General features: G+C 41.7%; 1 protein-coding gene across 3 annotated transcripts; it reads left to right on the top strand.

Moving 5' to 3' along the window:
* Positions 1-55,877: 55,877 nt before the first annotated feature.
* LOC126425142 (zinc finger protein 454-like) lies at positions 55,878-256,562 on the top strand. Of its 3 annotated transcripts, none has more exons than XM_050088089.1 (7): positions 55,878-56,687; positions 58,695-58,763; positions 79,973-80,041; positions 114,492-114,593; positions 149,183-149,284; positions 198,367-198,422; positions 202,624-202,845. In XM_050088089.1, exons 1-7 carry the CDS (start codon positions 56,025-56,027, stop codon positions 202,694-202,696), a joined length of 1,134 nt encoding a protein of 377 aa, XP_049944046.1. In that variant the 5' UTR covers positions 55,878-56,024; the 3' UTR covers positions 202,697-202,845. The 3 variants fall into 3 exon arrangements, with proteins under 3 accessions (XP_049944046.1, XP_049944045.1, XP_049944044.1); XM_050088087.1 differs by lacking the exon at positions 202,624-202,845 and adding an exon at positions 255,475-256,562 and having other exon boundaries at positions 55,881-56,687; XM_050088088.1 differs by lacking the exons at positions 198,367-198,422; positions 202,624-202,845 and adding an exon at positions 156,323-156,531.
* The last annotated feature ends 22,908 nt before the right edge of the window (positions 256,563-279,470 follow it).

Here is a 279,470-nt window from a genome sequence, read left to right as displayed (position 1 = left end):
TTTATGCAGATTATTCTGGTATATACACATTCTGTAAGAAAAAAATTAACTCACTCTATTTTATAATACTTCAGATATGGCAGTCCGGCTGTTAAGGCATTAATATTACAGTGCATCAGTGGACCAAATACGTTGTTGACTATGATTTGGTGGATTCTTTGATACTCACACTTGCTCTTTTAAATCCGTTTTTTCTGTATCCCATCAGAAGTATGCTTTCGCTTATCTTTTTTTTATTTTACACATGTCCAAAGCATTTTATGAAGTTCTTGGAGCCTACTGGTAACCTATTAAGGTGCAAGCCATCTTTTCCCATACACTTATCATTTTAAAACGGTTCAAATGGCTCTGAGCACTATGGGACTTAACTTCTGAGGTCATCAGTCCCCTAGAACTTAGAACTACTTAAACCTAACTAACCTAAGGACATCACACACATCCATGTCCGAGGAAGCATTCGAACCTGCGACCGTAGCGGTCGCGCGGTTCCAGACTATAGCGCCTAGAACCGCTCGGCCAATCCGGCCGGCATGAATGCGACATGTTGACCATATATTTCTGCAAAACTCATCGTATCTATCAACTCATTTTTAAGTCCATCTTTCCTTATACTCTTGTCACTTCTTGAGTTCTTGTTAATTTACAGGTCCTGGCTATAGCCTACATCAGTAATCAAGAGCTGGATTAACTGTTTTCTGTTGTGTTAACGGCAGCAATACCAACTATGGAACTGAAATTATGTGAGCGGAGAGATATGCACTATCACGAAAAATTTTCTTAACAGAATGCTTCTCTGAACTGTCGAAAATCGTAGCATTTCCACAGACGATACCAAAGAGTAAATGTAGCCTGAAGACAAAAAAGATAATCAGAATTGCCGGTAAAAGTCTGTCTCTAAAATGAATAGCGCAAGCAAGTGGCATTTGCCGGAAGACCGCTGCAACTGCAGTTCAGAGAATCCCGTGTAGCAGTAGCAGTGGCAGCACAGTGTGCTGTGGTTTTTGCGTATTCTGTTCATCTGCGTTTCTGAGTTGGTTACATTAGTTACTAACTTCTGTATACGTTCAAAGCAGTTATTGGAAAATAGCCAACCCCGGCCGCCTCTGCGCACATCGCCAGTGATTCAAAAGGCACGCTGCTGAGTATTTACAGACAGAAGACTATAGCATATTTTAAAACATACACAATACACTTTTTTGCAGAGCTACGAAGCTAAAACTTAACCAGCTATTGAACTTATTACCTTTACTTTTCAAGTACATTATTTCACTTAGCAGGCTATGAATAATATTGTACCGAGTATTTTGCATCTTTCTGAGACAGTGAGATGATGATGACATACCTAAATAGCTTTATCTTCTGGTACTGAATTTGTGGGTGTCGCCAAAAGAACATCTGTGAGTGCACAATGAAATGCAGCATTATTCTGTGGCGACGAGCGCACGGACAATCTGCTTTACTCTTTGATTTTTATTAGTATTCTTCGTATTCACTTAGATTTTTCAATTGATTGGTGTTTGAGCTTTAGGAAATAAATAGTTATTGCCTGACTACTACGTTGCATCTCTTTAGCAGACGGCGATAAGCTGTAGTTGGCTAAAAATTTATACCTGTCCTAAAAAATACGTGGACGAAAGAAAGCTCAACAACGAAGATCTGTCGAGGAAAGTTGTGAAATCAGTTGATTGTAAACAGCCAGTTGTATTTTATACTGATAAAAAGCCCTGCTAACTCGTTGCTTGTATCTCAGTCTCCTTAAAAGTTCCGTAGTGAAAATAAAATATGGATTACAAAAATAATTTACGTTCTGCTGTATATACTTCGGAAAACGAAAGACAGATGGAACAGCGTTATCTCCCCGCCTTCTGCAATTTACGTAGCTCGCAAGGAAAGAGCTTTCTTCGAAACGTTCACAGCATAGAAAATAGTTTTCTGTCTGTCGGAAACCTTGCTTGTGACAGCGTTAGGCCATTTTTTTCCCCAAGCGCCATTCGAGAGGGGAATAGTAGAGTAGTAGTATGATAATGGTTCGATGAACACTCTGCCAGGCACTTAAGCGTGAATTGCAGAGTAATCACGTATATGTAGATGTAACAGCTGTGACTCTGAAACAGGAAACCTTCAAATAAATGCGTGATCATTATATTATTACCATGTTATAGATGTTTATCAGCCAAGTGTCTTACCATACAAAAGTCTAAATATATGCATGTACTTGTGAATTCCCTTTCTGGAATTTATTTGTACAATAAAACGCTGCACAGCTCTTCACCATTTTTCCTGGTTAGACTGGAATATGTAGCCAGTACAATTAAAAGTAACAAATATTGTATCTGTGCCCCAACGAATACATAATGTTCGATCTGTATCTCTATCAGACTCAATACAACTCTACTCAAATCACCACAATGGCCGCAACACAATGGAAAACGGCGTCCAGTCGAAGGTTAAAGGATCGCGCGATTGCAGTGCCGTCGCCGAGTCGAGTTATTTTTGTGTTTTGTGTCCGCCTGACAGTAAAACTCGGCGACTTGCTCACGAGCTGCCTTCTCGGGAAAAACTCGCTAGTGTCAGACTGTTTCTCTTATGGCGCAGAGCTGCCAGGGAGTGGAGAAATTGTGAATCCCTACTCGGGGGATAGGGTGCCCCTACACGGCGAGACAGAAGGTTGCCGATAGGACCGGTGTTCGTATTCTGGGAGACACTGTCCCACAGTTCCGCGGTGCAAGATGCCGTATCTTGAATATTGGTGTGACCTGTGTAACTTTCCAGTTTTTGGGTACGGATCTTTCGTCGAGCGAACGGTTTTATATGATTGTCAAGTATGCAGCTAATGCATCAGCATACTCTGAAAGGAACCTAATTGGTATACAGTCGCTGGCCGGTATGACCGAGCGGTTCTAGGCGCTTCAGCCTGGAGCCGCGCGACCGCTATGGTCGCAGGTTCGAATCCTGCCTCGGGCATGGATGTGTGTGATATCCTTAGGTTAGTTAGGTTTAAGTAGTTCTACGTTCTAGGGGACTGATGACCTCAGATGTTAAGGCCCATAGTGCTCAGAGCCATTTGAACCATTTTCGGTATAGAGACTGGACCAGAAGCCTTGCGTCTATTAAGTGATTTATGTTGCTTCGCTACTCCGAGATTATTTACTTCTACGTTACTCATGTTGGCAGCTGTTCTTGTTTCGAATTCTGGAATATTTACTTCGTCTTCTTTTGTGAAGGTATTTCGGAAGGCTGTCTTTGGTAATTCTGCTTTGGCAGCACTGTCTTCGATAGTATCTCCTTTGCTGTCGCGCAGAGAAGACATTGATTAATTCTTGCCGCTAACATACTTCACATACGACCAGATATCTTTGGATTTTCTGCAAGGTTTAGAGACAAAGTTTCGTTGTGGAAACTGTTAGAAGCGTCTCGCATTGAAGTCCGCGCTAAATTTCGAGCTTCTGTAAAAGATCGCCAATCTTGGGGATTATGCGTCTGTTTAAATTAGGCATGTTTGTTTCGTTGGTTCTGCAACAGTGTTCTGACCCGCTTTGTGTACCAAGAAGGATCAGCTCCGTCGTTTGTTAATTTATTTGGTATAAATCTCTCAATTGCAGCCGATGCTATTTCTCTGAATTCAAGCCACATCTGGTCTACACTTATATCATTAATTTGGGAGGAGTGGAGATTGTCTCTCAGGAAGGCGTCAAGTGAATTTTTATCTGCTTTTTTGAATAGGTTTCGTTTCGTTTATTTTTGGAGGATTTGAGGGTTACAATATTCAATCTCGCCACGACAAGTCCTGTATCCGTTTTGATGCTCGTTATTAACTCAGCATTATTTGTTGCTAAGAGGTCAAGTGTGTTTTCACAACCGTTTACTATTGCCGTGCGCTCGTGAACTAACTGCTCGAAATAATTATTAAAGAATGTGTTTAGCACAATTTCGGATGATGTTTTATGCGTACCTCCGGAATTAAACATGTATTTTCGCCAACATATCGAGGGCAAATTAAAGTCACTACCGACTATGAGTATGAGTCGGGTACGTGTTTGAAATCAAACTCAAGTTTTCTTTGAACCTTTCAGCAACTGTATCATCTGAATTGGGATTCAATTATTATTTTATTCCGGTTGCCAACAATGACGTCTGCCCATACTAACTCACAGGAAGTATCTACTTCAATTTCGCGACAAGATGAACTACTTCTAAAAGCAACAAACACGCCATCGCCAACCGTGTTTAGCCTATACTCTCGGAACACCGTTAGGTTCTTCGCAAAAATTTCGGCTGAGTTTATGTCCGGCTTTAGCCAGCTTTCAGTGCCTGTAACGATTTGAGCATCAGTGCTTTCTATTAGTTCTTGGAGCCCTGTTATTTTCCCATCAAAGCTACGACAATTTGCAACTGTTACACCGATGGTTCCTGTATCTACGTTCTTCCTGTGTTCGGCCTGCACCCTTTGCGGCCGAAGACCTTCTTGTGTTTTCCCGAGGCCCTCTAACCTAAAAAACCGCCCAGTCCACGCCACACAAACCCTGCTACCCGTGTAGCCGCCTCCTGCGTATAGTGGACACCTGACTTATTCAGCGGAAACCGAAAACCAACCACTCTTTGGCGCAAACGAGGAATCTGCTGCCTACACGGTCGCAAAACCGTCTGAGCCTCTGATTCATACCCTCCACTCGGCTCTGTACCAGAGGTCCGCAATCGGTCCCGTCGACTATGCTGCATTGGTCAGCTCTGGAAGACTGGCAGCCTTTACCACTTCTGTTAGCCGCTCAAAACCAGATAGAGTCTCTTCTGATCGAAAGTGACACACGTCATTGGTACTAACATGAGCAACCAACTGCAATTGGCTGCACGCTGTGCTCTTCATGCCATCCGGGAGGACCCTTTCCACATCTGGAATGACTCCACCCGGTATGCACACGGAGCGCACATTGGTTTTATTTCCCTTTTTCGCAGCCATGTCCCTAAAGGGCCCCATAACGCGCCTAACGTTGGAGCTCCCAATTATCTGTAATCCCACCCTCTGTGATTGTCCGGATCTTGCACGCTTAGTGGTTTCCTGTGAAACAGGACAGGTGACAGCATGTGGCTCAGCAACAGCGTCAGCCACAGACAGCGCCTGGAACCTGTTTGTCAGACAAACCGGGAAGGCCTCGAGTGCGGCCGCCTGGGAAGTCTTTCGCCGCCTGCTTCGCCCCGGGGCGACCTCCCACTCAAAAGACACCAGTCACATACCGTTTAAGATGCGACACATCAGGCAACTGATTCTCGATAAGAGCTACGCATGTCCACCGTAACAAACCCGCAACTAAGGACGGCGAAAAACATCTACGGCGCACTAAGAGGGCAAACACACAAAATAAGGATCGAGATAAAATCTCCAGACCACGATTGGCGAGTCGTCTGGAAAAACATCTCGGAACAAGCAATACCGGAGCACGCCAGGTCCACGTGGTGCAAAGTAGTGCACGACACCGTACCGACCAACGAGAGGCTGGCCCTAATCCGTATAAAAGAATCGCCCAACTGTGAAACCTGCAACGAAAACGACACCGTAGAACACCAATTCCTATGCACGGCAACCGGCAATATGTGAGACACAAGCAGGAAAATGATAGCCCACATAAACAGAAATGACCCACGTACCATTGAAGTCGCGGCACTCACCGTCCCTGGTGCGAAACCGTTTCCGAGACCAAAACGCACGGCTACGATGTGGATACTCGCCATGGCTGCACACGCAGTCATAGCCAGAAGGCAGTCAGGCAGCGTGCAGTTCCTCACGGACTTGTGGGAAGAGCACAAGAGGGCAAAACAACGCGCCAAATACCGCGAGACCTTCCAGACACAACTTCCTGGAGATCCCGCTGACCGCCGCCTTCAGAGACGCCCTGTCCGCCGCCGCCACAACCCCCCCCCCCCCCCCCCCAACGCCCATGTCGCAGTCGCCGATGCCCTCCGACATCCCAAAAGAACCAATAGTGATACGTGTGTTAAAGTGTTAAAAAAAAGTGACAGTGAAAAGTATTGTAAGACGTAAAAGTTTCCCATATCGTGCCAGTGTAACCATAGCTTCGAGTATTTTTTTTTTCCTACCTTCTTCGTGTGCAGTCGAGAGGTGTGCCCAACAGTGAGTACCTCGATATGATTATAGTTCTATCAATGCAACAAATTAGTGTTTCACGTGCTTATATATGTCTTTCCTTCCAGCATGAATAGTTTCCTTCCCTCCTTTCAGTCTTCTTTACTCTCGCTCACCACCTGTATCAAACCAGCTCTACGATTGCTCCGTCCACTGCTTCCTAGTGTATTGCTCTTCGCTCAATGTGACAAAATGGTTTTAATAATTCGCTATAATGATAATGTTTGTTTTCCTTCTTAGTTTTTATTATGGTTCGTTTTTTTCTATGTTAAGATAGTTATTCATGAGTGTTCTCCTGTGGATACCACTTTGCTCACCAAATAACGGCTGACAGTTGATACATTCGTTAATATTTCTGTCAAGTTCATTTCATGCCTAGTGTATGCTCCACTACGGTCTGGCTTTCAAGGCCCAACGTAAAATGCCTCCCATTTTTGTTTTCCAACAGTAGATTTCATAAGAAAATAGTAAAAATACAACATTATTTTAAAATGGATAGAAACATCCACAACGCTCGCTCTCTCTCTCTCTCTCTACATATATATACATATATATATATATATATATATATATATATATATATATAACTAGTAATAATTCCTTAAAATAATTTTTTATTTATCAATTATTTAGAGTAACTAACTAGATCTTGGAATCAATGCTTTCTTCCAAATTCCCTCTGCCACATGTACAAATGTAGTGTACCAAGACTCAGAAAACGCTAAACAGAAATAATAAACAGCGTAAGAAACTAATAACCAATCAGTCTCACAGACACTTGAAAAATATAGAAGACCAATGAAATAAATTCCAGGGCAATAACAGAAAAATAAAAGCACAGAACGGATTATCTCCTCGGAACAAGTAAACTGTTTTTGCAAAACGAAAATTGTTATTCTGTAAATAAAAGTTTATAAACGTTTAAAAAATGGCAGCACAACAGGTCGTACCACCAGACTGACGTACAAATTCGCGGTGAGGGTGCGTGGAGTAACCACGAGAGTGCCGCTGCTGTCATATGAAATCGCACCCCGGACCACTGGCCAACGTGTCTAGACTGTTGACAGGTTGGCTGCAGGCCCTCGACTGGGCTCCTCCTAACCAATACACCTCCATCACTCGCACGCGTGCAGAACCAGATCTCATCAGAAAACACAACAGACCCCCGTTCTACCTTGCAGTGAGCTCTCGCTTGATACCACAGAAGTTACAAATGGCGTTTGTTTGGGGTCGCGGTACAGGGCATCTAGCTCTGAGTTGTCACTGTGGTGCCAAATGCTGTTGATATTGTTGCTGCAGGTGCTATACGATGAACCAGAGCCGTATGCCGAACACGAAGGTCTTCCGTCTCCATAGTGCCACGTGGCCATCCGGAGACAGGTCTCCTTGTGACCGTACAATCCCTAGACCACGCCACCAGCAACCACGTACAGTGGCTACATTCCTGCAATGTCTGTCTGCACTATCACAGGGGGAACGTCGAACATCCCGCTGCCCTATTACACGACCCCGTTCAAACTCAGTGAGGTGTTGAAAATGGCGTCGTTGTCGCCTTAAGGGGCTCCGGAACGCCCAATACCTGCAATGTTAAAATAACGCTTATAAATTACATCTTTCCTCACAAAGTATTTGAGGTAGGAAGTTGAACTTTTTACAGATTATTTATTGGAATATGGGCTACAACTTAACACAAGGATTTTACAAAATTTTAGTTCAGTTATTAAAGCTGATTTTTTTTCAGTTGTAATGAAAATTCGCAACATTTTTTTGCCATTTTTTATTTATATATTCAAAAATATACAGTTTTTTGGAAAAAGGCTGTGTTAAATTATGCAGAAGGTACTGTGTAACATTTACTGAAAGTTTGAAACAAATATGTTTGGAAGATCCTTAGAAAACATGTAATTAGTATGAGAAAATAAAAGTTTTGGGAATCGAGCGACAAAGATTGGATTAACTTTTTAGTGCATTCCAGATCCATAGGATGGATTATCTTCATCCTCTGCAAACTCCTCCTCCAGCTTCCTCTTGTTCCTCCTCCTGTTTACTCTTGCTCTTTTGGAAAAAGGCTGTGTTAAATTATGCAGAAGGTACTGTGTATCATTTACTGAAAGTTTGAAACAAATATGTTTGGAAGATCCTTAGAAAACATGTAATTAGTATGAGAAAATAAAAGTTTTGGGAATCGAGCTTGTATTTCTAGACTCTTTACAGTCCTGTCTGCGGCCCGAAGGCGTTCCTTGTCTAAAGCAAGCATCACTCGTACCATGTTAGAACCTATCTTCATTCCCATATTTCTAAATACCTTGCACCTTACAATGTTGCCATCATTGAAAGTCGCAACAGCATCATACACACCAAAGTTAAGAGTTTCTATTCCAACAAATACAGTCTTGGGGATTCTCGACCATATAACACTATTTACACTTTTTTTCAACAGTTCAGGTGCTGCTAAGTCTCTGAAAATAGGTTAGCCACAACACATACTTTATCTCCAATCACTAAAATGTACCTGATGAACACGGACGTTAATAATAACACCATTTGACAGCAGTTTAACAGCGCCACAGTGGGTCACGCCCATGTAGAACACATTTCAAAAAAAATTTAAAAATAGTTGTAGTCTTCGGAATTGAATAAATTAAATATCTATTAAAAGGTAATAGTCTACAGATTCAGAAAACGCAAAAAAGTAAAAATTGAACTTTTCGTGATTTTGAGCCTTTCCGGAGCTCCTTAAAGCCTTTCTCGGCTAACATCAACTCACCAGGTCCAGCCTGAAAGGTAAGCAACGCCCACGACTGTCGCAGCATACAGTGGGCCGGGACACAGCTCTCATCTGATATACATCTACAAAAAGACAAGTTAAATGTTTATCTTTTTCTGTATTTTCCTCATAATATACTTATTAAATAACGGGAGTGTTTTTCTGTTTAAGAGGCTTAATCTTGCGTTTTTGTAAGTATAAATCCATTCAGTCTGCAGCGCAGTAGTTTCTCATTTGTTTCGTTTTTAAGGCAATCGTCCGTTCGTTTAGTGAGCCAGCCGGTCACGCAGGCAGCAGCTCTCAGCTGATTCGCGTCTGCAGAGCGGCGAGTAGTGCACTTAATAAATTTCGTGCGTGTTTTTCTGTTTAAGAGGTTCAGTCTCGCATTTCTGTAAGGGTGAATGCACTGAGTCTGTAGCGCAATAGCTGCTCACTGAACAGCCGACTGCAGCTCACTAAAGAAAGCATCAGCGTCAGTTGGCGACACATCAGGAGGGCAGCAAGTTGCATATCAAGGACTCTGTCTGCTTTTATAGTTTACTTCTTCAGTTAGGCTTGCTAGGATGGTTGAGTGACTGCAGGAGGATACAAGATGACTTGGACAGGATTTGTGATTGGTGTAAAGAATGACAACTAACTCTAAATATAGATAAATGTAAATTAATGCAGATGGATAGGAAAAAGAATCCAGTAATGTTTGAATACTCCATTAGTAGTGTAGCGCTTGACACAGTCACGTCGATTAAATTTTTGGCGATATGAAGTGAGACAAGCATGTAACGGCAGTTGTGGGGAAGGCGAATAGTCGTGTTCGGTTCATTAGTAGAATTTTGGGAAGATGTGATTCATCTGTAAAGGAGAACGCTTATAAAACACTAATACGACCTATTCTTGAGTACTGCTCGAGCGTTTGGGATCCCTATCAGGTCGGATTGAGGGAGGACATAGAAGCAATTCAGAGGCGGGCTGCTAGATTTGTTACTGGTAGGTTTGATGATCACGCGAGTGTTACGGAAATGCTTCACGAACTCGGGTGGGAGTCTCTGGAGGAAAGGAGGCGTTCTTTTCGTGAATCGCTGCTGAGGAAATTTAGAGAACCAGCATTTGAGGCTGACTATAGTACAATTTTACTGCCGCCAACTTACATTTCGCGGAAAGACCACAAAGATAAGAGAGATTGAAAGGTCTCTGTTGGATTCCTTTCATGTTTGATTTCTTAAATCTGTTGTCATTTATGGAATAAATTCCTCTTCTAAATTTACTGTGACGTTTCTGACTCTCTGGGAGGAGACTGAGTTGTGGAACGTGTTACTTTTACACGTAAACAAGAACGATCTGTCACACTACTACACTTTAAAACACAAGTTATATGTAATTCATGTCACACAGTCTCATACGGAACCTACATCCGCTTTCTTTTATATACTGTATATGATAAGATACTGTCATCCCCCTTCCCTTCTGTGTGAGAGTATGAATGAGCAAATGTATTTGTAGTTGCATGCTTGAGGGTAGCAGACAAGGCTGTCTGCTAGAGAACAGTAGGACCAACGTCGGAACAGGTAGCTACGCTTTCTTAAAGCAGAGAGGTTTCTATCCTTAGTATGGTTCTGTCCGTCCGTTGTCATGTTGGTATAGGAAGCTGCCCCTCTGGCCCCTTCCGTTTGTCTTTGTGAGCCACCCTCAGGAAACACACTCGGCAGTAGGCAGTTGCTGTGGGACCGTGGCGAGCGTCTGAAGTGGTAAGATCTCCGGCTAAGCGCGTGTCTGCTAAGTCCGTAGGACAATGGATTTCTTAAGTTCAGCCTAACTGAAAACTTAATACCTTGAATTCAGATTTAGCTCTAAAATATCTAATGCTATCTTAAATTGCAGCGTAGTGTAATTCTCGTGTGAAGTTCATATTATTTTCCGGTTGTTGCTTTGTTACTACTTTGTGAGTAAAGTGGAACCACGTGTTGATCAGTAACTCTAACTAAGTTCATCAATCTTAAATGTGAATGCTTGTGTGATTATAACGTCTCGTCTTGACAATATTTTACAATATAGCAACTTTTCTTTATGCTTTTCTTTATGTTCAATCCACGTGGAGTGTACTTTGCGAGACCAGTACCACGTGCTTATATAACTGTTTGACCCATCAGGTTAATAGTAAGACGTTAGTAACCAGTTCAAGGTTTTTCTTTTGTCAATTGCTTTTCGATCGAATTTATTTTAATTATCAAAATTACTGTGGAGTTATACGCTTTCTGTAAACCAAGTTGACCACGTGGAGCATGTGGTGTAATCATCAAAGTAGCCTTCAGCTATTCTTTTTGGGAAGATTTCACAAAGAGTTAATATGAATTTAGTATACCAGTGTGTGGTAATTACATGACGGACAGGATTGTGTTACGAACGTAATTTCTTTGGGTGAAAACTGAATCTGTTGGTTGTGGTTAATTTCTTCTTGCTTATGTTTCAATTTCTTTGGGTGTTGTTTTGTGAATGCAGGGTTGTATGCAGTCTCCCAATCTTGGCTCCATATTTGATGTGTTCCGTAAGATTTTCACCATCCTAAATAAGGCACCAGCTTGTTACGAATAGAATTTAATATGCTGAAATTTCGATGATCAATCTTAAAATAAATTTCCAAATATAAACTGATTTCTTTCTTTTTATTTAAATTCTCCTTTTATATATATATATTACCGGTTGTTGTATGACTATTAAAAGATTATCATTAATGTTAGTCTGCTTGGTAAACCTAGACTAAATATCTGATGAAACAGTTGCCCAGTAATCCACGGTTAACGTCCCCAGACAGATCACAGCTTTTAACCCGCTTTTATTCTACTATTAGCACCCGATTTCACCATAGCAAATTAATGTAGCAATATTACAATATTAGAGCTCGTACAGAGGCATATAGGAAGTCATTTTTCCCTCGTTCTGTTTGGGAGTGGAACAGGGAGAGAAGATGCTAGTTGTGGTACGAGGTACCCTCCCCCACGCACCGTATGGTATAAACAATCTGGCAAGTGAGATAAAAAGTGATATTATGAAAGAATTAGGCCGTACATTTGAACAAATCGATGATCGTCTGCAAGCCTTAGAACAGAGCAAGCGGAGGGGCGATGCCGAATCTAAAGAAAGCGAAGAACGGCTACTTAGGAATTTCCAAGAGCTGAGGGAAGAATGCAAAAGGGAGCACCAGCAGGTACTCTCGAGGGTCCAAGAGGCAGAAACGCATTGTCCCACGTCCGTTAGCAACACAATAGCGGACAACAGTTTAGCGATCCACGCGTTGGAACAGCAAGTAGAACAATTGAAGCAGACTGGGGCGGAGGACAAGAGACAAATTGATGATAAGATTGCGGCATTAGCGGACATTGTAGGCACGATGAAGCTGACGGAAAGCGAGAACAATACTACACCGGTAGCCGCCGCAGAGACCGAAGAAGTGCGTTCGCTTCTGAGATTTCAGAAGGGACAGTTCGAAGTGAACAGGCAAAACAGAGCTGTAACAGGCGAATTACAAGAACGCGTGGCGCATCTGGAAAACCGCATGGCGTGTGATTCCGAACTCGTCAATAGCATTAAAAATAGCCGCACGAACAGTGCAGAGAGGGACTCCGGCCACGAGGGAGATTTTGACGACAGGGAAGAATGTAATTTGAGGGGCAGACATGAGAATAATAGAAACATTCAAGGGCCTCGCCAGGAGGAAATGCGGGGATTTGATTTCAAACATTTCCTTACGGTGAAAAAGTTTGAGATATTCCGAAATTCGCAAAAAGGAATACATCCACGAGCATGGCTCGAGCAATTTGAGTTCTGTCTTCCCCCCGACTGGGCAAGTTCACATAAGATAGAATATATGTGTGGCTATTTGGAAGGCGAACCGGCGATTCGCATGAGGTCGGCAGCGCGTCACTGCAACTCCACTCGGGAGTTTCGACAAGCCTTTCTGTCCGCCTATTGGTCGGAAGCGGCACAAGATAGGGTCAAACATGGCATAATTATGCTGCCAAATTTGAACCAGTCTGGTTTCGGCAGCCCTGCACGCCTATTCGACCACATGCTGCAGGCAAATCAATTCCTATACGACCCATACGGGCCTGCGGAACTAATTAGGATATGCATCACCAAATTGCCGATGCACTTGCGGCACGTCATTCTTGCGGGACGATGCAAAGAGGACGTGGAAACGTTTAAGACGCTTCTCCAAGAGTTGGAATACAATACAGCAGAATGCCCGCCTAATCAGGCACAAAGTTATTACGGGGCACAGCAGCGCGACCGCAGTCGTGGCCGTATTACTAATCAACGGCGTGACTGGTCGTCGCGACGCGAACGAAACAATAATCGGGACCGGCCGTATAGAAACTGGGGTAACAGTCGCGAACACAGGTGGAACAACAGAAATGATCGAGGACGTGGACAAGATCGTGAACGCTACAGGTACGGCAACCAGAATCGATACTACGATGAATACGGTGGGAATAGGACTGTAGGCGGAGCACCTCATGATGTTGAAATTCGGCCGGCTAACCCTAGACATAATCCAGCAAATAGAAATGAGCAAAACCGGCAATGACTAACGATCAGCGCAGAAGGCGCCCAAACGGAACAAATGAGCGACATGGCAAATGTGTAGAAAGAACAGTGAGAAGTAGAGAGGACGGTGAGGAGAAAGAATTGATTAGTTTAAATTTGTGACGTATGCATTTTGAATAATATGTTGGTAAAAATTAATGATAAAGATGTTTTTATGTGATTGATTGAAAAGATGTTTTAATTTTTTTCTTTCCTTGTGCAATTAGGATTTAGTTTGATTCAAACGTAAAGATAAAAGGTTTCCTTGTGAATGAGTGAAATGCTGTTTTTTTTTGTGTGTGTGTAAATTGAAAAGAGCCGCTCCTGAGAGAAGCAAGATCTGTGTTGAATTAATGCAAAACTCAGGGGAATATCCGATCTGTGGGTATTATGGGTCTGGCAAACCCAGGTCCCCAGCTGTTAGTAGCCTTGTTTCCGATTTTCTGCTTTCAGTGCTACTATCTATCTATTACTATTCTATATCTGTCAGTATAAATGAGGATCTCTTACTATAGTATGTGTGCTGTATGAATATTTTAAGATAGGAGAACTCTGAGAAAGGAATGAGTAAGTTTGGAATCTTGAAAACAGGATGTGATAATACGATTGTTTAACCAATGGCTTCCCAATATGCGATGATATGTTAATATTGATGATATATGTCTTTTTTGTTCTTTATAGCTGAGTATGTAAAGTGCTGTCTGTGCATTTCGTCAGTATATTGCTTCCCTTCAAGGTGAAAGAAGAATTGCGGTTTGTGTAATTTACGTGGCCCTGAAATATTATTGTGGTAGTCAAATACGAGCAGTTTTTCAGCAAATGGAGAATGGAACGGAAATATGGATCCTTTCGATAGTCTTGATTGATGTTGAGCCAGAGCCTGAAAACTTATTCTGCGTTAATACTTGTCCCAGAAAAGCGACGTTTATGTGTTTTGCTGATGCTGTGAGCATTACAGCTTACTGTTTTCGCTGGTGCGGGATGCACTGCAGCGTATATGATTTGTACTGAGGAAATTTCCCTCTTGAAGGTAGAGGATGATTAAATAATTTTGATTATGGGAACGAAGGAAAGCTTGGTTTAAGGTAATAAGGATAAAGCAAAACATTTGTCATTTAAACTACAGGAGGATTCGGATCTTTTGTGTCTGTTGTAAGTTCAATATGTTAAGGTGATACTGTTTTACAGAATAGAGGTGACCACAATTTTGCCATTCATGAGAAATGAATCCAGAATAACCACCACAGGCGAAATAACTGATTTGGAAGCGAAAGGTAACGTAAAGAAGGAACGAAATCGCAGCAAAATGGGTAAGAAAATGTAATATAACCTGTATAATGCAAATATTTTTAACCTTCTCAGAGTCATCTGCGTGATTAATTGTTGTGATAACGTAATTTTAGGTAAAATTTTCTTACTGTTTTATGTGTGAATATATGAGTATGATAAATGTATAATTGCGAGTCTCTTTTCAGGTGTGCGAACTGGTATAAATGTTTTGGCGTGTAAATAACCATTGTTCTTTTTAATGTGTATGTTTAAGGAAAGTTCTCCATATTTATCATGTGACAAGACGTATGCCGCGAGCGTCAAGAAGAGGACGAATTAGAACAATGTTGTAGTGGTATATACACGGTGTTGAAATAGCATTGAAGTAGCTTATTGGCTTATTAGTAGTGGATAGAAGTAGAATATTGAGTAATGCATGTTTATGGGTAGTTAGTTTGTAGAATAGACAACAGGTGTGCATGTGTGTGTGTAAATAACATGTGAACCCTATGCTGACCCGACCTATACTTGCACAAGGCATAATCCTATTCATTTTAGTGAATTAATAAGTAGCATTGGATTTATTAAAACGTAAGTGAACCACATTAGTGATGTGGATTTAAATATTATATTGTCAGTTCATTTAATTCTTATTTTTTTTACATTGTAAAGTCATTTCATTTTTACTCTTTTACATTGTCAAGTCATTTAAATTTTATTTTATATTGTCGATTCATCTAATTTAAAAAAAAAAAAATTAAGTCTCACGTTTGTTCTTAAAAATTGTGAGAGACAATACTAAGTGGTATTATGTATGACATTGTGTAATCACATAACTACGATAAAAAAAATTTCTGTGAATGCAGTTGAGAACGTGAAAGCGAACCGGCTAAACTCTTACGAGACAGCGGGAGCAGCCGGACTAGTTGTAAACTGGCGGGTTTCCCAGCGGGGGACGCTGTCAACCGGGCCACTTCGGGAGCGTGGTCGACAACAAAAGAAGGGCATGCGGCAAACACTTTCCCTTGCACCTGGAGCTAATGGGCGGCCGCCCCGTGCGACCCTTCCTCGAGGCGATGACCTGAGATGGGCGAGCGGTCCACCGCGCGGAAATCCATCTGCTGGCAACGCACCACACGCACGCGACCGTGACGAGACGGCCGCGGAGAAACAACACAAAGGGCGTAGAGCCTTTTGACACATACTGTCCAGAGAAACTGGCAGACTTCAACGACGCCTATCAACATCTCTTGACGGATGCCCACTGTCAAGCGACAGTAAATCATGGTTCGATGTTCTCTGGTCGCTAAGGGTGGCACAAAAGAAGAGCCATTAAGTGTCATCCTTGCCCAGGAATATCAACCTGGCGTGTCAATCGAGGATACCGCACGAATTTGACAACACAAACATGGAACCAAATCGAGATGTACGTGACACAGACCACCAAGAGAAACTTCATGAGAGGGCAGAGACGGCGGGATTGCACGCAACAGATGGACAAAAAAATCCCTACCGACAGCGGCGGCGACGCACCCCCTTCCCCTCCCCTCATATTGTGCCTCGGAACAGTGGAACTAGTGAGTGTATCAATGAACAGTGATTATACGGTTCTTAGTTCAATGCATATACGTGTGTTTCTGTCACAGAAACTTTGACTCTTGTATTTTGCAGGTGTTCTATTTATTAATTTTTTTTTAGACTTTGACTCTTGTATTTTGCAGGTGTTCTATTTATTATTTTTTTTAGACTTTGACTCTCGTATTTTGCAGGTGTTCTATTTATTGTTTATTTTAGACTTTGACTCTTGTATTTTGCAGGTGTTTTATTTATTGGTGTTTTTTTATTAGATATTGACTATTGTACTGTTTTATTGATCAATGTTTGTTCTTGTGTGATGTATTAGATTTGTGTTATTTTGTTTCGTAAATTCATTCATGTGGCATTGCTTCGTTTATCAGTCAGATTGCTATTCATTCTCATTGGACTGTGATCGATTAGCCTTTGCATGAGGCATATTTATAGTGAGGAACCCCTTAAGGGTAACAATCACATAATTAATTGTATTTTCAGTATAATGACACAGTGCTCATTGTTTGCTAACTAACTGAAATATAGTAGAGTGATTAAATTAATGCTACATAGTTATGTTAATTCTACAAATTATTAGTTTTATAAGATATAGAATTATTTTTGCGATAACGACTTTGTAAAACATGGTTTTTTTTTCTTATCAATTTTTGCTTTTGCGGATTGTGCATTGTAATGTTCTGCTTTATAATACCGATGTTATTTGATGTTCTTTTTTTTTAATTGCTGTGGCATCTTTGCTATTTTCATAAATTTTACTTGTTAATAAACAGTCATAAATTTGCCTGTGATCAGTTGGCTCTTGCAATGAGCAAATACTGGTGAACTCCATAAGGGTAACAACCAGAAATTGTTTTCATATTAATGACACAGGAACCATTGTTTTTACTTGCTGACCGAATTAGGTCTACACTATCTTTTAAATAGGTGTCACAGATTGTGTTCTTTTTTTTCTGTTTGAAATTAGTAGATTTTAAAGATTTGTTGAAATTATTGTGTGTTAGCAAGTAGCTGGTGACCTTTTGCCTTTTCTTTACACTTTTGGTTTAAGTAGGGTGTGAGAAGCCTGCTTGGGAATGTCCTAGCATGGCCAGAAAATTCCCTGCACAGTCTTTTCCCGGAGCGTTGGGGTTATGAAAGGTCTCTGTTGGGTTCCTTTCATGTTTGATTTCTTAAATCTGTTGTCATTTATGGAATAAATTCCTCTTCTAAATTTACTGTGACGTTTCTGACTATCTGGGAGGAGACTGAGTAGTGGAACGTGTTACTTTTACACGTAAACAAGAACGATCTGTCACACTACTACACTTTAAAACACAAGTTATATGTAATTCATGTCACACAGTCTCATACGGAACCTACATCCGCTTTCTTTTATATACTGTATATGATAAGATACTGTCATCCCCCTTCCCTTCTGTGTGAGAGTATGAATGAGCAAATGTATTTGTAGTTGCATGCTTGAGGGTAGCAGACAAGGCTGTCTGCTAGAGAACAGTAGGACCAACGTCGGAACAGGTAGCTACGCTTTCTTAAAGCAGAGAGGTTTCTATCCTTAGTATGGTTCTGTCCGTCCGTTGTCATGTTGGTATAGGAAGCTGCCCCTCTGGCCCCTTCCGTTTGTCTTTGTGAGCCACCCTCAGGAAACACACTCGGCAGTAGGCAGTTGCTGTGGGACCGTGGCGAGCGTCTGAAGTGGTAAGATCTCCGGCTAAGCGCGTGTCTGCTAAGTCCGTAGGACAATGGATTTCTTAAGTTCAGCCTAACTGAAAACTTAATACCTTGAATTCAGATTTAGCTCTAAAATATCTAATGCTATCTTAAATTGCAGCGTAGTGTAATTCTCGTGTGAAGTTCATATTATTTTCCGGTTGTTGCTTTGTTACTACTTTGTGAGTAAAGTGGAACCACGTGTTGATCAGTAACTCTAACTAAGTTCATCAATCTTAAATGTGAATGCTTGTGTGATTATAACGTCTCGTCTTGACAATATTTTACAATATAGCAACTTTTCTTTATGCTTTTCTTTATGTTCAATCCACGTGGAGTGTACTTTGCGAGACCAGTACCACGTGCTTATATAACTGTTTGACCCATCAGGTTAATAGTAAGACGTTAGTAACCAGTTCAAGGTTTTTCTTTTGTCAATTGCTTTTCGATCGAATTTATTTTAATTATCAAAATTACTGTGGAGTTATACGCTTTCTGTAAACCAAGTTGACCACGTGGAGCATGTGGTGTAATCATCAAAGTAGCCTTCAGCTATTCTTTTTGGGAAGATTTCACAAAGAGTTAATATGAATTTAGTATACCAGTGTGTGGTAATTACATGACGGACAGGATTGTGTTACGAACGTAATTTCTTTGGGTGAAAACTGAATCTGTTGGTTGTGGTTAATTTCTTCTTGCTTATGTTTCAATTTCTTTGGGTGTTGTTTTGTGAATGCAGGGTTGTATGCAGTCTCCCAATCTTGGCTCCATATTTGATGTGTTCCGTAAGATTTTCACCATCCTAAATAAGGCACCAGCTTGTTACGAATAGAATTTAATATGCTGAAATTTCGATGATCAATCTTAAAATAAATTTCCAAATATAAACTGATTTCTTTCTTTTTATTTAAATTCTCCTTTTATATATATATATTACCGGTTGTTGTATGACTATTAAAAGATTATCATTAATGTTAGTCTGCTTGGTAAACCTAGACTAAATATCTGATGAAACAGTTGCCCAGTAATCCACGGTTAACGTCCCCAGACAGATCACAGCTTTTAACCCGCTTTTATTCTACTATTAGCACCCGATTTCACCATAGCAAATTAATGTAGCAATATTACAATATTAGAGCTCGTACAGAGGCATATAGGAAGTCATTTTTCCCTCGTTCTGTTTGGGAGTGGAACAGGGAGAGAAGATGCTAGTTGTGGTACGAGGTACCCTCCCCCACGCACCGTATGGTATTGCGGAGTATATATGTAGATGTAGATGGTTAGGACGCGTGCATGCTACGTGTGGATGCAGGAGGAGCTGCCCACACTTTGCAATGAGCTGAATGCACTTTTCGCTATGGTCAGTTACCTTCAGGCTGCTGCCTCAGGATGTAGTGGTAGCGAAGAATCTGACTCGTCACATGGGATACCTCAGGCGTCTACTTCCGAGGCGCTTCCTAGTGAACACGACGCGGTGGATCTGCCCCACAGCAAGATGAGTGGCGCGTCATAGCTCGAGGCAGAGACTGGCCGCCTGGCCTCACCCATTCACCCTATGAGTGGACAGGTGACCATTCCTTCAGCAGGGTCCGAGCAGGCACGGGGGAAGAGGCGACCAGGCACATCGGGGGAGGGGGGGTAACAGTTATCTGGAGCTCTAACGTTAGGCGCGTTATGAAGCCAGAGACCAGAGACTGTCCACTTGGTATGCCTGCCGGCTGAGCCTCATCCGAGATGCGTAGGCGGCCTGGCCTGATGCTAGTGAGAGGGCAGTGGGCAATCGCCTGCAGATTGTGGCTCACAACTCCTGTCGCATGAATTCTGAGGCCGTCCTCAAGTTGCACTGGTGGCTGGTGGAGGTAGTGAAGAATACTGGACCGAGCGAGGTGGCGCAGTGGTTAGCACACTGGACTCGCATTCGGGAGGACGATGGTTCAATCCCGCGTCCAGCCATCCTGATTTAGGTTTTCCGTGATTTCCCTAAATCGCTATAGGCAAATGCCGGGATGGTTCCTTTGAAAGGGCACGGCCGACTTCCTTCCGCGTCCTTCCCTAATCCGATGAGACCGATGACCTCGCTGTTTGGTCTCTTCCCCCAAACAATCCAATCCAATCCAAATCCAAGAATACTGGCTTGGCGCATAGGGTGGAAGCAGAGATCGCAATTCGCAGCTTTGTCCCCAGAGCTGACTGGGGTCCTTGGATTTGGAGCCGAGTGGAGGGCCTCAGTCAAAGGCTTCGTCGAGTCTGTGATGGTCTTGGCTGCAGATTTCTAGCCTACGTTATCGTGTGGAGATCTGTAGGAATCCCCTTGATAGGTCAGGGGTGCACTACACTTTCATTTATTTATTTATTTTTTTGGCTAGGCAGTAGTTTGAGGTGCTCTGATGAACACTCGCCGGTAAATACACAGCAAGGGAAGCCAGATGGTGTTCAGATTAAAGACACTTTGACTGTCAAAATTTTATCAGCAAACCGTCCAAGTATTCGTAATAAAGTTGCCGAATTTACTGCCTTCCAGGAAAGTTCTTGCGCTTAAATTATTCTTGGCACCGAGAGCTGGCTGAAATCCGAAATGGAAGGCTCTGACATATGTTGCGAGACAGGTTAGAGGCCGTAGGAGGAGGAGTGTTCATCGCAGCTGACGAAAATTTTGTCTCTATTGCGGCCGAAGTTGAGTGTGACAGTAAACTTATCTGGTCGCGTGTGACATGTGTAGGTGAAACCAAGTTAATTGTTGGATATTTTTACCGGCCACGCGATTACGCGGTGACAGTTCTAGTCACTCGAAGAAAGTCTACAGTCAGTAGTGCGTAAATAACCAGATCACACAATAATGGAAGCGACTTTAACCTACCGAGTATAGACTGGGATGTCTATGGAGTCATTCTGGGAGGGAGGAGGGGGGGGGGAGGAGTACAGATAGACAATAATTTGAGATACTTTAGAAATGGAGATTAGCAATGATGCTCTCATTATAGCAACTACGGTTACGAAAGTTAATAAATCACTCAAGAAGGTTACGAAAGTGTTTGCGTTGGATAGAGCGGATAAGCAGTTAGTAACATCTCACTGCCGCCCCCCCCCCCCCCCCCCGCCCTCCAATGAACCATGGACCTTGCCGTTGGTGGGGAGGCTTGCGTGCCTCAGCGATACAGATGGCCGTACCGTAGGTGCAACCACAACGGAGGGGTATCTGTTGAGAGGCCAGACAAACGTGTGGTTCCTGAAGAGGGGCCGCAGTCTTTTCAGTAGTTGCAAGGGCAACAGTCTGGATGATTGACTGATCTGGCCTTGTAACACTAACCAAAACGGCCTTGCTGTGCTGGTACTGCGAACGGCTGAAAGCAAGGGGAAACTACGGCCGTAATTTTTCCCGAGGGCATGCAGCTTTACTGTATGGTTAAATGATGATGGCGTCCTCTTGGGTAAAATATTCCGGAGGTAAAATAGTCCCCAATTCGGATCTCCGGGCGGGGACTACTCAAGAGGATGTCGTTATCAGGAGAAAGAGAACTGGCATTCTACAGATCAGAGCGTGGAATGTCAGATCCCTTAATTGGGCAGGTAGGTTAGAAAATTTAAAAAGGGAAATTGATAGGTTAAAGTTATATATAGTGGGAATTAGTGAAGTTCGGTGGAAGGAGGAACAAGACTTCTGGTCAGATGACTACAGAGTTATAAACACAAAATCAAATAGGGGTAATGCAGGAGTAGGTTTAATAATAAATAGGAAAATAGGAATACGGGTAAGCTACTACAAACAGCATAGTGAACGCATTATTGTGGCCAAGATAGATACGAAGCCCACGCCTACTACAGTAGTACAAGTTTATATGCCAACTAGCTCTGCAGATGACGAAGAAATTGAAGAAATGCATGATGAAATAAAAGAAATTATTCAGATTGTGAAGAGAGACGAAAATTTAATAGTCATGGGTGACTGGAATTCGGAAGTAGGAAAAGGGAGAGAAGGAAACGTAGTAGGTGAATATGGATTGGGGGTAAGAAATGAAAGAGGAAGCCGCCTGGTAGAATTTTGCACAGAGCACAACTTAATCATAGCTAACACTTGGTTCAAGAATCATAAAAGAAGGTTGTATACATGGAAGAAGCCTGGAGATACAGATAGATTTCAGATAGATTATATAATGGTAAGACAGAGATTTAGGAACCAGGTTTTAAATTGTAAGACATTTCCAGGGGCAGCTGTGGATTCTGACCACAATCTATTGGTTATGAACTGTAGATTAAAACTGAAGAAACGGCAAAAACGTGGGAATTTCAGGAGATGGGACCTGGATAAACTGACTAAACTAGAGGTTGTACAGAGTTTCAGGGAGAGAATAAGGGAACAATTGCCAGGAATGGGGGAAAGAAATACAGTAGAAGAAGAATGGGTAGCTTTGAGGAATGAAGTAGTGAAGGCAGCAGAGGATCAAGTAGGTAAAAAGACGAGGACTAGTAGATATCCTTGGGTGACAGAGGAAATACTGAATTTAATTGATGAAAGGAGAAAATATAAAACTGCAGTAAATGAAGCGGGCAAAAAGGAATACAAACGTCTCAAAAACAAGGTCGACAGAAAGTGCAAAATGGCTAAGCAGGGATGGCTAGAGGACAAACGTAAGGATGTAGAGGGTTACCTCACTAGGGGTAAGATAGCTACTGCCTACAGGAAAATTAAAGAGACCTTTGGAGAACAGAGAACCACTTGTATGAATATCAAGGGCTCAGATGGAAACCCAGTTCGAGATCGACAGGAAGTGCAAAATGACTAAGCATGCATGGCTAGAGGACAAATGTAAGAATGTAGGGGCTTATCTCACTAGATAGCAAAGAAGGGAAAGCAGAAAGGTGGAAGGAGTATATAGAGGGTCTATACAAGAGCGATGTACTTGAGGACAATATTATGGAAATGAAAGAGGATGTAGATGAAGATGAAATGGGAGATATAATACTGCGTGAAGAGTTTGACAGAGCACTGAAAGACCTGAGTCGAAACAAGGCCCCGAGAGTAGACAACATTCCATTAGAGCTACTGACAGCCCTGGGAGAGCCAGTCCTGACGAAACTCTACCATCTGGTGAGCAAGATCTATGAAACAGGCGAAATATCCTCAGACTTCAAGAAGAATATAATAATTCCAATCCTAAAGAAAGCAGGTGTTGACAGAGGTGAAAATTACCGAACTATCAGTTTAATAAGTCACAGCTGCAAAATACTAACGCGAATTCTTTACAGACGAATGGAAAAACTAGTAGAAGCCGACCTCGGGGAAGATCAGTTTGGATTCTGTAGAAATGTTGGAACACGTGAGGCAATACTAACGGTACGACTTATCTTAGAAGCTAGATTAAGGAAAGGCAAACAGACGTTTCTAGCATTTGTAGACTTGGAGAAAGCTTTTGACAATGTTGACTGGAATACGCTCTTTCAAATTCTGAAGGTGGCAGGGGTAAAATACAGGGAGCGAAAGGCTATTTACTATTTGTACAGAAACCAGATGGCAGTTATAAGAGTTGAGGGACACGAAAGGGAAGCAGTGGTTGGGAAGGGAGTGAGACAGGGTTGTAGTCTCTCCGCGATGTTACTCAATCTGTATATTGAGCAAGCAGTGAAGGAAACAAAAGAAAAATTCGGAGTAGGTATTAAAATCAATGGAGAAGAAATAAAAATTTTGAGGTTCGCCGATGACATTGTAATTTTGTCAGAGACAGCTAAGGACTTGGAAGAGCAGTTGAATGGAATGGATAGTGTCTTGAAAGGAGGGTATAAGATGAACATCAACAAAAGCAAAACGAGGATAATGGAATGTAGTCGAATTAAATTCGGGTGATGCTGAGGGAATTAGATTAGGAAATGAGACACTTAAAGTAGTAAAGGAGTTTTGCTATTTGGGGAGCAAAATAATTGATGATGGTCGAAGTAGAGAGGATATAAAATGTAGACTGGCAATGGCAAGGAAAGCGTTTCTGAAGAAGAAAAATTTGTTAACATCGAGTATAGATTTAAGTGTCAGGAAGTAATTTCTGAAAGTAGCCATGTATGGATGTGAAAAATGGACGATAAATAGTTTGGACAAGAAGAGAATAGAAGCTTTTGAAATGTGGTGCTACAGAAGAATGCTGAAGATTAGACGGGTAGATCAGTTAACTAATGAGGGAGTATTGAATAGAATTGGGGAGAAGAGGAGTTTGTGGCACAACTTGACTAGAAGAAGGGACCGGTTGGTAGGACAAGTTCTGAGGCATCAAGGGATCACCAATTTAGTATTGGAGGGCAGCGTGGAGGGTAAAAATCGTAGAGGGAGACCAAGAGATGAATACACTAAGCAGATTCAGAAGGATGTAGGCTGCAGTAGGTACTGGGAGATGAAGAAGCTTGCACAGGATAGAGTAGCGAGGAGGGCTGCATCAAACCAGTCTCAGAACTGAAGACCACAAGAACAACAACAACAACATCTCACTTAGACAGTAAATATGGGTGTAGAGGAATTGTGAGCAAAGTTTGAGCAGACTGTAAATCGTCGTCTGGAGAGTTACGTGCCTGCCTAGTAAGTGGATAGAGGATGGGAAAGACCCACCATTGTTTAAAAATTAAATTCGGAAGATGCTGAGGAAGCAGAAGTTGTTGCACTCTCGGTTCAAAAGAGAACGCACAAACGACGGCAAGAAAAGTTTAGAAGAGCTCCGTGCGGCTGTGGAAAGATGTGTGCACGAAGCATACAGGAGGTACCACCGGCACACCGTAGCAAAACATCTGGCAGAGAACCCGAGGAAATTCCGGTCCTGCGAGATATCGCTAAGCGGGCCTGATGCTTCCGTTCAGTCCTTTGTCGCAGCTGAAGACACCAAAACGAAAGCCCCAGTTTCAAATTTCACATTCATGAAGCCGTTCGCGTAGGAGAATCGTACAAACATACCGCCATTTGACCATCAGACAGACTCCCGTATGGACGACCTAGTAATAAGCATCCCCGGTATAGAGAAACAAGTGAAATATTTGAAAGTACATAAATCACCAAGTCTGGATGGAGTTCGGTCTTGCAAGGAGTACTGCACGGTATTAGCGCCTTACCTAGCCTGCATTTATCGTGAATCTCTTGCTCAGCACAAAATCCCAAGTGACTGGAGAAACGCGGAAGTCACTCCAGTGTATAAAAAGGGCAGAAGAACCGCAAAATTGCAGACCAATATCCGTAGCTTCGGATTGCTGCAGAAACCTTGGACATATTCTCGGTTCGAATATAATAAACTACCTTCAGAGTGAGAAGCTTGTGTCCACGAATCAGCATGATCTTAGAAAGCATCTCTCAGCTTGCCCTTTTCTCACATGATATACTGCGAAGGGCAACAGACAGATGCCATATTTCTAGATTTCAGAAAGGATTTCACACGGTGCCCGATTGCAGGGTTTTAACGAAGGTACCATCATATGGAGTAAGTTCACAGATATGTGAGTGTCTTGAAGATTTCCTAAGTAATAGAACCCAGTATGTTGTACTCGACGGCGAGAGTTGATCGGAGGCAAGCGTATCGTGAGCAGTGCCCCAGGTAAGTGTGACGGGACCGCTGCTGTTCTCTGCACACAGAATTGGTGGGCAGCAACCTGCGGTTGTTCGCTGCTGACGCTGTGCTGTCCGGTAAGGTGTCCAAGTTGAGTGACTGTACGAACATACAAGACGACTTGGACAAAATTTCTAGTTAGTGGCAGCTGTCTCTAAATGTGGAAAATGTCGCTTAATGAGGCTGAGTAGGGAGAACAAACCTGTAGTGTTTGTAGTGTCCTGCCTGACACAGTCAAGTCGTTCAAATGTCTGGGTCTCACGTTTCAAAGCGATGTGAAATGGACCGAGCATCTGAGAACTGTGATGGGGAAGGCGAATGGTGTTCTTCGGGTTATTGCGAGAATACGACGAAAGAGTGGTTCACCTGTAAAGGAGACCGCATATAGAAAGCTACTGCGACCTACTCTTGAGTACTGCTCGAGTGTTCGTCATCGTACCTACATCTACATCTACGTGATTGCTCTGCTATTCGCAATGAAGTGACTGACAGAGGGTTCAATGAACCACCTTCAAGCTGTCTCTCTACTGTTCCACTCTCGAACGGTGCACGGGAAAAACGAGCACTTAAATTTTTCTATGCGAGCCCTGATTTCTCTTATTTTATCGTGATGATCATTTCTCCCTATGTAGGTGGGTGCCAACAGAATGTTTTCGCAATCGGAGGAGAAAACTGGTGATTGAAATTTCATGACAAGATCCTGTCGCAACGAAAAATGCCTTTGTTTCAATGATTGCCACTCCAATTCACGTATTATGTCTATTGCACTATCTCCCCTATTTAGCGATAATACAAAACGAGCTGCCCTTCTTTAAACTTTTCCGATGTCATCCGTCAGTCCCACCTGATGCGGATCTCACACCGCACAGCAATACTCCAGAATAGGGCGGACAAGCGTGGTGTGAGCTGTCTCTTAAGTAGACCTGTTGCACTTTCTAAGTGTTCTGACTATGAATCGTGTGGTGTCACCGCCAGACACCACACTTGCTAGGTGGAAGCCTTTAAATCGGCCGCGGTCCGTTAGTATACGTCGGACCCGAGTGTCGCCACTATCTGTGATTGCAGACCGAGCGCCACCACACGGCAGGTCTAGAGAGACGACCTGGCACTCGTCCCAGTTGTACAGCCGACTTTACTAGCGATGGTTCACTGACAAATTACGCTCTCATTTGCCGAGACGATAGTTAGCATAGCCTTCAGCTACGTCATTTGCTACGACCTAGCAAGGCGCCATTATCATTTGCTATTTATCTTGTGGTGCATGTACCGTCAGACCGATGTTCACCATTAATGGATTAAAGTTAAGTATTCCAACAGCTACGTACTTTATTTGCTAAACTCAAATCCTTTAACTGTTCCAGACCTCACGCCAGCCTGCGTGAGCTTAAACGCGTGCCTTTCGGCTACCCGTCATCGTGGATTGGCTGTCTTGCCAGTCCACAGCAAATCGCAGTCTCGGCGGTTTGCTCTGCCCACAATGTTATCTACGCGATCGTTCCAATTTAGGTTATTTGTAATTCTAAGCCCTAAGTATTTAGTTGAATTTACAACCTTCAGATTTGTGTGACTTATCGCGTATCGAAATTTAGCAGATTTCTTTTAGACTCAAGTGAATAACTTCACACTTCCCTTTATTCAGGGTCAATTGCCACTTTTCGCGCCATACAGATATCTAAATCATTTTTCAGTTCGTTTTAGTCATCTGATGGCTTCACAAGACGATAAATGACAGCATTTGCAAACAATCTAAAAGGGCTACTCAGATTGTCTCCTATGTCGCTAATATAGAACACAAACTGTAAGTAGGCTGTTTAGGTTTTTTTTATTGGTAACGCCACCTCTGTATAAAAATTACTGGCTGTGCTGTGTGAAGTCTGTGGCTAGTTTGCATTGTTGTCTGCCATTGTAGTGTTGGGCAGCGGCAGCAGGATGTGAACAGCGCGTAGCGTTGCGCAGTTGGAGGTGAGCCGCCAGCAGTGGTGGATGTGGGGAGAGAGATGGCGGAGTTTTGTAATTTGTCATGAACTGCAATATATATTATGACTATTAAGGTAAATACATTGTTTGTTCTCTATTAAAATCTTTCATTTGCTAACTATGCCTATCAGTAGTTAGTGCCTTCCGTAGTGGCGCTCGCTGTATTGCAGTAGCTTGAGTAACGAAGATTTTTGTGAGGTAAGTGATTTGTGAAAGGTATAGGTTAATGTTAGTCAGGGCCATTCTTTCGTAGGGATTTTTTGAAAGTCAGATTGCGTTGCGCTAAAAATATTGTGTGTCAGTTTAAGGACAGTCATGTATAATTTGTCGAAAGGGGACGTTTCAAAACAATAGAGGGCCTATAACACTTCCTTGGGGAACGCCGGACACTATTTCTGTTTTACTCGATGACTTTCCGTCTATGACTACGAACTGTGACCTTTCTGACAGCAAATCACGAATCCAGTCGCACAGCTGAGGCCATATTCCACAGGCACGCAGCTTGGTTAGGCGATGCATGTGAGGAACGGTGTCGAAAGCCTTCTGGAATCAATTTGACAACCCCGGTCGATAGCACTCATTACTTCATGAGTATAAAGAATTAGTTGTGTTTCACAAGAACGATATTTTCTGAATCGTTTTCTTCGAGGTAATTCATAATGTTCGAACACGGCATATGTTCCAAAAGCCTACTGCAAATCAACGTTAGTTATATGGGCCTGTAATTTAGCGGATTACTCCTATTTTCCTTTTTGGGTATAGGTGTGACTTGAGCAATTCACTAGTCTTTAGGTACGGATCTTTCTATGAGCGAGCGGTTGTATATAATGGCTAAATGTGGAGCTGAAAGGAACCTGACTGGTATACCATCTGGGCCGGAGACCTTCCGTTTATTAAGTGATTTAAGCTGCTTTACTACACCGAGGATATCTGCTTCTATGTTCCTCATCTTGGCAGTTGTTCTTGATTGGAATTCAGGAATATTTACTTTGGCACTGTCATCAGTGACTTCACCGTTGCTATCGCGCAGTGAAGGTATTGATTGCGTCTTGCCTCTAATGTCCTTTATGTCTGGGTTTTCTGCCGGATTCCGAGACAGAGTTTCGTTGTGGAAATTATTAAAAGTATCTTGTATTGAAGCACGCACTATATTTGAGATTTTGCAAAACTTAGCCAATCTTGAGGATTTTCCGTTCTTTTAAATTTGGTATGCTTTTTCGTTGCTTATGCAACAACGATGTGATTCGATTTGTGTACTATGGGGATCAGTACCATCACTTATTAATTTATGTGGTATATATCTCTCAATTGCCGTCGATACTATCTCTCTGAAATCATTCCACATCTTTTCTACGCTTACATGATCAGATCGGAAGGAGTGGGGACTGTCTCATAAAATGGCGTTAAGAGCATTTTATTAGCTTTTTTAAATAGATGTACTTTGCGTTTCCTTTTCATGGTTGTGGGTGATACGCTATTCAGCCTAGAAGTACTAATCCCTGTATCCGTTATCATACTCCCTATTTGTCCAAGATTATTTGTTGCTAAGAGGTCAAGTATGCTTTCGTAACCATTTACGCTTCGAGTGGGCTCATGAACTAATTGTTCAAAATAATTTTCTGAGAAGGTATTCAGTACAATTTCGGATGACGTATTATGCCTGCCGTCGGCTTTAAACATATAGTTTTTTCAGTATATCGAAGGTAGATTGAAGTCACCACCGACTATAATTGTATGAGTGGTGTACCTATTTGAAATGAGACTCAAGTTTTCTTTGAACTGTTCAGCAACTATAATCCTCTGAGTCGGGGGGGGGGGGGGGGGGGGGGAGGCGGTAAAATGATCCAATTCATAGTTTAGTTCGATTGTGAAGTATAATCACTACCCATACTATTTCGCAGGAACTAGCTACTTCAATTTCACTACAAGGTAAACTACTTCTCACAGCAATAAATACTCCACCACCAACTGTATTTAAATCCTTTCTGAACAGTTAGGTCGTTTAAAAAAAAATCGGCTGAACTTCTTTCCGGCTTTAGCCAGCTTTTCGTACCTATAACTATATGAGCTTGAGTGCTTTCTGTTAGGGCTTGGAGCTCTGGTTCTTTCCCAACACAGCTACGACAACTGAAAACTACAATACCGATTGTTGCTACAACTACCTTACTGTGCTTTACCTGCCCCTCTTTTAGACGAACGCCCTTTCTGTGGTTTCCTGAGAACCTGTAACCTAAAAAACCGCCCAGTCCCTTCCACACAGCCCCCGCTACCCGTTTCCTGTGTGTAATGGACTTCTATTAAGCGGAACCCGGAAACCCACCACCCGGTGGCGCAAGTCAGGCAATCCGCAACCTACACGGTCGCAGAACAGCCTGAGCCTCTGATTCAGACCCTCCACTCGGCTCTGCACCAAAGGACCACAGTCGGTTCTGTCGACGAGGCTGCAGATGGTGAGCTCCGCCTCCATCTCACAATCTCACAGTGCACGTCGGACTGAAGGAAAGCATCAAAGTAATTCAGAGGTGGGCTGCTAAATGCATTACGAGTAGGTTCGAACAAGATGTAAGTGTTTCGGAGATGCTTCGGATGCTCAAATGGAAATCTCTGGAGAGGAGACGTTCTTTCTGAGAAACACTATTGATCAAATTTAGAGAGCCGATATTTGAAGTTGGCTGCCGAACGATTCTAGTATCGCCAACATACATTGCGCGTAAGGCTCACGAAGATATGAGAAATTAGGGCTCATACGGAGGCATGTAGATAGTCGTTTCACCCTCGTTCTACACAGGGATGGAAATGACTAGTAGTGGTACAGGACACCCTCCGCCACGCAATGTACGGTGGCTCGCGGAAGATCTACGTAGATGTAGACGCGTCCTCATAGTAGCGCTACTGCACTCCGTCCACCATAAGAACAAACCAGATGTTAACAAACACAAACACAGTGACTGGTCAGAAGCCGTAGCGAACGTACGCTGATGTTGTTGCACTCTTGGAAGTAGGTCCTACTTATGTATTAGATACATTACTACGACGTTACGTAACATGAAATTTTAAGATATTCAAATGTTGTATTCAGTCCAGACTTTGGTTTGAAGCAGCTCTCCATGCTACTCTATCCTGTGCAAACTTCATCTCCCAGTACCTACTGCAACCTACATCCTTCTGAATCTCCTTAGTGTATTCATCTCTTGGTCTCCCTCTACGATTTTTACCCTCCACGCTGCCCTCCAATACTACATTGGTGATCCCTAGATGCCTCAGAACTTGTCCCATCAACCGATCCCTTCTTCTAGCCGAGCTTTGCCACAAATTCCCCTTTTCCCGAATTCTGTCAGTACCTCCTCATTAGTTATGTGATCTACCCAAATAATCTTCAGCATTCTTCTGTAGCACCACATTTCAAAGGCTTCTATTCTCTTCTTGGTTAAACTATTTAGCGTCCATGTTTCACTTCCATACATGGCTACACTCCATACAAATACTTTCAAAAAAGACTTCCTGTCACTTAAATCTCTACTCGATGTTAGTAAATTTCTCTTCTCCAGAAACGCTTTCCTTGCCATTGCCAGTCTACATTTTATATCCTCTCTACTTCGACCGTCATCAGTTATTTTGCTTCCCAAATAGCAAAACTCATCTACTACTTTCAGTGTCTCATTTCCTAATCTACACTCCTGGAAATTGAAATAAGAACACCGTGAATTCATTGTCCCAGGAAGGGGAAACTTTATTGACACATTCCTGGGGTCAGATACATCACATGATCACACTGACAGAACCACAGGCACATAGACACAGGCAACAGAGCATGCACAATCTCGGCACTAGTACAGTGTATATCCACCTTTCGCAGCAATGCAGGCTGCTATTCTCCCATGGAGACGATCGTAGAGATGCTGGATGTAGTCCTGTGGAACGGCTTGCCATGCCATTTCCACCTGGCGCCTCAGTTGGACCAGCGTTCGTGCTGGACGTGCAGACCGCGTGAGACGACGCTTCATCCAGTCCCAAACATGCTCAATGGGGGACAGATCCGAAGATCTTGCTGGCCAGGGTAGTTGACTTACACCTTCTAGAGCACGTTGGGTGGCACGGGATATATGCGGACGTGCATTGTCCTGTTGGAACAGCAAGTTCCCTTGCCGGTCTAGCAATGGTAGAACGATGGGTTCGATGACGGTTTGGATGTACCGTGCACTATTCAGTGTCCCCTCGACGATCACCAGTGGTGTACGGCCAGTATAGGAGATCGCTCCCCACACCATGATGCCGGGTGTTGGCCCTGTGTGCCTCGGTCGTATGCAGTCCTGATTGTGGCGCTCACCTGCACGGCGCCAAACACGCATACGACCATCATTGGCACCAAGGCAGAAGCGACTCTCATCGCTGAAGACGACACGTCTCCATTCGTCCCTCCATTCACGCCTGTCGCGACACCACTGGAGGCGGGCTGCACGATGTTGGGGCGTGAGCGGAAGACGGCCTAACGGTGTGCGGGACCGTAGCCCAGCTTCATGGAGACGGTTGCGAATGGTCCTCGCCGATACCCCAGGAGCAACAGTGTCCCTAATTTGCTGGGAAGTGGCGGTGCGGTCCCCTACGGCACTGCGTAGGTTCCTACGGTCTTGGAGTGCACCCGTGCGTCGCTGCGGTCCGGTCCCAGGTCGACGGGCACGTGCACCTTCCGCCGACCACTGGCGACAACATCGATGTACTGTGGAGACCTCACGCCCCACGTGTTGAGCAATTCGGCGGTACGTCCACCCGGCCTCCCGCATGCCCACTATACGCCCTCGCTCAAAGTCCGTCAACTGCACATACGGTTCACGGCCACGCTGTCGCGGCATGCTACCAGTGCTAAAGACTGCGATGGAGCTCCGTATGCCACGGCAAACTGGCTGACACTGACGGCGGCGGTGCACAAATGCTGCGCAGCTAGCGCCATTCGACGGCCAACACCGCGGTTCCTGGTGTGTCCGCTGTGCCGTGCGTGTGATCATTGCTTGTACAGCCCTCTCGCAGTGTCCGGAGCAAGTATGGTGGGTCTGACACACCGGTGTCAATGTGTTCTTTTTTCCATTTCCAGGAGTGTAATTCCCTCAGCATCACCCGATTTAATCCGACTACATTCCATTATCCGCGTTTTCCTTTTGTTGATGTTCATCTTGTATCCTCCTTTCAAGGCGCTGTCCATGCTGTTCAACTTCTCTTCCAGGTCCTTTGCTGTCTCTGACAGAATTACAATGTCATCGCCAAACCTCAAAGTTTTTATTTCTTCACTATGGATTTTAATTCCTACTCCAAAATTTTCTTTTGTTTCCTTTACTGCATGCTCAATATACAAACTGAATAACATTGGAGATACGCTACAACCATGCCTCACTCCTTTACCAACCACTGCTTCCTGTTCATGCCCCTCAATTCTTACAACTGACATCTTGTTTTCGCACAAATTTTAAATAGCCTTTCGCTCCCTGTATTTCACTCCTGCCACTTGCAGAATTTGAAAGATAGAATTCCAATCAACATTGTCAAAAGCTTTCTCTAAGTCTACAAATGCTAGAAACGTAGGTTTGCCTTTCCTTAATCTTTCTTCTAAGATAAGTCGTAAGGTCAGTATTGCCTCACGTGTTCCAACATTTCTACGGAATCCAAACTCATCTTCGCCGAGGTCGGCTTCTACCAGTTTTTACATTCGTCTGTAAATAATTCGTGTTAGTATTTTGCAGCTGTGACTTATTAAACTGATTGTTCGGTAATTTTCACATCTGTCAACACCTGCTTTCTTTGGGATTGGAATTATTATATTCTTCTTGAAGTCTGAGGGTATTTCGCCTGTCTCGTACACCTTGCTCACCAGATGGTAGAGTTTTGTCAGGACTGGCTCTCCCAAGGCCGTCAGTAGTTCTAATGGAATGTTATCAACTCCTGGGGCTTTGTTTCGACTTAGGTCTTTCAGTGTTCTGTGAAACTCTTCACGCAGTATCATATCTCCCATTTCATCTTCATCTAAGTCCTCTTTCATTTCCACAATATTGTCCTTAAGTACATCGCCCTTGTATAGGCCCTCTTCATACTCCTTGCACCTTCCTGCTTTCCCTTCTTTGCTTACAACTGGTTTGTCCAACTGAGCTCTTGATATTCAGACAAGTGGTTCTCTTTTGTCCAAATGTCTCTTTAATTTTCCTGTAGGCAGTATCTATCTTACCCCCAGTGATATACGCCTCTACATTCTTAAATTTGTCCCATAGCCATCCCTGCCTAGCCATTTTGCACTTCCTGTCGATATCATTTTAGACGTTTGTACTCCTTTTTTGCCTGTATTATTTTCTGCATTTTTATATTTTCTCCTTACATCAACTAAATTCCGTATTTTTTTCTATTACCCAAGGATTTCTACTAACCCTCGTCTTTTTACCTACTTGATCCTGTGCTGCCTTCACTATTTCATCTCTCAAAGCCACCCATTCTTCTTCTACTGTATTTCTTTCCCCCGTTCTTGTCAATCGATCCCTAATGTTCTCTCTGAAACTCTCTACAACCTCTGGTTCTTTCATTTTATCCAGGTCACGTCTCCTTAAAATCCCACTTTTTTACAGTTTCTTCAATTTTAATCTACAGTTCATAACCAATAGATTGTGGCCAGAGCCCACATCTGCCCCGAAACTGTTTTACAATTTAAAACCTGGTTCCTAAATCTCTGTCTTACCATTATACAACCTAAAACCTTCCACTGTCTCAAGCCTTCTTCCATGTATAGAACCTTATTTCATGATTCTTTTACCAAGGGTTAGCTATGATTAAATTACGCTCTGTGGAAAATTCTACCAGGCGGCTTCCTCTTTCATTTCTTACCCCCATTCCATATTCACCTACTGCTTTTCCTTCTCTTCCTTTTCCTACTATCGAATTCCAGTCCTCCATTATAGTTAAATTTTCGTCTCCCATTACTATCTAATAATTTCTTTTATCTCATCATACATTTCTTCAATCTCACCGTCGTCTGCGGAGCTAGTTGGCATATAAACTAGTACTTCTGTGGTAGGTGTGAGCTTCGTGTCTATCTTGGCTACAATAATGCAAAAAAATGGCTCTGAGCACTATGCGACTCAACTGATGTGGTCATCAGTCCCCTAGAACTCAGAACTACTTAAACCTAACTAACCTAAGGACATCACACACATTTATGCCCGAGGCAGGATTCGAACCTGCGTCCGTAGCAGTCGCACGGTTCCGGACTGCGCGCCTAGAACCGCGAGACCACCGCGGCCGGCTACAATAATGCATTCACTATGCTATTCGTAGTAGCTTACCAGCGTTCCTATTCTTTTATTCATTATTAAGCCTACTCCTGCATTACCCCTATTTGATTTTGTATTTATAACCCTGTATTCACCTGACCAGAAGTCTTGTTCCTCCTTCCACCGAATTACCCTATTCCCACTATATCTAACTTTAACCTGTGCATTTCCCTTTTTAAACGACTTCCTCCTGAGTAGTCCCCGCCCGGAGATCCGAATGGGGGACTATTTTACCTCCGGAATATTTTATCCAAGAGGACGCCGTCATCATTTAACCATACAGTAAAACTGCATGCCCGCGGGAAAAATTACGGCCGTAGTTTCCCCTTGCTTTCAGCCGTTCGGAGTACCAGCACAGCAAGGCCGTTTCCGTTAGCGTTACAAGGCCAGATCAGTCAATCATCCAGACTGTTGCCCCTGCAACTACTGAAAAGACTGCTGCCCCTCTTCAGGAACCACACGTTTGTCTGGCCTCTCAACAGATACCCCTCCGTTGTGGTTGCACCTACGGTACGGCCATCTGTATCGCTGAGGCACGCAAACCTCCCACGGCCATCGACTTATTTCTTAATCACGCTTTAGTTGTGTAGTTCTTTGTGAAAATGGTTTAGATTGCTTACTGTTCCGTAGTGAAGCACGAGGTGAGAACGACAGCATTTTATGCTTACCATCTGGTCAGGTAAACTGGAGTTTTGGCGAATATTATTTCATTCTCTTTAAAAATGTGAGGACGTTCGAAGCAATATTGTTTCTCTGCTCGTCTCTTTTTACGTCTGAACTGCAACTGCTCAAACCGTTGCAGGTTAGTTGGACCGCTGGCTGGCCAGTGGTATGAAAGTTTAACGCCTCTGTAAAACTGTTGTCCCGCGTTATCGATCCGTCTACGTGCGTGTAACACAGCATAAAACGTACGCACGCTAATGATTGTACTCGACTGTACTGGCTTCCGCTCCACGTGAAACGAAATCCAGTGACTTCAAGCAAACGCAGAAGAATACATGGCGTAAAGTTTATATCAGGTTTATTCTTACTATGAACACAGCGTCACTCTTACGCGACTGGCGTCGCACGCAACTGCGCTACCGGCAACTGCGCATGCGTGCGTTTGCGAATCCCGTTGGCAAAACTAAATATTCTCGGCTTGTTCCAACTTTGGCGACACTGTCTACATGCGTATTTAAGTTAGGTGTGTAGGCAGAGGGTAAACAAACTGAAATATTAAGTGAGGAACAGAGAAAATTGTCACTTTTTAGGTATCAATGCTTCGCATAGGTATGTAGGATTTTAGTGAGGTTGAGTACAAAAACAAGCAGTGACTTCTTGATGTGCGTGAGACTGTCACACGCGATTTGAACATGAATTCGTGAACAATGTCTGGGCAGCAGAGCAAAATCCATTCAATTTAAATTATAGGAGTACATACACAAATGAATTAAAAAAAAATAGTCAGGCAAAACATCTGGCTGTGGAACTGGCCACGTCTACAAGGCTAAAATCCCGTGGTTAGAGTTGGACGATTCTTTTTTAAGAAAAATAGTGATAGAAGAAAAGTCTACAGAAATCTGGAAAGGTGAACTCTTTATTCAATATTAATTTATTTAAAACGTCACAGCAGTGCTTCCCAGTCATAAACTATAGTACAATGCTTAAAATAACTTGTAGTCTTCCAATACCATGTCTTTCAGCATGGTCGGTGAACAACAGAGCTGACATCTTTTCTTTATACAGTCAAGAGACCAAACTCGTTTTTTTACTATCTTTTGTCTTGTGCAGCGATTTCATGCAAAGAACGTTATCTCCTCCACAACTCGTACTTCCATTTTACACGCGACTACGGCAATCATAAACGACGAAACTGAAGTGCAGGGCGGTGGCTCTACAAACATAGGAGAAACTACATACCAAAAAGTTTTGTATCACCTTGGTTCCGAGAGTTCCGGAACCTGCACAGAAAATTGGAAGAGATCAACATAAACAACATTTCCGCCCTTTTTATTGCTCATGAAACCGACTCATTGCATGTTGCACCACCATACAGCGAGACCTTCAGAGAACAACATTTCCGCCCTTTTTATTGCTCATGAAACCGACTCATTGCATGTTGCACCACCATACAGCGAGACCTTCAGAGGTGGTGGTGCAGATTGCTGTAAACACCGGTTCCTCTAATACACAGTAGCACGTCCTCTTGCACTGATGCATGCCTGTGTTCGTCGTGGCATAATATCCACAAGTTCCTCAAGGCACTGTTGGTCCACATGGTCCCACTCCTCAAAGGCGATTCGACGTACATCCCTCAGAGTGGTTGGTGGGTCACGTCGTCCATAAACAACCCTTTTCATTCTAGTCGAGCGATGTCGTTAACCTGAAGGAAGTCATTCACAAGATGAGCACGATGGAGGCGCGAATTGTCGTCCATGAAGACGAATGCTTCGACAATATTCTGCCGATATGGCTGCACTATCGGTCGGAGACTGGCATTCACGTATCGTAGAGCCGTTATGGCGCCTTCCATGAACAACAGTGGCGTGCGTCGGCTCCACATAATGCCACCTCAAAGCAGCAGGGAACATCCACCTTGCTGCTCTCGGTGGACAGTGTGTCTAAGGCGTTCAGCCTGACCGGGTTGCCTTCAAACTCGTTTCCGACGACTGTCTGGTTGAACGCATATGCGACACTCATCGGTGAAGAGAACGTGATGCCAATCCTGAGTGATCCATTCAGCATGTTGTTGGGCCCATCTGTACCGCGCTGTATGGTGTTGTGGTTGCAAAGATGGACCTCGCCATGGACATCGGGAGTGAAGTTGCGCATCATGCAGCCTATTGCGTACTGTTTGAGTCGTAACACGACGTCCTGTGGCTGCACGAATAGCGTTATTCAACATGGTGGCGTTGCTGTCAGGGTTCCTCCGAGCCATAATCCGTAGGTAGCGGTCATCCACTGCAGTAGTAGCCGTTGGGCGGCCTGAGCGAGGCATGTCATCGACAGTTCCTGTCTCTCTGTATCTCCTCCATGTCCGAACATCACTTTGGTTCACTCCGTGACGCGTGGACTCTTCCCTTGTTGAGAGCCCTTCCCAGAGCAAACTAACAATGCGGAAGCGATCGAACCGCGCTACTGACCAGCTAGGCACGGTTGAACTACAGTCAACACGAGCCGTGTACCTCCTTCTTGGTGGAATGACTGGAACTGATCGGCTGATCTAATAGGCGCTGCTCAGGCATGGTTGTTTACATCTTTAGGCGGGTTTAGTGACATCTCTGAACAGTCAAAGGACTGTGTCTGTGATACGGTATCCACAGTCAACGTTTAACCTCAGGAATTCTGGGAACCGGGGTGATGCAAAACTTTTTTTTATATGTGCATTATAAGATGGATGTAACTTAGCTGAACCTGGCTCGAAACGTGGCGAGTATTGTACACTCCGTCCTTCTTTACTGGAATCACCAGACACGTTGTACGAACACACGAGAGGAGAGGAGAAACACCGTGGCACAAAAGTGGAAGACGCTTTAACTTTGTGATGCCACTTTCCTTCTCTCAACAGCGATCAGCGTCAGAAGGGACCAGACCACCGCCTTAAAAACTAACAGGCCACAATTGACGTTTTGCATATTTATACGCGTGTATTAAGAAAATATGTGGTTTCAGTGATACACTGCACTAATGATCTCTCCAAAGCACGTTGTTCAGATTGTGGTTTAGTATGGTATAGTGGCAGGATGTACGACTTGGGTCTGTAAAGTTTTTGCCAGTGAGGTTATGACCACATAATGGTTAATTTACGTGGTGAAAGTACATGTTTGTATTATGTGATGCATAGATAAAATTTGTATATAAGGAAGCAAGTATTATGTAATTAATGAAAGATAGATTTGTGATTTCGCAGCAGCTCACTTTATTCTAAAAATGGTGAAAATTAATGCAGTACTTGCTGGATATTCAGATAATCTGATTCTAGTACACTTCACTGCTCTCTAGACACTTACCAAGTGGATTTGACAAAGGAAGTAACAGTATTCCTGATGGCAGTATTATTTCAGATTGAGTGTTGCCTTTAATAAAGAAAATCAGTACTACATTGTCTTTTAGTGCGCTTCAAAACTTCAAAATTCGGTTTAAAAAAATTAAAAATATCGTAGAACAGATATTTCACGTGCAAGAGTGAAAATATTAGATTTCAAATTAATATTTAGAACATTCAGAGGCGGGCTGCTACATTTGTTACTGGTAGGTTTGATCATCACGCGAGTGTTACGGAAATGCTTCACGAACTCGGGTGGGAGTCTCTAGAGGAAAGGAGGCGTTCTTTTCGTGAATCGTTACTGAGGAAATTCAGAGAACCAGCATTTGAGGCTGACTGCAGTAAAATTTTACTGCCGCCAACTTACATTTCGCGGAAAGACCACAAAGATAAGATAAGAGAGATTAGGGCTCGTACAGAGAGAGGCATAAAGGCAATCATTTTTCCCTCGTTCTGTTCGGAAGTGGAACAGGGAGAGAAGATGCTAGTTGTGGTACGAGGTACCCTCCACCACACACCGTATGGTGTATTGCGGCGTATGTATGTAGATGTAGATGTAGACATATGTAATTCTGTTTCTATGATGTGATTGTTATTCATTATATTTAGTATATGTGCCGGCATTTACAATAAGTGACAACTTTTTTTTTTTTTTTAATCCTGGGGTAGAAATGTACCTATGGCACATATCAAGTTCGAGGCTGTTGTATCTCACCCTAAATATTTGAGGAACACTGTTTCATACATAATACTGGCTTCTGCAGTTATCTCTAGCAGCTACACGTAAGCTGGAAGGGGGGGAGGGAGGGAGGGAGGGGGGAAGTAGCCGCGTTCTCGCTGCCGCACTCTGAGGGCCGTACCGCCTCTCCGACATACGTCCTGCGCTGCCTACCAGGCTCTGCAACTCTCTAGGCGTGCTCTTACCACCTCTCACTGCAGGGTTTACCTATATACGCTATGTGATCAAAAGTATCCAGACACCCGGCTGAAAACGACTTAAAAGTTCGTGGGGCCCTCCGTAGGTAATGCTGCAATACAATATGGTGTTAGCCCACCCTTAAGCCTTGATGACAGCTTTCACTCTCGCACGCATAAGTTCAATCAGGTGCTGGAAGGTTTCTTGGGGAATGCCAGCCCATTCTTCACGGAATGCTGCACTGAGGAGAGGTATCGATGTCGGTCGATGAGGCCTGGCTCGAAGTCGGCATTCAAAAACACCCCAAACGTGTTCTATACGATTCACGTCAGGACTCTATGCAGGCCAGTCTATTACAGAGACGTTATTGTCGTGTAACCAATCCGCCACAGGCCGTGCAGTATGAACAGGTGCTCGATCGTGTTGAAAGATGCAGTCGCCATCGCCGAATTGCTCTTCAACAGTGGGGAGCAAGAAGGTGCTTAAAACATCAATGTAGGCCTGTGCTGTGATAGTGCCACGCAAAACAACAAGGAGTGCAAGCCCTCTCCGTGAAAAACACCACCGCCTCCGAATTTTACTGTTGGCACTACACATGCTGGCGGGCATTCGCCATACCCACAACCTGCCATCGGATCGCCACATTGTGTACCGTGCTTCCTCACTCCACACGTTTTTACACTGTTCAAGAGTCCAATGTTAACGCTCCTTACACCAAGCGAGGCGTCGTTTGGCATTTACCGGCGTGATTTGTGGCTTATGAACAGCCGGTCGACCGTAAAATCCAAGTTTTCTCACCTCACGTCTGTCATATACTTGCAGTGGATCCTGACGCAGTTTGGAACTCCTGTGTGATGGTCTTGATAGATGTCTGGCTATTACATATTACGACCTTCTCCAACTGTCGGCGGTCTCTGTCAGTCAACAGCTTTTGTGCTGTACGTGTCCCTTCACGTTTCCACTTCACTATCACATCGGAAACAGTGGACCTAGGAATGTTTAGGAGTGTGGAAATCTCGCGTACAGACGTATGACACCCAGTCAACTGACCATCCACTCTGCTCTCTCACGATGTCTAATGATTACTGAGGTCGCTGACATGGAGCACCTGGCAGTAGGTGGCAGCACAATGAACCTAATATGAAAAACGTATGGTTTTGGGTTTGTCCGCATACTTTTGATCACATAGTGTACCGTGAAAATTGTTTAACACGAAACTGATGGGGCTCAAAATATTTTTCCTTGTTAAAAGAAATTCATTTTCACTGTGCATGCAAAATAAATGCTCGACAGTATATTGGAAGCAATTTTCTGAAATACTATTTGCTTCTAAAATGTACACACGCAGTAGCTAGTATCATGCGAATATTATGCTAATATTACAGTGGCAGTCGGCCGCGACAGTAAACAGACGAGAACTTTGAGTGATCGAGGGGAGACGAGTGCTGTGGGTTGCCATCCAACTTCCGCGTTCTCTGATTCCACGAAAGCACAACGGACATAACGGTCATAGAGATCCCTGATTCCTTTTCTTGTGATGAGAGTCTTATTAGAATCCCTTCATGCACCAAGATTAGTCTCTTCACTCATTTCAAAAGTAGAGAAAGAAACAATGAATCAAAATGCAAAGCAAGTTGGGGAACAGAAAGCACTTGGTAGTGGCTACAGCGCAATTGCCGGCCGATGTGGCCGAGCGGTTCTAGGCGCTTCAGTCCGGAACCGTGCTGCTGCTGCGGTCGCAGGTTCGAATCCTGCCTCGGGCCTGGATGTGTATTACGTCCTTAGGTTACTTAGGTTTAAGTAGATCGAAGTCTAGGGGACTGATGACCTCAGATGTTAAGTCCCGTAATAGAGCCATTTGAACAGCGCAATTGTTCGCTGCGGTTGGCAGTGGTAGTTCAGGCCCGCCCCCCGCCGGTATGTTACGCAACCATAGTTCAAGACTCTCCCCACCTAAAACCGTCAAGACGTAGTGTCTGCATAATACATGTCATTAGATACATTTGTTTACGCTTTGAATGTTTCCATTTTAAGCAAAATGATGAGTTGTGTTCGCATAGTTTTCTCGGCCATTAGACACGTAAACTGCGTTTCGACACATGCAGAACCGAATTCGAAAACTGACTGACTAGAATAATGAAATTTGCTGACACTGGCAGCGCCTGAACCTGCCCAAAAGCCGCAGTGTTTCTTCTGCTTCGTCTAACAAATAAACAAAAATAAGAACAAAACTTCTGAGAGTTGATGCAACTGCGTAAAATATGTACTGAATACTTAACTGTACTGAGAAGCGGATTATTGTCATGTCACACCATATTGTTTCGTGCTAAAGAAAAACTGAGTATGTCATTACGCCGGGTCCATAGTATTATTTCGCGTCAACGGATTATTTAGATTAAGCGTTCTCGCGTTACACGATTGTCACTGCATTAACATCAAAACGTGATGACTTGGAGTGCGATAAAACTGCCAACATGGTGCCTACAGTGCAATTATAATTCACAAAAAGGGGTTCGTTTATTTGGCTGCAATAAATCGACACTAATTTGAGAACAGCTACAAGACAAACAGATACCATAATCGATAACCGATTTAGAGAAAACATAAAACAAAACGTGGTGTGGAAAACATTTACAAGATATTCCTTCATTCATTTTCTCTGATACTGGAGTTGCTACGCAGAAGGAGAAGAGCATGAACATTGTCCGGGTCCAAAAGTTCATTTGCCCGTTTTCATTCCTGTCATAACCTACATTTTCGACCAATTTAGAATTCTGGTTTGACTACATATCTAATTCATCTGTGGGAGTCAGATTGCCATCATTATTCGCCCACAAACCAAACTTCTGTACTTTTGTTCTTGATGTAAAACAGACTTTTAAAATACTGTTTGGCAAACCAACAGAGTGTAAAAGTACTACTGAAGGGGGAAAAAATTCCGTTCTCAAAAATATTTGAATTATTTTTCAGGATTTAAGGTTGCTCTCAGATTCGGTCTGGACAGTCTGACAAACAGTTCACGTATATTTGGCTATTATTTATCGAGAATATACGTGAGATGGCTGTCTCTTATGTGGCCGAATTTAGTTTTATTTAGTACACGGCGCTTCACGAGAAAGCGTCCTTTTGTGAATGGTCACTCGAAATTATTTTGGTAGTAGTTACTAAATTGTATTCTTTTCTCTCCCATGACTTCACGCCTCTGAGATTGAGACATCATTTTCAGGTGGCGAAATGGGGCCCACAGGAAGGAAGCTATATCGAGGCGCCTTTTCCTCTACATAATTTTTCTGGCGCATTCGCAATGTTTATTTCAGAGATTTCTCCGTCCTGAGGATCTTTACTTAAGTGTTTTAGGAGCTTCATCTTCCATTGCAACATGAGGTACAGTGTAGGTGATTATTATGAGGTCTCCAAGAAGGGATGTAAAAAAAATCCCTGCTTTACAATTAAAAAAAAAATGGTTCAAATGGCTCTGAGCACTATGCGACTTACCTTCTGAGGTCATCAGTCGCCTAGAACTTAGAACTAATTAAACCTAAGGACATCACACACATCCATGCCCGAGGCAGGATTCGAACCTGCGACCGTAGCGGTCGCTCGGCTCCAGACTGTAGCGCCTAGAACCGCACGGCGACTCCGGCCGGCCTTTTACAATTCCTCAAATAATTTACGTGCTTATGAATAGCAGTTTAACATAAAAATAACAGCATACATAGCGCTAGAACAGAACTCAGTTCGTCCATCAACGTGATGTGAAGCCTTCATTCTCTCTGTTTCTCATTCTCCTCAGAGAGCTTTTTGCACAATACCCAGCATTGCCTTTTGACCGATTAAAGCGTGGTCAATCGTGCGTCCCAGAGAGTTTCGGACGACTGCTCCACTGTTCTCTCTAGGCTATGAACAACGCCACTTTGCTCTGCGAATGTCACAAGTTACTTCACTGCAGTCGGAACAAAACCAAGTTGCGGGATATTGAGTGACATATACCGCACATTAAACGCATTTCGTAGCACTGTGTTCAGCAAGTGACAGGCAAACTTCAGTGTAGAAGAGCAGCGACAGTCGTAAAAGGTACATGTTTCAGATAAATCGCCTCAGCAATTCGTTTGTAACGTTTTCATCTGTTTTAGGCTCGACTGGGAACCAGGTCATAAACATGAAACGAGACCTGACGTCTCAGTTAACAAAATAAGGATCTGTACGTGTCAGGTAATGAATCCACTTTGCGCTACATATTCGCATATCTGTGTCGTCGAACATTGACCTCCGTTCACGTAATAAATTACTTCAGGCATAATTTCCTTTCTAAGGCCTTTCACTTTTTCTGTAATGTGGCGTGAGACAGTTGTGGGGGAGGCATAACAGGTTTTGCGGATACATTTTCTGTAAATCGCTGTATGTATCGACTAATCTCTGAGCCAGATCCAAAATTCCTTCCCCTCCAATAACTTCATAAGATCTCAGATCACATGCACACACAGCCAGGAATATGTCAATAATCTTGCCGTGAGGAGATCTAGGAAGGCGTGTTTGGTCAGCCATGCCACTTGTTTAAGAGACACGCACAAATGGCGCTAAATATGCGAAATGCCAGATGACCCTTCAGCATGCAAGTAAAGTTCATTGCACTCCACACAACAATTATAATTAACACTGTTGCCATCACCATATGATTTGGCTCAGGCTCTTTGGTTCTGTATTCACCAACCATTAGTTTTTGTTTTATTTCCCGTTTTCTTGACATAATTTCCTTTCTTATCGAAGCACTTGCAATTTCCGCATCATTTTCTATGTAATAAGAAAAATATGAAAATCTCTTATACCATCACTTCTGTTTGACACATAATAAGACAACGTATGTTTGCAAAAGATTAAATAAGGACTTTCGTAAACGATATCCTACAATTTATCAACGATTCGTGCCTCATTTATTTGTGTCCATCGCAATACGATTGCTACTAACTGCATTGGAGCAGCTGTGTTACAAATCATCTGTTTTAGAAGTATGAAGACGTCGCACTGTCGTACAACTGCCGCCATCCCGGATATAAAAATTGAAACAGCTTGAACCGTGTGCCTGAAAATGGACTCGACTAATGTCTGAAGAAGCGCTGGAGGGAACAGACACCATGAATCTTGCAGGGCTGTCCATAAATTCTTAAAACTGCGAGGGGGTGGAGATCTCTTATGAACAGGACGTTGCAAGGCATCCCGGATATGCTCGATAATGTTCAAGTCTGGAGAGTTTGGTGACCAGCGGAAGTGTTTAAACTCAGAAGAGTGTTCCTGGAGCCAGTCTGTAGCAATTCTGGACGTGTTGGGTATCGCATTGTCCTGCTGGAATTGGCCAAATCTGTCGGAATGCAAAATGGACATGAATAGATGCAGGTGATCAGACCTACGTGTCAGCTATCAGAGTCGTATCTAGATTTATCAGTGGTCCCATATCGCTCCAACTACACACGCCCCACATCATTACAGAGCCTTCACCATCTTGAACAGTCTCCTGCTGACATGCAGAGTCCATGGATTCATGAGGTTGTCTCCATACCCGTACACATCCATCCGCTCGATACAATTTACGAGACCCGTTCGACCAGGCAACATGTTTCCAGTCATCAACAGTCCAATATCGGTTTTGACGGGCCCAGGTGAGGTGTAAAGCTTTGTGTCGTGCAGTCATCAAGGATGCACGAGTGGGCCTTCGGCTCCGAAAGCCCGTGTCGATGATGTTTCGTTGAATGGTTCGCACGCTAACCTTGTTGATGACCCAGAATTGAAATCAGTAGCAATTTGCTGAAGGGTTGCACTTCTGTCACGTTGAACGATTCTCTTTAGCCATCGTTGGTGCTGTTCTTGCAGGATCTTTTTGCGGTCGCAGCAAAGTCGGAGTTTTGATTTTTTAGCGGATTCCTGATATTTACGGTACACTCGTGAAGTGGTCGTACAGGAAAATCCCCACTTCATCGCGACCTTACAGATGCTGTGTCCCATCGCTCGTGCGCCGGCTATAACATCACATTCAAACTAACTTAAATGTTGATAACCCGCCATTGTAGCAGCAGTAACCGATCTAACAACTGCTCCAGACACATGCCTTATACAGGCGTTATCGACCACAGCGCCGTATTCTGGTTGTTTACATATCTCTCTGCATTTGAATACTGCATGCCTATGCCAGTTTTTTGGGGCTTCTGTGTAGTATAAACAGGCCTTTATATGGGAGGAAAACAGCCTTAGAAGAAAGGTAAAGAAAGTCGTGAAAAGGCAGGGAACGTATTACTGTATGACTGTGTACATCGAAGCAGTAAAAGCAGTTAATTTATAATTGAATGATGGCTGCAGATGCATCTAATGAAATTATGAAGAGTACTTCGCTATAGCCGGCCGCTGTGGTCGAGCGGTTCTAGGTGCTACAGTCCGAAACCCCGCTGCTGCTACGGTCGCAGGTTCGAATCCTGCCTCGGGCATGGAAGTGTGTGATGTCCTTAGGTTAGTTAGGTTTAAGTAGTTCTAAATTTTAAATTACATTTGTATAACTTTTTAAGTTAACCGGTGTAAACCCTCCAGGCTGTTAAAATATTTACATTCAACATCAAGTACTGTACTGCCAACAAAATAGTTTCACAAAATAATATCATATTTCAAGATAATTCTTTCCACATTGTGAATGCGTACTGCCTTGTTTATTCCTTGCTAATGGGGAAAAGAAAATTTAAGACTTTATCTGACTATAGGGCCTGCAAAGGGTAAAGTAACCACAGTTCATGGCACTAAAATATAGAATATACATGGTAATATCTTAAGACATCACGTTATGTAAGACGGCAAGCGTATTTACAGCTCTGTGAGACAGACACAGTGACATAGATTCTACATTAGCACAAATTTTAAATTACATTCCCCAAATTTTTAAGTTAATTGGTGTGAACCCTCTAGGCTGTTAAAATATTTTCACTCAACATCAAGTATTGTGCTGCCAACAAAATATTATTTTGTGAAACTATAATTATAAGCACTGCTGACCTAGTGTAAACATAAGTTTACGGTTCCCCCTACATGAGATTTACATTTTGTGTGCCAGAGGATGATGTCAACAGGTAATGCAATATTTGAATTTTACATTACAATACTGAGAAAATTCATGAACAGAGTAATTAATTTGCTTACCAGTTGTTTCATTTCGCAGTAACTGCAAGCTTGCAGAATTAGTCAGATTCATGTAAAGAACTTGCATTTAGATCCAATGTAGGATGTAATGGGCTTCTTAAAACTCGTATTGGATTTTTGCAAGTTGTGTTATCTGAAATCAAATCATGCAGTTGACAATAACACAAAAAGACATTAGATTAGAGCTACTTTGTATGCAATTCACATTTTGAAGTGTCGATGTTGATTAATCTGCAGTGCTCAACTCCTTACATTTTATGTATTTTATCATCTGATGGACTACAGCTCAATGAGTTGCACACAGTTTAACTAATTTAATTCAACAAGAAAATTGTTTGCATTGAGCTTACGCATGAGACACAACATATCTGTAAATGAATACATCATTTGAAACTACTGTGTTTCATTACGAACAAAAATGGGGCGCTAGAATATTACAACATTCACTTTTGAGATAACTGTACGAAGTGCTACCGTATAATGACTTATTTTAAAGCAGTTTTCATGTTTCTTACCTGTTGGATGTGTCTCCACAAGCAATGACACGCTTACTTCAGACATTTGTGAATAGAGACTTATAATCTGAAAACAGAAGTGACACTTTTAAGTAGAGACTATTGTAGAAAACAATGAAGAACAGAGTGAAGCTCTTACTTCTCCAGTTACTTCCCCCCTCCCCCTGCATTACACATAGATGCTAGAGATAATTGTAAAGCCATAATTAGATATTTAAAAGCAACCGCTATTTACATATTTAGGAGACATTAAATGACAACAGCCTCTGGTTAAGATATGAATATGGAAAAAAAGAAGCAGCAGAAGTGGAGGAACAAACCGCGTTCAGTAATTCAGTAAATGTACTATAGTTACTGTAAAACACCCATTGCTACTGTAGTGAATTAATCATTCTAAAATTTAATTACGATAGAGAGCTAGCCCGTAAATAGCACACCTCAGAATTATCGGCCACATTAAACTCCGTGACGCCTGTGTTGTCGCTAGTTGTTGCAGTCTCTGAAAAGATGACATGACGTTCATTATTTTAAAAAGCTGCTTGCCTTTCAAAATAGTTACTACATTAGCTGCCGACGAAAAATTCATCATCTACCATATTGGACGGAATATTCTTACCTAGAAACGTTGCGTCACAATCAAAATGACTAGTGTGGCCATCTGAAGGAAGTTTAATTAAATTGTGTATTTTTGTATACACAATTACAAATTTATGTTGGACAAAAGGCCCACCGCCAGTCTGGTGCCTATGCTGCCTTAATGCAGCATAATATTTTCTGGTCTCTTTCTGTAGCGTGTCATATTTCTGTCGCAGCTCATCACTGATTGTGCTTGATGTTGTTTGTGAATTTTAGAGGTCGCATACTTTCTCCCATGCTTTGTTCTGAAATTTAGAAAGATATCTTATTGGTCAAACAACGAAAACTTAATCATTTAACCAATTTCAAGAGATACTTCATTATACATACATTACAAGGTTAGTTAAATGTTTAACTGACCTTTTCGCTACATGACGCTGCATCCGTTTACTTGTTCTCTATTATGCTTCTGAAATCGTGAACGATATCGACAAGCTTTAATACATTTTCCAGGGAATAGTTTTGAGCTCTCGATCGCTTTTCACTCATTTCAATCGAGCTCTTTTTGCAGACGACGAGACGTAAATAAACTCCAAAAACGCACGAAAATACCCAGAGTGCTCTCCTGCTGTTGCCAACTTAACTGAACGAGATCGCTATTCCAGGGTTAACTAACCAGAGAATAAAATGGCATCGTACAACGCACTGTCAAAGTTATACCGTGGTTAGCCTATTCCGTGGTTAGCTAACGTTGGATTTAGCCGGACGTTGTACAACCGGCCCAGAGTAAAATTTCATGTGTGAAATAGAATTACATAAAATAACGATAAAATAAAGTATGCGCTCCTAGTTGTGGGAATAAAACTTAAAACACTGCCTTGCCCGCTAACTGACGTTCGGTCTCGCTTCGTCCGCCCTTGGGCTGACGGGCAACGCCGGCCCGTCGCACACCGATCAGACAGGTGGCCCAGCTCGGCCCTTGCAGTGACGTCACGAGCCCGTTTCGTCCGAGGCTGCTGAGTGCGGTCACAGACAGTGAGATGGGCCGCTTTGTAGAACTGGCGAGTGGTCTTCTTTACTCCTAAGTATTATAGGATTTGTCATCTTAATGCAATGAAAGTAGGTAGCTCAACAGTATATCTGTGGTACGGGCAACGCACGGATGCGTTCGTCTCGAACAGATCAGCAGCTGTGGTATAAACTATACACAGAAGTAACGAGGACTCCAGAAATCGCATTATAGAGATTTTAATGTTCAGATGTACTCGTTACATTAGTTATTTCTTAACTACTTGCTCAACAAGTTTCGCTATGCGACGAAGAGGCAGTACTGATGGAACACATAAGTTGGCAGCAATCGAAAACAAAGGACAGTCAACACGAAATGTCCCAGTGTGTCGTATTCTTTCCGTAAGAGTACTCACTGCGTTTAAATGCGACACATCTTCCGAAACATGAAAAACGAATTTCGAAAACCATTTTTGACTGTCGTATTTACTTGTTAAGGTCTGAAGCGGATTTGGTAGCCCAGTTAAATATGGCGCCTGGAAAACGGCTGTTACAGTGTCTGATGTAGTCAGCACCATCGCTGTTTCTCTTCGATCAGACGAGGTGTTAGCAGCTTCGGTGTAATTTAACTATTTATTCTTTACTGTACAAAAAGCCTCTCCGTCCACATTAGCCGAACATTTTTAAAAATAAGACTAAACCTGACAGCCCAAGCACATTTCAAAACCGGTTGCGTTTACATGGGAGCGAAAATCGATTGCGGAATTGGAAAACAGGCAACCAGAAGCGGATTTCCAAAACAGATTTTGAGGTGTTTACATGATAACCTTGAAGCGGTATTAGGAAATCTATTTACGAAATACGGTTTTGGGAGCCCCATGTAAATGGGGTGATGACAACCCAGAAGCGGTACGATATTGGGAAAACTGGTTTAAGAAATCCGGTTTTGGGAGCCCCATGTAAACGCAGTGATCGTTCACCTTCCACCTATGGTTTCATTTGAGTCTGAAGTGAATTAGTTATCTTCAGTGAAAATGAAGTTACCATATGATACCGTATGACATAATAAAATGAAATTAGGCAAAGTATCCCAATTTTATATCAATCATTCCAAGACAATACGATGCAGTTGGGCGGTTGAAAATTATTGCTAATAAATCCCCGTAAACCTCCATTTAAAAAATGACCAGATGTTGGTTATCTCCCTTAAAATCATGTGCAAATGTTGGTCGCCCTAGGTACGCATAGTAAATTTTCTGAGCTCGCACGCATTATTACGCTGTGAATTCCAACAGTTTTCTGCAGAATTGAACTAATAGTATAGAGATTTTATGTATTGCTGCAAAATACGTTGGTTGAGTCTAAGGGCATGCCCGGACCGATTTTTCTATTTAAAAACCGGGTCATTGGAAGCGTCCGATTCCACCCATCTGTTGTGTTGTGTGACGACATTGCAAGGTGAGAAACAATATACTTCTGATAAGATGTTGATGCTTTTAAAAAGAAAATCGATTATGCAAGAAACAAATTCGCACAAAAAACAGCCTCAGTGTTCCTAAGTTCACTAGCGTTAAAGAAAACGCGAGTTCTGAAGAATTCATTGTGACCTCGATGGAATTTCGAGGATAGTTTTCTAATTGTTTTGATGACATTGCCGACTTACATCTGTTTTACAGACCTTTTGCCATTTTAGTTGAAAGTGCCATTGCTCATGACCAGATGCAACAGATAACTGTAATGTAATTCTTCTGAGATAAATTCTTCCACGTCAAAACTGTCCAGAAGGACTAAGTTTCCAGCTTTGCACGCCTCTCCAATGAGCCTGCATACGTGATAAAATATTTAGATTAACATATGTGTGCGGAAGGCGTTTTTGGATCTTGAAACTAAAATAAGTCACGATTAAAGTACGCGGCAGCCTGAGAGCGAAAAATATGTGTAACTATTGCGTCTGTCCGTATGCCACCAATTTGTGGCAGATAAACGTTAGGTCTTCAGATCGCCAGAAATTATTTAAATAATACTGAAATTTGTTTCCTTAGTGATCTATATTGTTGAGAAATATGAAACCAAGTGGTATGCCATGCGATTGTATTGTGATCAGAATGCGGTGCGTTCGCAGTTTCTCCTTCCTCACGCTCAGACGGCGAGGTCTGGCTGCAGGGGAGCTGTGCAGCCAGGCGGGAGAGGTGCCGTTGCCGCTGCCGTTGTCATGACTGGACTTCAGTCCATGTATTCTGAAGGGCCGGTGGACTTTGCCTAATGCCCTCTGTCTGACTTTTGGGTTTGTTAACATTATGGGTTTGTTCGTGCATGTATAGTTGTAAGTGTGTTGTGTGAGGGGATCATGATTTATACCCTAAAGTGTCGGGATATTGTGTTTTTAGGATGTTTGTAGTTGACGTGGAATGGGTCTGAGCCCAGTGATGGTATCAGTTGGTAAGGTGATATTTCGGCAGTTTCGTAAAATGTTTGTGTTCTCAACTGTATTATAGACGATACATGGGCATGTTTGTATCTCTGTGTATAGTGGCGTTTGAGACGAACCATGGCGCGTCTGTGATGATACAAAGTGCTTTGTTCTGAATGACTCGCAATTTGCGTATGTGGGTGTCAGCAGCCATACCCCAGATCTCGCAGCCGTAGAGTAGAGCTGGAAGGACCACCATCTTCCAGATTTTTAGCTTTGTTTGCGTGGTCAGCCCGTTTCCTTTCAGGAGCGGGTAAAGCTGGAAAAGTCGTCCTGAGCCTTTGTTGCTCGCGTTTGTGATGTGCTCGCTCCAGAGGAGTTTGCTGTCAAACTTTAGCCCTAGGTATTTGATTGTGTTACACCAGGGAAGGTCATTGTCTTCGATCGTGATCTGCCGGTTTGGTGGCCGTCTTTTGGTTGTAAACGTGATGGCGTTGTATTTCGTAAGCATTGATTTTAGTTTTCCAAAGATTGTACCATTGCGTAATTTCGTCAAGGTGCCTTTGGAGATTGTATACTATGTAATTTAGGTTAGAGTGACTGGCGTATACGGCCGTGTCGTCCGCAAAGAGAGTTAATTTGGTGTTGTCCCTTTGGGGTATATCAATGGTGTAAATGCTGTAAAGGACTGGGCCGAGTACGGAACCTTGGGGCACTCCTGCCTCTATGGATTTGAGGTTGCTCTTGTGTCTTTCCAGGTTTACGTACAACTTCCTATCGCTTAGGAAGGACGCCAGTATTTTAAGAATGTGGTGTGGGCAGCCATAGTTGTGTATTTTGTATAGCAAGCCGTAGTGCCATACGCGGTCAAAGGCCTTTTCTATATCTAGAAATACGGCCCCCGTACTTTGGCCTTCGGCTCGTGCCTTGCAAATCTGCTCGACCACTCGGGTGGCCTGAGTTATTGTGCCATGTCCGGCGCGAAATCCAAACTCTTGTGGGATGGTTATATGTCTGGAGTGAGGTGAGGATAAGGCATTCGCGTATTTTTCCTAGGATACAAAGGAGGGAAATGGGACTACGGTTTTGTGGGAATACGGGATTTTTTCCGTGTTTGGGTATGGTTATGACCTTCGCTGTTTTCCAGGAGAATAGGGAGTATGTATGTTTAAGACAGGAGTTGAATATGTTTATTAGGATAAGGATGGCTGAGGGGGGTAGGTTTTTGAGCTGGGGTGGCTTGATGCCGTCAGGACCGGGGGATTTGTTGTTGCCGAGCCCTTTGATGGCCGAGCAGATTGTTGTTCTGTCACAGGTTGAAAAATTTTGTCCGAGCGTCTTCGTAAAATTCTCGGAACTGTGCGAATGACCGTTTCATCGTGGTCATCTGCCTCGTCATCATGTTTTCCATGAACTGTAGTTCCAAGGAATTTTGCCGTGGCCTCCGCTTTGTCGTGGGGGTCGTAGACTAGACCGTTTTGGCCGTTGATTTGGCGGACTCCTTACGCGACTTGATTATGCGCCAGAACTTTTGTGGATTATTCCCGGTTTCGTGGAGAGTTTGTTCCCAGAGAGAGCTTCTGAACTCAGCCAAGAGTACCCTGATTTCCTGGGCTAGACTGTTTACGATTCTCCTGTCTTCGGGATCGCGGTAAGCCTGCCACCTTTTACGGAAACGTTTCTTTGTGCGTAGTAGTTCCTGAATTTCTTCAGGTAGGTCCTGCCTTCTATTTAGATGGCGTGTTCTGGTGGATGTTTGTATGTTGCACTCGTTAATTATGTGGGTGAAGTGGTCCACAGCTTGATCTATATCCCTACGGTTTGTGAGTCTAGGTGGTTCGGTGGTATGCTGCCTGACTAGATCCCTGTAGCTGTCCCAGTCGGTGCTATATGTGTAATAGACTTTGTTGTTTCGGTTGTGTCTCGCTCCTGTGATTTCGATACCAACAGGGCCGTGGTCAGAGTCTATTTCTTTTATAACCACTGGGTCGTAAGCCCCGTTGAAGTTTTTTGTTACAAAGATGTCTCGTATATCGGGTCTGTGGTCTGGATTTTTTGGAAAGTGGGTCGGTTCGTCAGGCGCTATTATAGTCACATCATTGTGGTTTTGCACATAGTTGTACAGCGTGCCACCACTGTTGTTGTTTGCGAGGCAACCCCACGTCCTGCTTTTGGAGTTCGGGTCTCCAGCCACAATGACTTTCGGCCCTAGTCCTAACAGGGAATCCAGGTCTCTGACAGTTATGTTTCTTCCTGGAGGGTGGTAGCAGCTACGAGAATGACTAATCCCTGATCGAGCTTGATTTCTATGGCAGACGCCTCCATTCTTTCGAGTGGAGGGACGTCCACCACTCTGTGAGCAATGCTGTTTTTAATTAGTATTAGCGTTCCGCCTTTTGGACGGTCCGCTCTGTCTTTGCGATACATGGAATAGTTCCTAATCGCTAGATTTTGGTCGGGGTCGAGGTGCGTCTCTGTTAAGAGAGCTATGTCAACTCCCATATCATCCAGAAAATGTTCTAGAGTATGCTTTTGTCTCAGAATGCCGTCAGCATTCCAGTTTATTATGTACAGATTGTCTACTGTATTAAGGTCCGTCGAAGAAACTTAAAACTGCAGACGCTCTCAGCTTCGAGACCTTGTCAGGTGTTTGTTGCCTGAAGCTGTGCCACAGTGTTTTTTATTGTCGTGGCCACTTTGGCCAGATCAAACGAATTGAGTAGGCTGGCGATGCCTTGTAGTTGCGTCAGGGTTCATTCCCGCTGTGGGGAAGTGCGTGTAGTGCGGCAGACGTATTGTCCGCCGGGCTGGCTGCTGCGCGAAAGCCGTTACCTGTGTTTGCTGCGGTACGCTCCCTTTGGGTACCCTTTTAAATAACCGTGGGTACACTCCCACGGCTTCTCAACGTCGGGAAATTTGTGGTGTTTATGGCTGGGGCTGGTTTTTGTTTCGGCTTTCCAGCTTCTCGATTCGAGTTGTTTTTCATGGCTTGTGCCATTTCAATGTATTTCGGGCATTTCCGGTAGCTTGCTGGGTGTTTCCCCCGCAGTGTACGCACGTTGGATCTTTGTCTTTGGGTTTCAAGCACAGAGAGGATAGATGGGGCCCTGCGCATTTTACGCAACGTGGTTCAGCTCGGTAGTTGCGGCTGCCGTGGTTGAACCGCTGGCAGCGGTAGCACTGCGTTGGGCCATCTTTCCTTCTGTAGGATTCCGTCGTAAAGGCGTTTTACTTTGTAGATTTCACCAGCATTTTCACCTTTTACAATGGTGGCTATGAAGTTTGGTAATTTCACGAGCTGTGATTTTCCATTTATTTCTCGGTATTCACGCATTTGAATTACGTTTTCGACATCAAAGTTGAGTTCGGTCAACGCATCTTTTATTTCGAGCGGCTCCGCAAAGTCAGGGAGATATTTAATGACTACTTTTTGTAGTCTGTTTGGCTCTAGGTCATACGTGTGATATTGCATACCGCGAAGGGCGAGGTGTTGCCGGACATAGCGGTAGTCTTCTGGCTTGTCGAGTTGGAATTTAACAGTGTCTCCTTTGTATCTTGCTTTTGTGCCCTGGTTTGATTTCCTTGACGAAGTCAATATTGCCTTTTGTCTGGTAACTAATGATGGGTGGTGCGCGGATTTTCTTTGAAGACGCTGTTGCCCCAGGGCGGGGAGCGTCGCCTGCGTCGTGTGTGAGTTCACTGAATCTGTTTGAAGTGGGGACATTTGCCACTTCCATGTCCTCCTCGTCATCGTCAGGTAGAGGGGTGGCCATTGCTGCAGCCACGTCCTCCGTGGCTTGTTTTTTGCTGCTGACAGCAGACATGCCTGGTTCGCCTTCGGGTTTGTGTGTCTTTCTAGTGTGTTTTTTGTGTGTCATGTTTTGTTTTCGGCGGTCCCTAGCGGTACCACGCTCGACTGTAGTGAATGGTTGATCTGTTTGGGTAAGTCAACGTCTGGCATTGGGGAAAGTCACGAGACAGCACGCTGGGATTGCCAGTTGCACCTTGGCTGTCACCGTGGGGTATCCGGACCCTGGCTCGGAATCATCCCTATCTTCGGTGGAAGCAGAGTGGGAGCTCTGCTGCGTGGTGTCGTGATATTGGGAAGACTCGACAAATTTGCTCACGCGCATCATGACGAAGTTACGACAAGCATCATGAATAGCTAAACTCAACGACAATTTTGCCCGTAAACGGGCAATAAACTAAGCGCGTGTATTTCGCGGCGTTCGCACACCGTCTTGTTCAGTGTGCGTCGTCGCAAATACAATAACCAACACCGGCGAGCGCACTCCGTTTCACGACAGTCACGTGCGTCGGCGGAGAATAATGTAGCGGCGATGAGACCAGCGTTAGCGCAGTGCGTCCGAACAGGTCGGCGTCGCAGCCCAGAATGCGGTGGCCGGCTGGCGCGGGAGAGCTATGCATGCGTGCTAGAGCACAGTTCGCGTGCCGAATTCTCGGTCGTCGCTACAGGTAGTACACGATCTTGTAAAAACAATGATGGCGCCGAGTGACGGAAGTAAATCGTGTGTAAAGTGCCAAAAAACAGTTAATAGCAAGGAAATAGCTTTAGTGTGTGGATTATGGTGTAGAAAATCATTCCACAGTGATTGTGTAGGCCTTAGTAACAGAGCGGCCCGTGCAGTGTCGTGTTCTAAAGAGCAAATTAAGTTTCATTGTGAAGCTTGCGAAAATAGGTTAGGTATCGAACTTGTCAGAGGAAAAGAAGCGCATGAACCTAAAAGCTTGGAGAACAGTGTAAACAGTTGCTTACTGGAGCTTGTAGAAAATCTTCTGAAGTTAACATATGAAATATCACATGATAACTCGGCAATAAATAGAAAGCTAGATACAGTTCTAAGTTCAAATGCAAGATTGGAAGAGTATTTATTACAGTCCCTGAAGCGTTACGAAAAACGTAGTGGAGAAACCCCTGCCAACAGTGTAGTGTGTAAGGAAAGTGATCCTATTAGACGAATAACTGAAATTAATGTGGTAAACGACACAACTTCACATAACCAAAGCGGAAATAGTAAACAAATGTGCTGTCCATCAGAGCATCAACAAACTGATAACAGTTCGCTGCGTATTGCAAGCGATCTCCCCAGACATTTAACTGATGGTCAACAACAAAACGTTGCAGAAGCATGCAGTTCAAATGTAAGTAGGGAACAATCCAATGAATTAGAACGAATGTATGAAGTGATTGAAAATGTAAAAGTAACATCACGTAATCAAAAATACTCCATGTAATTAAAATATAACAAGTGTGTGCTACGATAGAAAGTATTATAACATTCATGCGAATACTAGAGACGAAACCCCGACAAAACATTCCATTTATTCTTTTACCGTTGATCCAAAAAAAGAATCGTGTGGCTGTGGGACGAGTTGTGCATTACAAAGTAACAGTTAGAAATTGAGGTACTTTGACAATACATGTGAACGGTAGCCAAGTGCGCTAATAATTACAAACAGTAACATAACATGTGCAATGGAACAAAATATTCCAATAATTACAAACTTGAGCTTTTACCACATTGAAACTGATATATGAAACAAAATTTTAGGTGTCTCAAATTAAAAGTTATAAAATGGCAAACATTACAATATGTCATTAAATGGACCATAATAAGTACAGTGGTAAGGCAGGGCATAATATTCATGTACAAAGTGGTAATAATGATTATTATATGTATAGTGCTTCGTTGCTAAATTACAATGGATAAATATTAATTAGAAAATCAAGACACAAATTTTGGCATTACACTGGTAAGGCGTTTTGTGCAAGATGGTAATTTACCCCCTTTTGTTCAAGGCTCAAGTTTTTACTGTCAATATCCAAGTTGTGTTTTCATCTTTTGATCTTGTTTGTTTACATTGAGTGGCTCTTAATTACAAAGCGCATAACGTATAGGATATACTGTGAGGTCATTGTTTTATCATTTATTATTGTTGTTAATGATTTCATCATTTTATGATTTTATAAAAGGATTTCTGCATAGGCTTCTTTTCCAAGAAGTACCCTACACAGTAAAAGGAGATGATGTACATCTTTGTCAATGAAACAGCTCATTTCATGAGTAACAAAGGGGAAAATATATGTTGAGACTATGGTTGAAGAACATAAAGCGTGCAAAAGTGCACTTGCAAACAGAATGTAAGCTCACTATCGGAGAATTCTAATGCACCTGGAAATCTCAAACATAAAGCTCCATTAAAACAATAGTTGGTACAGGAGATGACTCAGGCATATTCTACGGCAGAAAAAGATCATTGTTAATCCCTTGTTTTATTTTGTATTAACACCTCCTGATCTCGCACTGTAATGTTTGGAAAATGGATCTTTCATTTGACGGTTTATTGTGCAATTTATTCCTTATAGAAAATTCTGTTTTGTTTGTTTTACCTTTGAAAATGTAACTCCAAACTGGCTCCTGTTCCATGAGTGTGTATGGAACTCCTAGTGAAGTAGCATACTTAATAATGTTTTCAGTGATACACACAACAAATTGGAAGAAGTGCTAACTTGGTTCAGTAAGGATATTCAGTTTTTTAAATAGTTCTTGACAATGAATCTCACTACTAATTTTAGTTAAAATTGTTATCGTCCTCAGTTTGAAAATAGTGCCCATGTTTTGTGCTTTTAAACCCAAAAAAGAATCCATATGTGAGAACTAAGTGGAAATAAGAACAGTGTGTCACCACATGACTTTGGCTGTTGTTATGAATTCAAGATGGAGTGTGATGAGTCTAAAATGCTGACGACATTCTATATGCCAGTCTCTTTTTTTGTGTTATTTCCATGTCAACTGACTGTCAGTATTCATCCTTAACTAGTTCGTGTTCATTACACAGTATATACATTTGTCATCTATGTGTAAGGTGACATAGTTGTTTTCCCACTGTATGGAAATGTGCATGCTTTTTGTTTTCTTTGTTTTCAGTAAGGAGTATAACATTAAAACTTCCATTTGGCAGCCCTGCCCCTCCTTAAAAAACTATTAATTGCAAAGGGCACCAAATTATATAGAACTGGCTCTCTGTATGTTATTTGCTACTCATTGCACAAAAAAGAAAAAAGTTTCGTGGTGGTCATGACATTACTTAAACAAGTGTGTGGTATTTGTAGTTCACACAATAGTAACTTGGTGCACTCCCTTTCAGTGTCTGCAAGAGTGGGGGGTGCCTGATGACCACAGTGGTACACAGGACGCACGAAGCATCTTTAAAGAGGTGAGGGCAGCTTTACTTTTGTATTCTTCCTATGCTGCTGTGAATAATTGTATTACGTAACATAGAAAGGCAGTTTATTATTTATTTTCCATAAAAAGCAATACTTTTTTTATTTTCAACAAGTGCTACAAATCATGTCACATCTTGCAGGAAACAATTACAGAAACACAGTGCATTTCAGTTATTTATAGATTGTATGGTGCAAAGAAAGATAGCCTACCTTTCTGAGAGGCATTATGTATTACTATAAAAACACCTATTAGTAATAAACACCTGCAGAGCAACATCCACATGGGTACTAAGGAAGTTCGTTAAGCAGTTTGATACTCGTGTCATAGAGCCTGTTGTCTGTATCTTTTGTCTGATGTCATGCAGGGCGATAAACACAATCAGCGGAAGTGTGGTTACAGTGTAGCTGATATTTCCATTTTGTGGTGCAGTTGGCAATTTTTGTGCCACAAATAATGCATTTCAGTGTCACAAATTTAAACAGTACTTGTAGGTGCCACCCTAACTACAACCTCACAAATGTCGGCATATTTGGGGGGGGGGGGGGGGGGGGGGGGAATGCAACTGTGAATATTTAACATAAGAACCACTAAAACATTCTGTGGAATATGTACGGAGCCAATTCCAAGTGGTCAGCAAGTGTAAGAATTATATGTAGGTGTAGGCTACTAAATTGTAGGAAGTGCATCTACTAACATAAATCATAAATCCCTGTACAGTGCACTGAAAATTATGATGTAAGAAAAATATGTTAAATACATAATGGCAGTAGTAAACTGGTGGCATTGACTGGCTAGACAAGATGACAGATTCATTGGGAAAATAGGACTTGGTGAACATTGACATGACTTCGAGTGTATGAAATTATGTGGCGGCATAATGAAATTCAGTTGTGTAGAAAGCTTTCATGAGAAACAATGTACCGTAAAATTTAAGTTGTACTCCTAGGTTGATGCCTAACCACTTTCTTGCAAACTGGGATGTTATTGAAACAACCCACTGAGTTTTGAAATGATCAGCATAAATGTATTGTAGAGATTGAACAACTACATACACACATTTGCACCTAATCTGCATCTTTGGCTATGCTACAGATCAGTCCATCACCACAGCTAGTTTTCCTACATTTACATTTGTTGGCTTTGCCTTCTCACAACCAAACTGTAACATTCTAATCTTACCTAGCCCTCGAGCTACACTACAAACCAGCCTGTCACAACATACATTTTTTTTTCTAGTTCACACATGTACTAAAATAGGTGCTGCTTCAATTGGTTTGTGACACTACTTTGTACTTAATTTGCTAGAGGTGGCACCTACCAGTAGGACTGTGCAATGTGTGTGTGTGTGTGTGTGTGTGTGTGTGGCGTTGGAAGAGCAGCTGGATGAGTTTGCCACATTCCACTGACCACAAAATTTTCAGGATTTAAACTCAATCGAGAATCTGTGGGACAACGTCAGTCGTGCTGTTCGCGACAAACCTAGCACAGCTGGCTGCGGCACTGCAGTTAGTATGGCTCTGTGTCCCCATTGATACTTACCTGGGCTCCACTGACATTCTTCCTGAACATCTCGTTGCAAAAAGTGGTTATTCCAGCTTCTGACATATGGTCACATTAATGTGATTGGACAGAGTTTTTATCACGCTAGCAAAGATTTTATATCTACAGTAGGGTGTCCATTCGTCCTGTTTTTCCTGGGACAGTCCCGTTTTTTACCAAAATGTCCTGCTGTCCCGAAAATTTTTTTGGTGACACTCAAATGTCCCATTTTTTTATGATTCCGCTTAGCTAGAGTATTTTACGATACTGGTTGTTTGACTTGCTATGAACTGCGCAATTATTTACGCTAGGAAGTGTGTAATAACTTTCAGCATATCCCAAACATGTACCGAACTGTCAAAAATCGCAAGTAATTTTAAACGCACTACAGGTTACGAATAACAACGAAGATTCTTCTCCTCTAACTCGATCCACTGAATCCATCCTTTCGGTCCAGAGACACTCTACACCACTGATACTTGCTCTCTGGCTTTCGTCACCACACTGTTAGTGTTTTGCACTGTGCAATGACTGTTTCATTATGCAAAAACGAAAGTGTAATTTACCACTGATACTTGCTCTCTGGCTTTCGTCACCACACTGTTAGTGTTTTGCACTGTGCTACGACTGTTTCATTATGCAAAAACGAAAGTGTAATTTTATCAGAGATATAAAAAGCGAGTTTCCTTTTATCACTGGTAGTGGAGAAACTGTAGAATGTACGTTGTGCAGATCAAAATTTGCTATTGGTCATGGTGGAAGGTCTGACATTGTGAATCACATTAAGATGAAGGAAACATAGCATGAGTGATCAAACGAGAAGAGCAAATAAATGCATGAGTGACTACTATGTAAACTTAAAATCAGTAACAGAAATGGATAGGCAGTTGGCAGCACAAGAAGCTACGTTTGCATACCACAGTGCAATGCATAACCATAGCTTTAAGTCAGTGGACTGTACTACAGCAGTTGTTAAAAAACTTTTCAATCCTAAATTCACATGAGGACACACAAAATGTAATGCAATCATTTCAAATGTTATTGCACTGTATGCAGCTCAGCAGGTTTTAAATGAACTGAAAAGTGTTCGATTCATTTCTGTAATGATTGATACATCGAATCATCTGGATTTGAAGTTGGCTCCTCTCCTTATCAGGTATTTTCACCCTGAAAATGGCACCGCGGTGAAAGTGCTCAAATTGGTTAATATAGCTGGAGAAACTTCAGATTTACTTCAGAATTATGTGTTGGAGGTCTTAAAGAAATATGATCTTGAGGGAAAGATGATTGCAGTTTCTGCAGACAACAATAACACTAATTTTGGTGGTTAGCAGAGGAAAGGAAAAAACAATTTGTTCTATAAACTGCAACAGAACACAGTGAATAATATAGTAGGTGTTGGCTGTCCAGCACATGTGGTGCACAATTCTTTACAAACTGGCTCAGATTGCCTACCCACTGACTGCCAATTAATTGTAAACAAAATCTACCAGCATTTCCACATATATACAGTAAGGGTTGAATCTCTGAAGTATTTTGTAAGTTTACTGAAACTGAATACAAAACTGTACTTGGGCACAGCAAGACAAGGTGGCTGTCTCTGCTACCAGCATTGGAAAGAACTGTAGAGATATTTCCTGCTTTGAAATCATATTTCATTTCCCTTGATTAGTGTTCTGTTATCTTTAAACAATTCTTTGATAACTCTGTGTCTATTGTTCTTCTACATTTTCTTGTTAGCCAGATAAAACCTTTCTCCACAACAATTAAATGTATTGAGAAACAAGAAATAACAATAGTGGAAGTTTATCAAGAAATAAACAAATTATTGGGCAGATTACAATGTAGAAAGTCTGAAAGATTTCTCACATTCGTTGTACATGAGACTCTAAGAAAGCTGGAAGAAGAGGGTGAAATTACTGCAGAACAATTTCATATTTATGCTGACATCTTCTATGACTCCTTCATTGAGTATATTAAAGAATGGTGTTTACCATTTCTCACATCTTTTAAAGCATTTGACTGGGTTATTACTGAAAATGAGCAGCTACAGTGGAAGGATATTTAGGACTGTTGTGTTTTTGTTAAAAGTATTGTACCAAATTTTCCTGTTTATGAAGACGAACTGTTCGATGAATTTTCATGTGCACAGAACGTCATAAAAAGTGAAGGAGGAGACAAAGCAAGTGTTAGTGCAACGTGGTGTAAAATATTTGCTTATTTCAAAAGGAAAAACATTAACATGAAAAACATGATTCATTTGGTGGAGTTTTGTCTGGCACTTCCTGGGTCAAATGCTGCTGTGGAATGTGTGTTTTCATTAGTGAACTCTTTGTGGTCAGGTGAAAAAAACAGAATGAAAGTTGAAACGGCGAGGGCCTTGCTCATTGTCAAAACACACTTTAATGGTGTATCGTTTACTGACTTTCATGATACAATTTCAAATGAAAATGCACTTCTTGATAAAGTACATAAAAGTGAAAAGTACAGCGATAGTGTGGCAGAATAATTGTAAAAAGTGATTTGGGATCATCTGAGTGCAGGTTGTAACGGTAAACTTGTATGTGTATTAAATTTAGTCAATACAATATTTATATCCCATTTTTTTGTTCAGTGTCCCAGGTTTTTCTCTAACTTATTTTAAATGTCCCCTTTTTCGATGAAAATGAAATGGATACCATAATCTACAGTGAAATTATGGTGTAATGGGATCTTCAGCTGCATGGTCTGACCACAGCACTGCCAGTTTTCCTTCTTTACCAATTCTTTTTAGCCTAAAGAGTTGCAACTATAATGGAAGTAGTAATTGAAAAGCAAAATGTACAACCAAAATTAAAACTTTTCCGTATGATTAATTTTGGAATCACCTACCATAAATTTCATAATAATTCACTTTCTTCTCTCCACTTCATCATCAATGTATAATAAAACAAGAGTTAAACAGATTTTTGAACTTGTTCTTTCCCTGCATAGATCATTGTGTAGCTGACCATGCCCCTTCTGTAGTATTAGTGTGTGCACTTGCATTTCAATCTTTGACAATAATTTTATGGTTCACTGTCAAGCCTTGTTATCACATTGAGAAGAGCGTTTTCTGTTCTTTTGTAAACAACTTCAAAGCAGCACTTCTTGCAGTATTTTACACACCACCCAACATCAATTTGCTTAAAACATGATTATCTCTTCCTGATTCTCTTGCCAAACATGTATTTGTCAGTCCCTGCAACACAATCCAAAACAGACTTTGTAGCAAAAGCTATTCTAGTCAACAACAGTATGCTTTGATAAATGTAGCAGTTAAGCAGTAAAAATGCTACTACATTTTTGAACCTATAAATAAATTATTTTAATGTGTTCCCCATTGTCAGCCTGCATTCCACAAACCAACTTTGTAGAACCGTCGTATGTCATCACTTGTATATTTTATTACTACAAGCTTCATTGGCTGAAAACATATCTGCAGATCCTGTATTTTGCAATGATCCATGAACCATATATCATTTCAGTTCCTCATCTTACAAATGGAAGCAACTTTATTGTACCGTGAAACACCACCTCAAAAACTTGTGCCATATTCTGAAAAACATATAATACAAAAAATAAATACGAAAATCAGTGCCAAACTTTATAATCCATAATAGCCAACTCAATAACTATCAATTTTAAGCTCTCCAATTTGAAAGTGGAAATAATGGAATCATATATATTGCTGAAATAAATCTTATATTTGTCAGTTCTTGTCGGCTGCTGATACTATCACCCAATTTGATACGACCTCTGGCAACAAGTTACCATTGACCATGCAGCTAAATGTCTCATTACACCATAATTGCACTGTAGATGCAAAATCTTACCTAGTGTGATAAAAACACTGTCCAATCACATTAATGTGACCATATGTCAGAAGCTGGAATAACTATTTTTTGCACCGAGCGAAGTGGCGCAGGTGTTAAACACTGGACTCGCATTCGGGAGGACGACGGTTCAATCCTGCGTCTGGCCATCCTGATTTAGGTTTTCTGTGATTTCCCTAAATCGCTCCAGGCAAATGCTGGGATGGTTCCTTTGAAAGGGCACGGCCAACTTCCTTCCCCATCCTTCCCTAATCCGATGAGACCGATGACCTCGCTGTCTGGTCTCCTTCCCCAAACAACCCAACCCAACTATTTTTTGTAACGAGATGTTCAGGAAGAATGTCAATGGAGCCCAGGAAAGTATCAATGGGGACACGGAGCCATACTAACTCCAATGCTGCGGCCAGCTGTACTAGGTTTGTCGCGAACAGCACGATCGACATGGTCCCACAGATTCTCAATTGTGTTTAAATCTTGAAAACTTTGTGGTCAGTGGAATATGGTAAACCCATCCAGCTGCTCTTCCAAACAGACACACACTAAGAGCCGTGTGACACGCTGCATAGTCCTACTGGTAGGTGCCATCAGGCCAAGGAAAAACAAACTGCATGTGGGGGTGGAAAACATCCCCAAGAAAAGATACGTATTTGTTTTGATCCACTGTGCCTTCCAGAGTGATGAGGTCACATAGGAAATGCCACGAAAATATTCCACAGACTGTAACGCATCCTCCCTCAGTCTGGACCCTTCCGACGATTGGCAGGGTATTTGCTTTCAAACGTTTCGTGCACAATGGCGCGTAAAACGTGATTTCGTCTGAAAAAGCCGCCTGTAACCACTCGGTGGACTCCAGTTGCTGTATTGGCATACAAATTCCAGCCTGTGTCGCTGCTGACCAGCAGTCAGAATATGTTCGTGAACCAGACTCCCGCTGTCTTTTTGGACCTCTAATAAATCTTTCCATTTCCAAATTCCAACAGTGATTGCACTCCAGAATGAGATTTTCACTCTGCAGCAGAGTGTGCACTGATATGAAACTTCCTGACAGATTAAAAATGTGTACCGGACCGACACTCAAACTTGGGACCTTTGCCTTTCATGGGCAAGTGCTCTACCAAGTGAGCTACCCAAGAACGACTCACGCCCCATCCTCACAGCTTCACTTCTGCCAATACCTCGTCTCCTACCTTCCAAACTTTACAGAAGCTCTCCTGCGAACCTTGCAGAACCAGCACTCCTGAAAGAAAGGATATTGCGGAGACATGGCATAGCCACAGCCTGGGGGATGTTTCCAGAATGAGATTTTCACTCGGTCCGGCACACAGTTTTACTCTGCCAGGAAGTTTCGTATCAGGGCACACACTGCTGCAGAGTGAAAATCTCATTCTGGAAACATCTCCCAGGCTGTGGCTATGCCATGTCTCCGCAATATCCTTTCTTTCAGGAGTGCTAGTTCTGAAAGGTTCGCAGGAGAGCTTCTGTAAAGTTGGGAAGGTAGGAGACTAGGTACTGGCAGAAGTGAAGCTGTGAGGATGGGGCGTGAGTCGTGCTTGAGTAGCTCAGTTGGTAGAGCACTTGCCCGTGAAAGGCAAAGGTCCCGAGTTCGAGTCTCGATCCGGTACACAGTTTTAATCTGCCAGGAATTTTAATGATTGCACTGTTTTTGCATTCTCCTTGTCACGCTTTGTGTACCCTCCACTGTTGGTGCTGCCACTTACCATCTGTGAGCTGTTATTGCACATTGATGTTGAACATAAGTAATGGTCACATTAATGTGACTGGACCATGTGTTTGTACATCTTAGTGTAAACTGTTGTACTACGTGTACTTGAAATATGTTTTACAATTATAAGCGTGTATGTTGATGGCAGTGTAAGTAATTATTTCTTTCCCTTGAACACCCCTTAACGTGAATGATTAATAATGAGACTGCATAGAATCAAAACTACCATATTTTTAAAAAAGAATGATTACGCTGTTATATACTTGGCTGCTACATAACCGCATTTTTGAAATGTATGTGAGATTAGATACACTAGTAAAATACACTATTCGCCGTTGATCATTGTACAAACTCATTTCATATTATCGCGCAGTAGGGGACAGTGTGCTATGGACATGACACATGAACTGGCGTGGCAGTCATTAAAACAAAGGCATTTTTCGCTCCGGCTGAATCTTCTCGTGAAATCTACGTCATCAAATTTCTCCCTGGGTTACAAAAATGCTCTGTTGCTGAACACTCTGTCAGGCACTTAATTGTGAATTGCACACTAACCATGTAGATGTAGGTGTATGCGCAAGCAACTTTTGGCCCCAGAATTTTACACTGCGCTTTTGAAAAACTAATTAAGAAGATACTGAGCCAACATTAGCCAGTTGAGGAATCTGGCCATACCCACAGAATTAAGAGTGATGATGACACACTGAAGATTCAAGATTGACAAGGTTAACAGTTTACTTGTAGCTAATTTACCTAAAACTGATGGCCAGGTATTGAGCAGCTAGGTTAAGATTATAAAATTAGAACAGTTTATAAAGGATACATAATGAGTTACCTATTGTGTAATGACTTGCTTGAAGAACACTGGGAAGACAGTCATAGTTATTCTCTTACTTTGGTTGAGTCGTGCAGTAAACTTCTTTTATCCCCTGTTCAGTTCAGTAGGCCTTTAGTTTAGATCTACTCATCTAATCCTCAGATCTCTTCCATAGCACACCATGTGGAAAATTTCTATTTTCGTTGTGCCTTTAGTGTTAATCATACGTTTTCATATAACACTACACTCTAGGCCAGTACTTTCAGAAAAGACTTCTTGGCACTTAAATTCCTATGCTACATTAACAATTTTTTTGCATTGAAATAGGAACTATCATATTCATGTTGAAATCTGAGGGTTCTTCATCTGCTTCATGTATCTTGCACAACAGATAGAATAGTTTTGTCGAGGCTGGCCCTCTCGACATCTCAATAAGTCTGTGGGGGTGTTCTCTGCTCCAGGGTTCTTTCATACTGCTTTTGGTTACTACCTTTTGTTTGTTGGTACTGGTATTATATTGAGCTATGTAGATCAACTGATGTTTTCGATATTGCCTTTCATTAGTTTTCATGATTTTATGCTATGTGTTTTAGTATTACCTTTTAGAAATGCTTTGAATTTTTGTCTTATCGGCATTTCAAGTAGAGCTATGCAGCTGTTTTCAATATAGCTTTTTCTTTGTTTTCACGATTATTCTTTGTATGCGTTGGTATCACCTTTTGGGTTTTCATAATGTTTTCTTTTTTTGTTTTTTTTTGTTTTTTATTGTCATTTCAAGTTGAGCTGTATAGCTCAGCTGAAATTTTTCATATTATAGGTTGGACATTTTTACAGATTTGGAATTCTCAGGCAATTATTGTTTACCTGGAAATCTCATAAGATCTCAAGGAATTCAGTGTTTTCAACCAAGCATTGTGACTTATTTTTTTGAGCTTCATAAATCACAAATTTCAAAATAGTTAATATTTGACAGCCTCTTAATTATATGAATACTATTCCTTATAAATAATCCGTCTTTGAAAACTGCGATTAAACTAGTGCTTATTGATTAGTATGTCTCAACTGTGAGGAAAGAAAAGCTGTTGATGTAATGGAAAACCCTGATCTCCCCCCCCCCCCCCCCCCTCCCTCCTCCCTGGCAACCCCCTGCCACACCTCGCCACCACTCCCTCTGTGGGTTCAGGGATTAGAATAAACCCAAGGTATTCCTGCCTGTTGTAAGAGGCGACTAAAAGGAGTCTCACATTTTGGCCGTATGAGTTTAGCTACTTGGGAGCCTTAATAACAAATGATAACAGTATTGGAAAGGCTATAAGGGAAAGAATACAAGCAGGAAACAGAGCTTACTTTGCAAATATGCAGCTTTTCAAAAGTAGCCTTGTTACAAGAAAAACTAAATTGCTAATATATAATTCCCTAGTCCGCCCAGTTATCAGATACGGCTCAGAAGTGTGGACGTTGACAGAACACGATAAAAATGCTCTAAGAAGCATTGAGCGAAAAATACTACGCAAAATCTATGGGCCAATAAGGGAGGAAGAAGGCTGGAGAATACGCTACAATGCCGAATTACAAGACTTAATACAAGGCAGGGACATAGTAAAATTTGTGAAATCACAGCGAATACGATGGTTAGGACACTTGGAGGGAATGGCAGAGGATAGAATTCCAAAGAAAATGATGAAAGATATGATCCATTCAGTTAGGCGAAAAGGGAGACCTAGAAGAAGATGGACCGACGAGGTAATAATGGATATCAGCAATATGGGAGTCCGGGGGTGGAAAAGAGCAGCAAATAACCGAGAAGTGTGGAGGAAGATTGTTGAAGAAGCCAAGGCTCACCAAGGGCTGTAGCGCCACTGAACAAGAGAAGTTTAGGTCCCATTTTATGGTTTGACCTGCCACTTTCAAAATTCTACAGAAATGCGGCCCACGTGGGGAAGGACGCTTTACGTGGTTTACGAGTTATCTATAGTGCCCTTAGATTCGATCTCCTGAATCTCTTGTCATGGCTTTGCATCTCCACCTGCGATTCAACTATTTGGGTGAGGACACTTTTCGGGGTATGCCATCTTCTTCCGTTGTCTCCTGTTCTCTTTCGCCAACATGACAATATTGGATTTCTCTGCACCCAATAACCAGCACGGTAGTCAGTCCGTTGTGGTGGGGCCATCATATACCAATTTGGTGGTAGTCCAATGACAGCACAGGGATTGCACTGCTGATGCGTGAGCTGTAAACTCCCCACGTATGCTAAGGAGTAGATGCCCGTCTTCCTGGGTTATCAGGAGTCCCGGCAATGGCCATCGCGCCAGTTGGCCTTTGGTGTGGCTGTGTGGCACCCGTGGGGAGAGCCCATGATCAGAGTGGGTGGCATCAGGGCGGATGACCCGCAATGAAGTGGACTAAGTTATCTCTTTCTGGTGACCATACGGCACCAGCAGTCTCTAAGAAGGGGAAGAGCGAATACAACGCCGATAGCTACTACCCTAAATCGTTTCCATACCTTGCTACACCACGGGAGGAATGTGGGGCTACAGAACGGAGAGAGCTATATTCGCCTCGGTTTTTAGTCTGTACCAGAACCTGTGGGGACTCCTTTATACCTCAGTTTTTCATTGGACACCTTGAGGATAAGTTTGGAGAAGTGACAGCACTGTCAAAGATGCAAAATGGCGCAGTCTTGATTCAGACAGTATCCCCAGCCCAATCCTGAGTGTTAACACACCTGGGACAAGCTGGGTGACGTTCCTGTTTCCATCACTCCCCATAAAATCATCAACATGGTCCAGGGGATAATTTTCCATCACAATCTCCTCTTGCAGTCTGACCACGCGCCAATTTAGAATGTTGGAGTGTTCATTTCATCTGGTGCATTTACAGGGGACCCAAAGACAACAGGGTTGCTACCGGTGCCTTCATCTTAGCCTTTGAGGGTGATTCATTGCCTGAAAAGGTCAAGGTTACGCTTTACCATTGTGACGTTAAATCATACTGGACGTTCGGGCATGTCTCTCCGCTGCACTTCCAGCACCACATGTCGAGACTGCGGACGTCCACTGCACCCAGATACTCCACGTGCGCCAGCTCCCACTTGCACCAGCTGTGGAGAGCACCACTCACCCTCCTCGCCAGACTGCCCAGTACTCCAAATGGAGTGGAAAATCACGGAGTACAAGACCCTGGACCAGTCGACTTACACAGAGGCTAAATGTAAATTTGAAAGGTTACACCCCATTCAGTTGACGTCGACATATGCTGCAGCTACGTCGTCATCGCCATCCCAAGTGCCAGTGGTTCCTCACTCTGTGCCATGAACAGTGCCTCCCTCCCCCCCCCCCCCCTTGCCCTCAGGTCACCGGAATACGTCCACCCCCTTGGTGGTAGGGGGCAAATTTACTCCATTGCTCCCAAAACACCTACTTCAGGAGCAAGGTCCCCCCCCCCCCCCCAAATCAAATGCATGGGACATCGGTCCCCCTCCCCCCTGCTGGAGAAGCAACAGCCTCCTCTGGCTTCTCTTGTGCAGAAGGGATCCCTTGTGGCCATCTCTCCCAAGGTGCCACGGTGGATACTCGCCAGTAGCTCAAAGAGCCAAAAGCTGTTGGACGAAGAGCTTAATGGACTTCGTCCGTGTCTGAAGCTGCTTTGGAGAAATCTTCACAGCAAGTCCCTAAAGAGAAGTGAGCAAGCAAACAAAAGAGTCTGCCAAGAAAAAGGACCCTGAGGTATAACCTGCCTCTTGGGCACTTCCTGCCTTCCCAGCCTCACAGTAATGTCATCCCCCAGTGGAATTGCGGCGGTTTTTTCCGCCACCTGGCTGAGCTACGGCAACTCTTAAGCTTTACACCTGCTTTCTGCATTGCCCTTCAGGAAACCCTGTTCCCAGAAATGCAGACCTCTGCCCTCCATGGCTATAGGAGCTATTAAAAAAACCATAGTGTCTATAATAGAGTGTTAGGTAGAGTTTGTGTCTATGTCCTGAACTCAGTATGCAGTGAACCCGTGCCCTTCAAACCCCTCTTGAAATTGGCTGTCAGGATTAGGATGACGCAGGAAATAACTGTCCGCAACGTTTGTCTCCCTCCAGGTGGTGCAGTACCCCTGAGCGCATTGGCTGCATTGATTGATTAACTCCCTAAACCTTTCTTTCTTTTGGGAGATTTTAACGCTCATAACCCCTTGTGGGGTGGCACCGTGCTTACTGGCCGAGGCAGAGATGTTGAAAATTTACTGTCACAACTCGACCTGTGCCCCTTAAATACAGGTGCCCCCACACATTTCAGTATGGCACATGGCACATATTGGGCCATTGATCTCTCGGTTTGCAATCCTGGCTTTCTGTGGTCTTCCTGTCACTGCCCCGGCGTCAGACCCACGGATGCCTGCCCAGATGGGCTTTAAACAAGGCAGACTGATGTCACCGTTGAATCTCCCTCACAAGTTAGCATCGATGTGGTGGTTGAGCAGGTAACTACAACAATGGTTTCTGCAGCGGAAAATGTGATCCCTCATTCTTTAGAGTGCCCCGTGTGACAGACAGTCCCTCAGTCATCACCGGAAGTTGCTGATGCAATTTAAGGAGCGTCGGTGAGCTCTATGGTGGCATAAGCGGCACCCTTCCCTGGAGCACCTCATAGCCTTTAAACAGCTCCGTGCGCCAGCTTATCAGTCGATGGAAACAGGAGTGTTGGGAGAGACACATCTTGACCATTGGGTGCCGTACACCTTCCAAAGTCAGGTCGAAGATCAAACGAGTTTTTGGGTACTGGACCCAAACAATTGTTCCTGGTGTTAAAATAAAGGCGTGTTATATACCAACACAAACGTGATTGCCGAGCATTTTGCTGAGCACTATGCTCATGTGTCTGCTTCGAAGAATAACCCCCGCAGCCATTTGCACTCTCAAACGGTGGATGGAAGAGAAAGTCCTCTCGTTCACTACATGCCACAGTGAGCCCTATAACGCCCCGTTTACAGAGTGGGAGTTCCTCAGTCCCCTTGCACGCTGCCCCGACACAGCTCCTGGATACACTGTCAGATGATTAAACGTCTCTCGTCTGACTACAAGCGACATCTCCTGAACCAGATCTGGTGCGATGGCGCCTTTCCATCACACTGGCGGGAGAGCACCATAATATCTAACAGTTTGGGTGACAAGAGAAGTGGTGCAAAACTGGATTGCGAACTTCACACTTCTCTTACCACAGTTGACTTACTTGACACGTTGAGCCGATCCTCTTCTCTGGATACACTACGTCGATCTCCACAACTTCTTCTCCGAAGAAATAATGCTGGTTAGAGGAACCATAAAAGATTCTCTCCCTCCCTCCCCCCCCCCCCCCCTCTCTCTCTCTCTCTCTCTCTCTCTCTCTCTCTCTCTCTCTTGAAATAACTCTTTACCCTCATACTTCCAGTTCAATTCAGGTATATTTTTATTTCCACAAGTTTCACATAAGCATACAAACTCTTGCAATCAACTGTGTCGTTAACCATTAGATACTATTAAATATAATTACAATGTGGTGGGTTTAATAACCACCAGGAATTCAAAGACTGGTCTTGGTTCTAGCAAGTCTAACACCAATATTAAGTAAGAGTCTCTAGACAAAACATGTTTCAATTGTCTATAAAAATTACAATTATTCGACCACCAAGGAATAACACGTAATTACTCCTTGTACTTTCCACACAGGTTCTATGGCACGTGCGGCAAACACTTGTTTGCGCTGCTCGTCTGACGCAGCTCCTGTTCTCCCATGACCAATGTCCATCCTGCACACGCAGACATGTGTTGCGCAGTAAATAGGCTCTCTCTCACACTTATCTTTAAAATATTGCATGTTCGAGGTGGCAGAAAGTCTAGTAGTTCCAGGATTCATGTGTAAATTCTCAGACTGAACATGCTTTATTTTGTACAAAACCATTAATACTGTACCTAGTAACAATCCACATTTCAAAAATAATCATTTACTACATAAGTTTATACAAACAATTTTTTTCATACATCCTTGTACTTCATAGAGCAGGCTTCTGATTTTTGTCTTTCCATTAATTCTTTACTATACTTTGTTTTTAGAACATAAGCTTCTATTTATGATTTCACTTTTCATTGTACCCTTACTTATGAATGATGAGGACTCTTCAGCTACAATCGTAAACTCCAGGTGTCATGGACCCTTCAATATTTCATCCTTCATTCTAATTCTCTGTACTACCTCTTTAGTACGTAATGGCCTCATTACTTATAGTATTCTGTAGGCTGAAGGAACGCTGGGCAAAATAAAAGTGTTCCTATTGACACTCATAAAACATAATTATGCTAGTGACATATAGAATTCAAACTTACCAGAATAATTCCTACAAAATGTGTAACTTCTGTCACGATACTGTCCTTTTCCCCTCAGATCAGCATCTATACCTTACACGTGGTTGACCCTATGAATGTTTTCCTCCTTCCGTTTCAGTAGGTATGCCCCTTTAAATTCCTATTCTCATATGGTACAGGTCATCCGCTTCTTGGTGCCGCTGCCGCACAGTATAGGTCAGCCTTTCTTAGGTCTGCCTATCTGCCCTTTATATCCAATAAATGCTGGGTGCGCCTTCCTTATCCTTTATGATTTGGCCTCTAGGTTCATAACCCGAGTATACATCTTTACGTACACTATAATTAAATATCCTCTTCACACTCGCTTTTTAATACTTCATTTAGTACCCTAGAGTCCTCCTCTACTTTTCAACTTTTATACTCTTGGTATATACTCTACCTCTGTACACTATTCATACAAAATGTGTTTACTTGTTTTATAAGAGTCCCACTATCCTACCAGTCGTCAGAATATTTGTCAGACTGACCTTCCTTAACAATTATCACAAACCCTTCCTCTCTGGCTTATGCTCTCCTTAATTACTCACACTTCCTACTTAGGTATACTCGATGTAAAATTAGCATAGTTCTTCTATACTTGTGCACATAGGCGATATGGAATGATCATTGTTCCTGTGTGTGTGTGTGTGTGTGTGTGTGTGTGTGTGTGTGTGTGTGTGTGTGTGTGTGTGTGTGCGCGCGCACGTGCGTGCGACGTGTGTGTGTGTGTGTGTGTGTGTGTGTGTGTGTGTGTGTGTGTGTGTGTGTGTGTGCGCGCGCACGTGCGTGCGACGTAGAACCGTCACAATAAAAAACAATGTGTGCGTATTTCACGGTGTACACATACCTCTTCCCCCACAATACGTGATGGTTCTTACATCATTTCAATCTGTCCTTTCATTGTTTGTGTCTTTGTGTGTGTGCATAAGTGTGTCTGTGTAACCTGATTCTTCGGACTTCTTATATGAAACAAGTTGAAGGTTATTGGAAACCACGGAAAATAAGGACTTCAGCGATAGAAGTATATGAATATGTAAAGAGGGAAAGATAGACAGGTACTCAAATGAGAAGTAAGAAAAGAAAAAGTAGAAATGGTTGCTAAGATTGAAGAAGAGAAAGAAGATGTCCCCAAAGACAGGAAACTCTTCCCACCCCCTTTCCCCAGTATCCCTACCTCGCCGGTACTTGAGTGAGAAGCCGGAGGTGGTATTGTGTTAAATCATCTCCTATAGAATGGACATTCTCACCTTCACCCTTTAGATCCCCGAAGAAAAATCTTAGCAACACCTATGGAATGGCAAACGGTGAAGAATCAGTCACACTTGTCTGTGAGGGTTGTCTGGAAGGTGTGATGTGTGTTTAGTATTAGTCATGATTTATCTGTTGGTGTAAATCATGCTATTAATTACACTACCCACCCCTTTGAAAACTACTACAAATCCTCCCCTTTACATCACATCTCATAAAAGGTATAAAATATTCTATAAAAATAGACAATTGTACACTACAATCAAATAGGTGTTTAGTTAATCACTTTACACTATATTTTATACATACGTAAAATATTGTTCAGTTTATGTCATCTCGATATCACTCTGTTTGAATAGTACCATGATATTATTTTTCCATTAATACTACATTCTCTTCATTTCATTTCATGTCATGTCTAGGTATTATCTGTTTGTCCGTGATTCTCTTAAGTCTATTATTTTTCTGTCATATCCAGTTTTCTATACTTTAAAATTGTAGGATTGTTTAAGAATTTATTAATAATAATTTAAGATTTGAAGGGAATTCGGTGCAGGAAAAATAGTACAGAAGAAACAATGAAACAATTCTGGATCCGACTGTCGTCACTCCGCCCGTTAACACAGGATGTGAATGTTCCTGGGGAACAGATGCGACTCTGCCTGGATCCGATGGATCTGACATTAACCTCACTTGGTTACTTACGGACCAATACTTCTCGTTAAATTTTGTGTTGAAGCTTCCCCACAACAAAACAATTACCACTTGACTAGGAAACACAACATTAAGTAAAGTTATTCTGTTTTCTACTCTGTCATTCACAAGTTGCTATTAGCATTAAATATGGAAAAAGCAACAGTTGAAACGTTTCTGGAGATTATCCTCGTGGCAACTTTTCAATCGATTATTTCCTCTACCTGTTCCTCCAGATTACTTATATTTTTATTAAGTCTGAAGTGACAAGTTTCTCCTTAAAGTTGCGTTCCACGTTATCTACTCGGGTGCTAATACATGCAATTTGCGATTGGACTAAAGGTATTAATTTATCCTGTTTTTCCACATTTTCTTTTAGGATATGCAACCTCTGCTTTATAGCATCAAATGTAACATTGCATACACTTTGAAATGATCCTAACTTTTACCAGTTCAGCTTCTACATTATTACATTTGTCTTCAGTATCAAATACTAACTTCTGGGTCAACTTCTGAAATTGATCATTCTGCTTTTGGCTAAGGTCATTAAACATTTGATTCATCTGGATAATCAAGAAATTACTTAATTCATTTTTTAAATCTAATTGCAAACACTCCATTGTATCATTTAAGGCCTTGAGTTTAGAATTTAAAACCTCACTCTGTGCTTCCAGCTTTTCACTTAGAGTTGCTGAATCTGCCTTCTGGTCATCTAATTTAGCATTCAACTGAGTATTCACCGAGTCTAACTTGAGACTTAATGTAGTAATTTGGGCGTTTTGAGCTTTGATTAAACTCACTACTTCAGACCAGTGTGGCATTTCCCTACTCACTGTCATGGCCATGGCTGGTTCGAAAACTAAGAAGGATATGGATAATACTCAAAATATTGGGGGAATATCAGATCTAGTGATCATTAAAAAAAATCACCTCTGAGTATAATAACTGTACTAACAGTCTATTATTGAACATTGTCCTTAACTTCACACTCAAATAATTATTGTCTTTCGCTCACCTGGCATAGAGTTTTAGGCTGCGTCGGTGAGCCTGTGTGGAATCAGCGCTGGTGAACAGCACGGGCGCCAGCAGTGTCGAAGGTTGGTTTCAGCGTCGGTGCCGGTGAATGGATTTGTGGTCAGCACTGGTGAGCAGCAGCTGCCACCGTTGGCGTCGGTTGCAAGTCTACGCCTTCGCGATGTGTGTGAGGGCTGCTTACTCTCCACACTGGATCTTCGTTGTCGAATAGATCTTGTTGTAACACTTCTTAGTCTAAATTGTTGAGATTTTCCGTACGTCTTCTCTTGTATGGTATTTATTAATTTTCACCCCTCTTTAGCATATATGCAGAATCCAACTCTGTGAAACAGTTTCTCTGTCTTGTTACAATTGGTTGCTATGGCAACTCACAATATCTTCTTACCTTGAATTCGATTCAAAATTCCTCTTTCTTAGAGTCCTGATCATGTCGGTTGCCACATTCTAACAGTTTCGGCAACAAGACAAGCGGTGCAAAACTGGATTGCGAACTTCACACTTCTCTTACTACAGTGAACTTACTTGAAACGTTTAGCGGATCCCCTTTTCTGGATACACAGCTGTGTCGATCTCCACAACTTGTTCTCTGAAGAAATAATGGTGGTTAGAGGAACTAAAAAAGACTCTCTCTCTCTCTCTCTCTCTCTCTCTCTCTCTCTCTCTCGAAATAACTCGGTACTCTCATACTTTCAGTTCAATTCAGGTACATTTTTATTTCCACAAGTTTCACATAAGCATACAAACTCTTGCAATCAACTGTGTCGTTAACCATTAGATACTATTAAATATAATTACAATGTGGTGGGTTTAATAACCACCAGGAATTCAAAGACAGGTCTTGGTTCTAGCAAGTCTAACACCAATATTAAGTAAGAGTCTCTAGGCAAAACATATTTCAATTGTCTATAACAATTACAGTCATTTGACCACCAAGGAATAACACGTAATTACTCCTTGTACTTTCCACACAGGTTCTATGGCGCGAGCGGCAAACACTTGTTGGCGCCGCTCATCTGACGCAGCTCCTGTCCTCCCATGACCAATGTCCATCCTGCACGCACAGACATGTGTTGCGCGATAAATAGGCTCTCTCTCTCACACTTATCTTTAAAATATTGCGTGTTCGAGGTGGCAGAAAGTCTAGTAGTTCCAGGATTTATGTGTAAATTCTTGAATGACTACAAATACCAGTGCTCAAACCCCGCAAAAATCTGCTTGATGTGGACAGCTATCGCCCCATCAGCCTCACCAATGTTGTTTGTAAGCTGCTGGAACATATGGTGTGTTGGCGGTTGGGTTGGGTCCTTGTCACGTAGCCTACTAGCTCCGTGCCAGGGCAGTTTCCACTTGGGTCACTTTACCACTGATAATCTTGTGACCCTCGAGTCTGCCATCCGAACAGCCATTTCCAGACACCAACACCTTGTTGCTGTCTTTTTTGACATACGAAAAGCGCACGACATCACCTGGCGACATCATATGCTTGCCACATTATACGAGTGGGGTGTCCGAGGCCAGCTCCAATTTTTATCCAGAATTTCCTGTCGCTCCGTACTTTCCGTGTCCAAGTTGGTGCCACCCATAGACTGGGGTCCTGTAGGGCTATGTATTGGGTGTATCTCTATTTTTAGTGGCCATTAATCATCTAGCAGCAGCTGTAGGGTTGTCTGTCTCACTCTCTCTGTGTGCAGACGACGTCTGCGTTTTGTACTGCTCTACCTGTACTGGTGTTGCTGAGGGGCACCGACAGGGGGCCATCCACAAGGTGCAGTCATGGGCTCTAGCCCACGGCTTCCAGTTTTCAGCCGCAAAGTCGTGTGTCGTGCACTTCTGTCAGCAATGTACCGTACATCTGGAACCAGAACTTTACATTACTGACGATTCCTTCACTGTAGTGGGGGCATATCACGTTTTAGGACTGGTTTTTGATGCCCTATTGACTTGGCTTCCTCACCTTCGTCAGCTTAAGTGGAAGTGCTGGCAGCACCTCAATGCCCTCTGCTGCCTGAGAAATACCAACTGGGGTGCAGATTGCTCTATGCTGCTGCAGTTCTACTAAGCCCTTAATCAATCCTGCCTTGACTATGAGAGTCTGGTTTATGGTTCAGTGGTACCCTCAGCATTGCGTTTACTTGACCCAGTGCCGTTTGCCTAGCAACAGGAGCTTGTAGGATGAGTCCGGTGACCAGTGTCCCGGCGGAGATCGGAGTCCCTCCATTGCAGGTCAGATGCACAACTGCTCACTAGTTATGTCGCACATGTTCGTAGTTCTCATGTGCATCTGAATTACTGTCTTCTTTTCCCACCCACGGTGGTTCATCTCTTGCGTTGGCGGCCCAGATCAGGGCTTAAAATTGCAGTTTGCATTCGATCCCTTCTATCTGAACCAGAGTCCTTGGCTTTACCACCTATATTCGAGTTCCATTCGTGTAAACCTCCATGGTGTACACCTAAGCTGCGGCCTCGCCTGGACCTTTCACATGGCCCAGTGGACTCAGTTCACCCTGCGGCTCTCCACTGTCACTTCCTCTTGGTTCTCGAGATGTACCGAGGCGAAGATGTGGTTTACACCGATGGCTCGATGGCTGATGGTCACGTCTGCTTCGCATATGTCTGTGGAGGACATATTGAACAGCATTCCTTGCCCGATGGCTGCAGTGTTTTCGTTGCAGAGCTGGTGGCTATATCTTGTGCTCTTGAGCACATCCTATCATGCCCTGGGGAGTCCTTTCTTCTGTGTACTGACTCCTTTAGCAGCCTACAAGCTATCGACCAGTGCTACCCTCCTCATCCTTTGGTAGCAACCATCCAGGAGTCTGTCTATGCCCTGGAACGGTCCGGTCGTTCAGTGGTGTTTGTGTGGACCCCAGGACACGTCGGAATCCCAGGTGATGAACTTGCTAACAGACTGGCCAAACAGAGTTCACGGAAACCGCTTATGGAGATCGGTATTCCAATAACTGACTTGCGTTTGTTTTTACGCCATCAGGTTTTTCAACTTTGGGAGACGGAATGGCATAGTCTCAGTATGCACAACTAACTGTGTGCCATTAACGAAACTATGAATGTGTGGCAGTCCTCCATGCGGGCCTCTCGCAGGGACTCTGTGGTTCTCTGCCGGCTCCGCATTGGCCGTGCTTGGACGACTCTCTACCTCCTGCGCCTGAGTGTCGATGTGGTGCCCGGTTGACAGTGGCCCATATTCTGGTGCACTGTCCCCCTTTGACTGCCTTGCGACGAAATATTCGGTTACCGAACTCGTTGCCGCTAATTTCATTTGAAAATGCCTCATCGGCTGATTTAGTTTTACGTTTTATTCGTGAGAGTGGGTTTTATCATTTGATCTAAGTTTTAGCGCATGTCCTTTGTCCCTCTGTGTCCTCCACCCTAGTGCTTTTAGGGTGGAGGTTTTAATGTGTTGCAGAATGGCTGGCGTCTCCTTTTTATTCTCATGGTCAGCCAGCTTTGGTAATCTGTTTTGTCATTTTAATCTCTTCTACCCGTTTCTTGTGTTTCTGTGGTTCTCTTCTCCCCTTTTGTCCATTTAAGTGTTTGTTGTCCTCCCGTCGTTCTTGTGGTTTTTCCTTTCTCTCTGCTTAGTGTTGTCAGTCTCGTTTGTTTTATTCTCACCCTTGTGGCATTGTTTTGTTCGAAATAAGGGGCCGATGACGTAACAGTTTGGTCTCTTCCCCTCTCTTTTAAACAAACCAACCAACCAACCAACCAACCAACCAACTTTCCCCCCCTGCCCCCCCATGCCCCCCCCCCCCCCCCCCCCCCCACACACACACACACCGCCTCTCTTTATTTCCTTGCACATTGTACAAGGAAGAAAAAGTTGTATGGTAGTGATGGCATGTGGTGGTCAAGCTCTATATGTACATTGAAGCTCACACAAGAGTAAATCAGTACTCCTTTTCAGTGTCTGCAGGAGTGGGAGGTGCCTGGTGACCACAATGGTACGCAGGATCCACTTTGCATTAATAAAGAGGTGAGTGTGTCTTTCCTTTTGTACTATTCTTATGCCACTGTGAATAGTTGCATTTTGTAACATATGATGATAACGTTTTTATTTATTCTCCATAAAGTGCAAGATTTGTTTTGATTTGGAATATATGTTACAAGTTGTATCGTAACTTGTTGGAAACAATTTTAAAAACACAGTCTATCTCAATTGCGTATGAATAGTATGCTGCAAAGAAAGATGGTCCAGTCTGCTGAGAGTCATAGCTTATTAATACAAAAGCACTTTTTAATAATGAAGCAATGCAAAATCCAGGATGGAACTTAACAATATTATGAAAAGGAAAGTTGCTACTCACCATATAGCGGAGATAGGCACAACCAAAAGACTGTCACAAATAAGCTTTTGGCCAGTAAAGCCTCTATCAGAAATAGACCACACACACACACACACACACACACACACACACACACACACACACGCAAAATGCAACCCACAACACCCATGACTGCAGTCTCTGGTAACTCAAGCCACACAGTGAGCAGCAGCACCGGTGCATGATGGGGTGGGGGTAAGGAGGTGGCTCGGACAGGGAGGGGGTGGTGGACAGTCAAGTGCTGCAGTTTAGGTGGTGGGCAGGGGAGAGGTGGGGAGGGGGTTAGCAGAAAAGGAGAAAAGTAAAAAGGAATGAAGGCTGAGTAGTGCTGGAATGGGAACAGAGAAGGGGCTGGATGGGTGAGGACAATGAGTAACGGAAATTGAGGCCAGGAGGGTTACAGGAATGTAAGATATATTGCAGGGAGAGTTCCCATTTACACAATTTAGAAAAGCTGGTGTTAGTGGGAAGGATCTGTATGGCACAGACTGTGAAGCAGTCTATGAAATGAAGGATGTCATGTTTCACAGCGTGCTCAGCGACAGGGTGGTCCACTTGTTTCTCAGCCACTGTTTGTCGGTGGCCATTCGTGTGGACAGACAGCTTGTTGGTTGTCATCACCACATAGAATACAGCAAAGCAATTGCAGGTTAGCTTGTAAATCACATGACTGGTTTCACAGGTAGCCCTGCTTTGTTTGTGACCGGACTTGAGTAGGTGGTGGCAGAAGGATGTGCAGGAGAGGCTTGCCTCTAGGTCTGTTACAGGGGTATGAGCCATGAGGTAAGGGTTTGGAGGAGGGGTTGTGTAGGGATGGACGAGTGTATTGGGTAGGTTCAGTGGACAGTGGAATACCAATTCTCCTCTTTGGCCGGATGGCGAGACTTTGGGAAGTGATGGGAGTCTTTCCAGTTTCCCACCACCTCCAAAAATCTCACCGTGCAGCCACAGAGGAGCATTCCCTTTGTAACTCAGTACCACCCAGGACTGCATCACCTAAATTAATTCTCTGCGGGAGTTTGGATTACCTCTCGTCGTGCCCTGAAATGAGAAATACGTTGCCTACTATCCTTCCCACCTCTCCTACATTGGTATTCTGCTGTCCAACGAACCTACCCAATATACTCGTCCATCCCTAGACAACTCCACCTCCCAACCCTTACCTCATGGCTCGTACCCTTGTAATAGACTTCTATGCGAGACCTGTCCCATACATCCGCCCACCACCACCTAATCCAGTCCGGTCACAAACATCACCTATCCCGTCAAAGACAGGGCTACCTGTGAAACCAGTCACATGGTCTACAATCTAAGCTGCAACCACTGTGCTGCATTCTTTGCAGGCATGACAACCGACAAGTTGTCTTGTCCGCACGAATGGCCACCGACAAACTGTGGCCGAGAAACGAGTGGACCACCCTATTGCTGAGCACGCTGCCCAACACGACATACTTCATTTCAGTGACTGCTTCACTGCCTGTGCCATATGGATTGTGCCCACTAACACCAGCTTTCCTGGATTGTGCAGGTGAGAACTCTCCCTGCAATATGTCCTACATTCCCGTAATCCCCTTGCCCTCAACTTATGTTAATCATTGTCCTCACCCATCCAGCCCCTTCTCTGTTCCCATTCCTGCAGAATGCAGTCCTCATTCCACCATCACACCCAGTCTTTTTACTTTCCTCCTTTTCCGCTAACTCTCCCCCCCTCTGTGCTGCCCTCCTGCCCTACCCTCTCTCCACTCATCCCTGGGCACTCACCAGCAGCACTTCGCTGTCCGCCACCCTTACCCTACTATCCCTGCCCCTCCCCGCACCAGCCTCCTCCTTACCCCCACCCAGTCGCCACTCCCATCGTGCACTGGTGCCGCTGCTCGCAGTGTAGCTTGAGTTGCTGGAGACTGCAGTTGTGTGTGTGTGTGTGGGGGGGGGGGGGGGTGAGGGCGTTCTATTTTTGATGAAGGCCTTACTTGGCGAAAGCGTATTTGTGACAGTCTTTTCGTTGTGCCTATCTGCGACTCAGCGTCTCTGCTATATGGTGAGTAGCAACTTTCCGTTTTTTGGTATTGTTACACTTTTTAATAAGCTACTGTTGCAGAGCAACTTCCATATAGGTGCTGTGGAAGTTTGTTGAGCTGTTTTCTCCTCATGTCATAGGGATTGTTGTCTGGACGTCTCGTGTGATGCCATACCAGATGATAAACACAATCTTTCCTATGTTATACATACACGTATTTTAGTCTAAACTATTTTACTGGTTCTATTTCAAAGTCAGTTGTACACTTTTAAGAATGTAATTTGATGGCAGTGTAAGTAATTAATACTTACTCTTAAACACCCCTTTATGTGAATCGTTAATTCTCGTTCTGCACAAAATCAAAAAATTCCCCCCCCCCCCCCCCCCCCCCCCCTAAAGAATGAATACTCTGAACATTTGGCTGCTGCAAATTGCCAAACTTGTGTTGCATGTATAGGATATGAATACTCTAGTGCAAGACACACCATAGGTCTTTGATCATAATTTAGAAAATATGTCTCTGTATTCATAGCACAAGATGATTTTCTTAATGATTGATATAAAAAATGAATGTGATCTTCCCAAGACATCTGTGCCTGCCTAATATTAGGTCAAGTAAGGCAGTTGTGTCATCCAATTTTATTTGCATATCATCATTATTCATTCATTGTTGGATAGCTGAATAGTTGAAGGTGAAACTTAATTAATACTTCTACCATGTAAATTCTGTATGTACAAGCAGATTTTGGCCCAAGAGTTTGGCCTTTTACGTGCAGTACCATTCAGAAAAACTGATAATTAGGAAGGTATTGAACAAATCTCAGCAAGTAGTGAAATCTTAAAGTACCCACGGAATGAAGACTGATGATGACATATTGAGATTTAAGAGCAACAAGCCCATTTGTCTGCTGATTTTCTATTTCTTTTTTTTTCTGTAAAGTAAGTGGATCATATGATTTAAATAGAGAATGTTCTTTATTCGCGGAGTTTTGGAGAACATTCTTAGGTTTTCAGGAATAAAACAAGCCTGAGAATATAGTTCACGTGAGTAAAAATGGCAGAGTTTACTTTGCTCTTACGGCAATAAAAGGCATACTTAGCCGGAAGAAATGCTGAAGAGTGAAAATTTAGGAGTTTTTAGAGGTTTAACAATAAAAGCATTATTTTTCTGGCGAACTTCCTTCCCAAACATCACGAAAGAAGATTTTTTTAATCTAGGATGGGTCCCCTCCATGCCCACACCAACGCGTTGACCAAACCAAAAGTTCTACTGTCACCTCTGTATAACATGTTAGTATTCGAATCAGGAGTAACAGGATGCGGGCTGTGATGTTGTCCATGTGTCTGGGTAGGATTACTCATTGGCAGGGTCCATAAGAAGACAGAAAGTAGACGAAAGTGATTGAAGGGTAGCGGTTTGTAAGGGCACCAGGAAAAAAGTGCCAAGGTGAGCGCCAAGGGAAAAAAAACCTCTGCGACAGTAGGACGGGTAGTAAGGGCAGTAGCGGCGTGCTAGCTGCAACAGTGCATGCAAGGTGAGGTTATGTTAGTGCGAGGTATCGTGCATCGTTACCTTTGTCTCTGTGGGTGCTCGTTGTAGATGGGTTAGTCCGGGCACTGCAACTGGGCTCCTGTGAATTCTCCTGGCCCTGCTGCAGCGGCTTCGTCCCTGTAACAGTCAGAGGTCGTCATACATTAGTGGGCGATTGGCCATAGATCAGCTCACAGTGTAGGGGGTGTGTATGGCTTATGGCTGATTTGCACGTAGTGTACAGTTCGGCTTCCGTGCAATATCCTGTTTTTTGGCGAGTCGAGCATCTGGGGTTGCCAGTAGTAGCTGTGTTGCAGGAGCTTGCCAGTACTGTTGTGTTAGTGTGCTATGGACCATAGATGTTTAGTTCCTAATAGAGTATTTGGTCTATTATGTTTCCATCTATGGTTGCGGTCGTAGGTCCCCGGAGAAAGAATAAATGGGTTATGCGAGTGTCTCGTGTTTCTGTGCAGTTGTGTGGAGAGTTTTTGGAATACCTGCAAGAGGGTATCTAGCCGATATTCCCGGTGAAGATCCACGGTGCGTGTGTAACGCGGAGCATCGCTTATGATTCTGAGTACTTTGTTCTGTATGAGCTGGAGACGGTGCAGGCATGTGGGCGCGGCGTATCCCCAGACAGGAGCTGCGTACGTCATCAGAGGTCTAGTAAGAATGGTGTACATGGACCTGGGCACTCTCCTGTTCAATGTGCTACGCCTGTTAAGCACAGGATAGAGTTGTTTGAGCTTCGTATTTGCTTTATTGGTAATATTTGGAATGTGGTCCTCCCCGGTCCAGCTAGACACTGAGGTATGTGACCTCAAGGAAACGTACTGGGTGCGCATGTAGTCTTATTGGATTGCAGTTTTGATGTTTGCGCAGTAGTTTCGGTCTTCTAGTGAACAGAATGGCTTCACACTTGACGTTTACTCTAACACGCTATTTCACCAACTGAGGCTCTGCAGCTCTGAGTGCAGTCTGCAGTCGTGAGTTAATGTTAGACAGTTTCCAATCTCGTGCGAGGATGGCAGTGTCATCCGCATAGATTGCCACCGTAGTGCTGTGTGTTGCTGGAAGGTCATTAATGTAGAGGTTAAACAGTATGCGCCCTAGGATGTTTCCTTGGGGTTCTCCAGTCTGAATACCGTGTTGTGTTGATTGCCCTGCACGTCGGTGTTGAAACTCCTGTCCGTGAGATATGAGTGTACGAGACGTACGAGCTCGTCAGGGAACCACGCACCGCTGAGTTTGTGTGTGACGCTGTTGTGCCACAGACAGTCGAAAGCCTTTTTTATGTACAGCAACACTGCCCTAGTTGCTTTGTTTGTGTTGTATCTATGTTTTATGTATTCAACGACGTGGAGGAGTGCAGACTGATGGGTCGATAATTTTGTGGGAGGGAGTGGTCTTTCCCCGGCTTTTTGAACATTAGGACCGTGGCCGTCTTCCAAAAGGCGGCAAAGTGTGGGTGTTTAAGTATGGAATTCGTGATGTGTATAAGGTATTCTACTGCTTTATCTGTGAACTTCTGGAGGACACCGTTTTGAATGCCATCGTGACCAGGGGCCTTCCTAGTTGTGGTATGCACGATGGCCCATTTGACTTCAGCGGTGCTAGCCTGTCAGAGGTCATTGCGTGATGGTTGGGCGGAGATGCGTGTAACTGCCTGATCGGTCGCAAGTGTGAACGCTGGGTCTGAGGGATCCGGGCTCGGTGTGAATGACGCTGCAAGTATGAGGGCCATCAGTTCCGCTTTTTCTTCTGCAGAATATGCCGGTGCGTCGGGCCCTTGGAGCGTGGGTGTGAATAGTTTCTCCCTGGTGAAATGACAGGCCAACTGCCACACGCCAGGTCGTGTGGTGTCCAGCCCTTCAGAGTTTCTGGTTTCTCTGTTGTGTTTTAAATGTTTGGATTTTGTCCCGTATTATTCCCTGGAGCCTGTTCATGTGCTGTTTCAAGTGCTGGTGCCTGGTACACTGCCAATGTCTCCTGAGGTGGTTCCTCATTGAGATAAGGCCCAGGATTTCCTGGGGAAGGGCAGCACTGTGCTGTTGTGTGCAGATTGGTGTGGTGTCGGCTATTGCATCTTGGATGGCGCTAGTGAGGGTTTTGACAGCCTCATCAATTTGAGCTGTCTCGTTAATCTCGAGGGTGGGTGGGATGCGACTGTCAAGCATTTCCTTGAACAATGTCCAATTCGCACGCCTGTAGTCTAACATCCTGCATTGGTCCACGTGCTGCAGTGTTTCTTCAATGTATAGTATAACAGGTTGGTGATTTGAGGGCAGGTGAAAGAAGAGGGGGTGACCTTTCAAATTAAGTGAAAGTGAAAACATTTTTGTGTTATTTAGCAGACCTTGGTTTTCAGACTGTCATAGGAGAAGACTTATGTATGCACCAGACACCTGTGTCACTGACATTTTCAGGTATTCATCATGTTTCTCACAGCATAAATCTTACATTTTGTTTTTTTAGAAATAAGTAGGCATGTGAAAAAAATTAATAACTGGTATATTACATACATAGCAGTCTGTTTCTTGTGACGAAGCCAGATGGGTTGTCGCTTACATACTTGAATTGTGAGGGAACCATTATCTATCATATTTAACCAAAATTATGTTGTGTTAGAAGCTTTTGACAGATTTCCAGATTGGAGTAAGTGAAAGTGTGATATATTTGCAAGATTTTGTTCGCATAACGTATTCATCTAACTTCAGTAACAAAAGGGTTTCCCAAATGTCAAAAATTAGATATCATCAGAAAATACATTTTGTAAATTGTCCGTATATGATCTTAATAATTTGCTGCTGCACATAAAATTAAAACTGAAATGTAGTGCAACTCTTCAAGGACACATTGAAGCCAATTCTATCTATGTACATTGAATAGTTTGCCTGTTTGGATGAGTTGACTGAAACACCTGTGTTCTCTGCCGGATGCGGCAGATGAAACACTGAGAACCTTCTCGAGAAGGAGGGAAGTAGCGAGAAAGAACTTCCTCATCAGATAATTTGCACCAAATTTTTTATTGATGCAAAATTGGAATCATAATCTTTCTCCTTCTTTTGCCCTGAGGATATTCTCCAGAGAATGTTCTCTTTCTTTACTCACACATCTAAATATTCTGACACATATGTAGATTGCTTTTCATTAACAATTTACTTGTAGCTAATTTACGTGCAACTAATGGCCAAATATTGTGAAGCACACTGAACGGGTGTATGCAGATTACAAAATTAGTTATTTATAACACTAACATAAACAGTGACTCAGTCAGATGCTTCATAATGACTTGCTCGAAGAACACTGGGAAGACGGTCACAGGCAGTATTCGTAGGAAATTATTTTTTTTAAATTTTCTGTTCCCTTAGCAGATTTCGAATCCAGTTAAAATTGATCAGTACCAGTATTTTGGAGGTCCCCATTGTCGGCGCGGTCTCCAGTCCACGGATCGGTCCACAACAGCTTTACTATAAATCTCGCATATCTGCATAACCACTCTAGTCTACATTCACTAATTTGTCGAGCCTCGATCTCCTTCTGCTCGAACACTTCCCTCTGTTACCCAAATAACTATTCCTCGATGCATCAGTATGCCCTATTAACCAGTCTCTTATTTTGGTCAAGATGTGCAGTGAATTTTGTTCCTCCCCTGTTCATCTCAACACCCGTTTAGTTAACTGATATATCTATCTAAACCTCAGCTTTCTTATGTAGTAAACGATTTGGAAAATTTCTATTCTTATCTTGCCTATGGCATTTATAGTTCTTATTTCCCTTCCAAATAAGTCTACACTCTTAGATAAATACTTTCAGAAAAGACTTCCTAAGACATGAATTTATATTTAATGTTAACAAATTTATTGCTTCAAAATAGGAGTTGTAATATTTGTCTCGAAATCTGAGGGTTATTCACCTGTGTCGTTTTTCTCGCATACCGGGTGGAATAGTTTGCCACGGCTGGCCCTTCCGAGGGTCTCGGTAATTCTGTGGGAGTCGCCTACTCTAGGTACTCTGTTTTGAGTTAGATATTTCAGTGCTCTGCCAAATCCTTCTCACAATGTCATGTATTCTGTCTCATCATCACGTATTTCACATTTTCATTCCCTAATATTGTCTCGATGTTTGTTCAGAAGGGCAACAAAAAAGAAACAGTCTACAAGGGGAGCTCAGTAAGTAATGCAACCCTTTTTTTTTTTTTGTCCTGAAAGCAGGCCGGTTTTATTCAGGATTCTGAAGCACCATATTATTCTCCACTCTTTTTACTACAGAACCCTATTTTTCGACACAATCTCTGCATTGGTAACCTCCCTGCAATTCACATACTGCTTCCCATGGAGTGCATCCACCATTGGGCCAAACAGACAGAAGTCCAAAGTTGCGAGATCTGTAGGGAGGCTGAGAAAGGACAGTTCAGTGAAGTGTCGTGAGCTCCTCTCAGTGCGCAGACTTGTACGAGGCCTCGTGTCGTCACGGAGAAGAAGTAGTTCGCTAGCATTTTTCGGGCGACAAATGTGCTGAAACAGAATAACACCTTCAGAATCCCAGAAGGCTGTTGCTGTGACTACCGGGTGAGGGTGTAACTTTGCACTTTTTCTTCGGAGGAGAGGTAGTGTGACACCACTCTGTGGATCGCCATTTTGTTTCTGGCTCGAAGTGCCGAACTCACGTTTCGTCGCCTACGACGATGATCGACAAAAAATTGTTTTCGGCCTCGTAATGTACGAGCAGTTGTGCACAGATAGTCCTCCGTTGTTCTTTACGGTGTTCCTTTAGGCGTTGAGGAACCCGGCGGGCACATACCTTTGAGTATCCCAACTTGTGGATGAGTGCGTCAGCACTAGTAACGAGGACTCCGTTTGAGGAGTGAGGTGTTTGTGATGTGTCAGTCACTCGAGCGTGAGTCTCTGCACGTTCCAGCATTGCGATTGCCACAGCTGTGTGAAGCCAGCTAGCGAGCGAGTCGTCGCACAGGTTTGCGTGACTGCGTTGCGATGGTGGCAGGTGCCTCACCCGACCACTCACTGTGCTTCTGTTCACTGAAGGGTCTTTGTAGACATTCTGAAAGCACCTGTGAATATCTGTGATGCTCTCAGTTTCTGTGTAAAGAACGTGACGGCGGCTTTGGAACGCACCTCCGTTACAGGTGCCATTTTGAAGGCTACGTATAGCACTCAGAATTATCGGAACTTTGTGAAACTGTAGGGGCTGAAGCGGAAATGCTCCGTGATGTGTCGCAGCAAATTCTGAAATTTTTCAACCGAAATTGGCCGAGAAAAAAGTGTCGCATTACTTATCGAACGCACCTTGTAATAAGTTTGTGAGCGGGTAGGGGACGTAAAATTGAATAAATTTTTCAGATTTCTATGGGCTGCAAATGCACCTTTGTTGAGCTACAGCCATAAAACTACAGACAATCTGTGAAGAGTGTGCGGAAGTTGGTTTGGTTAGTGAACGTGTTTAGGTGCATCTAGCAGTGTGGTTTTTTTTTTCTGACCGAGCTGCTGGTGCTGCAGTGTTATGCTGTGGTCGTTGTTCTCCTCTGCATTTTCCACATGCTGTGTTGCAGTGGAGTGACGGTGAACACACAGTCAACATTTGTCTTACGTAGCAGCGGGACACAGTGCTGCAGGTGGTGGGTGTGAGAAGATGCAGTGCTGGACATTTCTCGAGTGAAAGGCTGCCAGCAGTGAACAGCTTCGGGGCTGCGGAGTGACGAGATTATTGGGCATGTTTGCATCCGAAAAGGCTGTTGTAGGTTGGTGAAGGCTCTGGTGTTTGATGGAGAGATTCTCCAATATTTTGGAACCTTCAGTCAGTATCAGAGGAACAGCCCATGAACTCTGCCAATCATCAGCTTGTTTGGAGAGTCACAAAGGAAAACGTTTTACACTTCCTGGCCAATTTATTAAAAACACTATAGTTTTTGAGCAAATTTTGATTTATGTCTAACAAATTTTTTTTAATACATGAATTGTGATAAAATGATATTGTGTAGTCTACTTCATAACTAAGGTGATATAACAAATAAATAAAATGTAGTATTTGTTGAAAATATTTTATTTCAATCATTACAACAAAAATTAAAATATTGTGAAAGTGAAAACATTAGTTTTAATATCTGTTGAGCCACCTTTTGCAGCTGTGAGAGCCTTAATACAATGTAGCACACTGTCGATGCAGGACTGTACTGTGTCCTGCATTTGTAGATTATGATACCACACGTGGGTGATGTTCTTTAAGAGCTGTCTTTTCGTTGTGATGACATCTTTTGCCACCTCCCTCTTCATTAGTTCCTATACATTTTCTATGTCAAGACTATTACCTGGCCAGTCTAACAGAGGGATATTTTGTTCCTTCAGGAAGTATTTAACTGACCTGGCTGTGTAACAGCAAGTTCTGTTGTGCATAAAAATAAATGGTTCCCCATTTGGGAACCGTTGTCTGAGCTGTGGTATTAACAGTTTTTGCAGGACTTCCTTGTATTGGTTTTGCCTCATTGAGCCTTTAACACATAAAGATGTCCTGTACCCTTGCCAAAAATGACAGACCAAATCATCACCTTAGTTGCATGTTTTACGATCTGAATAATGCAATTTTTCTCGTGTTAGACAGCGCACATACTGAGGTTTGTTAGTTAAAATTTCAAACATGCTTACATTTCAGAAGCATACCCTTAAAAATCGAGAAACATAATTAATACACTATGGATATGGGTACATAGGTTACATCATATTGTAAATAATAATTTTAAAGTTAAATTACTGATCTCCAGAAGTCCACATCCTTACCACACCACTGCTTAGCCCACTTCTGATGCTTTGATATTATTGTGGCTGTTAACTTTGATTTTCTAGCAGTTCGACAAGCCTCGTGATCAATGTCCTTCAACTTTCTGTGAACAGTGTATTCAAGTGCATTCACATTAGTCTCTTCCAGTTCAGACTTTATCTGTTTTGTTGTTGCAAATCTGTTTTCAAGACAAATTCTTTTGAGAGAAATCTTTCTGACCTTGGGGTGAAAATTGGTTTTCTTCCACATTTATTCTTCCTTCTGGTGCTCAATTCTTTACCTGAATCAATTTTCTTCTTTATGCACGTCACACTAGCTTCTGGCATTTCCAACCTTTGTGGAATTTCCCGATTGCAATACATTTTCGTATTAACGAGGGCTTTGACCTCAGCTTTTTTTTACGTGATGAAATGTCCCCACTGTTGCCCATTTTTAAAGGTCACAATTAGTAATATCTGGCTGTTAAACAACCAATTGTGATGTCGATATTATAAAATTAATAATCAAAACGAAAAAAAAGTATTACAGAAGTTACATGCGAGAACGCCACTGAACAGGTCCTTTCCTGTATGCTGTACTCTGCACATTGATACCTACAGTAAGTCAACAATGCAATGTCACATAGCAACAATATATACAAAATTCAACAATGTTATAAGTGCCCTGAATAAACGGTAGGTTGGACAGACACATTAAGTATGTACATCTGCACCTACATCTATACTCTGCAAACCACTGTGAAGAGCACAGCAGACAGTGTATCCCATTGTTGCTACGTGACATTGCATTGTTGACTTACTGTAGGTATCAATGTGCAGAGTACAGCATACAGGAAATGACCTATTCAGTGGCATTTTCACGTGTAACTTCTGTAATACTTTTCTGATTAATTGCATTAACTCAACACGTAATTATTACAAATAACATTAAAAATGTGAAGAACCTCTAATAATTTGGCCAGGGACAGCACATCCTTACCGTCCACAAAACAAATCTAGAAGCCCACCTCCGAATGTTTTGTTTTAATCTGACCAGGTGCAGATCCCACACACTCGAGCAGTACTCTAGAATAGGTCGAACTAGCATCCTATATGCGGTCTCCTTTACATGTGAACCACACTTTCCCAAAATTTTCCCAATAAACATAAGTCCACCATTCGCCTACTCTACCACAATCCTCACATTTTCCTTTCATTTCATATCGTTTTGCGATGTTACGCTCAGATATTTAAATGATGTGACTCTGTCAAGGAGGACACTGCTATTGTTGTATTGGAACATTACAGGTTTGTTTTACGTACTAATATTCATAAAGGTAATTTTTTTACATTTAGAGATAGCTACCATTCATCACACCAACTACAAATTTTTGTGTAAGCAATCTCGAATCCCCCTACAGTCACTCAACGACGACACCTTACCGTACACCACAGCGCCGTCAGCAAACAGCTGCAGACTGCTGCCCACCCTGTTTGCCAGATCATTTATGAATATAGAAAATGTGGGTCTCTCAAAGATACCCTCGTCTCTGACGAACACTTGCTGATCGAGGGCAACATACTGGATTCTTTACTTCAGAAGTAACCTATTCCGTGTGCTTGTACCTCCGTTAACAATTTGCAGTGGAACACTGTCAAATACTTTCTTGAAGTGTAGTAATATGGATTCTACCTGTTGCTCTTCATCCATAGTTTGCAGTATTCAATGTGAGAAAAAGGCAAGCTGGGTTTCACACAAGTGATGCTTTCTGAAACCATGCTGATTAAAGGATGGAAACTTCTTAGTCTAAAGAAAATTTATTAAACTCTAAGTGGAGCATGTTCAAGAACTCTGCAGCAAACTGATGTTAAGGGTATTGGTCTTTAATTTTGTGGGTCCACTGTGTTACTCTTCTTATATACAGAAGTCATTTCTCCAGACATTTATGGCTTCGTGCCGGGCAAGAGATTCACTATAAATGCAAGGTGACTAAGGGTCCGATGCCTCTTTGTAAAATTTGATTAGGATACCATCTGGACCTGATGACTTAATTGTTTTCAACTCTTTTGGCTGTTAGTCTACACAAGGGATGCCTTTTACTATGTCATCCGTAGGGGAGTCTGTCCGGTGGTTAAATGACAGTATGTACATTCGATTCTGCAGCGACAATGATTTCTTAAACACAAAATTTAAAACCTTGGCTTTTCTTTCGCCGTCTTCTATTGCCGCACCAGACTGGTCGTCGAGTAAGTTGGTGGAGGCCTTAGAACTGCGTAGCAGTTTTATGTGGGACCGGGTTTTCTCTAGTTCTCAATCAGATCTTTTGCTAAGGTGTGACAGTGGTAGTTGCTGTACGGTTTGCGGGTGATCATTTCCGCTATCTCCTTTGAACTGAGAGTGCAACAGCATTTGCTTCCTCAGTATTTTTCAAATTTCATTCTTAAACCAGTGTGGATCTTTTCGTTTGTTAATCCATGTACTAGGTACACCCTCAGTATTTTCCAAATTTCGTCATTAAACCACGGTGGGTCTTTTCCGTCCTTAATCCACATACTAGGCACATAATTCTCCAGAGCACCATTTACAATCTGTGTAAACTTCGCCCATCGTACTGGAACCAAATGATGTCAATTCCTTGTCTAAGTGAGATGCTAACAACTGCTCTTCTGCCCTTTCTAGCAGAAACACTCTCCTAGCCTGCTTCACTGATTTATTAACTTTAGTAACCATATTGCTATGATATCACAATCACTAATTCCCATCTCTATACTGACGCCATCAATAAGATTTGGCCTTTTTCTAGCTACGAGTTTGAACGTATTTCCACTGTGTGTGGGCTGCCGAACTAGCTGCTCGAGAAAGTATTTGGAAAATGTGCACCCTCCTGCAAGAATCTGCAAATGTCCCAGTTTATACTAGGTAGTTTAAAGTTGCCTCCAACTAGTAGTGCACCATCTGGGTATTTCTGTGCTGCTGTCTGTAGACTTTCTTCCAATGACTCTTAAACAGTCACAGCGGAATTGAGTTGCCAGTAAAAACGTCCAACCATTAACTTGATTTCATCTAGATCTGTTAAATGTGAATGCAAAATGTAAGTGTAGATCAGTGCAGACGAGAAGAGAATAAGTTTCTTTTAAATTTATTGTTACAGAAGAATGGCAAAGATTATATGGATATGTTGTGGGTTAGGGCTGCAGTAACCACTGCCATGTAATGATAGCTGTCTTTGTGTTTGCCCAAGCATCCGACACAATGTGAAGTTACACTCACAAAATCAATAAATTATCTACTTAGCAATGGAAGCAGTAAACTGCAATGATTGTTAAGTTACTATGTATGTAAATAATCATGTCACATTTAATGTTGAATATGTGGGCATGTAAGACTAAAATTATCAACTGTAACTCCCTGAGACTTTTGTTTTAATTTCTTTTTTTGTCAATTATGTACATGGAAATACAGTAAAACTTGATGTAAGCTGAAAGTGAAAAATTCGGAAATCTGACCAAACCGTACAAGTATTTCAGTCCTGATGCATTCAGTACACTTTTATATGCTAATTTTTTGTGTAATTCAGAACCTGTCTAATGTGGAAGCGGATTGGAAACTTTAAGACTTAACTATCAATTCATTGTAGAATATGGAAAGGAGTTTATACAGTACTCCTGTATTACAGTATACATTAGTTATTCACAACTCTACAAGGATGCTGCTTTTAACACAAACTGTACAGCTATGAAAATGCTGTTAAGCAATGCAAAACCATGGAAAGAGATTTGGCACAGCATGGCACTGCAGGTGTGGACATCAAACCGTGCCGGTCTGCACAACTACAAACAAGTTACACGTGGTGTCAGTACACTGAAGAAAACTGTTCATTCGTGAGCACTCTGTGTGTCAGCATTTCTTTCCAATATTATTGATGGGGGCAGGTGCTCACTGGAGCATTGTTGCACATCTATGAAGAGACTGCTACAACTTGTGCAGTGAAAGACGTGTTCTTCCATGAAACAGTGGTTTTTCCTGACAATGTCAAGCATTTGACAAGTAGCAACAGTGACAACACGATGTCAGCCAGTGTCGCTAAACCTCAGTGAAAGTATTGAGGTAATCGAGGGGAGTGAGAAAGGCAAACTCTGTGTGCACGAAATAACGTTGTGTTTCAAATTTGGTAAAACACAAAACAAGGATAAGATACGGGATGAATCGATGAAAGGGAATGAGAAATGAAAAGAAGGGCACAGAAGACAGGGAATGAAGAACTTTGTGAGATAGTTGGTATCGGTTTGTAAGTGCGTTACCATCGACTGCACCCACGTTGCGGAGTGATGCTCTGAAAGTAGCTAAAGAGCTAAGTTTAAGGCATCCACAGGATGGCTGGACAGTTTCAGAGTTAGCCACATCATCATGTGAAATGAAATGTGTGAGGAAGCAAAGTATGTGCAGGAAAGTGTAGCAACAGAATGGATTACAATACTCTACAACCTAATTGCTAAGTATCGCCTGAAAGATTTGTTCAGTGCTGATGAAAGGATTCTTTTATTGCACACTGCCTTCAGAATCTCTATCAATTGGATGTGAAAAGTGCACTGGCAGAAAAATATCCGAGGAAAGACTCCCTGTACTGTTGTGTGGGTACATGTCAGTTGAAATGGAGAAGTCACTGGTGATTGGAAAGACAGTAAAACAGTGTTGTTTCAAAAATATAGATGCTGGGCTCTTTCAATGCCAAAATGAGCAAAGGAAGTCGCCAAGTTCTCCTTTTCATAAACAATGCAACTTGTTGCCCAGAAGTTAAGTTTTCAGGTTCAACCAGCTTCCCACAACCCCTGACCAGGCAGTTATTTATGCATTTAAGACCCATTGTAACTGATTACTGATGCGGTCTCTTGAAGAAATCAAAAGTGCATTTGCTTTTGCATGGTCAGTTTCCGTGTTCAATGTAGTAAATTGGATTGGCTTGCCAGTAGGCGAAAGAAAGCCCGAAAACTGTTACTGACTACTCCAACAAAATGGGGTTTGGAAGTCAAGAACAAAATGCTTCTGTGACCATCAAAGTTCAAAGGAATGCAGCAGCAGTTGCTGAATTAAAATGCGAAACACTTCATGTACTGCAGATGACAAAAGTGCAGTCGAAGTAATGAATTACTCTTAACTCACTTTACTTTTACTGCAGCAACAGGTCTAATAGAAATCTGCAGCACAGATGATGATAAAGAAGAAGCAAAGGAAGGAAAAAAGGAGCAAAATTATGTCCCTAAAAAAATTAATACGCCTGGATAAGCCGCTGCGTGCATAAATGATGATATACAAGTTAAGACACACAAATTCTCCCAGGCTGTTGGAACTATTGTATAGTACAAAATATTGCTTGGAAAAATAAATTTGAACAGGAAACTCAAACTGGGAGAGGAAGTAAAAAAAAAAAAATTGTGACTGGTGACAGAATAGCTGTAAGCCTTAGCCGTGAACAGCCCATAACTTAATGTCTATTAATGTTGTTGTCGTCTTCAGTCCTGAGACTGGTTTGATGCAGCTCTCCATGCTACTCTATCCTGAGCAAGCTTCTTCATCTCCCAGTACCTACTGCAGCCTACATCCTTCTGAATCTGCTTAGTGTATTCATCTCTTGGTCTCCCTCTACGATTTTTACCCTCCACACTGCCCTCCAATGCTAAATTTGTGATCCCTTGATTCCTCAGAACATGTCCTACCAACCGGTCCCTTCTTCTGGTCAAGTTGTGCCACAAATTCCTCTTCTCCCCAATTCTATTCAATACCTCCTCATTAGTTATGTGATCTACCCATCTAATTTTCAGCATTATTCTGTAGCACCACATTTCAAAAGCTTCTATTCTCTTCTTGTCTAAGCTATTTATCGTCCACATTTCACTTCCATACATGGCTACACTCCATACAAATACTTTCAGAAATGACTTCCTGACATTTAAATCTATACTCGATGTTAATTTTTTTTTCTTCAGAAATGCTTTCCTTGCCATTGCCAGTCTACATTTTATATCCTCTCTACTTTGACCATCATCAGTTATTTTGCTCCCCAAATAGCAAAACTCCTTTACTACTTTAAGTGTCTCATTTCCTAATCTAATTCCCTCAGCATCACCCGACTTAATTAGACTACATTCCATTATCCTCGTTTTGCTTTTGTTGATGTTCATCTCATACCCTCCTTTCAAGACACTGTCCATTCCGTTCAACTGCTCTTCCAAGTCCTTTGCTGTCTCTGACAGAATTACAATGTCATCGGCGAACCTCAACGTTTTTATTTCTTCTCCATGGACTTTAATACCTACTCCAAATTTTTCTTTTGTTTCCTTTACTGCTTGCTCAATATACAGATTGAATAACATGGGGGACAGGCTACAGCCCTGTCTCACTCCTTTGCCAACCGCTGCTTCCCTTTCATGCCCCTTGACTCTTATAACTGCCATCTGGTTTCTGTACAAATTGTAAATAGCCTTTCGTTCCCTGTATTTTACTCCTGCCACCTTTAGAATTTGAAAGAGAATATTCCAATCAACATTGTCAAAAGCTTTCTCTAGATCTACAAATGCTAGAAATGTAGGTTTGCCTTTCCTTAATCTATTTTCTAAGATAAGTCGTAGGGTCAGTATTGCTTCACGTGTTCCAACATTTCTGCGGAATCCAAACTGATCTTCGCCGAGGTCGACTTCTACCAGTGTTTCCATTCGTCTGTAAAGAATTCGCGTTAGTATTTTGCAACTGTGACTTATTAAACTGATAGTTAGGTAATTTTGACATCTGTCAACACCTGCTTTCTTTGGGATTGGAATTATTATATTTTTCTTGAAGTCTGAGGGTATTTTGCATGTGTCATACATCTTACTCACCAGATGGTAGAGTTTTGTCAGGACTGGCTCCCCCAAGGCCGTCAGTAGTTCTAATGGAATGTTGTCTACTCCCAGGGTCTTGTTTCGACTCAGGTCTTCCAGTACTGTGTCAAACTCTTCACGCAGTATCGTATCTCCCATTTCATCTTCATCTACATCCTCTTCAATTTCCATAATATCGTCCTCAAGTACATCGTCGTTGTATAGACCGTCTATATACTCCTTCCACCTTTCTGCTTACCCTTCTTTGCTTAGAACTGGGTTTCCATCTGAGCTCTTTATATTCATACAAATGGCTCTCTTTTCACCAAAGGTGTCTTTAATTTTCCTGTAGGCAGTATCTATCTTACCCCTAGTGAAATAAGCCTCTACATACTTACATTTGTCCTCTAGCCATCCCTGCTTGGCCATTTTGCACTTCCTGTCGATCTCATTTTTGAGACGTTTGTATTCCTTTTTGCCTGCTTCATTTACTGTGTTTTTATATTTTCTCCTTTCATCAATTAAATTCAATATTTCTTCTGTTACCCAAGGATTTCTACTAGCCCTCGTCTTTTTACCTACTTGATCCTCTGCTGCCTTCACTACTTCATCCCTCAGAGCTACCCATTCTTCTTCTACTGTATTTCTTTCCCCCATTCCTGTCAATTGTTCCCTTATGCTCTCCCTGAAACTCTGTACAACCTCTGGTTCTTTCAGTTTATCCACGTCCCATCTCCTTAAATTCCCACCTTTTTGAAGTTTCTTCAGTTTTAATCTACAGTTCATAACCAGTAGATTGTGGTCAGAGTCCACATCTGCCCCTGGAAACATCTTACAATTTAAAACCTGGTTCCTAAATCTCTGTCTTACCATTATATAATCTATCTGATACCTTCTAGTATCTCCAGGATTCTTCCATGTATACAACCTTCTTTTATAATTCTTGAACCAAGTGTTAGCTATGATTAAGTTATGCTCTGTGCAAAATTCTGCCAGACGGCTTCCTCTTTCATTTCTTAGCCCCAATCCATATTCACCCACTATGTTTCCTTCTCTCCCTTTTCCTACTCTCGAATTCCAGTCACCCATGCCTATTAAATTTTCGTCTCCCTTCACTACCTGAATAATTTCTTTTATCTCATCATACATTTCATCAATTTCTTCATCATCTGCAGAGCTAGTTGGCATATAAACTTGTACTACTGTAGTAGGCATGGGCTTCGTGTCTATCTTGGCCACAATAATGCACTCACTATGCTGTTTGAAGTAGCTTACCCGCACTCCTATTTTTTATTCATTATTAAACCTACTCCTGCATTACCCATATTTGTTTTTGTATTTATAACCCTGTATTCACCTGACCAAAAGTCTTGTTGCTCCTGCCACTGAACTTCACTAATTCCCACTATATCTAACTTCAACCTATCCATTTCCCTTTGTAAATTTTCTAACCTACCTGCCCGATTAAGGGATCTGACATTCCACGCTCCGATCTGTAGAACGCCAGTTTTCTTTCTCTTGAATACGACGTCCTCTTGAGTAGTCCCCGCCCGGAGATCCGAATGGGGGATTATTTTACCTCCGGAATATTTTACCCAAGTGGACGCCATCACCATTTAACCATGCAGTAAAGCCGCATGCCCTCGGGAAAAATTACGGCTGTAGTTACCCCTTGCTTTCAGCCGTTCGCAGTACCAGCACAGCAAGGGCATTTTGGTTAGTGTTGCAAGGCGAGATCAGTCAATCATCCAGACTGTTGCCCCTGCAACTACTGAAAAGGCTGCTGCCCCTCTTCAGGAACCACACGTTTGTCTGGCCTCTCAACAGGTTGCACCTACGGTACGGCCATCTGTATCGCTGAGGCACGCAAGCCTCCCCACCAACGGCAAGGTCCGTGGTTCATGGGGGTAGGTGTCTTAATAGCATAATGTATTAATCCAAATTCCAAAGTAGGTCATGGTTGAGAATATTACCAAACTGTCAGTTTAATAAATCATGATAGCAAAATATATTATTTACAGAAGAATGGAAGAATTGGTAGAAGCCAGCCTCAGAACAGATTAGTTTAAGTTCCAGATAAATGTAGGAACACATGAGGCAATACTTCATCCTACTTTTTGTCTTTGAAGATTGGGTCAAGAAAAGGCAAACCTATGTTCACAGCATTTGCAGATTTAGTGAAAGCTTTTGACCTAGCAGGGATAAAATACAGTGAGTGAAAGGTTATTTATAACTTGTACAGAAAGGAGCCTGCAATTAGAAGAGTTGATGAAAGGAAAGAAATGATAGAGAAGAGAGTGAGACAGTGTTGTAGACTACAAGAACTTTGATATTTGCTGTTGATGTTGTAATACTGGCAAATATGGGATAGAACATGGAATAGCAGTTGAGAAGAGGTTATTTGATGAACATCAACAAAAGTAAAACAAAGATAATAGAATATAGTCAAACTAAATTAGATGATGATGAGAGGGATTTAGGTTAAGAAATGAGATAAAAGTAGTAAATGGGTTATGCGATGTGGGCAGCAAAATTACGGACAGTGGCAGAAGTAAAGAGGAGAGGGGATAAAACGCTGTCTGGGTGTAGGAAAAAACTATTTCTGAAATAGAGGCATTTGTTAACATTAAATGTAAGTTTAAGTGTTCAGAGTCTTTTCTAATGGTTTTGGTCAGGAATGTTGCCTTGCACAAAAGTTTGTGAGTATAGGTGACAGGCAGTTCAGACAAGAAGAGAGTAGAAGCTTTTGAAATGTGTTGCTGTAGAAGAATTCTGAAGATTAGATCGCTAAATCGAATAAATAATGGAGTGGTGCCTAACTGAATTGGGGAAAAATAAATGTATTTCACAACTTGGCTAAAAGAAGTGATTGGTTGCTAGGACACATTCTGAGGCATCAAGGAATAGTTATTTGGGTAATGGGGGGAAGTGAGTGTGTGTGGTGGTGGTGGTGGAGGTGGAGGAGGAGGAGGTGTTGTAGAGTGAGAATAGTTAGGAGAGCTGCATCAAACCAGTCTTTGGACTGAAAAAAAAAAAAACTACTACTACTACTACTACTACTACTACTACTACTTCTTCATTTGTAGTAGTGAACAGTATTATGTCTGGACAGATGTAAGTGCTGTGGTTTCGTTTGGCAGTGAGTAAGTGCCAGACTTGAAATCCAACGGTCAGTGGGTCAATCTCTAGTTGGTCCTGTATCTCTTCTTTCACTTCTCATAATGATTCTTCAATGTGAAAAATGCCGAGTTGCACTATCTCATGGAATCACATTAAATCTCCAGCTCTAAGGGCTGAAGAAGGCAACGCATAACAGAAGTCAACTGGAGTATGCATAGTAAAGCACTCTAGTCCTGCACACAACTTTCAGGATGAGGACTGCTTGACTTGTTTATGTCAAAATGAAGACCAGATGTGTAGCAGTTGTTTTAAAAAACAGAGGAGCAAAAACAATTATTTATGAGTCACTGCATGTTTAATTGCATTAAAATGTTGTATTTTAATATAATTGGCAAGTACCAACAATTTTGTATTGTCACATAGAAAGTGTGTGAAAGTGTTTTTAATTTATTGTTCTTGCTTATCATGCAGTAATTAACAGTTTGATTGAAGACCGTGTGTGTGTGTGTGTGTGTGTGTGTGTGTGTGTGTGTGTGTGTGTTTAGAATGCCATCCATTTTAATGAATTCTCAAGTATTTTTATTAAGAAAACTAGCTATCATATTCCTATGATACTATCTTATTATTAAAGCCCGAATCTAATTCTTCTGCTTTACATGTTTCCAGCTTCTTTGAATGTATCATTTGTGCCTTAAATTTTTAAGGAATGTTGGAGGTCGCAAGAACTATGAAAGTTTGCTATAGTCAGAAACTGTGTAATAACCATAGTCGCCCTAACAATCTACTATTCTACTTACAATAATTCAAAAGTAATATTGTAAAACTGTAATTATAAATTTTTGCACAATTTTTTTATTTTATGATAAATTTTTTTGATGATACATCTGTGATACAAAAAAGGTTCAGGAATTGTTTGAAGAATGCTAGAGCTTATCCATGAGCGGATATAAATTCAGACCACAACCTACTGATGGGAGAAATACAAGTGCAGTTGAAAAAAGTCTGGAGAGGTAAAGCAAAGGAAAGAGTAAACATAGAAAGACTCAAAGAGGTAGGAAAGGCATCAGATTTGGAGAACAGATTTATGGAAAAATGGCAAAGAGGTAGTGTTGATGAAAGTGTTAATGACAAGTGGATAAAAATGAGGGAAAGACTCATGGACTCTGCCAAGGAAGTACTAGGAATTAGAGTATCCCAAAGTACCAGGAAAGAATGGATAACAGAAAACATGTTGAAAAAGATGGAAGAGCGCAGAAAGTGGAAAAGCGTAGAAACTGAAGAAGGCGAAAAGAGGTACAGGAAACTGAATAATGAATTAAGAAGAGAAACTGAAGAAGCAAGAGAAAAATGGATGAAACAGAAATGTGATGAAATAGAGATAATGGAGAGAGAGGGGAAAGTATGAAATGATGTATAGACTGGCTAGTGAGATAGTTTTTGAACGTAAAAGGAAGAGGATTAACATGGAAATAGAAAGAACGGATGGTACTCTAGCAGAAGAACTACAGGAGGTTTTGAACAGATGGCAGGAATATATTGAATGTCTGTATAAGGGGGATGAAATGCAAAGCGAAATTAAGGTTGAAGAGGAGCAATATGTGCTGAAGATGGAAAGGGATTTACCATCTTGGAAGCAGAAGTAGAAAAGGCACTGAAGGAGATGAAGAATAGGAAGGCATGTGGAAAAGATGATTTGCCAGCAGAACTGTTGAAGAGTCTGGGAAACAAGGCAAGAAAAGAAATAGTCTACCTCTGTAACAAGATATATGACAAAGGGGAATGGCCTGAGGACTTCGCTGCAACAGTTATGATACCAATAGAGAAAAAGATAAATACTAAAAAATGTGAAGAGCACCGGACCATCAGTCTAATTTCTCATGCAGCTAAAGTCTTGCTGAGAGTGTTGAATAGAAGGTTATGTGGCAAGCTGGATAGAGGGATTGCAGAGGAGCAGTTCGGATTTAGAAGAGGAAAAGGAACCAGAGATGCTATTGGCCTGCTAAGAACTATAGGGGAAAGATATATGGAAAAGGGTAGAGAAATCTTTGCCGTTTTTATAGATTTAGAAAAGGCTTTTGACAGAGTTCAGTGGAACAAACTGATGGATATCTTGAAGAGGAAAGGAGTAGACTGGAAAGAGAGACGACTGATACAGAATCTATATTTACACCAGAAAGTAAGGATAAGGATTGGAAATGAAATGTCAGAAGGAAGCAGCATTGGGCGAGGTGTTAGACAAGGTTGTTGCCTTTCCCCACTGTTGTTTAACGTATACCTGGAAGAGATTATTGTGAAAAGTTTAGATGGCGAAAGAGGAATATGTATTGGTGGAAAGAGAATAGAATGTATAAGATTTGCTGATGACATGGTATTAGTGGCAGAAAGTGAGCGGACAGTGAATAACATGCTCAAAGATCTGAATGAAGCTTGTGTGGAATATGGGATGCAAATAAACACAGCAAAAACAAAGAGTATGGTCATCAGTACAAGACGCAGACTGTCCAATATTAAAATAGGACAATCTACCATTAGCCAAGTAAGTGAATTTAAATATCTCGGAAGCACAATAACTGAAGACTTGAGATGTCACCAGGAGGTGAAAACTCGAATTGCCATAGCAAAGGAGGCATTCAACAGAAAGGGGAGACTCTTATGTGGCAATTTAGATAAAGGACTAAGGAAAAGCCTTGCCAAATGTTTTGTCTGGAGTGTGGCACTATATGGGGCAGAAACATGGACTCTGAGACGAGAGGATGAAAAAAGGTTAGAAGCATTTGAGATGTGGATGTGGAGGAGAATGGAGAGAATAAGCTGGATGGAAAGAGTGAGTAATGAAAGAGTATTGGAAAGGGTTGGTGAGAGAAGATGTGTGCTGAAGGTTGTAAGAGAAAGGAAAAAGAACTGGTTGGGACATTCATTGTGAAGGGAGTGCTTGCTAGTAGATGCTTTGGAAGGATTGGTTTGTGGGAGAAGACTGAGAGGAAGAAGGAGATACAAGGTGATAGACGACATAAAGGGAAGAGGAAATTATGCAGACCTGAAGAGGATGGCAGAAGACCGGACAGCCTGGAGAACTACAATGTGAAAACCTGCCTTTAGGCAGATCACTGATGATGATGATGATGATGATGATGATGATGATCTGTGATACGATACTTTGCGTTCGGTAGTTCTGCACTATTACGTTCATTCTTTTCTTCAAACCTTTCCTGGTTGCTTTTTTCGTATGGTTGAACATACTTCGCACATCCTCTGAATTTTTCTTTTGCCTTATCGTGGTGGAATGTTTTCCGGGAAATGCTTTTCTGTAAATAGCCTTCTCACTTGGCACCCATGGAGCTCAGTGTGGGAGTGTCCTTGCTCACTGGTAATTCTGTACACCATACCGTTGTAAATTTAAATACAAGTCTCTTCATATTTTCTTACTTTATTGTGGAGAATGCTTGCATTCAGTAGGTACTAAACCTGGGTACCTTTTAGCAGATATATAGCTTAATAGTGCATTAAAGTTTTCTGCATAGTGGCAAACTATAAACTCAAATTATACGTATCTCGTTCAGTGGTAAGTTTTGGTCCTGGGATCGTGTTGCGCAGATAAAGATGTAAATAACACATTTTTTCTTTCTTTCACTACAAGCTTTTATTAGAACTTGTCAAAGCTCTGTAAATTGAACGTACATAATATGCCAATAAAACAGACAGTGACACTGTCTGATACAATCTGAGTCAAAATTAGTAATGAACCAATCGAACCTGTTGTAAAATAAGTTATGTGATAGCAGCAGTGATCTTATTTATAATCCGTCAATGATCAGTACATTTCAAAGAAGTTAATAAAAGGCAGTATATGTTACTATAAAGATGTCGATCATATGATGCATGCAGATTCTCCAGGAGATGTTCTTTTTTTTCTGAGTCACTGGTTTGATGTGGCCCGCCATGAATTCCTCTCCTGGGTCAACCTCCTCATCTCAGAGTAGCACTTGCAGCCTACTTCCCCAATTATTTGCTGGATGTTTTCCAATCTATGTCTTCCTCTGTAGTTTTTGCCTTCTGCAGCTCTCTCTAGTACAGTGGAAGTCATTACCTTAAGTTTTAACTGATGTCCTATCATCCTGTTCCTCCTTCTCATCAGTGTTTTTCCACATATTCCTTTCCTCTTGGTCTGGGATGCCCTTTTTGTCAGTGCTAGTGTGCTATTGATGCCCTACCTGATCTGTCTGTCACTTGTTATTTTGCTGCCTAGGTAGTAGAATTATTTAACTACTCCTACTTGGTAACCATCAATCTTGATGTTAAGTTTCTCGCTGTTTTCATTTCTGCTACTTCTCATTACTTTCGTCTTTCTTTGATTTACTCTCAATACATATTCTGTACTCATTAGACTGTTCCATTCAGCAGATCGTGTTACTATTCTTCACTTTTGCTCAAGATGTCAATGTGATCAGCAAATCGTATCCTTTCACCTTGAACTTTAACCCCACTCCTGACTCTTTCTTTTATTTCCATCACTGTTTTTTTGATGTACAGACTGAACAGTAGGGGCAAAAGAATACATCCCTGTCTTACATGCTTTTTAATTTGAGCACTTCGTCCTTGGTCGTCCACTCTTATTATTTCCTCTTGGCTCTTGTACAAGTTGTATATTATCCATCTCTCCCAATAGCTTACCCCTATTGTTCTCAGAATTTCAAACATCTTACATCATTTTATTGTTTTGAACGCTTTTTCCAGGTTGACATGTTTTGATCTTTCTTTAATCTTGCTTCCATTATCAACTGTGATGTCAGAATTCTCTCTCTGATGCCTTTACCTTTCCTAAAGCCAAACTGATCGTCATCTAACACATCCTCAATTTTCTTTTCCATTCTTCTGTATATTACTCGTGTGTAAGCAGCTTGGATACATGAGCTGTTAAGCTGATTGTGTGACAATTCTCACACCCATCTTGTCTTACAGTGTTCAGAATTGTGCGGATGATATTTTTCTGAAAGTCAAGTGGTATGCTGCCAGACTCATACATTATACACACCAACATGAATAGTCATTTTGTTACCACTTCCTGCAATGATTTTAGAAATTGTGAGGGAATGTTATCTATCTCTTCTGCCTTATTAGATCTTATGTCCTCCAAAGCTCTCCTAAATTCTAATTGTAATACTGGATACCCTATCTCTCGTAAATCGACTCTTGTTTCTTCTTCTGTCACATCAGACAAATTTTCCCCCTCATAGAGGCCTGAAATGTAATCTTTCCACCTATCCGCTCTCACCTCTGCACTTAACAGTGGAATTCCGGTTGCACTCTTTATGTTACCACCCTTGCTTTTAATTTCACTGAAGGTTGTTTTGACTTTCCTATATGCTGAATCAGTCCTTCTGCCAATCATTTCTTTTTTGATTTATTCACATTTTTCTTGCGGCCATTTCACCTTAGCTTCCCTGCACTTCCTATTTGTCTCATTCCTCAGCAACTTGTATTTCTATATTCCTGAATTTCCCTGAACGTTTTTGTACTTTTTTGTTTCATCGCTCAACTGAAATAATTTCTTCTGTTTTCCATAGCTTCTTCGCAGTTACTTCTTTGTACCTATGTATTTCTTTCCAACTTCTGTGATGGCTCTTTTTAGAGATGTCCATTCCTCTTCAACTGTACTGCCTACTGGGTGACTCTGTATTGTTGTATCTACAGCCTTAGAGGACTTCAAGCATACCTCATCATTATTTAGTACTTCTGTATTCCACTTCTTTGAGTATTGATTCTTCCAGATGAATCTCTTAAACTTCGGTGTACTCTTCATCATTACTACATTGTGATCTGAGTCAATATCTGTTCCTGGATACACCTTACAATACTGTATCTGATTTCAGAATATCTGTTTGAGCATGATGTAATGTAACTGAAATCTTCCCGTATCATTCAGCCTTTTCGAAGTACACCTTCTCCTCTTGTGATTCTTGAACAGAGTATTCGCTATTACGAGCTGAAATTTATTACAAAACTCAGTTAGTCTTTCTCCTCTCTCATTCCTTGTCCCAAGCCCATATTTTCCTGTTAACTTTTCTTGCACTCCTTCCCTTACAACTGCATTCCAGTCTCCCATGATTGTTAAGATTTTCATCTCCCTTCAATATCCTCATACACTTCCTCTATCATCTTCAGCTTGTGACATCTGCATGTATACCTGAACTATCCTTGTCGATGTTGGTTTGCTGTCGATTCTGATAAGAACAACCCTATCACCGAACTGTTCACAATAATACACTCTCTGCCATATCTTCCTATTCATTACAAACCTAACTCCCGTTATACCATTTTCTGCTGCTGTTGATATTGCACTATACTCATTTGACCTATAATCCTTGTTTTCTTTCCATTTCACTTACTGACCCCTACGATAACTAGATTGAGTGTTTGCATTTCTCTTTTCAGGTTTTTCTAGCTTCCCTATGACTTTCAAGCTTCTGACATTCCACGTCCTAACTCGTAGGTGGTTATCCTTTCATCGGAGATGTTAGTCGCGTGATTTAGGTGGGGTAAACTATTTAAGCACTTTCATATGAATGTTTTATGATCTCAGGAAATACATAGTTGTTTATGGAACAGCTAGGTTGAAATTTACTAATTTGGATGAGTATATGTTTCAAAGACTTGGTTTACAAAATATGTAATTAGTTACTAAAATACAAAAGGTTACAGGATTACTTTGTGTGTGTACACTCGGAATTACCAGTGTGTGAGTAGAGTTTTTATACAGAAAATTATTATAGTTTACGCAAATTTTTAATTATTGGCTTAAACTATTAATGATAGGTGTCATTTGACCCAGAAAATTTAGAGCAACTGGGATCTTAACGAGTACAGTGGCTAAGTGTTCAATAGAAAATTTGGACGTGTCCCATCTCCAGTAGTGGTAATCTTCTAAGTTAATTAGTTTTAGGAAAATTAAGAAATGTTAAAGTGAAATCTTGTGTCATAGGTCTCCGGTGAAATGTCAGTATGTTAAATTTGACTGATTAGCTTAGTTGAAACTCCCTATTTCATATTGTAATAAAATTTTCAATTATTAATAACTTGCAATTAATTTAGTTTCTAGGAAACTAAATGCGCCATTGTAATCAGCATATGAATAATTGTATTCTGAATAGTGAAATTGCATGAAGCATTGTGTGATTAATGTTGTAAAAGATTCAAGCCTGTATTATGTATACACTACATACAATAGTAGATTCAAAAAGGAAAATGAATAGAGGAAAAAAAATTAATGAGAGTGCAAAAAAGCTTTCTATAGGCAAGATTGCATAAATACCATTTTTCAACAACTGGTTTCAACAGGCTTTGCTGCCATCTTCTAGTCTTCAGAAATGTTTATTACAAAATGTGTTCATTGTGAGCTGCAACCTCATGCCAGGTTATCATATTAGTAGGTAAAATGTAGCTTATTATGCAAGTCTTCCTCAGAAATAAAACATTTACAATTAAAAAGCACTATGTGCAAAAGACCATGTTTGTATGTGTAGTGCTCACAGATGACTAATTCTCTTGGTTCATCAATGAATGGAACATGTCAAACTGACATAAATATATAAGCAGTTGTACATATTACGATATGTTGTGTTTTTTAAAACTCAACAATCATCTGTGAACAGTACATACACAGATGTGGCCACAAGGTGCTTTTTGACTGTGTGACAAGCCTTTGCATAATGCACTACATTTTATCCACTAATATGACAACTTAGGCTGAGGTTACAGCTCCCAGTGCAACATTTTGTAACAAAAAATTAATAAGTGTTTATATGAAAGTTTTTTACCAAGTAAAACAGATTGCGCCTTCTCATGTGTTAACATGAGAAGTTTCAATAATAGGAGTGCAATAATGGCAAATGCAGTGGTTCCCGCTTGCTACCTTATACCATGAATGAATCTTCCTCATAGACTGTGCACATTCTATTTGTCTAGACTTCATTCCATTACAGTTGTGCCTGTGCTGAAACCTTGAATCTTAAAGCAAATTCAAATTGCTATAGACGAATACATGTTACGACTTCCTTTAAGAACAGTTATATTGTGTGTCCAGATACTATTACTTAATGTAGAGAAACATTGCGTGTACAGTTAGTTTGAGTTCTTATATTTGAATCTATACATTCGATTCTGACATTCATTAGTTCTTGTTGTGTCTTCTGTTCGCTGTGACATCAGCAGCATTGTTATGGGTGCTTAATATTTGATGGCGCACCTCGTTACTTCGAGCCAGGAAGCTGAATCGTGGAACAAATACAAAGCCCCACAGATACTGTCCCTCCTGAAAATGCAGCAAAAGCCGCCCTATCTTTAAGGCTCATGGCATTCATGTGTATCATGTTAAATGAAAAAAAAATTAGTAATAATGGTAATAATCATAATAAAATCTCAAAAGAGTTTTCTGTTCTCAACTGCAGCCATTATTCATCATCTAGACAGGCATGGGGTTACACATGCTCTACTGGTGTGATGTGTTGCACCACAATGAGTGCATCCAGTTCTTTATTGAAAGTGTGGCTCATGTAATATACTAATAAAAAACTAAGGTAGTTACATTTCAAGATACAAAAATAGTTCTTAAGATATTTGTATTGAAATGTATGAGAAAACTACTGCTGAAAATGGAGGACAGTTAGCTCGATTCAAGTATTTGAACTTCCTGCACCGGGAAAAGTCAAAATCTTCCTGCCAAATGGAGGAACACCTCCATTTCTCTAAAATATGCTCTTGACCAGCGATGACTTTGACTGTAAGAGACCTTCTGAAATAGCAGAAAAAAATGTTCTCACTGGTTATTTTAGTGTGCTTCCTCATAGTTAAATACTATATTGCCATCCAGTGCTGCACATTTCAAGCTAAACAATCAGTGCCATGTGTCTACTCTGTAATGCTGTTATACGTTGTCTCTGACAGATGTAATATGGTGCAGATCCAGCAGCTTTACCGTATTTGCTCGAGTCTAAGCCGCACTCGAATCTAAGTCGCACCAGAAAAATGAGACTCGAAATCAAGGAAAAAAAATTTTCCCGAATCTAAGCCGCACCTGAAATTTGAGACTCGAAATTCAAGGGGAGAGAAAAGTTTTAGGCAGCATCTCCAAATCGAAACAAAGTTGGTCCACTGTAATATGAGACAATTTAGGTCGAATGAATGACGATACAGCTACAGTAGTTTGGTTCGAGTCGTAAGCTTAGCAGTTAAGCTTTACCAGGTAGCCATTGCTATGCGTCAGGCGCTCCGTCCGTATTTACACGGGTGCCCTTCCTTTTTCACGTGCTTCGTCTGGTTTGAATTGATTGCTTATTTTTCTTTGATCTGATAAGCGCAGTTTTCTTTGTTACAGGCGTTTACGTCACTCTACGCTGAAAGTGCATTACTGTACTGTGTCATGCATTGTTTGTCGTACTCTGATACTGCGTATTTACGGCCTGTCGCCGATCGCGGCATGGCTTGCTTTTGAGCGCGCGCTACCGCCGCTTACAAATAAAAAAAAGAAAAAGAGAGAGGAATCGTCTCATTAGCGAAACAATGGCAACAGACTGCTACTTGTTGTTACTCACACTGCTGCTTTCTTTGATAATGATTAACAAGAGCCAAATAATAGACTGCGTATGATAGAAGATGTTCTGAACGAGAGTTTAGCGAAAATTTTTCTCCGTTTGAAAATCTTTGCAGGCGCCTCTTTAGTGCATTGCATTCTGCACAGAAATTAGAGTCATCTTAGATTTAAAAATCTAGCCAATTGCCTCGCTTCATTTCCGACTGTATCACTGTTTAGCATAAGAATAATACGAATATAAACATGACATGATATGTACATTCTTCCGCGTTTGCTGTTGTCTCACTCAAGTTTTGTGGTTTATTACGCAGACAGGATTTAAATGAGATAGTAGCAAACACGAAACAATACATGGCAAAATGTTTATATTCGTATTATTCTTATGATGACGAGAATACTGCATGTGATTCACAATTTATAAAAGTTCGCATTAGCAACCATCTCTTCTCACAGATAGGAAAAAATTCAGAACGTAGAGTTGGCCATATTGACAAACATCCTAAACATTCTTGCCAGTCGGGTTTTCGTAGTACATTGAAATGCTGCTACATTCGAAGATGAACAATACGGAATTAGTATTTACTTCGTTGGATAATGTATGAAAATGCAGTGGTCGAAACTCGGCGCGGAGAAAAAAAAAAGCTTGTCTTCAACTTTTTTTTATTTTTTTTATTTTTTTATGACGCAGAGGTTTTGGCGCCAGTATTTATCTTTGTGCCTACAAAGCATGCCTGTGTAGCGCTACATATATTCGACGGCAGAACTAAGTTGTGGCGGCACCCACCGACATTTTTAAGAACTTCCGCTTGCTTTGCACTCGATTCTAAGCCGCAGGCGGTTTTTTTGATTACAAAAACCGGAAAAAAAGTGCGGCTTAGATTCGAGTAAATACGGTATTCATCTGTAGATGTCTTTTTACAAGGCTATAGGACATGTCAAAGTATTTACAAGTTTAGATCAATTGAAAATAAGCTAATTCGTGCACACATATATTTACAAAATTCTAGTTAGAGGCAATCATTAGATTTACTCCCGGTATACAGTACTTTCTTTACAAATAACTTATTAAATAATGTAATGCCACACTGTTCACTCATATCTCACTATCAGTCACTGCACACACACTGTGCACAGATTGTTTCATAACACTTCACTCCCCCCCCCCCCCCCCCCCCCCCACACACACACACACACACACACATGCACACTGGTGATCTCTGGGCCATTTTCTGTACCGCAACTTCCCATTTGCTGTTAGTATTATGCTATGCATAGCTTGGGGGTGAGTATTTCTAGAAAGAAAGAATGAAAAAAACATAAATTGAAGGTGTTATGTGGAATGTTGGATGTTTTATAATCATTGTTATTTATTTGTATAACATTCTTCATCAAACCCCTACTCTGTTTTAATTAAGTAATCCTTCAATGTATAAAATGTGTTGCATAACAGGTACTTTTTAGCTGCATTTTTAAATAAGTGTATTTTGGCAATTTCTTTAATCTCTTTTGGTAATTTATTGTACAGTTTTATTCCTTGGTGGAAAATGCTGTTTTGAGTTTTATGTTTATTTTTTTTCTTGGTAAATGTAAGTTGAGTCTATCTCTTGTTGCATGGTCACGGACAGAGTTGTTTGTGCAGTAATTAGCAATGTTATTTTTGATGTGTACAACTGACTGGTAAATGTATTCACATGGAGCAGTTAAAATCCCCAGTGTTCTGAACACATCTTTACAATGACCTCCACTAGTATTTTTGGTTATTATTCTTATGGCTCTTTTCTGGAGTTTGAAAACTGTGTTCATATTTTGTGCATTTGTTCCCCAAAAAAGAATTCCATAGCTAAGAATTGAGTGTACATATGAATAATATGTGACTAAACAACACTGCATATTACACACTGATGATAGGATTCTAAGTGCATAACATGTGATGACATTCTGTTTGCAAGTACCTTTGTGTGTTCACACCACTTCAACTGAGAATCAATATTCACTCCTAGAAATTTTGCATTTGTTACACAGCCTATAGAGGTGCCATCTACATTTAATTTAACATTGTCATGTTTCCAATTCAAACTGAAATTCATGCCATTAGTTTCCTTTATGTTCAGTGTCACTTTATTGCTTATTGACCAACCATAAACTTCCTTGAGAGTTTCATTTGCTTTCTCGGCAAGGGGTTCTCGTGTTTGCTCAGTGACTATAATATTGCTGTCATCAGTGAAGAGAATTTTTTCACCATGAGTAACACTACTGGGAAAGTCATTGATGTATATCAGGAACAGTATTGGTCGTAATATGCTACTTTGCGAACCCCTATATTAATGTATTTTGATTCTGATAAGTGTTTTACTGAATGTTTAGATCTATTTGAAGTATGTGTTATCTCTACTCTTTATACCCTATTTTATAGGTATGATTGAAACCAGTCATTAGCTACCCCTCTTATTCATAATGCCCTTAATTTGTTTAATAGAATCTTGTGGTCGACTGTGTCAGACGCCTTAGAAAGATCCAAAAATATGCCTTGACACACTCATCTTTATCAAGAGCATCAAGTACAACTTTTGTGAATTCTGCTATGGCTGACTCTGTATTTTTGCCACTTCGGAAACCAAACTGTGATTCGCTTAAAAGATTGTATTTATTCAGGTAATTCATTAATCTGTCTTTTGTAATTGCTTCTATTATTTTTGAGAATTCTGACTGCAGAGAAATGGGCCAGTAATTTTCTATGTCTCCTGAATTATCTTTCTTAAGCAAAGGTACAACTCTTGCCTGTTTTAGCTGCTCTGTAAATGTCCCTGATGTGAAGGATTCATTTGTTATATTTGTTAAGGAGCCTTGTATAACCCCTATGCATTGTTTCAGTTACTTTGTCTAAGACTACTAACTTTTTATTTTTTAGTTTTTGATCACTTTTATTGACTTCATTCTCTGTGGTTGGAAGTAACCTCATTGTATTTAGTGCAACATTATTTACAGATGTTATATTTGTTTTGGGGAATTTTTGCTGTTATTGTGCATAATTTATTACCTTATCCCTCTCCCTTAGCAGTATGTTATTCTGCATTTGTTTGCCTCTCCTGTTTCCTTTTTTATAACATCCAAGATGGTTTTGCTTTTATTCTCTGCATTATAAATTATTTTGTCATTAAATTACTTTTTTGCAGCAGTCAGCAGCTTCCTATAGATCTTTTTGTATCTATGGTAGAAATTTAAGAATTCTGGATCATTGTGAACCTTTTTCATGGAACTGAGGTGTTTAAGTGTTTGGGAGGACTTCTTAATACCTGCTGTTATCCATCTGTTTTTGTGAGTCGTTGATACAGACGTGCATACTTTTGAAAATGCCTTTTCAAAGTTCAATTTAAACAATGTGGAGAATTTAGAGAATTTCATATTCACATTGGTTTCCTTATATATTTCATCCCAGCTTTGTTTTTCTAGCTCTTTTGAAAAATCTTTTATTTAGATTTCTGATAGATGTTGTTTGTAGGCTTATAGTTTAAGGAATGATTCAGTGCCTGATTTTACTGTTGTTATTTGACAAAGAATAGAAGTCATTCTATTTGTCATCAGATCTCTTCATCTGATATGCAAAATCCCATTTCAACTATGCTATTGTGTATTGAAAAGCTAATGTTTGGCATTTTTGGAGTTCATTTCTGCAGAATTTTTGACAATTTTGGCAAAGCTGAATTTATTAGGTTCTCTGTTTGCAGACAAAAGTGCTCAGGATGAACACTTTATGCTTCACTGACTTAAGAGCATTACTATGGAACACATTACTCATCATTTCAATTTGTACTTCTATCGTGCGATGTTCATGAACACATTTTATAACTGTTATGTGTTTACTTACATAAAATGTCACACCACCACCTTTATTTTGTTGCTTAAAGTAAATGTTTGCTACTAAGTAACCTCCTAATCTATATTAGTTCACTAGGTTCAGTTACAGTTGTTTTCTTCTATGAATATTTACAACAAGTAGATTTTGTTTTTGAGATATTATACATTTTAGTGCAATCCCTGTAAAGATGCTATTCCTTCTTGTTGATTTATCACTCTGCCTGAGTCACATTTATTTAAGTTATGTTGCTGTGTTGCACTTGTTAGATATGTGGAAATCAAAGGAAATGGGCTGTTGTGATTTTGCTCAACAGTTTGTCATACCCTATCTCTTGCCTTATAGCACATTTTCTTTCAACTGTTTCAGATATGTCCACCTTCAGCAGACTTTGCTGTGTCTGGCACATTCAATATTGAGAAAATGGAGGACGAGGAAGACGAGAAAGCAGTGATCGAAGATGTTGGGCAGGTGGGTCACATTCCATTGTAACACAGGGACTCAATAGTTGATACACAGGAATGTGCATTTGCATGAGGCCCATATGAAATAACTCCAAATAATTAATATTCCATACATACCATTGCAGATTCTGGGCCGATTCTGAATGACTAACTTGCTTGTGAACTTAATGTCATGTTACATAATTTGTTTTGAGGTTCCCTGAACTTTAAATGCAGATTAAGGACAGATGTAGTCCAAAATGCATTCTTGTACTTAAACATATTTATCTCCAAAAATATTACAGCTAAAATAGTAAAACTTGAGACAGTTATATAGAACATAATGCTTGATATTCTGTGCAGTTTTTGTTTGAAAACGTGCATTGACATACATTTTATAAGCATTTGAATTTTTAATTACCATTGTTTTTATTATGTACCATCTCTCGTAAACCAGTCAGGCAATAAAACTGGAATTTCACAATAATCATCTTGGGGTTGAAGCTCTTTTTTTCCGTATTTGCTTTAACAATATGTATGTTTTTGGATAGGGTCCGCCTTTAGCAAAACACAATTTTGTTTTTTAACCCAAACATCTTTCACTGGAGTTGCATCATCTTCAGTGGGCTTCTATTTTTTATCTTTTTACCACATCAGAAAAACCCACTGAAGATGCTGCAACTGCAGTGAAACATGTTTGGGTTAAAAAACAAAATTATGTTTTGCTAACTGCGGACCCTATCCAAAAACATACATTTGCAATTTCACAGTTTACATCTGCATAAGAGGTTCATAAAATGTGTGGAACAGTTTTTTGTTTAACGTCATAGTTGGTATGAAATTAATTTTTCAGTTTTGTGTTACCCAGGACCACTCTATTTTTCTCAAATTTTAAAGGAGAACTTTTCTCAGAGAAAAGATAGCGGAAAAGTGCCGCACAGGATTATTCAGTTAGGCCTAGTAATTCTTTAGAACCATGCCTACTTGCAGGATGTTAGCTTTTATAATACCTGAGAAAAGGTGCATTGTAGCTCAAAAAAGTCAGTTTATGGCAGTTTGCATTTAAAACTTTTATTGCAATTTTTACAGTATTGCAGTTTTTGACAGTATTGCGGTTTTTGACAATATTGCTATACCTCTACTGAGTAATGCTGCCCATATCTATATTCTTTATTTTCTTCCTTATCTTTCTGGAGTAACCTCTTCCCCTGCCTCCTTTGCCTAGCCAAGTTTTGCATTATTTCTTTTGCTGCCTGAGCTTTCCCCAGTCGCACTTTGTCGATGCTTCTGAATATCTTCAGTGTGAATGCACGTGGGTGGAAGCCTATTCTCTGTAGGCATTTAATTCTACCTACATTTCCACTATTGAACACTAGACAGAAATCTCATGCAGCCATCTTCACAACAATTGAGGACACAAATACTGTTTTTGGACAATGCATCCGTATACAGTGATTTTAGCTCATTTGTATTCTGTGTTTTCCCATCTACACATTTTTTCAGCAGTTCAGGATTGTCTAGGTACCTGAAAGTTTGTTTTATAACATCTAAAATAACAAGTAGAAAATTATGTTTTTGGCTGTATGGCTTTCCACTGGCTTCTGCTTGAAGATATTTGCACCATGATATGTCACAAAGGAAATGTTAAGAATTATCATCAGTGGAAAATTTGTGAAAGAATATTGCCCACATGGCTTGCTACATTGTTTTCACACTGTGTAAGTTATCCCTGATAGCTTTTCCATAGTATATTTGTAAAGTGTGAATTTCCTACTCTGTCACTCTCAACATCTCCCAGTGGCTTTTCATCTTCTAAAAGCCACATTGTAAACAAAGGAACAAGCAAGGAAAATCTTTCTCATAGCCTTCTTGTGTCAACTGCTGTTCATTTTGATTGTGTGGACAAAAAATTAATGCACAAAAAATTTCTAGTGTAAAGAAGGTGTGGATCACAGCATAGTAAGAGAGGGGATGGCAGGTGCAGACACCCAAACATAGTTTTTTAAAACATATTTTGTCCCAGAATTTGATTATGAAACGTTTGCAACATTATTTTTAAAGAATAAATTCAATAAATTACCCAATTAAAAAAAATTTCAAATTGTTTCACAGTTTTGCCCTACATCTGCCCTCCCCATATAAAAATTAAAATGGAAAGAAGACTAAAATAGACAAATTTGTGACCTACCGACAAACTGCATACTGTTATTGAATTTCATATGTGATCTTTTGAGATGATTTAATTGTTTGCTCAAGATGATTGCAACAGTTAATTGTTGTTGACAATTCAAGTCTCTCCTTTCTGATTCCTCGAGGACCTGCAGTGGTACTGTGTTTCAGTGCTCGGAGGCAAGGACGGATGTGAAATCTCTGTGGACAGAAGATGTCTATTTTTCAAGTTGCAGTCGATAGTCCTCGGCCACTGCTTCTCTGAGCTGTCGGTACTGGGCGTATTTTGTGAGGTCAGCAGCTCATTGTAGAGTGGATACTGTGAGGATGTAATACACCAGAACACAGCCGCCCCAGTCTCACTTTTCCCAGCTTCTCTTGGGTCCAACAGTTGCAGCTAGACAACTACAATGAAAACACACTCTGATCTTTGCAGTTGCCACCTTTAGTCTGAATACAGTTTTGCTGTTCATTACCTGGGGCAGAAGATACTAGTAATATCACTTTGTACAGGTGTCACCAATTTCACTCGGTGTGCAAGACTAGGTCGATTGTTGTCGAGTCGTAATACGTTCAGCCGCGTGGGAAGAAGTTGCTATAATCACCTCCCTCTGTCACCTCGATCGTTATCTCGTGGACTCGCCCCTTTTCTAACATTTTAGCATACCCACGTGCTTTCAGCTATCTCCAGCCCATTAGTAATGCAGGTGGTGGTTAGGATACTTTTATAGTTTCATGCATTTATCCTTTCTTCTTTGGTTAATATCTCTGTCTCCCTCACATTTAAATAGTATTCATATGTGAGTGGGGGCTGCTCTCAGCTCTCCTTTTGTTAATACTGATAGAAACAGGGTGACCCAAAATCTGTTAACATTTGAAAATGCAGTAACCTGTGGAATAATGTAGGTATAGAGATGAAACTTGACACACGTGCCTGAAATGACATGGGGTATTATTGAAATCAAAAACAGAGTGCAAAAACTGTCCAACAGATGGTATGGGACAACAAGAAGTCAGTGATGCTGTGTGAGAATCATGTATAAAATGAGTTGTAGTTAAAGAGGGAGTCAGATATGCCAGCAGTCGCAGTGAGTTGACTTTACCAGAAAAGCCATTGTCAGTGAAAAACCTGCTGCAGTAGCTTTGTAATTGTAATAAGAATGTTATTTGAATGGGCAAAGTTGCTGTTACAAGCATTACTGCAAATAAAATGATCACGAAGTTTGAAGCAACAGTCTGTTCATGTGATCAGTCCCGTAGTGGGTGACAGTACACGAGTGCTGCTCCTGCTCAGACAGTTCAGGAAGAACTGGAGACTAGCAGGTTCATCTCTGTGTAGTGAGGTCACACTGGAATTCCATTCACTGCTATTTGAAGGGTATTAAGGCTTGCCTTCCAGTGCTATCCCTACGAACTGTGAACTGTTAGCCATTGATTTCGTGAGAGCATTTGGGGTAGGTGACGATCAGTTGTCTAATGTGTTGCCGACCGACAGAGCCAATTTCACAGTCTCTGTGTCTGTCAGTGTCCACATCGGTAGAATTTGAGAAACTGCTGTGGAAGTCCATTGTGTGGTGAGAAAATCACAGTATGGTGTGGATTTACCACATCAGTTGTAATCTGACCCTTTGAGGAAATGGTGGGTGCCCTTTTTCAAACAGTCAGTGTGACGGGTACGAGGCCGATAAACACTCGGGTGGAAGATAAAACTTTTCTGCGGGACGCGCTTGTGAAAGATCTCTTTGTGGACATCGATTGACGAGGATCGTGCCCTGAACAGCCACTTCCGTCACGCTTGTCCTCCCAGTCCTCAGACCTCACTCCGTTTGATTATCTGTTGTGGAGTTACCGGAAGTAGCTAATGTACTGCAGTTGTCTGACCTCATTAGGGACGCTAAAAGACAAACTCTGACAACAGTACCTCATCTTACTTACTGATATGTTGTACAGTGCTGTTCACAGTGTTATCTCCTGGCTACAGGCATTGTTGATGAATGACAGCTGATATGTTAAGCATTTGTTAAAAGGAGCATGTTCTTTGCTAGAAATCAGTTGTTATGCTAATTATTGCTTTTGTTTTATATGAAGCACCATCTGTTAGTCATTTTGTGCACTTTGTGTGGTTTCAGTAAAATCCCACGTCATTTCGAGCACGTATGTCAATTTTTACTTATCGATCTACATTATTTCGTGAAGTCACTTTCTTCAGTCTCGTAAGTAAGAATGACCTCCTGCAAGTAGGGACGAAGCCATTTGCTATCCACAGTGGAGTCTGCGTAAGATATCGAGCAAGTCCGTTCCCGCTTATAAATCTCCTTTCCGAAAGGTAGTGACAGTCACTGCGTCCTAGGAATTACGGTACGTGATATTCACGACCTGTCTCCTGACGAGTGGACACGGCTGGGACGTCCACCCCGTGGACTGTCCGTCACTGGTGTGTTGCAGACATCTGTGTAAAGTAGAGGAAGATCGAGTAGCTGGCTGTAGAATGTTACATTCATCTTCCGGCAAAAGTAGCTTAGTGGGAAATGATTTTGAGTAGCAAGGAGATGCACCAACCAGTGGTGTATACTCCTTCTGCGAATACACAGAAAGATAGATCCTTTATCATTTAGCTACAAAATAGCAGGTCAGCAACTGGAAGCAGTTAATACCATAAATTATCTGGGAGTACGCATTAGGAGTGATTTAAAATGGAATGATCATATAATGTTGATCGTCGGTAAAGCAGATGCCAGACTGAGATTCATTGGAAGAATCCTAAGGAAATGCAATCCGAAAACAAAGGAAGTAGGTTACAGTACGCTTGTTCGCCCACTGCTTGAATACTGCTCAGCAGTGTGGGATCTGTACCAGATAGGGTTGATACAAGACATAGAGAAGATCCAACGGAGAGCAGCGCGCTTCGTTACAGGATCATTTAGTAATCGCGAAAGCGTTACGGAGATGATAGATAAACTCCAGTGGAAGACTCTGCAGGAGAGACGCTCAGTAGCTCGGTACGGGCTTTTGTCAAAGTTTCGAGAACATACCTTCACCGAAGAGTCAAGCAGTATATTGCTCCCTCCTACGTATATCTCGCAAAGAGACCATGAGGATAAAATCAGAGAGATTAGAGCCCACACAGAAGCACACCGACAATCCTTCTTTCCACGAACAATACGAGGCTGGAATAGAAGGGAGAACCGATAGAGGTACTGAAGGTACCCTCCGCCACACACCGTCAGGTGGCTTGCGGAGTATGGATGTAGATGTAGATGTAGATGTTCTGTAGGTGTACATAGGGAATGCAAAAAGAAGTGTCCCATGTTCTTACTCAGTATTCAAGGCCATTACTTTATAATATGTATATTAGCTACCTTTCATAAGTATTATCACTAGATGCCAAATTTATTTTGTTTACTGATAATAAAAACTTTGTAGTAAATAGTAACTCGAGTATACTATTGGAAAGATTGGTTAATGTAATTGTCATGGGCATGCCAGTAGAATCTAACACTACTGGTTCTAAACCAGTTCTTTGTCACCAAACTTTGAAAAGAGACACAATACTTAGTTCAGAACTTGAAAGAGATTTCTACGTAGTAAATGCCTGAAACTGATTACGAGCAGATAGAAGAGGTTGACAGTGTTACATTTGTGGGATTACACGTTGATAATAAATTCAGTTGATAGAATCATACCACCTAACTGCTGAAAAGTCTGTGGTTGCTGTCTCGCTGATATAAAAACAAAAAAAATCTAGTATTGCTTCACTTAACTTTCATGCCATAATGCCACACGGGATCATTTTTTGGGGTAACTCATCAAGTGAAACTGAAGTTTTGCAAGTCCAAAAGTGTGCAATACAAATTATTTGTGTTGTAAATTCAAGAACATCACGCAGAGGCATGTTTGAGCAACTGGGGTTACTAGCTGTGGCTTCCCAATATATTTATTGCTTAGTTAAATTTGTGATGAATGATATATATCTTTCAAATGAACAGTTCATTTCAGGGAATGAATACTATAAATAATAAAATTGATGTCCATTATTCAGCCACCTCTTTGTATTCGATCGATGAATTTCTGAGTAGAACTGCTTGAACAGTTCGCTTCTTTTCTGATTTTTCCCTTTCCCACAGTATGTGATTTAGTTTCACACATTCATGTGCTACAGATGCAGTTTCTCAGAAATTTCTTTCTCAAATTAAGGCCAGTGTTTGATAATGGTAAATTTTTTGTGGCCAGGAACGCCCTCTTCCCTTGTGCCAGTCTGCTTTTTATGCCCGCCTTACTTTGTTCAGGATGTGATTTTTGCTTCCAAGGTAGCAGAAGTGCTTTACTTCATTTGTTTAATGGTCACTAATTTTAATGTGAAGTTTGTTGCTAATGTCATTTATGCTACTTGTCGTTATTGCTGTCTTTCTTCATTTTGTTCTCAGTCCGTAGTGTTTGCTTATGAGGCTGTTGGTTCCGCTCAGTAGGTCCTGCAGTTCTTCCTAACTTCAGCCAAGGTTAGCAATGTCATCAACGAATCGTACTTCTTCTTCTTCTTCTTCACGGATGGATCACTTAGGACCACGCGTAATCAACATTTGTTGGCCTTCCTTTTTGCCCAGTATTCCTTCATAAACAACGAATGGGCTAGCTTTCGTTGCGTAGACCATGTATGTCAGTTAGTTTTTCTCTCTTCTTCCTCAAAACCCCGTGTGTTTGTGATTTTTCTGATTTCATTTCTATCATGTAGGTTTGGAGACCCTAATTCTCTCAGGTCTTTTTCCGTCAGTTTGTACCAGTTCGGTCTTGTAGTTTTGTTCTTTAAAAATGTATGGATTTTGTGCATTAACCTGTTTGAGTCCATTCTTTCTAAGTGCCCCATGAATTGGATTCTTCTCATGCGCATTGTGTCCGTTATTTTGGAGATATTTTTATATATTTCTGCATTGGGTTTTGGATAATGTACCCCATCTTTAGTTCTTGGTCCTAGGATTTTCCTCATTATCTTACGTTCTTTCACTTCTAATTCCTCTTTTAGTGTTCTGTGTTGAAGGTTTAGTGTCTCAGATGCGTAGAGAGCTTCGAGTCTAATTACTGTTGTATAGTGTCGTATTTTGCAGTTCCACGAGAGACTCTTTTTGTTGTAAATGTTTTTTGTTAACTGAAACGCCGTCTCCATTTTCTGGACTCTTGATCTGACAGATTTCTTTTCATTACAATTTTCTGCAATCCATTCACCTAAATATTTAAATTCTTTTACTCGAGAGATGTAGTTATTACCAGTTTTGAGATCAGAAGGTGCATCTTTGACATGAGTCATAAATTTTGTTTTTTCAAATGAAATTTGTAATCCTATTTTAGCTGCCTGTTCTTGTAATAATTCTAGCTGTTTCTGTGCATCAGTAATGTCTTGTGCGATCAGTGCCATGTCATCAGCAAATGCTAAACAGTGTAATTCTATGCCCTTATGTCTTGGTCCCAGTCTGTGTGCTGGTGCACCTGCTTTTTTCCATTCTCTAACAACTTTTTCAAGAGCACAATTGAAGAGCACTGGGGACAGTACATCCCCTTGTTGTACTCCTGTGTCTATTTCAAATTCTGTGCTCAATTCTCCCATAAATTTTACTTTGGATTTGGTCTCCGTGAGTGTTTCTTTTATGATGTTTGTTGTTTTCTGATCTAGTCCAAATTCTGCTAATACTTCAAAAAGGGATTCTCGGTCTATACTGTCATATGCTTTTTTAAAGTCGACAAACGTGATGACATAACTTTTGTTTGAAGTACTATGTAAATATTTCATTGAGTCTTTCAAGTTAAGGATTTGTTCTACGCAAGATCGACCTTTTCTGAACCCACCTTGGTATTTGCCTAGTTTTGAATCCAGCTGAGGTTCTGCGCGGTTTAGTAGGGCTTTAGACAGAATTTTGTATGTTATTGACAATAAAGAGATTCCACGATAGTTGTCGGGGTCTGTTTTACTTCCTTTTTTGTACAGAGGATGTATGATTACAGTCTTCCAATCTGTGGGGATTTTTTCAGTTTTCCAGATTTCATGTATAATTTCTTTGAATTTTGCAATAAGATTTTCTCTTGCATTTTTCCATAATTCTGCGATGATTTGGTCTTCTCCTGATGCTTTGTTATTTTTCAGTGACTGAATTATCTCTTTAATCTCTTGTAAACTTGGTGGCTTTGAGTCTGGGTTTCGTTGTGTACGATGGAACTCAAATTTTTCTGCAGGCTTTTCACAATTCAGTAATTTAGAAAAGTATTTTGCAAGAATTTCACAGTTTTCGGTGTTGGTATGAGCAATTTTCCCATGGTCATTTTTGAACTGGAGTGATGGAGGAGAGTACTTTGTTAATTTTTGTTTGAATACTCTGTAGAAATTTTGGGAATTTTTTTCTTGAAATCATTTTCTATGTCTTGCAATTTTTTGTCTTCGTGTTGTTTACGGACTGTTCGTATTGCTTTTGTGACTGTTTTCCTGGTATCTTTGAGATCTTCCAGGGTCTTTTGATTTTTGTTGCACAATCAATTTTGCCACACCTGTTGTCTGAGATTTATCAGTTGGTCACACTCATCTGTCCACCATGGGTGTTTACGTGTTCTTGTTTGCGGTGCTACAGTTTCAGCTGCATTTAAAAGTCCTGCTTGCAGTTGTTGCCAATTTTGTGGTTTTAAATTTTGCGTTTCTTTTGTAAATTGTTCATTGCCATTTATCTTTTGTACATCATATTTACGGTGTGGAGATTTCTTAGTGAATTTTCTTTTTTCTGGAATGACATCTAGGGAGAATTTTGTTGGGTAATGGTCGGAATCTAGGTCTAGTCCGTTAAGGACTTTAAGTTTCATGATTTCTACTGTATTTACGCGGGAGATCATTACATGATCCAACTGATATTCACCTAGTAATGGATTAGGTGAGATCCAAGTTTTCGTTTTCGAGGTTCTTTTCTTTAAAAATGTTGATTTGAAAAATAGGTCATGGTTTTTGCAGATTTCAATGAGTCGCATGCCATTCCGGTTGGTCTGTGTATGCCCTGACCATTTACCTACCCAATATCAATATTTCTTTTCTTTACCGATTTGTGCATTGAAATCGCCCATAAGGATTTTGACATGGTTATTTGGGATTTTTTGGAGAATATTATCTAATTGGTTCCAGAATTCTTCTACTTCTTCTATTTTGTTTTTGTTAGTGATGTTAGTTGGTGCATGTCCGTTGATTGGGGTGTATATCTTATTAGCTGATTTTATTGTCATCGTGGAGAGCCGACCCGAGTAAGATTTGAAAGTTGCGACTGAATCAAGTATTGATGTATCTACTATAAATCCAGTTCCAAATTGTGGACAATTTGCCATGGCTCGTTTTCCAGGTTTTCCTTTATATATCCTGTATCCTTCCGAATCAAAAGGATTTTCATCTGTATATCGTGACTCTTGAAATGCAATAATTTTGATTTTACGTTCTCTGGATTTGTCCAGGATGTTTTTTAGCTTTCCCATTTTTAAGAGAGAATTTACATTAAATGTCATTAGCCAAATTCTAGATTTTGGTTTGATTTTGTGATTATGGGGTTTTGAGGTACTCCGATTTACCTCCATGCACACTTCTGTGGTCTCCCCAGAATCCGAATAGACCACTTGCGGTTTTTAAACCGTGGGATTTGACCCACTGGGGTAATTTGTCTTTGAAGGTGCTGTATCCATGTTGATTTAATTGGACTGGGTTTGTGACTGAAATTGAGATTTCAGTCTGGTTAAGTTCAGAGTTCCACTTCTGAGTTTTATAGATCAGCCGCCACTAACATGTGGAACAGACGCTGTAGGGTTACCGCCACTAACCTGTGGAACCGTCGTGCCCTTTGTCCAAATAAGCTTGGACGATAGCTTTTATAGTATCCCAAAAAGCAAGGTTGCCTCTTCCGCCAGTTCTGCCGTACCGATGATCTTCATCTCCGCCTTCACTGCCGTTGAGGTCTCCACCGTGTCCCTGGCAAGGGACCCTCACAAGGTAGTATCACCCGGGCCAGGTGAACCAAGGTTTTTTAACGAGGTGTTACTCCTCCCCCTCCTCCTTTCTCAACCGGGCTTGGGACCGGCTATGGCGGAGCTCGAATCGTACTATTAGTATTCTTTCACCGTTTATTGTAATATCTTTTCTGAGCGTATCCTTTATTTCTGCCATTGCTCGTTTGATGTGTAGGTTGAACAGTATGGCTGAATGACTGCCTCCCTATCTTACACTCCTTACATTCTTTTTAATCCAAGATCTTTTTTGGTTCTTCCATTCTTAAGGTTCTCTCTTGGTTGTGTGCATGCTACATACAGGGTGATTATAATTAAAGTTAAACTTTGAAACCACTGTACAAGTAACACCACTGGTCAGAATGGTGTCAGATTGCAACGGAGTATTATCGGAGAAGGGGGAAATGTTTGGCAGAAGAAAAATAAATAGTTAAAAAATGTAGAAATAGATGAAACGGTAAGCATCATAATTTAATAGCGGTGGACTACAAACGACAAATGAATCGTACCACAAAGCCTATGGTATACGTTTGATGTTGAACCAACTGTACTACTCAGTCTGCATGGGTGTACAGGTGTGATACTGTTAGCTGCGTAACCCTATCCACCACGGTAAGGTCATATCATGTCAGATGGGAAAAATCGGTTTCTAATTATCCTGAGACCAAAAACTGCATAAAAGGCATCAATCACATTGGTTTTTAATTGTCCTGAGGCCAAAAACCATATAAAAAGCATCAATCAAAATCAAATCGGATTATTAATTTCCATGTGACTGGTGCAAAACATGTTCAATATGCAACAAGTTGAAACCAAGAAACAGCATGTTCCACAACTGATCAAAGTATTTACAGGGTCATGTTCAGAATGTGCCGCACAATGTGTGCCTTCAATACAGCTAAGTTTGCAATTGGAACAGTGAACACAACGTCTTTCAGATAGCCCCACAGCCAGAAGCCACACACATTAAGATCAGTTGATCGGAATGGCCAGGCTGTTGGGAAATGGCATCTGATAATTCTAGCATTTCAGAAATGGCGTTTCAACAGCTGCTTAACTGAATTTGCAATGTGCGGAGGTGCATAAAAATGATCCCATCCACACTGTTGGAGAGCTCAAATGACGTTGTTGGGCAAAAGACACTCGTAGCGCTTACCAGTGACGGTACAGATAATGGAACCAGAATCACCTGTCTCTTCGAAAAAATATGGCTCTATGATTAATGATGCCATAAACGCGCACCACATAGTGACCTTTTCAGGATGAAGTGGTACTGGTTGATTTGTGTGTGGATTTCACATTGCCCATATTCCACAGTTCCGTGTATTGGCATATCCTGTCAGATGGAAGTGGGCTTCATCTGTCCACAGAATCTTCCATGGTCAATCATTGTCCACTTCCATTCGAGCAAGAAATTGCAAAGCAAAAGTCTCTCTTGCTGGCAGGTCAACAGGAAACAACTTGTGCACATGGATAATTTTGAATGTGTAGCAAGAAGGATGTTTCGTAGGATTTTGCGTACCTTGCTCTCGGGTATGGCCAATGTTCGAGCAGTTCTCCATGCACTACACATTTGCACACCACCACTCGTCACCTCCTGCATTGCTGTGGCCACTACTTTCACTTATGATGAATCAATTCATTTCCTCCCTCTACCATGTTGCACACCAAAAGTACCCATCTTTTCAAATTTCCAAATCGTTTTCTCCAGACCCAAGGCAGTCATCAGACCAACGCTTTTATTTTCAAACCCTTCAGCGTCCAGAAATTCTGCAGAGCAACATGTGCACAGTCATCATTCTTGTAATACAGCTTTACAAGCAGAGCACGATCCAGCATTGAGAGACAGTCATGGCAAACATCGCAGATGCGAAAGGAGAAAAAGCCATGTTATCTGGCGTGTTTATACCAACTTCAGTGGGTCGTGTGTATGACAGGTGTTTTCATTTATGTATTCTGACACATACAGTGCCATCTGTTGATCAATTTTAATACTATTTTTTTTCTTCTGCCATACATTTTGCCCCTTCTCCAATAATATTCCATTTCAGTTTGACATCATTCGACCAGTGGTGTTATTTCTACAGCATTTTGGAAGTCCAACTTAAATTATAATCCCTGTGTAGTACTAGTGTTGATCAACTCTTTTAAAAGAAAATAAGGGAGATATTTATATTCTTGACAAAAAATAAAGGAGGTGAAGAGCATGGTGAAATTTCACCAAAAATCAAAGCAATATTTGTAAAAGATAACTGTTTAATTACACATTGCTAATACTTACACATATCTTGCAACAAGGAAAATTCATGGCAACTTGCATTTCAGATTTTATTAGGTTTGTACTACTTCTGTTCCTTACATCTGCCCATTTATTATTCATAAGAAAAATACTCTTTGTGTGAGCATTACTTCCTGGTATATTCATAACATAACCTACCAGCTTACCTAAATTTTCAAAATTCACCACTGGACTCGCATTCAGGAGGACAACGGTTCAATTCCACGTCTGGCCATCCTGATTTAGGTTTTCTGTGATTTCACTAAATCGCTCCAGGTAAATGCCAGGATGGTTCCTTTGAAAGGGCACGGCCGACTTCCTTCCCCGTCCTTCCCTAATCCGATGAGACCGATGACCTCGCTGTCTGGTCTCCTTCCCAAAACAACCCAACCCAACCCTCAAAATTCACATTATTTGGTTTCAAAGTTGTTCAAACTTTTATGTATTTCTTGCTAACACTTCTCTCTAAATGGACAGCACATTTAATTGCATCATTAGAACTACAGAATTCTTCATATAATTCATTTTCATTTACACAACCAAGCTTGACACATTCCACAACTTCATGGTGCCATTGAATGTTAATTCCCTTTGTAGACATGGTGGGATTATACACTTTAAACTATCATCAAATTTGTTAACTTAGTAGGAATATAAAGAACATAGAATTCAGTGAACCTTTTCTCACTAGTAGATTTCAAATTTGAATCAAGAACAGTAGCTAACAACTTATGAGTACCACTGCCAGAAAATATATCGTCCTTTCTCTGTCTAACTTTACTAATTAGCAACTGTACAGCTCCTTGAGATTCCATAATGCTAAGATCAGAAATCTCCAAATACTTTGCGTTTTGATTGAAAACATTTCCAAAGTTCACAAAGAAAGCAATAAAAGCCTGAACTTCTGTATTTTCATTGCAAAAATACTTTTTCAAAACTTTAGGACAGTCTATGATTTTAAAAAAGCTTTTTATAGGCTGCAACAATGTAGGAAAAAGATTGATTGCTACTTACTGTAAAGAAGACGTGTCAAATTGCAGACAGGCACGATTAAAAGACACTCCATGCAGCTCTTGGCCACAGCCTTTGTCAGTGAAGATAGAATAGACATGTGTGCACCCCTCCTCCCCCCCCCCCCCCCCCTCACCCCACACACACACAACCATCAACTCCAGCATCTTGGGCCAGAATGGCTTTTAATCATGCATGTCTGCAACTTGATGTGTCCTTTGTACAATAAGTTGCAATCTATCTTATCCTACATTGTTGTTATTCCTACCTGGAGTTTCTATTGTTTGATTTTTATAGGCTCCCAATGTTTTAAAAGCCTTTCTACAGCAGTTGTGAGAGATAACCATCTAGTATTTACATGTTGCAAGATTTCAGCCCATGCGTTATCAACAGATTAAAAAAATATTTTAACGTATCCCTTTGTTTGGCAGAGCAGAAACAAAATTCTTATATATTTTCAATACTAAAACTTCAACTTCTACATATTGTAAACAATTGCATGCATGTTTCATGGCATTATGAAGCACATAGTCAAAACAACTGGCCTGGAGGACTTTTTCATTCTCATTAATTAATAGTTTCGTGACTCATTGATGCTTGCCATAATTTATATTGACATCATCAGCATGGTATGTTACTGACATTCAGCTTATTTGAATGTTATTATTTAGTTATTATATATATAACAGCGTATGGAGATCCACTGCAGTTTCATCTGCTTGTTTTGTGAAATCCAACAATTTGTTTTAAATTCCACTAAAGGGGTCAAAATCTCGTATTACAACTGGTAACGATTTCTTGTTTAAGTGATTGACGGTATTTGTTGCTAAAGAAAAGAATATGCTACACTTTTTGGGGTCATTTAAAACTTCCAAAAAATCATTAACATTTCTTGGGGCCAATATGTTCATTATGATCATTTCAGCATTAGTTTTCCACCAATATGTTTTCTTTGACACATTAGCTTAACTGAACATGTTTTTTGAAAGTTTGATTGCACAGTCCGAGGTCCCGTGGCTTAGATTGTGTTGTACTGTGTGTCAGACTAATGGAAGTTCACCAGCAATGATTTTCACGTCATTGCTTTTCAGGCATTTGCTCAGTTGAGGAGAGCTGAAGAGAGTATTTATCTTGGATGAAGTAGTAACATCATTTGCTTTGCTTTTGTGACCTACAAGGAAATACAAGAAGTTAATTCAGAAAACTGCCAATTACTAATTACTACCTGCTGAAAATTAAGATATATTTTTTTAGAATACAAAGTAATAATTTGCTGCCTGAAGTATTCGTGTACTGTACACTATTGTTCTTACTGCCCTGTGTGATGCTAAACTCACATTTACAGATTGGAACTGTTTGCAGTATAAGCATTTGTCTGTGCTGGTCAAATCCGGGAATATAAAGGTTCCTGCTTCATAAGATACATACACATATACTTTGTTTCCTTTTTTGGTGGCGCTTTAGCTGCGTCCTCACTGCCTGTCACAAAATCTCAAACCACAATTCACAATAAGTACTACCACTCAAATGAAGTTACATCTGATGGACAGGCGTCGGTTGACAATTTCTAAGATAATCGATAGACATAACGTCGATATAGAACCAGTTCTCTCTACTATCCAATGTTTCAACGAATTCTGACAGTGCACATAAAATTTAAATGCTCGAAAAATATTTGTAGGGAGAAAAAAAACGTTAAAAACTGGTTAAAAATGCCCAGTGAGCATGCAAATACAGAAGCTGAGAGATTATAAAAAAAGATGTTCAGATATGGGTGATCCTGGGAAATCTGGGAGAGTTGATCACCCTATACACTACCCATCTTCTCCTATAGTTTACACCTATTTTCCTGAGATTTTGAACTCTTGTACCATTTTACCCTAAGTATAATGAAAGAATTATCTGATTGGGATGGAAATCGGTAGATGCAATGTACAAATGCAAACAACTGATTAAAATTTCAGAAAAAAATGGATTATTTATTCAAGGGAAAGAGCTTCACAAAATGAGCAAGTCAGTAATGCATCAGTCCTTCAAAATCCCAAACTGGTTGGAGGGACCTGACAATAATGCTCCAAATATTCTCAATTGAGGAGAGATCCAGCGAACTTGCTGGTTAAGGTGGAGTTTCTCAAGCACAAAGGCTAGGAGTAGAAACTGTCACTACGTGGTGGGTGAGCATTATCTCGCAGAAATGTAAGTGCAGGATGGCTTCTCATGAAGGGTGACAAATTAGAGCACAGAATATTGTCAGCGTACTCCTGTGCTGTAAGGGTGCCATGAATGACAACCAAAGGGGATCCTTCCATTAAAAGAAATGGCACCATCACTCTAGGTTGCCGTGCCGTATTGTGGGCGACAGTCAGATTGCTATACCATAACTGTCCGGGGCATCCTCAGACACATCTTCAGCCTGGAATCTCTTTGGCTGGAGTAGAATTGTCTTCAGTGATGATTCCTCCTTCGAATTGAGCCCCAATGACCAGCAAAGGTGTATCTGGAGATGCCCTGGACAGCAGTGGGTTAATTTTCACTTCTGAATAGTGTTCTTCAAACCGTGGTGTGGAAAAGGACCTACTGAATTCCATTGATGCACGGATACTCACGAAAGGAGGCAGCACTATTACGGTTTTGCTAAAATGGGCTTCCGGGTAAAGTCGTGCTGACCTTGTCCAATCCCATGTTAACTATCTGCAACTGTAATGCACACTGATGTTCGTGTTTCAACCCTGTGTTGCGATAGCAGTACCGGGGTCTAATGGCAAATCATGACACTACCACTCCTAACGATGGGAATTTTGCATTGCATGGTCTGACAATCATTCCTGCAATGATGGGTACCCACACTGTAGATAGTTTTCCATGTACATTAACCCAAATAGCGAAAGTTTAATTAAAAATGTACTATATTATTCTTGTGATCTGATGGAAGTTGTTGTTGTTGTGGTCTTCAGTCCTGAGACTGGTTTGATGCAGCTCTCCATGCTACTCTATCCTGTGCAAGCTTTTTCATCTCCCAGTACCTACTGCAACCTACATCCTTCTGAATCTGCTTAGTGTATTCATCTCTTGGTCTCCCTCTACGATTTTTACCCTCCACGCTGCCCTCCAATACTAAATTGGTGATCCCTTGATGCCTCAGAACATGTCCTACCAACCGATCCCTTCTTCTGGTCAAGGTGTGCCACAAACCTCTCTTCTCCCCAATCCTATTCAATACTTCCTCATTAGTTATGTGATCTACCCATCTAATCTTCAGCATTCTTCTGTAGCACCACATTTCGAAAGCTTCTATTCTCTTCTTGTCCAAACTATTTATCGTCCATGTTTCACTTCCATACATGGCTACACTCCATACAAATACTTTCAGAAATGACTTCCTGACACTTAAATCTCTACTCGATGTTAACAAATTTCTCTTCTTCAGAAACGCTTTCCTTGCCATTGCCAGCCTACATTTTATATCCTCTCTACTTCGACCATCATCAGTTATTTTGCTCCCCAAATAGCAAAACTCCTTTACTACTTTAAGTGCCTCATTTCCTAATCTAACTCCCTCAGCATCACCCGACTTAATTAGACTACATTCCATTATCCTTGTTTTGCTTTTGTTGATGTTCATCTTATATCCTCCTTTCAAGACACTGTCCATTCCATTCAACTGCTCTTCCAAGTCATTTGCTGTCTCTGACAGAATTACAATGTCATCGGCGAACCTCAAAGTTTTTATTTCTTCTCCATGAATTTTAATACCTACTCCGAATTTTTCTTTTGTTTCCTTTACTGCTTGCTCAATATACAGATTGAACAACATCGGGGAGAGGCTACAACCCTGTCTTACTCCCTTCCTAACCACTGCTTTTCTTTCATGTCCCTCGACTCTTATAACTGCCATCTGGTTTCTGTACAAATTGTAAATAGCCTTTCGCTCCCTGTATTTTACCCCTGCCACCTTTAGAATTTGAAAGAGGGTATTCCAGTCAACATTGTCAAAAGCTTTCTCTAAGTCTACAAATGCTAGAAACGTAGGTTTGCCTTTCCTTAATCTTTCTTCTAAGATAAGTCGTAAGGTCAGTATTGCCTCACGTGATCCAGTGTTTCTACGGAATCCAAACTGATCTTCCCCGAGGTTGGCTTCTACTAGTTTTTCCATTCGTCTGTAAAGAATTCGTGTTAGTATTTTGCAGCTGTGACTTATTAAGCTGATAGTTCGGTAATTTTCACATCTGTCAACACCTGCTTTCTTTGGGATTAGAATTATTATATTCTTCTTGAAGTCTGAGGGTATTTCGCCTGTTTCATACATCTTGCTCACCAGATGGTAGAGTTTTGTCAGGACTGGCTCTCCCACGGCCATCAGTAGTTCCAATGGAATATTGTCTACTCCGGGGGCCTTGTTTCGACTCAGGTCTTTCAGTGCTCTGTCAAACTCTTCACGCAGTATCATATCTCCCATTTCATCTTCATCTACATCCTCTTCCATTTCCATAATATTGTCCTCAAGTACATCGCCCTTGTATAGACCCTCTATATACTCCTTCCACCTTTCTGCTTTCCCTTCTTTGCTTAGAACTGGGTTTCCATCTGAGCTCTTGATATTCATACAAGTCGTTCTCTTATCTCCAAAGGTCTCTTTAATTTTCCTGTAGGCGGTATCTATCTTACCCCTAGTGAGATAGGCCTCTACATCCTTACATTTGTCCTCTAGCCATCCCTGCTTAGCCATTTTGCACTTCCTATCGATCTCATTTTTGAGACGTTTGTATTCCTTTTTGCCTGTTTCATTTACTGCATTTTTATATTTTCTCCTTTCATCAATTAAATTCAATATTTCTTCTGTTACCCAAGGATTTCTACTAGCCCTCGTCTTTTTACCTACTTGATCCTCTGCTGCCTTCACTACTTCATCCCTCATAGCTACCCATTCTTCTTCTACTGTATTTATTTCCCCCATTCCTGTCAATTGCTCCCTTAAGCTCTCCCTGAATCTCTGTACAACCTCTGGTTCTTTTAGTTTATCCAGGTCCCATCTCCTTAACTTCCCACCTTTTTGCAGTTTCTTCAGTTTTAATCTACAGGTCATAACCAATAGATTGTGGTCAGAGTCCACATCTGCCCCTGGAAATGTCTTACAATTTAAAACCTGGTTCCTAAATCTCTGTCTTACCATTATATAATCTATCTGATACCTTTTAGTATCTCCAGGGTTCTTCCATGTATACAACCTTCTTTCATGATTCTTAAACCAAGTGTTAGTTATGATTATGTTGTGCTCTGTGCAAAATTCGACCAGGCGGCTTCCTCTTTCATTTCTGTCCCCCAATCCATATTCACCTACTATGTTTCCTTCTCTCCCTTTTCCTACACTCGAATTCCAGTCACCCATGACTATTAAATTTTCGTCTCCCTTCACAATCTGAATAATTTCTTTTATTTCATCATACATTTCTTCAATTTCTTCGTCATCTGCAGAGCTAGTTGGCATATAAACTTGTACTACTGTAGTAGGCGTGGGCTTCGTATCTATCTTGGCCACAATAATGCGTTCACTATGCTGTTTGTAGTAGCTTACCCGCATTCCTATTTTCCTATTCATTATTAAACCTACTCCTGCATTACCCCTATTTGATTTTGTGTTTATAACCCTGTAGTCACCTGACCAGAAGTCTTGTTCCTCCTGCCACCGAACTTCACTAATTCCCACTATATCTAACTTCAACCTATCCATTTCCCTTTTTAAATTTTCTAACCTACCTGCCCGATTAAGGGATCTGACATTCCACGCTCCGATCCGTAGAACGCCAGTTTTCTTTCTCCTGATAACGACATCCTCTTGAGTAGTCCCCGCCCGGAGATCCGAATGGGGGACTATTTTACCTCCGGAATATTTTACCCAAGAGGACGCCATCATCATGTAATCATACAGTAAAGCTGCATGCCCTCGGGAAAAATTACGGCTGTAGTTTCCCCTTGCTTTCAGCCGTTCGCAGTACCAGCACAGCAAGGCCGTTTTGGTTATTGTTACAAGGCCAGATCAGTCAATCATCCAGACTGTTGCCCTTGCAACTACTGAAAAGGCTGCTGCCCCTCTTCAGGAACCACACGTTTGTCTGGCCTCTCAACAGATACCCCTCCGTTGTGGTTGCACCTACGGTACGGCTATCTGTATCGCTGAGGCACGCAAGCCTCCCCACCAACGGCAAGGTCCATGGTTCATGGGGGGAGGCTGATGGAAGTAGTAAACTGAAAATCTGCTAACTGGAATTGTGTATTTGTCATATTTGGTATTTTTTGTGTTTTACTTGTGTGCGTCACACTTGTAAAGTTTCACTGATGCACCAGATTAAATACCTCTCTAACGCACATCATTGTTTTGGTACAATGGGTTTTGCAAAACGCTCATGACATCATTCAATAAAATTGTTGCTGGAATGTTGAAAGTAGGATATTTTCATGTGATGTCTAGTCTAGGGCATTGGTCCTTATGTAGAAAATGATTGGTCATTTTAAGATGATATGCAAATCTCAACTTTGAGAAAGGAGGTCATGATCCAAATTCAACAATAAATAACTGTCAGTTACCAATATTAGTAATCTGCTGATCTTAGATTTATGACATTTTTACTCAGGGGAAAATGGGAAGTTTCATTACATTTCACAGAAATTGCTGATTTCACATTGTATCATTAAAACTGATTTATTTTGTGTTATAATTAACACAAAATATCCGTATCACTATTTAAATATTGATGAGTGAATAATATTTATTTTGAAAAGTTTGTACAAGGATTTTTCTATTTTACAGTTCCCACAGTGTGCAGAACTTACAGTATGATCTTTGTCAGGAACATAAAATTTCAGTTTGCTCTGGCCATTAACAGATTCTGCCATCTGCACCAGCTCTGTGATCAGAATACTATGTTTGAACTATTTGTTAACATGAACAGCCTTCGCAAATGCTCTCTTTCACTGTCAGTATTGCGCTGAGTGATGTGATGTGGTGTTTATGTTGTCTCTGGTGTGAATTTCCGTGTAAATTCTAGAAGCACTTGCCCTTCTACCATCTCGAACACACGATATTTTAAACATAAGTGAGAAAGTGGAAACGTATCTACTGTGGCACCTGTTTCTGTGTGCAGGTTGGAAGTTCGTTATGAGAAGACTGTAAGTGTGGCGGTCGAATGACGCCAACAAGTGTTTGCCGCTAGCGCCACAGAAGCCGTGATGAAAGAACAAGAAGTAATTATATAGTATTCTTTGCTGTTTTAGCGACTGTGATTGTTGTTAAAGAAAAATGAACAACTGATTATAGATTTTTAAGTACTTCACATATTGGACTCGCTAGAGGCAAGACGGTTTCATAAATTATGTGGTTGTTAAATCAACTTTATTGCAGATGTATTTTATCGAGTCTAATGCGAGACGAATCAGTTGGCTTGTAAACATTCAAATATTGATGTGAGAAATGGTGAATATATTATTTATGGAAGTTGTAATATACCAAGACTGGACTAAAAGTATTCTTCGAGTACTAAATTATTTTAAAAGTCGAGAGCGAGTCTTATAAATTCCTGTTAACCACCAGTATTCTTTGGATTAGTAGTTTTTGGAGATCGACGTAGCCAGAAATCAAGAGAAGTAGTTCAGCTGTACATACCACGTGAGTCAACCAATGAGAGAGGTGTGAATTTTGCAATCAAACTTCACACCGCCTTGGGTCATCTAAAGCGTTAGAACATGGCGACCATGACAGGACTTCAAAAACAGGAATTTTGAGAGGAAATCGAAGCAGAAGATCTGATGTGTTGCCATAGCAACCAGGTATAACAAGACAAGAGAACTGTTTCGCGTAATTGCATGAAGTCCAAAAATTAAATAAAAAATTTTGTAAATGCAACACAGTGAAAGATGTACGAAAGTAATAACGTTAAAGGAACGGAAAGAAGACCTTGACGTACTAGTCTAAGAAGAGATACAACAAGAATAATTCAACTAAGAAGATCCGATGTGGGGAGTGTACAGTTCTCGCACACACCGCCGGGACGCAGATGCAGAGACAACATCCGACAACACCGGCGCCAGTTGCTGCTAACCAGTGGTGATTCTACATCTGCACACCGACGCCGACACAGAAACCAGCAACCGACGCTACTGGTACCAGTTACTGTTCACCGGTGCTAATTCCATACCTGCTTACCGACGCAGCCAAAAACTCTATGCTGGGTGAGCGAAAACAATAGTTGTTCCAGTATAATGTTGAAGGAAATGGTCACTAGACTGTATTAGTGTAGTTATAATGGTTAGAGTTAATTTGTTAAATGATCACTAGATAAAAAACTAAGAGAAATATGGATAATACACAGAGAATTTGGGGGGACTTCAGAAACAGCCAAGGCAATGAAAGTGAGTAAGGAGGTGCCAGACTGGTCTGAAGTAGTAAATTTAATCAAAGCCCAAAGTGCAGATTCAGCGACTTTAAGAAAGGAACTAATTGCGATTTTTAGATGCCAAACTAGAAGCTGAGAGTTTACAGTTAAATGATAAAATAAATGACCAGGGTGTTTCTTTGAGAAATGAAATAAGTGCAACTTTAAGTGAAAAACTTGATGCACAGAGAGCTAAATTAAGTAGAGCAATAGACACAGTGAATACTCCGTTAAATAATAAATTGGATGTTCAAAATTAAACTTTAGAATTGTTTAGTGCTAAGATAGATTCACAAAGTAAAGACTTTAGTAATTTATGTGAACGTATGGGAAATTTGAAGACTGAATTTGACACTTTAACTACTAAAGTAGAAAATCTGAAACTAGATTTGATAGGTGAATTAACTAGTTCTTTAAGCAGTTATGTAAATCAACTGTTCACTGAGTTTAATCAGAGACAGAATGACCAATTCCAGAATTTGACAAAAAAAAAAAGATAGAATTTGTTATTGAAGATAAATGTAATAGTGTAGAAACTGAACTGAGTGAAGAATTAGGATCATTTCAAGCTGTATGTAATGTTACATTTGGTGCTGTAAAGCAGAGTTTGCATACCTTAAAAGAAAATGTTGAAAAGTGGGACAAGACCAATAGGCCATTCACAAATTGCAGGCAGAAACTTCAAAGAGAAACTAGGACATAATAAATATAAGCAGTCTGGAGGAACAGGTAGAAGAGATTATAGACCGAAAAGTTGCCGCGAGAGTAATCTCCGAGAACATATCTCCTGTTTTATCTTCTGAGCTTAGTAATACCAAGAGAGGTATGGATGGACTATGGAAAGAATTCAGGACAAAATAGATAATAGGGTGGCTTGTCATAATGTGGTATTGACTAGTGAGCTAATGACGGATTTACAGTGGGGAGCCAGTTCAGGATTATCTAGGAAATTCCGTAAGTTTAAGCCAGACACGGAAGTACGTCCTACTCATTTTTTGAAAAGGTTCAACTAAGCCTTGCCCAAGAACTGGGAGGATTTAAAAAGATTGAGTTTGCTGTGGGGGTATCTATTAGGGGAGGCCCCAGAGTGGGATACAGTAAACATTGAGAACTTTTCCTCTTGGGGAGATTTTCAGAAGAAGTTTAAAGATAAGTACTGGCTATCAAGTGCCCAGAAAAAATTAATATCAGACTTGTGGGACCTGAAGTATTACAGTAATACGTGGGGTACAACGAGGAAGTATTTCGACTGGCATTTAACACGGGTGAAGTACTTACCTAAGCCAATGGAAGAAGAAGGATTAGTTCGAATTTTAATAAGACGATTACCCATTTACATGATTATGTAGTGGGTGGAAGACAGTAGAAGAGTTGTTGTCCTTTGTGGATGCACTGGATGCCTTAAATAAAGACCGCAACAAGAAAGTACACCAAAGTGAAAATCATAACTACAAAAGGAATAATAGTAATAATTTTAAAAAACTTGAGGCCAACTTAGCTAGAGTGCACCAGTGTAACAGGAATAATGGTAACGATAATTATCAGAAAAAGCATCCACCTTCGAATTTAGGGCCTATAACTTCATAGGAATTTGTGCCAAGTAATAATAGAGTACAAAGTGGTAACGTAATATGTGATTTGGTAACCAGCCAGTAATTACCAATAATGAGGAAAACACAGTGTGATCTGGATCCAGGGCCGGAGTCCAGGTCGTAGAGATACACTAGGAGGCCTGGTTCATAATAAGTATGTTAATTTCACGCACAAAATACCTACAAAACAATGGTTGCTACTGAAAGAATCAAGCTTGACTACCAGTAATCCACAACCAATAATAGCAGGAACCGTGGAAACTTCTGAAGTTAACATATTTTATAGCTTCAGGGAGTGAGGTGTCACTCGTTTCTAGAGCATTCTTTAACACGATACAGACAAAACATTACTTACCTCTATTACCAGTAACTGGAGTTTACATAGTTGGCATAACCGGAACGCAAAGCAAGGTAGTGAAACACAAAACCCTTGTGAACTGCCACATTGGAAATACCAGATTTCGTCAAACACTTTTAATATTAGAAAATATTAAGAGGGATGTATTATTTGGCCTAGATTGGTTATTAGAATTTAATGTCATATTGACTTTCGAGGAAAATCTTTATTTTGGCCAAGATGACAGTAGGTGTTGGATACCATTTGTGACTGACAATTACATTGCAAAACAAACAGCTGATTTTCAATGTTTACAATTATCTGCTACAGCACAATTGTTACCAGAGATCGATAATGTAGAGTGCATACCACATTGAGCTGACATACAAAACAAAGTAAAAGAGTCTCCAATATCAACCAATGCACAAAAACTGGATTTATATAATTGAATATGAACCACGGACCTTGCTGTTGGTGGGGAGGCTTGCGTGCCTCAGCGATACAGACAGCCGTGCTGTAGGTCCAACCACAACGGAGAGGCCAGATAAACATTTGGTTCCTGAAGAGGGGCAGCAGCCTTTTCAGTAGTTGCAGGGGCAACAGTCTGGATGATTGACTGATCTGGCCTTGTAGCAATAACCAAAACGGCCTTGCTGTGCTGGTATTGCGAACGGCTGAAAGCAAGGGGAAACTACAGCCATAATTTTTCCCGAGGGCATGCAGCTTTACTGTATGGTTAAATGATGATGGTATCCTCTTGGGTAAAATAATCCGGAGGTAAAATAGTCCCCCATTTGGATCTCCGGGCGGGGACTACTCAAGAGGACGTCGTTATCAGGAAAAAGAAAACTGGCATTCTACGGATTGGAGCGTGGATTGTCAGATCCCTTAATTGAGCAGATAGGTTAGAAAATTTAAAAAGGGAAATGGATAGGTTAAAGTTAGATATAGTGGGAATTAGTGAAGTTCAGTGGCAGGAGGAACAAGACTTTTGGTCAGTCGAATACAGGGTTATAAATACAAAATGAAGTAGGGGTAATGCAGGAGTAGGTTTAATAATGAATAAAAAAATAGGAGTGCGGGTAGGCTACTACAAACAGCATAGTGAATGCATTATTGTGGCCAAGATAGACACAAAGCCCATGCCTACTACAGTAGTACAAGTTTATATGCCAACTAGCTCTGCAGATGATGAAGAAAGTGATGAAATGTATGATGAGATAAAAGAAATTATTCGGGTAGTGAAGGGAGACGAAAATTTAATAGTCATGGGTGACTGGAATTCGAGAGTAGGAAAAGGGAGAGAAGGAAACATAGTGGGTGAATATGGATTGGGGGAGAGAAATGAAAGAGGAAGCCGCCTGGTAGAATTTTGCACAGAGCACAACTTAATCATAGCTAACACTTGGTTCAAGAATCATAAAAGAAGGTTGTATACATGGAAGAAGCCTGGAGATACTAAAAGGTATCAGATAGATTACATAATGGTAAGACAGAGATTTAGGAACCAGGTTTTAAATTGTAAGACATTTCCAGGGGCAGATGTGGACTCTGACCACAATCTATTGGTTATGAACTGTAGATTAAAACTGAAGAAACTGCAAAAAGGTGGGAATTTAAGACGATGGGACCTGGATAAACTGACTAAACTAGAGGTTGTACAGAGTTTCAGGGAGAACATAAGGGAACAATTGACAGGAATGGAGGAAAGAAATACAGTAGAAGAAGAATGGGTAGCTCTGAGGGATGAAGTAGTGAAGGCAGCAGAGGATCAAGTAGGTAAAAAGATGAGGGCTAATAGAAATCCTTGGGTAACAGAAGAAATATTAAATTTAATTGATGAAAGAAGAAAATATAAAAATGCAGTAAATTAAGCAGGCAAAAAGGAATACAAACGTCTCAAAAATGAGATCGACAGAAAGTGCAAAATGGCTAAGCAGGGATGGCTAGAGGACAAATGTAAGGATGTAGAGGCTTGTCTCACTAGGGGTAAGATAGATACTGCCTACAGGAAAATTAGAGAGACCTTTGGAGAGAAGAGAACCACTTGTATGAATATCAAGAGCTCAGATGGCAACCCAGTTCTAAGCAAAGAAGGGAAAGCAGAAAGGTGGAAGGAGTATATAGAGGGTCTATTATACAAGGGCGATGTACTTGAGGACAATATTATGGAAATGGAAGAGGATGTAGATGAAGATGAAATGGGAGATACGATACTGCGTGAAGAGATTGACACAGTACTGAAAGACCTGAGTCGAAACAAGGCCCCGGGAGTAGACAACATTCCATTAGAACTACTGGCAGCCTTGGGAGAGCCAGTCCTGACAAAACTCTACCATCTGGTGAGCAAGATGTATGAGACAGACGAAATACCCTCAGACTTCAAGAAGAATATAATAATTCTAATCCCAAAGAAATCAGTTGTTGACAGGAGTGAAAATTACCGAACTATCAGCTTAATAAGTCACAGCTGCAAAATACTAACGCGAATTCTTAACAGACGAATGGAAAAACTAGTAGAAGCTGAGCTCGGGGGAGATCAGTTTGGATTCCGTAGAAATGTTGGAACATGTGAGGCAATACTGACCCTACGACTTATCTTAGAAGCTAGATTAAGGAAAGGCAAACCTACGTTTCTAGCATTTGTAGACTTAGAGAAAGCTTTTGACAATTTTGACTGGAATACTCTCTTTCAAATTCTGAAGATGGCAGGGGTAAAATACAGGGAGCGAAAGGCTGTCTACAATTTGTACAGAAACCAGATGGCAGTTATAAGAGTTGAGGGACATGAAAGGGAAGCAGTGGTTGGGAAGGGAGTGAGACAGGGTTGTAGCTTATCTCCGATGTTATTCAATCTGTATATTGAGCAAGCAGTGAAGGAAACAAAAGAAAAATTCGGAGTAGGTATTAAAATTCATGGAGAAGAAATAAAAACTTTGAGGTTCGCCGATGACATTGTTATTTTGTCAGAGACAGCAAAGGACTTGGAAGAGCAGTTGAATGGAATGGATAGTGTCTTGAAAGGAGGATATAAGATGAACATAAAAAAAAGCAAAACGAGGATAATGGAATGTAGTCGAATAAAGTCGGGTGATGCTGAGGGAATTAGATTAGGAAATGAGACACTTAAAGCAGGAAAGGAGTTTTGCTATTTGGGGAGCAAAATAACTGATGATGGTCGAAGTAGGGAGGATATAAAATGTAGACTGGCAATGGCAAGGAAAGCATTTCTGAAGAAGAGAAATTTATTAACATCAAGTATATATTTAAGTGTCAGGAAGTCGTTTCTGAAAGTATTTCTATGGAGCGTAGCTATGTATGGAAGTGAAACATGGACGATAAATAGTTTAGACAAGAAGAGAATAGAAGCTTTTGAAATGTGGTGCTACAGAAGAATGCTGAAGATTAGATGGGTAGACCACCTAACTAATGAGGAGGTATTGAATAGAATTGGGGAAAAGAGGAGTTTGTGGCACAACTTGACTAGAAGATGGGATTGGTTGGTAGGACATGTTCTGAGGCATCAAGGGATCACCAATTTAGTATTGGAGGGCAGCTTGGAGGGTAAAAATCGTAGAGGGAGACCAAGAGATGAATACACTAAGCATATTCAGAAGGATATAGGTTGCAGTAGGTACTGGGAGATGTAGAAGCTTGCACAGGAAAGAGTAGCATGGAGAGCTGCATCAAACCAGTCTCAGGACCGAAGACCACAACAACAACAACATTTACCAATCGTCCCGGTAATATCAGCGATTACATATGGAAGTTTAAAATCAAAGATGACACTCCATTTTTCTGTAAGCCATATCTAATACCGGCGAATGTATCAGTTAAGGAGGAAATTGACAAAATGATTGACAACAAATAATAGAATGTAGTTCTAGCATCATGAATAACCCTTTAGTAGTGGTAAAAAAGGTCACAGGAGGTGTACGGTTAGTGCTAGACACGCGTACATTGAATAAGCATATAGAGACAGAATGAGACAGACCCAAAGCAAGGTTTTTTTAGCATGATGGACCTGACTGCAGGATATTGGAAAATTAGGTTACATCGCGAATCAAAGAAGTGTACCGTGTTTTTGTTTGATGGTAAATCATATCATTTCGATGTGTTACCATTTGGACTTAATATCTCAGCATCAGTATTTATACATGCGTTGGATGAGGCATTAGGGAGAGATTTGTTACAGGATTTAATAATATATGTGTATGATATCCTCAAAATCTCAGCTACATGGGAAGAACATTGTCTAACTTTGAGTAAGACGCTAAAAAAATTTAAAGAAAAAGGTATTACATTGAAATTGTCTAAATCACACTTTGCGTGGCAAGAGCTTATGTTTTTGGACATATTTCAGGGGTGCAGGGGATCAGACTGGATATTGAATGCATAAAAGCTATTAAAGAATGTCCTCCCCCTTGAAACATAGGACAATTGAAGGGATTTATAGTTATGGCCAGATACTATAGACGATATATACGAAGCCAAGAACTGGACGACCAAAGAATTTTACATTCGTTAAGAAAGGGAATACCGTGGGTATGGGATCAAGAGGCAAATGGTACGTTTGAAAACATCAAGAGAACGCTAGTAGAATCACCTCTACTACATCATCCGATTATGAGTGGGCTATTTAATATTTCGATCGATGCATCTGAGTATGGTATCGCTGGAGAACTCTTCGAAGGAGAGTGGGATCTAGATCATGGAGAACATCGAACCATAGCCTTTGCTAGCTGTAGTCTGAATAAACATGAGTTAATTTACATGGCTACTGAAAAGGAACTGTTAGCAATTGTATGGAGTATCCAGAAATTTCAAACACTAGTATGGGGGTCAGAAATCCGTGTCTATACAGGTCATCAGGCTCTATCTTTTCTAATGAGTAGTAGATTGTTACATAGTGGATTAATTAGATGAATGTTGTTCCTACAGGAATATGACATTAGAATACAGTATGTAAAAGGTCTGGGAATATTGTACCAGATGCTTTGTCCAGGTTGCCTGTAAGCATGGAAGAGTTAAAACGTATGGAAGGACCCGGCGTAATTTTTGCAATTAATTTTTTGACAGCAGAATATTAGCACACCAGGGTACAAGAGATGGCTTGAAAAGTAACAGATAACATCCATCATGATCCCTATTTTTCAGAAATGTTTGCTATGTTTATCAGTAATTCCTTACCTCCTAATCAAGCAGAAAAGTGGAAAATTATAGGGTATAATTTGTTTAGGAGAGACAGTATAATATAACAACGTTGGCGCATATGCATTCCGAAGTTGATGGAAGACGAAATTGTATGGTATGTTCATCCAGGATATGGACACTTCGTAATAAAAAAGTGTATAGCCCACATGAATAAGTTCTATTATTTTAAGAAGCTAGGGTGTAAAGTGGCATCTTAAATCAGAACCTGTGAGATCTGTCAGAAGGTGAAAGAGAGTAACACTCATGTTAAATACAGAATGTACCCGATTATTCCTAAATTGTTTCACGATCTTACAGCAGTTGATTGGTTTGGACCGGTTCCGAAAGGAAAGGGAGCCGTGTTGTACATTTTACTCATCATAGAATGCCGGTCAAAGTATGTTAAGTTATATCCTATCAAAAGAGCAAGTACACAGACTGTTTGCAACAGTACTTTCTGGAGGTAGGAAAACCGAAACAATTTCTCACAGATAATGGACCACAATTTGTCAGTAACGAATTTAAAGAATTTCTATTTTGGGAAGATATTCGTCAAGTATTAATATCCAACTATAACCCGTCATTGAATCCGAGTGAAAGAGTTATGAAAGAAATTGGGAAATTATGCCGCACCTACTGCCATGAATGGCATTCTTAATGGACGATGAAAATGAAAGACTTTGAGCGTATTTTAAATGAATTACTGCATTTACCAACTGGATTAACTGGATTAGAAGTAATAGGGAAACCTGTTGTAGGAGAACCTCTGATTAAATGTTTTAATTGAACAACCTACTTTAGATTACGATCTTAATCAGGAAATAGTTTCCAGAAATTTAGTTGAAAAGGCACAACAAACAGTGGGTAAACATAATGAGAAAGCGGTTGAACCTGAGTACAGGGTCATTGACCTAGTTCTGGTAAAATAACATCTTCAGAGTTCTGCCCTGAAGAAATGTAAACGACCTTTCCGAATACAAACGGTAGGACATCCTACAACTGGATCAGAGAAGGGAAAATACTATGTAAAGGATATAAAGTTGTATATCCCACAGGGATGTTAACGTTCTGTGTTAACGGGCGAAGTGACGACCGTCGGATACCGAATTGTTTTTGGCATTTCTTCCAAAATAGTTCCCCTGCACCGAATTCCCTTCAAATCTTAAACTATTCTGTATTCTGTAGTCTGTTACTGAATTCTTAAACTATCCTATAATTTTAGTATTTAGAAAACTGTATATGACCATAACGTAAAGGCTGGCATAAGAGAACCACGGATAAATAGTGATCTCTAGACAAAAAATATGCCGAACAGAACAACTGTTTTATCGTAGTGTATAATTTTCTATTTTGTATAGAATATTCTATAACTTTTATGAGATATGATATAGACGGGAGGGTTTATATCAATTTTGAAAGGGGTGGGTAGTGTAGATAAAAGCACGATTTACACTTACAGATAAGTCATGGCTAACACTAAACACACATCACACCTTTCTGACAATCCTCGCTAACAAGTGTGCCTGATTCTTCACCATTTGCCATTTCCATAGAGGTTGCTAAGATTTCTTTCATGGACCTCAAGGGTGAAGGTGAGACTGCCCATTCTGTAGGAGACGATTTAACAACATACCTCCTGTGGCTTCTCACTCAAGTACTGGAAAGGTAGGAATCCTGGAGAAGGGGGGTGGGAATGGTTTCCTGTCTTTGGGGCTGTCTTCTTTCTCTTCTTCGATCTTAGCAACCGCATCTATTTTTTTCCTTTGTTACTTCTCGTTTGAGGATCTATCTATTTCTCCCTCATTCCATATTCATCTACTTCTATCGCAGAAGTCCTTCCTGGTTTCTGTGGTTTCCAATAACCTACAACTTATCTTCACATAAGAAGGCCGAAGAATCAGGCTGCACAAACACACATCAGCATACACACAAAGATACACTGGTATGCAAACAATGAAACTACTGACTATAAACCTGTCAAAAGGTGAGAACCGTCAAGTGTTGGAGGGGAAAGGGATGTGTACATCGGGAAATATGCACACAAACAAAGAACTATGACAATTCAATATCGCATATAAATATACATATAAAAAACTAGGAGGATTCCACGTTGAGTATTTAAGAAGAAGGCGTGAGTAAGGAAAGAGAGCATAAACCAGAGAGGAATTGATTGTGATAATTATTGAGGAATGTCAAGTCGGAGTATAGGTAGACATAGTATCTGTTAAGAGTAAAGAAGTTGAAAAGTAGAGGAGGACTCCAAGGTATAAGTGAAGTATTAAGAAGGGAGAATGAAGTGTAAAATAGATTTTTATTTTTACCAGGAAATATTTAATAATAGTATACATGAAATGTATGTATACTAGGGCAATGAACCATGAGGCCTACTCACAAGGGATAAGGGAGGCATACCCGGCATTTGTTGAGGATATAAGGCAGACGTATCAACATAGAGATAGGACGACCTGTGGCCTGATGAATAGGGATGTATTATGATGGGGCGTACCTACCAGAAAGGGAGGAGGAAGTGCACTCATAGGGTCAACCCACATGTAAGGTATAGCTACTGATCCTAGGGGAAAAGGACAGTATTGTGACAGAAGTCACACATTTTATAGGAATGATTCTAGTAAGATTGAATTCTATGTACCAGTAGCATTATTATGTGTTGTGACTGACAGAAAGAACACTTTCATTTGCCCAGAGTTCCTGTGAAACTACTGTGAATAATGAAACTAGTACATGCTAAAGAAAAAATAGTACAAAGAATTAGAATGAAGGATGAAATAATCAGTTGTCTATGACATCTGGAGTTTACGGTTCGAAATCAAAAATGTTGTTCACACGATTCCTAGATATAAAAGAACTGACTCCCAACATTAGGTGAAATGCTCAAGTTGTTATTATCGAAGTAGAATGATAAAAGAAGAGCTAAGTATTAAATAAAAGGCTGTTCACGATTATTAAAAGAAATATAATGTATCCTAGTTAAAATGTGAATTAGTATTATGTGGGATATTAATATACATGGTGATTACGTATAAAATATCACATGTTTGAGCTGAGGTGAGGAATATGTAGTGCTTCGAGAATTTCCATATAAATTCTAGAACCACTTGTTCTTCTACCATCTCAAACACACGACGATGTTTTAAATATAAGTGGGAGAGTGGAAACGTATCTACTGTGCCACCTGTTTCTGTGTGCAGGTTGGAAGTTCGTTATGAGAAGACTGTAAGCGTGGCGGTCGAACGACGCCAACAAGTGTTTGCCGCTAGTGCCACAGAAGCTGTGATGAAAGAACAAGAAGTAATTATGTAGTATTCTTTGCTGTTTTAGTGACTGTGATTGTTGTTAAAGAAAAATGAACACTTGATTATAGATTTTTAAGTACTTCAAATATTGGACTAGCTATGGGAAAGACAGGTTCATAAATTATGTGGTTGTTAAACCAACTTTATTTAAGATGTATTTTATCGAGTCTAATGCGAGATGAATCAGTTGGCTTGTAAACATTCGAATACTGATGTGAGAATTGGTGAATATATTATTTATGGAAGTTGAAATATACCAAGACTGAACTAAAAGTATTCTTTGAGTACCAAATTATTTCAAAAGTAGAGAGTGAGTCTTATAAATTCCTATTAACCAGCAGTATTCTTTGGAGAAGTAGTTTTCGTAGCCGGAAATCAAGAGAAGAAGATCGTCTGTACATGCCAAGTAAGTCAACCTATGGGGGAGAGGTGTGAATTTTGCAATCCGACTTCACATCGCTTCAGGTCATCTAAAGCATTAGAATCCATGATATAAATGTTCTGTGTATTACTTCTGCTGTACCATATTCATAGCGAAAATCACCTCCTTAAAGGCACTTGTTCAAATGGATACAACTCAAAGGAAGTGGACAGTCCTCTTTCAGCTACGTCGTACAATAAATTTAATTTTCTCCAATTTGATTTAGTGCCTCATCCTTAGTTATTTGATCTACCCACCTAATCTTCGGCATTCTTCTCCAGCGCCACATTTGAAAAGCATCTATTCTCTTCTTACGTCGACCACTTATCATCCTTGTATCATTACTATACAAGGCTACACTTGTGGTATCTACCATTCGACACTTCATGAAATAACAAATTTCATCATTGTTGCAAACAATAAACTTTGAAAAGCTGAAGTTGATTCTATTGGAACAACTCCAATGTACCACACCTAGAGAGAGAAGTTTGAATGGCAAATGTAACTATGAAAATTTATTCAGTATTGGTAAATTGTCTGGGTATGTGGTAACTGCATGGGTTAACCAAACACTTTTTTTAAAATTGCTCTACATTTATTGTAATACTTAAAGAAACATAATGCAGTACACATTTATGGCAACAAGTAACGACACCTAAAGTACAACAACAACAACCGCACTATACTCTGTATAATGCTATACTTCGTTTGTGGGCACTGGCGCCACAGTATAAGGAACTTACTGTTTTGATATTACAAAGTATTGTTAGATGTGTACGTGGAATTTCATTTAAAACTATAAACCTTTTATAGTTTTAACATAGGATTTGTTATTAGAAAATATAGTTAAAAATCTTGTGTAAGTTTAATTTTGATAGTAAAACATTTTCAGATTGAAATTTAGGGACTTGCATATTATAAAGAATTCGTACAAATAAAAGTTTATTTACATTTTAATTCCTCAATGGATCTTGTTACTAGCATATTCTCTAAGATTTTGAAAAAAAGTGAACAATTTGCTACAGTCAATGATGGAAGCTGAAGAAATGAATTAAAATTTGTACCATGGCTGGGACTCGAACCTTTGTGTTCTTGCTTACCAGGAAGAAATGCTGACCATTACACCACTGCAGCACTATAGTCAACATTTCTGTCCAGCAAGCAAGAAGACCCGGATTCGAGTACTGGCCGTGGCACAAATTTTAATTCATTTCTTCGGCTTCCATCAGTATTGTAGATAAAGATGAGACTTAAGTGTCTTGCGGAAAATTTTATTATAATTGCTACCGTTAGATGTTCGGTAGAAATGGTCTAAATATTTCCGAGTTGTTTACAAAATATGAAGTATCCTAGAATCACCCATAATTCATAAATTTATATACAATAATAATACTATGATATCAAATAGTATGTTTGTAAGTCTAATTGCATTGACCATCTAATAAAGCATCGAAATTATGAAAAACAGAAAGTTCACAGTAACTAAGAATATTGTCATTCCCATGATCTGTGTATGGGTCTCATCGCTAAAGTTACAGGATCAAATTGTATACTAATCTGTAGCATTAAACACTAGAGAGAATTACCTTCGGAAAAGACTTCTTAACACATAGACTTATATTAAATGTCAACATATTCCTCTTTTTCAGAAATGCTTTTCTTGTTATAGCCAGTATACATTGTTTCTGCTCTATTTCAGCCATCGCTGGTTATTCTGCTGCAAAAATAGCAAAACTCATCTTCTTCTGTCTCTAGCTTGTTTTCCTGATCCAGTTCCCTTAGCATCCATGATTTAAATAAAATACTTTGCATCATTTTTGTTATACTTCTCTTGCCTTTATGAAGAAATTTTTAAAACTGTTTCAGGAATGTTCAACTTCAGAAGATATTGTCGGGCCTAGTGCATTTGTTGTTGAGAAAATTGAGAATGAGGAAGACGAGGAGCCAGTGGAGGAAGAGGACTTCAAGGTGAGTCTGTCCCCCCCCCCCCCCCCCCCCCCCCACACACACACACACACACACACCCGGCCTGTCTGCTGCTGGTGTGCTGCTGACAGCCAGGGAAGGTCAAGCTTTATATTAATTGGCTGCCTGTAGAATTTTAGTTTTGCATGGAAACCTTCAGGTTAAGGTAGTCTAGTGGGAAGGGACTGTCTAGTAACAAAAAGATGCAGCACCAAATGCAGTATACTCCTCATAAGAGATAGTCTTGTGATAGATAATACTTTTCAAAAGTAGAAAAAAAGGTCCTATAAACCTCTGTCTGGAAACAAGTGCTTATTGTAGTATAAGCAATTTTTACTTCTTCTGGAGTGCTCCTTCGTGGTGTAGGGTGTCTCTGTTCTGATGTTTATTGCTCCTTTCTTATTGGCTATGTCAGTCTCTGTACTTACTAGAGGGCCTTACAGACTGGTCATCTAAGATTTTCTTCATACTTGGAGGATTTGAAGGGCATTGTCCAGATATCGATTTTGTAAAGCAGTATGTTGTAATATTCAAATAACTCAATAAATCCAACTTTAAGGATTGGAAGATTTCCACTATCAACATAATCAGCAATAGGTCTACCCTACACTGGTAGAAGACTGGCACTGGATCTCGCTAGAAGCAAAACATTTTTACATTTATTTAAATTCTGTACATATTACCAAATAGAAATGTTAATTATCATATATTAAACATGTTTTTAATAAAATAATGTCTAATTATTTTGAATTACTGCTAATAAGAAAATAAATTATAATTTGATAGATATTAGTGAAATACGTTATTGTTAAGTGAAGAAACAAAGAATCATCATATTAATGTCCAGTCTCCATAAATCGAAAATTGTTTTATGTTCCATTTCATGGTTTGCATTTTTGCACCAAATTTGAATTCCTTGTGATTAGTGTCCTTTATGCAATTAGTAATTAAAATATATTTTTATTAAAATATTATACAGTTTTTTGTTAATAAACATTTATATTTGTTAATATAATAGAGGGAAACATTCCACTTGGGAAAAATTATATATAAAAACAAAGATGAGATGACTTACCGAACGAAAGCGCTGGCAGGTCGATAGACACACAAACAAACACAAACATACACACAAAATTCAAGCTTTCGCAACAAACTGTTGCCTCATCAGGAAAGAGGGAAGGAGAGGGGAAGACGAAAGGAAGTGGGTTTTAAGGGAGAGGGTAAGGAGTCATTCCAATCCCGGGAGCGGAAAGACTTACCTTAGGGGGAAAAAAGGACAGGTATACACTCGCACTCACGCACATATCCATCCACACATACAGACACAAGCAGACATATTTAAAAGACCAATATAAAATCTTTTAAATATGTCTGCTTGTGTCTGTATGTGTGGATGGATATGTGCGTGAGTGCGAGTGTATACCTGTCCTTTTTTCCCCCTAAGGTAAGTCTTTCCGCTCCCGGGATTGGAATGACTCCTTACCCTCTCCCTTAAAACCCACTTCCTTTCGTCTTCCCCTCTCCTTCCCTCTTTCCTGATGAGGCAACAGTTTGTTGCGAAAGCTTGAATTTTGTGTGTATGTTTGTGTTTGTTTGTGTGTCTATCGACCTGCCAGCGCTTTCGTTCGGTAAGTCACCTCATCTTTGTTTTTATATATAATTTATACACTCCTGGAAATGGAAAATAGAACACATTGACACCGGTGTGTCAGACCCACCATACTTGCTCCGGACACTGCGAGAGGGCTGTACAAGCAATGATCACACGCACGGCACAGCGGACACACCAGGAACCGCGGTGTTGGCCGTCGAATGGCGCTAGTTGCGCAGCATTTGTACACCGCCGCCGTCAGTGTCAGCCAGTTTGCCGTGGCATACGGAGCTCCATCGCAGTCTTTAACACTGGTAGCATGCCGCGACAGCGTGGACGTGAACCGTATGTGCAGTTGACGGACTTTGAGCGAGGGCGTATAGTGGGCATGCGGGGAGCCGGGTGGACGTACCGCCGAATTGCTCAACACGTGGGGCGTGAGGTCTCCACAGTACATCGATGTTGTCGCCAGTGGTCGGCGGAAGGTGCACGTGCCCGTCGACCTGGGACCGGACCGCAGCGACGCACAGATGCACGCCAAGACCGTAGGATCCTACGCAGTGCCGTAGGGGACTGCACCGCCACTTCCCAGCAAATTAGGGACACTGTTGCTCCTGGGGTATCGGCGAGGACCATTCGCAACCGTCTCCATGAAGCTGGGCTACGGTCCCGCACACCGTTAGGCCGTCTTCCGCTCACGCCCCAACATCGTGCAGCCCGCCTCCAGTGGTGTCGCGACAGGCGTGAATGGAGGGACGAATGGAGACGTGTCGTCTTCAGCGATGAGAGTCGCTTCTGCCTTGGTGCCAATGATGGTCGTATGCGTGTTTGGCGCCGTGCAGGTGAGCGCCACAATCAGGACTGCATACGACCGAGGCACACAGGGCCAACACCCGGCATCATGGTGTGGGGAGCGATCTCCTACACTGGCCGTACACCACTGGTGATCGTCGAGGGGACACTGAATAGTGCACGGTAGATCCAAACCGTCATCGAACCCATCGTTCTACCATTCCTAGACCGGCAAGGGAACTTGCTGTTCCAACAGGACAATGCACGTCCGCATGTATCCCGTGCCACCCAACGTGCTCTAGAAGGTGTAAGTCAACTACCCTGGCCAGCAAGATCTCCGGATCTGTCCCCCATTGAGCATGTTTGGGACTGGATGAAGCGTCGTCTCACGCGGTCTGCACGTCCAGCACGAACGCTGGTCCAACTGAGGCGCCAGGTGGAAATGGCATGGCAAGCCGTTCCACAGGACTACATCCAGCATCTCTACGATCGTCTCCATGGGAGAATAGCAGCCTGCATTGCTGCGAAAGGTGGATATACACTGTACTAGTGCCGACATTGTGCATGCTCTGTTGCCTGTGTCTATGTGCCTGTGGTTCTGTCAGTGTGATCATGTGATGTATCTGACCCCAGGAATGTGTCAATAAAGTTTCCCCTTCCTGGGACAATGAATTCACGGTGTTCTTATTTCAATTTCCAGGAGTGTATTTGTTAATAAATACATATCCTATTATAAGATGAGGTCTTTTCCCAGATTGATAACCCAAAAAATACAAGGTTGTCATACATTCACAAATTAAGCTAATGCTGCTGAGGTGGATGTTTCTACTTTCTGTAAGAGATATGTCCAACCTGGTTATCCTGAACTGCCCCGTACATCTTGTGCAGAATCCCACGTTCAAATATCTTGAGCTGCTGCTTGTCAGTACATATTAATGTCCATGTTTCACCTGTGAAGGTCACAACTGGTCTGGCAGTGCAACATCATTTGCCTATTTAATAACGTCAACATGGATAATTTTAAATTCCTCTAATTTTGGTACTTTCTGTGGTCCATTTTCCTATAAGTAAACTTTTTCTCGTTCAGAAAACTAAAGACAATTTTTCAAGACAAAAATAAACAAATCGATTTTTTTGACAGTTATTCATGTATAAGTCCCCTTAAGCTGTCGGCACTCGAACTGTGCATTCGAATGTGGAGCATGCAGAGTTTCTGACATCATAGCATTGGGGGGGGGGGGGGGGGGGGGTAACATGTTAGGGAGTCTTTCCAAATGTGCATAGCAATATCTAGCATGTCAGATACTCTGAATGTGAAGTTGAACACAGAGCAAAGGAATTAGAGAATACCACCTGCATCACATGCACGGCATCTCTCTTCTGTACAGAGTCGCCATTTTGGCTTTCAGTTGAGGAGCATATGCCGTTTCTAAGCATCAACAAATTGAAGAGCTCTCAAAAACCTATTTTTAATTGTATGGTTTGTTATAATAAAATTACAAATGTCATGTTGGTGGTTAAAGAATTATTGTAAGTAGTATACCATGAAAATATGCATTTTCAAGGCAACAGCACATTGAGAATCTATCAAAAATGCATTTTTATAATTAAATGTCAATTAATAACATATATACAGTTAAAGCTTATAGGAGTATGTTCACAAGTTGTTCACGATCGGTGTAGAGTACAGCTGCAGAATTGTCATGTATCAGTTCATATCTCTCTGGCTTGCATCTCAGTAGATCCAAACATTTTTTGCTAATGTTCACATTTACTAATGGCGTCTGATACTTTATTAGTTTAATAAAACTAGTTCTGAAATATACAATCTTTATCTGAAGATAAGTGTGCTGTTTCTGAGGAGTGAATTTGTTCGATTGGCTTTCTCTACAAGGCAGCTTGCACTACTTGCTGTAAGACATTTTACAATTCCTGTTTTAAGTTTTGTATTTCACATCTTGTAAAGGTTCTGCTACTGAATACGAACAGTGATCAAGTAAGAATGACCTTAGGATCTTACTAAAAAGTGAGAATGATGAAATAATTTGTGTCTAATGTAGAGAGCTATTGCAAATTTGTATCACAGTATTTGAAATGGAACTCTTATAAGCCAATGTCCATATTTACTCAATACGGTACATAGAACCTCGCTTAAAGAGTACCTCCCATAACATGTTATTTGCATAATAAGCAAAACGAACTGTAAACAAAATTACTCTTGTAATGAGTGATGCTTTGCATTATGAGGTGCATTGGAAAGTTGCACAGGTCACACCAATATTCAAAAAAGGCAGTAGGAGTAATCAACTAAATTACATGCCCATATCATTAATGTCAGTGTGGAACAGTATTTTGGAACATATCTTATGTTCGAACATTATGAATTACCTCGATGAGAGCAGTCTGTGTACATACCGTCAACACGGATTTAGAAAACATCGTTCTTTGAAACACAACTAGCTCTTTACTCATGCGAAGTGTTGAGTGCTATTGACAAGGGATTTCAAATTGATTCTGTATTTCTAGATTTCCAGAAGGCCTTTGACACTGTACCACACAAGCGGCTTGTAGTGAAATTGTGTGCTTATGGAATATCGTCTCAGTTATGTGACTGGATTCGTGATTTCCTGTCAGAGGGTTCACAGCTCATAGTAACTACGGAAAGTCATAGAGTAAAACAGAAGTGATTTCTTGCAATTCACTAGGTAGTGTTATAGGGCCTCCACTGTTCCTTATCTATGTAAATGATTTAGGAGACAATCTGAGCAGCTGTCTTAGGTTGTTTGCAGATGATGCTGCTGTTTATCACTTGGTACACTCATCAGCAGATCGAAACAAATTGCAAAAGGATTTAGAAAAGATACCTGAAGGTGAGAAAATTGATCCTAAATAATGCAAAATGTGAGGTCATCCACATGAGTACTAAAAGGAATCCGTTAAACTTCAGTTACACAATTTATCAATCTAATCTAAAGGCTGTACATTCAACGAAAATGCAGGAATTACAATTATGAACAACTTAAACTGGAAAGATCATATAGAAAATGTTGTGGAGAAAGGCAAACCAAACACTGTGTTTTGTTGGCAGAACACTTAGATAATGTAACAGAGCTACTAAAGAGACTGCCAACACTACGCTTGTCCGTCCTCTTTTTGGAGTAGTGCTGCGCGGTGTGGGATCCTTGTCAGATAGGATTAATGGAGTATGTCGATAAAGTTCAAAGAAGAGCAGCATGTTCTGTATTATCCCAAAATAGGGGAGATAGTGTCACGGACTTGATATGGGATTTGGTGTGGATATCATTAAAACAAAGGCATTTTTCACTGTGGAGCAATCTAGTCACCAACTTTCTCCACTGAACGCTACATAGAGAAAAACAATCATCATAATAATAAAATAAGGGAAATCAGAGCTTGTGAAGAAAGATATAGGTGTTCATTTAATTCGCACACTCTTCGAGATTGGAATAATAAAGAATTATTGTGAAGGTGGTTTGATTAACCCTCTGTCTTGCACTTAAGTGGGTTTTACAGAGTATCTTTGTAGATGTAGACAAATCAGTGATGACAATTTAGTGTGATGTCAGCAGGTTTTTGCGTGTCCCGTGGGAAACGTTTAACAGTACGAACACTTTCATTGTCGGCAGTGGCATATAAACAGTGTCTTTAGTATGTAGGGCAGTCTGGGTGTAGCACTCTTTCTGCTACCGCCTCAGTGCAGCTTGTAGTCAGATATGTTTCTAAACTTGGGTTAACACAGTGTTTTTTTGTGTGTGCAAATTTTAATAACCTTTGTAGAAGTGTCACCAAGGATAAAGCCACAAGAAGACAACCATAAGAGAAAGAAAATGGCCTTGGAAATGAAACGTAAAATAATTGAAAAACGCGAATGTGATGTGAGCATTGTTGATTTAGTATGCACATACAGTCCGTCTACATCAATGGTTTGCATTATCCTCAAGAACAAGGACAAGAGTAAGGAGATAGATGCTTCAAATGGAGTGACAAGAGTATATAAACTATGGTTTTGTATTCTGTATGATGTCGAAAGGATGCTCCTTAAATGGATAAGTGAAAATCAATTGCAAGGTGACACTATTAAATAGAACATAATTTGTGAGGAAGTGAGGAGGAGTTTTGCTGACTTCATTAAGAAGACCCCAGGATTGTCAGTGGCCAAGGACGTGTTAAAGGGAAGCCGTGCGTGGTTCACAAGTTTTAAGAGAACAACAGGCATCGACAGTGTAGTGAGGCATGTCAAAGCAGGCAGCTCTGACACAAAGACAGGAGAGGACTCCATCAGCTACTTCAAGGTGCTCGTAGATTCTGAGGGTTATCTGCCATGACATCATTAAAACGGAGGCTTTTTTTGTTGTTGTGACGGAATCTTCTCACGAAATTCCAATCACCAGCTTTGTCCTCCGAATGCAAAAATATTTTTTTGACACTGACCTACATAGGGAGAAATGATCACCATCATAAAATAAGAGACATCAGAGCTCGTACGGAAACATACAGGCGTTCGTTATTTCCGTGTGCCGTACGAGATTGGAATAACAGAGAATAGTGAAGGTGGGTTGATGAACCCTCTGCCAGGCACTTAAATGTAATTTGCAGGGTATCCATGTAGATGTAGAACAGGTTTTTGGTTGTTACAGGATGGGTCTATTCTGGAAAAAGATGCCGAAGCTTACCTTTATAACAGCAGAAGAGAATGCATTGCCCGGTCACAAGCCAACGAAAAACTGTCTCTCAGTGCTGTTCTGTGCCAATGCAGCGACTTGAAAATTAAACCTGTGAGCCTTCAAGAAGTGTAAAGTCCAGAAGAGTGGGTTAAATATGATTTGAAGGCCCAGCAACAAGGCTTGGATGGCACACAATCTTTTTTGTGATTGAATCAATGAAGTATTTGGTCGTATGGTGATAATGTTTGTTTTACATGAATCTGCAACTTGTAATCTCCCCCTCCCAAAATTTTTTTTTTGTCACTCCTATTTTCGATGGTAAAGTCTCTCTTTTTTTTTTTTTTCAAAAATATGAGAGGAGTAAGATTTACAATAAACTCTTTGCTTGTCTTCTTTCATCTTGTAGTTGACTCCAGTTCTTCACGTCTAGGGACTGATTCTTGAAGCTGAAATTTTCATATTTTACGATCTCATGGTTACAGTTGAAGAATGCCTACACTGTATTTTTGCTTTCACGAATATTTTATTCCCTCACATTTTTCTATATCACACTGTCTTTTGAATTTTCACATTAACAAAGCTGAAATTACATTGTTCTTCCCAAATATAAAAAGAAGTCCGAGCACATCAGAGGTGTGCCCACTACTACTTCACTCTGCAGTAATAACAATATTCCAAAGGGTTTACAAATTTTCTTGACAAATTAATTTCTGTTAATATATTATTATTATTTTATAAATGAATCCAGAAATAAACATAATAAATAGTATCAGATTGCATCATTAATAATAGAAATTTTAAGTGTGTCAGATATTTCTTAATTTCGATCATTTGTAAAAAAAATTATTTCAACTCTACGTTCAGAGCTAGTACATATCGATTGTAACAAAGAAAATAAAGTAAATTTCTTTTTACAGATTTTAGCTTGAAGTACAACACATTGTGTACAAAATCATATGAATCTTTCTTTATAAAAATATTTGAGATAATATTAACCTCTTCAAAATTGGAAAATATTTCTGCTGAGGAAAAGTAATGCCAGAGCAGGGTGTCCCTTTACACACGCCATGTCTTGCTTGTTATGGACAATGCTCCTGGCCATTCTTCAGTCCTAAATTACCATCTCCTTGCAGAATTTCAATTCATCAAGATCCAATTTCTGCCTCCCAACGCCACTTCATTACTCCAGCCTGTGGACCAGCAGACTATTTCTAAATTAAAGAAGCTCTACACTAAAGCACTCTTTGAGCATTGCTTTGAGTTGGCTGAAGCTACCAATCTCAATCTGTCACTGAGTTTTGGAAATATCACTTCAACATCCTTGCCTGCATCAACATCATCAAAAAGGGTTGGGAAGGGGTTACCAAGAGAACTCTCACATACGCTTCGATAAGCTTTGGCCAATGTGTGTTGTCAAATGTGACCTGAGGTATTTGAGAGTCAGTACCAGTTTTGTTTTTAGTCAACGAGATTGTCTCTTTGGCCAAGAGCAGGGGATTAGAAGTGGATAACACTGATATGATGAGCTTATGGAAGGTCTCAGCCAAGAAATGATCACTGATGAGTTTATGGACATGCAGTGTGTTTCACACCAGGAAGTTGCGGAGAGGAGTTCGGAGGAGGAGTAGGAGTAGGAGGCGGTAACAAGAAAGAAGTAATCTCCTGGCGCAATAAGAGAAATGCTGAAACCATGGTAATCAGTTGCATGGTACATTGAAAATCATCACCCCAATAAAGCAATGGCTATGCATGCTACAAATTTATTTGACGAAAATGCTGTGTCGCATTTTCGGCAGAAACAAATGTCTATAGATATCTTCGTAGTAAAAAAGAATTAGTTATGTTTCAAGTATGATAAAGTACATAATACTGTATGTATTGAATAAATGGCATGAATAAGATAAGACTTTCAGTATTTTTTCTACATGCAATGCATTATCATATTTTACATTAATTTATGTGGGATAAATTGTTTCACTTAATGAGTGTTTTGCATTGTGAGGAATATTCTGGAACAAATTATGCTTGCTACGTGAGGTTTCACTGTTCTTTCCTTTCTGCCTTATAAAATTTTCATGGATATTAACGTTTACTGGCATATGGACAAGGGAGGCAATGTGAATTAAAGCTAACATGGGAATTTTGTACTCATCCATTTTGTAAATAAACTGTGTGATCGCAAGTTAGACACAGCCAACAATTGCCACTGGAGCGCGCTGTGATGTGTATACCACATTTAGATACGCGTACCGTACGGACAAGTTGCATAGTTTCTGAGCATTCAGTAGGACGGTGAGCTTGGCACTCTTAATGTTGTCATTCAGAAGCACAATCTGTGTGCCGACAGCTTTAGAAGCAGCCAGTGTTGCTGGAGTGACTGAAACATACTTAGAGATATACCAAGCAGTGACATATTGTATAGCATTTCCGCACTATCAAGACCATGAGACACCTCCCTGAAGTCTACATAGAGATTATGAAGCTCAATATACTTGTGTGCCTTTGATGTATGTGCTTCGGCACAAATATCTGATCTGTTGTTGACCTATTAGACTGAAATCCAGACTGATATTTTCTTAGAATCTCTACTGCGTGCGGAGCTAGCCGGTTGTAGATAATATGAGAGACAATTTTTTAGGTTATATGCATAATTCCTTGGCAATTCGAACAGCAAATCTTACGTCTTTTCTTATGTATTGATTGGATTTCACCTAAGGTCTGCTCTTCCATGATTCTTTCTGATTCCGTATTAACTTGACGAGTTTGTTGATTCGCTTATGGAGACGAAGTCCCCCATTTTTCAACAGATCTGCAGTTATTCCATCAGTTCATAGTGTTCTGTAATTTCTGAGACAGTGCACTACCTTCTATCTTTGGATCTACAGTGTAATATGGTAGCTGTTCGCTTCAAACAGGATCGTTCCCCAAAATTCCCTTGAAGTAATCTTCAACTTTTGTGGTCCTGTCCTCCTCAGTTGTGCGTAATACTACGGTATATTGATAATTTTCACTTATGGACCGTCTGACAGCAACTGAATAAGTGCCATACGCGTTTCGCCTTTATTTTCTGCAAGGCATCATCAGTGGCCTGGAATATGTGCATATGTTAGCTATTTTATTTACATTTTTGTCATTGTGCCTATAGGTTATAAACAGTTGTGGTGGTTGGTATTTCCTATTAAGTAGTAATGTTTTGAACTGTACTTACAGGTTGTGTAGACAGTTTCTTACATATTACGCTCCTGTTGCATTTTTGGTGTTGTTCTTCTTCCTATGAGCGCCAATTTGCTGTTTTTTCCGCATTCCACAGCACTATGCACTGAACGCTTGTTTTAATGCAGTGTTTTGGTTTCTGTTGCGACTGTCAAATGTTTTTACCAAAGATCGAATATTACTGCCAAACTTATGAGTGTAACTATTGAAGTATCTGTGGTCTGTTCGTGTATGCATTTGTGTGTGTGTGTGTGTGTGTGTGTGTGTGTGTGTGTGTTTTGGTGATTATAATATATATAAACAAAGATGAGGTGACTTACCGAACGAAAGCGCTGGCAGGTCGATAGACACACAAACATACACACAAAATTCAAGCTTTCGCAACAAACTGTTGCCTCATCAGGAAAGAGGGAAGGAGAGGGGAAGACGAAAGGAAGTGGGTTTTGAGGGAGAGGGTAAGGAGTCATTCCAATCCCGGGAGTGGAAAGACTTACCTTAGGGGGAAAAAAGGACAGGTATACACTCGCGCACACACACACATATCCATCCACACATACAGACACAAGCAGACATATATATATATATATATATATATATATATATATATATATATATATATATATATATATATGGTTATAATAGAGGGAAACATTCCACGTAGGAAATATATATCTAAAAACAAAGATGATGTGACTTACCAAATGAAAGTGCTGGCAGGTCGACAGACACACAAACATACACACAAAATTCAAGCTTTCGCAACAAACTGTTGCCTCATCAGGAAAGAGGGAAGGAGAGGGAAAGACGAAAGGATGTGGGTTTTAAGGGAGAGGGTAAGGAGTCATTCCAATCCCGGGAGCGGAAAGACTTACCTTAGGGGGAAAAAAGGACAGGTATACACTCGCACACACGCACATATCCATCCACACATACAGACACAAGCAGACATATTTAAAGACAAAGAGTTTGGACTAAACTCTTTGTCTTTAAATATGTCTGCTTGTGTCTGTATATGTGTGGATGGATATGTGTGTGTGTGCGAGTGTATACCCGTCCTTTTTTCCCCCTAAGGTAAGTCTTTCCGCTCCCGGGATTGGAATGACTCCTTACCCTCTCCCTTAAAACCCACATCCTTTCGTCTTTCCCTCTCCTTCCCTCTTTCCTGATGAGGCAACAGTTTGTTGCGAAAGCTTGAATTTTGTGTGTATGTTTGTGTTTGTTTGTGTGTCTGTCGACCTGCCAGCACTTTCATTTGGTAAGTCACATTATATATATATATATATATATATATATATATATATATATATATATATATATATATATATAATGTTATCATTTCCTTTATTAAGTGTAGTAGGGAGCCTGTGCTGATGTGTGTTTGTTCATTTATCACATGTTTGTTTTCTGCTATGGCTTTCTGGATGTGGAAGTTTTCTTGCATTTGTATAAGATGTTTGTCATGGTTGCTTATTCTCATTATTTTCATTTTTTGTTCCATGTTTGTAGGATGATGGTTGTAGTGTTTTAAATGCTCTGCAAATGTGGAATGGTTTGTTTCATACTTCCAACATCTGATATGTTCTTTGTATCTTGTTTCAAAATTCCTGCATGTCATGCCTATGTATACTGCATCACAACTTTGACATTCAAGTTTATATATTCCTGATTGTTGGAATTTGTCCCTCTTGGTAGCTGGCTGGCTTAGGTGTGATTGAAGTACTCTCTCCATCTATGCATGACATCTTGGACAATTTGTTTATCTGTCAGCAAATTTTCCTCTTTGTCCTTACATGCTATTCTTTTCAGTTTATATTCTTTAGTTCCTTCTTTAATTTCCTTGCAAAATTTTCTGTTTGCATCCTTTCGGTAGTGCTCTTCTGTCTCCTCTATCTTTCTCTTTACGGCTTTGCTTTTTTTCCTCCTACATGCCCTTGCTGCTTCTGTTCTCATTTGATTATATAATGCCTGGTTTGATCTCGTATTTCATTGTAAGCATTTCAACCTTGCTTCCTTTTTCCATTCCACTATCTGCTTATATTTTTGACCATACCACTCTTCATTTTTAAGTTTCCTTGTTTCATCCAGTATCTGATGTGCTGTTGTCAACATAGCATTTTTAATATAGTTCTGTTCTTTGTCCTTGTGGTCTCCACCATTATTTGCTTGTAACTCTTGTTGCAGTGTGCTCTGACTTTTTTTTAAATTTTATATGTCATATTCCACAGGACCAAATTGAGCAGCAAGTCTCCATGGTTATGGAATGAGTTAGTACTTGAAATTATAAAACAAGAATAATAATAAATAAAATGAAAAATACATGAATCCTCTGCAGATGAGAAGCCATAAATTTAAATAAACATAACCAAGAACGAAGCACAGGAATTAGTTTAATTTTTCCGGGAATTCCTTTTCAGAATAGTAGTGAGCTATGAGGAAACTCTTCAGTTTAGACTTGAAAGTTTGTGTATTAATGCTTAGATTTTCGAATTCTTGTGCCAGTTTATTGAAAATGGATGCAGCAGAACACTGATACCTTTCTGCACAAGAGTCCAGGACGTATGTTCCAAATGCAGATGGGATTTCTGCTTAGTATTGACTGAAGGAAAACTGCTAACTCTTGGGAATAAGCTGATATTGTTAACAACAAACAACCTTAAAGGAAATGTGTATTGAGAAGCCATTGTCAGAATTCCCAGACTACTGAACGGTAGTTGACAAGAGGTTCTCGAACTCGCATCATGTATGAACTCGCATCACGTATTGTTCGAACCGTCCCTTTTTGAGCCGAGAATATCCTTTTAGAATCAAAAGATTTACCCCGAAAAAGTAATACGTTAATGTCGTAGACTACTTTTCACATTAAACTACAAATTATTTCGGATATTGTTTTAAAGGTTCCACAACAGCTTACTATATGTTTGAATCCCTAGGAATTTGAACTCTTTCAATACTTTTGAACAGTTAACATAACTTTCAGTTGTTTTGTATTTCATTTTTTTAGCCTGGTGCTATTTCCTTTCGCAGCCATGGCAAGTTTCTGCTTTGTTTTTGCTCCTGCTAGGTAATGGTCAGAATCAAAATCACATTGGAAAGAGAACACATTTTCCATATCAGATGCCCATCTCTTTGATATCAGTATGTGAACTATTTGATTCGTTCGTGGTATTTTCCACACCCCTCCAAAAATACCCGGACGGGAAAAATATCGCAGCACTGAGGAGTCGTGTGATACGAACAAAAGTTGGTAGGCCTGTTTCTACATACGAAAGATAATGTTCTATTCAAATTTCGTGCCAGTTACATAAGAGCGGCACCAGTGATGTCACTGTGAGGATGCAAGTCGGGCTTGCTTTAAATGTGCTCTGTAGTGATTGTAAGCATTAGTTATCTTTGAGATCGGACACGGTGAGTCGATTTTAGTCAAAAATGCCGTCACGGTAACAAAGATGCCATTATCGGCACCTCATTGAATGGGAACGGGGTCACGTAGTAGGACTACGAGAAGCCGGACGTCCCTTCTGCGATATTGCAGAAGGACTCTGCAGGAATTTAGCTGTAAACGATTGCCGGCAGCGGTGGTCACGAGAAGACCGGCCTCCACTGACCAGAGGGAAGACCCCTGTGCTCTGCGTGCAGCGCGCTGCACCCGCAGCAGTAGACGGCACCACGGCAACGCAGTGAACTGTTTCAGAGTGGCTACTTCGAGGAGAGCCTCGAGCCAGGTGCCGTGTAGTGTGCATTCCAGTGACATCAAACCACTGCCGTCTGTAACATCAGTGGTGTCATTGGAGGGCAGGGTGGAGGTCTTTTGTCTTTTCTGATGAAAGCTGGTTCTGCCTCAGTGCCAGTGAGGGCCGTGTGTCGGCTAGGAGGAGGGCACTCGACGATGTGCAATCCACTTGTCTGTGTGCTAGACGCACTGGTCCTACAGCTGGACTTACGGTCTGGGGTGTGACTTCGTGTGACAACAGGAGCACTCTCGTGGTTAACGGTGATTCTACCTATTATGTCACGCTTCCCGAACAGCGTTCCAGAGGGTGTTTTCCGAGAGGATAATGTGTGGCCACGTACCGCTGTTGTAACCTGACACGCTCTACAGTGTGTCCACGTGTCGCCTCGGCCTGCTCGAGCCTCTGATCTGTCTCGAATTGGGCACGTACGGGACACCTTCGGATGACAACTCTGGCATCCTCTACTAACAGCATTAACTATCTCTGTATTGACGAAAGTGCGACAGGCGTGGAACTCTGTCTCACAAACTGACATCCGGCACCTGTACAACACCGTGCGTGAACATTTGCATGCTTGCATTCAAAATTCTGGTTGGTTATCAATGTACCACTCTAGAACATTTTCAGTGGCTTATCTCATGCTTGTAGTAACTTTTGATGCAATGTTAATCACTTAAACATGTTACATAGGTGAACGTATTCTCATTACTCTATATTAATTATTTTTTTTGTATTTCTTCCGTGAGGCTATATATAGCTGATTGTAGAAACCATCTACCGTGTGATAATCTGAATCTCCTGTTAGCACTTATACACTCACAAAATTCACTGGAAAGGCCAGAGAGGGTTTGGGGAGGCGTAAGTTACTAGAGACAGAGAATATAAATAATTTTAAACAAACTCACTTTATTACAGTATGACGGAGTAAGTGGTAAGAAACACAGATGCAGTCCAGGTAACAAGTAAGACCTTAATGTATAGGTCTGTAGTGCTAATAATAATTACTTGAAGTCTGTTATTGAGAGGAACACAATTTAGCATACTCTGAACCCTTGAGTAGCCACCTGAGTGGCAATCCAGAAAATGATGGTAGAATTTGACAAACTTATTAACCTCTATAAGCATTACTTAAACGAGTGAGGTGAGGTGTCAAACATTTTAGAATTGTTTGTACCAAATGACAAAAGTGATTACAATTTTTCTGATTAGCAGTTTTGAGTCGAACTGTGAAGTATAAGATGGTGGACACATTGTGCAAGACAAGATTGAAATGAAAAGCTTCCAACAATTCTAATTACCCGTAGTTCCTCAGCGTTTCCATAATTTACAATTTAATCACCAGGAGATAAATGAGCTAAATTAACCGTGACAGAATCTAAATACAAAACCTTTACGTCAGTGGAGGCCTGTCTGAATGATAAATTTTAGTTTTAAAATGGAGAGGTGTAATGAATAATAAAATTTGTGAAACACTGAGAACAGGCTTAGATAGTGTGAAAGCTAAATATTCATAATAATTTAATTAAAGAATTACATTAGTGCTCACCAACGAGAGCATCAGTCAGCAAGTTCAACTGTAAAGCTACAGTCCTAACAGTGAGCGAGTTTAGATTACTACAAATGGGAATGCCTAGAAGCTTGCACCAAAAACAGGCATAACACGCAAACATGGCCAGTTAACACCACAGGTACCAAATTAATCAAAATGAATAAAGTAAAACAAGCACTCAGAAAATTTATCAATTTACTCAGCTGGCCAGCTGTACAAATCAATAAACAAATATACACAGATGGATACAATATCATACATGTACAATCCACTCACAATAATGATTCTTTTACCTGTTTTGCCTGCAACTTAATTAACTTCATGAATACACATGCCACTCACATAAGCTTACGTATCACATAGCTTAAAAAGCCCATAAAAGAAGGTGAAAACCAAATTCAGTAGGTTTTACTAGTGAGATTTTGACAAATAAACACCAGTAATCTACATACCTGGCACACCCCCCTGCGGGTCCGGGGATTAGAATAGGCCCGCGGTATTCCTGCCTGTCGTAAGAGGCGACTAAAAGGAGTCCATCCCCCTCACGGGGGTAGTTCGCGCCTGCGTCCGGAGACGGACGGTTCCACGACCTATCATCGTGGTCCTTTTGGTTTTTTCACTTCTCGTTTCTTCCTTCCTTTTGTTGGTTCCTTTCTTTGCTCTTCTCCACCTCACTGTCTTCCTTACTCTTTCCCTTGCCTTCTCCTTGCCTTCTCATTGCCTTTTTCTCCTTGCCTTCTCATTGCCTTCTTCTCCTTGCCTTCTCATTGCCTTCTTCTCCTTGCCTTCTTATTGCCTTCTTCCCCTTGCTTTCTCATTGCCTTCTTCTCCTTGCCTTCTCTGGTCTCCGCCTCGGCGTTTGAGACAGTCTGTCCTCTTTCTCCCTCTCTCTCTTCTTTTTCCTCTTCTTCCTTCCTCCCTGTGCGTGTCTGAAGGCCGACCCACGCGTTCGCACGCGTAGCCGGTGACGGGGTAACGCGTAAGTCCCCGCCCTGGGTAGACATGTAAGGCACGCGCGTACCCCCTGGTAAAGGCCAGGCCCGGGGAGGGGTGATTGCCTGAGCTGATACCTTCTGACCATGCCGATTGGTCCCTCCGTCTGTTTCTCGGGAGGTGTGACCTGAGGTGTAAACATTCACCTAAGGCGGGAGTGCCCTCTGAGAGGGTCCCCACAAGGAAGGAGCGCGCCATCGGAGACGCTGGCAATCATGGGGGATTCCTCCGCAATGGATTCTACTCCATCTCTTTCGACTTCGACCCAAAAACGGAAACGCGACCAGCCAACAGTGACAAAAGTACTACCGCCTGCCCCACAGTTCCTCGTAGTTTCTCGAACTGAGGACGGAAAGGATTTTTCCTCTGTCAACCCTTTCGTTATTCAGAAGGGCGTAGATGCCATAGCCGGATCTGTCAAATCCTGTACCAGGTTGCGTAACGGCACCTTATTACTGGAAACTGAGAATGCCTTTCAGGCACAAAAACTGCTTCGGGCCACCCTCCTGTACACGTTTCCTGTCCGGGTGGAGGCCCACCGAACTTTGAATTCGTCTCGTGGTGTGGTCTATACTGACTCCCTCGACGGATTGACTGACGAGGAGCTTCAATCATTCCTCGCTGAGCAGGGCGTGACGGCTGTCCATAGGGTCATGAAAAAGGTCAACAATGACCTTGCACCGACCCGGACAATTTTCTTGACCTTCGATAGTGTTAAGCTGCCATCGCGCATCAAGGCGGGCTACGAGGTTATTTCTGTTCGCCCCTATATCCCGACACCTACGCGCTGCTACCAGTGTCAGCGTTTCAATCACACTCGACAGTCTTGTTCCAATGCGGCTAAATGTGTCACCTGTGGCAGGGATGCCCATGAGGGTGACTGTCCACCTCCGTCTCCTCGTTGTGTGAACTGTCAGGGTGACCATGCAGCATCCTCCCGCGACTGTCCTGTCTATAAGGAAGAACGCTGTATCCAGGAAATTCGGGTCAAAGAGAAAGTGTCCACCTCGGCTGCTCGCAAGCTATTGGCTAGTAGGAAGCCCACGCTGCTCCCAGCGGGGAAATACAGTACTGTCCTCGCCTCTCCTCGGACTACCCGGGAGGTAGCAACCCAGACATGCGATCTGACCTTCAGCACCACGGTCGTCCGTTCGGCCAGTGCTAAGATCGCGCGGTCGACGTCTCCTCTTCCTCCCATCACCCCACAGACACGAGCACCTTCTTCAGCTTCTGCTAAAACGAAGACACCGAAGTCAGATGCACGGGCCTTCAAGAAGGAACCATCCCGTGCAGACTTCCTCCGTACCTCGACCTCACAGCCTTCGACCGGTACTTCCACTACACGTCCTTCCAAAAAGGCGCATAGGAAGCACAGTTCTCCTTCCCCGCCACGGCGCATTTCTTCTCTTGCGCCACCCAGCGGCTGCCGCCCCAGGCCGTCATCCGTTTCGCCTGGCCGCACCGCTGGTCGCCGTACATCTGGCCGTTCACTGGCGGAGGAAGCTCCCCCTCCCGGCCATCCTCCCGAGATGGCCGATGACCCTATAGACCCAATGGACGATGACTGTCCGCCTACTGATAGCGGCGGCAGTGCTCGCTCGAAGCCAGGCCCTAAGCGGCCTTCGAGGTGACCACTTCTCTCATCTTTCTTTTCTTACGATGGCACTTATTCACTGGAATATTCGCAGCATTCGCTCCAACCGAGAGGACTTGAAGTTGCTGCTCCGCTTGCACCGTCCGCTTGTCGTAGCCCTCCAGGAAACGAAGCTACGCCCATGCGATCAAATTGCCTTGGCACACTACACCTCTGTGCGTTTTGACCTACCCCCTGTGGTAGGTATCCCAGCTCATGGAGGGGTTATGTTGCTGGTCCGGGATGATATTTACTACGATCCCATCACGTTGCACACCGGCCTGCAGGCAGTTGCCATCCGCATTACTCTCCCCACTTTTACGTTTTCCTTTTGTACCGTTTACACTCCATCGTCATCTGCCGTTACCAGGGCAGACGTGATGCAACTTATTGCTCAGCTACCTGCACCATTTTTGTTAACTGGAGACTTCAATGCCCACCATCCCCTTTGGGGCTCTCCAGCATCCTGCCCGAGGGGCTCCTTGTTAGCAGACCTTTTCAACCAGCTCGATCTTGTCTGCCTCAATACTGGCGCCCCTACTTTTCTTTCGGACACATCTCACACCTATTCCCATTTAGACCTCTCTATATGTACTCCCCAACTTGCACGCCGGTTTGAGTGGTATGCACTTTCTGATACATATTCGAGCGACCATTTCCCGTGTGTTATCCATCTCCTGCAGCATACTCCCTCTCCGTGCTCCTCTCGTTGGACCATCTCCAAGGCAGACTGGGAGCTCTTCTCTTCCAGGGCTACCTTTCAGGATCAAACCTTCACAAGCTGCGATCGTCAGGTCGCACACCTCACGGAAGTCATTCTCGCTGCTGCTGAATGTTCCATCCCTCACCCTACTTCTTCTCCACGTCGCGTACCGGTCCCCTGGTGGACCGCAGCATGTAGAGATGCTTTACGTGCTCGTCGACGTGCTTTACGCACCTTTAAGCGCCACCCTACAGTGGCGAATTGTATTAATTATAAACGATTACGTGCTCAGTGTCGTCGTATTATTAAAGAAAGCAAGAAAGCCAGCTGGGCTGCTTTCACAAGCACCTTCAACAGTTCTACCCCTTCTTCTGTTGTCTGGGGTAGCCTGCGCCGGCTATCTGGCACTAAGGTCCACTCCCCAGTTTCTGGCTTGAAGGTCGCGAATGAAGTCCTTGTGGCCCCTGAGGCTGTCTCCAATGCCTTCGGCCGCTTTTTCGCCGAGGTTTCGAGCTCCGCTCATTACCACCCTGCCTTCCTCCCCCGCAAACAGGCAGAGGAGGCTAGGCCACCTGACTTCCGCTCCTCGAATTGTGAAAGTTATAATGCCCCATTCACCATGCGGGAACTCGAAACCGCACTTGGCCGATCACGGTCCTCCGCTCCAGGGCCTGATTCTATTCATATTCAGATGCTGAAGAACCTTTCTCCTGCGGGTAAAGGTTTTCTTCTTCGTACATACAATCGCATCTGGATTGAGGGACATGTTCCCGCATCCTGGCGCGAGTCTATTGTTGTCCCGATTCCTAAGCCGGGGAAGGACAAGCACTTGCCTTCCAGTTATCGACCTATCTCGCTTACCAGCTGTGTCTGTAAAGTGATGGAGCGAATGGTTAACTCTCGATTGGTTTGGCTGCTCGAGTCTCGACGCCTACTTACCAATGTACAATGTGGATTTCGAAGGCGCCGCTCTGCTGTTGACCATCTGGTTACCTTGTCGACCTTCATTATGAATAACTTCTTGCGGAAGCGCCCGACCGCGGCTGTGTTCTTTGATTTGGAGAAGGCTTACGACACCTGTTGGAGGGCGGGCATTCTCCGCACCATGCATACATGGGGCTTTCGCGGTCGCCTCCCTCTTTTTATTCATTCCTTTTTAATGGATCGACAGTTTCGGGTACGTGTGGGTTCTGTCCTGTCCGACACCTTTCGCCAGGAGAATGGGGTGCCACAGGGCTCAGTTTTGAGCGTCGCTCTCTTCGCCATCGCGATCAATCCAATAATGGATTGCCTCCCAGCTGATGTATCAGGCTCCCTTTTCGTGGACGATTTTACCATCTATTGCAGCGCGCAGTGTGCACGTGTCCTGGAGCGCTGTCTTCAGCGTTCTCTTGACCGTCTTTACTCCTGGAGTGTCGCCAATGGCTTCCGTTTTTCTGCCGAGAAGACGGTCTGTATTAACTTCTGGCGCTACAAAGAGTTTCTCCCACCGTCCTTACGACTCGGTCCCGTTGCTCTCCCACTCGTGGAGACAATCAAATTTTTAGGCCTTACATTTGACAGGAAACTTAGCTGGTCTCCACATGTGTCATATTTGGCCGCCCGTTGTACCCGTTCTTTAAATGTCCTCCGTGTTCTCAGTGGTATGTCGTGGGGAGCGGATCGAACCGTCCTACTTCGTCTATATCGGTCGATCGTCCGCTCCAAGCTGGATTATGGGAGCTTCGTATACTCCTCTGCACGGCCATCCATCTTACGCCGCCTCAACTCCATACAACATCGGGGCTTACGACTTGCGATCGGAGCATTTTATACCAGTCCCGTAGAGAGTCTTCATGCTGACGCTGGCGAATTGCCACTCACCTACCGGCGCGATATACTGCTTTGTCGGTATGCCTGTCGGCTACTGTCAATGCCCGACCATCCGTCTTATCGTTCCTTTTTTGACGACTCTCTTGACCTTCAATACGGGTTGTATGTCTCTGCCTTGCTACCACCTGGAGTTCGCTTTCGTCGCCTCCTTCAACACCTTCATTTTTCACTCCCTGCAACCTTTCGAGTGGGCGAGAGCCGCACGCCACCTTGGCTCCAGGCTCAGGTCCGCGTTCACCTCGACCTCAGCTCGCTCCCAAAAGAGGTCACCCCCGGTTCGGTCTACCACTCCCGTTTTTTGGAACTTCGTTCGAAGTTCAACAACATGACTTTCATTTATACAGATGGCTCTAAGACCAATGACGGGGTCGGGTGTTCTTTTATTGTCGGGGCACAAAGTTTCCAATACCGGCTCCATGGCCATTGTTCGGTCTTCACAGCTGAGCTCTTTGCCCTCTACCAGGCTGTTCTTTACATCTGCCGCCACCGACATTCTGCTTATGTCATCTGCTCAGATTCCCTGAGCGCCATCCAGAGCCTCAGTGATCCGTACCCGGTTCACCCTTTCGTACACCGGATCCAACGCTCTCTTCAGCAGCTGGTGGACGTCGGTACGCCGGTTAGCTTTATGTGGGTTCCTGGCCATGTCGGTATCCCTGGGAACGAAGCTGCAGATGCCGCGGCCAAGGCTGCGGTCCTCCAGCCTCGGACAGCTTCTTGTTGTGTCCCTTCGTCCGATTTTAGCAGGGTCATTTGTCGGCGCGTTGTGTCGCTGTGGCATGCCGATTGGGCTGCACTTACCGACAACAAGCTTCGGGCCTTAAAACCTCTTCCCGTGGCTTGGACGTCCTCCTCACGCCCTTCTCGGCGGGAGGAGGTCGTTTTAGCAAGGTTAAGAATTGGACACTGCCGGTTCAGCCATCGCCATCTGCTGACGGCTGCGCCGGCGCCGTTCTGCCCATGTGGGCACTTGCTGACGGTTAGACACATTTTAATGTCCTGTCCTGATCTTAACACACTGCGCCTCGATCTTAACCTGCCTAATACTTTCGATGCCATTTTAGCGGATGACCCACGAGCAGCTGCTCGTGTTCTTTGTTTTATCAATTTGACACACCTCGCTAAGGACATTTGATGATGTTTTTTAATCCTATGCCTGTCAGTCTGTCTTTTATTGTGTTTTCCCTTTTAGTTGTTGTTGTCAACTTGTGCCTCGCGGTGCATTCTTAGAGTAGTCAGGGCGCTAATGACCATTGAAGTTGTGCGCCCGAAAACCACAAAAAAAAAAAAAAAAAAAAAAAAAAAAAAAAAAAAAAAAAAAAAAAAAAAAAAAACCTGGCACAGGTCGTGTCAGCTGAACTGTAGAAGCATTAAAGGAGACAGAAGAGCATAACCACAGAGCAGGAGGGGGAAATCTGCATCCTATGCGCAAATGCATGAGAACCAAAATAGTGATGCAACTACTAGGTAATAGCCCCCCCCCCCTCCCTCCTACACGCACACACTCTCTCTCTCTCTCTCTCTCTCTCTCTCTCTCTCTCTCTCTCTCTCTCTCTCTCTCACACACACACACACACACACACACACACACACACACACACACACACACACACACTTGGTAATACTAATGGACGTTACAACCTAAACACGTCCAACATGCAAACAACCCAAGTACCAGGGTGCCAAGGCTCCTGAAGTAGGAAATGACAGCTGTGCGGGGGCTACTACCAACGGACATCACAACATAAACACACCCTATGCACAAATAGCACAAGTACCAACTTCTTTACACCATGAGTTTGCACTGGAAATGTTTATTTGCCAGTACTGGTTATCAAATTTATAACACATCATCAGTGGCATCTGACCCAGCAAATCAAACAGCTGTATGTACATTGATTCTGCAAAATGAGAACTATATATATGTCACAGTATTATAACCCTACTTACATCATGTACCTCCAGAGCAGTGACATATGTGTCAGTTAATATGATAGGATCTGAAATTTGTCCTCTCACATAGTACACAGATTGTCATATATGTTACTGCCGTAAATGTGGAACTGATAAGTCAGAGTCTACATTACCTATCTTCTGTTATCATATTTCTTTATTTATTTTGACTTTGGTTAGACGCCATTCAGTTGTTGCTGCATAATAATAATGTCTTTGTGCATTCGGTATCCGATTCTCTTAGTGCAACTTCGCTTTTCCTATTCCTTATAGTTCACTTTCAAGCTTTATGTTTCTGTATGTCCATTATATATAAATAACTATGACATTCATGGATATATGAGTGGTCTTATGCCAGAATGAACTAAGCGACATTTAAAAAAAATTGAGTCCTTCTCCATATAAAAATGAAAGGGTTTCATTTTGTCTTATGACAAAACAAACTATCTGACAACTCGCCTCGTTTCGTTGCTGTAGCAAGGGATTTTGGCAAAGGTTGGTACTATTCATTCTCTTTTTCCAAAGTGAACCATGCGGCATCCCAAGATGGCTACCACGGTATATAGCTCAGGCACACGTTCCCGCGCAATGGCAGAAAACGATAATAATTGTGAAGACGAGTCTTTTAGTTCTAGTTGTTCTGATGTATATGAACCTAGTGATGGTGCCTCTCATTCATCAAATGGTAAGTGGATTTTAATAACTAGTGATACTTTAGTTTATAGAATGAACTCGTTAATTGGAGTTTATGCTGTTTACCTTACATGCCAGAATGAACCATGACCACAAGTAGTAAATCTAAGGTCACTGCACAATTGATAGTGAGTGTATGTCGATATTTTGGCCAGTGCTGCCATAAATATTGAGGGGAGAGAAAAATTGATGGCGTGGAAAGAAATACCTCTTTATTTAGGGCGGAAAATGCGATTTAATGTGGAGGTGGTTTACTCTGGCAGAAGAGTTCTTGAAAGAATTGCATTTCGCATATTCATCAGCTACCAAAGTAATGAAATGGAATATCGTAACTTGGTCTCATGATTGGCATTTTTAATAAATCAGTTTTGAAAACTAATTTGTAGATCTAAGTAATTTGTTTTTCAGATGAACATGAAATTTCTGGCAATAAAAGAAAAAAAGGAAACAGGGAACACTGGAAGAAAACCCTAAGGAAGAAGAAGTGAAATAGAGGGGAGACTGTCCCAGGAAAGACATTTGTTTATTTTAATTGTTCATGTAGACAAAAATGCTGGCAAAAAAATAAATCGTGAGGAGAAAAGAAAGTTTTTTGACACATTTTATGGAAGTGGATCTTGGGATGTGCAGACATCAATAATATATGGTTCAGTTAAAAATGTTCCAGTCAATATTCCTAGTGCGGATGGAAATGATGTGAAGGCGTGCAAAGAAACTTATGTAAAGACACTACAGATTTCTGGCAGCAGCGTGCATCGAGCCATAGCCAAACAAAGGCAAGCTCTTTATGTGACCTGTGTGGAAAACACGTACCTCATAATAAAAGTGCTAACTCAGTTATTATTCACATCCATAATCACATTAATAGTTTTCCCAGTACATCGAGTCACTACTGCAGAAGAGATTCATCAAAAAAGTACTTGGACAGTAGACTTAATCTTAGTTTGATGTACAGATTATTCATTGATAAGCTGAAAGAAGAAGATCCCAATGTTAAACCTCCCAGCCACTCACTGTACGAAAATGTATTTAGACGAGACTTCAGTCTCAGTTTGAAGCCTCCTCAAAACGATACAGGTCAAACATGTGACAGGCTAAACACGCTGATTACAGCAGAGGAGACACTGGTGAGGCAGACACTGAGAAGCTATGAAGATTAAGAAAGGAGCAGGAATTGCACCACAGGAAGGCTGAAGCTGCAAGAGGTTGTCTGAAAAGGGATATGGAGAACTCCAAGACAGAAGATAATCTTACAGTTTTTTTTCATTTGATTTGCTGAAAGCATTACTGCTGCCAAAATTGACAACAGGTGTTGCATACTATAAATGTCAACTCTCCTGCTTTAATCTTGGGAAGGCAGTAATGCATTGCTGGAATGAAAGTACTGCTTCAAGGGGAGCTCAAGAGATAGGCTCTTGTGTACTGAAGTAAGTCGAATCTCATGATACTGGTCCAAGGATAGTAGTATGGTCGGATTTGTGTGGGGGACAAAACAGGAATTTTAAAATTATGACAATCTGGATGTATTTGGCTCAGAGTGACAAAACTAACATTAAGGAAATTGCGCACAAATTTGCTGAACCTGGTCACTCGTATCTTCCTAATGGCAGTGATATTGGGGATATAGGGAGGAAACTACGGCATTATCCAGAAATATTTGCCCCAGAATGGCTTTATTTTATTATTGAGAATGCCAGAGTGAAGAAAGGTAAATCTGAAGTTGTAAAAATGGATTGTAGTGACTTCAAAAGTACTATGCTACTCGAAAAAGCAATGACTAACAGAAAAGCAAATCTTTCTGGAGAAAAGGTTGAGTGGCTTAGGATTAAGGAAATGAGATTTTCAAAAGGGAAGCCACGGATAATGGAGTACAAATACAGCCACAATGACATGAAAGAATACTCTTCCATAAATTTAAATAAACGCTTAAAAGCTCGCCACTGTTCTCTCAGTCAAATTACACTACCTACACTGTATCAATTAGGGCACACACTATGCCCTGAGAAGCTGAAAGATATTCAGAGCCTTCTAAAGTACGCACGCCCAATATACCATGAATTCTATAAGGGTCTCAAAATGGCTGAAGAACTATCAGAAATGAGCAGTGACAGTAAGGAAGAAGATGAGTAATGGGGAAGCATAATCATCGCCTTAAGTATATTCCAATGTTCTCTCCTAATTCCAAAAATTGCTTAATAATGCTGTATTACATAAATGCTGAAATTATATCTGTGTGTTTCAGTTGCCAAATAGACCTATATATGAATATAATACAAAAACAAGAAAACTTTACTTTATATTTTGTACTGAAGCACAGTAATGTGATGTGACAACAAAATAACCTTACATTTTTCTCTGTAGTTTTAAGTTTCAAACTGTAATTAAATAATGTGCTGCAAGGCTCAAAACACTTGTAAAAGTTTTTCACACCCATTATGCACCAGACCACATGTATATTCATAAATATTTTTGAATAAATAAGTTGCTGTAAACTCATAACTTCAGCCCTTCATTTCTCAAAACTAACTAAATGTCACTTAGTTCATTCTGGCAAAAGACCACTCATATGTAAATTATAATTTTTTGACAATTGATATATTTTGCAATTTTATACCTTTTGTATGTTCAACCTTCATATACTAAGTGTTGAAAAATTATAATGTACATATATGAATGCATGTCACAGATAAATATATATGAGCTTAGAAATAACAGTTCCATGTTTACACTATAAGGCAGTTATGCCAAATATTATCAAGAATTGTCACTACCTAAGATTTGACAATAGTAATATGCAGAGCAACCTGTAGACAATGTAATAGGCACATTTCAGGTCCTGTAGCATGTATACCACTGCTAAAAGTGAATAATGTATAGAAACTTATATTGGCGCAACCTTATATACCGTTGTCATTTTGCAGACATCGATTTACGTATAGTTATTTGTTCTTCTGTATCAGAAGCCACTGATGATGGTTATAAACCCAAAAACTGTAAAATAGACATTTCTACTGCGGCTTGTGGTGTATAGAAGATGTCCTTTAATAAACATCAATAGGATATCTTGGCAGGAACTTCTGTGCATGTGCATCTTTACATTGATTACAAATACAACTTTGTGTTGTCTCTCATGCTTTAACTGTCTCCATTGGCGTTTATGTTGGCACATGTTGACTCAAATGCCTTGGGTAAGTTTTAAATCTACTCCGTATTGCAGCCTTGCTATTGGCTACACTTATACTTGTTCCCACACAACTACATTTACTCAGATGATATCTTCAGTTGAAAGGTTCCGAAATTTCTCTGTATGCTACGGAGTTGGATACGGTATCACGCACTACTCAAACAGTCACATGACATTTCACTAATGCAGTATGAGAGCAAGCAATACACAGGAAGTAGAGAGCTGGCCACAACAACAAGTTATCTTTCTACTCAAACTGAGATACGTTTCTGGGTCACAAGGGGAAATAAATCCTCCCATTTATATGCACAGTGGAGACTCAGGGCAGATTTGAACTAATTTGCTGTTAGGGTTCTCAAACAGTATGTATTTTAATGTCAGCACCCACTTGAAATATAATAAAAAACAATAAGTTTACATAATTTTTTTAGTGTGTAAACACAGTGATACGAAACCTATTTTTTGAATGCCACGTCTCACTGACGAAGGCAGAAAATGTTAAACATAAAAAGGAAGTACTTGCTTTGGTAATGGGGCAAGATAGGCCTTCTCGCAAATTACACTTTAGTGTGGAAGGAAAAAAATTGTAAAGTCCAGGCAGTCTTCAGCAAATGAATCCAAAACAATGAATATGTCAACAATTATCAAATTACAACCAAGTACCTTGCCACCTGTACGACTGATATGTTTGTATTTTCTCAAGCCTGGTTCTCCATGTCTTTGTAACAATATCAATCACAATTGATTTCATTATGTACAAACAATTTCATAACATGATTTTACTGAGTGATTCTAGAGAGTGACGTAAATACCTAGGAAAAGAGGCATCTGACCGACCAGTTGGCAAAACTCAGCAGAACCGACAGTTCCTCTGAAAATGTCTGACACAGCTCCAAATGAAAAGTCAGGATAAAGTATCACGGATTATGACCCTAATTTCTGTAGAGTTTCCGTGCAATAAATTATTTTATTGTTTCTGTCTAAAAATCTGTACAGTCAAATCGTGTTATGAACACGTCTTTTTACTGACATAAATGCACATTTTTCTCTCTTCCATGACCTTTGAAAAGTTCAGGTAATATCTTTTATACTTGTTTTTAATGTCTATAATATTTGCCCACATAATATGGGGATAAATTCATAATAAATTTCAGGTTTTATAAAGAAGTCAAACTTTATATTAAAACAATGAAGTGGAACAAAAGATCCTGGGACCTTGAAGAACAGCAGACAGTCACTATAGAAGTTGAGTGAACCAAGAACTATATACCCAAATAGGGAAAATAATAACACCATTGGAAAAGGAAAAACATTTTTTCAGATGTGTTCTTAGAATGTTGCAGCGGCATTGGTACATCAGATAACACAGTTTCTTGTGAATGGGAGAACCACAGTACACTGTATCCAAGAGCTACAAAGGGATCTGGAAGAAATAGGAATACAGGAGCGAGAGATTTACAACAGCATGACTTGCAAATCAAAACTTCAAGCTGTCACAGTTTTCTAAGGAAGTTAGACACAAGGCAAGGTCATCACGAACAGAAAAGTGAAGGACGTTACAAAGTATGAGAATGAAAGGATACAGGACAGGGATAAAGACCCGAAGAAATGAAGGTGACTCAAATTGACATGGTCATTCAGATGACCAAAATGAGCAGAAGAAGAAGAAGAAGAAGAAGAAGTGCCCTATTAATATGTATTTTTGTCAGACATTCTTAACTTTCCAATTACAAATTGAATCCAAATCGTCTAACAAGCAACCAAAAATGTCTATTATCTACTCAAAACAACACGTCAGTGTCAAAATCTCGAAAACAGAAAATTGCTACACTAACTTAGAAATATGCAACATCATTCCTTAGTTTGTGTTATTGTTTTATAAAGAAAAGTATATAGCTCAGTGCACACAATGACAGACTAATTATGGTACGGGCATGATAAGTTGGCCACTGACTCCCAGTACTGATCAGTAAATCTGCACCATTTGGAACACTTCGTGTCGACTGTTCTCTGTTTCATATTGCTGCCACCTCAAAGTCATTGAGATGGCCTGACATAGTGCTGATTTTAATTAAAATTAAATACGTTATGCAGCATGAGACACAATCACAAATGTTTACTAAATGTTTCAATTGGAATTTTTCTACTACTCATTGCATTGTATTAAAACTGTCTTCATTCAATTTTATAGTCCTTGCTACAAATAGGTACTGCATTTGGATATGACTGTCTCTGTAATGCACATTTATGAATCCATGCTACTTTCACAAATTTATACTTTAGCAGCCGATCAGTACGAATTGCGAATGCTCGTGAGTTGTCAGTACTGGAAGATAATAAAACGTGCCCCCTCTCACATTCTCTAACCCTGCAGTGACCACACTATTCATGTCTCTGCCCCTGGTGCACCTGCCCCAACCAGTGTCAACTACAATCAAGCAATCTTAAAATATGACTGCCTGTGTAAATATTTTTGTTGGTTACAGGAGAGGAAACTACTAGATGCTTTTTATTGTAAAATACAGCTCAGGACTGTGGGCCACACACATACCTGATTTGGGCTGGATGTAGCCAGTGGGCCACATGACTGCTAATATAGACTGTATTAATGATCAGTTTATAAATTATTTCCTGAATACACAAAAGGTATCACACGCATTTAATGGAAAATGAACTGTGCCAATCTGGTTTCATTTTGTTTGAGATTCTAATAAGGCTAGTATCACCTCATAAAATTTCTCCATTATGGTATCCATTTTCTTTCACTTTAACATTAATACCTATTATTCTCTTGTGTGAGGCACAGTGAGTTCCTCATACATCATTTGTAGATTGTCCACTGCATGGGGAAAAATGGGGAGTATATATCCTAGTGCACCACTGCTTGCAAATTAGCAAACCAACAGTGGCTAATTGTGTACAGGCAAAATTAATTAGCAGAGGAAGTGCTCATATTGTACGAGGGTGAGTCAAATGTAAACCTTAAATATTTTTTAAATATTATTTATTGTGCAGAAGTGGTACAAAGATTTATCACTTTTCAACATAATCTCCCCCAAATGCAAGTCCTCCAGCACTTACAAAGTGTATAAATTCCTTTAGAAAAAATTCTTTTGGTAGTCTGTGCAATCACTCATGCACCGCGTGGCGTACCTTTTCATCAGAACGGAACTTCTTTCCTCCCATTGCGTCATTCAGTGTCACTCGGCGGTTTTCCTTCACTGTGCCTTCAACTGCTGCAATGTTCTGTGGAGTCACAACTTGTTGTGCGTGACCTGGATGAGGAGCATCTTCCACTGAAGTCACACCATTTGCGAACTTCCTACTCCATTCGTAGACTTGTGGCTGTGACATACATGCATCACTCTAGTGAACCTTCGTTCGTCACACCTTCACTATGCAAAAACCGAATAACAGAACGCCGCTCTTCCCTGGTGCAAGTCGCAAGTTGGGGCGGCCATCTTTATACTGATAGTGCGAGGGTATGTGTGCATCTACACTACGCTGCCACCTACAGGCCATTCTGCACAGTTTGTAGCACGCTTACGAACTTACGGGATAACGGTGTGAAATTTCTATTTGTTATTACAAATTTAAGGTTTTCATTTCACTCACCAGCTGAACCATCTACTGTAACTGGCAGTATAATATTCTTGAATACTAATGGTTCCCAAGACTTGTGTATAAAATTCCATTTTTTGTCCTGATATTTTCAAAGTCTATTGTTTTGCCTCTTAATCATTGAAAAATTATGTATCGATCAAATGGTCATTTTCATGTGAAAGATTTGATGCCTAAGAACATGTAAAAAATTCAAGCATTCTGTGTCATACATAAATATTAGTGGTGGGTTTTACTCAAAGTTAACAGTAAAAGGCGAAAACGTTGTCTTGCAAAATGTATTATATGACCCTGAACACAGCACAAAAAACAATATATTATTTGGTTATTTGTGACTGTGTGATTAGTGAAATGCTTTGTGAATGAACATTTCGATCTGCCTTTATATACTACAATAACATTTGAAAGCGTTCCCAGATTGTAGTCAGCTGAAAACAAGAGACAAACATTCTTGTGAAACAAGGAAGAATATTGGTTAGAAATTACATGTTTAATAAATGAAATGAAAGAGAATTATACTGTATCATAATTGTGATTATTACTATAAATTACACTGGCAAGAATAGTTGTAGAGTTAGTCTCAATAGACTCTTCTGCCTTCCAAAAATGACCAGCAATTAATTGGAACGAGTGTCGGTGTGTTTGCTTGATAATTGATGAAAGGCCCAAGAAAACTTGAGATACATTCATAGCATTTTTCAACTTAGAAGAAGCATTCAGAAATGTAAAGTGATGCTAGATGTTTGAGATTCTCAGTAAAGTCTCTGGTCAGGAAATAATAAATAGCGTTGAGACTTCAAAAATTTTAGGTGTCATATTGATGAGGTGAAAACCATGTTTTGGAACTTCTAAAACAAATTAGCTGAACAACATTTGCACTTAGAATTATTGCAAATATTGGGGGGGGGGGGGGGGGGGGGGTGGAAGACAGATTAGTAACTTGACATATTTCGCATATTTTCCTTCAATAATGTTGTATAGAATAATGTTCTGGGGTAACATATCTTTCACAAAGAAAGTCGTCATTGCAAAAAAAGTGCTGTAAGAATAATATGTTGTACTCACCCGTGATCATCTTGTGGACATATGTTTAAGGAGCTATGCATTTTTACTACTGCTTCACAGTGTATTTATTCCCTCTTGACGTTTGCTGTAAATAATCTGCTGCAGTTCAAAAGGAACAATGATATACCTAATTATGATACCAGAAGAAAAAAATGGCAGCAATTACTCTACATTAATGTAGTCTTAAGCACAAAGAAAGGTGCACAATTTTGCAACCAAAATTTTTGATGACTTACCCAGTGATACATAATGTCTGACAGACAGCAAAGTAGAATTTGAAAACAAATTGAAAAAGTTTCTTGTTGACAACTCCTTCCATTCCGTAGAAGAAGTTTAATTACTGCAAGTTGTAAAAGGTGATGGATGGAAAGTACTAATTCACATCTGCAATACTAGGAAAAGGGTAGATTGCTACTCACTGTTAAGATAACGAGTTGAGTTGAGATATTGTGTGAATGTATGTATGATTTCTTTTCTGAAGAAGGCATCGGCAGAAAGCTAAATGTGAAACAGTCTTTTTGTTGTGCCTTTGTGCAACTCTTTGTGTCATCTTTATGGCGAGTAAGAATTTCCTAATATTGTTGGTATTCCAACCTGTAGTTTCCATTGTTTAACTCACATCTGTGAATTAAAAAAAATAAAAAAGTAAAAAAAAGTACTTTAAACGGTCTGCATGTAACCATATTTTCAAATTAATGTGTGATGATGATGATGATGAGCATTTGGCGTCATTGGCCGGGAGGCCCCTCGCGGGGCAGGTCCGGCCGCCATATCGCAGGTCTTATTACATTCGGCGCCACATTGGGCGACCTGCACGCCGGATGGGGATGAAATGATGATGAACACAACACAACACCCAGTCCCTGAGCGGAGAAAATCTCCGACCCAGCCGGGAATCGAACCCGGGCCCAGAGGACGGCAATCCGTCACGCTGACCACTCAGCTACTGGGGCGGACAATGTGTGATGAGAATGTAAGGTGACTCAGTCCACCTCATTACAATGTATTGTGCAAATGACCCATGTAACATGAAACTAACTGCCTACGTAACTACAATGTAGGAAAAGACAGATTGCTACTTACAGCAAAGAAGACACGTTAGGTTGCAGACAGATGCAATCAAAAAGACACTTATATAAAGCTTTTGGCCAAAGCTTTCATCTGTGAAAGAGAGAGAGAATCCAGATGTACATGCAAGCAAGCATGCCTCACACACACACGACCACCAACTCCAGCGTGTGCGTGTGTGTGTGTGTGTGTGTGTGTGTGTGTGTGTGTGTGTGTGTGTGTGTGTGTGTGGATCGTCTCTGTCTCTCTTTTACTAATGATGGTTGTGGCCGAAAGCTTTATGTAAGTGTGTCTTAATTGTGCCTGTCTGCAACTTGACGTGTGTTCTTTACGGTAAATAGCAATCTGTCTTTTCCTTCATTTCATTTCATTTTATTATCTTCCTGTATATCATTTACATGATGTAGGAATTGTCACAACAAAGTTATCATACTAGAACAAGTACTACAGACATAATAATAGAATATCACTTTCAAGGCATTTTTTAAAAGTACAAGTTTAGACATAGAAATTAAAATTTTTGGCAATAAATTTACACGCAATCAAAGTACTCATCTACGTCATAGAAAGTTTTGCTTAAAAGGTAATTTTTAAGTTCAGTCTTAAATTTTACTTCATTTATTATTGCCTTCATGTACACTGGCAGAGCATTGTAGAGTTTTATTCCAAAATAACTTGCATGCTTTTGGGTTTGTGTTGTCCTTACCCTTTCTACATACAAATTCTTACGAGTTCTAGTATTATAATTATGGCAGTCCTTATTTGTACGTAGATTTTTCATATGTGCTTTTGTACACAGAATGCTTTTAAAAATATACAGTGATGGTATTGTGAGTATTTGCAGTTCTTTGAAAAGGGGCCTACAATGAGTTCTTGGAGAGTTATGTGTTATGATTCGTACAGCTCTTTTCTGAAATTTGAAGATATCTGTTAAGCTTGATTTAGTTTTACCCCAGAACACTATGCCATAAGATACGATGGACTGAAAGTAAGCAAAATACACTAGTCTAGTACAGTCTGTACTGCATACTCTAGATAATATCCTCAATGCAAAACATGCCAAATTGAGCCTGTGGGATAAGTACTTGAGATGGTCTTTCCAGCTTAAGTTTTGATCAATGTGCATGCCCAAAAACTTTGTGGATTGTACACTCTCTATCTTCTTATCCATTAGTTTTAACTGGAGGTCCATATCTTGAGTTGCTTTGCCATACTGTATATAATTTGTTTTACTTAGATTAAGTGTTAACTCATTAGCGTTAAACCAATGTTGAATATATTTCAGGGCTATATCAGTTGTGGTGGTTAATGATTTTTTATCATCACTTATAATTATGCTAGTGTCATCTGCGAACATTATTTTGGTAGAAATATTAGGATTTTTTATGTCATTTATATAAAGCAAGAATAATAAGGGACCGAGGACACTGCCCTGTGGGACACCTATTTCCAATTTCTTTGCATCTGAGACCCACTTGATTTTCTGATTTTTATGCTCTGCGATGATTTCTACCACCCGAGTTCTATCTTGAAGGTAAGATTCAAACCACTGCTTCACAACTCCCCTTACACCTATTGCCTCCATCTTGTTTAACAGAATTTTGTGATTTACTGTATCAAAAGCTTTAGATACGAGGGCAGTTCAATAAGTAATGCAACACATTTTTTTTCTGAAACAGGGGTTGTTTTATTCAGCATTGAAATACACCAGGTTATTCCCCAATCTTTTAGCTACACAACACTATTTTTCAACGTAATCTCCATTCAATACTACGGCCTTACGCCACCTTGAAATGAGGGCCTATATGCCTGCATGGTACCATTCCACTGGTCGATGTCGGAACCAACGTCGTACTGCATCAATAACTTCTTCATCATCCGCGTAGTGCCTCCCATGGATTGCGTCCTTCATTGGGCCAAACATATGGAAATCCGACGGTGCGAGATCGGGGTTGTAGGGTGCATGAGGAAGAACAGTCCACTGAAGTTTTGTGAGCTCCTCTCGGGTGCGAAGACTTGTGTGAGGTCTTGCGTTGTCATGAAGAAGGAGAAGTTCGTTCAGATTTTTGTGCCTACGAACACGCTGAAGTCGTTTCTTCAATTTCTGAAGAGTAGCACAATACACTTCAGAGTTGATCGTTTGACCATGGGGAAGGACATCGAACAGAATAACCCCTTCAGCGTCCCAGAAGACTGTAACCATGACTTTACCGGCTGAGGGTATGGCTTTAAACTTTTTCTTGGTAGGGGAGTGGGTGTGGCGCCACTCCATTGATTGCCGTTTTGTTTCAGGTTCGAAGTGATGAACCCATGTTTCATCGCCTGTAACAATCTTTGACAAGAAATTGTCACCCTCAGCCACATCACGAGCAAGCAATTCCGCACAGATGGTTCTCCTTTGCTCTTTATGGTGTTCGGTTAGACAACGAGGGACCCAGCGGGAACAAACCTTTGAATATCCCAACTGGTGAACAGTTGTGACAGCACTACCAACAGAGATGTCAAGTTGAGCACTGAGTTGTTTGATGGTGATCCGTCGATCATCTCGAACGAGTGTGTTCGCACGCTCCGCCATTGCAGGAGTCACAGCTGTGCACGGCCGGCCCGCACGCGGGAGATCAGACAGTCTTGCTTGACCTTGCAGCGATGATGACACACGCTTTGCCCAACGACTCACCGTGCTTTTGTCCACTGCCAGATCACCATAGACATTCTGCAAGCGCCTATGAATATCTGAGATGCCCTGGTTTTCCGCCAAAAGAAACTCGATCACTGCCCGTTGTTTGCAACACACATCCGTTACAGACGCCATTTTAACAGCTCCGTACAGCGCTGCCACCTGTCGGAAGTCAATGAAACTATACGAGACGAAGCGGGAATGTTTGAAAATATTCCACAAGAAATTTCCGGTTTTTTCAACCAAAATTGGCCGAGAAAAAAAATGTGTTGCATTACTTATTGAACTGCCCTCGTAAATCTAAGTTAATTCCCACTACACATTTTTTAGTGTCGAGACTCCTGACAATCTCTTTGGTATAGGCATGGATAGCTGATTCTGTGCTGTGGCCTGAGCGAAAGCCATGTTGATTGGAGTTTAGAAGTTTGTGAGCATCTAAGTAATTTATGAGTCTGGTTTTCATTAATTTCTCTAGAACTTTTGAAAATGATTGGAGAAGGGATATTGGTCTATAATTTTCTACCTTGTATGGATCTCCTTTTTTAAACAGAGGTCTAACCTTAGAGATTTTCAACCTCTCAGGAAACACACCTTCGCTGAAAGACAAATTGGCAATATGTACCAGGGGCTTTATAATTTGTTGGGCAACTTTTTTTATTATTGACACAGGCACTTCATCCACACCTGCAGACACTTTTGATTTTAGACTCTTTATCACCTTTAATATTTCATTATCATTTGTGGGAGTTAACAACATACTACTGTCTACTTTTGGGGCTGTTAATTTCTCATGTTTAGTAAAGTTTTTACTTAATGACACTGGTACACTTAAAAAGTAATTATTAATGTAATTTGCCAGAGTTTCATCTTTTAATTCAATATTTTCACTATTTTTGAGTACTATTTCCTGATCCTTGAGGCCCTTACCTGTTTCCCTTTTCACAATTTCGCAAATAGTTTTTGATTTATTGCCTGATTTTCTTATTAATTTATCATTACTTAGTAATTTTGCTTTTGTAATTACTTTTCTATATATTTTTTTGTAATTTGTTACATATTCTTTAAACTTGGGGTCAGTCCAACTTTTCAGTCTATAGTTAAGCATTTTCATGGTCCTGGAGGAATTTCTAATACCTGTTGTGATCCAGGAGTTAGCATGTGTATGACCATATGTGTTTGTTTTGACAAGTTTCTTAGGAAAACACATTTCAAAATTCAACATAAACAGGGAAGAAAAAACATTATATGCAGTGTTTGTGCTAGTTTGTAACAGTACTTCTGCCCATGATTGGTTAGTCAGTGTATTTATGAAATGACTGCAATTATTTGTGGAGAACGTTCTTTTGTACATTTGGTATGAACTATTTTTGGTCACAGGGACTATGGGAAATTTAAGGATAAGTGCATTGTGATCAGATATTCCTAGGTCAACATTTATTACATCAATATCTATGGCATCTATATTTGTGAAGATATTATCTATGAGACTTTTTGAAGAGTTTGTTATTCTTGTAGGGTTAGTTATATGTGGATACAAATTGAAGCTATGTAAAACATTCAGGAACTGATCTTTGGATGCACCTTCAGTCAATAAGTTGACATTAAAATCTCCACTTATAATTATTGTTGATTTTTTATGATGTAATATTTTGAGCAATGCCTCTAACTTATTTCTAAAAATTTCAGGATCACCACATGGTGATCTGTACACTGACATTATTATTAATTTACTCTTTTGCATATTCAACTGTATTTCTGCAGCCTCAAAATGTTTTTCTTCATTTAAGGATTCAGTTACATTGTTGATATTCCTACCTGAAGATTCCACTGTTCGATTTTAGCCTAACTAGATTAAGATCGGTAATATAAAATATATACAACAACTGAGAAGGAACTAGAAGAATGTAAAATTAAGAGAAAAGTGTGTGGATTGAAAAGGGCATTGACTATATATCAGAGCAGCATTTACAGAAACAGAAGATTCAGAAGTGGGATGAAAATCAGAGTGATAGGTTATTAATGAGGACAGTGGTCTGTTCTGTGGAAGGAGGAAGATTAAATGAGATTTACAATATACTGAGTGTGAAATATGGATTGAAATTAAAGAAAGAAAGAAAGAAAGAACTTTGAGGAGCAGCAGAAATGAGATTAGCAGTGGACTCAACACCAAACTTGTTATTGATGTGGTAGATGAAGTGAATGAATTTTGCTATTTTGGAAGCAAAATAACACATACAATGAATGAAACAATAAAGATATAAAAAAGCAATCTAGCACAGAAAAAGATGGCATTACTCACCTAAAGAGGTCTGCTATCGAGAAATATTGGCTTTGATTTTAGTAATAAATTTCTAAGATTATATTTGTGCAGCATTGTATTGAAGTCAGGGTGTCTACGACCCGGGACAACCGGGAGATCCGGGAAAAACCCGGGAATTTTTTCATCCGGGAGAAAACCCGGAAAAACCCGGGAATCTTTTTGTGTTACGGGAATTTTTCATTGTTTTAGTTTCCAGTTAAATTTTTGTGATTTTGACTGGTAAGAACCAATACTCTAACAAAAAAATTTGCTGTATCCTGCTTCTGCAGAATAGTACTGCAGCAACAAAACGTGAACGAGAGAAAAAAACTAAAATAAAACTTAAGCCACAAAGAAAATGCGACATATACAACAACAAAAAAACACAGTGCTCATACAAGCGTCTGCCAGCAGCAAAGTGTGTCAAAGGCTTTAGGAAGACTGTGCAGTGCTTCTTAACAACAAATTGCCTCCAATGAGCGTGAAGTGACAGTTTTTTACATTAGATTCATTTTAATGCAAGATCTTTTAATGTTTCACATGTACGAACATGCGGGCTTCCTGCGTCATCGTAGCTGCGCAAGTACAGTGACGCATGTTATCTGGCGCTCTCTGGCAACTGCTGAAACGTACCTTTCTAATAGGTCACGGAACAATATTGCGAATATTGCTTTGAAAAGCGTTACTTTCAAAGTAAATTTCCTTTTATGTAAGATAAACTATGTGAGAGAGTGTACGACGAATTTCTTAAATCACAGAGCGTTTGACTCTCATTTAAAAATCAACTCTTTGGGGACGACCATATGAAGAATTTCGAGCCCAGAAGATCAGACATTTACGTCGTTATTAAAAAATTTTACTGGCACGTTTATGTGATGTATGATGCGCAAAAAAGATCAACAATATATGTGGAAGCTTAGCTTCTCTTGCAGCTTATTAATCTTAGAGACCAATATTATATGTGATAGCTTTTCTTTTCTTGTAGCAACAATTGTACATTAATTTAAGCTACTAATTTTTCTTATCTGTGTGTTCACGCTACTTAAGTGTGATCTTGCTATTGGCTGACTACATCACATGTCAAATGCTGTCATCAGCTGGCGAGATCATGTGACATGAGCTGTGACTGGCTTACAAAAGCGCGTCGCAATCTCGATTTTAATGCTTCGGAAAGTAACATGCGGTGTTTGGTGGAATTCGAATTCATACCTTCGTAACACGGAAATATGCAGTGTATATGTTGCTGCACATCAAAGATCTTTCCAAAACGTGTTTTTTCCCCTGAGTTTCATCTTCTGAAGTGCCGGGAAATTCTACACTGGTGTATAAAACCATAAGCCATAAAAGGATTGATAAGTGCCGAGGAAAAGTATACTGTCACTTAACACGGAAAAAGTGTATTTTCACCTGGGAGAAAGTGTATTTTCAACCGGGAAATCCGGGAATTATTTTTCCTTGTCCATGTAGACACCCTGTGAAGTGAAACGTGGTTCTTGGAAAACCAGAAAAGCAGAGAATCAAAGTGTTTAAGATGCAGAAAATTAAATGGACTGAAAGGAAATGATGAAATACTTTGCAGGAATGTTGAGAAAAGGAATGAATGAAGACCACTTGCCAGAAGAAGTGACAGATTTGCAGTACATTTGTTGAGACAGAAAGGAATTATCAGAATAGACATTGACTCATTAATGAGTATTTCTTTTTATCTTCCCTGAGAATCATTGTCCTTTTTGAGTTCGTGAGTGGCTGAGGAGACCAATGCTGGAACAGGATGTATACACCCCGGGACAACCAGGAAATGCAGGAATTTTTTCATCTTGGAAAAACTTAGAAATTTCTTAAGATTCTAGGTATTTTTTTATTGTTTTAGTTTCCAGTTAAATTTTTGTAATTTTGACCGGTAAGAACTGGTATTCTAACAAAGAATTTTGTTAGCCCACTACTGCAAAATAATACTGCAGCAATAAAATGTGAAAGAGAGAGAGAGAGACAGAAAGAGACTAGAAAAAAGAACTTGTAAACAAAATGTGCCATTTACCACAACAAAATGCAGTAAACACAAGTGTCTGCCATCAGCATAATGTGTCAAAGGCTTTAGGACAAAGACTACGCAATACTTCATGACAACTAATTGCTTTTGGTGTCACAGATGTTTATGTTTCTAACAAGGGCATGGGAAAATGTGAATGGTGGTTTGAGAAGTGTTGCTTTCAAATTAAATTTCCTTTTATGCAAGATGGATTACGTTATTTGTGGGAACGTGTGATGAATTTCTTAAATCAAGTAGTGTTTGACTCTCATTCAGAACTCAGCACTTTGAGGACCAGCCACTCAGAAAAAAAAATTAGGTCCAAACATTTATTTAAAATTTTACTGGCACATTTGTGTTTGATATGTCTTAAATGGTAACACATGCTAAAAACACCAATATTGTACATGACAGCTTAGCTTTTCTTGTAACTACACTGTATGTGTATTAATCTAAATGATAAACTTTTCCTATTTGTATGTTCATGCTATTTAAGTCATGTTGCTATTGGCTGACTACATGCTCTGAATATCTGCTGTCATTAGCTGGCAAGATCATGTGATGTGAGCTTTGATTGGCTAACAGAAGCACATCACAATCTCAGTGTCAGAGCATTGGAAACTACCTGGCTTTATTTGACAGAATTTGTATTAATACTTTCATAATACGAAAATAAGCAATGTACATATTGCCACGCATCAAAGCTCTTTTGAAAATGCGTTGTTTTTGTACTAGGTTTCATTCCCTGAAGTGCTGAATAGTTTTATGCCAGCGTATAAATCCTTTATCGTTCAAATCATTGATAAGTTTGACAGCTGTGGGGTGAAGTATGTTGTCACGTAACACGGGATCAGGAAAAGATATACTTTTACCCAGGGGGTAGTGTGTTTCTCACCTGGAAAAAAGTGCATTTTTAACCTGAAAGTCTGGCAAAAATCTGAGAATTTTTTTTTTTTTTTCTTGTCCATGTATAGATCCCGTGGAACCTCATTTTCTATTATATTGAGGGCACATTCTGTCCATTCTAACCACGGATTGTACGGGGTTGTTTGTCACGAGATTTTCTTGCCATATTCCAAGGTTCCATGTATTCGATCTCAGTCTTTGCCGTAATTGTTCAAAGTACTGTGAACAAACACAAACAGTTGGACACGATGTCGGACAATCATTGGCAGTGGTTTCCCAAATACTGGTGTCTGTTTGGCCCTTTTTAAAGAGTATCTCTCATCGCTCTTGTACAGTTTCAGTTGCCCTCCTTGCTTTTGTTGTCTATTTTTGAATTTCGAGTACATTATTTGTTTTGGTAGGTATCTAACAGGCATGTCGGTAATACGAACAACCCATCGAAGTAGGTGTTTGATAATGATGGGCTCCATGCTGGTAGTATTTGTTTCCAGCAAGTTACTGATATTGGCACACTGGTTTTGCCATTTCCCTTTCAGTATTTTCACGAGGTAACACTTACAATATTTTTTGAGCAATTTTAGATGTCACCTGTAGGTGATCAAGGCCTCAGACCTGTTAGTAAGAATTGGTATAATGGTAGTCTGATAGGAAAGACATTGGTATGAGTGCTGAGGTAATGGTTGTTGAAGACACTGTCCTGCAAATGCCCAGAATTTTGTCTCACTATCTGGTGCCTGTTGGTAAATACCTTGCCAGAAAACAGTGTCCTTTTAGACCAAACTGAGGTGCAGTTGATACGGTATTTAGCACACGACAAATGCAGTAAGGAATAATTTCCAAGGTACTAGAAGGAGCCGTAGAGAGCGAGAATTTTAGAGGAAGATAGAGATTAAAATACATATGACAAATAACTGAGGAGGTTGTGTGGAGGTGCTGTTCTGAGATGTGGAGGTTAGCACAGGAGAGGAAACTGTGGCAGGTTGCATAAAACCCATAGGATGACTACTGACGAAAGGTGTTTTTCACCTTGAACTTTAATTCCATTATAATTAATTACCTGAATTATGTCCAGTTTCATGAGTCACTCCAATGCTTTCACAGACAGTCTGCATGGCTTTTCGCTCAGGAATTGTATACAAGTTATTCTAAATGTTGAACCCATTTGAAAACTTCGTATTTATTCAAGTCCAAAATTAAAAAGCCTTATGCCAATGAAAAGAGGAAGTTTCAGAGTTTTTTTCCATAATGTTTGATATCTATTTAATATTTTGTAGTAATTTGTAATTAATTAGTTTTTAATAATATAATGGAAGGAAACATTCCACGTGGGAAAAATTATATATAAAAACAAAGATGAGGTGACTATCCGAACAAAAGCGCTGGCAGGTCGATAGACACACAAACAAACACAAACATACACACAAAATTCAAGCTTTCGCAACAAACTGTTGCCTCATCAGGAAAGAGGGAAGGAGAGGGGAAGACGAAAGGAAGCGGGTTTTAAGGGAGAGGGTAAGGAGTCATTCCAATCCCGGGAGCGGAAAGACTTACCTTAGGGGGAAAAAAGGACAGGTATACACTCGCACACACGCACATATCCATCCACACATACAGACACAAGCAGACATATTTAAAGACAAAGAGTTTGGGCAGAGATGTCAGTCGAGGCAGAAGTGTAGAGGCAAAGAAGTTGTTGAAAGACAGGTGAGGTATGAGTGGCGGCAACTTGAAATTAGCGGAGATTGAGGCCTGGCGGATGACGAGAAGAGAGGATATACTGAAGGGCAAGTTCCCATCTCCGGAGTTCGGATAGGTTGGTGTTGGTGGGAAGTATCCAGATAACCCGGACGGTGTAACACTGTGCCAAGATGTGCTGGCTGTGCACCAAGGCATGTTTAGCCACAGGGTGATCCTCATTACCAACAAACACTGTCTGCCTGTGTCCATTCATGCGAATGGACAGTTTGTTGCTGGTCATTCCCACATAGAATGCATCACAGTGTAGGCACGTCAGTTGGTAAATCACGTGGGTGCTTTCACACGTGGCTCTGCCTCTGATCGTGTACACCTTCCGGGTTACAGGACTGGAGTAGGTGGTGGTGGGAGGGTGCATGGCACAGGTTTTGCATCGGGGGCGGTTACAAGGATAGGAGCCAGAGGGTAGGGAAGGTGGTTTGGGGATTTCATAGGGATGAACTAACAGGTTACGAAGGTTAGGTGGACGGCGGAAAGACACTCTTGGCGGAGTGAGGAGGATTTCATGAAGGATCTCAAATCCTGCCCTGATATGAGATCCATCCTTCATGAAATCCTCCCCACTCCGCCAAGAGTGTCTTTCTGCCGTCCACCTAACCTTCGTAACCTGTTAGTTCATCCCTATGAAATCCCCAAACCACCTTCCCTACCCTCTGGCTCCTATCCTTGTAACCGCCCCCGATGCAAAACCTGTGCCATGCACCCTCCCACCACCACCTACTCCAGTCCTGTAACCCGGAAGGTGTACACGATCAGAGGCAGAGCCACGTGTGAAAGCACCCACGTGATTTACCAACTGACGTGCCTACACTGTGATGCATTCTATGTGGGAATGACCAGCAACAAACTGTCCATTCGCATGAATGGACACAGGCAGACAGTGTTTGTTGGTAATGAGGATCACCCTGTGGCTAAACATGCCTTGGTGCACAGCCAGCACATCTTGGCACAGTGTTACACCGTCCGGGTTATCTGGATACTTCCCACCAACACCAACCTATCCGAACTCCGGAGATGGGAACTTGCCCTTCAGTATATCCTCTCTTCTCGTCATCCGCCAGGCCTCAATCTCCGCTAATTTCAAGTTGCCGCCACTCATACCTCACCTGTCTTTCAACAACTTCTTTGCCTCTACACTTCTGCCTCGACTGACATCTCTGCCCAAACTCTTTGTCTTTAAATATGTCTGCTTGTGTCTGTATGTGTGGATGGATATGTGCGTGTGTGTGCGAGTGTATACCTGTCCTTTTTTCCCCCTAAGGTAAGTCTTTCCGCTCCCGGGATTGGAATGACTCCTTACCCTCTCCCTTAAAACCCACTTCCTTTCGTCTTCCCCTCTCCTTCCCTCTTTCCTGATGAGGCAACAGTTTGTTGCGAAAGCTTGAATTTTGTGTGTATGTTTGTGTTTGTTTGTGTGTCTATCGACCTGCCAGCGCTTTTGTTCGGATAGTCACATCATCTTTGTTTTTATATATAATTTTTCCCACGTGGAATGTTTCCTTCCATTATATTGATATCATTAATTTGAATCCAACAATAACGTTTGTTATTGTCACTGTTGCATTTCGAAATCTTTTCTGTCGTCTTATTTTCCTCTTTCTGTTTTTGCCAGTAGTTTCACTTTGTATTCACCTTCTCCTTTTTACCGTAATCTGCTATACTATTTTATCCCGCCTATATATATACTCAATAATACGTAACCCACTTCCAAACCATAACCAAAAAAATATTTTTTTGCCGCTTTCAGCACTACCGCCGCTATAATATCCACCGTTTCTAGTTCACAAACAGCTCCTTTCACCTTTTAAACAACCATTTCGGCCAGTTCTAATAACTTTCGCTTTATTTCCTTTTCCGTTTTTCCCACATCACTGATCATTTTTAGCCGCTTCCCACAGGTTTTAACGCCATTATTTCTTCGTCAGACAATTGTTAGCCTCATTTTCATAATCTGCCACCACAATACCACTCCTTTTAATATACTACACGTAGTTTTTTCGAAATTTTCCCGAATTTCTCCGTCCTTTAACGTGTTTTGGCGGCAACACAACCACCTAACCTTTATGCACATCATTGTCTACCAACCCAAGTCCAACATAGCCCAGCTGTAACCAACACCCTTTCGCCTTTTTTCATTCCAGATCTCCAGTTTCTTTCCGGTTCACCTTTATCTCTCCCCATATATTTTTATTTTCATTTTCATTTCACCTCATGTTACACTTTCCACCTTCTAATACCATGTCACCCTCACAACACCCCCACAATGACCCCATTAAGTTTTATTTACATTCCCTCCGCAAACATGCCTTCGCCCTAGCCAGATTACGCTCGCATATTTTATTTTCTCAGGCTTGTCTGACATTTGGCATTACCCCCAAAGGCCTCACACTCAAAGTTCCCATCTCTGGCTGCAACCCTTCCTTCCATCAGTCCCTATACCAGTTCCAAACTGAACAATCCATTGCCCTCACCCACCTAATCCTTCACCTACACATCAACTCAGCCAATGAACACACCCGTCAACTCCTATCCTTAATAAAAGTCCTTAATCTTTCCTCTCCCACATCCACACCGGCTGTTCAGAGCATCCTCCTAGAGGCCAACTGTAAATTAGAACAGCATGCCACCCTCCACCTCAAAAAACTATCCAATCTCCTGGTTTCCCACCTCCGGAAAGGCAACTCACTCACCCTTCACAACCTTTCCAGCAAACCTCAACCTCCTCTCATTGCACACAAACCCAGTCTCTCCCATCTACTCAATCTCCCACTTCCAGCTCCACTCCCTCCAAAACCTCAAAATTCCGATCAACACAATCTGTAACCACAACACCCTAATTCAGTAGTTAACCTTTCCTCCAAACCTCTCTCCCAATCCGAAACCTCTGTCCTATCCAAAGGCCTCACCTTCAGCCCCACTCCCAGATTCAACCAAACAGCCCTCGTCAAGGATTTACTGTCCTACACTCGTACTCTCTGCTGGAAGTATCACTTTGCCACGAAGAAAAATGATCCTAATCCTACTCCTAATGATCCGACTCCTCAAGACACCATCCAAATTGAACCCTGCCTGGAACAGTTCTGTCCTCCGTCACAGCGGGACCCACCTCCTCTTCCTCAAAATCACCCTCTCCAAACCTTCCAGGAATTTCTGACTTCCAGCCTTGCATCTCAATCCTTCTTAAAAAACCTTAATCCTACACCCAACATCACCACTGCTGAAGCCCAGGCTATCCGTGATCTGAAGGCTGACCGATCCATCGTCATTCTTCCGGCGGACAAGGGTTCCACGACCGTGGTACTTGATCGTCGGGAGTATGTGGCTGAGGGACTGCGTCAGCTTTCAGACAACACCACATACAAAGTTTGCCAAGGTAACCCCATTCCCGATGTCCAGGCGGAGCTTCAAGGAATCCTCAGAACCTTAGGCCCCCTGCAAAACCTTTCACCTGACTCCATCAACCTCCTGACCCCACCGACACCCCGCACCCCTACCTTCTACCTTCTTCCTAAAATCCACAAACCCAATCATCCCGGCCGCCCCATTGTAGCTGGTTACCAAGCCCCCACAGAACGTATCTCTGCCTACGTAGATCAACACCTTCAACCCATTACATGCAGTCTCCCATCCTTCATCAAGGACACCAACCACTTCCTCGAACGCCTGGAATCCTTACCCAATCTGTTACCCCCGGAAACCATCCTTGTAACCATTGATGCCACGTCCTTATACACAAATATTCCGCACGTCCAGGGCCTCGCTGCGATGGAGCATTTCCTTTCACGCCGATCACCTGCCACCCTACCTAAAACCTCTTTCCTCATCACCTTAGCCAGCTTCATCCTGACCCACAACTTCTTCACTTTTGAGGGCCAGACATACCAACAATTAAAGGGAACAGCCATGGGCACCAGGATGGCCCCCTCGTACGCCAACCTATTCATGGGTCACTTAGAGGAAGCCTTCTTGGTTACCCAAGTCTGCCAACCCAAAGTTTGGTACAGATTTATTGATGACATCTTCATGATCTGGACTCACAGTGAAGAAGAACTCCAGAATTTCCTCTCCAACCTCAACTCCTTTGGTTCCATCAGTTTCACCTGGTCCTACTCCAAATCCCATGCCACTTTCCTTGACGTTGACCTCCACCTGTCCAATGGCCAACTTCACACGTCCGTCTACATCAAACCCACCAACAAGCAACAGTACCTCCATTATGACAGCTGCCACCCATTCCACATCAAACGGTCCCTTCCCTACAGCCTAGGTCTTCGTGGCAAACGAATCTGCTCCAGTCCGGAATCCCTGAATCATTACACCAACAACCTGAAAACAGCTTTCGCATCCCGCAACTACCCTCCCGACCTGGTACAGAAGCAAATAACCAGAGCCACTTCCTTGTCCCCTCAAACCCAGAATCCCCCACAGAAGAACCACAAAAGTGCCCCACTTGTGACAGGATACTTTCCGGGACTGGACCAGACTCTGAATGTGGCTCTCCAGCAGGGATACGACTTCCTCAAATCCTGCCCTGAAATGAGATCCATCCTTCATGAAATCCTCCCAACTCCGCCAAGAGTGTCTTTCCGCCGTCCACCTAACCTTCGTAACCTGTTAGTTCATCCCTATGAAATCCCCAAACCACCTTCCCTACCCTCTGGCTCCTATCCTTGTAACCGCCCCCGATGCAAAACCTGTCCCATGCACCCTCCCACCACCACCTACTCCAGTCCTGTAACCCAGAAGGTGTACACGATCAGAGGCAGAGCCACGTGTGAAAGCACCCACGTGATTTACCAACTGACGTGCCTACACTGTGATGCATTCTATGTGGGAATGACCAGCAACAAACTGTCCATTCGCATGAATGGACACAGGCAGACAGTGTTTGTTGGTAATGAGGATCACCCTGTGGCTAAACATGCCTTGGTGCACAGCCAGCACATCTTGGCACAGTGTTACACCGTCCGGGTTATCTGGATACTTCCCACCAACACCAACCTATCCGAACTCCGGAGATGGGAACTTGCCCTTCAGTATATCCTCTCTTCTCGTCATCCGCCAGGCCTCAATCTCCGCTAATTTCAAGTTGCCGCCACTCATACCTCACCTGTCTTTCAACAACTTCTTTGCCTCTACACTTCTGCCTCGACTGACATCTCTGCCCAAACTCTTTGTCTTTAAATATGTCTGCTTGTGTCTGTATGTGTGGCTGGATATGTGCGTGTGTGCGAGTGTATACCTGTCCTTTTTTCCCCCTAAGGTAAGTCTTTCCGCTCCCGGGATTGGAATGACTCCTTACCCTCTCCCTTAAAACCCACTTCCTTTCGTCTTCCCCTCTCCTTCCCTCTTTCCTGATGAGGCAACAGTTTGTTGCGAAAGCTTGAATTTTGTGTGTATGTTTGTGTTTGTTTGTGTGTCTATCGACCTGCCAGCGCTTTTGTTCGGATAGTCACCTCATCTTTGTTTTTATATATAATTAGTTTTTAATAATTAGAAATAAGATAAATGTTATAAATGTTCAGTGTTGCCACCGTTGGCTGAATGGCAAACATCAGTGTGGTAGCCAAACTCATCCCACACGTGGGAAAGCATATCTGCTGTTACTGAGTGCACGGCAGCAGTGATCCGGTTCCGTAGATTGTTCAGAGTGATTGGTAGAGGTGGGATGTAAACAGATTCTTTCACACCCCATAAGAAATAGTCACAGGGTGTGAGATCAGGAGATCTCGGTGGTCAGAAGTGCAGAGCCAGGTCTTCAAGTCCCCTGCGACAGATGCGGCATTGAGGAAGGGAGTCATTCGAAAAGCTCACACATCACGGTACCAATGGGGCGGAGCTCCGTCCTGTTAGAAAATGAAGTCCTGGAAATCTTCCATAACTTGAGGTAACAGTCATTTTTCCAACGTGTCCAGGTATGTGATTACAATTACAGTTCTTTCTGTAAAGAAAAATGGTCCGTAAACCTTTGTACGGGATATGGCACAGAACACGTTGATCTTCGGTGAGTCTCTTTTATATTGCAGTGGTGAACGTGGATTTTCCAAACCCCATGTGCGAACATCGTGTCTGTGCGGGGGGTTGACTTCTTCACTAAGGTGAAATGTTGTTCCATTGCTAAAAATTATATGCCTTAGAAATGCTTCATCCTCCATCTTTGCCAGCACATGACCACAAAATGCGAGACACTTCTTTGTCACTAGGGTTGAGAGCCTGCACAAGTTGGAATTGGTACAGCTTGTACAGCAAACGCCATCTCAGAGCTTCCCATATAGTTGGTTGGAGTATACAAAGTTCTGAACTGGCTCCATTGGTAGACTTATTGGGACTGCGCACAAAACTCTTGAATCAGTCGGACATCGTCCTCCCACACACGTGATCGGCCTGTGCTTTTTCCTTTGCACACACTCCCAGGCTGTTTAAATTGCTCAAACGTATGGCTAATGCTTTTGCGAGTTGGTGGTCGAATACCGAATTTGGTACAAAATGCTCGCTGCACTGCACTTTTTGACTCTCTTTATCCGAAATCGAGAATGCAGAAAACCTTGTGCTCCACAGTCACCGTCTCACTCACAACTGACAGTGAAATCGAATGGTGGCCTATTGCCACACGAAAGCTACCGGCCGCTTCTGAAACAATCATCGCCTGCCTGCCACTGCTCACCAAAAACTTTGAAACTTCCTCTTTTAATTGGTGTAAAGTTTGTTCATTTTGGATTTTTACTGGAATACATATGAATTTTTGAAAGTGGTTCCATCATTTAGAATAACTATGTATTTTCATCTTGAGCACCACCAATGTACGTGTTGAAGCCATTTTGAGTAATGAGATGAGACATCTGGCACTGCTTTCACATTTACTTATTTCCATATGTTGTTAACTGGGACGCATCTAAGAGATAGAATTCTTTGACATTCCATAGATATCTCATTTCAGCTGTTGGAACAGTGTTCGCATTAGCTTTACAAATGGTCCATGCTGCAGCACCATACAGTGGCAGTGAACCTGTTATTATTATTATTATTATTATTATTATTATTATTGTAATAGATGTTTTTAATTCTTCTTTCAGGAGCTCAAACATGAAGTACAAGTACAGCTGACAAGTAATGGCAGTGAATCGGAAAGGTAGAGTACAGTTTATTTTAGTACCTCTTCATTTTTATTTTGTGCATGAGTCATTCTGCAGCTCCATGTTGTAATCGGAGCAGCAGAACATAATGATATCACACTTATTCACAGAATATTGAATGTTGTTGACTAGTGTCTATAGTGTTCACATGCTTGATCTGTGAAACACCCAGTCTCTTGCTCTGTTTCACCAACAGCATGCATTCCTGTATTTAATTAATAGCTCTAAACTTCCTGAATGTGCACATTTTGAAACCACTCACGTAAACCTCTGGTAAAGTTCTTAATCTCCATGAAGATTTTGAGGAGAAAGCATTGGACTCTGCAAGTTTTAAGCTTGTTATCTGTTGGAGGTATGTGAATGACACTTGTTTAGAGTGGCCCTATGGTGAAGAGAAACTTCATCAATTCTGGAGCCATCTAAATTCCAGTCACGAGAACTTCAGATTCACTTTGGGGCCGGTAAAGCATGTACGTCTTCGTTCAGCATAAAACTGACAACATCATGGGGTGTATGTCTTTGTGCATCTAAAACTGACAACATGCTGGGACGTGGATATTCACCTGCTAGCAGACAGCTGTCATCATCAAGTGCAGGCCAATTGCATTCCCAACAAACTTATTCAAGGGGCACATATGATTGCTGATAAGGACTGTCTACAGGGCAAATTTGAACATCTCGAAAAAGTTTTTGGCGATAACAGCTATCCATCGTGCAAGACCCGTGAGACTTGAAACTAAAACTGAATGTGTGTGTCCCACCTCAAGAGGCTAAAAGGGAAAGGTTCAAGTCCATGGCCCTCCTACTTTCTTTTAAAATATGTTGTATCCTCTCTAAACATAGTCAAGGCTATTTCTCTGTCAGCTCCAAAGATAGCCACACTCATTGACTCTTGAAGGTTGACTTGAATCTACGGCAGGTAAGTGTGTATAAGATGTTCTGTCAGTATGGTTTGTTGTCTATAAGACATATTTTATGTACATTGTGCGGAACATCGACAATATACTCGCTTACTACGGCCTGACAAATATGTTGGAGCCGAGCACTGTAGACAGGCAAGCCATTGAGCCGACTGCAAGAACAGTCGGATTTAAATGTCTGTTTCATCCGTTCTGGGATTCAGTTTTCAGGGAAGCTATTGGAATACATTTGAGGATGTATTTAATTAATCATTAAGATGGTCTTAACCTTGGCAAAATTTGAAATTTGCCAGTGGAATAGTTAATTCTTGTAGATAACAGTGTCGTCGCCATGTCAACCAGAATTCTGAAACACAAGGGGTCATGGTAGCATGTATCTCTGCCACCTGTGTGGTATTTCTTCCACAATCATTCAATTCCCTGAGGGCTCGTGAACTTGGCTCACCCTGCCAGTATATAAGGTGGATGGGAGTTTTTCTCCATCAATCATTGTGGCTTACTCAAAGATGGTTTAATGGTTTATAGATGAAAATTAAACAACAGACAAAGTTAATTTATTTGTAAGTTAACTTTAATTGTTGCTAACAATAATTCATGTCCACCAATCATCTTTCTTGATGGATATAGCTTTTAAACAGATATTTTGTTCTGATAAGCACAGTTCGTGATACTTGCATGGCACCCAGTTCCTGTTCACGAGGTGTGTTGCTATTCTCGCATTGCAAACAAATGTAGTTTCCATAACATCCATAACATCATTCGTGACATATTATTGTTTACAGTATTCTTTTTCTACCATCGATACTCACACAAAAGCAACAAATGTATATGTGCTCGCATAAGCTGAAAGCCACTTCCACATGTGATTCTTAATCTCCACGATATGTGCTCAAAAGTCAATAATATTTAAATTATTCTTCCACATATTCCATATGGTGAACTTGCATTTGATAGTCCATATAGTATCCCTCAGCATAGTTGTAAGCATTTGCCAGTGACTGTGTTGTTCATGAAGCACACTAAATGTCAATTAAAGCCAAAAACCAGGAAATGGATAAAGAGGAGAGCACACTAGCAAACTCTGTAGCTTTTCTTCCCTTTATCAGCAATATTTCTTTCAAAATAGCCAGAATGCTATGGAAATTTCAGGTTAACGTAGTTTTCTGACAACCATTTAAGATTACAGAACTACTGGGATCAGTGAAGGATGACTTGTAATTGCAGGAGGCTGGAATTTAGAAATGATCATGTAGCATTGATGGCTGGGAGGCCCCATCCCCGGGGAATTCAGCTGCAGGGTGCAAGTCTTATTTCAGATGACGCCACGTTGGGCGACTTACGTGTTGATGATGAGATGATGATGAGAACAACACAACACCCAGTCCGAGAGCGGAGAAAATCTCCAACCTGGCTGGGATTTGAACCCAGTTCCACTGCATGGTAGACAGATATGTTACCACTCAGCTAAGCAGGCAGACTGGAATCTGGAAAAATACTTTGCCAGTGTGGTATGGCTTGCTCAGGCCAGACCACACGCACTTTGGAAGACCACTGTACCAAATGCTGATGCTGCTCATGGCTTTTCCAACCAGTCAAGTGTGTTATCACTGAGCATTGTACCTCCACTGTGTATTAGTGTGATAAATAGTAATTTTGACCAAAGTGACTTCTTTTTGAGACTGTTATTAAAGAAACCATGGAAATATGAGGGGTATTCAATAAGTAATGAAACACATTATTTTTCTTGGCCAATTTTGGTTGAAGAATTTGCTGTGGGACATCGTGAAATATTTGTGCTTCAGCCCCAATAGTTTGATGACGTTTTGGTCGGTGGCAGCACTGTACGTGGCCTCAGAGTGGTGCCTGTAACAGAAGTGCATTCCGAGCAGAGAGCTGTCATTGAGTTTCTTCTGCTGGAAAACCAGAGCCTTGCAGATATTTATAGGCACTTGCAGAATGTCTGTGGAGACTTGGCAGTGAACAAAACCACAGAGTGTCATTGGGCAAGGCATCTGTCGTTGGGACAAGCTTGCGAAAACCTGTTCCGTTTCCTACATACTGGCTGCCTGTGCACACCCTCAGGAAATTGTGAACTACTTCTGCGTGTTTGTCGGCACAAAAATGCATACGAATTTCTCCTTCTTCATGACGGTGCAAGGCCTCGCACAAGCCTGCGTAGTTGAGAGAAGCTCACAAAACTTCATTAGACTGTTCTTTTATCATCCACCCTACAGCCTGGATCTCGCAACTTCTGACTTCGAGTCTGTCACATTGGTTGGAAATTATGTTGAAATGTAGGGTTTTGTAGCCAAAGGAATGGGGAATAATATGCTGTATTGGAATCCTGAATAAAACCGACCAGCTTTCAGAAAAACTTGTTGTCTACTTATTGAACTCCCCTCATACACGTGGCAGCGAATCTGATGAAATGCAATAGTGAGTACCAGGTGTATAGTTTGTGCAACTTTATCAAATCTATGATTTATTCTAAACGAAGTCAGAAGAGTAGACAGATGGTCACAATAAATGGCAACTCTGAGGGCAGCTGAGTTTCGCAGTTGCACCAGTGATAGTGGTGCCTGCCTGGTAGTGTGTTCACTCAGTCAACACAGTTGTAAAGCACGTCCAAAATGTACATGCAGCTTACTAGGAAGTTGTGGAATGGGGGAAGGCTCGGTCAGACTTTGATGTCTCACCCGGGGATGACTGGCAGGTGCTCAGTTGATGTATCATGGAGAGTAGTCAGTTACTGCCTGCAAATTGAAGTCTTTATCAATAATGATAAGTCGTGTAAGTTCATGTAGCATGATGTATGGTGCATTACATAGGGAAATGCTGGATGAATTGTGTTAAGGGGAAACCAATAGTGTACAAATGTACTACACCTTAGTACATTTTATAAGCAGACTGAGAGCCTGTCACATCATAATCTTCTGTTAAAATCATTCTCTTCTCTGGGGCAAGACAACAAATGATTGTTTATTGACTTCTAAATATTCCACTAAATTATGGTACTCAGATCCCTTGATAATGATAGCTAATTAAGACACATGCTACTTGTAAAAAAATACTAGATTACATAAGATAATTACACACCATGAGATATAATGAAAAAATCATTAAAATGCATACACCATCTATCTTCCTCTTGCTTGTTAGGCTTTTGCCTGTTTCACCGTCATGTCGTGTGTCTGCTGTCTGTGGTTAGTTTTTATTTTATCATGCAGTGCAGGCTCTCGTGGACTTTATTTGCATCCTTGGTAATTTTGTTTTACAGATATTGGACCATGGTCCAAGGCATATTTCTGTGGCCAGTGCTTTGTTTCCTAATGCTGGAGACATCATCATAGGCTGTAAAGACCCAGATAGCAATTTCAGACCTGTAAGTGCTCAGCAAGCCGAACTGTTGTTATACATCTATGCAGCAGCTGGGTTGTGACGTCATCAGACTGCTGGTTAAGATCGGAGAGCCATGCTGACTTGTGTTATGAAGCTTGTAGTGGGGAAAGCTTGTAAGTTTGCTATATTTTACACTGAGGCCCACAACTTGTCTAATTTACATTCTTCTTCTTTCGCATTAAAATTGTTTTTGTGCTTTTTATTTTCTGTTCCCCCTTTGCAAATCCTAACATAGTAACAATTGGATCTGGATAAAACCATGGCGTGGAGAAACTAATTTGGTGGATATCTGGTTCCAGTTCATAACACACCACTGCAGATTTATCTCTATTTGCCGGATGACAATTGCTCTTGTGTTTCTTAAGCTGGTTATCTTTGTACGTGGGGGAAATTTCCAAGTACTTTGAGACATTTGTCATACTGCTTTATAAGCTTCAAAAATCCTTCCAGGAAAAAATCAGGGCATTTCATATTAGAGAATCATGAAACGGCTTGTTTGACGTCAGCATTGCTGTCAAAGCACCTTCCGCTGAGAGTCTTCTTCAAAGCAAGAAACAGATGGAAGTCACTTGGTGCGAGATCCGGACTGTATGGCCTATGGTGTAAGCACTCCCAACCAAGAGTAGCAATATGGTTTTCCGTTGCCGTCGCCGTGTGTGGTCTCGCATTGTCACCCAACAGTAGAACACCAGATCTGAGAAGGCCAGGCTGCTTTTTCTAAATCACCTCTTTCAGTTTCGAGAGAGTGGCTCAGTACTGCGCAGCATTGATGGTTGCATTCTCCAGAAAGTCCAGCAGCATCCCAGAAAACAGTAGGTAGCACTTTACCTGCAGACAGAGTGCTTTTGAACTTCTTTCAGACAGGTGATGATGAATGTTTCCACTCCACGGATGCGGCCTTCAATTCGGACGTGTAATGGTGGTCCCACATTTCATCGCCCATCACAATCCGAAACAGAAGGTCATTGCCAAGTTCATGGTAATGCACAAGCTGTTCCAGGCTGAATGGCATGCATTGTTCCATGTGTATCGGGGTCAGTTGGTGGGACACCCATCATGCTGACACCTTCCTGTATTGAAGAATGTCATGGATGATCTTGTGAGCTCGCTCATGTCCGAATTGAAGTTCTGCTGCTACTCCATCGATGGTGGTACGCTGGTTCGCTTTAATCGTGTCATCTACCTTCCTGACATGTGCATCTGTAGTGGCCGTGCACGTCCATCCAGGTCTCGGTATGTCTCGCACGTGCTGACGTCGTCCATTGCTGACACCATCGCCACACCATTTGCCTCTACATCACACCTGACCCACACACCTCAACAAGGCAGTTATGAATTTCTGTGCCTGATACTCCACATGCCCATTCATAGGAGATAACAGCTCTCACTTCTGCCTTTGACCAGGACTCCAAAATGCACCGTCTCTCCATAGCTCCAGGAAAAGACTGAACGGCTTGCCTCCGCTTTGTGCAGGCACTGCTTGATCGCAGGTGATCTCTTCCCAATGGTGTATCAGTGTCTTGCACGTGCGTGTTCACCTGCCGTGTCGTCTTTTGCCCATATCACACATCTCTGCCCACAGTCGGCAGGAGAAACTTACTTTCCAACTCCCCCTCGTTTTTCCAGTGCGGATTTTTTATACTCTAGCTGTGGCAAGCATGGGCTCTCTACAGTATTTAAAGACTTGCGCAACTTTCTTATTGGTTTAAACACTGTGTGAATACTGTGTTTTCCTAGTGCTCTGCTGATAAAATCTGTGATCATTTCTGTGAATGTGAGGGAAATTTTCCTTTAGTTTTTTTTTCTGTCAGAAGCTCCAGATCTTTTAGTGGTAGTGTCCTATTTATCTCTCTGTCAGAGCAGCCATTTCTGTTGAAAGTAGTGTGTATATTATCAAGCTTTTCCTCTGAGTACTGTGGTTCCGAGTGCTTTTAAATAGCTTTGTCCAGGAATGTTTAAATAACTTCTCTTTTCTGCAGAGGATGGTGACTGGAAATTTTGTGAAGGTACCTGTATCCATGTGAGTGGGCTTTCTGTAGACATTGTGCCCTAAAGTTCCTTATGGTTTTCTAAGTACCCATACATCCAAAAGTGAAATTTTACCTTCTTTCTCTTTTTGTATAGTGAACTTTGTATTAGAATTAATATATACAAAATTAGGAAATATAGAAATATGAGTATTCTTTTTCACCACAAGGCCATATAACGAATATATCAATGTATTGAAACCAACAACGTTGTTTCTTGTTGGCCATCTAATGGGCTCTTTCTTCAAATTTTTCTGTGTAGAAATTCACTATGACTGCAGTTCTTGCCCATCCTGCTCTACAGGAATTGTAGGCAACTCGTTTAAAATGTCATTACAAATAGCTCACATCTTGGGAACACTGTTGATTGTCTTTATGTTGGTATGATTTGGTGTTTCTCTTCATTATTCTGTTATGATGTGGCAAGTTTCCTTTCCACAGACAATTTTTGGTTATGTGGATTTTCCTTGTATTTCCGTATGCATTGTTTGCTTAGTTTGCCGTCACACTAGCCTTTTCGAATGTCATAAGGACTTCCCCAATACTGTTGGTGCCTATTCTTCTTGTGAGAACATGGTGATTAATATGCCAACTTTGGATGCTGTTGTAGCTTGTGGAGTTGCAGTATGTATTCAATCTTTCAAGGCAATATTGAATGCCTGCATAGATGTTGTGTGTCAAGGCACCTGTGTGGGCTGTTGTCATGATGTTCATCCTGCAGCTGGCATAATGCGGCATATAAAGGAGTATTGAGGCTCTAAATAAAATTAAAGACTGTGAATCTTGTTCTGTCCAATTCAGTGAACCAGTTTTAATAAAACTGTGAACAGCAATGTATATATCAATAGTAGTTTACAAATTCAATTTCAAGACAAAAATATCTCATAATAAATAACAGTATATAGTTTATATACGGTGATAATGTGTGTGTGTGTGACAAGTCTATAGGAAGTGTAAGTAAACAACAAATATTGAGTTTGAGAGTGATTAAGAATGTCTGGGAATCTATATAATGTTATGTGACAGAGTAGTGGATAATACACACTGAGAGTAATATCATTCGTGCAATTCTGAAGATATCGAAGGCAGATAACTGCAAAAACTAGTGTACAGACAGCTTAACAGTCCAGGTTGTTGGCAAGAAGAACATACGGAAGAACGGAGAAGGAAAATGATGATCTGTTAGACGAGAATGAGTTTGGCTTTAGCAAAGGTAAAGGCACCAGAGAGGCAATTCTGACATTAGTCTTGATAGTGGAAGCAAGAATTATGGAAAATGTAGATATGTTCATAGGATTTGTTAACAAAAAAAGCATTCAAGATTGTAATGGTGCAATGCGTTCAAAATCCTCAGAAAAAAAGGAGCAAGCCTTAGGGAAAGATGGTTAACATACATACATGTATAAAAACAAAGAGGGAACAACAAGAATGGAAGACCAAAAATGAAGTGCTCAGAACAAAAAGGGCGTAAAACAGTGTGTCAGTCTCTCACCCTCAGCTGTTCAATATGTATATATATCAAAGAATCAGTGGCAGAAATAAAGGAAAGATTCAGGAGTGGTATTAAAATCGAGGGTGAATGAATATCAGTGATGAGATGCGTTGATAACGTCGCTATCCTCAGTGAACGTGAAGAAGAATTACAGGACATGTTGAATGGAATAAACAGTCAGATGAGTACAGAATATGGCTTGAGAGTGAAGAAAGATGGAAGTAATAAGGAGCAGCATAAATGAGATTAGCGATAACCTTTATGTCAACATTGGGGGCAAGTCATATAGATGAAACAAGGAGGGTATAATGGGCAGATTAGCACATATGAATAATAATAATAATAATAATAATGGTTTATTTGTCTATAATAACTTTTACAGGTGTGGACATAGTCAGTCAGTACATACATGAACAATAATAATAGTTTAGTAGTATAAATAAAGCACATACAATATTAAAAATCCTTGATGGAGTACAAACATTTAGCAATTAACAGCTGCTTTAATTTTATTTTAAATATGTTTCCTTTTAACATTTTATGGTATTTGGCAGTCTGTTGTAAAAGAAAATCTTCAAGCAGAAAATGGATTACGATCGGTTGCTTTTTTATTTCTGAATTTTATGTGGTAATCCTCTTTCTTTCTTGTATTATAACTATGGATATCACTATTTATTATACTGTGCTCCATATTTTCTTTTACAAACAGTATAGTCCTTAGAACATATAATGAATACACTGTTAGTATACTTAATGAAGTATTCTCTACAGGATTGACTTTTACTAATATTTGCTATTATCCTAATTGATCTTTTCTGGGCTCTAAAACCCCTATCCATGTATACCGTTGGTGCCCCGCCCCAAATCTCAATACCGTATTGTAGGTGGGAGTGTATAATACCAAAATAGATTTGTCTTAAGACTGGTGACACTATTATTCTAGAAAGGCGTTTTAGCAGGTAGTTATTACACGAGATTTTTTTCCACATGTAGCTGATGTGCTCCTTCCATGTAAGATGTTCATCAACTATAATACCCAGGAATTTATGTTTATCAATTGTTTCAATTGATAACTCTGGCTCAGTATCCATTTGTCTTGATTTGTAGTGTAGCATAAACTCCATTAGAATTGTCTTTTGCTTATTTAATGCCAATTTATTTTTAGTCATATATTCTGTGATGAGGCTAGTGTTGTTCATATTATTTTGCACTGCTAGCTGTTTTGTAGGGCCCCAGGAGGTGTCGTCGGCATAATTCACAAGGTCTGCATTTTTTGGAATTGTTATATCATTGATGTACACAATGAACAGAAAAGGCCCAATAGTACTTCCGTGAGGGACTCCAGAGTTAAGAATTTTATAAGATGATTTTACTGTTTCTATAAGTCCCCCGGTTGTATGATACAACTTAACACATTGTTTCCTGTCAGCAAGGTATGATCTTAACAAATCTAATGCCACTCCTCTGACCCCATAAGTTTCTAACTTATGTAGAAGAATGGAGTGATTTACTGTATCAAAAGCCTTAGAAAGGTGCCAATAACTTTGTTTCCATCATCAAGTTTATTCAGTACTGCTTGAATAAATGTGGCTGTGGCTGTTATTGTAGACTTGCCCTTCCTGAAACCATTTGAGAACTTTTTAATATGAAGAGGGCATACCTGACCAAAAGAAATCCGTTAGTATCAAACAGTGGAATTAATTTCAGGAAAAAATTCTTGAGAATATACTGATGTAGTGCAGCTTTGGATGGAAGTGAATCATGGATTGGGGAAAACTTGAAAAGAGGATAAAAGTATTTGAGATATGGTGCTGTATAAGGATGCTGACAATTGGGTGGGAAGGGGGGGGGGTGGGAGGCTGATGAGATAAGAAATGAGATTCTATGCAGACTTGGCAAGGACAGGAATACATGGAAAAAATTGACAAGAAGAAGGAACACGTTCGTAGGGCATGTGTTACCACATCAAGAAAATTCGCATGAAACTAGAGGGAGCTGTAAGGTGTATAAACTGCAGGAGAAGACAGAGATTGGAATACACCCAAAAAATAATTGAGCAAAATTTGGTGTGAGTAATGGAAGTGAAGAGATTTGCAGGGAGAGGAAGTCATGGCCGGCTGCATCAAACCAGTCAGTAGACTGGTGACAAAATCATTGCTATCCATTTGAAATTACCCGTATCCAGGAGTTTGTTTATGCTGACCTGTCAGTAAGAGAAATGTTTACTTGCATGAAAGTCGACAGTAAGTGGCTATGGAATGTTCTGTGGACAAACGAAGCCCATTTCCATCTCCAAGGACACATCCATACACAGAATTGCAGAATATGGACAACAGAAAATCCTGTACAGCTTCATTCTCCTAATGCAACTGCGCGATGCGGGTTGACGGCCTTGTTTATCGTAGGGCCATATTTTTTCAAGGAGATGGCTTTTGCATGTCCCGCCACCTGTACTGTCACTGGTAAACACTATGAGAATCTTTTGCTCGCCAACCTCACTCTGACCCTTCAATAGTGGGGATATGTGGGTAAGATCATTTTTATGCAAGGTGGCACTCCTACATACATTGCACAGCCAGTGAGGCACCTGCTGCATTTTGGAAGTGCTAGAATTAATTATCACTCGTCATTTTCTTATTGCCTGGCTGTCCAGATCACCTGACCTTAATCCAAGTGACTTTTGGCTGTGGAGTTATATGAACGATGCTTTGAATCCGTTTGACTTTCGGATGTGGAGTTGTCTGAAAGTTGTTGTGTTTAATGATCGGATTACAAATGTAGCTGAATTGAAGGTACACAGTGCGCAAAACATTCTTAATGTGAGCCATGAGACACTCCCATCAGTTGTGAAACATGCTGTTTCTGGATTCTAACTTGTCAGAAAATGGTGAACAGCATTTTTCATTCATTCTTCATTGATCCACTGAATCATTTTGTGTTCAGAGAGTACTACATGGTATGGGACAAGTGATCATAGTAGCTAAAAATTTTAATAAATACACAACACCTAGACTTCCACAATTGTATGTTAGTTATAGATTACAAGATATAGTAATAGAATACTCACAAGCTGTTAAAAACTAAGATCAACAAGGCCTAATTAAAATTTGAGGATACATTTAAAATCAAATTAAGTACAGGTAAGCATTAGATAATAAGATTTACTAGATAAAAATAATATCTACATACAAGTAGATCAATTTTTAACAGTAGGTTAGGCCTTATTGAAATTTACATTTTGAAGATAAATTATAGTACAACAAGACAATTGTGCAAATGTACAGGGTGTTTATGAATGAATATTGGGGTTTTAATGCTTTATATATATAAACACAGATGATGTGACTTACCGAACAAAAGTGCTGGCAGGTCGATAGACACACAAACAAACAGAAACATACACATGAAATTCAAGCTTTTGCAACGAACTGTTGCCTCATCAGGAAAGAGGGAAGGAGAGGGAAAGACGAAAGGATGTGGGTTTTAAGGGAGAGGGTAAGGAGCCATTCCAATCCTGGGAGCGGAAAGACTTACCTTAGGGCGAAAGAAGGGGTATACACTCGCACACACACACACACACACACACACACACACACACACACACACACACATCCATCCGCACATACACAGACACAAGCAGACATTTCTAAAGGCAAAGATATATATATATATATATATATATATATATATATATATATATTATAGAGGGAAACATTCCACGTGGGAAAAATATATCTAAAAACAAACGAAAGCGCTGGCAGGTCGATAGACACACAAACATACACACAAAATTCAAGCTTTCGCAACAAACTGTTGCCTCGTCAGGAAAGAGGGAAGGAGAGGGAAAGACGAAAGGATGTGGGTTTTAAGGGAGAGGGTAAGGAGTCATTCCAATCCCGGGAGCGGAAAGACTTACCTTAGGGGGAAAAAAGGACGGGTATACACTCGCGCGCGCGCGCACGCACACACACACACACACACACACACACACACACACACACACACATATACAGACACAAGCAGACATATTTAAGTTAAATATGAACAGGTGCTCGATCGTGTTGAAAGATGCAATCAACCTCGGCTTGTTCTTCAACAGTGGGGAGCAATGAGGTGCTTAAAACATCAATGTAGGCCTGTGATGTGATAGTGCCACGCAAAGCAACAAGGGGTGTAAGCCCCTCCATGAAAAACACGACCACACCATAGCACCACCGCCTCCGAATTTTACTTTTGGCACTACACATGCTGGCAGATGACGTTCCCCGGGCATTCGCCATACCCACACCCTGCCGTCGGTTCGCCATATTGTGTACCGTGATTCATCACTCCACACAACGTTTTTCCACTGTTTAATCATCCAATGTTTACGCTCCTTACACCAAGTGAGGCATTTGCCAGCCTGATGTGTGGCTTATGAGCAGCCACTCGACCATGAAATCCAAATTTTGTCACCTCTCGTCTGACTGTCGTAGTACATGCAGTGGATGCTGATGCAATTTGGAAATCCTGTGTGATGGTGTGGATAGATGTCTGCCTATTACACATTACGACCCTTTTCAACTGTCGGTGGTCTCTCAGTAGACGAGGTAGGCCTGTATGCTTTTGTGCTATACGCAGCCTTTCATGTTTCCACTTCATTATCACATCGGAAACAGTGGACCTAGGGATGTTTAGGAGTGTGGAAATCTCGCATACAGACATATGACACAAGTGACACACAATCACCTGGCCACATTTGAAGTCCGAGAGATCCACGGGGCGCCCCATTCTGCTCACTCACAATGTCTAATGACTACTGAGGTCGCCGATATGGAGTACCTCGCAGTAGGGGGCAGCACAATGCACCTAATATGAAAAAGTATGTTTTTGGGGGTGTCCAGATACTTTTGATCACATAGTGTAGCTTGCCATCCTGTAGGAAGGGTCACAGAAGAGTCGTAAGTCACCTCACAGGGGTGAGTGAAATATCACAAGACAAAAAACTGTTGTGGTCTGAGAGACCATCCATAACAGTTAAGGGTTAAGGTCAGATCTTTCCGACAGACGTTCGTAGACGAGTTTCGGATACAGACTGGAATGAGCGCGTTTTAACATGCTGTACTTTGTTAACTCAGTTTCTAAATGCAGTGAACCGTGCCAAGGTTAAGTTTTCAATGAGTGTGCGATTTATCGCAGCTAGAAACATTGTCGTTTAGGCCAAAGGGAACCTGCTGAGGTCATCGGTCCCTATGCTTACACACTGCTTAATCTAACTTAAACTAACTTACGCCAAGGAAAAACAACACACACACACACACACACACACACACACACACACACGTACCTGAGGGAGGACTCGAACTTCCGTTAATGCCTCAACTTAAGGAAAGGGGCGTCACAGAACGTATATCACTGCAGCCAGACGGAGCGCCTCCTGACTTCACTCTTGCAGTGCGCGAGACATAAATGAACATTTTTCAGGACGGTGGGTAGATCATGGTTCATCAGCAACACTGGCTCCTACGAAATGGCCACCAGTTAAGTCCTGACCTCGCCACACCTTACAGCTCGGTAAATGGGGAGTCACCAAGGCGCATTTCTCTGCACCTCGTCACGCTACTCGGGAAGAACTGCGCTGCGCAATGCTGTTGAGGATGCATGTCGCTCTTCAACACCTGACATCATACTGATATATTGGACATTTAATGCGTAAATACTTGTGCTGAAATAAATCAAATGAAATAGTAATCCGTAATAGGGGTACGGGTACTTCTTGCCAACCGTGTGCATTCTTGTACACTGAAGCGCCAGAGAAAATGTTATAGCCATGCGTATTTAAATACAGAGGTGTGTAAAACAGGAGGAATACGGCGCAGCAGTAGGCAACGCCTATATAAGACAAGTGTCTGGCGCAGTTGCTGGATCGGTTGCTGCTGCTACAGTGCCATGTTATCAGCATTTAAGTGACCTTGAACGTGGTGTTATAGTCGGCGCACGAGCGATGGGACACGGCATCTCCGAGGCAGCGATGAAGCGGGGATTTTCCCGTATGACCATTTCACCAGTGTCTGAAATGGTAAAACATCAAATCTCCGACATCGCTGTGACCGGAAAAAGATCCTGCAAGAACGGGACCGACGGCGACTGAAGAAAATTGTTCAACGTGACAGAAGCGCAACCCTTCCGCAGATTGCTGCAGATTTCAATGCTGGGCCATCAACAAGTGTCAGCGTGCGAACCATTCAACAAAACATCATCGATATGGGCTCTCGGAGCTGAAGGCTCAATCGTGTACCCTTGATGACTGCGCGACAAAGTTTTACGCCTAGCCTGGGCCCGTCAACACCGACATTAGACTGTTGATGGCTGCAAACATGTTTCCTGGTCGGACAAGTGTCGTTTCAAATCGTATCGAGCGGATGGACGTGTACGGGTAAGGAACAACCTCATGAATCCATCGACCCTGCATGTCAGCAGGGGACTGTTGAAGCTGGTGGAGGTTCTGTAATGGTGTGGAGTGTGTGCAGTTGGAGCGATATGGGACCCCTGCTACGCCTAAATACGACTCTGATAGGTGACATGTACGTAAGTATCTTGTCTATTTACTTACATCGATTCATGTCCATTGTGCATTCCTACGGACTTGGGCAATTCCAGCAGGACAATACGACACCCCACACGTCCAGAATTGCTACAGAGTGGCTCCAGGAACACTCTTCTGAGTTGCATCTTGCTGTTCAGAAGAGATCTCCAGCCTGTCGCACTCTCAGGAATTTATGGACAGAGCTGCAGGATTCGTGGTGTCAATTCCCTGCAGCACTACGTCGTGTTGCGGCACTTCTGCTTGCTCGTGGGGCCGTACACGATATTAGGCAGGTGTACAAGTCCAGTTTCTTTGGCTCTTCAGTGTATAATCAGCATTACTTTCACTCACGACCACTCCATCGCTCACGCAGTAACAAAAGTGGTTCGGACGCAAAACAGCTACCGAATGCCTCCAGTGCTTGTGGCGCTGCAACGGCGAGGATGGTTCGCTAAAAGACCGGCAACCAGCCAGTGGCGAGTACCGGCAATTCTGTAAGGTAAGCAAATGGTATTTTTAATTGGTATTGAATCATCTTTTTGGTGAATTCGTTGATTACCAGAACTTAGACCTCAGCTGCCTTAGGAGATCCTCTCAGTTGACAGCAGAATCAAGTTTGTAAGCTGATCTTGAGTTTCTGAACTACAGTCGATATCTATTACAGCGACATCGTTTTCAACGACATATGGGCTATAAAAGGAGACTCTAAGGATCCCGCCGAAACCGCATGTCAACGCTATATTGACAAAATCGCTTAGTACGACGTCGCCTATTGAGAATTTTCGTACAAAACGACGTATTTTTATACATTTTCTGAGAAATATATCTGCTATAACGTACATTGATCATTTTTTGTTACATATTTGGTGGTTACTAACACCAGTGTAACGCATATTTTCAAACTCTTGTTTTTCTGCAAGTTGTTGGTTTCAAATCAGGCGTTTAAAACGAATGCATTGTCAATGCAAAATGCATAGGCACATCTTAATTGCAAACAAAAATAACTGCTCACCTGAAGGAGGGTTGTATACTGTAGTATGCGTCACTGTACCGCATCTTAAAGTTAAATCAGCTGGTCGAAAGACTAAACAAGATCGTCTTTGCTGTGAGTGTATAAAACTAGAATATTAACTCCAGTATGTGTTTCTTTTTCAAAGTACAGAAGTGGAATAATAGTGCATTCGTTGTGGATGTTTTGTGGTTACGTGTGTTAGATATTTTCAATGTGTTAGGTAGAGTAGCCCTACAACATTTTAAAGAGAAACATGGGAGAAACTGTAGGCCTTCGTGTAATTTATGTGTAGAATATTGTCTTTTCATTTTGGTACTGTTGATTAGTTTCTGGAGTATAGTAACTGGAACGAAATTGTATTCATGACTGTTACACTATACAATTACAGCAAGGTTTAAACATGCTCAACATTTTTATCATCTTTCATTATCCAAGGCTGTTCGATATTATTGAACAGTTGACATTGTTGCTACTTTTTTCTTTACCAGTTAAAAGTATTTAAATTTTGCTAATTTTTGTTACATATGAGCCAATATCCTAAGCTCTGGCTTGCAATATGTTGAATAAAGCATCATTGAGAAGGAACATATCTCTGAGGCCCATTGCACAATTACATCTACATCTACATCCATACTCCGCAAGCCACCTGACGGTGTGTGGCGGAGGGTACCTTGAGTACCTCTATCGGTTCTCCAGTCTCGTATTGTTCGTGGAAAGAAGGATTGTCGGTATGCTTCCTTGTGGGCTCTAATCTCTCTGATTATATCCTCACGGTCTCTTCGCGAGATATACGTAGGAGGGAGCAATATACTGCTTGACTCCTCGGTGAAGGTATGTTCTCGAAACTTTGACAAAAGCCCGTACCGAGCTACTGAGCGTCTCTCCTGCACAGTCTTCCACTGGAGTTTATATATCATCTCCGTAACGCTTTCGCGATTACTAAATGATGCTGTAACGAAGCGCGCTGCTCTCCGTTGGATCTTCTCTATCTCTTCTATCAACCCTATCTGGTATGGATCCACACTGCTGAGCAGTATTCAAGCAGTGGGCGAACAAGTGTACTGTAACTTACTTCCTTTGTTTTGGGATTGCATTTCCTTAGGATTCTTCCAATGAATCTCAGTCTGGCATCTGCTTTACCGACGATCAACTTTATATAATCATTCCATTTTAAATCACTCCTAATGCCTACTCCCAGATAATTTATGGAATTAACTGCTTCCAGTTGCTGACCTGCTATTTTGTAGCTAAATGATAAGGGATCTATCTTTCTATGTATTCGCAGCACATTACACTTGTCTACATTGAGATTCAGTTGCCATTCCCTGCACCATGCGTCAATTCGCTGCAGATCCTCCTGCATTTCAGTACAATTTTCCATTGTTACAACCTCTCCACATACCACAGCATCATCCGCAAAAAGCCCCAGTGAACTTCCGATATCATCCACAAGTTCATTTATGTATATTGTGAACAGCAACGGTCCTACGACACTCCCCTGCGGCACACCTGAAATCAGTCTTACTTCGGAAGACTTCTCTCCATTGAGAATGACATGCTGCGTTCTGTTATCTAGGAACTCTTCAATCCAATCACACAATTGGTCTGATAGTCCATATGCTCTTACTTTGTTCATTAAACGACTGTGGGGAACTGTATAGAACGCCTTGCGGAAGTCAAGAAACACGGAATCTACCTGGGAACCCGTGTCTATGGCCCTCTGAGTCTCGTAGACGAATAGCGCGAGCTGGGTTTCACACGACCGTCTGATTCCTACAGAGTAGGTTTCTAGTCTCCAGAAAAGTCACTATACTCGAACATAATACGTGTTCCAAAATTCTACAACTGATCGACGTTAGAGATATATGGACCTATAGTTCTGCACACCTGTTCGACGTCCCTTTTTGAAAACGGGGATGACCTGTGCCCTTTTCCAATCCTTTGGAACGCTACGCTCTTCTAGAGACCTACGGTAACCCGCTGCAAGAAGGGGGGGCAAGTTCCTTCGCGTACTCAATGTGTTAGGATGGTCCGCGTTCCGCGCGGTTGGTAGTCATGTATTCGAATTGGGCACCACACAGTTACGCGGACGGTCCGCAAGCGGCGGAGCCGTCCGCGCAGCCCTTGCGCGCCTCGGACCGTCCGCGTCAGTTGAATACACAGAAACAAGTTGGTGCGTGCACGTTCCGGCGGATACCGCACGCGCAGTAGAGTAAATATGGGTGTGATTTAAGAAGTTTCCAGAATGTCTTGTGAAATCGATACAGACATGTTAATTGCCGAAGTTGAAGGAAGGCCTGACATATGGTACCGGTATCTATCGCATGGGGACTACAAGAAACGTGAAATGCGATTCAAGGCGTGGCTAGACGTCTTTGCAAATATAATACTCGGCTTTGAAGGTTCGAACGAAGCAGATCAGAAAAAGTGTGGTAAATAGACGCATATTTTCCTTGTGTTTTTATTGTAGTTCTATACAAAATGCAGTGATTTACAATTATAGAATTATAGACATTCACAAGTTCAGTTTATGCACAGTACAAACATTGATTATGTTGAAAAATTGTACACAACCGCAAGTGTCTGTCATTGAGATAAGTGGCCTGTGTTCAATGAATTTTTGATTCCTGCCAGGGCACAGCTCCTCTACCGACAAAATATTCCGCAAATTTATCTTGTACAGTATTACCCGATTTACTGACAGGTATAGTTTCTGCCACATCTTCGAAGCCGGTAACATAGAGGGTGTTTTCAAAGTTGTATCCGTCTCTTACTCGAACCAAATTATGCAAAATGCGGCACGTTTTGACAATAGATACTGTTAGATTAAGATTGACATTCAGGGGGCGGTGAAAAACCCTCCACTTGTGACTTAATATTCCGAAGGTACATTCAATAAATCTTCGGGCTCGGGTTAAGTCGGTAAGTGAAAACCCACTTTTTGTGTCATGGTTTTTCGCGCATACGACCTTAACACACGTGTCAATGCGAAGCCTTCGTCTTCCACAAGAACGTATGGCACTGGAGAGTGGTGTGTACCTGGCAGTGGCTTTGGTGGGGGTAACGCTAATTTCCCTTTTTCCATTTTCCCCAAAAGATGCTGTTTTGAAATATATTTGAGTCACAGTTCCTTCCATATCCTCCGACATCAATGAACGTGAAACAATAGTTCGTGTCGCAGATGGCCATAACAATAATGGAGAAATAATTCTTGTAACTGAAGAAAAGTGATACACTTTTGATAGAATTTACTAGATGCCATCCAGGGCTCCGAAGCAACGAGGAAAATTGGCGACATTTTGGAAACCGTGGCTAATTTCGTTCCCTTTGTCTGTTGAGTGGCCAGGCATGCATTCTTCTCTTAACGTAGTCCAAATAGTGGCGCTCACCTGCCTGGTAATCTGTCCAACTCTTTATGCACCTATTAAATAAGAGTAATGCAGATCTGTAAATGTGTTTACGCTTCGAAGATACCTGTAACTTGTAAAGCATATATTTGATACTTATGTACATTCACAGAGGAAAGTAGACTTAATTGTAGGTATTAAGTCGGCTACGCTGACATAAAACCTTAGATTTATTCCTTCTTAAAATAATATATGTACGCATCCTCAGTAATAAAAGACTTATCGGCCTTGTTATTTCAGTTGACAAGATGGATAACTGCACGGGATGCCTATTTTAAAAGCCTCACTAGAATAAATCAAACGAGGTCCGGATCAGCGGCATCCAAGACACCAAAATACATGTACCATCAGCAGTTACACTTTCTTGACCGTCTCCGAGATGCGCCGACAGAGAGTAACTTTGACTCAGTATCGGTCGTGCAAGATAATCAGTATAAGAACAATGCACTCACAGAAAACAGTCGAGACGAACCCTCTGAAGAACAAACCAATGACGTCCGACTGAATGTCAACACCGCAAAACAATCCTTCAAGAGGAAGAGGCCTATCAAGAACACAACATTTGAAGATAATTTACTTCCATTGTTAAAAGATGGTAAGGAAAAGGAGGAAGACGACGACCGAGCATCCTTTGTTTCGCTGTTGCCCTCTGTGAAGACATTAAATGTTCATCAGAAGCTATTATTTCGTACTCAGGTACTACAACTGTTTATGTCGATTAAGCAAACAAATCAGGCTAGTTTAAACATAACCCCCCCCCCCCCCCCCCCAAGCTCCCATCAGCTCTTTCCACTATCCACCGACCTCTTTTACCTACGCCCCACCATCAATATCCCAACAGGATCCTAACCAATCAATGCCGTACCGCAAGGATCCGTCCGTACAGACACAAGTTGCGACTCCCCATCCCTCTCCAGCCCAATCAACGTCGTCATCATCTTGGGAGATGTTATAAAAATTATAGGAGGTGGCGTGAGGTCGGTCGCTTGACGGCGCGTTCGGTGCTGCCCTGTGCGATGCCGGCGCGCCGTAAGGCACGGACGCTCGCACTGGGGCGTATCGCTTCTAGTCGGGCGTGCCGCGGCAGTCATCGCAAGGGGAAGTGATGCGTCTCTCATAGCCTCTCCTTCCCAAGTGGCTCTTTCCGCCTTCCCGTGGTGCCAGACGTTAAGCTCGGCATTCTGCCTTGCGACAAAAGGGAGAGCTGCGACCCAACCCGATGCGAAAACGAAAGGTGCGTGGCACAGGGGGAGCTGTGTCGAGGGACCGAACATCAGTCCGTCTCTATTCGCAGGGCACAGACCAGCAGGTGCTCCGCATGCCGACGATCTCGTTTGTCGGCGTGGGATCGTGGCGCGAATCGGCAAGGGTGCTTTGCCGCACCCCTGGGTAACCGGGGCGTGTTCTGCCAAACCCAGGAGGTGGTGACATCGCCTGGGCCACGTTAGATGGGTCCAGACCACTGATCGACTGGGTGACCGGCCCACCACCTGAGTAGGAGTGGGTCCTTGGCCGAGAGGTGGAAGCTCGGGCAAGTAGGCGGCGAAGGGCGAGAGGTGCATCCGCCTCTCCGGAGTGCGGGGTGCAGTTGCCGAGGAGTGTCGCGTGAAATCGTCGATGATGGAGCCACCGATGAGGACCAGTGCGCTGGCAACGGCGCGCTGAACCCTGCAGTTCAAGAGTGCCCTTGGCCTTGGGGCGAGGCCGGTGGGTGAGCTGCCTTCTTTGTCCCTCCCACATGCCAGAGGAGCCGGTCCGGGGTAAGAGACAGGCTCCCACCTTTTATCACTTGTTAATTCAAAGATGGCTACAATAGAAACGAGTGGTTCGTGTGCATCAAAACGCGCTTCTTCTGCACCTGATCCCTCTCCCCAGGACAAGCTGGGACAGGCAGAGGGTGAGACAGTGACACAGAGGCATGCCAGAATATCACTGCTCTTGAAGCAAAATGTAAAAAATGGCAAAATAAGTCGAGTGGCTCTGTCCGTAATTAAAAACGAACTAACAGCATGGACCATTGCTCATGCAAATCTTGAAGGCCAGGTGGAAGAGTTAGAGACGGAGAATAGTAGACTACGAAAGCAACTTGCTAAGACTTGGGCGGCGGTGGCTGCGCAAGCGCCTACCGAGCCAAATACCACCAAGGAGACAATAGACAAAGTAACTAAGAGATCAGACACTGTGGTGTTTCTCAGGACTCTGCCTGGGCAAGACACCAGTGTCAAGAAAATTCAAGAGTTGCTTACCACAACTATCAACCCAGCAAAAGACAAGATTAAAATAAAGATAAACCGAGCAAGAATTCAGTAATTGTGGAAGTTGCGTCAGAGGGGGATAAAGAAAAGCTTTTGAATAACCAAAAGTTAAACTCAGTAGTAAAATGCGAACCACCAAGTTATCCTCTATGATGTACCCACTGTAATGACCAATGAGGAGCTTACTGACACAATTCGAGAACAAAATTATGAGGACATAAATGACGAGGAATTCAAAAACTGCTTCAAACTAAGGTTAAAGACGGGGCCTCGGGGGCGTGATGTTCATCACTTTGACGAGGTCATGGCACCAATGGGGAAGAGGATTACGGCAATGGGCAGATTGTACGTTGGCTTCCACTCAGTCAATATTAGGGACTATATCATGGTACCTCGCTGCCACAACTGTGGTGCCCTGGACCACATTCTAAGGCTTTGCACCAGGGAATCGGCTTGCACGAAGTGTGGCACAAACGGTCACAGTCGCAAAGATTGCAAGGCAGCAGCAGTCTGGATCCCTTGCAAAAGCCGTGGCAAAAAGTCATGCGGAGCCACAGGACGTAATTGCTCAACATACCGGATGCTGGAACAGCGGTTAATTTCCAGAATCGACTATGGCTGATTGCAGCCTACGGAACAGGATGCCAAAGTGCAAATCCCCGAGCAAGGATGTCGCTCTCGGCCGCCACTAACAGAGCGCTGTACGATAGACAAAAGCACGCAAACAGATCTTCCCTCAATGGGCATTGACCCCACCCTTCAAAGCCGGGGAACGAAGCACATCAGAAGTGGCAAGGGCATCCTGTGGCTGTGACAATCTCGATAGATAATCAAAACAAAGTAACCCTACCGATTCAAGAAAACACAGTTACCAGTACAAGTCCAAATTCCACCACACAGAGCACTCCAGTAGTCAGATTGCCACCTGTTGACCCGGTAAGGGTGTACCCCAATATCGGGTACATGATGCAACTGGCTAGGCTGGAAGAGCCGATTACCCTGGCCACAGCCTTACGACATGTGGTCCGTGTAGGACATGAAGAGGGTAGGAGGGGTCACCTTCTCAGTAATGGAGGCTGTGGACAGAATTCAGCTAAAGTCAGTGAATCTCCCCACTGATTTCGGAGCCCTGCGGGTCCTGCTAAAGAAAGTTTTTGAGAGATGAGGTGAGAAGTTTGACCTCAAGGACATCTATGAACAGGCTGTACTGGCAAATTGCTTTCGACTGGAGTAAGACTTGGCCAGACGATCACATGCACACGTACTTCCCTTGATGACTGAAATAACTATTGGACAGCTAAACTGAAATAACTATCGGACAGCTAAACACTCACAATAGCCGACTTGTGATGCAGGAGCTCCGTAAAGAGGTGGAGGAGAGGAGGCTGGATGTGCTCGGCCTACAGGAGCCGTACTCCCAAACTGGGAAAATAGGTTTTGCTGCCGCAACATAACAAATTGTCAGCAGAGGAGATGACCCAAGAGCGGCGATAGCTATCACAAAGAAACTTCTGAGGGTCACTACACTCTCGCAGTTCACGTCTAGTCACTGCAACGTTGTGGAGCTTCAATCTCCAGTTGGAGTAATCATTCTCATAAACACGTATTTCCAATACGGAGATGACATCGAACAACATCTAGAACATCTGGCAAGAGTTACCATGGCGTTGCAGGAACGGAATATAGTCATAACTGCTGACATTAACGCAAAATCCCCCCTGTGGTACAGCAGCACTAGAGGTACAAATGGGGAAAAGGTGGAAGAATTTATTATGGCTTCGCAGCTCGTGGTGGCCAACAAGCCAGGCAACCCTCGTACCTATGCAGCAGGAGGAGGGTAGGGCATGAACATTTATGTAATGTTAACATCACCGAATGCAGCAAGTCGTATACAGCACTGGAAGGTCGTGAGCAATGCCACCACTAGCGACCACAATTTAATAACTTTCACTCTAGGTGAAAGGGAGTGCCGTTGGGCCATGGGGTGGGATGTACAATTTAATTACAATAAAGCAGACTGGAAACACTCAGCAAGGGAGTGCGACATTCCTGCCTTACCGGTAGGTGACATATGTCAGGACATAGACGTGAACAAAAGAGCTGAGGAAGTGGTGGGTGCAGTACACAGAGCGGTGCGGGCCGCTGTACCGACCAGGAGGGAGGCCATGGCGGCCTCACCGTCACCATGGTCGGCCGAATTAGAGGAACTATGTCAGTCTGTCAGGAGGCTGAGGAGGCACTACCAGTGCAGTGTTGTCTGGCTGGAAAGGCAAAGATGGCAGTTGCAATATAAGGAGGCCAAGCAGAAATTTCAAAAGGAACTGCGGGAAGCAAGGATGCGTAGCTAGGAGAGTTACGTGTTAAACCAGTTGGCCTTGGACCAATGGGATCTCCCCTATAAATTAGTGAGAGAGAAAATCCGCTCCCATGGAGTTATCGACAGTCAGGCAGGGGGACAGGATGACGGAGTCTTGGCAGGAGTCTGCAGAGGTCCTCCTCTGGTCCCTGCTGCTTGACGACAATGCGGATGGAGAAACCGAAGGACAACAGCAACTGCGAAACACGGACTCAGACAAATATAACGACGATACGGCAGTCCACCCCTTTTCGGAAGAGGAGGTGGCTGCACATATAAGATCCTTTAAAAGAGGGAAAGCTCTGGGACCAGACGGCATTGTGGCTGAGGTGGTGCAATTCCTGCCCCCCCCCCCCCCCCAGTTAATTGCACCACTAACTCATCTCTTCAGTGAGTACCTGAAACAAAGCAAGTTTCCTAAGAGGTGGAAAACTGCAAACGTGATAATCAAAAAAAGACCCGGCCAAGGTTAAATCATACAGGCCGATTTGCCTATTGGACCTGCTTGGGAAGCTACTAGAAAAACTGCTGGCTGACAGATTGACAGCTCACCGGGTGCTGTGCAGGATGAGGGGCAGGCAGTTCGGCTTCAGACTGGGGCGGTCGGCATCTGATGCTATCGCTCTGGCGGCTGAGGTCTGTGGCTCAACCCTGCATAAGTACGTAGTTGGCATCTTGGTGGATATCAGTGTCATCTTCGACAACATGTGGTGGCTTTCGCTCTTCTCCTGTTTGCGGGAGAACGAGTCCTGTTTGCGGGAGAAAATGTGTCCAGAGTCGCTATATGGGTGTGTGAGGAGCTATTGCAAGGATTGGGAGGTATGGCTATCATCCCCTAGTGGGAGAGTTCGGAAAGCAATCACCAAAGGATGTCCCCAAGGCTCTGTTTTAGGACCCCTTTCCTGGGACATCCATATGGAACCGTTATTAGACAACTTACAGCAAAGTGAAGAAGTGCTAGAGATGATAGCCTACGCGAATGACCTCCTCCTGTTGGTCGGCGGTCGCAGCCGAGAAGATATAGAACCAAAGATTGAAAGGGCCATAGAGAAACTGCACCAATGGTGCCAAAATACCAAAATGACAATATCTCCTAGAAAATCTACATACCTGCTATTAAAAGGACAGTTAATCAGGAATCGTACTGTTAGAATCGATGGCTCGCCAGTTCTTTGGCGACGGGAGACACGATACTTGGGAGTCATCATTGACGAGAGATGGAACTTCGGGAAACACATAGACACCGTAACCCAGAGAGCTCTCCAATTACTAAACAATCTCATCTCCATAGGACATAAAAGATTTCATCTACTTCCTCATCTCATAAAACTCTCTCATAACAGTATTCTAACTTCAGTAGTGGGTTACGGCTCAGGAGTCTGGGTACACAGGCTCACGAGGGTCGTGCCCGCTATGACAGTGAGAAGGGTCCAGAGAAGCATGATTCTGAGATCTGTGGGGCCTACAGAACTTCTCCGGGGGGAGCTCAGTTAGTCATAATGGGGCTCTGCCAGTTAGACATCAAGATACGAGAACAAGCGGCGTAGTACTGGGCCAAAAAGGGGAATATGGAGAAAGTAATAGAGATCATGGGTGTGAGGGTGGAGGGTAAGAGGGAAATAATAAACAGAGGGGAGGAACTTTGGCAGAGGGCTTGGGAGGAAGAAGAAACTGGAAGAAGGATGTTCCAGTTTGTAAAAGAGCGTGGGGGCATGAAATACTTCGAACCTACAGGAGAACTCATTCACTTTCTCACTGGCCATGGACCCTATCTGACATATTTATGTCTGTTTGGGAAGAGGGCAATCCCCGTATGTGACTGTGGCGCGGCAGAGGGTACCCCCGACCATGTGGTTTACGAGTGCCCTCTCTTCAATGAAGTCGCAACAACACTCCGAGACAGACTTCCAAATAACGACACATACCAACTACTCAGACAAGCAGACACTTTTCACACTTTGAATGCATTGGCAGATGGGGTATCACGAAAAGTGTTAGCAGAATACCTGAGGGACCTAGATTAGGTATCAACTTGTAGATCAAACCGATTGAGACCAGATCCTATTCCCATATCGCCTGTGTGTGGGCTGTCCGACTTCCATCAGAGTTGGAATCTGCAACGCACAGGACTGGGGGGGTGGGGTCAACACCACCGATTACGACAAAGCACCAGATACGACGTAGGTTAAGTTAGTTTTGTAGGACTTAGATTAGGACATTAATTTAGGAAACTGCAGCTATTACTTACCTTGGCCAGTCCAGTGCCAGGGGCATGCTCCTTGGGTTTAGCTCGTGGAGCCTGGTATCCTAAGTAGGTTTATACACAACTGGCACACCTGTGACGCTGCAGGTAATAGTCATAGTAGATTAGCTAAGTAACAAGTAGTTAGATCAAATTGCCTGTTGTCGTAGAAAACTAAAACGAACACATTGTAGTATTGTAGTAGTAAAACTATAGCTCACTAACATAATTGTAAAAGCTGCATTGTAATCCAATCTATGTATCATTTTATGACACACTAATCATCTTAGGAGGTGGGTTAACATTGTATAATTAGTATTGTTATTGAATTAAAGATTTTTTTAAAAATATAGGAATTCAGTAGTAATACAATACAAATGTAAAATTGTCTATTGCCAAACGAATGTAATACATAGTTGTAGCAAAGCTTTGAATGATTAAATATATTATTAAAATTAATCTTCATCCGTATACATATTCATATTCTTACCTTAAGGTTACTGCTACTCGTTCTGTCGGAGCAATAGGTATCCTTTTGAGACTTTCAAGTGTCAGGTTGTCTTGTATTTTACCGACAAGCTCGTCAAAGCAACGAATAGACTTACGAAAATATGTATTAAATTTGTCTTCCACTTTGCGCAATTCGGAATACAGTGTACGAACGCTCCTTTCGTACATCTTTGTTCCACCATAGGATGCACCCAAAACCGTCTCTCGCACGTGGAATTTCTCTTTTTGCATATCATATAGGCTGAAATGACTTTTACTTGCAGCAAGCTCATCTCTATACATCCGATCAAACAGAACGGTATGCTACACCACAGATGAGATCCGGCACAGTGCAGGGAAGACGGCGTTCACTTGACTGCACGGAACCGCGCGCATCCGCCCGACTGTGTGAACATGACGCGGGTCCGCCACTCGGGCCTAAAAACATGTAGAATGAAACTGACTTCCAGCATGATTTCAAATCGACGTGTAGAAGTACAGGTTTCTTCGTTCCGCTTATTTGGATCTGTTATTTTCTTGAAAAGTGGAACAATTTGACTGTGGTATAAGGGTTTGACAAAATTATATGCAGGACCCAAACATGCAAGAACTTTGGATAGTCGTTTCTTTGCTTTCTCATCTAGAACCCAGAATATTTTGGTTGACATGGAAAACAGCAGAAATACCATTCAGCCTGAGGGAAAATGTTGTACATTTTATTAATCTTTGATACGACTTTAGATAGCACCTGAATTCAAAAAGTGGTACTGTGAACGAACATTGCGGTAGAACACATGTTTATCGCTCTTGATTGCAATATGTTGAAATGAGCAGCTATAAGTGCAGCCTCATCGTAACTCTGAGCGTGTTTGTGTATTTTCAAAACCTTCCAACGACTTGGCGAACAGCTGGTCACTGGAAAGCACTGAGGAGACTCGTGATAAATTACAACTGAGACAACATTTCTTATTTTATTCGTCAACGTGTTTGAAAATAGAGGCACTCTTGTAATTCGATAGTAATTTTACACTCCTGTAAACTTAGAAGAATGTTCTAAATAATATTTCAGCATCCGTTATATTCACTGAGAAGATTCACGGGTTCAACAGAATCGCATTTATCCAGATTTTGCATATTAGGGCATTGTGAAAGCCAGTGATTGTTGTTGTAAAGATGCGTATTGAAACATAATATGCAAGAGTCCTAGTTATGGTACGGACTTAGCCTGAGGTCTGGTCAGTTGTATTACGTTATGCTCCTTTTTGAAACTGCGAACAGCAAAGTTGCACCGCAAAGTCGCTGCACATTCCTATCGGCGCTGCCCTGGTTGGATTCCAGTGACGTCGCAGCCCAGCAGTACGATATGCAACGAACTTGATTGCTTCTCTTCCTGCCAACAGCAGCGTGCCTGTATGATGGTTGTTATATTTTGGAGTAAGATGACGTAACCATACTGACGGAAAAAATAGCAACACCAAAAAATAATTAATGTGGAGTAATGATATTTAAGGAACATTCACCTAGAAAACATATTTAAGCGATTAACACTGCAAGATCATAAGTTAAATGTACGGCGCGATATAGGCCTCTGCTAACGTGAAATGGTGGTATATTAATAATCGGTGTAACGGCCAGGATGTTGAATACAAGCATGCAAATGTGCCTGCATTGTGTTGTACAGATGCCAGATGTCAGTTTGTGGGATGGAGATCACTACCTGTTGCGCTTGCTCGATCAGTACAGGGACGATAATGCTGTTGGTGCATGATGCTCCAGTTGTCGTCTGATAATATCCCATACGTGCTCGAATGGAGACAGATCTGGTGATCAAGCAGGCGAAGGCAACGTTTCTACACTCTGTGGAGCATGTTGGGTTACAAAAGTAGTATGTTGACCAGCGTTATCCTGTTAGGATGCTGTTCATGAATGACAACACAACAGATCGAAATCATTGCTGGCACCGAGGCAGTACTGGCTTTCATCAGGAAACACTACAGACTCCCATCCGGCCCTCCTGTAAGTTCTCGCTCGACACCACTGAAGTCGCAGGTGGTGGTGGTGGTGGTTTGGGATCAGCGGACTGCACGCTACAGGACATCTGACTCTGAGCTGTACTTAAAGTAACTGATCTGTAACAGTGCCAACCGCTACTCGCAGTACGATGCGTCAGAGGCGCATGCCCAACACGATGTTCTTTCCTCTCTGTGGTGCCACGTGGCCGTCCACAGCCTGGTCGTCTTGCGACCGTATGATCACGTGACCAAGACTGCCAGCAAAAGTGTGCAGTGGCTACATTCCTGCCAAGTCTTTCTGCAATATCGCAGAAGGAACATCCAGCTACTCACAGCCCTATTACACGACCTCATTCAAAGTAAATGAGGTGTCGATAATGGCATCTTCGTCGCCTTAAACGCATTCTTGACTAGCATCAACTCACCACGTCCACTCTCGTAGGTAACTAACGCTTGTGACCGCTACAGTGTGTATTTAATACACTCCTGGAAATTGAAATAAGAACACCGTGAATTCATTGTCCCAGGAAGGGGACACTTTATTGACACATTCCTGGCGTCAGATACATCACATGATCACACTGACAGAACCACAGGCACATAGACACAGGCAACAGAGCATGCACAATGTCGGCACTAGTACAGTGTATATCCACCTTTCGCAGCAATGCAGGCTGCTATTCTCCCATGGAGACGATCGTAGAGATGCTGGATGTAGTCCTGTGGAACGGCTTGCCATGCCATTTCCGCCTGGCGCCTCAGTTGGACCAGCGTTCGTGCTGGACGTGCAGACCGCGTGAGACGACGCTTCATCCAGTCCCAAACATGCTCAATGGGGGACAGATCCGGAGATCTTGCTGGCCAGGGTAGTTGACTTACACCTTCTAGAGCACGTTGGGTGGCACGGGATACATCCGGACGTGCATTGTCCTGTTGGAACAGCAAGTTCCCTTGCCGGTCTAGGAATGGTAGAACGATGGGTTCGATGACGGTTTGGATGTACCGTGCACTATTCAGTGTCCCCTCGACGATCACCAGTGGTGTACGGCCAGTGTAGGAGATCGCTCCCCACACCATGATGCCGGGTGTTGGCCCTGTGTGCCTCGGTCGTATGCAGTCCTGATTGTGGCGCTCACCTGCACGGCGCCAAACACGCATACCACCATCATTGGCACCAAGGCAGAAGCGACTCTCATCGCTGAAGACGACACGTCTCCATTCGTCCCTCCATTCACGCCTGTCGCGACACCACTGGAGGTGGGCTGCACGATGCTGGGGCGTGAGCGAAAGACGGCCTAACGGTGTGCGGGACCGTAGCCCAGCTTCATGGAGACGGTTGCGAATGGTCCTCGCCGATACCCCAGGAGCAACAGTGTCCCTAATTTGCTGGGAAGTGGCGGTGCGGTCCCCTACGGCACTGCGTAGGATCCTACGGTCTTGGCGTGCATCCGTGCGTCGCTGCGGTCCGGTCCCAGGTCGACGGGCACGTGCACCTTCCGCCGACCACTGGCGACAACATCGATGTACTGTGGAGACCTCACGCCCCACGTGTTGAGCAATTCGGCGGTACGTCCACCCGGCCTCCCGCATGCCCACTATACGCCCTCGCTCAAAGTCCGTCAACTGCACATACGGTTCACGTCCACGCTGTCGCGGCATGCTACCAGTGTTAAAGACTGCGATGGAGCTCCGTATGCCACGGCAAACTGGCTGACACTGACGGCGGCGGTGCACAAATGCTGCGCAGCTAGCGCCATTCGACGGCCAACACCGCGGTTCCTGGTGTGTCCGCTGTGCCGTGCGTGTGATCATTGCTTGTACAGCCCTCTCGCAGTGTCCGGAGCAAGTATGGTGGGTCTGACACACCGGTGTCAATGTGTTCTTTTTTCCATTTCCAGGAGTGTATTAATCAGAGCTGCATCCTCATAATGGCGCTACTAGCGCCACTCCTACGCGACCGGCGCGAAATTTGAATAGACATAGCATTTCAGATGTAGAAACACACCTACCAGCTTTCGTTTATGTCGCAAAACACCATTTTGGTGCTGAGATTTTTTTCCCATCAATGTATGTACTACATGGGTAATTAGTCATTTATGTTAACAAAGAGTACGTTTTCTGTAGCACCAGGGAAGAAATCACAACTTCTAGTCCTAACCTCACACAAAGGAACCTGGTGGTCGAGACTGACACATAGCCACACTTCCCAGTGCTTCAGCCATCACTTGTACAGCCCATTCAGAAAACATCTGTTCTTGTGTGAATCATAACTTTATAGCGAGTGTATGTAGTAGGGTAAAGGGGGTTCGTAACCACCTTTGATATCAAATTGATATGAAAATTAATTAAATGGATCATTTAATTACCCCCCCTGGATGATGTCATGTTTTCCCCAGCCAGGATGTCAGTTCCCGGTCCTCCTCTCCCCACTCCTAACCCCATCCACCACCTACCCTATTGGTGGGAAATACGAATTTTGCCAGTAATTCCGAATTTTCAAAGTAAAATTGAATTTTCGGGATAAAATTCAGTTGTCAATTCAGAGGCGTAATATTAATGGAGATTGTTTATATGATAGGTGATAGAAATCGAAAAATTGACAGGATGGGAAATTAGCAAATTATGCACCGTTAAGGACATAATTTGCATTTTGTACTACAGGTATACTCTTATTTATAATGCAGCAGCATCAGTCAGCGCTCTCCCTACTGCCTGGGTGCTCCCATAGGATCTCACTGCCGTCACCTCCTCCTGCTCTGGCTGTGACTGTTCGTCCTTGCTGGCAATGAAAGATATGTGCACCTCAGTGCATACCCCCCACACCAGCAGGTGCTTCTTCCCCAAAGCCATAATCCACCAGATGGACAGTTGTTGGCATCCCTATACGCAGATGATAGTGATAATGAACCTGTGGCCAGTGTTAGTGCTCTCTCCTGTCCTTATAATGAAGGACCTTAGATTAGCTGCATCGTGACCCCTCTAGGATACCTAGCGGTTGCTAGGGCCTTTAAGGAGTGTATCTTGTTCACTAGAATTGAGAATCTGGCTGGAGGTATCGCCACATAGTTAGGTTTATAGAAGTGTGCCTCAAAGCCATAGATGATGTAATGCAGTACTCTGCTGTGAGTTGACTCACCGTCCCTAACATCAGGGTGCTGCTGTGGTGACAATCTCTGAGCTCATCAATCGCGAGTGATATCGTTAATCCACGTTGGGTGCCATACTGTCCCAGTTTTCCGAGATGGAAGTAAGAGGATCAGCTAAAGCATTCAGCTAAATATCACACCTCAACATCCATATTCATGTCTATGATCCATTAAATGGAGGGCTATATCAAGCTCTCTGAGGATATAGCTGATGAGAAGGGTTCTGTTGGCGATCCTGGTTTGTGAGAGAAATTACTGTTACAGATGCCATCCTGAGCGCACAACATACAGTGTTCCAAAGAATAAAATCCCCAGAGATTATAATTTTGATAGTGTTGAGTTAACTTGTAAAGATTCAGGACATACCAAAATTAGAGGCACAAGATGCCAGAATAGTGGTTCACGATTATGGCCTGAAGAAGCTGAAAAGCAGCCAGATCAGAAGGTAAAGCATACTGTAGTTGGACCACTCCATTTTTCAAAATACGCAGGTGAACGTGATCGTCATGTAAACATGCTTGTCTTCTCTGAAGGTGATAATCAGCATTATGTATGGATCAGAGATATGTCCTGCCTCCTTAATTCCCAACTCAATAAACATAAATGTAAACAGCACATTTGCTTCAGGTATCTAAATACGTTTTCAGAAGAAAAATATTTAAAAAGTCATCTGGAGGACTGTGAATCCAAGCAACTGGCATGTGTTATGTCTACAGAAGAAAATAAGTTAGTTAAATTCAAGAATGCTCATCACCAGGAACAATGTCTGTCTGTTTTATATGCTAACTTCGAATGCCTCCTTGCCCCTATCACCCACTGTGAAGGGAATCCCTTAGCCTCACATACCATCATCAAGAAAAAACAGGTACTGAATGCAGCAGTGTTCCAACTTGCATGCTCATATGATTCAAGTCTTAACTGCTATGAATCTTATGTGGGAATAATCCTGTGGTTTGGTTGCTCACTGAGCTTGAAAAACTCTCATGGAATGTTGATAGGCTTTGAAGCACCAACATCTCCATGACCGAATCGGAGGACAAAAAATTATACAATGATGCTGTAAACTGTTATATTCATTGGGCTGCTGTTAGATAGAACAGCTGAAACCCCTTGTAGGGACCACTGTCATCTTACGGGGAAGTTCCACGGTGCAGCTCACAACACATGTAATTTGGAGTACCAGCTGGCGGATTCCTCTTATGTAGAGTATGTGGTCGAGGCAGACCTCATACCCTGTAAGTATCCATGAATGCCTAAGCTGATGACCACAAGCAGAGGTACATGATTCATTATCATAATCAACCAGCCCCCTGGTTGAAGGAGTATAAGGCACATACCCGTTTTCTTCCATAATTTAAGCGGGTATGATGCTCACTTTCTTGCCAAGCTGTTGGCTAATTTTAGCTGGGAGAAAAATCAGGCCAGAGTCCCACTGATAGCGTAGAGAAATGCATTTCATTCTCCAAGTGGATGATGCCGAAAATTATGCTCCTCTTCTTTGAATACTACGTTGTATGCAGGCACCACTCCAGAAACTCATTGAAACTGTACCTCGGGATAATGTGCGTATCACATGATCTGCATTCCCTGATGAGAAAAAGTTTCATCTTGTGACTAGCTAAGGACTTTTCCCTTATGAGCATCTGGTTAGCAGTGCATAACTGTACAATGCCAAGCTACATGACCTATCTGTATTTGCCAGTAATCTCACAGGTGATGCCATAACTAGTGCACATTATGGCATACTGTAAATGTGGGGTTGGAATTTATCTCTCCCAGTCTGGATGAATACACATGACTATACATAGACACCAATGTGTACTTGCTTACAGACGTTTTTCAACAGTTCCAGAGTGTGTGCATGATCACGTACTGTCTAGACCCTGTCTTTTATTACACGGCACCTAGGTTTCCTTGGACGTGATGCTTAATAACACGAGGGGCAGCGTCGAACTTTTAACTCCAGATAATCCACTTATGTGTGTAGGTTTCAAAGCATCCCTCGATTAGAACTATATTCAATATGTGGATGTGAATAACTTACAAGGGTATGCCATGATGCAACCACTGCTGATTGGTGGGTTTCAATGGGTGTCTGAAAATAAATTAGAGGGATTAAGTGGAAACATAATGGGTCTGGTGGATGAGTCTGATGTAGAGGATGTGTTGCAGACAGACCTCATACCCTGTAAGCATGCATGAAATGACAAGTGACTTAACATTATGTCCAGAGCAAAACGTTCTGCAAGGAAGTACTACCCCTAAACTGATGACCACTGTTGAACACAAGCAGAGGTATGTACCAGCCCCCCAGGTTGAAGGAGTATATTAAGTACTGAAAAGAGGATGGGCATGACTAGCTACGTCGAAAAAGACCTCTATAAACTAATAAATAGTTCAATTTTTGGTAAAACCACGCAGAAGGTAAGAAATGAATGCGATATTTTAATTAGGACTGAATGGGATGGGCGTTGGGACATAAGAGAATGCATTGCCCGACCAAATTTTAAGCGGGTCATTATTTTCAATGATAACTTTGTTGCTATGGAGATGTTGAAGGCCTCAGTAGAGTTTACAGTACCTAACTATTTGGGTATGTGTGTACCAGACATCTACAAACTCCACATGTACCAGTTCCACTATGAATTTGTTAAAACTCATTCCACAAAACCGAAGTTATTTTATATGGGAACAGATAGCTTCAGCTATTCAGTGAGGAACTACAATCCATATGAAGTAATGAGGTGTTATGGTAATGAATTCCACACGTCGGTATGTGCAGCTGATAATGTATTGTATTGGTATTGTTCCTCAGAAAAGAAGGTTACCGGCTTAATGAAGGAGGAGGTGAATGTAGTGCTGATTGTGGAGTTTGTGGGTCTAATACTCAAAATCTATGTATATTGTACAATAGATAGGGCCATCCAGAGGGCAGCTAAGGGTGTGCAACATGCAGCATCCTGTGTCCTTGCAGTGCTTGTATGGTGGTGTTCGTAGTGCTCCACCGCAACCTCTGCATGTGGTACAGCAAACTAGTATTCAATGGCGAGGTCACGAGGTATGCACTGTGCTGCAATCTTAAGTCAGATTGTTACCTCATGACAATAAGAGCTGTTTGTGACGACGGTATTGAAACCCTCCCATACCCACACTGTTTATTTGAAGTGCAAGAGGGAGTGGGGGACTTACATGGTGTGAATGAGAGAGAGAAAGGGGGAGAGAGAGAGAGGGAGAGAGAGAGAGAGAGAGAGAGAGAGAGAGAGAGAGAGAGAGAGAGACTGACTTTCTGGTTGAGTGAGAGCTTGTGCCAAATAGTAGGACTCTTTTATCATAGTGTAATATTGTGTGTGTGTGATATATGGTGTGCCTGAATGTGGCATTGCTTATGTGTTTTTGTATGCGCATGTACACATGTTTGAGTGTGGGTGTCTGTGTAAATAAATTCTGCTTATTTTTCCTTAATAAGTAGCATACTAAGTACGCATGAATATATGAGCACCATGTGCTGGAAAAAATTATAAAACAATAAAAAAATAAAAAAAAGTGCAATGTTTATACAGGGTGATTTTTTTTTCACCATGTACAAACTAGGCAGTGATCAATGAGAGGGTACAGAACAAGACAGGTCTAATGAACCTACGTCTGGAAATGCATGGTTTCCATGCCATAGACTGTGTATTCAGTTGTACTTTATTACAGAGACTGGTCTAATATGTGCTGTACCATGCAGCTGCAGTTACAGTATGCATGGTTTCCTCCTAGAGGGTGGTACTGTTCCTCATATGTCATGGGCTTGTGCACTCTCTTGCCATAGTAATTGGTAATGTTGTGTCCGATTCTCTTCTCTTGCTGACTCACTTTGTAGTGGATGCAATACGGCGTTGCACACAATGGTTCTGCATTGTAATTGAAAGCTTGTCAACATGGTGTTTACTTACGGAGAGGCAAATGGCAACGGTTGGTGGGCAGCAAGTTTGTATCAGGAGAGAGATGCCCACCACCAACCACCACGGCATTCAATGTTTGCAATGGTGTTTCGCCATTTGTCAGAGACTGGGTCGTTTCAGGAAGCAGGAAATCACGAAGGACGTACTTGAAATGTTGAGGAGGAAAATGTGATTAACACTGTGGAAGGCAAGTGCAGTGTCAATACCGGGCAGTTGGCCCTCAAGTACAAGGCAAGCCAGACGACCGTGTGGAACATTCTCCATGACAGTTGTCACTACCCTTATCACTTAAAGCATGTGCAGAGTGTACTAGTGACAGACTTTCCACATCGGGAGCAGTTTTGTCACTGGTTTCTTCACCAGGAAACCACAATTCTGGCATTTGCGTCATCTTTGGTTTTCACAGATGAGGCCACCTTTACATGAATAGTATCTTCAACTTTCATAAGTCATTTGCAGGATACTATGCAGAACCCCCCCCCCTCCCCCCATGGTATGGTGACAGAGAACAGGATCGGTGCAGCTGGAATGTGTGGGCGGGGATAATTGGTGACCATATGTTCGGACCCTTCTTCCTTCCACATCACCTAACAGGGTGGAACTATCGGCGTTTCTTGCAGGTGGAAGTGTTATTGATGAATGGAAGGGTTATGTATCTGCTACATATGAAGTGAAATGTTTGTGGCTGCTACATGTGGTGCTCCAGCCCACTTTGCCGTTAATGTTCAGACACATCTCAATTGTGTCTTTCCTAGTCTATGGATTGGATGAGGGGGTTCCAGTTGCATGGCCTGCTCGTTCACCAGATCTCAACCTGTGTGATTTCTGGTTAGGGGGCCATCTCAAAAGCACTGTGTATGCAGAGGCTATTCCAGATGTGGAGACACTGGAGCAGCATATTCATGCTATCTTTCACATTTATCAGATGCAGTCTGAGCAATGTGGATGTGCGAGACGGAACATGCTAGGGCGCGTACATGTCTGGAAATCATTTTCAGCACATTCTGTAACTGTGGCTGCATGGTACACCAGGTATTAGACTGCAGTCTCTGTAACAGAGTATGATTGAATAAATGGTCTCTAGCATGGAAACCACGCAGTTTTGAACATAAGTTTGTTGTGCCTTTTTTGTTCCATATCCTCTCATCAATCAGTTCCTATGGGGTGGAAAAATCATCCTGTAAAAAAAAAAAGTTTAAAAATAAGTAGAGAGAACGATCAAAAAGGTCAAATAATCGTAAATGGTGAAGAAATTATAGCTTTACAGTATTTCTCTTCTTTTATATTGTGTGCATGAGATTGTGTGAATGCAAGTGTAAATAGAATAGTTTTTACGTTTCACCTACCGCTAGCTGTGCAGGACATTTTAGTTTTAAGTGTGAGTTCTGCACACTTCATTTTAGTGTAGCTGTTCCTGATGAGCATTTTAGGACTATCTGCTTCATTGCATTATTAAATTATTTCATCTGCTTGAGGTGTGAAATGTTTTACAGCAGCTGGAACATGTTAAGTTTAGAGCCACCCAGTTCAATATATGAACTACGTTTTCTGTTTGGATGGAATTTCACAAGTTGTAGTAATAATATTAGTGTAAGAGAAACTGTACCTGTGCAGTGGCTGTAATCAGTGCTGCGATGTTATGCAGAAATTTTCGCCCCATATTGTTAGTAATGTAGGAATATTCAGTCGGTACTGCAATGCAAAGTAAATTTTTTCAACCAATACTATTATTTGTAAATCTAAGAAGTATGAATTTAAAAGCAGTATTACTTTGTGTATTGTAAAAACAATAAGAGTTGTGACTGTAAAACAGTATTACTACTGTGAGTACATATGAATACAAAAATTGTTATTCGTTACCATATGTCTTTGATGTTATTTCACAAATCCATACCCTTACAAATGTATATAAAGGCTGTGCAAGATGTACAAGGTATTAATTTCAAGCATGAGAGAAGTGACGTTTAAGATGGACACACCATTAGTCAGTGGGCAACAGTTAATCACACGGATGCATCGGATTTTGCCTATTGTTCTGTACGAATAGATTTTTGGGAACAGGCGACCTGTGATTGTGTCTACTTCCAATGACGTGTAGTAAATGTGTTTGAAATGATATCATCTGTGCTGGATCAAAGTCGTAGACGTAGGATCTGGGCACAGCTACATGCTATCTAAGTGCAAGCTAGGTGTAAAGAAAGAAAAACACAGAAAGTGAGGTAAAAATTCATTTATTTTCATTAATCCAACTTAAAAGTAATTTTATATTTTCATAAGCAGTCACAACATTAATTTTCACACATCATCTTGAGTTGATGGGTACTATGGCTCCCATAGAATTCCATGTCTTGAATAAATGCAAACTTGAAGATTCGCTGCATCCATGTGTTGTTCTCCTCGCCTTTGATGTAGATGATGGTGTCAGGTGATTGAATATTCAAAATGATGTCATCATATCTTTATAAGGTATACCAGGATTGTCCCACTGGAGTCCACAGAAGAAACGTATTAACCAGTTTGCATTCCTCCGTGTTTTAGTATAATCCACTCCTTGAAAGGCCTTGGTGATGAAGTGCTTGCTGAGAATGTCTCTATTATACAAGCATCTTCTATGTATGTTATGAACGCAACATCTTTAAATATGAATTGTCTGCACTCATCATCATAGAAACGTTGAATGACAGCAACGGCGTTCACACTCAAAGTTGCCTTTGTGAAGTGCTCTGGGTATGACACAACAATTGGTCATTTATACGGCACACTGCACACCACCAGTAAGTGGGCAATAGTTAATCACATGCACATGTAGAACTAGAGCATACATTGCAATGTGTTCTGGGAAATTTGATGATTCAGATTCAATTAGTACCTTTATCAGTCCTGATTTAATTATATCGTTCTGCTTAGAACAGTCTCTTACGATGATTGGCGCCGGCTCCTTGAATTTCTGTGGACTGAGTAGACATCCTTCCTCTTCAACACCTTCATAGTAAGAAGCATGGAGCCTTGCATACATGTCAAATGCTAGACTCTATACATTCTGGTCCCACTGTAGCAGTAAATTGTCATAGGGATAGAATTCTGAGTTCCATTAGACTCTGGCACTAGTTAAATTACAATTCTCAAATATGTTGGAATAATTTGCTAAATTCCGCTTTCTATTGGTCTGAAATGCAAGTATGTTGAATCTTGGTGTCTCCAGCTGCATGAGGTTTTAATAGCCCATGTTTGTTTGCTCACTGTTGGTAGCATTGGATACACAAAAACCTTCCATGACTGGAAAGTTATTGGCGGATATGTACTGATATTCAGAACTCTTAAAAGCTTTCAGTGCTCCTTGTCTTCCGCACTGATGTGTGGTATTTTCCATATAATTTTAGTGATGATCTTATTCTCTTCTTGAGCTCCTTGTATGTACGAGTTGCTATGCGTTGCACTCGATACCTGGCTAACTTCCTGTTTAGCATTCATAATAATTCGCTGCATCTCCTCAAAGTACCCAACAAGTATTTTTAGAGGTATGCATGCAGTAAATTGGCTGTACTCTTTTGCTATTCTGCCCACGGGCTCGTGTATGTATCATCCTGCATTTTCTAAACCATTCAAGCGTGAGGGCGATGAGGACACCATGTTTTAAGGGTTGATGCTGCGCTTCATTATATGCACAATCAGTCTCTGCCCCATTAAGTCCATATTGTATTTTCTGGAACAGGAATGCCAAAGCATTACGTGTCAGCTTTGATCTCACTGTATGACAACCATGCACTTCCTTAAATGATCCATCCAAATATATGAAACTCGTGCATGTAAGAGTTAAAGTGCTGGATGACAATTGTAATTTCCTCATTCTTGTTAAATATCATTGAAGCATAAGGTTTATCTGAGAATTATTCCTGGTGTATAATTTGCTCATCATATTCCACAGGATGAGATATATTGAGTGACGACGCCACTGCAAGGTTTCAAGCCTACTGATTTGAGAAATTCGTAGTTCGCACATGTTATCACCTTGCGATTCTGCTACGAACTGCTGTTCTGTGTGCTCTGCTTTTATAAGTTATGCCCATCCTGTCTTAGATGTAGTCATACAATGATTTCCTCACCATGAAAGTCAACAAGCCTTTTATTCTGGTCCATAATACACAGCTGCAGGTAGCCCAATGCCTGAACTGTCAGTGGAAGGGTATAGCATTGGTAAGAGTCGCGATGCCCTACCCAGTTCTGTCCTTATATGGATCAGTTTTCGCCTATAAATGACCGTGATTGGCGATCGGACTCGTAATTATAATCGACAGATAATTGCATGCAGCAAGACCTCAGTGGTGATTTCACTAATCACTATAAGCACTGCAGATGTAAGCTCTTACCACACACTGTTTAATTTCGAATAATTGGAACCAATATGGTAACTTGACAAGCAAACAAGGGGGAGGAGAGCACACAATATAATTCGTAATCACTTTGAAAAGCGACATACACTGCTTATTGACAATATGGATTCTACACATATATTACTTTCATTAGCACAGCAAAAGAGACTTTCATCAGTACAGAATAAACCTATTTTAAACTTGAGACACTTTTCTGTAAAATAACACTGAAATGCTGAGTGAAAAGATCCTGCTAAGCATTGAAGATGTATAGCTATTGCGGTGGTGTTATTTGTAATTTTGTAACTAATAAACAACTTTACATAACATTATCTGTATACAGAATTGGCCACTGACTGAAAATGAGTTTTTACACTGATGTTCCCTGATAATTTTCAACGTGAAGAATTTTTGAACTGATAGTACTTCAATGCGACATGACAAAAACACTTTCCTGTTTTTTTGGTTAAATATAAATTTAGTTTGTTACAGAAAATATGCAAATATGGCAATAATGATTTTAAGCACTTTATATAGGCCTGCATATAGCCAGCCTATGATCTGAAAATGTTGCTTATTAAATATCAGTATGTGAAAAGAATACACTAAACATCTACTGAAATGACAACACTGTGATCAAGCTTATTGCTTTTAAACACTTAACTTGTATTACTTAACTTGTACAAGAGAACAACAGATCATGACTTTTACGATATGTCAATTGCTATGAAAAATAGAATACACTGAACTTCACCAAAGAAATAAATACTTCAGTCCTTTTGTGGTGTTTGAGCAACATATTGCAGCCTCTGAAGAGATTCTGCTACCGATGGATGGTTTAGCAGCTTCTACACAGTGGTTTCCAATTCATAATTCCCATCTTAATATTTGGCCGGTACACTGGGTACTGCTGCAGCATAATGTCTGCCTCCTTCACAGCGAACGACGACTTCCCACAGGCCCTCGCAATAACGTAGTCACTTCTGGTTGGTTGGCAGATAGCTGCTTAATACTGTGTAGCAATAATTTCCCATCCATCGGAAGCCATTTAAGAATGGTGTGCTCATTTTTATCATCACACAATACAGTACATGGGCTTCACACCATACACTACTTCACAACCTTTCCAGCTCACAGATAGAACTGTTCTGGATCTTCATGCCGCAACGTTTCTCCTGCCTTATCCTTCCGCAAGGAAGTCTCTGTAGATTTTAACTTAAGCCTAAAGCCATAACTCTTTACGGTTTTAATTACAAAGGTTCATAATACTTTTAAAGCTAAGGTCTACTTAACAACATATAGAGATTAATACAAAAACATTATTTACAGCTACATTTAAAAGACTGTTACAGATTATTGGTTGCGAGCTTCACAAGATGGTGGCACCACTTTACAGGGGGCGAGCTGCCTTACCTTACCCCTCTGTTGTTAAATAGCATATGCTCCTTCAGCCCTCTGCCATCTCACTGCTTGCTTTATACAGGTTTTTACAACTGGCTTGCTAGTGATCATATTTTTTAAGTTATGACAGAGATTAGATTAACAAAGTAACTTCCACGAAATGTGTGGAACAATTCCTACACTGTGTGATGTATATTTGTGCCATTACAGAGTCCCAACAATCTTATACCCAGTTCCAACTGATGGGAAGAATCCGTAAGTTGAATGACACAATCTGTTGATGAGATGTGAGTTCGTTGCAGTGTTACACTCAACACGGATTCTACTGACAGCCAACATATCCACAGTCCGATCTGACTTGTAAAATTTACTGGCACCCTTCTTCAAAACCTGCCCCTTTGTGAAACCCAGTAGTGGGCCTATCGGACATTTCTGCTTAAAGTCAGTCGAAGCATAAACCCTCCTTATTTCAGATTTAAGTGTACTGATGTTTGCACAGAGCTCAATTCTTTTTTCAATATGTAACCGCTTCAAATTACTAGCAATTAAATTATATACTGAAGTGCACAGGGTGCAGTTGGTGTCTTCTCAAACATTGTATCCACAATTTGTCCATGTAGTGTCACTAGAATCGACGTGCTGCAGACCCCGACAGGTTGGAGAACGTCGCATCCACCCACTGATGAGCAAACAAGAAAAACAGTTACAAGTGATAATAGCAGCACAAAGATTTCATCTTCATCACATGACAGTAAACAGAGACATTAAGCGTGGGGTACTGCAGCTTTTTCGTACTCTGCTGCAGCTGGGCAGCAGTGGACGAGATCCGTTGGCACTTTATCCTGACTGACAGCTGCTGAGGCTGCAGAGTAGTTGTTCCTGTCATCGGATGCTGCGTTCCTATTGACTACTGCCAATTTAAAGCGCCTCTGGTGGCATAATTGTGAACTGGACCAGTTGCTTGGTCCTCTGGATTGGAGGTGGAAAACTGACCGTGAATTTAAAAAATGGCAAGAAGTTATAACAGCAGCATTTGTCTGCTTAACGTGCAGAATGCATCTTGATAGCATTCTCCTGCCTAGCCATTATTTACTGGACAGTATTCGTCCTCTTCTTTAGGCACTCATCCAATTTTCTTTCCATTCTGCATATAGGAGTTTGTGGGTGCAGTCCTTGGCTGTATGCTTACAGGCAGCATGCTGTTAAATTTCTTCTGGTCAGGCACCAGCAGCCCTTTGTAGAACACATTCTGCTCAGCAGCGAGGATGGCAGGTGAGTGATGATGGGATGAGAAGGTGGGTTCGTGGAGGGGATGAGCAGCTGAAGCTCTTCAGTGGTACATATTATGTATACGAATATGCTTCCACTCAAGCGAATTAGTGTCAACTGCTCGCCTCTTCCGTTTTGCAAGAGTTAATGCTTCATGTGGAATACCTCGGCAGCTTGCGAATGCGTACGAACATGGGCATGTATCGGTTTGCAACGTGCATCTTGGCTCCATCCCTCTGCATTGCCACAATCGGCTGAATCAAATCATTCTGCTTGTTCCATTATCATAGTCTCCCAGCCGCTGTGTAGTGAACTGTGGCTGCAGTGCTTTCTCGAATGTGTATATGTAATAGAGCTATTGAAAGTCGCCCTATCATTCACAATCATCTCGTTGATGGGACACATTGCAATGCTTCCACGACAGCTCAGCATAGACTGAACCTCCTGACCAATTCTGGTAATCCAAATTTCAATTTCGCGCCAATTTTTGTGAACGGGACGGAGGTGGGACATTGGCAAAGTCCTGGGACAAAGAAATTCCCGCCATTTTTGAATATCCCGCCAAAAGTCCCGCAAGTAGGATAGATGGGGGAGGGGTAGGGGATGGGGAACCCATGTGCCGGTTGGGGAAAACACGTGACGCTATCCGGCAGTGGGAAGTAATTGACTGATCAACTTAGTTAATTTGCATATCAATTTGATATGAAAATTGGGTTAGGAGCCCCATTACCCTACGACTAGTGAAAACATGCGAATTTATCTGAGAATCATGACAAATGAGAAGGGGAAATCCGAAAATATTGTATAATGTCTATTTTATAAACCCCTTGTAAGGAATGGAATTAAACCTTTACATTAGTTTGGCCTTGGTTTTCAGTTAATGCTGGGTCAGCACTGCTTATCTTAAGCCAGTTGATTACACACCACCACAACCAGGCAAACACGAGAAGACACCAGAGAATGTGGTATGCACACAATCAAATGAAGTTCGTTTGTGCCCACTACTGTTTACACCAAGGAGACTTCTTGTTTGCTGATTTTCGTTCACTGATGATAATTCACAGGTGTCAACTGTGGTGTAAATCAGGTATTATTTTGTGACTTTGTAGGCTTTCTAGGCAAAATAATTCTCTCCAATCTCCTTTGGTTAGCTGTAGGATCGTAAAATCAACATGACTGAATAATTAGACGATTCATATATGCACCATCTCTAGGAGAATGATGCTGCTGATTCTCTCTGAAAACAGCAATTCATTGTCCTAGATAGGCCTTTGTACTGTATGTGGTGCATGTGCTTCCCACCACAGTTGTTCCCCCAAGACTGGGCTGGTGACACTACCCCTAGTTATAACACTGGAGCCAACTATGTATCGCCATCAAGAACTATCTTCAAACACTCAGGTCGACTACACCAGAGAGCATAGGTTTTGATGTGAGATAGTACAGGGTTCCAAGTCCCACTAAGAAGAAAACTCTTGTCTTTATTGAACAGATTATGTGCCAACCTAATTTCGATTGCCTCTTTGTAATCACAGTTCTAAAATTTGAAAGTACTGGCAAATATCAGAACTAGGTTAATTTCATTCCATGTTACTCATTTAAATAATGTTCTGCTACTGCCGACTTTTAAAATGTGATGGTGATGTTCCATGCACCTATCCTGAACTGTGCGAATTGAAAGGCCGATGTAAGCACTCCCATATTCACACCAAATTTTGTATATTGCAATCTTCCTAAGTCCCAGATCATCTTCGAGAGAACCGAGTAGTGTACTAATCTTGGAAGGTAGATGGAAAAACTTTTAAAATTCTTCCAGTCTGAAACTATATGACACCAGTATTAGGAATAAATGCCACAAATCTATGCTCTTCATCATGCACTGCTGGGGATGGTCCGCATTCCGACCAATCTGCTTCTCAGAGTGCACATTTTCCTTAAACACAGCCATCAAAGGTGCAGGTTCATGGGTTAATGTGGTGGTTAGTAGAGGTTGCATTGTCATCATGGAATTTGAACTTCCCACTGGGGGGGGGGGGGGGGTTGGCAGGGGGTGTGGCACTTTCTCACCAGACAGGTTAATTAATTGATCAGTTTAATTAAGTAGTCAAGCAAATTGTTAACAGTGAGAGGGGTCTACTCCAATAACTCAGACCCAAAAGTGTACCTATAGCAGTGAGGGGGAAAGGGGTTAGGGGAGGGGATGGGGGGACAACGGGTTAAGTGCCTGTCAATCAAAAGGAAACGGGGGTGACATGGAAAAGCGCTTAACAGAACAATAGGCTAAGGACCTGTCAATCAAAGGAGAACAATAGGTTAAGTACCTGAGTGCATACCTGCCCCTGATGTAGGCAACCCGCAGTAACAAAATGCGCCAGAAACAGATTAGTCCCACTACTGGTATAGTACTACTGTTCAGAGTAAACTTATACTAGAGTGAAATTTTTCATTAAAAATATATTCCCTACTGAACGAACAGCTCTATTTGTGCAATCAATAATAAAAGTGAAATGTGATTGTATGACACTGTTGGCAGAAGGGTCCCATCTGGGGTTCCTTGGCTATTTGGTGCAAATCCTCCTGTCTGACACCAATTTGGCGACTTGCAAGTCGGGGAAGGTGAGTTGAAGTGATTAGAGTAACACACACATCCAGTTCCCAAGTGAGGAAAATCATTTGCCCCTTGGGTGTCGAAGCAAGGACCCCATGATCTAATGGCAGCGACGCTAATGACTAGACTTCGATCTGTGGACATTTGTACTAGAAACAAGAATAATGTTCATAATAATAAATTTTGGTCCAGAAAGCTGCTCTTTATTATAACAAACATTTTCAATAACGTTCCAGCAGCCATAAAGAGTTTAACTACTAATGAAAAAAGCGGATTGGTGGCCAACTCTTTCTGTTCGATTGATGAAATTATTAGCAGAACCGACTTTTGTGTGTATGTTATTGACAGTATCAAATAACACTAATGTTATGTACTGTATGACTTGTGTATGAATTCAGTGTTATAATATGATCATTGTAAATAAGTATCCGAAAACGATTTTATGTATGCTGGTGGGTGGCTACAATATCCCAAGAAATATCATGTGCACCTCGGTGTATTAAACATGTAAATGTTTTAAGACAAATGTTATTACCTTTTAAATTAAAAAGTAAGACTTTTTACTTCTTCTACATCCACAGGGACCTTTTCACTTGTGACGTGTGAAGGTACGTTAGCGTATCAGTTTATCTCTGTTAATATATATTGTGTTCTTGTTTTCTAAGTGTTTTAGACGCTGAAGGATCTCCTCACTATGGATCAAAATTACATCTCAACTAATCTTGGGACAGTCTGTATCTATCTTCTATCGCCTGTCAATTCCATTTCTTTGGCACCTCTTCACACTCTTCCTTGGGTCAAACAAACCTGTGATCATTCGTGCTGCTCTTCTTCGGACACGTTCACTGTCTTCTATTAATCATATTTTGTATGGGTCCCACACATTTGAGCAGTATTCTAGGTGAGGGGACTTCCTTAGTATGCTACCAATGGACCAAAGTCTGCCACCTGCCTTGCCCACGACTAAGTTTAAATGATCGTTATGTTTCATATTTGCTAAAAATTTACTACACCCAATATTTGTGTGGGTAAGAGATTGTTTGCTGATGAAGGAGTTGCGTGGAGGTAAGTAGCTTCAATGGAAAACCATGAGCAATTGCAGTGGTTAACTGTAAGATAATATCTGTAACAATGAGAAAAATTCTCCTATGGTATCTGATTAGAAGGATTAGTGGTGAACATCTTGGAAACGACACATTGTGTATATGTTTAAGGGAAATGTCAAGCGATGTGAAATGGTACGATCATTTAACATCGATATTAGGGAATGTGAACGGAAGACTTACACTTGTTGAAAGGGTTCTGGGAAAATGTGGTGCATCTGTAAAGGAAATCCAATACGTGATGTTAATGTGACCAGTTCTAACAACTGTTTCTGTGTTTGGAGTCTGTATCAAGGAGGCGTGACAACAGACATAAAACGAACTCAGGAATGTGCAGCTAAGGTCGTAAGAGGTCGGTATATACCGTTACAGAAGTGTAACAGAAATGCACTGGGAACTTAAATATAAATCGTTGGATGGAAGACGTAGATCTCACGAACCCATGTTGTGTAAATTTAGAGAACTTTCTGAAGATGAATATGTGACCATTACGCTGCCGCAATCGTTTATCTAGCGTAGGGATCATAAGAAAAAGTGATGAGGGTGCATACAGAGGCATGTAGACAGGCATTTCTCCCCTGCCTCAGCATGCAGATGGAGCAAGAAAGAAAATCGGTGATATTGGTAAATTTATGCTCTGCCATACACTCAACAGTATGTTGCGGTTTATGTACAATGACTGAAAAATCGCAACATCAAAAATAATTAATGTAGAGTAATGAATTGTGGGAATACATTTGTCTGGGTAACACATTTAAATAATTAACAATGTAATGTCACAACTGAATGTAAGCACGAGCGAATGTGAAATGCTGGTATGTTAATACGAAGTGTAACCACATTTAACGACTCTCACAATCCGCAAACACGTGGTCGTCACAAATAGAAATTTTATATAAAATGAGTGCTAAAATTCAGAATAGCTAAGGAAATTGGACAGGATATATTACTCTGAAATACGATCTGCGAAGTTAAGGCTCTGAGATCCGTAGTTAACACGTACTGATCCGACAAAGACACGTGGAAACTAGATTACGAACTGAAATCTAAATTAGCGAAGTTTCAGAAATCTGTTCAGTTGTACTATACTCGTGAGATCAGACTGAACTGAGAAGATACATCGCGAGTCCACTTGTTTGAACAGAGGTAGAGCAGAACAATGGCTTGCATGCGCGGCTAAACGCAACTTAACTGCTCATAATGTTCCGAAATTAGCGAGAAAAGTTCCGTACACCGCTGAACGAGCGATGAGCGAAGAGAGCAACACGTTAATTTTGACTTGAGCTGAAATCTACAAAAATAAGATAATGAGTCATCTATGAGTAGGCACACTCACACTTGGTGTCGCCCGCCTCGCGCCTACCGGAACACTGCCGAACGAATCCTTTGGGGCCCACGGATTCCGTTCTTCCGGCAATGCCCAGAGGGCACAAACCATAAAAAAAAACGGGCTGTGCAGCTGAGTGTGTCTATATTAGTGGCCACAAGGTATATTATCTTTATTTCACCTCACATTTTCCTAATATTTTGGTAATTATCGGAACGAAAAGACGTATTGCGCTTCTCTCAGCTTTAATGTAATTTCGATACGTTGCCTGCATTTCATATGCATTAACGTGAGACCTAAAACGAACCAAATGCAATATATACCCAAGGCGCTTTTATCTCTGGAATTTCTTTAAAATTTCGTGCAGTTTTTACTTGATTTCGTGCCGCACAGTAACAATGACGAACAGCGAAAAGAAATGCTGCCCTTTATCGAGCGAGAATATCAGGCTCTAAGATGGAAAACAGTATAATTTTTTTTTCACGGGATATTTTCTTACAATCGGATGATAAGTATTTCATAGCAGCGGGCGTGTCTACTAGAGCGCTTTGCCGAAAATTCTCATAGCTCCGAGGGCCATACCTGACGTCACACTCACATTCAATGAATCACTGTCCATGACTGTTCTCTAATGTACTCGACAACATTTAGAGAAGTGATCAGTTAAAAATAACTTCTCATGACTCTCATAACAGTTTTTAACATTGCAGTTCCAGTACCCATATTCAGTTTACAATGATAGTACATTACACTTGATATGGTAGGCAGTTATTTGTAACTGAATATGTCTGTAAGTTGATCCTCAGTATTTCCTCTATTAAGATCAGATATTTCAACCACTCTGCGAGTATTTGTCAGCGAAACAATCAATGGAATATTTTCACAATAGCCAATTCCATCCTAAACTGCCTTTAACATTACCATAGCAAATATAGACATGAGACCGATACCTACCCACTGTAGACAAGTTTTCGTGTAAACCGACACCACAGACGGTGAACAGTTTGGAAAGATGTACGACAAAATAAAGAAAATTATTCAGGTTGTTGTTAAAGTAGATAAAAATTTGAAATACAATGAAAGACGGGATTTCGATAGCAGGGACAGGAAGATGAAATAGATGGACTAGGAGGAAGAAATGAAAGGGTGAGCCGCCTGATAAATTTCGCGCAGAGCGTAATTTAATCATCGCTAAATCTTTGTTCAAGAATCATGAAAGAAGTACGTCAACACAATAGACTTTTCGAAACACGATTTTAAATTCTAAGACACTTCCAGGTGGAGATGCGGATTGAAGATAATTTACTGCAGACAGCAACGAAAGAGACAGCTAAATGTAGCGAATTAAGAGATGAAATATGAATAAGTTAAGACCATAGCTTGTGGATACTCTTAAAGGGAACATTAGCCAACAATTGATTGAAAGAGAGGAAGGAATACACTACAAGACGAATGGGTACTTTTGAGAGAACAAGTATTGAGAGCAGCACAAAATAAAAACACGAAAAAGGTGTAGTAGAAAGCCTTGCATAACACATGATATATTGACTTGAATTGACAACAGAAGCAAATATAAAACAGCAGTGCAAAATCGTAAATCAACAAAGGCTTTACAATTGCACTTGGAAAAGATAGATGGTGCATATAGGACAATCAAATTTAAAAAAATGTTTGGAGCAAACAAAAGCATCTGTACGAATATTAACAGCTCAGATGGCAAGCCAGAACTAAGCAGAGAAGGGAAGGCTGGAAGGTGGAGGAAATATGTGTTTGGGGAGGAGGAAACTATACAAACTAAACTGAGCACAATTTTAGAATCCTGTGAAATTTATGAACACGCGACGCAATACTGATCCTAAAAGCTATCTTAGTAGACAGACAGAAGAAAGGCAAACCTACGATAATGGCACTTGTAGATTAAGAGATCTTGATAATCTTGACTGAAATACACTCTTAGAAGCTCAGTGGGTATCAGTCAGAAAACACAGAGACATAGAATTCTTTACAGCGTGTACAGAAGTCATACTATAGTTGTAAGTTCAAGGACTAGAAAGGGAAGCAGTAGTTGAGAAGACAAAAGTATGGAAGATAAAAAATGTAGACTGATAATAGCAAGAAACGTATATCTGAAAAAGAAGAGTTTTTTTTACCATGATTATAAATTTGTTGGGAAATATTTCTGTCAAGAAGACAATGAGTGCTTTCGAAACGTGGTGCTAAAGAAGAATGCTGAGTATTAGATACGTAGATTGTATAACAAATGAAGAGGTACTGAATCAAACTGAGGAGAAAAATGAAATTATAGCACAACTTGTCTAAAAAATGCAGTTGGTTGACAGGACATATTCTGAGCCATCAAGAAATCATTAGTTTGCTAATGGAAGCAAAATTGTAGAGACAACGGTAGGCAGTTCGAATGGATGTAGGATGCAGTAGTTAGGCAGAGCTGAAGAGGCTTATGTAGAATAGACTACAGTGCAATGCTGTATCAACACAGTCTTGAAGCTGAGAACCACAGAAAACAATTCAACGAATTGTATTTTTGTTAACACAAAGCTGCAGCAGCACCTTTAATTAAATATGTTAGTTGTGAATTTATTTCCAGAGAATTTTTTTTATAATATAGCAACTAGTACGTATCACTTGTGCAATTGTGAAGTATTTGTGTATATTTTCCTCTTACTGCAAACAGTCTTATACTAGGAAATAAGTTCCAGAGTCTGCAGCTACTAAAGACAGTGCACACAATGTTGTATTTGGTACTTTATACCAAGATGTTTCGCGAGGAGGCGATCAGGGATGTACAGTCTTTTGGTAATAGAAACTGACTTAGCAGAGGATATATATCCGGCCCGTGAAGACTGTTTTAGTGCTTCTGTAAAGAAACTTAGCAACCTGGGGTTATTACATGTACTTCTAAATTATTCTAAATGTTATAGACAAACAAAGTTTCTTGAGGCAAAACGAAATAATAAAGATTTGTTGATATGTAGCAATTATATCTTATGACATACCAGCAAATTGGTTTCTTTTTAAGCTGTGTAGGTCTGTATACAACATTGTAAATATTAACGTGCTCCATGTAACTGTGCTTCTCATTCCACATGCTGTTAAATAGCCTTTAAAAGGTACATCGATCAGTTGTAAGAAACTATAGTTAGTTCCATACCTCAATAGATAAAAGAGTTTCGCGTTTTTACCATACGACAAATTACGCGACTCTTTGTGAATAACCATTTGCAAAATACCACGTTTCGATATCTCGAACCGTTTACGAAATTTGATGCTGCTACAACTGCGTGATTTACGACGAACAGGGCGACGCGCGCTGGACCACCGCGCGGCCCGTCCGCCGACGTATCATTCAGTGTCTCGAGAACGGTGACAGCTTTCGTCCTGCTCTCAACTTTAAAAACGATTTCGATATGTTGGCTAAATTTTATACGCAATAATGTATTACCTAAAATGAACTATACGCAAAGTCTGCGCAGTGCTTTTTTACCTCTGCACATTGAGCAAAATTTCGTGTAGTGGTTTACTTGGAAGCGACACAGCAAGTAATCATAACGAGAAACAAAAAGAAATTCAGTCCTTTATCGGGCGAAGATATCAGACTGTAAGATGCGAAAGAATCAAGTTTCTTCATCGAATACTTTCCTTGTGATAGGATGATAAGTATTTCACAGCTGCCGCCACGCCCGCTCCAGCGCTTCGGCGAAGGTTCGCATGGTCCTGGCTCAACGCGTTCTGTGATTGGCGGCGCGGACCTGCGGCGCGGCGCGCCGCAGCGGCGGCGGCGGCGGTTCGACGTGTGCAAACCGCGACTGTGCCGCGAACGGCGTTCCCATGGCAACCAACGCCTTATCGCGCGGTTTTGCCGCGCGGCAGCCCTAGTGGGAGCCGGCCTTTTATCGATTCACCTTTTCTAATTCTCTCCTTCAACTCTGACAACTATATCTCATTATCCTATTGCCTGCCAATGCGTTTGAAGAGAAGCGGACACCCACTTAAGATCGGACACATTACATGTTCTAAGCCATGGATTACCTAAGATCCACATACTTCCTCAACTGAGAGCCGATCTCCCTCGTCTCCAGACATTCTGCTCAGACTGTCAGCAACGATGTTGTCTGTGCCTCATATGTGCCTTACTTTGAACTGCAGGTGGTAGGGCTTCTGTGTTACCTCAGCTGCATGGATTACCTAAGATCCATAAGAACAACGTTCCACTAAGACTGATTGTTAGCGCTCCTGGCTCACCGACGTATAAACTAGCAAAACACTTGGCCTCGCTGCTCCAGCTGCACGTGGGGAAGACCGACACGTACCTAAAGGACTCGGGACATTTCACTGAGAAGCTGAAGAAACTGAAACTTGCACCAACCGACATCCTCGTCAGCTTTGATGTTTCTTTGTTTACGAATGTGCCACTCAGTGACGCTCTGGAGCACATCGATTCCATTTTCCTGCAAGACATCGCAAAGCTCTTCCGTGCCTGTCTCACCACGAGCTATTTCATGTGGAATGGCAATTTCTACGAACAGCTGGAAGGTGTCGCCATGGGTAATCCTCTTAGTCCAGTGGTGACCAACTTCTTCGTGCAACATTTCGAAGCACAGACACTGGACTCGGCGACTTGCAAACCTAAGGTGTGGTACAGGTACGTCGATGATACTTTCGTGGTGTGGAGCCATGGTGAAGAACAGCTCGGTGACTTCCTAAGACACCTGAACAGCCTCCATGCCAACATAAAATTTATCATGGAAGTACCAAAAGGACAAAAAACTGCCATTTCTTGATGTGCTGGTCACAAAGGATGGCGAAAACCTGGGACACAGCGTGTATCGAAAACCGACACACATGGACCGATACCTGCACAAACTGTCAAACCACCACCCGAGCCAGAAAAGAGGCATGATTAGTACGCTCGTAACGAGAGCAGGACGAATATGTGAGCCGCAACACCTCAGACACAAAATGCAACACCTGGAAAGTGTTCTGAGGAGCAATGGGTACTCCGCAAATTATATTAGAAGTGTAACAGAGCCAAACACTCGACGAAGTAAGGAAGCAGAAAAAGAAATGTCGGGTACGGCCTTTCTGCCATACATTCCCAGAGTGGCGGACAGAATCGGCCGTATATTGCGCAAACATGGCGTAAAGACGATTTTCAAACTGACAAGGAAAATCAAAGAGTGTGTTAAATCGGCAAAGGAGAAAAGGGACCCACTTGCAATGTCGGGAATATACCGTATACCATGCACATGCGGAAAAGTTTATGTCGGAATGACTGGACGATCAATCAACACCGCGATCAAAGAACATAAGCGACATTGCACGTTGGGGCAGCTGGAGAAATCACTAAGTGAGACCGGCCACGTAATAAAATTCGCCGACACGGAAGTTCTGGCTGTAGAGAAGCACTATCACACGCGCTTGTTCAGAGAAGCTGTACAAATACAAAAACACTCGAAGAATTTCAACAAGAAAGAGGAAAGCCTTAAGGTAAAAGGATCCTGGCTTCCCGTACTGCAGCGAACGACCGTCGCAGGTAGCAAGAGGAGAACCGCACCGGAAATGACCGCGGAGAAGCCCTCGGACGTTGGCTCGCCAGGTACATACAGTCTGCGGCCGCGAGCTCGGCTACAGTTCACCATCGGCAATGGAGGGTGAAGCTTTGACAATGCCAGCCACTCGTGCTGGCGAAACGTCAGTAAAATCATCAGATGAACGTCGGCCGAAGAACCCGAGAGAGAAGCCAATAGGCAGTTTGTCAGAAAAGAATTTGTTTTCAACACTGTAACTTTCCTGCTTGGTGTTAATTTTACAAAATGTCGATGTTTTACTTAGGTACTGGAGGGACTTCACTTCTAACCTGGGTTTTACTATTGGTCTCCGTACCGTTCATATTGTCAATTCGTTTACCTGGGTTTGGTGGCCTCACCTCGACTTCTTCTACCAGTTCATATCGCGTGTTTTGTCCCGCTGAAGCTTGATTTTCCCAACCTTTCTGCGTTCTGTCCATTCCATTACCACCCGAATAACCTGTATTTTGCTGCTGAAAACCTCTAAACCTTCCGCCTTCGTTCGCACGGAGATTGTATCTCGTATCATAGTTACTACCGTAGTTTCTAGGACCAAATCCACCATTGTAATTCCGGGGCCCACCTAAACCATAATTGTCATTTGCCCTCTGTGCGTTTCCAAAACCATAATTATTATTGTTATCCCATGGGCGATTACCACTCCTTCCAAAACAATTATCTTTTCATACGCTATTATTGCCATTGGAATTATTATTATTAAAACCTGATCGGTTGCTGTTATGCCCCGCATTATTGTTTTCTCTGATTGTACGTTGTTTCCTTGCGTCATCTTCATTGAATATGAATTCAAGTTCTCTTAAAATTCCTTTAAATGGTTGTATATTATCTCCTGCCCTACCAACCAATGACTGCTGATAACGTAACGGTAACTTCACTCTGCACATCCGTATCAAAAATGGTTCAAATGGCTCTGAGCACTTTGGGACTCAACATCTGAGGTCATCAGTCCCCTAGAATTTAGAACTACTTAAACCTAACTAACCTAAGGACATCACACACATCCATGCCCGAGGCAGGATTCGAACCTGCGACCGTAGCGGTCGCGCGGTTCCAGACTGTAGCGCCTAGAACCGCTGGGCCTAGTTCCCCATCACTGTATGGATAATCTAAACACTGACTCTTTTTTCTCATTTCCTCGAAAAATGTAACAGGTTTCTTTTGCCCTGAATTTTCGAACAACTCTTTCTATAATAACTCATACTTTATTGTATTTTGTGTTTCTGTGGACCAGTATCGCTCCAAGAATGCGGATTTAAATTGCTCATACGACTGACAGTTTACAGTTACTCTTTGCGTGGATTCCGCAATTGCGCTGTCCATATGCCCACAAATGAAGTCAAGTTTATGGCTAAGTGGCCAAGGCTCTGGTAAACCGATCTGAAATTGATTTATAAATGTTCGTGGATGTAAGCCGTTCCCGCTTTCTTTGTAATGTTGAAATTTTCTGACTGTCAAAAAGTGATAATTATCAAATTTTCCTCTTTCACCATATCGCATTTGTGTTTACACAACATTACTCGTTCCCTTCAAATGTGTCATGTTCTCTTGTACTCGTTCTACCACATTTGCGTCTTGATATGACGTATTTATTTCCCATCTAGCATCGTATCTACTTAGTGGTGTGCAGTTATCTACACCGTACCGTTCCTCGTGTGCCGGACTGAAAGATTCGTTTACATTTCCTGTTAATGCTTCAGTGTTTAGCCTTTCTATTATATTCATATTGTCTTGGGGCCTATAACCTGTTGTACTGTGACTTGGAAACTGCACAATTGGCACATGTGTCGCCGCAACTTGCTCTGTTCTAGCGTCACTCGCGTACGTTCGGAGGGTCGGCTGCCGCTCCGTTGGAATCGCGCGTTTACCGTTTCTCGCTCCCTTGTCTGCTGTGACCGCACATCACCTGCTTCGCTCACCTGTGTTAATTGTTCTTTTCCTGTTTTATTTTGTTTCGGTTCCGTAATTATGGACGCAATCTCTTGCGTATATACGACTGGAATTTCATGACGTTTTTGTGTTTCCGCTACTGCTACGGACAACTGACTTGTTTATTTCTGGATTGCACTGTACGCAAAAGGTAACTGAGACAGATAGATATTGAATGTAGGGCAATGATGTTGTCCAGAAGGGAAAAAGGTGTAAAGAAGGAATACACAGCCAATTACCATGTGCTCACCTAGTTCTTAACTCTCAAAGTGTCTGTCCTAAAAATGGCTTTTTTAATGGTGCAATAATATTTCAGCAAGAAATATGTAATATGCACCGCAATATAAACATAACATAGTTCAATAAATTCCCATCTCAACACACTAAAGTTAGCATAAATAAAAAAAAATAAAAGCATGTGAATCCTGACGTAACGCAAAACATAGCAAAATTCAATGGTTAATTTACCAATATATGTTCTCAAATTTTCCCTCGGGTATAAACTGGTAAGCAGCACTGTTGTATTTTCTGTGCCACAATTCGCTTCATCTGATGTTTGTGTTTCTGTTTAGTTAGGACATCCTGTGGTATCTTTCTCTCCAGTTATATTCTGATCTGTTTCTTTACCTCTACGTTTTAAGGCAACTCGCACCCTTAATTCATTATTAGAATCGAAACTGTGTGAGTTTTCAACTCAAGCAAACTAAACTTTCCATTTACATACTCTCTACCTGAATGTAATTGCGAAGACGAAACTGATTATTTTACAGTCATAATCAAACATTTCACATCAATTAACATCATTCAATTCATGTCCAGTTGGACCTTTTCTGTGAACTGTACACTATTTACAGATTTTTTCAAATACACTGTCGAAAATAGAAGGTGTAACACAATAAAGCTCCAGTCTGATATGTATTAAGAATGCGAAACTGTTAAATGACGTGAGGGGTGTTAAATGACTAACTCATCCTGAAGTCGTGTCCGTCATCGCCAGCAGGAGGTGTGCCTGCTGCTGGTTCTCAGGGCATGATGGCTGGACTATTCTTGGCACATATTGGGTAGTATTAAGCCTTTGCCTAACACTTATCAAACCACTTCTTTTGTTGTATCCCGCATACCCCATAGTTTCCGAAATCACGATTCCACGAATTGGAGAGGTATGCATCTTGAAATCCACCGCTCTCTATGGCTGCTCACCAATCATCTACAAACAGATTGGAGTCGACCTGGCCGCCGCAGACGGAAGTAAGACTCATTGCTGAAACCACACAGTGGTGCTTTATGCACTCCTGGACCCTGGATTTACACCACACTATCTATAGTCTCTAGTCTGTGGGAAGGTGTCGCTAATAAACGACCCGTGACAACTCAAAATCTCAGCACCAAACCAATTCCCAGGTTGACCTTCCTGTAACCACCCACTGTCGTTTAAGTAGTTTATTCTAGGTCTGTCGCGGTGTAAGTAGGCTTCTCATAGTGGAACGTGTGTTCCACGGTCCGTTACTTTGTGAGACATTTTATCTACTGCTCCACAACCAAGCTGGCATCGTTTGTAGTAGTTTAAACAATGTTTCATAGTCTTTCTTGACACTGGTGAATTCTAGTTGTTAGGATAATTAAGAAAAAAGTCTTAACATGCCCCAGTATATCTGTGATCTACAACAAAAGGAATATATGAAGTTACATGTTTGCGACACACCATAGGTGAGTTGTGGAATATAGACTTTGATGTACAAGTTCACATGCTATACATTAGAGTTCTATGGCCCCATCAGCCAATTTCTTGTGTCTGCTGAAGGAATGGTTATGGTTTGTGGCATCCTGTGTTTTCACTTTTCAGTAATCCCACTGTCAATGAATTTTTTTATACCTGGCTTCTGTGAAGTACCGTGTGACAAATTTTAAGCCTCTTTTTCCCTAAATTTCGGGTACATATGGACTCAAATCTCTCTGTTGCGTCTTCAGAACGCCATACAATATTCTGTTAATTTAATACTGTGTATTCCTAATGTGTGATCTAGTTTGCAGACTATGCTATACAATGTGCATTTGTGGGGAACGTTTGAGACATAAGATGACCTCCCATATGGTAATATAATTTTTTATTTCTAGATTTGCACTGTTATGACAATACTTTCTGACACAGTTTTCTCCATTTTTATGCAGCACCAGCCCTGTTGGCATCGAGGACGCCAAGAGTCTTGATGGCAGCTGGAATTTGGTTACCAACGTTTCACAGGCTGCAGGAACAGGCCACAAGATACAATACACCACCAAAGAGAAAGTCTCCTGCGGGAATAAAAGTGGTACAAGTTGTCTGGTGCATTGTTGTGACATTTGTAAAAAGATGTTTGCAAATTTGAGGGACCTGAAGGATCACACATGCATGATCAGATGTACCTATCATTCGTGCTGTGTGTGTCGCAAGAAATTCGCAAGGAGGAGTGATTTGAAGAGGCATTTCCTTGTGCACACTGGTGAACGCCCGTACAGCTGTGGCGTCTGCGGCAAGAGATTCTCGGAACGTGGCACACTGAAGCGGCACGCGCTCTTGCACACTGGTGAACGCCCATACAGCTGTGCCGTTTGCAGCAAGAGATTCATCCAACGTAATCAATTGAAGCAACATTTGCGGTTGCACACTGACGTAGGTCCCCACATCTGTGGTCTTTGCAACAAGACATTCAAACATAGAATGTCCCTGAAGCGGCATGCGCAGTTGCACACAGGCGAACGCCCGTACAGCTGTGCTGTCTGCAACAAGACATTCACACAACTTAGTTATCTGAAGCAGCATTCGCTGGTGCACGCTTTCGGACGTGCTTAGATTTGTGGTGTTTGCGAGAAGACACTCGTGGAAAACAAGCATTTGAAGCAGCATTTGTGAACGCCCTTGCAGCTGTATTGTGCGTCATGATAAATACAGGGTATCAGCAACCTGGGGGAATACTGGAGCCTGCACACTCGTACTGAACCACACAATTGCTGCATATGTCAAAAGAAATTCTCATCTAGTAGCACCCTGAGAAAACACTTAGTTCTTCGTGTGATAGAACATCAATACCCTTGTGGTATGCTTCTATAAATATTGGCAACAATGTACAGGCTAGAAAAACATTTATTTTTGTATTTTCGTACACAGGGCAACTGAGAACTGCCTGAAAACACACTTTGTGAGAGCACAATGACAGCAACTACATTGTGCCATAAGACGTTGAAGAGTAAAAATGGATTAAAATGCTTGTGAATTCTTAGAGTTAGTGTTTTTATTATACTTTACACCATTCTCAGCCTTGATCATGGTCATTCCCATTTTAAATGGTTCTCCTAAGATATAGTTAAGTAGTTGATGTTGGTGATTGATTGCAATAGTCAATAGCCTCTCATTTAGTCAAAACAATATTAATTTTTTTTTTAAACCCAAGTGTCGACAAGTCTTCAGATAACAAGAGAAATCTGTCCGCACCTGATTGACAGTGGGTCACTTCCCAGTCACCCGAATGGTAACAGTGGTTGACCTGTTGCATGGTTGCAATAATTTGTGTTATCGTTTCAGATTCTTCTCACCTTTTGAAATAGCCATTTTTGGAAATCAGCAGGTCTGTCATAGGGCATAGTGACCTTTCAAGCAGATTTTCAATTTGTTGAGACACTGACCTCCATGAAGGAATGTAATGCTGCCACCTCTACATTACATGTAGTCTTATCTACATCCATACTCCGATAGCCACCTGGCGGTGTGTGGTGGAGGGTACTTTGAGTACCTGTATCGGTTCTCCCTTCTATTCCAGTCTCGTATTGTTCGTGGAAAGAAATATTGTCGGTATGCCTCTGTGTGGGCTCTAATCTCTCTGATTTTATCCTCATGGTCTCTTCGCGAGACATAAGTAGGAGAGAACAATATACTGCTTGACTCCTCGGTGAAGGTATGTTCTCGAAACTTCAACAAAAGCCCGTACCGAGCTACTCAGCGTCTCTCCTGCAGAGTCTTCCACTGGAGTTTATCTATCATCTCCGTAACGCTTTCGCGATTACAAAATGATTCTGTAACGAAGCGCGCTGCTCTCCGTTGGACCTTCTCTATCTCTTCTATCAACCCTGTCTGGTACGGATCCCACACTGGTGAGCAGTATTCAAGCAGTGGGCGAACAAGTGTACTGTAACGTATTTACTTTGTTTTCGGATTGCATTTCCTTAGGATTCTTCCAATGTATCTGAGTCTGGCATCATTCCATTTTAAATCACTCCTAATGCGCACTCCCAGATAATTTATGGAATTAACTGCTTCCAGTTGCTGACCTGCTATATTGTAGCTAAATGATAAAGGATCTTTCTTTCTATGTATTCGCAGCTCATTACACTTGTCTACATTGAGATTCAATTGCCATTCCCTGCACCATGCGTCAATCCGTTGCAGATCCTGCTGCATTTCAGTACAATTTTCCATTGTTACAACCTCTCGATATACTACAGCATCATCCGCAAAAAGCCTCAGTGAACTTCCGATGTTATCAACAAGGTCATTTATGTATATTGCAAATAGCAACGGTCCTACGAAACTCACCTGCGGCACATCTGAAAGCACTCTTACTTCGGAAGAAAATAAAATGGTTCAAATGGCTCTGAGCACTATGGGACTTAACTTCTCAGGTCATCAGTCCCCTAGAACTTAGAACTACTTAAACCTAACTAACCTAAGGACATCACACACATCCATGCCCGAGGCAGGATTCGAACCTGCGACCGTAGCGGTCGCGCTGTTCCAGGCTGAAGCGCCTTTAACCGCTTGGCCACACCGGCCGGCTACTTCGGAAGACTTCTCTCCATTGAGAATGACATGCTGCGTTCTGTTATCTAGGAACTCTTCAATCCAATCACACAATTGGTCTGATAGTCCATATGCTCTTACTTTGTTCATTAAACGACTGTGGGGAACTGTATCGAACGCCATGCGGAAGTCAAGAAACACGGCATCTATCTGGGAGCCCGTGTCTATGGCCCTCTGAGTCTCGTGGACGAATAGCGCGAGCTGGGTTTCACACGATCGTCTTTTTTGAAACCCATGCTGATTCCTACAGAGTAGATTTCTAGTCTCCAGGAAAGTCCTTATACTCGAACATAATACGTGTTCCAAAATTCTACAACTGATCGACGTTAGAGATATAGGTCTATAGTTCTGCACATCTGTTCGACGTCCCTTTTTGAAAACGGGGATGACCTGTGCCCTTTTCCAATCCTTTGGAACGCTACGCTCTCCCAGAGACCTACGGTACACCGCTGCAAGAAGGGGGGCAAGTTCCTTCGCGTACTCTGTGTAAAATCGAACTGGTATCCCATCAGGTCGAGCGGCCTTTCCTCTTTTGAGCGATTTTAATTGTATTTCTATCCCTGTGTCATCTATTTCGATATCTACCATTTTGTGATCTGTGCGACAATCTAGAGAAGGAACTACAGTGCAGTCTTCCTCTGTGAAACAGCTTTGGAAAAATACATTTAGTATTTCGGCCTTTAGTCTGTCATCCTCTGTTTCAGTACCATTTTGGTCACAGAGTGCCTGGACATTTTGTTTTGATCCACCTACCGCTTTGGCATAAGACGAAAATGTCTTACGATTTTCGTATGGGTGGTAATAACAAAGCACATAACAAAAAAATGAGAAATATGTATGTGATTTTCCTATGAAGACAATACAGCAATACTTATAACATGTAGCCTGAAGTGGCGTAAACAAGAAAAATTGCACGATGGCTCTTCATTGAATTCAACATCAAACAACACTGATAATTTCTTACATATATTTTCCTCTCTTATTGTCACAGACCCCATATTCACGACATTGTACATACATTTCATCCAGTGCAAATGCTAATGACTAAGTGGGAGAAGCTACATACTTGTCATTATGTGCAAGTCATGTTTGTCATTGTGACCTGCTGACTCCGTATGCAAGTGCTTATGGTGGGAAAGCTTGGTTGTGCTGCAAGCGGTCGCTTGCGACTAGTAGTGGTTGATCTTCTTCTACAGGGAGTATACGAAATCTTGTAGATTTCCTGGAATTTTTCATTGTTTTAGTTTTCAGTTAAATTGTTGTAATTTTGACTGGTAAGGACCGATACTCTGACAAAGGATATTACTGTATCCCGCTACTGCAGAATAATACTGCAGCAATAATACATGAACGAGAGAAAAAAACGAAAATAAAACTTAAATCGTAAAGGAAATGTGCCATATACTATAACAAAATGCAGGGCTCATTCAAGCGTCTGCCAACAGCAAAATGTGTCAAAGGCTTTAGAAAGACTATGCAATGCTTCAGAACAACAAATTGCCTCCGATAATTTAGCAGTTACTAGCGGGCTTCTGCGCATGCGCAGTTCAGTCGCGTTTGGATAGTACCACCTTCTGCCGCTTCTGGCTACAGAAAGGTGGCTGTTGGCTGTGTAAGCAGTCGCAGCAAGCAGCTAGATGATACCGCGAAAAACTCTGCTGGAGCGCCCAAGCTGCCAGATTCACGCATGCGCAACAGGCCCAGGACCTAGAGGGGAGGGGGGAGGGGGACCGAGGTATCTGACCCGGGTGGCAATTTCGGGGGGCGCCACATTTATATTCTGGAGGGGAAAAATCCTTGTTTCACAAGCATCCACACCCAGCACACGTTGGCCTATCGATTATCCACATGATTTGTACACGTATCCCTGCTGGTTTTAGAACAATTTTGAACACATCCTAAGTTGATTTCTGAAAGAATCATAAACTCATTTTTGAATGCGTGAATAGTGTACGTCATGTGTCTGTCAGGGGAATCCCCGTCGCATCCAGAAATAAACTTTCCTGCAGGCAAAAGGGGACAGGGCTATACGAGCTGAGCAGAGTAAAGCCGTACGGATGACGCCAGTCGACGTGTGATTATGTGGTTGATTCGGTTTGCGAATGACCAGCGTTGTTATAATTATTAGCGAAATCCATAGGTTCAGACTACCAGAGTGGAAACAAACGACCAACAGGTAAGAAAGATTACGTGTTATCTTCTCAGTGTATCCAAGAAAATGAAATTTTGTCAGAAAATTTTTGGCCAGATCGCTACACTAAAGTGCGCGTCATTTATGTTGGCGGCCGAGTTTAGGTTCGTTCTGCGCATCTGACGTCACAAAACACAGTCAGCCAATGAACAGAGAACGACGTTGCCAGATCTCGACTGCAGTGCAGAGCATGGACGAGTGTCTTCAGTTTTAGAAACGTTCAGTCATAAATAAAGTAATAGAACAAAAGCAATGTCTTGAGAGCAGACTGTCTTTTATACTGCTTTTTCGCAATTAAGGATAGCGGTAATTGTTTATTTCCTATTGTACTTCGACGAAGCGTGAGTAATTCATAATTATACCAGCAGTGTTTGTCAGTATTTTGCATGACGTGTGAAATACTCCTTATGGCATGCTGTAGGTGGACGAGCCGCGATAGCGTAACGGTTAAGGTGTTAGGCTTCTATGCGAAAGTTTCTGTGTTCAAACCTTGTACGGTGCCTAATATTTCCATTATTTAAAAACAATATCGAAGTGCCTTACTTCACGAATTATATTCGTTTGAATGCAATTTTTTGAAATTTCTAGTGCTTTGTCTCTTCATTAACCCTTCCGCTGCTGCAGACATGTGCCCCCCGCATTCCGCGCTGTGCGCGATTTTGTCATCACTGCACTGCTCGCCTGTGCAGACACGTGGTGTTCCCACTGCCTTGACACGCTTATCATTCGATTTCACAAAAACTATTTGGCCCAAAAATTTGATTTTTACACGTCTTCTTGACTGATACCTTCCCCCCATAAATGACTTAATTTTGTTTCGATGTTCAACGCAGTTATTATGCAGCATTAAATGTAGTAAACCATTCCACGAAATTTTGAAGAGTTTGCAGAGGTAGCAGTCCATAGCGTATACTTTCCGTATGGTCGATTTTAGTTGCCACAATGTTAAATTAAATGAGATATTGTTATACAGTAAATTTTATATGAAATTTAGATATCTTATCCACATTTCATTCTCAAGTACCACATAGGTGTCGTAGGTAGTATTGAGAAATATTCCGTCTTTCGCGACTGTAATAAAAGTTTTATTTACACCGGACGCGTTTGGCTTTATTTTAAAGCACTTCAGTCAATGAAAGGTATGGCACATACACAATGGTACTCATGTTCTCTTTCTTGTTTTTGTTCCACAGTCGCAGTTTTACCAATGGTACTGAAATATATTCCTCTTCTGCAACTGTAATAAGCGACTTATTTAGACCAGACGCGTTTTTCTCTTTTGAAGCATCTTCAGTGAACAGTATTTTGTCTCCTCCATTGCCAAGTCACCTGATCGGTGTTTTAGCAAATAAATTATATTTGACACAGCTCAGAGCACTTCACTGATAGACGGTATATTCAAGTCCTAATGTTTTTGTAAGTCCACAGTTTTGTTTAACGTATTTTGTCTACTTCCTTTTGATTGATTGAAGTGCTTTAAAATAAAGCCAAACGTGCTCAGTGTAAATAAAACTTTTGTTACAGTCGCGAAAGACGGAATATTTCTCAATATTACATACGACACCTATGTGGTACTTAAATGAGATATTGTTATACAGTATATTTTATATGAAATTTAGGTATCTTGTCTACATTTCATTCTCAACATTGTGGCAACTAAAATCGACCATACGGAAAGTATACTCTATGGACTTTTACCTCTGCAAACTCTTCAAAATTTCATGCAATGGTTTACTATATTTAATGCTGCATAATAACTGGGTTGAACATCGAAACAAAATTAAGTCATTTATGGGGGGAAGGTATCAGTCAAGAAGATTTGTAAAAATCTAATTTTTGGGCCAAATAATTTTTGTGGAATCGAATGATAAGAGTGTCAAAGCAGTCGGAACACGATGTGTCTGCACAGGCGAGCAGTGCAGTGACAAAATCGCGCACAGCGCGGAATGCAGGGAGCACGTCTTTCTAGCAGCGAAAGGGTTAATGCGGCCGTGGTGGCTTTACTTCATGAACTGCGCGCTCCCCCCTAAACGTTAAGTTTGCGAACTATGCTATACTATGGCGCTGCTTCTATTGGCGCGTGCGTCGTGTGCAACTGGCAACGCAGCAATCTCCCCCGTCTGGGCGGGCATGCGCGAGCCGCCAAGATAAAAGAATTGAACTATAGTAAAGACCTGTTATACAGTCTCCGGCTAGCAGCCGCTTAAGTTCTATTCTGGAAGCAGCGCGAAAAACGCGTTGTACAAACATGTAACAACGCAACCGGAGAATAATCGCGGTGTAACTAAACTGGTGATTCTGGCACAGTTACTGAATTTAACCGGCGAATAAGTTTTGAGAATGGTAGAAATATATTACTGCCCATTAAAATTGTTACACCAAGAAGAAATGCAGATGATAAACGGGTATTCATTGGACAAATATATTATACTAGAACTCACATGTCATTACATTTTCACGCTATTTGGGTGCATAGATCCTGAGAAATCAGTACCCCGAACAACCAACTCTGGCCGTAATAACGGCCTTGATACGCTTGGGCATTGAGTCAAACAGAGCTTGGATGGGGTGTACAGGTACAGCTGCCCATGCAGCTTCAACACGATACCACAGTTCATCAAGGGTAGTGACTGGCGTATTGTGACGAGCCAGTTGCTCGGCCACCATTGACCAGACGTTTTCAGTTGGTGAGAGATCTGGAGAATGTGCTGGCCAGGGCAGCAGTCGAACATTTTCTGTATCCAGAAAGGCCCATACAGGACCTGCAACATGCGGTCGTGTATTATCCTGCTGAAATGTATGGTTTTGCAGGGATCGAATCAGAGGTAGAGCCACGGGTCGTAACACATCTGAAATGTAACGTCCACTGTTCAAAGTGCCGTCAATGCGAACAAAAGGTGACCGAGACGTGTAACCAGTGGCACCCCATACCATCACGCCGGGTGATACGCCCGTATGGCTATGACGAATACACTCTTCCAATGTAAGTTCACCGCGATTTCGCCAAACACGGATGCGACCATCATGATACTGTAAGCAGAATCTGGATTCATCCGAAAAAAATGACGTTTTTCCATTCGTGCACCCAGGTTCGTCGTTGAGTACACCATCGCAGGCGCTCCTGTCTGTGATGCAGCGTCAAGGGTAACCGCAGCCATGGTCTCCGAGCTGATAGTCCATGCTGCTGCAAACGTCGTCGAACTTCGTGCAGATGGTTGTTGTCTTGCAAACGTCCTAATCTGTTTACTCAGGGATCGAGACGTGGCTGCACGATCCGTTACAGCCATGCGGATAAGATGCCTTACATCTCGACTGCTAGTGATTCGAGGCCGTTGCGATCTAGCACGTCGTTCCGTATTACCCTCCTGAACCCATCGATTCCATATTCTGTCAACAGTCATTGGATCTCGACCAACGCGAGCAGCAATGTCGTGATACGATGAACCGCAATCCCGATAGGCTACGATCCGACCTTTATCAAAGTCGGAAACGTGATGGTACGCATTTCTCCTCCTAACACGAGGCATCACAGCAACGTTTCACCAGGCAACGCCGCTCAACTGCTGTTTATGTATGAGAAATAGGTTGGAAACTTTCCTCATGTCAGCACGTTGTAGGTGTCGCCACCGGCGCCAATCTTGTCTGAATGCTCTGAAAAGCTAATCATTTGCATGTCACAGCATCTTCTTCCTGTCGCTTAAATTTCGAGTCTGTAGCACGTCATCTTCGTGGTGTAGCAATTTTAATGCCCAGTAGTGTAGTTCCAAAGTTAGTGATGACAAGATAGTCTGTTAGAACAAAGTTGTTCGGAGGAAAAAGAAACAGCGACATCGCACAAATTATGGAAGAATATGACGATTCAAAGTTTATATAAAAATTTCGTACTACTTTTCGATCTCATGCATGAGAAACTGGAGCGTTTGAATGAAATGTAAAACTGTTTCCTAACATAAAGCTTTTCTCGTGTACTAGGCTAAATAGTCATTTGATATTGGTACTTCGTGAATTATAATCTGTCGTGTTCTAAAAATGACCATTTCTGCCAAAACAGTCTCGTTTATTTGGTGTGTGCTACAATTGCTGCAATATTAGAAAGGCCTATTTTGTTTTATATAGCAGACATGACAAAACAGACGTAATCAGTTCGAGAAACCACACCAGTCTTGGGTACTATATGTATTAACAGCTTTTGCAGTATTAGACTACTACATTTCAATTTTTCGAGTAGCAGGACGTTTGACGAATTTTGATGAGGTAATAGATTCTTTCGCAGAAAGGAAAACATGCTATGTAAAGCTATAGCAAGATCAGAGAGAAAAAAAAATGCTTGGAGCTAAGGATTGAAGAAATGTGTACTGCCTTGCTTGTCTCTTGTCTTTACTGGTTTTATGTATCCTATATTTAATTTTATGTCACACAAACCAGCAAGTTATTAGCTAATTGGCAATAAACAGTGCAAATTTTCTGAAGAGTTCTTCTTCTCCCGATCACAAATCATCTCATCCAGTGTTAATTGCGAGGTTTTTTTCTTTTTCTTTTTAAAAAGAAAGAGGGGCAGGATGTCAGACCGGCCGACTGGGAGCAGGAAATGCACCGCAGGACATTTTACTTTCCACTGTCCTGAGTGTAGTTTGATGGCACCTATCACAAAATGTTGCACGTCTCCATTCCACAGAGCGAAGTAAAGTGACGTGGGATAGAAGAAAACTATGTGAGGAGGCGTGGCAGTGCACTTGGGCACACTTAAGACCAGAAACATGTTTTACATTGCCGCGAAAATATTTGTTTTATTATCAGTCTCTTCAGAAACATGTGCACTACAAAATGAACATATTTTTGAAAATTCGATTTTTTTTTAATTTTTGCCGTCCTACCTCTAACGCTCGAGGGAGGAGGGGGGGGGGGGGGGGCGCCGCTATCTAGAATTGCCCCGGTTCGGAATTATCGTAGACAGAGCAGCCTGAGTTGTAGTGGGGAGGTGGGTAGTCTCCACGTGACCCGTGCTTACGTTTAGTGATTTTGCTGTTTCCTCTTCGTTCACTGCTCTCGCGTCCAATGAAAACAAAACGGATTTCCGTGGCTGAGACCTATCAAGTGAATCAAATACATTCACATAATTACGGAAGGCTGAAATATGTTATTAGTTTCAGATTTATCTTATTTCCACCTTTCTGACAGTCAAGTTTTAATCATCTTACAGAACAATGAAGTTATTTTTGTCGATTTGCTAAACAAACTTTGTTTTTATTAATCGTTTCAGCTGAGGCAGTCAACGTATTTGAAATAAAGTGTTTAATTCCACACTATTGGCTAGTTTCAACTGTTCGCTCATTTCAAGTGCACGTTTTCATCTTCTAGCACGTATGGCGTTTTGCCATAATGAAGAACCAAACATGAGATAATACGGTACTGGTACTCCAAGAAATTCACTTCCCAAAAACCACACTGAAAAGCTTAACATCTGGTCGAGGCCTACTTCATCGGGAATCTGGACATACGAATGTCCACTTAAAGTATGCACTTTCAATGTGAACGTTTTAGTATGGTTCACAACATTCTCTGGGAGCATCCTCTGATGTCTCTTTTCTTTTATGACAACATGTAAGATCTTTTAACGTTTTACGCGTGCGAACATACGGCCTTCCTGCGTCATCGTAGCTGCGCAAGTGGGGTGACGCCTGTTATCTGGCGCTCCCTGACAACTGCTGAAACGAGCACATGTCTAACAGGTAGCGGGATAATATTGCACATGGTGGTTTGAAATGTGTTAATTTCAATGTAAATTTCCTTTTACGCAAGTTGAACTATGTGCGAGAACGTACGACGAATTTCTTAACACACAGAGCGTTTGGCTCTCATTTAGAAATGAACTCTTTGATGACGAGCCAGTTTGAAGATTTTCGAGCCCAGAAGACCAGACATTTATGTCGTTATTAAAAATTTTACTGACACATTTTTGTGATATTTCTTAAAGTATAACACTTGCAAATAATATCAATATTATATGTGAAAACTTTACTTTTCTTGCAGCAACACTATGTATATAAATTTAAACCATTAACTTTTCCTGTTTGTGTTTAACAGTGACGTTGCTATTGGCTGACTACATCACGTGTCCTATGCTCTGAATATCAGCTGTCATCGGCTGGCGAGATCACGTGACATGAGCTATGACTGGCTTACAAAAGCACATCGCAATCTCGATTCCAATGGTTCGGAAAGTAAAATGCGGTGTTTGGTTGAATCCGAATTTATACTTTCGTAATACGAAATATGCAGTGTACATGTTGCTGCATATCAAAGATCTTTCGAAAACATGTTTTTTTCCTTGAGTTTCATCTTCTAAAGTGCTCGGAAATTCTACGCCTGTGTACAAAAGCTTAACAATTCAAAGGATTGATACGTTTTACAGTTCCGAGGGAAAATATACTGTCACTTAACACGGAAAAGGTGTGTTTTCACCCGAGAGAAAGTGTATTTGCAACTGGGAAATCCGGGAAAAATCCGGAAATTTTTTTTCCTTGTCGGCGTATACACCCTGTTCTAGCAACTGGTTATAATAATACGTGTCTCACATAATCATCATCTTCTTATCAAAGTCATTTTTGGATAGCTCAGAAGGGCTGTGGAACAAAATACCCTTTAAAGCAGTTTTCCGATCTGTGAAATCACTGTGGTCCTAGATAGAATGTAATGCTGTTCCACTCATTTTGTATGTGAAACTATTTCATAACGGTGTGTATAGGAAAGAACGCAAAATAATAAGTGAGAAATTTTTTCTGCCATGTTTCTTTAAACACATATGTAACGTTAGTAATGACTCTCCAGAATACTGATAACATGTGGCATCACAATGCTTAAACAACAATATAAAATCATTTGCACTCTAGGTATTTATAGAACTGAATGTTAAACAGCAAGAAAGTAGCAGTGGGCTGTATACCCGGGGACAGTCTTCATTGTTGTCAAATTCCAGACGACCTCATTAGTGACATCATCAATTATTATTGTCATACTTACCTTCTCCGTACCCTTCTGACGACATACTAATTTCTGGGTGCATAAAATGATGAAACATTTAAAAGTTGGTTGGAAATTCAAAAATCCGAGATGGCGGACTTGGTGCATTTCTTAGAAGTATGTGATCTGACATTACCACTGGTTTTTCTTAACTCTATGATGTCAGAATCCAAGATGACCAACCTGATGGATTCTGGGATTGGTTGTCAGATCACTTGTGTTTACAAATAGACTCCAAGATGTCCCCAAGAATTTTGTGGCAGGCTACGTGGTGATCAGAGTTTCGGGGTTTTCCGCAGCACTATTTCTTCAAATACAAGAAGGTGAAACTTGTGGATAATGATGTCATGTGAGCTAAGTATTAAATCCCAGAAGACATACTTAAAATACAAGCTTTAGTGTGCATGGTTGACAGGTCTCTAGGACAATAATATGGTCCTAAGTTGATAACATTGGGAAATTAAATATAGTGGAAATTCCAATTAGCCCAATTGCGCTCTAGAACTGAATGACATTGTAGAGTCCACTCGCGCTTTTTTTAAAACAGGGTAGCTCCTGGTGCACTCTGAACGTTGAAATAATTTCCACTGTACCTTTTTTGTCACAGTTCACTGCTACACTAAATTTGAAACCCAAGAGATGACAGGCCCTAAATTTAAAACTTAATGCTTTTTAAAAAGGTAGGTTGTGACAGGAAAAATGACATCTTAATTTAAACAAAAGTTTTGGAGGTTTTCTTGTGTCCGCAAGCTGTGCACATACCAGCAGAGCTAACACGATTCAGCAGTACACGTGCATGCAGTTGCAGCACCCAGGTCTCATGCCACCAGAGCTGTGGTGTGTTGCGGACACATCCCCCACTGATGTGATGGCTGCAGCATGGCACAACACATCTCACTCCTGGTTGCCTGAACAGAGTTACTACTGATCCTAGTGATGCCTAACAGCCTGTGTCACTTTCGCCATGTGTGTGTGACACAATTCACAGGTATTTGCCTTTGTGTTTGCAGTCATTGTCCTTTCCAAGACTTCGGTATATCTACAGTTATTCCTATTTATTCTTAGCTAACATAACCTCTTTTTCTGCCCAGCAAGCTGGACTGTTTGATCCTAGTCTTTAATGTGTCAGAGTGTACTTCCTATTTTCTGGTTTTTCCCAATCTTCTTTCCACAACATGAAAAAGCAATCAGAAGTTTGCAAACATGTCATTCAGTAAGCAGGAACGTGAAGATCTACTTTCAAACGTAGGGACACACACACACACACACACACATACACACACACAAGCACATTGACAATACCAACATGACATCGACTGTTTTGGTGCAGACTGATGCTTCATGATGGCAATATTTACTGCGTGATAGATCATGGGTAACTGAAATTATTACTTACATTACATTGTGAGTAGCTTCGCAACAAAAATCGTTTGTTCATGTTGTTGTTAGTTGGTAACCTACTGTTTGATTTTTGGAGGTATACAGGATGAAGAAAAAAATATCACAGCAGTAGGTATGTGATTCCTAATCCCAATTCAAGACAAAACTGTATGCAGCAAAATGTAGTCCCATCAATGGGTTTAATAGAAATGTTATTTGAAAGTCGAGGCTTTGATGATGCTGTAACTGGGTGCAGCATGGACAAGAACAGGTAACATTGAACCTGTGCTGTGCTGGAGTTGTCCCATTAGCACAGTGAGACGAGGCGACGCCATGAGGAAGGATATGCTGACATGCCATTATTCGAGCTGATTTTGTGTCAATTTTTTTTGGTAAAGCATCAAAATGTATCCAGTTTACACCTCCAGTTTACAGCATCTTCTCTATTTCTGTCTCATACTGTTACCTTTATGTAAACAACAAGACACAACATGAACTTCTTACAGACATAAACGACCACCGTTTTTCGTCCATGACACAAATAAAGCCAATAGAAAATTATAGTGACTGCACAAACATCATCTGTATCCAGTGAGCTTCAAAAAACACAGTTGGTGGGCTACACTGGATTGCACATTATGATATGCACGATAATTTCATCCTGTATGTTCAACACCAAGACTTATATCCATGGAGCTGGTATTTACACATATGAGCAACATTCACTAAAGAGACACTGCTTAAAGTCGTCAACATGGATTTAGAAACACTTCACCATGTGCTGGATCATGCTTTTACTGGAAGCTATGCAGTACACCTCCATGTTCCACTGCTGGTACAGCATGCATGCGAGCTTTTAGGTTGGTTCATCCATGGGCGGTATACCATAAACTTGTATCTTTGAGTATCGCCACAAATAAAAATCTAGCGGATTAAGGTCCAGGGAACATGGAGGCCAAGATATTGGAACTCCACGACCAATTCAATTCCCTGGAAACACTTTATGTAAACAGATATGCACATTTATTCCAAAGTATGGTAGTGCAGCATCATGCTGAAACTGTAGCTGTCGCCGAACACCTAACCCATCAAGCTACTCATTGCAAAGAAACATATGATACATGGATGCATTCAACTTGTCTTGAAATAGGCAAGGGTCCAAAAGCACTCCTCCCACAGATTTATGCCAAAGCATGCCTCAGAGCCACATTCACAGGTGGGCACTAAGTGAGGTCTATGTACATCTAGTTATGATGAACCATTAATACATGCACATCTGGAGATAAATTGGGTCGAAAGTTGAATGAAGGGTAGTAGTTTGAAGGGCAGAGGGGAAAAACGTGCCAAGGCAAAACCGAAGGGAAAAAACCACCTTGATAATTGGGTCAGGTTGTAACAGCAGTAGCAGTTCCCTTGCTGCCTGCAACAGGTCATGCAAGGGTAGGCTTCGTTGGTAGTGGGTATCATGCGGGCAGGTACCTGTGACATTGTGGAGTTGTGTTACTCAGCAGCTGCAGGTGGTTACCAGTGCTGGCTTCTCGGTCAGCATTAGCATGGCTGAAACAGTTGGGTTCATCGTTGTTTAGTGTCCATTAGGTCATATATCCAATTTAAAGTATAGGGTGGCGTTGGCGGTTTGTCTGTGCATTAGTGTGCGAGCTTCCCTGCTGTAGTCTGTTGGTCAGCTTTAATAGCAGCTGTCATTTCCAGTCAATTCGCTTACTTGCAGGGGCTTGCTGATGTCGCTTGTGAGTGTATGTTAACTCGCAGGTTCGAATCCTGCCTCGGGCATGGATGTTTGTGATGTCCTTAGGTTAGTTCGGTTTAACTAGTTCTAAGTTCTAGGGGACTAATGACCTCAGCAGTTGAGTCCCATAGTGCTCAGAGCCATTTGAACCATTTGTTAACTCGCCATTTGTGTTTATGCCCTAACTAGTAGTGCCTTTGGTCGCTTATGCTTCCTCCTATGGTTGTGATCATAATTCATCAGAGAAGGATGAAAGGATTGTTCGAGTGTCTCAAGTTCCTGTATAGTATAACGTCAGTAGTGGAGATTGAAAATATGTTCAAAAGTGAATCCAGGTTTGTCAGTCCATACCACACTATTTATAAAATGTTCTTTAGTTTTCACTTGGCACAAAAGCGCTGGTTGAATGCGCTCTTCTGGCCAATGGTGTTAAGTTAACTTGTAATGATATGGATGCAGTTCTACATCATGCAACACTGCAACAACAAGTCTTTGAGATATCCAGAACTGCTTTCCAGTGTCACAGGTACTTCAACTAGGTGATGGTTGAACGGTTTCAAGATACCCTTCCTCTGTTTGTGGAGTGTGTCCAGCCCAAAGACAACCTCTGTCTGTTCCCTGTCGATGAAGATTACCGGTTTGTGAAGGCAATGCTCAAGGCAATGAAAAACATTCTTATCAGGATGAGGCCTTTGAGGGTACTGCGCAGCATTCACAGCCACAGCAGTAGCAGCTTTGTTATTGGAGGCACTCAGCGCCAAAAGCGTATCAGTGTATTCATCATTTGTGTACTCCATTGGGAAGCAACACCACGGGAACATCACAGCATCAGTTATGGTTGTGCACTGCACAATTTGTAGACATGTGCATGCAATTTAATGGATGCCACTGTCACGTGATATGCTGTTGTCACATGACGAATGATGTCGTGCTTGTAAATCGTGAGTTCCGGGAAACGGACCTCTAAAAAGTAAAAAAGGAATCTGATGAGAATTCAAACCTGAGCTCCAAGGTGGATGTGGGTTTTGTGCTGCAGCAGGTTACTCAGTAACTTAGGATGGCTGGTACAGTAGTGCAGTGTGATTTACGTTTCTCTGTACATTCCGATACATTGCACAATGTGACAGTGTTGCCAACTCCTCGTTTTCATACAGTTATTTTCAAACCGCAGCCAATCTGATTTTGCTGGATAAACTTTTGTATTGATCCTGGATGAGAAATTGCATGATGATCTCCAGTTGCGGCACTTATTTTCTGCCCTCTCTATGATTGTGGGAATTACTGCTTCAATCTTTGGATGAACCTGGTGCTACTACAGTTACTACAACTACAATGGCGCCATCTTTAGAAACTGAAACTTCCTGGCAGATTAAAATTGTGTGCCAGACCGAGACTCGAACTCGGGACCTTTGCCTTTCGCAGGCAAGTGCTCTACCAACTGAGCTACCCAACACAACTCACACCCCATCCTCACAGCTTTAATTCCGCCAGTAAACTTGTAGAAACGTGTAAATAGGTGATTCTCTAATAGGGAGGATGTTAATTTGTGATTATTGTTTCAAATTTCTCTATTCATTCAATGAGTTCTATCACTTTTCAGTCAATGTATTTGTGGTGGCATAAGCTGTCGCCAGCACACCAGTGAGCAAATATGCACGAAATTCAATTAGTAGGCACTGGATGAAGTGTGCCTATCACGAGAGAGGCCAGAGACACCACCACAAGCAACACGCCGCCAACGCCCTCTCCACAGCGTATATTTAGGGTGCTGTCGCTAACTGGAGGGCCTCACTCACTCACTCGTCCAGTTTGGCATCTGTCAGTTTACTTGCAGGGCAGGTTTAGTTCATCACAGTCTACGGCAGTACACGGTGACCAGATTAGTGATCATAGTGGAACTATTACTGATGAGCTTGTACCATGAACATGGACTCTTAGTCAAGTTAAGTACACATGCCAGGTCATGTAAATAAAGAATTGCATTAATCCATGTGTGCATTTGTGTTGTAGAAAGATACTGGCTGCCCATAACATTATCCCCTCCCCTGCTTCCTTGTGGGACAGGACTCTTCAGTGTTATTTTGTCTCCAAAGCATATAGATTCATTTATTGTTTTGTTTGTGAAATTGTACTGAATGTGACAAAGGTTTGTTGATTGTGTGTGTGTGCTATATATATAAAGCAGAATGTATGTATTTGTGTACATCAGAAATCACTTCCGAAACCAGTGGATCAATTTAAGAAACTGGAGGTCTCATGAGTGTCATGCCTATGGTGATTATAATCCCCTAGCTCCAATAGGCATGAAGATATGGGCCAAAATGTGCACTTTGCAGCCCTGACATATAGGCTGCCCTGCATTGCAGGTATGTTGTGTGGGAGTAATATTGACCTACCTACCGAGCTGCTTTGTAGGGCAGCCTAGACAATGGGGCAAAAAACGGATTTTCAGACCCCAACATATAGATTGCCCTGCACAACAAGTGTATTGTGTAATAGTTGTATCAGCTGCTTTATTGGCCTACTCTCCATGGAAGTCTATACATCATAGACAAAAAACAGTTTTTCTGTCAGAGAGAGGGGGCCGGAGGGGTAAAGAGATGGGCAGAGAGAGATAGGTGCAGGGGGAGACAGACAGAGAGAGGGAGAGGGGAGGATGAAAGAGGAAGGTTAAGAAGATGAACAAACAGGGAGAGGAAAAGATGGACAAGGTGTGAATGGTAGAACAAAATGTACAGAGAGAGAAGGGGTTATGAAGATATGGACAGAAAGAGGGAGATGAGGAGATGGGCTGAGAGGGGGCAGAAGGAGATGGGTAGAGTTAATGGGGTTAGGAAACTGGTAGAGAGAGGAAGGAGATGAGTGTCAAGAAGAGGCAGAAGAATGCTGGAAGGGGGAAGAGGAGATGTGCAGAGAGGCCGGACACAGCAATGGAAAGACAATCAGGTGAGGAAGTGATAGGCAGAATGTAGGGAGGAGGAGATGCACAAAGGATGGGGGAAGAGGTGTGTCCATTGTATCTGACATATTTGTGTGTGCCTTAGCTACAGGGAAGAGCTAATCTTAACATATACAAAGCAGAGAACATGTATGTACTTGTATGTCTGGGAACTCCTCTCAGACCCATGGACCAAAGTGGATCAAATTCGACACAAAAAATTCTTGCCATGAGAGGAACAGCATAAGGGGCTTATAATGCTCTGACTCTAATATTTAGGGAGATGTGAACATGTGTGTTTTTAAGCCCTTGATCCATAGAAAGCCCTACACAATGGATGTGTTTTTTGGGAATAGTGTCAACATGGCTTATCGACAAGCCTTACTGATCTGCTTTGCAGGGCACACTTCACATCAGGAGCAATAAATCGTTTTCCAGCCTCCAATGTGTGCACTGCCCAACACAACAGGTGTGTTATGCTGGTGTAGTATCAGCTTGATTTGTCAATCTGCTTGGCATAGCTGCTTACATTTCATGGGAACAAAATTGTTTCCAAGCCCTTGGCATGCATGGTATGTTGCTTGAGGGGAATGTTGTGGGAGTAGTACTAGCATGCATTATAGACCTATTTTGCAGGTGCTACACACGCAGAAAGGCACACCTGGTGGAAGGTTGAGATGGATAGATGAGGAGATAGAGAGAGGGTGGGGCTATGAAGGGATGGATAGGAAGAGGGGGCAGGAGGGGGTGGATAGGGAGGGAGAAGGAAGGAGGTGGTGTACAGGGGAGGAGGGGGAGGGCGAGATGCACAGAGAGGGGGTGGAAAAGATGGATGGAAACAGAGGACGGAAGGAGATGGGATGAGATATGTGGGGGGGGGGGGGAGATGGGCTGTTAGGGAGGTGAGGAGTTTTTGGGCAGAGGGCACAGGAGGAGAAGGACCAAGAGATGTGTGCGTTACATGTGTCATATACATGTGCAGGTAAACTGTGGGAAAAGGCTAGTATATACAGGGTGGTCCACTGATACTGACTGGGCCAAATATCTCACGAAATAAGCATCAAACGAAAAAAACTAAAAAGAACGAAACTCGTCTAGCTTGAAGGGGGAAACCAGATGGCGCTATGGCTGGCCCACTAGATGGTGCTGCCATAGGTTCAAAAGTGGTTCAAATGACTCGGAGCACTATGGGACTTAACATCTTAGGTCATCAGTCCCCTAGAACTACTTAAACCTAACTAACCTAAGGGCATCACACACATCCATGCCCGAGGCAGGATTCGAACCTGCGACCGCAGCAGTCCCGCGGTTCCGGACTGCAGCGCCTAGAACCGCACGGCCACGGCGGCCGGCGTGCTGCCATAGGTCAAACGGATATCAACTGCGTTTTTTAAATAGGAAACCCCATTTTTTATTACATATTCGTGTAATACTTAAAGAAATATGGATGTTTTAGTTAGACCACTTTTTTCGCTTTGTGATAGATGGCGCTGTAATAGTCACAAACGTATAAGTGCGTGGTATTACGTAACATTCCGCCCGTGCGGACGGTATTTTCTTCGTGATACATTACCTGTGTTAAAATGGACCGTTTACAAATTGCGGAAAAGGCCGATATCGTATTGATGTATGGCTATTGTGATCATAATGCTGAACGGACGTGTGCTATGTATGCTGCTCGGTATCCTGGACTACATCATCCAAGTGTCCGGACCGTTCGCCGGATGGGATGGTTACATTATTTAAGGAAACAGGAAGTGTTCAGCCACATGTGAAACGTCTATCACGACCTGTAACAAATGATGATGCCCAAGCAGGTGTTTTAGCTGCTGTCGCGGCTAATCTGCACATCAGTAGCAGACAAATTGCGCGAGAATCGGGAATCTCAAAAACGTCGGTGTTGAGAATGCTACATCAACATCGATTCCATCTGTACCATATTTCTATGCATCAGGAATTGCATGGCGACGACTTTGAACATCGTGTGCAGTTCTGCCACTGGGCACAAGAGAAATTACAGGACGATGACAGATTTTTTGCACGCGTTCTACACTCCTGGAAATGGAAAAAAGAACACATTGACACCGGTGTGTCAGACCCACCATACTTGCTCCGGACACTGCGAGAGGGCTGTACAAGCAATGATCACACGCACGGCACAACGGACACACCAGGAACCGCGGTGTTGGCCGTCGAATGGCGCTAGCTGCGCAGCATTTGTGCACCGCCGCCGTCAGTGTCAGCCAGTTTGCCGTGGCATACGGAGCTCCATCGCAGTCTTTAACACTGGTAGCATGCCGCGACAGCGTGGACGTGAACCGTATGTGCAGTTGACGGACTTTGAGCGAGGGCGTATAGTGGGCATGCGGGAGGCCGGGTGGACGTACCGCCGAATTGCTCAACACGTGGGGCGTGAGGTCTCCACAGTACATCGATGTTGTCGCCAGTGGTCGGCGGAAGGTGCACGTGCCCGTCGACCTGGGACCGGACCGCAGCGACGCACGGATGCACGCCAAGACCGTAGGATCCTACGCAGTGCCGTAGGGGACCGCACCGCCACTTCCCAGCAAATTAGGGACACTGTTGCTCCTGGGGTATCGGCGAGGACCATTCGCAACCGTCTCCATGAAGCTGGGCTACGGTCCCGCACACCGTAAGGCCGTCTTCCGCTCACGCCCCAACATCGTGCAGCCCGCCTCCAGTGGTGTCGCGACAGACGTGAATGGAGGGACGAATGGAGACGTGTCGTCTTCAGCGATGAGAGTCGCTTCTGCCTTGGTGCCAATGATGGTCGTATGCATGTTTGGCGCCGTGCAGGTGAGCGCCACAATCAGGACTGCATACGACCGAGGCACACAGGGCCAACACCCGGCATCATGGTGTGGGGAGCGATCTCCTACACTGGCCATACACCACTGGTGATCGTCGAGGGGACACTGAATAGTGCACGGTACATCCAAACCGTCATCGAACCCATCGTTCTACCATTCCTAGACCGGCAAGGGAACTTGCTGTTCCAACAGGACAATGCACATCCGCATGTATCCGGTGCCACCCAACGTGCTCTAGAAGGTGTAAGTCAATTACCCTGGCCAGCAAGATCTCCGGATCTGTCCCCCATTGAGCATGTTTGGGACTGGATGAAGCGTCGTCTCACGCGGTCTGCACGTCCAGCACGAACGCTGGTCCAACTGAGGCGCCAGGTGGAAATGGCATGGCAAGCCGTTCCACAGGACTACATCTAGCATCTCTACGATCGTCTCCATGGGAGAATAGCAGTCTGCATTGCTGCGAAAGGTGGATATACACTCTACTAGTGCCGACATTGTGCATGCTCTGTTGCCTGTGTCTATGTGCCTGTGGTTCTGTCAGTGTGATCATGTGATGTATCTGACCCCAGGAATGTGTCAATAAAGTTTCCCCTTCCTGGGACAATGAATTCACGGTGTTCTTATTTCAATTTCCAGGAGTGTATTTATCAATGAAGCGTCATTCAACAACAGCAGTAACGTAAACCAGCATAATATGCACTATTGGGCAACGGAAAATCAACGATGGCTGCGACAAGTGGAACATCAGCGACCTTGGCGTGTTAATGTATGGTGCGTCGTTATGAGAGGAAGGATAATTGGCCCCCATTTTATCGATGGCAATCTAAATGGTGCAATGTATGCTGATTTCCTACGTAATGTTCTACCGATGTTACTACAAGATCTTTCACTGCATGACAGAACAGCGATGTACTTCCAACATGATGGATGTCTAGCACCATATCTTGCTTGCGGTTGAAGCAGTATTGAATGGCATATTTCATGACAGGTGGATTGGTCGTCGAAGCACCGTACCATGTCCCACAAGTTCACCGGATCTGACGTCCCCGTATTTCTTTCTGTGGGGAAAGTTGAAGGATATTTGCTATCGTGATCCACTGACAACACCTGACAACATGCGTCAGCGCATTGTCAATGCATGTGCGAACGTTACAGAAGGCGAACTACTCGCTGTTGAGAGGAATGTCGTTACACGTATTGCCAAATGCATTGAGGTTGATGGACATCATTTTGAGGATTTATTGCATTAATGTGGTATTTACAGGTAATCAAGCTGTAACAGCATGCGTTCTCAGAGATGATAAGTTCACAAAGGTACATGTATCACATTGGAACAACCGAAATGAAATGTTCAAACGTACCTATGTTCTGTATTTTAATTTAAAATACCTACCTGTTACTAACTGTTTGTCTAAAATTGTGAGTCATATGTTTGTGACTATTACAGCGCCATCCATCACAAAGCAAAAAAAGTGGTCCAACTAAAACATTCATATTTCTTTACATACTACACGAATATGTAATAAAAAATGGGGGTTCCTATTTAAAAAAACGCAGTTGATATCCGTTTGACCTATGGCAGCGACATCTAACGGGACAACCATAGCGCCATCTGGTTTCTCCCTTCAAGATAGACAAGTTTCGTTCTTTGTAGTTTATTCGTTTGACTTTTATTTCGTGAGATATTTGGCCTGGTCACGATCAATGGACCACCCTGTATATTGAACATATGTATGTGGTCTCCCAAACTTCTGGATCGATTTCAACCAAATATGGAACAGAAACAGCAGAACACACAAGTATTACAAAGAAGTATTACCTCCTAGCTCAAATTGGTGTTGAAACATGTCCAAAAACTTATTTTTCAGCTCATGACAGCTAGGCTGTCCTGCACAGCAGACAGATTGTGTGGGAACAGTATTGGCCTGCTTTACAGAGCAGCCTAAACGTTAGGGGCATAATTTGTAAGCCATACAGGTTGCAGAGCATGGGAAGAGACTGTGCTGAATGGTATAGACAGAGGGGTCAGGATGAGATGGATAGAGAGGTGGTGGGAGGGTGACACAGAGAGGTGGAGGAGATCAGTAGGGAGAGGGAGAATGAGGGAGGGACAGAGAGGGGAAGAAGGAAGGAAGAACAGAGAGAGTGGTAGAAGTGGATGGATAAGAAGAATGGCGCAGGAGGAGATAAATAGTGTGAGGTGGGAAGGAGGAGGTTTAGGGAAAGTGAGTCAAGAGGAGAGGGAGGGAGGAGGAGATAGAGAGATGGGAGGAGGCAGACATGGACAGAGAAGAGAGGGAAGGAGAGATGGATAGAGAGAGGGGGGAGGAGGATGAGACGGACAGAAAGAAGGGATGGATGAGATGGGCAGATGCAGGAGGAGAAGGAGGTGGTCAAAGTGAGGGGGAGGAGATGGCCAGAGGGAGATAGAGGAGGAATGGACAGAGAGGGGACATGGACAGAGGCAGGAATAAATGAAGATAGTGGGAAGAAGATGGTTGACAGACATAGGAGGGAGGATAATGTGAACTCAGGATGAGGTGAGGAAGGGAGTGGACACAGAGCAAGTAGGAGGTGATATGTGTGATATGTGTGCTGAATGTGTATGCTGGTGAAGCCATGTGTTAAAAGCTAGTGTGTGTATACAGGGTGTTACAAAAGGTACGGCCAAACTTTCAGGAAACATTCCTCACACACAAATAAAGAAAAGATGTTACGTGGACATGTGTCCAGAAACGCTTAATTTCCATGTTAGAGCTCATTTTAGTTTCGTCAGTATGTACTGTACTTCCTCGATTAACCGCCAGTTGGCCCAATTGAAGGAAGGTAATGTTGACTTCGGTGCTTGTGTTGACATTCGACTCATTGCTCTACAGTACTAGCATCAAGCACATCAGTACGTAGCATCAACAGGTTAGTGTTCACCACGAACGTGGTTTTGCAGTCAGTGCAATGTTTACAAATGCGGAGTTGGCAGATGCCCATTTGATGTATGGATTAGCACGGGGCAATAGCCGTGGCGCGGTACATTTGTATCGAGACAGATTTCCAAAACGAAGGTGTACCGACAGGAAGACATTCGAAGCAATTGATCGGCGTCTTAGGGAGCACGGAACATTCTAGCCTATGACTCGCGACTGGAGAAGACCTAGAACGACGAGGACACCTGCAATGGACGAGGCAGTTCTTCGTGCAGTTGACGATAACCCTAATGTCAGCGTCAGAGA

This window comes from Schistocerca serialis, chromosome 10 (genome assembly GCF_023864345.2).
Source record: "Schistocerca serialis cubense isolate TAMUIC-IGC-003099 chromosome 10, iqSchSeri2.2, whole genome shotgun sequence".
Taxonomy (NCBI): domain Eukaryota; kingdom Metazoa; phylum Arthropoda; class Insecta; order Orthoptera; family Acrididae; genus Schistocerca; species Schistocerca serialis.
This window is presented reverse-complemented; position numbering and strand designations above follow the sequence as displayed.

Excerpts from the sequence above, each read along its gene's own strand:
- LOC126425142 (XM_050088087.1), top strand. The coding sequence starts at position 56,025 with ATGATGGCGCCGAGTGACGGAAGTAAATCGTGTGTAAAGTGCCAAAAA. Across the intron at positions 114,594-149,182 it reads TGATCGAAGATGTTGGGCAG|GAATGTTCAACTTCAGAAGA; the intron begins GTGGGTCACATT and ends AAACTGTTTCAG. Across the intron at positions 149,285-198,366 it reads TGGAGGAAGAGGACTTCAAG|GAGCTCAAACATGAAGTACA; the intron begins GTGAGTCTGTCC and ends TTCTTCTTTCAG.